The 279,080-nt window shown below is 43.2% G+C and overlaps 19 protein-coding genes, 1 long non-coding RNA gene and 1 other non-coding gene across 40 annotated transcripts; 15 read left to right on the top strand and 6 right to left on the bottom strand.

Moving 5' to 3' along the window:
* The first annotated feature begins 10,166 nt into the window (after positions 1 to 10,166).
* Positions 10,167 to 16,917, top strand: LOC114451794 (neuroepithelial cell-transforming gene 1 protein-like). Its single transcript, XM_028430677.1, has 12 exons — positions 10,167 to 10,488; positions 11,685 to 11,751; positions 11,875 to 11,934; positions 13,122 to 13,229; positions 13,318 to 13,485; positions 13,574 to 13,636; positions 13,723 to 13,819; positions 13,896 to 13,972; positions 14,096 to 14,353; positions 14,474 to 14,644; positions 14,737 to 14,923; positions 16,067 to 16,917. The coding sequence occupies exons 1-12, from the start codon at positions 10,343 to 10,345 to the stop codon at positions 16,390 to 16,392; spliced, it is 1,728 nt and encodes a 575-aa protein (XP_028286478.1). The 5' UTR covers positions 10,167 to 10,342; the 3' UTR covers positions 16,393 to 16,917.
* LOC114451796 (uncharacterized) lies at positions 12,805 to 16,139 on the bottom strand. Its single transcript, XR_003672215.1, has 2 exons — positions 16,041 to 16,139; positions 12,805 to 14,939 (listed from the first exon to the last, which is right to left on the bottom strand). It is a non-coding gene; the product is annotated as an uncharacterized LOC114451796 (long non-coding RNA).
* A 2,905-nt stretch (positions 16,918 to 19,822) lies between the features above and the next one.
* Positions 19,823 to 25,296, bottom strand: LOC114451795 (ankyrin repeat and SOCS box protein 13-like). Its single transcript, XM_028430678.1, has 6 exons — positions 23,898 to 25,296; positions 23,111 to 23,310; positions 22,878 to 23,028; positions 22,346 to 22,480; positions 21,028 to 21,219; positions 19,823 to 20,951 (listed from the first exon to the last, which is right to left on the bottom strand). The coding sequence occupies exons 1-6, from the start codon at positions 23,938 to 23,940 to the stop codon at positions 20,803 to 20,805; spliced, it is 870 nt and encodes a 289-aa protein (XP_028286479.1). The 5' UTR covers positions 23,941 to 25,296; the 3' UTR covers positions 19,823 to 20,802.
* A 568-nt stretch (positions 25,297 to 25,864) lies between these two features.
* Positions 25,865 to 41,624, top strand: tasor2 (transcription activation suppressor family member 2). 2 transcript variants are annotated; one of them, XM_028430674.1, is made up of 23 exons: positions 25,865 to 25,997; positions 26,302 to 26,450; positions 26,580 to 26,675; positions 26,791 to 26,863; positions 28,133 to 28,224; positions 28,390 to 28,527; positions 29,084 to 29,217; positions 29,300 to 29,316; positions 29,403 to 29,502; positions 29,612 to 29,706; positions 29,820 to 29,926; positions 30,194 to 30,266; positions 30,371 to 30,442; positions 30,524 to 31,506; positions 31,819 to 32,920; positions 33,319 to 34,066; positions 34,208 to 34,664; positions 36,283 to 39,543; positions 39,945 to 40,067; positions 40,153 to 40,306; positions 40,399 to 40,504; positions 40,634 to 40,815; positions 40,928 to 41,624. In XM_028430674.1, the coding sequence occupies exons 1-23, from the start codon at positions 25,964 to 25,966 to the stop codon at positions 41,023 to 41,025; spliced, it is 8,394 nt and encodes a 2,797-aa protein (XP_028286475.1). In that variant the 5' UTR covers positions 25,865 to 25,963; the 3' UTR covers positions 41,026 to 41,624. The 2 variants fall into 2 exon arrangements, with proteins under 2 accessions (XP_028286475.1, XP_028286477.1); XM_028430676.1 differs by having other exon boundaries at positions 33,751 to 34,066.
* Positions 41,625 to 43,590: 1,966 nt separating this feature from the next.
* taf3 (TAF3 RNA polymerase II, TATA box binding protein (TBP)-associated facto) lies at positions 43,591 to 48,633 on the top strand. Its single transcript, XM_028431871.1, has 7 exons — positions 43,591 to 43,959; positions 44,435 to 44,677; positions 45,023 to 46,845; positions 46,928 to 47,010; positions 47,096 to 47,363; positions 47,442 to 47,548; positions 47,866 to 48,633. The coding sequence occupies exons 1-7, from the start codon at positions 43,794 to 43,796 to the stop codon at positions 47,978 to 47,980; spliced, it is 2,805 nt and encodes a 934-aa protein (XP_028287672.1). The 5' UTR covers positions 43,591 to 43,793; the 3' UTR covers positions 47,981 to 48,633.
* A 6,264-nt stretch (positions 48,634 to 54,897) lies between these two features.
* On the top strand, positions 54,898 to 76,809 carry LOC114451349 (CUGBP Elav-like family member 2). Of its 3 annotated transcripts, none has more exons than XM_028429879.1 (14): positions 54,898 to 55,323; positions 61,705 to 61,895; positions 64,967 to 65,049; positions 66,648 to 66,696; positions 67,136 to 67,270; positions 68,226 to 68,305; positions 69,520 to 69,681; positions 70,529 to 70,592; positions 70,865 to 71,002; positions 71,736 to 71,861; positions 71,979 to 72,155; positions 72,287 to 72,430; positions 73,214 to 73,403; positions 74,341 to 76,809. In XM_028429879.1, exons 1-13 carry the CDS (start codon positions 55,253 to 55,255, stop codon positions 73,339 to 73,341), a joined length of 1,548 nt encoding a protein of 515 aa, XP_028285680.1. In that variant the 5' UTR covers positions 54,898 to 55,252; the 3' UTR covers positions 73,342 to 73,403; positions 74,341 to 76,809. The 3 variants fall into 3 exon arrangements, with proteins under 3 accessions (XP_028285680.1, XP_028285679.1, XP_028285681.1); XM_028429878.1 differs by having other exon boundaries at positions 54,901 to 55,323; positions 72,284 to 72,430; XM_028429880.1 differs by lacking the exon at positions 54,898 to 55,323 and adding an exon at positions 55,394 to 55,506 and having other exon boundaries at positions 72,284 to 72,430.
* A 3,416-nt stretch (positions 76,810 to 80,225) lies between these two features.
* On the top strand, positions 80,226 to 88,982 carry dhtkd1 (dehydrogenase E1 and transketolase domain containing 1). The gene is made up of 17 exons (XM_028431985.1): positions 80,226 to 80,670; positions 80,910 to 81,062; positions 81,163 to 81,374; positions 81,453 to 81,647; positions 81,826 to 82,095; positions 82,209 to 82,380; positions 82,467 to 82,665; positions 82,943 to 83,255; positions 83,331 to 83,415; positions 83,503 to 83,642; positions 83,729 to 83,879; positions 83,960 to 84,066; positions 85,293 to 85,457; positions 85,535 to 85,617; positions 85,775 to 85,941; positions 88,082 to 88,167; positions 88,247 to 88,982. The coding sequence occupies exons 1-17, from the start codon at positions 80,496 to 80,498 to the stop codon at positions 88,346 to 88,348; spliced, it is 2,775 nt and encodes a 924-aa protein (XP_028287786.1). The 5' UTR covers positions 80,226 to 80,495; the 3' UTR covers positions 88,349 to 88,982.
* Positions 88,983 to 92,435: 3,453 nt separating this feature from the next.
* camk1db (calcium/calmodulin-dependent protein kinase 1Db) lies at positions 92,436 to 109,938 on the top strand. Its single transcript, XM_028431854.1, has 11 exons — positions 92,436 to 92,943; positions 100,269 to 100,400; positions 101,513 to 101,587; positions 102,696 to 102,834; positions 103,090 to 103,216; positions 103,455 to 103,530; positions 104,365 to 104,477; positions 105,685 to 105,763; positions 106,486 to 106,573; positions 106,700 to 106,856; positions 108,016 to 109,938. The coding sequence occupies exons 1-11, from the start codon at positions 92,849 to 92,851 to the stop codon at positions 108,165 to 108,167; spliced, it is 1,233 nt and encodes a 410-aa protein (XP_028287655.1). The 5' UTR covers positions 92,436 to 92,848; the 3' UTR covers positions 108,168 to 109,938.
* A 204-nt stretch (positions 109,939 to 110,142) lies between these two features.
* Positions 110,143 to 113,304, bottom strand: ucmab (upper zone of growth plate and cartilage matrix associated b). The gene is made up of 5 exons (XM_028431763.1): positions 113,214 to 113,304; positions 112,988 to 113,068; positions 112,810 to 112,905; positions 110,332 to 110,430; positions 110,143 to 110,253 (listed from the first exon to the last, which is right to left on the bottom strand). Exons 1-5 carry the CDS (start codon positions 113,269 to 113,271, stop codon positions 110,156 to 110,158), a joined length of 432 nt encoding a protein of 143 aa, XP_028287564.1. The 5' UTR covers positions 113,272 to 113,304; the 3' UTR covers positions 110,143 to 110,155.
* A 1,146-nt stretch (positions 113,305 to 114,450) lies between these two features.
* Positions 114,451 to 141,816, top strand: LOC114451931 (cyclin-dependent kinase 17-like). Its single transcript, XM_028430925.1, has 17 exons — positions 114,451 to 114,799; positions 125,156 to 125,304; positions 131,355 to 131,522; positions 131,762 to 131,895; positions 135,131 to 135,256; positions 136,579 to 136,635; positions 136,759 to 136,873; positions 137,248 to 137,342; positions 137,549 to 137,611; positions 137,943 to 138,066; positions 138,235 to 138,355; positions 138,666 to 138,763; positions 138,946 to 139,051; positions 139,440 to 139,482; positions 139,687 to 139,777; positions 139,962 to 140,039; positions 140,552 to 141,816. Exons 2-17 carry the CDS (start codon positions 125,178 to 125,180, stop codon positions 140,587 to 140,589), a joined length of 1,584 nt encoding a protein of 527 aa, XP_028286726.1. The 5' UTR covers positions 114,451 to 114,799; positions 125,156 to 125,177; the 3' UTR covers positions 140,590 to 141,816.
* Positions 141,817 to 141,863: 47 nt separating this feature from the next.
* LOC114452441 (ETS domain-containing protein Elk-3-like) lies at positions 141,864 to 148,415 on the bottom strand. The gene is made up of 5 exons (XM_028431759.1): positions 148,079 to 148,415; positions 146,112 to 146,320; positions 144,969 to 145,775; positions 143,286 to 143,408; positions 141,864 to 142,615 (listed from the first exon to the last, which is right to left on the bottom strand). Exons 2-5 carry the CDS (start codon positions 146,316 to 146,318, stop codon positions 142,517 to 142,519), a joined length of 1,236 nt encoding a protein of 411 aa, XP_028287560.1. The 5' UTR covers positions 146,319 to 146,320; positions 148,079 to 148,415; the 3' UTR covers positions 141,864 to 142,516.
* Positions 148,416 to 149,103: 688 nt separating this feature from the next.
* hal (histidine ammonia-lyase) lies at positions 149,104 to 154,685 on the top strand. The gene is made up of 20 exons (XM_028431162.1): positions 149,104 to 149,407; positions 149,569 to 149,629; positions 149,771 to 149,798; positions 149,908 to 149,982; positions 150,051 to 150,123; positions 150,207 to 150,273; positions 150,358 to 150,395; positions 150,506 to 150,631; positions 150,766 to 150,905; positions 151,079 to 151,126; positions 151,588 to 151,735; positions 151,818 to 151,913; positions 152,229 to 152,287; positions 152,501 to 152,581; positions 152,701 to 152,766; positions 152,853 to 153,018; positions 153,102 to 153,236; positions 153,830 to 153,938; positions 154,053 to 154,122; positions 154,234 to 154,685. The coding sequence occupies exons 1-20, from the start codon at positions 149,161 to 149,163 to the stop codon at positions 154,363 to 154,365; spliced, it is 1,965 nt and encodes a 654-aa protein (XP_028286963.1). The 5' UTR covers positions 149,104 to 149,160; the 3' UTR covers positions 154,366 to 154,685.
* Positions 154,686 to 156,086: 1,401 nt separating this feature from the next.
* On the bottom strand, positions 156,087 to 156,174 carry trnay-gua (transfer RNA tyrosine (anticodon GUA)). Its single transcript is given in 2 exon segments — positions 156,087 to 156,122; positions 156,138 to 156,174. It is a non-coding gene; the product is annotated as a tRNA-Tyr (tRNA).
* On the top strand, positions 156,168 to 168,497 carry LOC114451602 (netrin-4-like). Of its 7 annotated transcripts, none has more exons than XM_028430358.1 (13): positions 156,168 to 156,465; positions 158,560 to 158,830; positions 160,149 to 161,312; positions 161,467 to 162,023; positions 162,614 to 162,886; positions 163,570 to 163,696; positions 163,879 to 164,067; positions 165,120 to 165,327; positions 165,448 to 165,560; positions 165,717 to 165,785; positions 166,436 to 166,609; positions 166,993 to 167,131; positions 167,628 to 168,497. In XM_028430358.1, coding segments are annotated over exons 3-13 (1,935 nt in total). In that variant the 5' UTR covers positions 156,168 to 156,465; positions 158,560 to 158,830; positions 160,149 to 161,227; the 3' UTR covers positions 167,629 to 168,497. The 7 variants fall into 7 exon arrangements, with proteins under 7 accessions (XP_028286159.1, XP_028286154.1, XP_028286155.1 ...); XM_028430353.1 differs by having other exon boundaries at positions 158,560 to 158,671; positions 158,775 to 158,830; positions 166,993 to 168,497; XM_028430354.1 differs by having other exon boundaries at positions 158,560 to 158,671; positions 158,775 to 158,830; positions 160,903 to 161,312; positions 166,993 to 168,497.
* Positions 168,498 to 168,889: 392 nt separating this feature from the next.
* Positions 168,890 to 174,478, bottom strand: LOC114451604 (methionine aminopeptidase 2-like). 2 transcript variants are annotated; one of them, XM_028430360.1, is made up of 11 exons: positions 174,035 to 174,478; positions 173,199 to 173,312; positions 172,872 to 172,961; positions 172,295 to 172,397; positions 171,981 to 172,142; positions 171,648 to 171,829; positions 171,332 to 171,426; positions 170,998 to 171,094; positions 170,815 to 170,918; positions 169,703 to 169,818; positions 168,890 to 169,584 (listed from the first exon to the last, which is right to left on the bottom strand). In XM_028430360.1, the coding sequence occupies exons 1-11, from the start codon at positions 174,267 to 174,269 to the stop codon at positions 169,332 to 169,334; spliced, it is 1,551 nt and encodes a 516-aa protein (XP_028286161.1). In that variant the 5' UTR covers positions 174,270 to 174,478; the 3' UTR covers positions 168,890 to 169,331. The 2 variants fall into 2 exon arrangements, with proteins under 2 accessions (XP_028286161.1, XP_028286162.1); XM_028430361.1 differs by having other exon boundaries at positions 172,899 to 172,961; positions 174,035 to 174,477.
* A 224-nt stretch (positions 174,479 to 174,702) lies between these two features.
* LOC114451601 (uncharacterized protein C3orf20-like) lies at positions 174,703 to 181,794 on the top strand. Of its 2 annotated transcripts, XM_028430351.1 has the most exons (18): positions 174,703 to 174,852; positions 174,916 to 174,969; positions 175,045 to 175,133; positions 175,210 to 175,655; positions 176,629 to 176,679; positions 176,771 to 176,873; positions 177,101 to 177,241; positions 177,312 to 177,461; positions 177,651 to 177,771; positions 178,292 to 178,411; positions 178,578 to 178,749; positions 179,040 to 179,244; positions 179,616 to 179,696; positions 179,789 to 180,152; positions 180,396 to 180,512; positions 181,092 to 181,234; positions 181,364 to 181,460; positions 181,651 to 181,794. In XM_028430351.1, the coding sequence occupies exons 2-18, from the start codon at positions 174,919 to 174,921 to the stop codon at positions 181,702 to 181,704; spliced, it is 2,505 nt and encodes an 834-aa protein (XP_028286152.1). In that variant the 5' UTR covers positions 174,703 to 174,852; positions 174,916 to 174,918; the 3' UTR covers positions 181,705 to 181,794. The 2 variants fall into 2 exon arrangements, with proteins under 2 accessions (XP_028286152.1, XP_028286153.1); XM_028430352.1 differs by lacking the exons at positions 180,396 to 180,512; positions 181,092 to 181,234; positions 181,651 to 181,794 and having other exon boundaries at positions 181,364 to 181,422.
* Positions 181,795 to 182,243: 449 nt separating this feature from the next.
* On the top strand, positions 182,244 to 194,071 carry LOC114451771 (FYVE, RhoGEF and PH domain-containing protein 6-like). 2 transcript variants are annotated; one of them, XM_028430621.1, is made up of 21 exons: positions 182,244 to 182,565; positions 183,354 to 185,160; positions 186,604 to 186,745; positions 186,939 to 187,006; positions 187,556 to 187,586; positions 189,266 to 189,417; positions 189,904 to 190,060; positions 190,152 to 190,239; positions 190,769 to 190,819; positions 190,908 to 190,966; positions 191,050 to 191,121; positions 191,277 to 191,345; positions 191,458 to 191,538; positions 191,654 to 191,733; positions 191,863 to 191,965; positions 192,182 to 192,328; positions 192,523 to 192,628; positions 192,712 to 192,806; positions 192,891 to 193,019; positions 193,127 to 193,260; positions 193,336 to 194,071. In XM_028430621.1, the coding sequence occupies exons 1-21, from the start codon at positions 182,553 to 182,555 to the stop codon at positions 193,370 to 193,372; spliced, it is 3,621 nt and encodes a 1,206-aa protein (XP_028286422.1). In that variant the 5' UTR covers positions 182,244 to 182,552; the 3' UTR covers positions 193,373 to 194,071. The 2 variants fall into 2 exon arrangements, with proteins under 2 accessions (XP_028286422.1, XP_028286420.1); XM_028430619.1 differs by having other exon boundaries at positions 182,245 to 182,565; positions 186,601 to 186,745.
* A 560-nt stretch (positions 194,072 to 194,631) lies between these two features.
* Positions 194,632 to 200,523, top strand: nr2c1 (nuclear receptor subfamily 2, group C, member 1). Its single transcript, XM_028430622.1, has 14 exons — positions 194,632 to 194,768; positions 195,875 to 196,011; positions 196,146 to 196,379; positions 196,537 to 196,615; positions 196,709 to 196,888; positions 196,969 to 197,119; positions 197,375 to 197,471; positions 197,625 to 197,809; positions 198,668 to 198,821; positions 198,907 to 199,028; positions 199,122 to 199,264; positions 199,418 to 199,555; positions 199,831 to 199,936; positions 200,073 to 200,523. The coding sequence occupies exons 2-14, from the start codon at positions 195,940 to 195,942 to the stop codon at positions 200,242 to 200,244; spliced, it is 1,833 nt and encodes a 610-aa protein (XP_028286423.1). The 5' UTR covers positions 194,632 to 194,768; positions 195,875 to 195,939; the 3' UTR covers positions 200,245 to 200,523.
* Positions 200,524 to 205,833: 5,310 nt separating this feature from the next.
* LOC114452162 (transmembrane and coiled-coil domain protein 3-like) lies at positions 205,834 to 217,350 on the top strand. Its single transcript, XM_028431318.1, has 4 exons — positions 205,834 to 206,094; positions 213,306 to 214,273; positions 214,373 to 214,508; positions 215,476 to 217,350. The coding sequence occupies exons 1-4, from the start codon at positions 206,020 to 206,022 to the stop codon at positions 215,779 to 215,781; spliced, it is 1,485 nt and encodes a 494-aa protein (XP_028287119.1). The 5' UTR covers positions 205,834 to 206,019; the 3' UTR covers positions 215,782 to 217,350.
* Positions 217,351 to 220,752: 3,402 nt separating this feature from the next.
* Positions 220,753 to 239,825, top strand: LOC114452233 (coiled-coil domain-containing protein 136-like). Of its 7 annotated transcripts, XM_028431429.1 has the most exons (11): positions 220,753 to 222,231; positions 222,308 to 222,383; positions 223,532 to 223,596; positions 230,503 to 230,823; positions 233,101 to 233,175; positions 233,783 to 234,085; positions 234,822 to 234,939; positions 235,211 to 235,484; positions 235,634 to 235,765; positions 237,222 to 237,334; positions 238,855 to 239,825. In XM_028431429.1, the coding sequence occupies exons 2-11, from the start codon at positions 222,379 to 222,381 to the stop codon at positions 238,865 to 238,867; spliced, it is 1,419 nt and encodes a 472-aa protein (XP_028287230.1). In that variant the 5' UTR covers positions 220,753 to 222,231; positions 222,308 to 222,378; the 3' UTR covers positions 238,868 to 239,825. The 7 variants fall into 7 exon arrangements, with proteins under 7 accessions (XP_028287230.1, XP_028287236.1, XP_028287232.1 ...); XM_028431435.1 differs by lacking the exon at positions 238,855 to 239,825 and having other exon boundaries at positions 237,271 to 237,318; XM_028431431.1 differs by lacking the exon at positions 220,753 to 222,231 and having other exon boundaries at positions 222,306 to 222,383; positions 223,457 to 223,596.
* A 3,601-nt stretch (positions 239,826 to 243,426) lies between these two features.
* LOC114451397 (filamin-C-like) lies at positions 243,427 to 264,612 on the top strand. Of its 2 annotated transcripts, XM_028429961.1 has the most exons (47): positions 243,427 to 244,197; positions 246,305 to 246,553; positions 247,966 to 248,063; positions 249,154 to 249,304; positions 249,583 to 249,701; positions 249,780 to 249,857; positions 249,947 to 250,109; positions 250,195 to 250,395; positions 250,565 to 250,681; positions 251,301 to 251,438; positions 251,632 to 251,758; positions 251,858 to 251,994; positions 252,077 to 252,270; positions 252,363 to 252,476; positions 252,571 to 252,714; positions 252,877 to 253,000; positions 253,241 to 253,401; positions 253,500 to 253,590; positions 253,683 to 253,852; positions 253,954 to 254,071; positions 254,165 to 254,427; positions 254,530 to 255,127; positions 255,208 to 255,381; positions 256,158 to 256,320; positions 256,405 to 256,733; positions 256,822 to 256,945; positions 257,100 to 257,256; positions 257,334 to 257,523; positions 257,627 to 257,650; positions 257,743 to 257,984; positions 258,087 to 258,186; positions 258,273 to 258,413; positions 258,518 to 258,646; positions 258,740 to 258,913; positions 259,018 to 259,182; positions 259,321 to 259,524; positions 259,614 to 259,766; positions 259,850 to 259,972; positions 260,074 to 260,328; positions 260,415 to 260,684; positions 260,772 to 260,909; positions 261,040 to 261,155; positions 261,905 to 262,037; positions 262,145 to 262,321; positions 262,442 to 262,660; positions 263,149 to 263,370; positions 263,960 to 264,612. In XM_028429961.1, exons 1-47 carry the CDS (start codon positions 243,822 to 243,824, stop codon positions 264,145 to 264,147), a joined length of 8,241 nt encoding a protein of 2,746 aa, XP_028285762.1. In that variant the 5' UTR covers positions 243,427 to 243,821; the 3' UTR covers positions 264,148 to 264,612. The 2 variants fall into 2 exon arrangements, with proteins under 2 accessions (XP_028285762.1, XP_028285763.1); XM_028429962.1 differs by lacking the exon at positions 250,565 to 250,681.
* The last annotated feature ends 14,468 nt before the right edge of the window (positions 264,613 to 279,080 follow it).

Raw genomic sequence — 279,080 nt, forward strand, 5'->3', positions numbered from 1 at the left:
CTCGACCTCACTGCTGTAGAATCGTTTAAAAAGGGACCAAACGTAACGACTGATGATGAGAAATGTGTAAAAGAATCATGTTTATGCAGACTAACAGCAACTGCACACTGTGTAATAAGTGCAGGTGTTTAAAGCCTCAATATTTTACTTTTAAATGAAACAGTAGTGTCCGTGTCAGAGAGACGAATTAACAGCAGTCATTCTGGTGCTTTGTTTTCTTAAATATGCTGTACGGCTTAATTTAAGACTTGCTTGTAACTTCTGCTGGTGTGTAAGTGTCGGTCTAATGTGATCTTTGGTACATGTCCTCTCTCATCTGAGAAGGAAGTGGGTGTTTGCATGTGTTTGTGGTAGCAGAGACATGTAGAGAGGAGGGAGGGAGGGAGGTGGTGGCTGAAACTCCAGTTTTTATCATTTATATGCAAGAGATTGGATTAAAGGATTATGGAATCTTAATATAGGGCAGGACCTGCACAGTCATGTTTCCATTTTTTTCAGATTATGTTCTGCTTTGGCTGTAGATTCTGCTGAAGGTTTATCAAACCTTCAAGTCAAGAGCAAACTTTCACAGCTCAACTTTAAGTGTTTATCTTTCGGCTGCTGCAGCATCACACACTAACAAAATAAACACAACAAAGTCTGCACATCAGGCCTGTTTCTCTGTGGCTTATTGTGTGTGTGTGTGTGTGTGTGTGTGTGTGTGTGTTACTCATTATATAATGCATTTGAGTGCACCGGTGGTTTTTGAAAATAGCACAGGTCTGCATGTGTCTGGGTTTTTGTGTGCATGTTTGATCTGTCTCTATGACCCAATGAGGAACTAAAAATACAAACAGGGGAACATGCTCCCTGTGTTCTGCACTTGTTATTGTCTGTTATTAATGAATAGTCTGACTGCACAGCAAAACATTAAAGTCTGTATACTGATAAGTCTTAATTGCAGCATTAGCATTTGATCTGTGTGAAAGGCCCAAGCTTGCCTGCTAATCCCTCGACATGGTTCAGTTTCCTGCTGTGCAGAGCTAACTGTCACCTCATGGGGGCAGTATCGAAAACAGACTGTGAATGTTTACTACAGTATTACAGCTAGCAAGCTAAGCTTGGTGTGCAAAAGGATGGGATCAACATTTCATAGAGATATTTCAAGAAATGTCTGTCTTTAATTACGTCTCTCTGTGAAATATTCAAGCCCACGGTGCTACAATGAATGATATGAAATTTAAAGAAAAAGACAGTGTGTGTGTGTGTGTGTGTGTGTGTCCAGATTCTCATTCCACAGAGAAAAGCCCATCGCTGTAACCTCATCACCCACTCATTGTTCCCAGAAACACTACAAAACACCTCACATTACACCCACATGAAGACTGCTGGCTGGTGTATTGTCTTCACCAGCGTCACATCACAGCTTATCTTTGGATGCGTGTTACGAAATTAAGCACTCGCTTGAAGGGAAACTATTCATCTCTGGTGCTGTTTAGTGTAGGAGGTGGCTCTGCTGGAAAACACACACACACACACAAAGCTGATGCAAATACCTTAATTTAATCATATTAATCCTTCTGACCTCACAGTATCATCTATACATATGCAATGGTTGTTCCGATATCCTGCCTTTGGAAACACCTGAGCTTGTTATGCAATCCTTTCTTTTCTTTGTTGGTGCTATAGTGATTGTTACCAAGGACGTATCTGAAGCCTGCAGACTGCTCGATGAGGATTGTTGCATAACTCTGCTTGTGTGTGTTTTCTCTTGTCACCTTGCCCACTAGACCCGAGAGTGAGTCTGACATATGATGTTATAATACCTTAATAATCCCACAGGGCATCGTTCATGTACACAATTAGGTGCAACACAATCTACTTGCAATCTAGAGACAGGTAGTAACCACACACCTGTACCTGTTTGTGTAGCAAACTGTTTATTGCTTTTCATATTATGTCTTTTTTTTCTTGTTTGAAGGACATGTGCAGATGAAAGAACACATCTTTACCTCTATGGACATCCCGTGTTTCTATCCCATTAGTCTTTCAGGCAGATTACACACCAAACAAAACCTATTGTTGGTCATTATGAGCGGTACAATCCGTCCTTCTTCTGAACCCGCTTTTGTCCTGTAGCACAGGTTCACGGGGGGCTGGAGCCCGTCCCAGGTATCTACGGGTGAGTGTCTCCCCTAGCATCTGAGATAAATATCCTTAGCCTAAGCGTAACCTTAACTTTTATTTTTGCAGCTGCTTCCACATAGCGCTATAAAAGCTGTGAAGAAGCATGTTTTGTGCTGTGGATGTGGATTCTTGCTGGGGAGTGGCCGGGCATGGCTCTGGTCTGATGCTGGATTGTCTGCCAGTTGTGGTAACTCTCTCGCTCACCTTTGGTTTACTGATCTCTGTTTCTGTGTACTCTCCTGGATTCAGTGTTTGCTCCAGCGGCCTGTAGCCACCGGCCAAACCTGCCCAGCTGCTCTCCTTCCTACAACCACGTGGACTTTGGACGTACCTAGCCTTTGTTTGATTAAATCACCTTAAACCTCACACCTGTCCAAAACTAAACATAAGATTTGGTTTGACATTGTCCTTTGATGCATTTCAGTCATATAACTATTGATTAATGCAGCATTGAATAACCTGTTCAGACCTCATTTCCAAATACAGGAACGACAGGGAGACAGATTAGCACAGCTTTGCTAAAGCCTGGAAACAGGTGTAAAAGTAAAGCAAGTGTCTGACTATGTTTTTTGTATAAGTCACAGGGACTTCCTGAAGTGTGTGCAACATCATTCTGATCACAAGACTGTGACCATCCTTTAAGGATTCAGCCATAATTGAAATCAACTCATCACAACCACACTTGCTTTTGTACAATTTGTACAAAAGCATTGTGCAAAAGCATTGTTGCTTGTGCCCAGTAAATTCTAAACATCAGAATGGAAACTGGGAAAAATTTGGAGGTGTTTTACCTAAAACAGCCTCACACTACCTCATATGTGTGATCCCACACTTCTGTAAGAGCTATTTTAGGGTGATGTTTGGGGGATAAAATATTGCTCACTAAATATTTCATAACTGCCCTCAATATTGGTGAAGCAGGACTCATTGGTGATTACTTAAACTCACTGAATGGCAAAGTAATGGAAAGAATACATGAGAATGTAGGTTAACCTTTGTTGGCCCTGTTAAGTATCTAATGATGTTTGTTCCTGTAAAACCACTTGAGTTCCTGCAGTGGAAAAAGGCCTTATCACTGCTCTTACCATAAATTGCTTCATTTCGGTTTCATTAAATCTAGTGAAATTAAATAACGTTACTGGGTGATTTTATAAGTCTCTAATTTACAGTTTTTGGGGCTCATAGGGTTAAATTGGAGAAGATTATAATGAGGCATTTCTCAAAATGTCAACGTTCTACTCATTTTTTATGTTTTCCAGCACAGATGCAGGGCAGCACTGACTATTTTTGACACACCTCAGCAGTGAGTGCAAAGCGCCCTTTATCAGTCACCTCAGAGGAAGAGAGAAGAAAGAGAAGCATAGAGTGCATCAGGGTGGAGAGAGGAGAGATATTTTCAGCCTGCGTGAGCCTTTAAAAGCAGAGCTGTGTGAGGCAGCTGCTGAGAATTAGGGATTGTACAAGGACAAGGAGCCAAGATGATGGATTGCAAACTTGAGGTTGACCATTGGACTGTGGACATCCACACAGGCATTCCTTGCGATGTTGTGGCTGCAGATTCGAACACAACTGAGAGAAGGCACGGACGTGAAAGAGGGGACTGTTGGAGGTTAAAGGTGGAGCAGGTAGCAGCAGGGGCAGGTGTTCTGTAGGAGGAGGATGCTGGATGAACGTGTGGGGAGGAGGTGGGGTTCAGACCAGGGTGAGGGGTTGATGTGAGTCAGCACTCACAGTCACTTCCCTTGGCATCCACAGGATGGACAGATGAAAGGAGGAGTCATCGTGTGGTCAGCTGATTCACTGTATAGGAACGGATATTGGGAAAGAAAGAAAGAAAGAAAGCACGTGTTTGGTGCTGGCCTTCTGAATGTATTATCCCTGTGGTCTTTGACAGAGGAACAATTATCCTGTTTCTCGTCAGAGCGGAGGAATGTGGGGTGAGATTCCTGCTCCATGAGTCGTGCCCTCTCACCTGCCCCCTCCATATGGATACTGTTCCTTCCTTCTCTTTTCCCCCCTCAGCGGGGAATTTCCCTGTTTGAGCGGTCATGGAGGAAGTTCACAGGATACTTCATGTTGTGGTTACTTTAACAAAACAGTGTTCCTGTTTTCTTCACACACAGTTTATTCTGCTGATGTGAAGCAGATCTGGAGTTCTGAATTTACTGCTGTGGGCATTTTCAGAGCATGGAGCAAATCTGGAGGATTATACGGATGAGGTGTGTAAGTGGAGTAATTGTCTTGTCATTGGCTGGCAGGACTGAGGATGCTTTGTCATGCTGGGTGTGTAGTGTTTGTGTGTGTGTGAGCAGCTAGTGTAAACTTTATGTGCCGTATCTTGTGGGAACACGCTGCCAAACCTCCATATCTGCACTGTTTACATCTTCATGACTTACTGTAAATATCAATAAGAGCACAGTCTGTGTATATGTGCTTCTGTGTGTGCGTGTGTGGGAGCTCTTGTTGACTCACAGTTACAATAATGACTCTGGCAGAGCAGTGGATGAACAGCTCATGCTGACTGTAAAGAGAGAGGGAGAGAGAGGGAGAGAGAGGGAGAGAGAGAGAGAGAGAGAGAGAGAGAGGCAAGAGGGCTGAGCGCTCAGTGGCATCTCCATCTCATAACTCCTCTGACACTCAGTGCGTTCGCACAAACAAAGATGCAGAGAGAGAGAGAAGACAACCCAGAGGACTACAGAACCTACGGTACACTGTATGAGAGGACGGCTCGGCGCACGGCGGTCAAACGGAAGAGCAAGTGTTATAAATGGAAGGAAAACAAATGCACTATGTGGTAGGTGACAGATCACTTGCAACAGGTCAGTGTGTGTGTTCATCACTATGATGTACGTGTTGCTTTTGTGAACCATCTTTTTGTTGTGTTACACATCATGTGGTTGTGTTACTTTGCATAATGTGTTGAGATGTTCAGAAATGACACAGAGCAGTTTCACTTTCTGTCTGTTTTCGATCCGGTCCCTGCTGACACGCTCTGTAATCCTCACCTAAAGCTGACAAACTTAACTGATCGCTGATCAACTGTTTCGTCAACACAGCAGTGTGTTTTCCTCCAACTTGCTGATCTCAGTTGCAATAGTTATTATAGAGTCCTCCGTCTCTAGGCAGCACTCTTTTCTGCCAGTCCCTGAAGTCGCATAAGACCAACGAGCCATAATTGGTGTTTGAAGGCTGGAAGCACCAGGCGTCCTGTGTGTATCTGCGTGCCACTTTCTCATGCTCGTGCATGTCTTGAGTGCCAGGTGACCACACCTGGATCCTGTCCTACATCGGCGCAGGTATATATATAGCTACAGAACACTCTCCTCCCCGCAAACCTCATTCTGTCATTTACATCCAGCATGTGATGAAGATCCTTTGTCTGCGCAGTCACTGATCTCAGGCAAGCCAACGAAAGTCCAGGCTAATTAACGGCAGACTCGACACGTCCTCTAAAATCTTTTCTTATCTAACATCAGACACACTAACATTTATTTCCATATACTGACAAAAAGGTTTCTGTGGGTACCCATCCTCATTTATAACCAGCCCTGAAGCTGATGTGTACACAAACCATGATCATCGTTTGTGTTTTTAGAAAGCCAGTTTTCATGACTCATATGTCACAAGGTTGGTTGCTTTAAATCCAGGAAGTAGACATGACATACATCACAGTTCAAGTGTTTTGGTCATTGACCGAAAATAGACAAGCAGGAGGGTTGACTGCTCTTCAGTGTCCTATGTGTTTAAGACAGTCAGTTTCCACCCCTCTGATCAATCAATGCAATTAAATTACATTTATTTATATTCTTTCAGAGAGTCACAGGAAGTGACTAATATCATTCTCGTGTAGTAAATAAAGCCCTGTAGGGATGACGCCTTTTGGCTGCCTAACATGAGAGTTAGCATCACCCCAGAGATTAAACAAAAAATTAAATGAGATGCTATAAACCAACTGTATCCAACTGTTTACAAATGATCATGTTATAAGTGCAACTCAGCCCCACAAAGGATAATCCCATCTTTCATGGTACACTAATGTTGTATCGGTTGTCTCCTATGGTGTATTCCACTGTGTGGCATTTCAGATGGAAAAGAGGCAACAGTGTCCGAGAGTCACGGTTGTTGTGTGAAAGGGTTAATTAGTGAGTCTTTTCCAGGTTTGATTTTCAGGCAAAGCCAACAACCCACCTGCCAAATCTAAGTGGCATCAGTTGTCATGTGACGCTCAAGAACAAAATGTTGTAATTACTCAACCTGAGGGAAACAGGAACTCTATGATGATGCTAATATGTGCCTGCGTGTGATCAAAACGCCCGTCAGATCCGTCAATAACTTACCAGCTTCTGTGTCTATGTCTCTTCCCCTTCCTTCGTCTGCCTCACAAATGCATGATTGCACATATTCATGGGGTTATATCTTCTGCCATTAAGGATAATGGCTTCGCCTGCCCTATGTGTGAACTCACTTAACCATGCCGAGGAGCTTTCACTCTGATGAGAACGTGAAGCCGCAGCGAGAGGCGTGGCACCTCAGAGGAACGACACCTTCCTTCTTCCTCCTGCATGAATCTTCTGACTCCGTTGTTCCTCATGACCCCGGTGATGTCGAACTGACTCACTTCAAATTCTCAGAAGCTTGATGACAACGCTCCAAACTATTGGAGAAATGAAAGATGAGTCGATGACTACAGGACGCTGTCCTGGGACCAGCATCCTCACCCCTTTCATTCTCACCCAGAGGAGGGTGAAATGTAATTTCCTTTTTTCTTAACTCACTTTTTTCTTTGGCATGATGCAGCAAGATAACACTGGGACTATCTTTTCTTTTTCTTTGTATGAAAACATGGATTATCCTACCTTGTATCTTTGTGTTTCTTCTTGTTGGTAGAATTTATGCAGTGAGATTTCATCAGTAACAATGAGGAAAGGGAGAAGAAGAGGTGTGAGGACCCGCATGTCACATAATAAACCTTCACCCCCATCACTTCCTGCTCAGATTCAGCCATGTGGGGACAAACGTGGGGAATCAATACCTTTTATGGTGCACTTCTAATTCTGTTTTTTTCTACAGCAAAGATGTTCTTATAAAATCATATACCTACGGTTTTCGGGTCATATCACTGGTTTTCCAGGGCTGAAGCGGTAGGCACAAAGTGGACTACATCTAATATGAGTATTGTAGTGCTTCTGGATGAAAAAGGAAGCAAAAATATGGAAACATTCACTGCTTCAAAACAGACTATGGGGTTTAATTAGTGCTCTGCTGTGTCCTTGTGTGTGTCGATGATTCAGCTTCTACTGTGACCATCACATTTGCTCACTTTAATATATTTTATACTTTAATAATATTGAATTCTTAATTAATTATTGATTATTTAATAATATTTTAGAAACACAGTTAAGTGTTTAAATGTCAGCCCTGCCAGATGATGAAAGATGTTGTGCGTTGTGTGATCACTTTGGTCTATATAGCAGGAGGATTGCTGACCCCAGGTAGGTGGAGTCCCAGAAGACATCAGGGCGATTCCTCCAGGCTTTTGCTGATGATGTGCTCTCCAAAAATATCCCAGTGAACATCACAAGGTTCACTATTAAATTTCGTGCACTGCTGGGTGGCCGTTTTGGCTGGCGCTTGCTGTGTAACCACCCCCTCTGCTGTTCAGTTGTTAGAAGTCACGAGCAGGACAAGCTACAGTCTTCAAACAGCTGCAACTTTTTGGACCAACATCTGCATCCACTTAGCTGCATGTCAGTCACCATGGCCCTGTGTCTCTTTTTCTGTGTGTACCGTAATAACAATCGGAAGACTTGTTGAGCAAAGAACTGCGCTCAGAAACTGATTTCATTTGGTGACGTAGATGTTTGTACCCAGTCTCTAGCACCATATGAAATCAGTGTTCTGGGAGGTGGACTCTCTGCATGTACAGACTCTGTACATGAATAAACTGAAACATGATGCCTAGAAGTAGGTCACATTTGTATAAGTTCCTGTGCGTTCTGGCTTCATTCACTAACTGCACACAGCTGCTGCCCTGCTTCTTGTTATTCCTCCTTCCCTTCCCAGTGTCCTGATCCATGCATTTCTTATGAATCCACCTACAACATGTCTCCATTAGCCACACACTCAGACTCATAGAAAGGCCTCTCCATTGTTACCTTAGCATGTTTTCTTTTACTTTCTTACTCCTTAAATGACCTGTTTTGATGTAAAATATACTGAAGATCTTTGTAATGTTGCAGCTATTTAACACAATAAAGTATGTGAAAATCAGCTGGTCTAATGGGTTATGCATTTAAAGGGACAGTTCACCCCAAAATCATGCCAAAGTCATTGCAGACCACATGCAAAATGTGAATAATGCAGTTTAAGTGTCCTTTTAAGGCTTCTTTAGTTTTACAGAAAATGATGTCAGAGTAAGGTGACACTTTGAAAATGTGCTCACACATTGTAAACACATAGGATTGTCAATAGAAATGTGTGGATGCTAATGTCAGACTGTGTCATAGTATTAGTGTGGGCTTAGCCTCTAGCACCACAGTCCACTCTTCCTCCTGATACAAGGTATCCAGTCCATTGTCTCATGTAGCTGCCGACAAACACACCAGGAGCTGAAATCATAAAAAAAAAGTGACAAAATCTTTGTTCTCTTTGTAGTTTCCACTCCCATACTGTGAGACTGAGCCTGAAGGTGCCATACATGTCTTAAGAAGGAGCCATTCTCAATGCCCTCCTCATCCTGACTTTATGAAGACATTACAGCAGTGATGTCAGCCGTCATAGATCATAGCACTGACATGTATGTTGATTAAAGTGGAACAAATGGTCAGGCATAGGCGATGATGTGCTCGTGAAGGACATATAGCTGCAGGGGCCAAGGATCTCATCACATCCTGTTTGATTGATGCCTACGTCGTCCTACAGAGGGGAGGGTCACACAGGCCAACGGCACACTCATAAAACCTAATATTCATTCTGATATGCAAGTAGGAGCCTGTGTATTGCAAAGCATAAGTGTTCTAAGAAGACGACATATTATGTGGATCAAATGCCCAGAAGTAGAGAGCACTGATGACAGCACAGCTTTTATAATAATATCATTTTATAAGCAGTATATGAGATATGTTTTACATACTGTCTGTTTGTCTATTAATTCTGTTTTTTTTCCACTTTACTTCTTCAAACGAATCCTAACAAACCCTGGGGAAAATCAAGATGTTCTCTTTGTACTGTACTGTGGTTGATAGTGTATTCTGCAGATACACACACCGCATCTAAAATAGTACCTGAATCAATGTTGCATTAATGTTAGAGATGGACACATACAGGGAAGACTCAATATTATTCATTTTCAATGAATAATGCAATATAAGTCCAGGGAAGGTATGTTTATGCTTTCTTTGTTAAAGTATATGTAGAAACAAGAGTGTCCCAGCTCATGCTATGTATCAGTGTGACAGTCTTCAATGTGACAGATTTGATTAAAAATTGAAATAATATGGGCCCCTACCTTTGTGAGGGATACAGAGAATGGATGGATGAGCTTAGATGACCTGCAGTCCAGTCATAGTTGTTTGTTGTTCTCTGATCAACCCTCTAAAATGATTAATAATTTTATCAGAAACTTTCATTAAAATGGAGCATCCTGTAATTTTTGAGTAATCAATTTTCAAACTTGTGGATATTTATATATCTATTGATTAACAGATTAATGGATTTATTGTGAATAAAAGCCAATTTAACCACGATCTTATGAGTTTAAAGTTAGAAGCTATTTCGTTCGTTGTTAAAAAATGAAGATATATGAGCATTTTTAACACAAATTGTAAGTTTTTGATAAACATTAAATGTTTTTTGTTGGGCAGTATTAAAACTCTTTGATAACGAGCCATTATTCATAACATAAACATTTCAAGGTCCCTCCACTGAGCCTCTCAATGGCCCCTCCCACCCCCTGGTATCCTAGCAGCAGAGCTCCGAGCCCTCACCTGATTGGTCCATTTCCAAGATTCCGCCATATTCAAACTTCCGCTGTGGCGTGTGTCCGTCTGTTGTCATCGATCTGCTGAGTTCTTTGTAGACTTCGGGCCAGTTTACGTGCGCTTAGATTGTGTTTTTTTGTCAATTTAGGCATATTTACACAGCGTTATAACCGATTTACAACAACGCTGCAATCAAAATGGAAGAAAACGAAGAATTTACCGGAAGGACGACGGAAAACAAAAGGCAGAAACTACGGAGGATGTCATCGAGGACCTCCATTACCAGTGTCGTCAGCGCTGCGGAGCTTTCTCCAAAAACACTGCGGAGAAACAACTCTAAAAAGTACGTACACAATAGTATCATTATTGACTGCACGACAGCTCTCTGCGATAATATGCAGCTATATCACTTATTTCATGACCCGGTCGTCGACTGTGACGGGCCGGACTGGTAGTGTAACTGGTAGATGGTGCCTTCATGTGCAGCTCGGAAGCCATAACTTCGAATGCTTTGACTAATAATAATACGAGTGTGATTTCAAATAGTAGATTTAAAATTAATACTTTCAAAAAAGACTTGTAAACTTCTGTTCAGCCATAAATAATACCATAATACCATTATCAATAAAGAACATATAATGAAATTGTTGAGCAACTGTCAAAAAATAAACCAGCAACATGACAACAAATTAGTAAATAATCCAGGTTTTAATCGTTTTTTGTTTGTTTTTTTTGCCAGTCATATATTTTTCTGGTAATCTCTGCACAAAAGGGTGTTAGATGCAACTAATATCCTAATATCTGAAAATACCTATCACTAAGGCCAGTTCTTGGTTCTTGAAGGCAACAGTGAGAATAGCAAAACTAATATACTTTTATTTTTTCATACCCTAAGATTAGTATTTGTGCAGAGAACATGTATTTCTACTTGCAGAGTTACAGATATGGATGGCAAAAACATGGTGTGTATTTTTGCTTCAGGAATCCATGTTCCTGGATAAATATAGGGGTTACAAATTATAGTCTGTGGCAAAAAAAAATAATGTCGGAACATGTCAGCACACAGATATTAGTTTGTTAATCTTACTTTGTTGGCATGCAGCTTTCAACAAAAAGCAACACCTACGATCTTATAGAAAACTCCCACTGCAGGAGTACGTAAGTACGGTAAGTCATCGCAGTGTGTGCACAGCTGGCCTTGGCCCTGACTGCTCCCGCTGAGTGTGAAGACTCTGTAGCTTTGTCACCATAATAGACTTTTTTTTCCTGCAGCACAGCAGCTCCTTATATGGTTTTAAATATTAACGTCCTTCAGTCACCCCCAGCATTTGAAACATAACAGCCACTGGAAGAAAAATGGCATTAAAACAAAATGCAATAGCATTTTATACAATTTATGTGGGTGAGATAATGGTAGACTGTACCTGTATGCCTTCTTCTTTTGCGAAAATGTGACTGACTGTTGCCATAAATAAGGTACATTTGTATTAACTTATTTTATTGTGCAATATCTAAAATGTTTTGTCTTATTTCCTGTAGACCTCCTCTGCAGAGAGGCAGCTCCTTCACCTTCCTCACTCCAGGGACTCCATGGGACTTCAGCCTAGTGAGTTAATTTGAAAAATATCATATTTGAATGTGCATTACATCTGTGTACAAGTGTTTGAGCTGTGACATTTCTATAATTATCAGCTGCTCATCAGTGTGTTTTTTTGTTGTGTTTCTGCAGAAAAGAAAGCGCAAAGAAAAGGACGACGACACAGTCAGTCTGTCCAGCTTCGACATGAAGGTGAGAGTTGGGATAGCCTGCAAGTCTAGTGAGCACCCTTGAATGTATCCTCGCAGTAAACTTTAATCCCTTTGCGTGACTCAGGTTCTTGCCACAGACAGCTATGAGTACTCCCATGTGTTATGAGCTCAGGATAATCCTGCTATCCCTTACACAACAAGTGTTTGTCTAAGGAAATAAGTGTCCTGCAGTGTGATCACAGCCTTTTGGCACTGTAATGGTTACACATGCATGGTTCAATTCGGTGTAAAAGGATGGTTTACAAAATTATTAGACGATATAAACAAGTTACCTTTCCATTGTTGAGCTAAACAGCTAAGGCTGAATGATTGTTTTCTTATCCATCCAACAATAGTGTATCAATACTTTTAGTCCAAATAATCCAACTGTAGGTTCTGAGTTCACCGACATGATCAAACTGTGAAGTGTGGACCTTTTTAGAAGGATTTTGTAATAAATACAATAAATACACTAATAAAGTGATGCCAGAATTGTAAAACATGTATCAGTGTAACAGTGGCTCAGTGGTATAGCAGGGTCGGCGGTTCGACCCTCGATCCTCCCTAGTCATTGTTGTGTGTCCTTGGGCAAGGGCCAGTTCACTCACTGGTGTATGAATTGGCGGTGGTTGGAGAGGCCGTAGGCGCACCTTGGCAGCCACGTCTCCGTCAGTCTCCCCCTGGGGAGCTGTGGCTATCACTGGTAGCTTACCACTGCCACTGTGTGAATGTGGTGTGAAAGAATAATGCATCTCAATGTAAGCGTTTTGAGTGCCTGCCCAACAGAGCAGAAAAGCGCAATATAAGACCAATGCATTATTATTATTATGATTACTGTTCACCTTATATATAATAACTTACTAGCTTCTGGTAACTCTACACAGTTTATTTTCTCAGATATTGATCCAGCCAGAGCAGATTAAGTTTCACATACAGAGACACAGATGGCAGCACCATACAAGTTTACAACTCACAGCAGAGCAACAAAGTTGTGGGGGAAAAAGAGCAAAGTTACACCAATCTGAGATTGAAAGTGGCAGCCGAACAGACAAAAGAACACTATAAACAGTCGCAAATTTTAATTAGCATGCATTCATCTGCATAGTATAGCTTCAGAAGACTAAACTTTTACTTTACTTTTCACTATTTAGGCAAGTGTAACTGAAGGAGATTAATTCTGTTTTACAGGAACCCAATAACAAGCGTGTCCGATCCCTGGCCAAAGTCTCCTCCCTCGTCAACCTGATATCTCCTTCAAAGAATGGAGCTGTGCGGCGTTTTGGTCAGACCATCCAGGTAAAATGCACCACTGTAAAAGATAGTTGGTCTACAAATAAACAAAATTTGTGTTTAACTGTAAAAGTGATCTTTTTTTTCCTCTCAGTCTATGTCATTACGCAGTGATAACAAGTCCCCAGGGGTGCTACTCAAAGCCGGCAGCAAAGCGTCAGGACCAACTCCCACAAAACGCAGAAACAGCACGCTGTGGTCAGAGACGCTGGACGTCCACCAGAAGAGCACATTCTCCACCAAGGAGATCAAGAGACAGGAGGTGCTGCAGTTTCAGTTTCAGGATCTAAACTGTACAGGCAGCAGATAGAGTAACGTTTGTTTTTCTGTTGAACATTTTTTTTCCTCAGGCGATTCATGAGCTTTACAGGGGAGAGCAGGATCTCATAGAAGATCTGCAGCTAGCACGAAAGGTAAGGAAACGTGTAAAATCAGAAGAGAAATCAAACATTTGTCTTCCATTTGTCAGCCTTTCAGTTACCACTGTTCTCTCATACAGGCTTATCACGACCCAATGCTAAAGCTCTCCATCATGACAGAGGAGGAACTAACGCACATTTTTGGTGACCTGGATGCATACATCCCTTTACATGAGGGTGAGCTGTCATCAAAAATGATCGACTAATGAAATCTTCTTTGTGTCAACTGTACTAATTGTGTCTTTATCTGAAGACTTATTGATGAAGCTGGCACAGGCAACTGGCCCCGACGGAACAGTAGCTCAGATCGGACAGATAGTAACAGACTGGGTATGTTTACTGGCATTTACTAAGAATATACTTAAGATATTAATCTTATAGACAGTATTCAATACTTAAAAAACCACTGACACACTGTCCGCATGTACTGTAAATGTCTTTGTATCTCCTCAGCTGCCTGGACTGAATGCTTACAAAAACTACTGCAGCAACCAGCTTGCAGCCAAAGCCCTGCTGGACCAGAAGAAGCAGGACAGGCGGGTCCAGGACTTCTTGCAGCGCTGTCTGGAGTCACCTTTCAGCAGGAAGTTGGATCTGTGGAGCTTCCTCGATATCCCACGTTCACGCCTGGTGAAATACCCGCTGCTGCTGCGAGAGATCCTCAGACACACTCCTCCTGATCACCCAGATGTAACCAGTCTGGAGAAAGCGGTGTGTTATCTAAAGTCCACATAATCCTTAAATACCTCAAGTGTTGTAATATTGATGAAAAGTCAGTTTCACACATTTCCTACTTGTTTCTCTAATAATTACTCGTCGTTTATTATCTAGATCACTATAATCCAAGAGATTCTTTCTGACATCAATGTGAGAAAGGGGGAGTCTGAGTGCCAGTATTACATCAACAAACTGGAATTTCTGGATGACAGGCAGCGGGACCCTCTCATAGATAACTGTAAGACTCTGCTGTGTCACGGCGAGCTGCGAAACAAGAGTGGCTCGGTAAGAACTCGGATCGATTACATCCAGGAAACTGTCAACATGGCTTTGTAAACGAAGGTTTTAAACACTACAAATATGTTCTTCTGTTTCAGAGGCTGCATGTGTTCCTCTTCTCTGAGCTGCTGGTTTTGACCCGACCGGTGACACGTAATGACAGGAGCTGCTTCCAGGTGTACCGACAGCCCATCCCAGTGCGAGACCTGACGCTCGAGGACCTGCAGGATGGAGAGATCCGCATGGGAGGGTCCTTCAGAGGGGCTTTCACTAATGGAGAGAAAGGTGCGTGGTACTCGACCTGTTGGTTTAAAACATCTGCAGTGGCTCAGCTGTAAACATTTCCTCATTAACTCATTAAATGACATACGGTACGTGTTGTCACACATTGGCTGGTTCCAGGTTTTCTTATCTAAATTTAAAGGTAGGGTAGGAGATTTTAAAAAACTCAGTGAGAGTCGGCCGGATTTGGAAAGTAAACACACGCCCCTTTCTCTCGGAGCTCACCCCAAAGCCACGCCTCCCTTTCACATGGACGTGCATTACCTGAAGACGAGCTGCGGTCTGTGACGTCGGCCATCATGCACGTACCTCTCTGGTGCGCGCAGAGCAGGAAGAGAGTGACAACCAGCCAATACTCCACGCAGAGTCCACCCGGAGGATTGGCTGATGTTTTTAGCGTTTTATAGCTTCCACAGATGATTCATATTCTTCGTTTTAATGCGAAACTGCCGAACTAAACGGTTGCTATCGGATTGTAGAGAGAAGTTACACTAATTTAACAAAACGTGCATCCGAAGGAAATCTCCTACCCTACCTTTCATCGTGACATTTTTTGTTTACATTTTATCCACTAACAGATTTAAGAATGTTGATCAAAATGATATATTTGCTGCAGCTTTGTCTTTACTGTTTCACTAAGTGGGTTTTTTTTCCACAGCTTGGGTTGTGAGTGAGAGTGAAAATGAAGGACTTCAAAAGTAAACTGTGCTCGACTTGCATTTTGTCAAAACCTCCAGCGGTGGACTTTCTGTTTCTGTGGTTGCCAGTGTAACCACAGAAACAGTCAGTTCAGAATGTAGCTTTTCTTCACACATTTCATGATCTTATCTTTGTCCATTGGCGCACCACTTAATTCCATGTTTATTTGTATAAACATAAACAATAAAATTCATAACATGTACAAATGCAAAAACATGAGAGAGAGAGAGAAGGGAAAAGAGAATTGTTAACACAAATGTACTGATCATAACCCTTCATTACTCTTTTCTGGCCCATTTGTGGTCAGAGCAAGCTGACCCCATATCCCACAAATACATCAGACAAATGAGCAACATGATTGATTTGTAAACTTCAGACTATGAAAATTAACTTGTGTGATAGAAAATATGTTTTCTCTCACATTTTGTTTTCTTTCTGTGTCTCCAGCTAAGAACGTGTTCCGTGTCAGCTCTCTGGATCCCTCCCATGGCCAGTCTCACACCCTGCATGTCAGTGATGTCTACCACAAGCAGCAGTGGCTCAACTGCCTGCGCACCGCTATGGCCCAGCAGCAGGAGGCTCCCCCCAGAATTCATCAGGGCGGGTCCATCCGGAAAAGGCGTCGCCCTTCCAATACCTCAATCTGTGATGAGGAGACAAACGAGAACTGTCCACCAGTCTCCGGGCCTTCACTCAGGCCTCAGACCCTCTCCAAAACCAGACTGGACCAGACATTACAGGGATCAGTTAAGAGGAAGGAAACTGGAGTGTAGTAGACATTCAACCAGGGTTACTCTCAGATAGACATGTATGCTTAACGTATGTCTGTCAGTACATTTTATAGCAACCACTGTCACATTGCTTTTGCTTTCTCTTTGTAGCTGCACTGAAAAACCTGCAACCATCATTTCCGTCCAAACGTAGAACCAATATTAGTCCTTAAAATGTGTAATTAGTTTAAAAAATGTTTACCTTTGTGACTAAAATGTTTTCAGACTCACTGTGTGGAATTAGGTTTTTATGTGTCCACTTGTAGTTTTTTTTATTCCATGGTTGCTTGATTTTATCTGTCCATGTGTTGTGCTGTAAACTGTACCCGTGTTAGCAGCTATGCTATGTGTCTAAACGTTATCTGTGCCAAGATAAGGGATCAAAGATTTGTGAAGTCTCAACAGCCCACAGGATGACATGGGCTGAGACCAGTGTTAAAAAAAAAACCATGTCAAATTAGATTCAAGATGATGAACAGAGCATGAGTGAGATGAATAGAACACTTGCTGGAGAAAGATCAAATCGAATATAAGTGTATTTAATGGAAATCTGTTCATCAACGTAGAAATAAAACATTTAGCTTGTGCTGTAAGAGTGTGTGGCTTATTTTATATTGCAACACATTAACCACCTGATTGCACTTTGAACTGTCAGCCACTTCCTCTTATGGTTGACAAAGCTGTTCCGCAGTGTTGCAAGCTAAAAAAAAAAAAAAACTTCCACATTTTCTCCTAGTGCTACCGAACAAAAACCTTAGAGACATTCTGTTGATTTTCAATCCTAAAGTTTCGTTTCAAAGAGGTAAACAATCGAAATGTTCTCAAGAAATATCACTTGTTGGTGGTAAACAATTGTGGCTCACAAACATGCGTGACTCGCCCTATAACCAAGCTTGAATGAGTCCACCATAGAAGTAAATGAAGATGTTTGATACTTGCCTTCACAGAAAAACTGATCATTATCAGCTTCCGGTGTGTCAGAGTAAGAAAAGATGTCACGCCAGCTGCATTAAATTTCTGCAGAACTGTATTATTATTGAAGCTTTTGAAGACATGGACCAATTTATCAGAAAGAAGACGTCCTCCTCTGTTCCACTGAACAGCTTACAGAATTGAAATTCTGTCGCTGGTTTGAAGTGTGGTTTGAATCTTTAATGGAATGTTAACATTTCAAAGCCTTTGACTTGATCCGACTGAAGTTGGGGAAGTTTTACCAGGCTGCTGTTTTCTAGAGTCTGCTATTCACTTACATTAGTGAACACAAGCAGCTCTAACCAGAGTGTCAGTTGCTGAACCTACAGTATTTATAGCTGATCATGTGTCACCAGTGCCTCACAGCTTCACCACAGCCCTAACTGTCCTCAACAACCACAGCTCTACTATACTCAACAACCACAGCCTTAACTGTCCTCAACATTTAGTTTGGCACTGTTGACTGTGCCGTTTGTGGCCACCAGTGTTCAGTGTCCATATAGATTTTTCACCATCTCCTCCCAATGGCCCCTCAGACCCTTATTGGTCAACAACACACTGGTTAGGAGAGAAGTCTCAGGGATCTAACAAACTCAACACCTGCTTCCCCTGAGTCACAGCTGCTGTGGTTCAGGTGGGATCAGATGACAAGCTTGGGGAAGTGGAAATGTAATTTTCAGAAGAAAACCAATAGCTTAACAATAATGCACTGATTGGCGTGGGTACAGCTCGTTTCAGGCGGCCATGGCACTAAATCTGTTTCCCTCTGAGATGTTATTTGGAGAACTTTAGAGCTCTACAGCTTTCTTTTGGTGACATACGACATAACACAGGTACGACGGCGTATTAGGGCCAATGTAAGAAAAAAAAATACTGACCCGGAAGAGGAGGGGGGGGCAATATTCTGAGATTTAAAGTCGTAAATTTACGAGATTTAAAGTCGTAGATTTACGAGAAACAAAGTCGTAAATTTACGAGATTTAAAGTCGTAGATTTACGAGAAACAAAGTCGTAAATTTACGAGATTTAAAGTCGTAGATTTACGAGAAAAAAAGTCGTAGATTTACGAGAAAAAAACTCAGAAATTTGCATCCGTTTTTCCTGGTCATGGAATTATGTCGCGTTTCCATACATGCATACATGCACACGGTTTATGTGTACAGTTTACATATGTGTAAACTGGATAAAAAGCAACTGTTTTTTTATCACGGTGTTGTGAGAGTTGTAGGCCTATATGCCTTATAATAGGAAGGCAGTGAGTGCGTGTGTGCTCACCTGTGTGTGAGTGTGCAGGATACAGGACAGCGTGTTTGTGTAGGAGTGGGAGAGAAGATGACTTGTTAGCTTGAGAGAGGAGCGATTTATTAACAAGAAGTATATGTACAGCGTAAAGAATATGAGAACACAGCTGCCGCCCTGCAAGGACAGGAAAGTGCTCTGGTCCTCCAGCTGTTTGTGACGGTGGGGGTTAACCACGAGCACCGTAGCTCGTCCTCTGTGCTCCCTGACTATGGTCGGGAGGTTGAAGCAGGAAAGGTTATGAACGGTGCTATCTTCTTCACAGCATTGTCACAACTTGATGAGCTTTTCCACGGCGACCGTGACAGCAAGCGGCGTGTCTCCAGATTTGCGACTTTATAGCCTAATGTCAGAGAATATCTGAGGTCTTCCCGTAAATTTGCGAGTTTTTTTTCTCGTAAATCTACGACTTTAAATCTCGTAAATCTACGACTTTTTTTCTCGTAAATCTACGACTTTAAATCTCGTAAATCTACGACTTTAAATCTCGTAAATTTACGACTTTGTTTCTCGTAAATCTACGACTTTAAATCTCGTAAATTTACGACTTTAAATCTCAGAATATTGCCCCCCCCTCCTCTTCCGGGTCAGTATTTTTTTTTCTTACATTGGCCCTAATACGCCGTCGTACACAGGAGAAGGCGCGTCCTTGTCTGTTGTAACCAGGTCCTCACATGCTTCGTTCATTCCAGTGGAGCGGAACGGGCGGAACGAGCTGAACGGGCGGAACCTGTGCTGCGGGTTTTTGCTGTCCGTCCCTCTCATCTGTCCGGTCGAACAAGAAAAAGCACGCTGACCATTAGCTCCACGCTAACAGCTTCGCAGTGGTTCAGCTGAGTATTTACTTCCATTCTGAATATTCATATTGAGACATCAGTTTAATTCAACTTTTCTTGTTAAGTTTTGAGTCAGCTTTGATGTCACTTCCTGTTTACGCTACTTTGGTTGCTAACGTCAGAGGGCGTTTGACATGCGCACACCGGACCAATTTGTCTCCAGCTACCTCAGACGGTTATTTCCATGCGTCCATGTTTCATCCAATAACGTTTATATCTCATATCACATTTCACTTTGTTACCATTCTCAGTGAGCATGTGTGTGTGTCTGCAAAACTTTTTGTCTTTGTTAGAATCAGAATCAGAACACTACACTGTATTTAAAATACGTTAGTAATGGTCTATTTATTTACACAAACTCAACAGAGGTAGAAGAATCTGTATTATTTACAAATTTACATCAAAAATAGGTACAGAATATATACAAACACAATGATAAGATCCTATCAGTCAAGCCACATGTGCTTCCAGGGCTTAAGTGTTAGATATGATGAAACTTTACACATTTCTAAACATTTGTTTAGAATCAGCATGTTCCTGTTTATGCTGCATGAAACATTGCTACAATTAGAACACTGACATAAATAGCTCCAAGCGATGCTTTAGCTGTCAGAGGCCCCTCTGCACCACCCAGGTTTCTTTTATTTTTTTTATTGTCTAGTTAATCTGACAAATTATACCTCTGCTGCGGTTAAAGCTACACTGGAAAGTACAGGAGATCTCTCCAGACTCCAAGGAACAACTGTGCATGTTGTAACAAGCACACTGTTTCTGCACAAGCCCTCAAAAGTCCTGAAAGAAAATCCGGTTTGACCAAAATGATGAAATCACCTGTGTGGGCTTAACGTTGGTGTACAGGTCATTTGATCTGTTGACTTTCACAACCAGCACCTTCCTGCATTTAAACGGCTGGCAAAGATGGTTCTCCCAGGAAGTGGTGCACCAAAATAGATGTTAAAGGCAAGAAAGTATTAATTTGACGTCTAAAGAACAACCCCAGTAAGATTATAATGATTTGTTTGTTAGTAGGCCTGCTAACAGATTAGCCACAAAAAAGTATTTTTTAAACTGATGCTACATGTGTCGAAGCTCTGGTTCTGTTCTCCAGTTATATAAAAAAAAATCCTAATACAGGCTAATGAGCAAATTAAGTCATTTTCAGTTTGCTTAGGGAAACAGTGAGCGTTAAGCTGATGAAATTGTCTGTATACCTGTCTAGTCTGGTGTTGTTAAGACATCTGTGCAGTACCTCTGTCAGTGTGACCAGAAGAACCACAGGACCAGCAGATGCAGCTGTTTGATGTGGTTAAATTTCAATAGCTGGAGGTGGCATAAAAGAAAGAAAGCTTATAATGCGATTGGGTAAGTCCAGCTTGGAAACAACTTCACACGCTCTAGTGCCAAGAGTTCTCCGCACAACAACTCTGCTGATCTGCTGTAGACTGAGGGGGGTGTCTAAGGAGGAAAAACCGCCACAAGTTATACTTTACTGGAGCTCTGATAAAAAGTGGTAAGATGCAAACATACTCACTCTCATAAAACTCAAGGCAGAGGAAAGATGGAGTTCCCAGCCGGGTGTACTGGATAGGTTTTTTGTTGAGGTTGTCCTTGGCAAACACATTTCCGCCAAACTCCACAAGTAGATCAATTAAATCGGTGTTATTGGTTTTGGCTGCGTGATGAAGAGCCGTCTCATGGAGCTTAGCAGCATTCACATTTGCCCCTTTGGATAAAAGACACAAAACTTTATACGAAACACTTATAAACATTTATCATTAAAGAATTTTTTCCAGGTTTAATAAAGTTTTATCTTTTCTTATTGTGAGTGAGACAGTCTGAAGTACTTTTTTTTTTAATATATGCATTACTGTCCAAAAGTTTGGGGTCACTAGGCCAGTTCTATAGCTTCTCTGATCAGCACAACAGTTTTTAGCTGTGCTAACATGATTGAACAAGGGTTTTCTAATCAGCAATTAGTCTTTCAACATGATTAGCTGACACAATGTACCATTAGAACACAGGAAATGTTACCACATTAACGTCTAGACTAAAACAATTAAGGACATTTCTAAGTGACCCCAAACGTTTCATCGGTAGCGTATAGCTCTTAATAAATCATTTGTGGGGTTTTCATTGTGACATACTCATTTTACACACAGATGTCCATCAACCTGGAACTGTTTCTATAGTTTTCAGAAGAGCTGGAAGATAAATCATACTAATACTGTCAAATGAGATCATAAATGTAACTTTATTAAGGTATAACACCATAATCTAATCAACAGGAAGATGCACTCATTGCCGTCTAACTGAAATGTCGTTTTCAGTCCCTGCAATCTGAATTACTGTGATTAAATTCTATATTTATTGGTAGTCTATTCTATAATGTATATATCTTTCCTTAACTTATCCTTTGCTGTCTGTATCTGCTGTTGCAAAAAATGCAATTTCCCCATTGTGGGACTAATAAAGGTTTCTTAATCTTAATGTTAATGGTATTAACTCTGCCTGGTACTTGCAGTTTTTATCTGTTCCTACAAATACACGCTTTGTTTCCTGTCTGTCAACGGTTGCTAAGTGACAGAACTACTTCTTTCTTAAAGCTGCTAATGCAAACAGGAAACTCCCTTTTTCACTAGAATTACTGATTTAACAACATACAGTCTGAACTCCTACAAAGGATGTAGCTTCTATAGTTATGTCACAGTGACAATGATCTTTACATATACAACCTTGTTCTATTGCCTTAGATGTTTATATCAAATTAATCCAAATTTTTTACATGAATCCCTAAACTATGGCCAAATATCACTGGCTAATAATAATAATAAGGGCTAATAATCACTCACCTGCGTTGAGCAGTACTTTGGCGCAGTCAAAATGCTGCCTGGCACAGGCTACATGGAGTGGTGTCCCATAGTGGCAGTCATGGGCTTCCATAAAGGCTCCTTGACTGATCATAAGCTGAACACAATCTGAATTACCTGTTAAAAATTAAAAAACAAAAAAAAATACATTACATGCTGACCTACCAGAAACTATTTGGTAAATCGTGTCTCCTCCACTGCCTTTGCAGTTCAGTCAGAACAATTTGTCTTGTTCTTGGTAGTACCTAATGTTCTGTTTCTTTCTGGTGCTTTCATTCTTTTCTGCCCTCTCTCCCTTTCCAGCGTTGGAAAAAAAAATGGCTGTTCAAGACATTTTCTGTCTCACAGCTGGTTACGACATGACTCGCGAATTCAGGCCAGTGCTGGTGATTCATTTGTTCCCATGTTTTCCAACAAAACAAATTCTGTGAGGAGGAGTCTGGTGTAGAGAGGTAAGTGTAAGTGTGTCAAAATATGATATCCCAAAACACACTGTACGTATAAATACACACACCTCCCATGCATGCCTCATGCAGGGGTGAGAAGGTAAACAGCGGAGGGTTGACCCTTGCTCCATACTCCAACAACAGCTTGACACATTCCAGGCTCCCAGCTGCACAGGCATCACACAGTGGTGTGCTGCCATCAATGTTACGAGCATCCACCTGCAGAACAGAGCACATGCTGATAAGGAAAGCTTCCTGCTTATAATCACTTACATTACATTTCCTAATGAAATAATCTCACCTGTGCTCCAGCATCTAGAAGCAGTCTGGCACACTGGGTCTGTCCCCGTATGCATGCCTCGTGGAGCGGGGTGATGGAGTCCACAGCCACAATGTTCACTGCTGCCCCTGCAGCGATCAGCTGCTGTAGCTGCAGGGCCCTGCCATGTGCAGCTGCCTCATGCACCGCTGACCGGTCTGTCCAGAATCCAAGGCCATGAGCTGCAAAGACCAACAGTGGTAAAGCATCAACAAAAGTCTGATTTAAGCTTTTATTACTCCAAAAAGAAGCTAATTATTTTGTAAATATATTGATTTTGGCACTTTGTTGTTAATGTGCTTTGATTAGAAATACTGACATAGCAATAAAAAGGTAATGCATGTACAGGCTTGCTATGTAAACAAAGATCTGCCTTCAACACAAATGGCCGCAATGACAGCGGTGCAAAGGAATAGTGCACATTACTGTACCCACTTAACATATACAATCACACGGGTGATGTTTTGTAACATAAACCTTGAAGCATGTTACATTTACAGGTCTTTCAGTTGCATAACATGCACCTCAGTGCCTGCCAGCCTCGCTAACGAGCTTACAGTTTGTTGTCATGCTCTCAAATTAACGTCAACCACTTTAGGAAAGTATGCTAGCCGAGGCTAGCTATGCAAGCTATCCGTCATTGAGAGGTCCGTGAAAATAAAAGCTAATAAAAAACGAGTCGACGATTCCACCCTGCATTCATTCCCTGGGTCTTTTAATAAACTGTTGTCTTGGGTTACTGTTGGGTCACCATCTGTAAGCTACTTACCGATTTCTCCATACAAGGACGGTCTGGCCCGTGTGATCTCCATTTCATTTTCTCGTTTTTTCTGCTTCGTAAACCGAGACGATTCAGCCAAACAGGAGTTTCATTTTGAAGCAAGACAGTAAAGAGTGAAACGGCTGCATTATCACAGTCCAGGTACAAAACACACCAGACAGCCGATGCTGAACGCTGAGTGAAGCCGCTGAGAGTCAACAAACCACTGACAGTGGGTCCAATGAAACATTGGCGGAGGATTCTGGGATATGTAGGCGACTAAGCTTCAGACGAAAGTTGAATAATTGGCAATAAATCGACACACAGGTATACTTTAAAGTATATTTTTTGACCTTTGTAATTTATGTGGCTATTTAGCAATAAATTAGACAAATGTATATTTAGCTAAGAGTTAATTTTGTATCTGTTTCCAATAATGCTAAAGTGAATGCAGCGTGTGTAGCTAGCTAGCTAGCTAGCTAGCTCGCTCAGAGATAAATAAGGCTTTTATGCTATTTAGTGTAAAGAAATGCTCATTATTTTGTTGTGAATTTCACAATTCACTATGAAGAGTGCAGGTAGGGCTATATTGTTTTGTGTTTTTATAATACATTAATGTTTTTAAAGCTAAAATGGCTAACTTTAGCTAATGTGACTAATCCACAATGCTCATATGTTGAAAATACTATTTGGGTCTTTGCATTTGCTTCTGAGGGGTCCATTTTAAACTGTTTGGATAATAGTGAATCTCTTTCTACGCACTGTTTTCATGGTACATGAGAGTTCTCGTAGTGTAAATAGTTTGTACAGCTCATCGCCAGGTTAGCCAGGAAACGAACGTAGAAGTTTGTTGCAGAGAAGGCTTCTCCCTTTAAACATGTATAAATAAGAGTATAAATAAGAGTTAGCAGCCTAGTGCTTCAGCCATGTGACAGAATGTGTTGTTCTTATCTTGTATTTTGTGTCGGGGTGGGTGGGGTTTTTTCCTGTGAAGATGGGTGCATGTTCTCTTCACATAGTTTCGTGCATGTCTTTACTTGTGAACTGTTGAAATGTGATTAGGTGTTATAAAAACTGAAAGCCTTTTACTTTGTAGGCATTTAAACGCCTCAAACTTTGGTGACAATGGAGAGCAAAGGGAAACAGAATGCATTATTGGGGTCCAATTAAAATGGCAGCTGGACAACATTTTGTTCTTATTCTAACAATAATTAGATTCATCTCTTGCCACTTTATCTTAAAATATTAAGTTATATTTTTATCTTTTTTTTATTGGCCTGGCGTGTCCTGTGGCTCATTCTGAGAAACTGGATTCCTCTGAAATATGCTAAACTGTGTAGCACTGACCCTGAAACTTCCCCTAGAGTCTGAACAGTGACACACACACACACCCACACACACACACACACTGACCAGCGTTGTGTGCCGTTCAGGGAAAAAACTACATCAGAGCTTTGAAGCTGTAACACGTCAGGATATAAACTCTACTGTGACGCTGCCTGTTTATCTTTATCGAGCTCATTTTTAAGGGCGAGGAGGAAAAACCAGCAGAAGTCAGCCGCAGGCGTGAAAACTAGCCTAGCGAACGACCGCCTCACCACCACCACCACCACCTCCACACCACCACCTCCACCTCCAGCAGCAGCAGCAGCAGGCTACAGTTCGGTTTAGACTTTCAAGATGGATGCTTTCGCCTCGATAGGTTTCTGTTTCTTTTTCGAAGCGGACTAAACATGCGCCGATTGACTCAAGCATGGAAACACACCGGAGACCGAGAGGCTGTCGCGTCTAAACGCCTGTGCGACTTCTGAAACGGGGGGGACAATAAAAGTCGATCTACGTGGATATAATTTGCCTCCTACGTGTTCGGACCGTGTGTTGTTATTCTCCAACTTCCTGGTTGTCGCATTAATATGTCTGTCCAAACTGCGGCGACAGCTCAAGTGACTTTGAAAGGTTTGCTGGCTGCCGTGTGGATGGCATTTCATCACAAATGTGCTGCGGGCTTGATGTTTAAAACCAGAGACCACCGCTTTCAACGACAGGACAAGGGAGATCGACAGATTTCGTAAGCAATGGAAAGTGGAAATGGTGGTGCCTCGAGTAAAGGTGATGAGCTCTCCCCCCTCGTGTGGTGACTTTCATTTTAACAGTAATGAACGGATTAAACACACACACACACACACACACATGTATATATATCAGAAATATTAACCCAGTAATGTTGAGTTGTGGGACAGAAAAACATTAGAGCTCACAGAACATCCAGTTCCAGGATTGAGAAATGTCCCGGAGACTTTTTTTTTTTTTTTTTTTTTTTTTTGGTTGACATCCAAACTGCAGTTTGCTGTAATTTTCCAGTGTCCTTTGTATTCAGTGTGTTGATGTTTATAATTTTTTAATCCACTTTTAGGTGTTTTAATACCTGTGCTAGACGCTTCTGACGACTTTCAAACGTGTATTTTGGCTCCACTTCAAAGTGCGTACTTGTATGAAGAGTCCAAGCAGTTTTTTAAATACAAGTCTGCTGTGTTGGTAAAGAATCCCACATTGGAAGAGAAGGTCAGTCACTGTCATGTTGATGTTTTTTTTTTTAAATTCTGTGTATTATTCACTTGCCAAACATCAGAAACAGGAACTCCCTTTAAACGCAGCACAGCTCAACAGTCTGTACCTTTCATTTTTGATTAGTACAATACCTTCCGAGCAAACAGGAGACAAGCCGGTTACACAGAAGAGGACCTGAATGAATGTTTTGGGTTTTTGCTGTTCGACGATGTCGACAAGGTACAGAATCTAGACACGCCTGAGGAAAAAGTGCATGTTCCATCAAGTCTCCTCGACTCTCTCATGTTGTTTTTTTTCTTCTTTTTCTTTTTTCTCTCCCTCAATCTCTTCACAGGCTCATGCACTCGGAGAAACTGGTGTACTCACTGGAAACGGCACATGTACAACTCTGGGAGATCCTTCAAAGGGTAAATTATGACCACCGCCCCAGTTCAATAGTATTCTACGATCTGTCATTTTAAAATGTGCTGCTAGGCTGGCATGCAGGAAGCACAGTTAAGATTACTTGTAGCTTAGATATACTGTTTTTGTTTTGTTATTAAATTAAAGTATTTTATGTCAAGTAATTACCTTGATGGTCGTATACAGGACGAGTATCTGTAGTCCAAATCCAGCCGAGAGAATTGTTGTTGATTGTCCAGTGCTGCAGTGCCTTTGAAAGTGAAAGCAAATTAAAGACCTCTATGAATGTATACAAGTGAAAGTAAGGGACTGCCAAGTTGGAAACTGAAACTTTATGTTATGTAAGCTGGCTGGGATCGGCAGTGGTTTGGATGCAGAAAGGTTCGATTTTAACAGTGACTTCTGTCAGAATTCATCTGTTTAGTCTTGAACATTTGTAATGTAGCCTGGTAAAGAGTTGCTGTGTTACACATGTGCCCACACTGAGTGGTGATAAGTAAAGAAATCCTTAGGTGTAAACTTTGGCTTTTAAGTTAGTTTTATGGGGCTGTTTTTTCAGTGAACTGAAGCATTGTGGGTTGAAACATGAAAACAAGAGCCTCACTGTGTCACGTGCATGTGACTGTTGCAGCTTGTCTACGGTTATCTCTGTTTGACTTCAGATCCATTCGTGTTTTGATCTGTTGGACGTCCCAGTGCAGATTCCAGTGTTGCTTCAACAGTGTTTTATTTCCCTAGAACAATCATGTTCAGTCCGAAAAAGTTAGTGTTGTGTTTCTTTACTGTGCTGCCGAGGGACTGTAAGACTCGACAAACCTGTCAGACCAGTTTTGCACTGCTTGCTCATGTATGACTGAAAGCAGGTCCTGAAGCCTTATTGTTAATAGCTCAGTTGTAGCTTTTTAAACACTACCCCTTTTAAAGAGTCGGTGTTGGAAGATATGTGAATGCATGAGGGAAAACAGGGAAACATCAAGCTTCACAGAACAACATATATTTGCTACATTTAAAGCCTTTGCACATCATATTAGAACAAACCATTGTCCACATGTCCACTTGCGTCAGCTGAAGTCCTTCAGGAAGTTGTTAAACAACACGAGGTGTGTCCTTGACAAATGTGACAGATTCACATTTCTAGGTGTGGCCACGAGGCCAAAGGGCTTCTAGCACTTCAGAGTCACGTGTTATACATTGTTGTTTATCATAAGCCTCTTCAGTCCTAATAAACAGTTTCCTATTTTCCCATAAAATGATATTTTTCTGTGTTTTACAAGGCGTTTACATATCGATGTACTCTGACTGTTTGGATCAAAATCACTGGTATAATGGGAAAACTGGATACATTGCCATCATCAGGCTGACAAAGGTAAATATGTGTGTGTGTATATATATATATATATATATATATATATATATATATATATATATATATATATATATATATATATATATATATATATATATATATAAAAAATATGAAGATGTCCTGCTGCTACTGCTATTATAATTACATTTTTTTTCTTACTAACAGGGTAAAGTTAAAAGAGTTTCAGAGAACTACACCCAGAATTTCATGACACCCTCTGATGGGTTCGACTGCCATGTGTCGGAACAGTTGCCCTCAGTTTCTGCCAAAACCAGCTCATTTCTTGCCTTTGAGAGAACTCAGGTGAGCAAACATTTCAGCATATAGATTCATTCGCCTTTATTGTAAAGTTCTGAAGTTGATATTATGACATGTTGTATCCAACAGCGTAGTAGTCGATTTTGTGACACACTTATTAGACATTTGTTAGAATTATTTTATTGCAAAACCACTGTAGGAGAATCATGGATCTCCATCTTTGGTCGTGGCTCTACGTCGGCCATTGTCAGCATCATGCCACCAAAGATAACCAGAGATAATATTTTAGCCGTGTCAGAAATTTAGGATGACTATCTCGCAGTGTGACAGGTGCTACGACCTGTCGCCCGCGTCCACATTTTCTCCTCCTTGCATAATGTTATACACCGTAACCTGTGATCGGTCTTATAAGATTGATAAAAATCGCACAGTGTATAGAGGCCATTACCGTGTGGTTTTGAGGTGGTAATTCCTGTCTGTCTGTAAACACGTGCTTGTTAGATCAATTCTGTTGAGCACCTTAATGCATGAGTGCATATTTAGAAACAAAAACGAAAGAGTGACAGGCAGTTCAAATGTGTTTTTGGTTCTGGTCTTGCAGTATTATGTGTATGAACTGTTAGATGACGGAAGCAATAAAACAGCCCAGTGTCCCAGTGCTACGTGTCCATTTGGTATTGTATCATTTTCATATACGGATACCAAAGCAACACCTGTAATACCCCAGGAGAAAAGGTACAGTACCTGATCCATAGCAAAGCCACACATTTTGAATACATTTAAATGATATTGATAAATGGTTCCTTTCTTTTTTTAGTGAGGTGAAAGAAACGGGTAAGTGTGTGTATACAAATAATCTAATGTTCTCGGTTTTGTGCACAACATTTGTAATAGTTTTGTATTTAAACATTTGATTCCAGTTTGTCATTACTTGCCTTGGAGCGGTGAGCTTCAGTTAGGCAGCCAGATCTACAGTGTCGGGCTACGATCCATGACAACAGCTTTAATCCCTGCAAAACTGTAAGTTAAATGTGTAAATATGTGTATATACACATTGCATTTGCGTTTGCTTGGGATAATTCAGAGTTTAAACAGTTACCTGTTTTTTTTTTTTCCTCATTTTTTTAAGGCCCCCAGTGCTGAAATGTAACCAAGCCATTTCTATGGTAGACCTGCAAAAGGTGTTGCCAAGGACTGTTTTTGAAGCGTGCATCACTGGTGAAGGTCTGTCAGAAACTAAATAGTTTGTGTGGATTACATTGAATATTAATAAAAAACATATGTTTCTGGATAAGTTAATGAATCATTAATAAATCAGCTTTGTTTCTCTCCTTCAGTCTTCCTGGACAGCTTGTACTGCAGTCTGTATGAGTTGGTTTCTACCGAAGTGGAAAAGAACAGCTCCTTTAACTTGCTTCTGTGTGCAATCAAAGAGAAAGATCTTGTGAGTTTCTAAAACTTAATAATTCATTCCATATAATGGACAATGTAGAGTATTTAATTTATGCTGATAGGAATCCTAGAAAACACAACTCGTTTACAGGCCTGGTTCCAGAACAAAATTACATAGTATATAGGTTGTAAGTACTAAAAGTCATGACGTTTTGGCTGTGAAAATATCTTACACAATACAACAGTTTGTTCTCTTCTGTGCAGTTTGTGCATATGCTTGATATCTGACATAAACAAACCACTTCCGATTTTCACACAGGCTCTCACTATCCCGCTAAATGATGGCGGGTTTCTTATCCTGTTGCACACCTCCCATTTCCTCACATATGATGGTAAGATATAAAAATGACCACGTAGCGTGTCATTTGCATGGCAAAATGTTATCTTTAGATAAATAGCTACACATCATGCACGTATCTGATGTTTTGTTTCCTAGATGCTGGTTCCAGTGCAGCTGAGGTCCTACAAGTCTTGTTTGTGTTTCCATCGTCACGGGTTATAGTGAGAGGTGCGAAATATTTTTATATTTGATGTGTGTTCAGCCATTTCAAAAACAGAAACTAAAACACTTTTTCTTGAACTGTTACAGACACAAAGTGTGGACGAAAAAACCCTGCCATTTCATCTGAAATCCTTCGTTTTCTACCAGTGCTAAGTTATGCAGAGGGTGAAGAAGCAAAAACACCTTTCGACCCAAATAAAGAACTGTGTGAAGTATTGACGCAACATATGCAGAATTACGCAGTACTGATAAATCCTGGACTGGCATTAAGTCCTTCAAGGGAGGTCAGCATCTTTCCTGATCAGTATGATGTTCCAGATGCCTACAAACACCTCTATTCATCCCCTGAGTGGACTAACAACGAATGGCAAAGCTTGAAGTCATACTTGAGCAAACCAGCCTCCTTTCAACTGCCTCTGTCCAAGGCTTCAGAAATCATGTCAGCTGGAAGGGAGGAGCAAAGAGAGGAATTTGACGACGATGTTTATATCTGTCTGTCATCTCCAGAGGCACCAGCTAATGCTGTTAATGTGGAGTTAGAAGACCAGTTACCAGAGCAGAGTTCTCCTGTTCATGTGGCAACATCTGTGGACAGCGGTATATCTGCAGAAACACGAGATAACTCAATAGCTGTGCCTCAGAATTTTGTAATGAATGATTTGCAGGCTGGAGATGCTTCCAAAGACGCTCAAAAATGTTGTGACCTCACTGAACAGAACAACAGTGGTGATAAGGTAGAGGAAAATCTGCTTACTCCTACGTCAGATGACCTTCCTGCGGAGCTGATAGTCAGCATCACTTCAGCAGAGCACAGTGTCACTGATGAGACTCTAAGTGCAGTCAGCCCTGTGGCCACAGCAAAGTATAATGAATTTCAGTTGTCTGACTTTTCAACTAGAGCCAAATTGCAAGCGGCAGAAGTGACCTCTCTCAGTCATGATACTGACAGAACTAAAAAGGTTTTGGATCATCCTGAGGTCACCAGTCTCACTAAACAACAGAAGAAACTGCGGAGGGGACCTTTCAAAGGACGGAAGAAGGCTCCCGGTTTAAAGACTGTCACAGCACCAGTGGAGACTGACGGTCAGAAGGAGAAGGAGACTGATGGTCAGAAGGAGAAGGAGACTGACGGTCAGAAGGAGAAGGAGAAGGAGACTGACGGTCAGAAGGAGAAGGAGACTGATGGTCAGAAGGAGAAGGAGAAGGAGACTGACGGTCAGAAGGAGAAGGAGAAGGAGACTGACGGTCAGAAGGAGAAGGAGAAGGAGACTGACGGTCAGAAGGAGAAGGAGAAGGAGACTGACGGTCAGAAGGAGAAGGAGACTGACGGTCAGAAGGAGAAGGAGACTGACGGTCAGAAGGAGAAGGAGACTGACGGTCAGGTGGAGACTGACGGTCAGAAGGAGACTGACGGATCATTGGATAACCTGCATTTAAGGAAACCCGCGGGTATTCATTCAAGGAAATTACAAAAGCACAAACGCATACTTGGGAGACTATCATCAAAAACGAGAAACTTGAGATCTGCTGCTGTTGGTTTGGTTGAACCAGGAGGGAGAAAGTCAGACAAAAGTTTGGAAAGCACCATTTTGAAGGAACTCGAGGCCTATCCTTTGAGAAGGAAAACAGAGCGCTGGGACCTAAAACCAGTTATCAGCGAATGTGGAAGAATCTTGGTTCCTCATGGCTCTGTAGATATTGTTAACAAGATCCAGTCCTTAAAGGATAAGCTCCAGTCTACAAAGGATGAACAGTGCCCTGATAAAATGTTGTTTGATGCTCCTGTGAGTCCTCATGTTCCTGTCAAGATGGATCAAAACTCTACCACTGCTCCAGAGATGGTGGTAGATAAAGTAGAGGGTACCGTCTCCAAGGATGGTGAAAGCCATCTTCAAAACAACATTGTCAGTGACACAGACAAAGGCAGTTTTTCTGTACCTTTGAGCCCGGAGACTAATCAACATTCTTCAAAGAAAGATAGTGGCACAGACAATCCTCCTTCACAAGCCATTGAGGAAAGTTCAGGAAAGTCTCAAACACATTATGAATTTCTGTTGGGGAAGCTAAAATCAGTGCTATTAAAAGGGAAGCGAAAAACAGAGTGTCTTTTAAAGGAGGAAACAGCAAATACTTCCCAAAACACAGAGCCATGTCTCAAGAAGGGTAAAGTGGACACTGAGGAGTTGAACTGTAATACTGCAGCTACCAAGGACACCTGCATTGGTGTCAAGGAAATTTCAAACAAGCTGTCAGTTGACCCTCTTTTTGCTTATGCCCTTGGACTGACGCCTAAAGAGACATCAGTTAAGGTACAAAAAACTGTAGATGCTCAGCAAAGAAAAGACTTGACAAAGACACCAGAACAAACCATTTCGGACCAGACTGAAATCATACAAAAGCCTCCATCCATTTTCCCAAGAGGGTGTAGGATTAAAACTCTCAAGAAACACCAAGGCATCTCTGCAGAGTTCATTAAACAGAAATGTAAGTCATATTTTAATTTCTGAGATGTGAAATGCTTGTTATTTGTCCTTGATGTGTAAAATGTCTACCTGCATGGGATTGGAACTAACAGACTCTTTCGGCTCTTTCAGCTGTCCTGAGCTTGCTATCTCTGCACCTTGCTAAGTCTTTACTAGCGCTTAGGTGGCTTTTGCTCTTTCTTTGCTTCTGCTTTTGCTAGTTTTATCAAACTCCTACCATAATAGGCATATTAGGCATAATACTACTGGTTTAATAAACCAACACCTTTTTCGTAACAACGGTATAACTAAAATGTTGGTTCCTAAGTAGTAATACAGTGGTATTTTTCAAAAGCTTTCAATGTGCTACTTCTTATTTTCATGCATTTTCTTTTTCTCTCCTCTGTTTTGTCTTCACAGGGTGGTTGCATTTTCAAACTCCAACTTGTATTGCCAGTGAAAAACACAAAGACTGTACTAGGGATAATTCTGTCAGGAAGACTGTTAAGGAAAAAATGAACAGTGCTTGCTCATCTACTGATGCTTTGAACTTACTTGCTGACTTGGCACTTGGTGCCAGTAATGACCAGGTTCCACCACAACCAAACCCTGCACTTGAGAGAAAACCTGAGACACGTTTGAAGAAGTGTGACCTTAAAAAAGCTCTTACCAGAGCTGAGCAAGATTCAGTTCTTCATGCTCTGCTTAGGCAACCTACTGCTAGAAACGCACAGACTCTTGAGTCTCCCTCACCAAGACAACTTGTGGGAAACAGTGAATTAGTTGATTTGGTATCTAAAGAACATGCTTACTCATTGCCCCCATCTTCCTCTCTACTGTTGGATTTGCCAGGTACACCCTTCCAGGTATCCCCTGTAAGTGGTTCTACTGGATTTCTGCACCATCAGCAGACAGTGTATGGCGATGGATTTAGTACACTACACCCCTCTGTCAGACAGGAAAACAGAAGCGCACAAAACAGCAGGACTCCAGAATACCTCAAAAAACTCATGCTGCACAAGCAAAAGTTCAGAGACTCGCGCACCTTTGTTGACAAGGATGGATCTGTTCAAGTCACAAGAAAATGGCCAGAAAACTATGACTTTAGTCTTGACAGCAAGTTTACATGTGACTCTAAGGACAGAACTGTCATCCGGGCTTTGCATGGGTATGTACATTGTGTTTATTCCAGAAATTTAAGAAGAACTTTTTATAGCATAATATACTACTGCTGTTTTAGTGAGAACTTTGATATTTAGTTCGGATAACTTTATCATCAGTGTAGCTAATTTTTGTACATTTTCAATAGGCCTTGGGATTTCTCCATTCAAGACACTAGTGAGGAGGTGCGGCTCATCGTTCACATGTGGATAGGTTTGTTTTACAGTCGTTCAACCGCCAGATTCTTTCATGTTGACTCAAACATTACAGAGAGCAGTTCTTTGGAAATTCCAAGAGGAGTGGTATCAGGCTCTGCAAATTCTGATCCCAAGGCCAATTCATTTGATTCTTTCCAAAGTGGAGCAAACACTTCAGTCTCTTTGACCTCAAGCGCTTTGGACCTCAGTAAAAGAGACATTGCTGCGATGAACCAGGAATCTGTGATTTTGGATTTGTCACTGAGGAATTCCAATGCAGAAGACATCGCTACAGACCCACAAGTCAGCAGAAAGGAGACCTTGGTGACCAGTGGACAGAAAAAAGCGAGTGAGAGATTAGACTCTGTGACGTCGCCAAAAGAGGAACAGGCTGTGAACACCTTTCAGGTTTGGTTTTAAGATTACTTTTACATTAGAGATAAACAAGAATGTACTGAATGCTTTATGTCTTGATTTTCAAAATACCTTTAGGTTTGTGTGTTTGTTATATAGCAATACACACACACAAACATTGGCAAAATTAAAACTTATAAAACCTAAAATGTATAGTAATCTTCCAGCAGAATGCAATGTTATCGGAAGTAACAATCCCATGGGAACATTTTCACACCCTGCGTTTTATAATGGCTCCCAATGGTTGCCTCGTACACACACAGAGTGATTTTGGCAGGCGAGCACTGAACGAAATGTGGTGCGTTTCATTTGAACAACACTGCCACATGAACCATGGTCAACTCAAGTTTGGGTACTTCAATTAGAATATGCAAACACAGCACAGACTGCCAAACCCAAAACAGGTCATGGTGTCATGAATGAGAACGTAAAACTCCTGGTAACAAAGTATGAAGACCTAATCTGGATTTCATCTGGAATTATTTAAACATCCATTTATGATACTTTCAAGAAGGCGGCATCCACCAGATGACATTAGCAAGAGGTAGGTGCTCGTTGGTTTTTGTTTAATGTTGGTTCTTGTAATGAACATTCCAGTCAGTTTTACATGAATGCAAAGTTAACCTCATATTTGTATTTCTAGGTCCAGATGATGCTGAAGCGGAGGATGACGTGTTGAAAGTGTGCCAGTGTCTTGACCAATGAGTAGTTGGATCTTATAGATGCAGTGAAGAACATAAAACATTGAAACTATTACAGGATGTTCTCACTAATAAATAAAAGGATGAGTGTTGTGTTTTCATTTGCTTCTGGAGAAATGTATTAAATACTGCAGCTACAGTACTGCCTGGTTATTTCATATAACTGGTTTTTGCATTGGAGATGATGCATTTAGTCGTGATGAGCCTGAACTGCACCTGGCCAGGAGGTCCCACATTTTAGTTTTGCATTATGTGGCAGTCTATTTACAGCTCTGTTCTTGGTGGTGGAGGAATGCCATGAGCATTGTTATGCTGCTGTGAAGCTGTGTCCAAACAAGTGCAATGTAGATTTAGTTGTAGCACACCTCCCAAGGGCTTAAAGGTTTGGTAAATGGTGTCATCAATTCATACAATTGTCGATTGCGATATTTAGTCAAGCTGTCGTGGGAGGCTGCTATTTTTTAGCACACCTAAGGGAGTGGGTGACAGTGATGTCACAGAGAACAAGAAGAGATTAAGCTGAGGGAAAATTTCTCTGCCAGACTTGATTACTTTGGATTCATTTGATCAATTATGACCTGTTCACTATTAGACCAGGTGGAGAGCTACGTTCTCAAAAAGAAACTGTATAAAAACACACAAGACTGTCTTCTGAAAGCAGTCTTTGGAGGACTGCTTGCGCATAATCCTGATGATAGATAAAACATGCATTTCCAGTCTGATATCAGCTTAATATTGTGAGTGTTTAGCACTACTGTGTGTGAATTGCTGGTGCATCAGTTGCAAATGTAGCTTCAAAGTATCACAGAAGGTTTTCCAAAACATTTAATCAGACAATGAGAGAAACAGTGTAGTTGGTTATGTCGGAACAAAACCACATTTTTACATTGTTTTTATTCTGTCTTTTCCAGTGCTACAGAAAGTTGGTGCAGTCCGCAGAGGTTATCAGTCTGGTGAAAAATGGAATAACCACCCTTGAAAGTAACAAGGCTCCTCAAACAGATGTCTGCTTGAAGCGAAGTGATATTCAACCTTTGAAAAGTGATTGGACATTCATCCTTTCAAGAGAAGGCCCATTAAGTGCATCTGTTGAGTTAAACTCTTTCCAGACTGCATCAGCAGTTGGTCAGGTATTACATGGATGCTATACTGAGAACACAGTTTTGAAAGATGGCACAGAAACGTCCAAAACTAGAGAGGTGCTGCAAAAAGACGGAACGGATCTATCGACGCCTGTGGTGGATGAGGTCAAACACTCCAGCAAAGATGCAGATATTATGGGTCATACACATGGGTTGGATAAAACCGAATCCAAAAATCAGGAACACTGTGACAGAAAAGAAAACCAGAGCCAAGAAGGTAGCGTAGATGTTTCTCATGTAGGTGAAGGATCAGACGATGAGAAACAGATACCAAAAGAGGAACCTATGGCAGTCTCACCATGCCAGGCTGATAATGTTAATGGAAGTGAAGATCGTTGTACAATACAAGAAGATGAAGACAGATGTAATGACAAAGACAGATGCATTTCTGCAATGGAAGTGGACAGAGGTTCGAGTCATCAGCCATTACCTATGAGCTGTGATGACCAAGACTCAGTAAAAGAGGACCGCTTTAAAGAGAGTGATCATCAGGCACCAATGGATCTGCATGCAGACTCCTCAAAGGTTTCCGGTTGTGATATCATGCTAAAGACACTGAACATAAATGGCATTGCATTGAGAGATCAAAGTACCATGCCTGACAAGCCTCCCCAGTCTCCATCAGAAATGAACTCCATCCAGGCTAATGCTGCAGCTGAAGAAAATTCAGAAGACAAATCGACAGATGAGACAGCTGTATGTCATGAGAGTGCAAGTTTGACTCTTCCCCCGACAACGGAGAGTGTTGAAACCGAAAATCAAAGCAAAGAAATGCCAGACACAAGTCCTGCTCTTAATGTTGTTCATGAAGAACAGGACACCGAATTAACTGGGGGAGAGGAAAAGACCAACAATAGCACTCCAATAGATGTGGCATTATTAGAGAAAACTAATGAGGCATTGGACAAGAGTTGCCGTGGAGTTCTGATTCCGTTTATTGGAGAGAATATTGTACAGCCACCGTCACAAGACAAGGCTGAAGAAGTTATTCAGGGACTGGAACAAAAAACATGTATCAGTAAAGCTACTGATCCTGATGCTGTCCAGCACAGTGAGGCGTGCAGTATGCCAGAAGGGTCTCACGAAATATCACTTCCTGATGCAAGTGAAACAACCCAGCTGATGCTCTCAGAAAATGAGTTTGACAACAGGTGTCCTACTCCAACTATAGATGAACAACCATATGAGTATATACCTTGTTCTACTCTTGGCCGTAGCACTTCTGTTTTTGGTGGTAGTGAAACCAGCATCAACAGTCTCAGCAGAAGTTCAACACCAGTAAAGGATGAGCTGCCTTTCGAGCAAAATCATTGTGACACACCTACAGTTGACAGTAATTCCAGCCAATACCAGGGTCTTCATGCTGATGTTGAGCTACGAACTCTCCGTGTTCTACAAAGTATAGATGAATTCCTCTCTAACTCAAACTACACTAACAAATCCACTCGAATCGAAACACATGATATGAAAGAGTCTCTTCATCAAATGTCAAAATCCAACAGCAAGTGCACTCCCACCTTCCTACCACTAAACCAGATTGCCCTAAACTTTAAGGACATCAAAAATTGCAATGAAACGCTAGCAGTGGTGACACAGGACCTGCAAACAGAATCTTCAGATCACTTTCTTATATCACCTTTTAAGAGTAAATTAGAGGAAGTACTTGGTGTTAAGTTACAACTAAAGAAAGCAGACTCAGCAGTTTCTCAACACTATTTTGAAAGAACGGACAAACCGGAAGCTTCTTCAGAGGCAGACTGTCATTTGTACAGATCGCTTCCTTCTGCTGAATGTCTGCAAGCAATTAAACCAAATATAGAGCAAGACTGGCACAAAACAGTGCCACAATCTAATTTAAATCATGAACCCCGTCCATACAGCCAGCGTCCTGTCATGGCTGTAAAACCATCAAAGAGTGAGGAAGGTCAGGCAGACCTAAACATCGAAAAGTCCCCCAAAAACAAACCGCCTCAAATGGTCACACACATCACACCAGCTTCAGCGCTCTTAGAGAAGGAGAATGAAATCTTAAGTGGGCATTCTGAGGATCTAAATAATGACGGGCTTGAAGACCGTGAGCTTTCTTGTCCATCACTTCACCACCAAGGGAGTGACATTTCCAAACATAACAGTCCATCCCCATCTCTGTCTATCAAAAGTTTTGAAACTGCAAAATGTTCCCCTAAACTTGTTGATGGAGACCAAGGTCAACGTTTATTTGAGAGAGTCAGGAAAGAGAATGTTGAGACGGTTAGGAAAGACTGCTCAGACCTGTCAGCTTCATTTTCAGATCACAAACATAATAGCATCAGAGATGACGGTCCCAACCAGGCACCTCAAAACTCACTGGTATGCACAGTCTACAACAGCAGTCGCAAGAGATCTTACTCTTTTCTGGAGAACCTTTCTCAGAGGTGCCTACAAGAAGACATCACTCAGTCATCTGTGGAGCAAGAGTGCCTCATCTTCTCGGAACAAATGAAACAAATTTTGAAACGGTTAAAGAGGGGATCTGGTCAACAACAGGACACACATGACAGTGTGACATTGTCCTGTACCAGTCCTGTGACAGTCCAGTTTTCCAGTCTGGATGAGCAGGAGGATTCACTAGATCACTTGGACATGTCACTTATTGGACAAAAATTCAAGGTAGACATGTCTGACAGAAGACACCCGGCAGACGCTACAAAAGAAGAAAAGAACATTTTGAATCCCCAAGAATCATCTCAGGGAATGGAGAACCCAATGGAACATGCTGGGGTCTCTGGAGTGACAGCAGAGTGTGCCAGTATGTACGAAGCAGCAATGGACGATGTTTGTGCCGTCAGAAAACTCCCATCTCAACCAAAAGGCTTCAGGATTCCAAATACTGAACTAAGTAACCATTTTGACTTCTGTGATCAAATGAAGAGAGAAATGGACGAGGCCTTTCTGAGCAATCTGAATTCAGTTGTGAAGAAATCCTGTAAAACAAAGTACAGATTCTACGTGTTGGCCACAACAGATGATGTTTTCTTTGAAGAAACAAAGGTGAGATCTATATTTCCAATAAACATTTTTTAGTCCTGTCCCCAAAATATGCTCAAAATATACCCTATGTGTTTTAATCCCTACATTACAGTGCTGGCCTGAGGTGAACATGTTGGCTTAAAGGTTGACAAACCTTGCATGGTTACGAAAATAACATAAGTTACTGTAGCCTACTAGAAAAGTCATTGAATGCCATCTTCATCTCCCTCCTGTGCACTAAAAGCACCGAAGTCGTGCCCTGGAGGCCATTAGCCCGTAATAAATCATTGTTTAGGCCACAGGCTTCAAAGCGTGTGAAAAAAGTAGCAGCTCATAGTCCAGAAATTATGATATAGAAGCGATGTGAGACTCTCTCATTGAAAATTGACACTTAAGGGTTGCTGATTTTTTTCCACTCACAGGCACAGTTGGAAGCAGAGGGCCACACCTCTGTACAGCCCCCTGAATTCTTCCTTGGTGAGGATAGCTCTTCATCTTTACTCATTATCCTCAGGAACGAAGACATTGCAGAGCACATTTGTGAGGTAAGGGATCAGCTGGGGAAAAAGATGACATAGCTTTGGTATGGAAAAAGTAACTATTATTTAATGACTCCACTCTGCTGTTTAGATCCCACATCTGCTTAAGCTGAAGAAGTCGCCGAGTGTGCAGTTTGCTGGAATAGATCAACCGAATGATGTTGTGAACCTCACTCATCAGGAGCTCTTTATAAGGGGCGGTTTCATAATGTTTGATAGAGCGGCCCTGGAGACACTCAGCCTTTGTATGTTCAAATCTAACTGTTTACCATCTCGTGATTTGATTGGTGTTTTGAGATATGACCAGTTTAACTTAGCGATATGTGTACATTTGTAGGCAACATGAAAAAAGTGTTTGACATCTTGCGAGAGCTGAACAGAAGTGGGAAGTGGAAATGGATGTTGCACTACAGAGACAGTCGGCGGCTAAAGGAAAATGCAAGGTATGGGTCAACTAGGCCTAAGGCAAAAGTTTAATTTTGTAACCACATAGAGGAACCGAAAGTGCAAGTTGCTCACACACACGGAACGATCACTTCCTGTTAAAATATTTTACCTGTATGCACCTTAAGGTTTAATGAAGAGGCCAAGGAGAAGAAGCAGCTTCTTTACTGGGGTCAGGATGCAGGAATACTGGGAGTGCTGCCTTACCATGAGTGTGACCAGATGTCCAGACCACAGCCTGACTATCTGACATGTTTGGCCCGCTTGCAGATCCAGAATATATCATCTCGTTACCCTGTTTTTATAACTGGTAAGATATTAGTTACTAGTTCCTGCACTCTGTCCTGAGTTAACCTGTGAATATATTTGCTTTTGTGAAGTGCAATAGGTTTAATGTCTTTTTTTATTTCTTGTTTCTATAGATGTGACAACAGACAGTGCCTTTGAGAAGAATGGGATTTTCACATTGACTTTGAACTCTTTCCTGACAGAGTCTCCAAGTGAAATATTCACAGTCTAAACAAGCCACGTAACTCGGAGCGGTGCTATTTTTATGCACACACATTATATAAAAACAATCATCTGTCATTATTATTTAAATCATACTAATTATTGTAGTATTATTATTGTTTCATATCACTTCACCAGTTCAACGGTTCTGCTCTTTTGTATGCAGCGATAGTCATTTTATTTCGATGGTTTGACAGTTTTTGGTCATGCTATAAATTTTCATTCAGTTAATGGATAAAGTGACAATAATGCTAAAATGCCAGCAGCTGTGCTGTATGAATACATTTTTGCATTGTAGTGTGTTTTTATTGTAAATGTATTGTTAATCTGTCAGAAGGTGATTTTGACATTTGCAACACAATCAGCATTGCGTTTGTTTGATGTTTGAATTGATTCATTTTTAGTTAGACGCGTTCACAGACTGTACGAGACCGTTCGGCTTGAAGCATTACAACAAAGCTACATCAGGCTGTGCTATGTCATATATTTAAATTGTTCTATCATACAGTTGAACATCATTAAGAAATGTCTTATTCTTTATTTGTTATGACTGAACATAAAAAGCTTTTTTGATCTGCTTTAAAGAATCATAAAGAATATGCACTTATGGTTCTGACTGTTCACATCTCACTACTCACACATACTGTGCACAGGTAAAGGACGAAGTGGATGCATACAATGAGCATTATTTTATATTAGAGAACTCATTGAAATGCTGGGCCTTATTAGGACTGTTATTCAGGAATAATAAAAGTTTAAGAAAAAGCACTTCTGTAGTTTTAGATCTATCATCAAAGAGTCAGTGTGACACTAAACTTGCTGTAGGACTTAAAAAATTGACGAAATTTAATTTATTATAGTGGTAAAATAACAGTAAATGTGGCATGACAAATGTACAAGCTTGTCGTGTATGAAGATAACATAAAAACGAATGCATCCAATGACCATTAAGCCTGGACAGTAACCATAGGAACAAACACAACAAAACTTTTCTTTTTGTTATTATAAAGATTTCTATTTTTTGCATGTGTCAACAACGGGCAAGAGAGGGTTAATGAATACCTTCTGTGGCAGGTGCAATAACTGATGGCCTCGCTGAACACTTCTGAGACAAAGATAATGGTGGATTTCAGATGTCAACGCCTCCTTTTCAGTCAGTCAACAGCTAGTGTGTTAACCTACAAATGTCTATATACATCTTAATGACAAATGAGTAGGGCTGGTCCCCAAAGGCTGCACGTGTTTGATCAGCCAGTGGTGGCAAGTGGCAAGGACACTAATCTGCCTAATACATACTAAGAATAATAAATAAATAAATAATGTTTCTTAGGAATCGTTTTCATAGAACCAGCAATGTTGCCATTTTTATTTTATTTTTTTTTACCTTTAGCCAAATTATGTTTAATACTGTGCTCATTTAAATGAATGCTGTTTTTTACATTGTACTGTTTTATCATAAATAACTAGAAAAGGGCATTTCCTGAAGAAAATGCAAGTTTGATTGCTGCAGCTGAAGCATTGCTCTGAATGCTGATGTGAAGGATTGCTCTGAATTGCTGGAGAATCTGAGCAATCCAGAGCTTTGTATGCCTCTGTGTGTCAGCCATGGTAACAGCAGAGGAGACCCCAAATAAATTACTCCAACTTTGAGAGCCTGGCGTGCGGAAACGATTTGGAATTAGAAAATTCTGAATACAAGTTTGATAGAGCAGCATCTAATGAGCGTTTTAAGACTAAGATGGAGTCTGTAGCTTGAACTTTGTAGGAGGAGATACATTTGGCAGATGACCCTCGTTGAAGGGCTCTCTCATAGACTCCCATGTTAAAAATGACACCGAAATTGCCTAATATTTGAAAAACTATATATATATTTTTTTTAAATGAAGTTGACCCGGAATGTCCTCTGTGAGATGAACATTTTGATAGTTGAATGGCTGAAATCGGTCAATGTCAAAAAGAAGAAAAAGGGTGAAGGACAAGAGTTTGGTTGCCTAGCAACGGCAATCAAACGAATAAATAAATACAACATGAGTTTACCTAAACTGATGTGTTTGTCACTCAGAACCATTACGTTGATGTTTTTGTAATAATCCAGCACCACCCAGTGTGGGAGGTTAAAAAGTGCAGGCTAACGTTGTGTTTAAAAAATGTATCTTAGTTTGTAAAAAACCAGAATAAGTTTCTTGAATTTGCTCGATATACATACAACTGAAATTAAGAATATATTGCAAGTAAGATCACTCGCCATAAACAAATGTACTTATTCACATTGTTTGCAGCGGAAGTCAGAAACGTGGCGTGACTCAGCGGTCAAAAGCGGAAACCGACACTCATGAACGTTAATATAGTTTCTGTGAAAATGGTATTAGCACGTTGACTTGACGCCGACTATGAAACCTGTGAGTATTTTGTCATTCAGCTGTTCAAATGTTGCAGTCTGAGCTACATGCTACATGCTACATGCTAGCACCGCGTACAGAGCCACAGCTCCTGCGCCTGCTCACACAGCAATGATCCGCTCCAACACTGCAGAGCTGTGTGGAGGCAGACGCTCGCTTCTGCGCATGTGCAGCTTAGATTTCGGGGATGGGTCTATCGATGGAAACAAGATGGCGACTCTGGCAGAAGCGCCAATATATTTACTGAAGTAGATGTCTAAAATTAACCGCCGTAGCGGGTTATTTCAAGCCCCCCGGGGGGTTTAGTGAAACATGAAGTCAGGGAGCATGATTTTGAAGAGGAACTGACCGGGATCTATACCGTAACAAAGTCAGCGAGATGTGCGAGAGCTATGCCCGCTCGCTGTTGCGCGTTTCGGTGGCGCAGATCTGCCAGGCTCTCGGTTGGGATGCAATTCAGCTGACTGCGTGCGATCTGCTGTCCGATGTGCTGCAACGATACATCCAGCAGTTGGCCAGAGTCTGTCATCGGTATTCTGAGCTGTGTAAGTGCTTCGTTCTGTACTCTGATTACTTTTTAAACCCGTTAACCTAAAGTACTCGATCACGTTGTTGTTGACTGAATCCGCAGCTAGCGCCCCCTAGCATAAGGTTGATGTGTCAAAAAGTACAGTAGCCACAAAGCTGAGCAGCTTCCATGTTTTGTTGTTAATAGGCTATAGTATTTCCAGCTGTTTTGACAATCGAGAGTAGTTCATATCACATTTGTTGGTTAACTAAGGATTGTATGTGTAAATATTCCTCCCCACCGATAGCAGACCTGTTGAGCATCTCTTCCTGCTTCTGTCAGGGCAACTCATTTTATGTGTAGCATGAGGGTGTGTGACATTAGACACCAGCCAAATTTGGTGAAACTGCTGAATTACAATACATTCTTTTCTAATGGCCGGTGCAGCACAAATCACTAGCCTCCATCTAAACCCTGGTTATTTAATAGCTTGTTTTTATTCTGCATATTAGATGGAAGGACAGATCCAGTCCTAGATGATGTCAGCCAGGCATTCAGGCTGCTGGGGGTGAGTCTGAGCGAACTGGAAGACTACGTCCACAACCTGGAGCCTGTGCCCTTCACCCATCAGACGCCGCTCTTTCCTGTCAGTAAAAACAACGTCCTGCAGTTTCCTCAACCTGGAGCCCGAGATGCAGAGGAAAGGAAGGATTACATTCCAGATTACATGCCACCTCTGGTCTCCTTACAAGAAGGTTTGTATTTACTTCATTGTTATGTTTGTGCACTATGTGTTGAGTTTTCAATAATTTATGTGTTATCGCTGTTTGTACCATGATTTGTTGTAAAAAATGATGATTTATATTCATCCAAAGTTGATCTGAAAGTATTTACATCCAGTTCTTTGCTCTAATTATTGTGTTATCTGTTTAATTTTAAATGAATGAAATACTGGTGTGCCCAGTTTATTTATTTCTGCCTTCTTTTAAAAGAATAAAATCATTCAAAATCTGTGTATTTGTGTTAAAGAAGGTGTTGTGTTTATTTGGAACTTAATTGTAAACAGAGTCGTGCTCAACGTTTGTCTTTTCCCTCTCTAGAAGAAGAAGAGGAAGAGGTTCCTCCTGACATGGGCACCTCAGCTGAAGCTATGCAGGTGGCACTGGAAGAGGATGAGGAGGAATTGGATGAAGACGAGACCGTCAATGATGAAAACCACCCATTAAAAAGGCACCTGGATAGTCCCGATGCAGCTATGGGCATGATGCCTACCTCGAAGAGACCACGCATGTACCCTGGGTGTAGCCCAGAATGGGGAGTTGAACCCAGGGAGCCCCTTACTTCTCTAAATCCACAACGGGTTCCCCCAGGCATCCTGCCTTCTCATGACAGCCTCGACCCCCTGTCACCTGAAATACCATCTGGGACTCTGCCGTCCTTCAGACCTCAGCCTGTTGTACCAAAACACTCTGATCAAAAGGGCCTGACAACTCCAGGAAGAAAGCCTAAGGTCTCGTCCCCTGGCAGACAACGGACTAAGTCCCCTAAAGGGGTCTTCCCTGTTCAGATGGTTGGCAGTCCCATCCATTCCCCAAAACCATCTAAGGAAAGGAAAAAATCACCAGGCAGGACAAAGAGTCCTAAAAGCCCAAAAAGCCCAAAGATGGCTTCAGCTAAAGCACCTCAACCTCAAAGCAAGACAGATGGTGTGCATAAGCTCCCGCTGTCTGCGCTGAGTGAGAGAATGGGCAAGGAGAACATTCATATGCGTCAGAATGTAGAGGATAGGGAGTTGGCAGGGGGAGAGGGTCCTTTTAAGAAACTAGAAGTTGATAATGCAGCTATCGATGACTCCATTGATGCTGTTATCGCAAGAGCGTGTGCAGAGCGGGAGCCGGATCCCTTTGCTTTCTCCTCAGGCTCTGATTCGGACAGCAATGGATTCTCCAGCCCTAGGAGACTGACCATTATGGAGACGTCTACACCAAAAGCCCCAGTTGGGATGGGCAGCTTATTGAAAGACGCGTCAATGCAACTCCACTTACAGGCAGGCCAGGGAAATTGGACTATGGATGACTCGATCAATGAGGTTATACGCAAGGTGAACCAGGGGGGTCCATCTGTACCTCCTCAAAACCAATCGGAATATGTGTCCTCGGGTTCAGCATCTCCACCTACACCTGAGCCTCTGCTCAAAGTGTTTGAGGAGAAAAACAAGATGGTCTCATCGGTAGATGTCAAGAAGAAGCTGAAGAAGGAGCTCAAAACGAAGTTGAAGAAGAAAGAGAAAGACAAGCCAAAAGACAAAGACCGGGAAAAGGATAAGGTCAAGCTCAAGGAGAAGAATAAGGATAAGAACAGGGATAAAAACAAGGAGTTTTCTAAAGACAGCAAGATACCCTGGAAGGAGTTTGGAATGAAGGATGATGAACACTTTTTGCCGCGAGACTTTACTCTGCCCGAAGGCTCCATCAAGATAAAATCAAGAGATGGAGATGCTCCTAAGAAGGAGAAGGAGAAACATAAGGACAAAAAGAAGGATAAAGAAAAAAGTAAAAAAGACAAAGATAAGAAGGACAAAGGTAAAGACAGGAGCAAGGATGACAAGCAGAAACCATCTGCATTGTCTCCGTTTGCTCTGGGTGACGTCCAGCCACTGTTTAGCCCTACGACCTGCCTGCGCATACCCTCCATGCTGCCTCCTTTGGCCCCGATCCTTCAAGAGAAGGACATAAAGAGCAAGGAGAAGGACAAGAAGAAAGACAAGAAGGAGAAAAAGAAAAAGAAAGATAAGGACAAGGAGCGAGAGAAGGCCAAAGAGAAAGAGAGGGAGAAAGAGGAGAAGAGAAAGGAAAAGGACAGGGAAAAGGAGAAACGAGAAAAGGAAAAAGAGAAGGAAAAGGAGAGAATTCGACTGGAAAAAGTAACCTTCCTTACATTTTATGATAATGACCATTACTATGTTATGCGTATGAAACATGTACTCATGCTTCTTATCTCCTCAGGTGAAAATGGACACTCCGTTGACATTACCATCTCCAGTCATCCCCAGACTGACTCTCAGGGTGGGAGCAGGCCAGGACAAAATGTAAGGACCCTGAACCCCACACCGGGTAACTTATGTAGAGTGAAAAGACTTATGTTCACACTAACATGTCTCTGTCCATCACCAGTGTTATCAGCAAAGTGGTTCCAAATTCAGAGCCCAAGATGCCAGCTCCCAAGACCCCCGCTGCCAAGTCGGGACCTGGGAATCGTCCTCGAACACCCCCGCCGGTCCCAATCCTCTCCCCACCCACTCTGCCTCCACCTCCCTCACCAATTCCACCTATCCCTCTGCCTTCGTTGTCTTTGCTGTCTCCTTCTCCTATGCTTTCTACTCCAGCTTCTATCAAAACACCGGTCCGCAGCGTAGTAACTGAGACTGTCAGTACATACGTGGTGAGTGCTCTCACTTCGGCTTCTATGTATTGAGTATTCATGTTGTTAATGCTTTCTGATGTCTGTGATTCATCCAAGATTCGAGACGAATGGGGCAACCAGATCTGGATTTGTCCTGGATGCAACAAACCTGATGACGGCAGTCCTATGATAGGATGTGATGACTGTGACGACTGGTATCACTGGTAAGAGATCCAATCCCCCCTTTCCCTTCTCAGCCCTTGTTTCTATGATGGTTACCTACATAGTTTGGTCCTCATGTGAGTTTTGGGTATGTTTTTTTTTTTTATACTCATCTTGGTGCCTTTTCTGGTGCACTTCCATCTGTAACTTTACTATTCCCGTCATAAATTCAGTTCTATTCTGTTCACGTTAAAACACCTTTTAAGTTTTTCTAAAACACTGATTTGACTAGTCTGATAGGCCCGTGTGAAAATACCAAACTGAATGCTCTCATTGTCTTTCCATGATCGTGAATTCTCCTCCTCTCTTGCCTGCTCAGGCCTTGTGTCGGGCTCCATGCAGCACCTCCAGAGGACCAGCCGTGGTTCTGCAATAAATGTTCCAGCAAGAAAAAGGACAAAAAACACAAGAAAAAGAAACACAAACCCCACTGAGACTATGCAAAAAAAGCACATATTTTGGACTTTCCTGGACTAAAGCCATCACTGAACACTCATGGCAATGCTGTAAAATAAGAAAAAGTAAAAAATTGTGGCTGATGGTAACATCTGATGATTTTTTTATTGACTTCAGCCATGATGCATTGTGATTTGCTAAGAAAGAAAAAAAAGGCTTTAACCAGCACATGTCCAGCCTTAGTTCTCATGTGAATTGTTTGCTTGTTGTTTTGGGTGTCCAGTGTGTCGGAGATCCTGACAGCGGTGTCCATGTAAGGAGGCAAATTCTGTAATATCAGAGCTCAACTCTTGTCATAAAGCAGTAAATGAGTTTTTACGTCATGTCGCCACAGAAGGGAGAACCTCTTCATCAGACCTCTCTCCAGTTTTCTGCAGTACCATTCACTTGTCATGTATATAATGATGGCATCAGGCATGTATAAATGTGTAAATACCAACTTCCAAGCCAAGTGCATTTTGTTCTTAGGATTCCAACTTAAATCCATTTTCAAACATTGGTTTTTAAATCAAATCATTTTCTGTAATTTCTGTACATTTTTTTAAATTTAAAGTTTGTATTTTTATTTTATTTTTTTTTTTCATATGGATTAGTCCCGGAGTTATACTGTAGCTGTGCTTGTAATGTAATTCATTTCGCTGATATTTCAATATTAAAGGTGAACAGTCTGTGTGCTCACAGACTTTAAGTCGTAAGTCTTCTTACCATGAAAACTTCTGTGCTGCCTTATTGACTTTCAATCCTCACATTTTTCTTTTAGAAGTTTTGCAGCAGATTTACAAAAATAGATAATATTTTTCACAAACAGAGATGAATTATTTTGTTGTTCATGTCCAGAATCCTCTTTTGCACCAGTCTGTGCAGTTCATTATCCTAGATTTGAAGCTGACTTGCTGCTCATAGGCCCACACCTGCACCTTTGGAGAACTAAAGGTCCTCAATGAACTGGACTCGAGGATTGTTTTTTGAAGACGTTTCGCCACTTCCCCAGGCGACAACTTCAGGTCTGCTACTGTTCTGGTTGGGAGTCTGAGTTTTATGTGTTCAGGACCTCTGTGGGTGGATCTTGCAGGAACTCGCATGACTTAAGATCCCTCTAGTTGGTTAACAACCAGAAACTGTCTGGGCCATGTGCAGGACTAGTTGACGGCCCATTGTTAGAGCTTGAGTGGGAGTGAAGTCTGCTAGGAAGGGATGAAAGGACAGAGCTGTGAACAGGTGATTGCTGATGCCTCAGCCCTCTTCCTCCGTTTAGAGAGAGTTTTTCTAATTTCACATAGATGCTTCTTTGACTCCTCTTTCATACCATCTGTCCTCCCTGTCTAGGATTTGGACATTATTATCCTCAAAGGAATGGCCACTGTCTTTGAGGTGGAGGTGAACTGCTGAGTCTTGTCCTGAGGAGGTGGCTCTCCTGTGCTGTGCCGTCCTTCTGTGTAGTGGTTGTTTTGGTTTCACCAATATAGAGATCAGAGTCCGTCTGTCCCTGGGAGTTCTGTCCTTGGGGTGGACCAGTTTTTGTCTCAGTGTAGAGCTGGGTTTAAAGTGTACTGGGATCTGATGTGCATTGAAAATCCTTCTGAGTTTCTCAGAAACTCCTGATATATATATGGGATGACAATGTTTTTCCAGCGTGACTGGTCCGGTTCTGGTTGGGCTGTCTGCTGTTCTTTCCTTTCGCCAGATCTAGGCTAATAGATCTACTTGTTGTAGGTCGTGGAGAAGTGAAGGTGTCTTCTGTGCCTTCTGGAACGGATTTGTCGTTGCCTTTCCCTGAAGCGACCACAGGGTGTCATTCTTTATACACAGACACAAGCAGCTCCTGACAACAGCGGCTTCACATGAAAATGTGCTTTTGAAGTATGAATGTAACAGGTGTGGAATCCTTATCTCTCAAACATGCCATTACGAGAGCCAGTAAATAACTAAATATGGGGTCAACATATACATACACATGTGCTGTACAGATTGTAGAGCAAAGTTCTTCTGGGTTATCAGTTGACATTTAATGATTCATCCTCTGCAATTCTGATCTTTTTCTATTCTTTGAAGTGAAGTAATTGCAGACGGTTTCAGTACCAGTCATCAGTGACATGCACCGAAGGAACAGCTTTACTGTGTTTCTACTGCCTACATTTTTGGAAACAGACAGCAGTTATTTCCATCTGGTTTAGCACAAACCCAGTTATCAGTGAACGGAAGATTTAGGCATTTTAAATTTAAATTTTAAAACAACTAAAGGTATAAACACTTTGTTTTTGGTCATTACAAATGAGACATAAGTTGGACTTCATATTTATTTTCTTGTCCTATTTGCCCATTGCTAATTTATAGAAGGAATATGTGATGCACCCACTCACTTATTCATTCATTTACCTTAATTCATCACTGCATTTCCATATAAGCATTATGTCACCTAAGTACTTTGGATTAAATATGAATGGTAAAAGTTTTCTGCACTTTGCGTTCACTTTCACTTCCCTCTCTCTCTCTCTCTCTGCCTCTCATTGTCCTCTGATAACACCAAATGAAAGAGGAAGTGGAAAAAATGATGTGTGATGAAAGAGGAAGTCAACTAACTTCTGTCCATGCAAAATAAGCTGACGTTTTTTTATATAGCGTATCTTGTTTGATCATATGAGATGTGAGCGCTCATGCAGGCCATCACAGAATTAGAGGAGGAAGTGCTACACAGGTACTTTACACTTGTAGTGTGTTTGTTGGCAGAAAGGCTGTATAATAATTAAAATGGCTGCCTTAAGGCTGATATGCTGCCTTATATTATGTGTAACATTAGTTTTGATTCTCACGTGTGAAAATCCATACAAACAGTATTTAACATTCGCAATATGCTACAAAGCACAATGTTCACCAAGCTGGAACGGTTTCAGTTTTCACCCACAAAAACACAGACGTTTATTTGTCTGAACAGTCCCGGGGGGGCCCAGGAGTGGTAAAAAGGGAAAGCTTTCGCTCATCGTGAAGCCACCTGCAGCGCTTTCACCGTGTGCTGTTATCTGACTTATTACATGGCAGCCATGAGTGCTTTATGTTTTTCTTCTGAAACCGTCTTTCACTCTAAAGGATGTGGCTGTTTCTTACAGCAATACAGCTTTGTATTATTATATAAATGCATTCTGCGTATCACACCATAACATTTTATCTTCTTCATGTCAGCTGTAAAAGGATTAGCACACGCTGTACGTTTCTGGTTATGTTGGCAGATCAGAGCAGGAAGAAAGACGACGTTGAGTTATTCTGTGCCTGTGGCTCCGACAGTCATGCTAAGCATGCAGCAACACATCACACAGAGCTGGATTTCAACATCAGTGTTTAAAATATTCATGTCAGTAGAAGAGAGTGGGGCTGAAATGAAGAGGGATTTGGTGCCCTGATCAGAGGAAGTGGATCTTCTTCACGCTGCTCCTCTTTAACTGTGATTCTGCACACTGCGCTGATATGACCCTGTTTCAGATGACTTCCCTTCTTAATGTCACATTACTCTAAACAGGACACAACACCTATGGGAGAATGAGACCTAGATTTAATTCCTCTGGGTTTTGTGAAAAGAAAATTGCGATAAATGACTTTTGAATTTTGAAATTTCAACAGCATTAACGGCAGAATTCAAAGTGCTTATTTTTAGAATATGTTCATCAAAACCTGCTTTCACTTCCTTCTCTTCGCATACGGCTCAGAACACACGCTCCGTCCCATGCAAATTAACATGCTATGAGCTGTGTCCAGTCTTTTAAACATGCTCTGCCGTCAGCTTATCAGTGCACATTGTGTATTTGAATGTGAAAAACTATGTGCAGGTGTTTGTGTATACCATGTACTGGAGGACTTCTGCTAGGCTCACACATCTCTGTGCACTGTAAGAATTTCAGCCCTAGTGTGTAGCCTGAAATATAATCCCATATTGTTAATGACTGCAATGATTGTATGTATATCTTTGCACTAATAATAATAATGACAACGACACAGAATGCTTTCTACCTGTCACCCACTGGTTTATTATCAGCCGAATGAGCCTCCTATTATCAGCTCACACCTCTGAATGGACAATGTGTTTACCAACAGTGTGTGCAGGAGCTCGGTGGTGAATAAAAACCGGTTAAGCGGATAGGCTTGAAAGAAAATCTATTTGGCTTTCCATGGCCACTATTTGGAACTGTTAACGTGCCAGCATCCACAGAAACAAGCCACCAAACCAAGACTGGACCAGGAGGAGATGTTGTGGCAACTGTAGTGATGTTCTCTCCAATCCCCCCCCCCCCACCTCTGACAGTGAGAATGAATCATCCATGTCCAATTTTCCCAAGTTTTCCTGATATGGGTGTCAATTAGTGCAAGAGTGCTGCTGTGGACACAGCTTTACAGGCTGCAAACTGGGCTGCCGCAGGCAGCACAATGCATTAGCGCACGATGAGCTGTCAGAGAGGATTATTTCAGCCACCACAGTCAGTGAAGGGGGTGGGCGCCGCTCTGCTGCACTAAACCCGAGGAGAAAGAGTGGGCGGTAGACAGAGAAAGCGATAGAAACACATAGAGGAAAGAGGGAAAGAGAAGAAAGTGTCCGTTAACACCGGGTGGATTTTTCCAGAGCACCGATGTTGGAACACTCTTCTGAGCTGGCCCTGGTGCAGAGTCTGTATGCCAACAGCATGCGCTGTCCCCCCTCTGCGGCCGGGATCTCTGTCAGGAATGAGGACCTGCCTGTGAGGTACGTTGGGGTTGGCCCCCTCATTCAAATTTGGGCTATGCTTTTGTGGAGCAGCCCGTATTTGGATTGCCTCTTTGTCTGGGCTGGATATTGTCATAGGATGTATTGTTTCCAGTTGAGGCGGTCTCCCATGCTGTGACTGTGCCTGTGGGCAAGGTAGTGTTCTTCTGGTGCCCCCATATGTTTTTCAATGGAATTTTAGACAGATTGAGTTTGAATCTGATGAATTTGACATTTTTTTTATATGATCACATCTTTCCTAAACATGAAGTTGTGGGTTAATCATCAAACATATAACAATAAGAAATCTTGAATCATGCTGTTAAATTGACCCTTTTTTTGCAATTTAAAGTTTCTCAAAGGCTCATCTTGCATAAAATACAAGGGCTGGATGTGTGAGTGATGCAGGTGCCTTCAACTAAAGAAGACATATGTCTGTAGAAAGAGATCTGCTGAAACTGATGCAGGCCTCGCTGTACTGAGTCAGTCAAAAACATGTGAAGATGTCAGTTATCTTTAAAAGCACAAGGGAACATTAAACACACATCATGGAATTTGCATGAATTCAGAGAAGCAGTTAGCCTTGATAAGGCAGTGCTGCGTGCGCTCGGTGCATCTTGACACCGTAGGTTTCCTCTACAAAGCGTGATGAAGTTCGCTCTCTCCATTTTGAAAGCCCCTTCCGCTGGTCGCCATTCTGCAAATTATTTCAGGCAGAGCTGAGAAAAAGTGTTCTTTCAAGTTGAAGGTGATGTTTTTTTTCAAAAAAATACATCAATTTGGCCCAGTTGGGGTTTGAGGCAGAGCTATTTTTATACGGCATATGTAAAAAGAGTGCAAAAATAAATGCTGGGTGATGACGATGATCAATATGGACACTTCAGTTCGAACTACATGAGAGGAAAACATTTGATGTAAACAACAAAAGCATGGAACATGTGGAAGATTATGATGGGATTAGTGTAGTAATAATCTGAGATTAAGAGTAGCAGGCGAGTATTAGAAGGTGCCACTAACTAGACGGCAGCCTGCAACAAACATCTCTGTTAGGAAAGCCATGCCAAACAGAATACCATACAGATAACCGCCCTATATATGTATGTATATATATATATATATATATATATATATATATATATATTGTACACACCCACGCTGGGAATAGACACTGCTCTTTACAAGAATCCTGCTCCTTTTTATAGCAAACCTATTCAATAAGATCCCCTGAGATATAATTGAGTCAAAGGAAATATGTAGATGCTGCAGATGGGATGACATTATTGTATTTTCCCTCCATCTTAATGAAACCTGATTCTCCAGAGAGGCTTATACTACCTTTTTATAGCAGCCACCCCCCCGGAGCTAAATGGTGATGCATGTTGCATAGTGGGCTCTGCTGCTGCTGCTGCTGCTGCACGTATGGGCAAAACAGTTTTGCATTATCACATTATGCATACAAAGCTCTTTCAGGCACCGCTTAATAGAGCATGCTCTGCACACTGGTGCCAGGTTGTGTTGAAATTGCTATGGATACCAGGATTAAGTGGGATTTTTATAAATGGGTTTGTTTCTTAAGACTCACTACGAATAACATTTTTTTAGGATTGTGCAGCTGCTGGATCAATAATGAAGGGTTTGATAATCAAGCGAACCTCCCCACCACCACCACCACACACCTCCCACACCCCACACAGTACTTGACAGTAACCCCCTCCACCCATGTGTAAAAGAGGCCTCACCCTGCAAGTCCAGAACAACAAAGGAAGGCAGACTCCCCCCCCCTCCCCCAGGAAAACAACAGCACAGCACAAAGGGGAATGTAACCTATGACCCTGGAGAAAAGTAAAAAAACATTTTAAACAATCCATTAAGAGATTTATAGACCTATCAGTAATGTAATGAAGTCATCTTATTTGTTTGGGGGGGTAATCCAATAAAGAGCCAGGTGCAAGGAGAATATGGAAACAGAAGTAAGCTGCACAGTAATGACCTGGATGCTATATTGGAACATTTTAAATTGCTCTTTAATTGGGGGTGGCAGACTGATGTCCCCTCCCTTCACAATAAGGGTCCTCTAATAGGCAAAAGGACACAGCTCTTCTGTCATTGTGAGTGTACGATGGTGAAGAGAGATCATAAACTACAAATAGGTCAGTAAAGTCTCTATAGAGCACCACGTGTGGCGACTACAGGGACGTTACAGCAGCAGCAGCTCCAGCTCTCTGGTAGCGGGCTCTCAGACTTTTGTTGACGAGGCCACGCCTCTGCTTTACCGCAGCTCGGCGTGCACCGTGACAGCAGCAGCAGCTTCACTGAATTTATTCCACTCGGAGACGACAGAGAAATCAGGAGGAAGAAACAAGGCGGATACTCCAGCTCTCCCTCTCTCCTTCTCATGCAGTTTTGAAGAAGACGCCCCCCTCCCCGCACCTGCTCCGCTTCGTCTTCTCGCCGTCTCGCAGGAGTTGAGCCTCTTGTGAGTGAGCGGACGTCGCTTCTCATTGTTAAAGACGCTGTTTTGAGCATGACTTCGGCGTACAACCTGGATTTCCTCCCTCTTACCGATAGTCGCTTAATGACTTCGAGCGACACAATGTAAGTAATTCAACTACGGGTTCGTGTGTGTGTGTGTGTGTCTCGCCTCGCTTTTTCTTTGTGCGCGCTTTTTTAGTTTCTATTGATGAAAGACAACAACACAGTTGAGGGGAGTTAGCTAACGTTAGCTTGGCTGCTAACGTTAGCTAATCATACGAACATGGACGGTTTGGCCACCTGCAGGTAAAGTTGCTTGCTTATACGATGAAGGGTGTAACCACAACACACACGTCGGTTTGGAGTGAAATGTAATATGGCTTCTTACCACGGCTGGAAGCAGCATCTTGAGCTAACACACGTATTACTCCAAGCGAAAGCGTCATTTGTTAGCAGTGGTATTTGACACTGGGCGCGCTGCGATAGTCAAGTGACATGTGCTTCCGGACATCACACGTTTCGGTATCAGTTCGGGGAAAAAAAACAGCACAGATTCGCTTTTCACGGGTGTTAATTTATGTGTGTTACTTTCTATATGCAACCCACATGTTTTGTTCCAAATGATCAACTTTAATACAAAGTGTGCAGACCGAAACCACTGCGAGGTGTTAAACTGGAAAATGTCGCCTGTGAAGTTGGTTTAAAAAGTTTTTTTTTCATAATAAATGTTGTTGCCAACTTGATATTGATGGCCCACGCTTAGCAACATAAGCGAACCTTGTTTGTAGGCGAGACACGGGCTGGTTGGAGCTCGGCTCGGCTCCCTGTGTCTCAGCTAGCAGGCGAGCTAGCTAGCTAGCTAACACGGTTAGCTGCAGCCCGCAGGCAGCGGTGTCCCCGGGTCCATGTTGGCAGTAACCCGCTGACTTAAAGGCAGAAAACACGTGGTTCACAACATTATGGAGCCATTAATGGAAATCTTGTGACAAGAGAGAGAGAGAGGGGGGAAGGAAGACATTTACCAAGCACACAGGTCCGCATGTGTAACTCTGGTCGCAGTAAACTTCAGCTAATCCTGTTTGACAAAAACATTTCGAAAGCCACAGCCTGCGTACACAAGGACGTTTAAAATGTAAATGTTAGACGTCTCAGGGGCCTCTCACTGTTTTACAGATCAGTGGATAAGGCCTTTTAAATCCATGGTTTAAATTAACTTGTTAAGTTTAAAAAAAATGTGTTTTATTTTTTCACTTTTTGACTTTAAAGTTTGTATGAATACCTCTCTGCCACCTGTTTTAGGCCTTATATGGAACACTAAACTGGTCTTTATATATTACAGTGTTCACTTCAAGTGACATTAAGCTGATTATTTAAGGGGGAAAGGGCCAGTTAGATTGATTTAAAAACCTCACACAAGAAAAATGATTTTACATAAAATAAACGTTGTCATTTGTATTGTACATTGTCTCATTGATGTTTCTTGGACACAGTAAGGATGTGATTAGATCTTGACTAAGTTCTATTTGATTGATTTATCTCCCTGTTTGTTGACAGTGATAGTGACTATCGGAGCTTAAGCATGATCCCTTTGGCAGCCCGTGCAGCCATAGTGAGATGTCAGTAGGCTCAGTGTCACGGTGATCCCTTTTGTTGTGGCTGGTCAGCTGCTGATCAGTGTGAAGAGTAGGATCTTGGCAGCCGTTCCGGGGGACTGTATGGTCCAGCTGCTCTGTTCTCTCTCTTTGCTGTGAGGGTGGTGGTGCTGGGCTTGGTTAGGGGTGTATGCCATGTAGTCAGATGTTGAAGGCCAAAGGGAAAGAGGGGCGGCTGTGTCACCTGTTTCTTTGCTCAGCAGTAATTACTAGACTGCCTGCCCTGTAGCAACATGTACAGCCATGAAACACTTGTGTGGGGCGATGTGTTTCTTAAGTGAACAGGCTATCAGTACTGTATTGATTGGCCATGACGGCAAGAGAGCCTGTTTTTAAGATCAATTTATTCATCTATAGGGGGGAGAAATTGTGTTCTCTCGTCATTAGGGGTTTAGTTTTCCACACTTATTGCCTAGGTGATTTTTAGCAGCCAATATGTCTTAAGGGTGAAGCCCTGAAAAGTTCCTTAAAGTAGTATCTCTGGCATCTCTGGCATGTTTGTAATAAAGGGAGCACTGTGTAAGCAATAGAGAAGTAACAGTATTGTTTCTTAAAGAATTCCCAAAGTAATGTCTGTGGTATGTGTAGTATTTACTAGAATCTGCACTTAATTGTAAACGAAAGGGGGAAAAATGTTTTAAGGAAAGTTTTGTATTGATTAAATCTGTTTCTTAGCACAGGTAAGGTTAATGGATGACATTAACATTAAGTCATTTCAGTAAGCACATTCAGACAGAGTAATCGGGTGTAATTGCTGCTTTTTGTCTCACCTCTTTGTCTCTTCCTTTTGAGATGCATTGCCGGTTCCGAGCTCCACCTAAATATTTAAATTCATGCTCCAGCTGATGCAGAGCGAGGTTTATGCAGCAGTTTATTTCACTGGATGTTTGGCTGTTCTTTCACACAAGCTTTACTTTAACAACGTCATCTGTAACCGCCAGGGACACTTGGTGTGATTATGTAGCTAATGGGGCGGGCCTTGTCATCAGATGCTGGCCGTCTGTTAACATTCAGGGGCTGATTGAACACGTCTGTCTTCATCAGGAGAATGCGATATAGAAATCAGGGCTGTTTTGAGCTGAGTTCGAGTTAATGCCAGGAGGGAAAATATCTTAATTTATCATTAAAACTACAATGTGCTGATTAGGTCGACCACTTGGTATGGAAATCACACAGTCCTTCCTGTTTCTGCTTTTTGGCCTGAAGCGACATGCATTCTTAGTCGTCATTTGGCTTTTCAAACAAACAAGTCAAAGCAATTCTTGCTCAAGGGTCCCTACAGAAATTGTTCTGTAAATCCTGCTCCTGTTTTCGTGTGGCCAGTTTTAAATCGCAACTTCAAGCCTGTCAGAAGTATATTTTTATTCCAAGCTTGTGAAACCTTATTCAACCTGTCAAAAGAATATTCAGCCTCCTTTTTGTAGTCGTGGAGGAAAATAGATGGAGCAAGAAGAGAAAGACTAGACTATGTTCTACTTGACATCTGTCGGAGATTTTACCAAGGCATTAGAGGCACTTGTCTTGTTGAATCAGCTTATAAGGCCACTGGTTTCCTAAAAGAAATGAAAACAACTCATGATTTTTTTTTTTTGAGAGTATTACTAGCAAACAGCTGTTTCATTCGAGTTGTTTCTCTTTTTTTTCCTGAATCATTTTGTGTGTCCATGTGAACCTTGACTTTTTTCATTCCCGATAAAGCATCACAGCAGTTTACTGTTGATCGCCAAAACAGCTTGAGGCAAAGGAGCAGGTTATAGTCTAGAAGGAGGGTTAGGTTTGCATGGAACGTGGCCCAGCAAGATTTGTTCCATCAGTATTTTTAATTAAAGCAACATTGTTAAGTTGACTATGAATGTACCATGTGACATTAATGAATAGCGAATATTTACAAAAACTAACCAGAATCAGTTTTGGGTTTCGTCAGAGAGTAATGAGATTTCTTGGTATCACTAGTCATACACAACATCATGTGACATGTGTTGTTACTTTGACCCCCGATGGTCTGGTGATGAGTAATGTCGAAACACACAAGCTTTGCTGAGCTTTCAAAATCATGTGCATAACCAGGCAAATTGGCTCCCTTTTCTATTATGGGCACAGTAAAAATGTGTCGCTGGCATACTTGCGCGGTTAGAGCTCACCGACGGGACAGACACATGGTCCAGATAAATCACCTGCTTTTATGGGTGGTGCAGCAGTAAGCATGCAACTGTCGTAGCTCCAGCTTTGGATGACCTGTCAGCTGCTGCAGGGCATCTTGGAGCGTGATGAGCTGCCACTTCAGGGGGCAGTTTGTGGAAGCTCAGCAAAAGTATTCCTCCGTACTGTTGGGGGAAGCGCTATGGCGGGAGGTTTGGGGGAGTAGAGCTGGGCAACACTGAGAGTCAGTTATCGTATTTTTATACAATGTGACTGTTTCTCTGAAGTCATTGAACCTGTTTGAGTAGTTGTCATTTTGTTTGAAGGTGTGGGCCAGCAGCATGTTGTATTGGCATAATAACTGCTGCATTGACACAACACTGGGACTTTAAATGGCACGGCAGTACAGATTCAAACTATTGGATGTCACTTTGAAACTCATTTTCAGTACAGATCCTTGTAGGCACCTTTGTTGTATCAAAGTTTGCAAATCTAATCATCATTATTTCCCAAAATGTCAAAACGTTTTCCTGGTCCACTGCCTAATACCGCTCTCTAATGTAAAATCTGCAGGAAGGCAATTAAAAATTAAATATATATCTGTAAATCATATAAATATATGAGAAATATATGTATTTCAAATGTAGGCATGCGTAGCCTGGCCGCATGGTGCCATGCTCTATAGTTTCTCAAGCAGAGGAGCACAGCTGCAGGGGTTTAATGAGTGTAAAGGAGATACCAGGGCAAATGGAGCCTTCATGTTTTTGAATGGTCTGACACAAATCCTGTTTTTCCAAGTGAGGTTTGCTCCTTCTAAAGTGAGACCTGATCAATGGGGCCCCTCAGCAAAATGGCGTCGGGAGTGCCATCGACAAAACTAGATAAAAGGGGGTGTCACACGCCAGTGCTGTGGCCTTAGCCGACGTAGTCTTCGATGTGTTCCAAAGCATCTCTCTGACTTGGCCCATTGTGCTGTAGAGGAACGGTGAATAGTGTTCTCCAGCATGGGGGGAACAATATGTGATTGTTCCCCTGCTGTGGTGAAGAAGCTGTAGGTTACTCTCTGTACCATCGCCAAAGCGCCTAAGGAGGAGATGCACCGAAAATCTCTGCCTGCTAACCAGCGATTCTTGGAGGTTTAGAGCTCTGCAGTGCTGTTTTTGTGGAGCTGTTACAAGCTGGTGGGAGGGGGGCACTCACCCCTTTTTAGAGGAGAGAGGCTTTTGTTTCACTGGAGCTGTTTTTTTTTCTGTTTCTATGTCATCATTCGAATGTACTGAAAGCCTTCAGAGGGCGGGAAAAAAAAGAGTTCATACCGAGGTGTGGAGTTTGGAGTTGAGAAGAACTGAAGAGTCATTTGTTAGCATGTCATTTAAGTCCCTCAAAGAGTTTGGTGTTTCTGCAGAACGGCTGGGCTCAATCTGTAAGAGATGGATGACTCGTGTCCAAAGGTCTGTCTATAAAGATGTTTTTGTGAACTTATATATCTATATATATTGTCATGTTGGCATTTTGTAATGTTTTGTGTGCGCTCTTATTGTAGTATTCCAAAGGCTTAAATTAATTTGCTGTACTTTTTTGTAGTCTTTAATCCTAGTGTAGGAGCATTTATTACAGTGTGTATTGGAAGTGTTAATGGGTTTATCATCATTTCTCTGCCTTGACATTTTTGATTAGCTCTTCACATTTCTGCTTCCAGTGCTTGTGCTCATCGGGAAATGTTTATGCAGTGGAATTTTTATCTGAGTAACACAAAGGTTGTGTAGTTGTATGTACACTGGTGGGTATTGATTCTGTCTCCGAGGCTTACCTCAGAGGAAGCCGGCACGATTTAGCATTTCACTCTGCTTTATCACTGCTGCTATGTTCTCAACTATTTGATTCAATGATATTACACTATTTTTTTTTTTTTTACAGTAAATGAGTGTACATGTAATGTAACATGATAAATGGCCACACTACATGCACTATAATAGTCCACAGATTGAAAAGAATAGCGTAATATCGTACAAGGTCTTTTTTTTTAAGAAGATATAATTTTGCTTGATGTCTTTATATTGGTCTGGGATTTTCACTGCAGTTTGCCACTTGGCCTGTTCGACTTATCAACAGTTTGCAAGGCTGGGATAAAAACACACTGCACATTTCGGGTCAGGAAGATAGTATGTTTTTGGATGTGTGCACACGTGTGTAAATATATGTAAAATAAATGCATACAACCCATTAAAGCACACGGTTCTTAACCAGTAAACGGCAAATGAATCTCAAAGTAATTCATAAGAAAAGGTGAATCCCATCTTACATAAGAGAGATTAACTTCATACTTTATATTTGACGTCTCTTTAGTAGGGTTAGGGTACACGGTTTTAAAAGGGTCGACAAACGACTTTAAGGAATAACGTGCTTTATTTGCTCAACGTCTTGTGTGGACTATTTTGATATGCAGCCTTAAATGTATTAACCTAAGTACATGCACTTTTAGATCTGAACTGTTTTTTCCAGTGTTATTGAGCCTGTTACCTGAAATGGAAAAATAATTTGCTCATTGTGGACAGTCTGCCATGGCCTCCTCTGTGACTCTTTGCAGTAGAATGATGAGTCATTCTGTAATCTTTGCTGCACATTGTTTCCAAGCAGCTTTGAGATGATCACAGATGCTAAGTAGAGAAATGTTGTTAATGTTTTTTCTTTCTTTCTTTTTTGTTTCTCTTAGCAACGGCAGCAAGATGAATGGGTCGCTGGAGCACTTGGACCAGCCAGACCCAGACTCCATCAAGATGTTTGTGGGACAGATCCCCCGCTCATGGTCAGAAACAGAACTAAAAGAGCTTTTTGAGCCCTTCGGAGCTGTACACCAGATCAACATCCTCCGAGATCGCACCCAAAATCCTCCTCAGAGCAAAGGTAATGTCAAGCAACAAAATCATTATCAGGAGGTTTGTATAATACAATGTAAATTGTGTTTTTGTTTTCCTGCTATAACAGGAAAAACGGGGCGTTGTTAGGGTCTTTGGCTTGTAAATGTGGTTCTCTTCCTATATTTGCCTGGCTTTTAGTGGACAAAAATGCTATATACAAAACCCTCTCATTGCCACATCGTCTGCCATCACATTTCCCCTGAGGCCGTGAACAACATTGCTTGTCTGCACATGCAATGCAGCGGCATTTGTGCTTACAGACGATTGATTCAATAGTGTTTTTGGTGTTAAATAACGCCTTTTTTTCACAACTCTGTATTATACGTCTTTTTAACTTTGCCATGCTGGGTTAAAAGCAGTTTTGTATGAAGGAAGTTTTACTTAACTGCAATTTTCCATTAAGACATCCATCGATGCGCTCACCTTAGAAATGGTGCTCGAGTTGAGCGTTTCAGTTTGGGCTGCAATTAGAGGAGACGGTGAAGTGGAAGCCTGCCGTCTGCAGAGAGGTGCAGAGTGCCACTGGAAGTGCTCAGTCTCCCGTAACTAACTGCAGGTGAATAAAGTAACAACAGTTTCCCTGATGTAACTGTCCTGCTTCACCCAAATTTCAATTCCCTTGATGGTTGGATGACTCACTATGGCCAGAGGCACTAATCCACTCTCGGGTTTTAATGTAGTGGGACGTTGGTTGATGCTGGGCTTGCTTTTGAATGGAACCTTTTTTTGTGTTTGCTACCAGTGCTCATACAGCCTGGACAGCCACAGATGTAGCTGCCTGCCAGGGTTGGGGCGATATGGTTAAAATTGTCTCTCTTGACTGCCGTCATTCTATCCATTAGTGATCGCCAATACTCAAGTCAGTGCAATGGATAGTTCACACTATTTTAAAAAGACTTTGCATGCAGCCTCTAAATAATCAATGGGTAGGGGTATACAACTAATGAAGGTACGCAACATCACCGTTTTAGTTTTCTGATTTATGAATAGACAAGGCTTTTCAGCACCAATCAATCGGACAGCAACCGCTGAAAATGGCGTTCCATTGATCAGCTGACCCGAGTTTAATTGCACTTTACCCATTATTTAGTTGAATGTTTAAAGGGGAAAAAAACCAGCAGTGATCTTAGCCAGTCACTGCTAGTCGATCTGTCTTATCAATCAGCCCCACTGTCAACTGTTAAGTATGTCTAAGGTCAACTGTTTCTTATCATTTTTGAAATGTGTGTAGAAACATTGTCACTGCTCAGCCGCTGTTTTTGCTGTTCGAGTAAGAGAAGTTAGGTCTGCAGGAGAATGGTCCCTGGCTGGCTGTTCAGCCAGATGAAACGGTCATTTTATCCTTTTAATACAGTTCATCCTAGTATTTTTTTTCCTTTAACAAGCAAGACAGACTAACAATGCCATGGCAGCAATTACTGTATGCTACTTATGCTAAATATGCTATTACTGCCCTTTCTAAGCTCTTTTCAGCCTCGATTTTTTTAGGCATACATGCAAATGTCTGCTGGGAGTGGGACTGTGCCATCTTATCACGTAGACATTTTTTGAATTCATTTTTTCTAAGTGATGTTTATAATAAGTTTACCTATATAATGTATTGCAAGATTTATATTCAAATGTTTACCATAAAATCGGCATGTGGCTTATTTTGTGTGTGTGCGCACACGTGTGTAAATATACTTACTTATCATGTGTAGTTCATTTGTGGGGCTAAATGGTTCAGTCCCCCCCCCCCACACACACACACACTTTTTTTTTTGCAGAGCCCCTCCCATGTTCTCTGCAGAGTGTCAGCTGTGATGGCCTATTGACATGTTAATGCAATGTTAATGTATTCTAATAGATAATCTGGTCTGATCACAGCACTCTTTGGCTCACCCTGCCAGTGTGAGTTGAATTTGTTGCAGCACTTCTATACCCATCAATTTCACCATTGTCATCCTTTACTCAGTTACTGCAAGAAATGATGCAATGGCCTGAGGAGCTCTGGCTCATGTATGGCACACTTTCGTTCTTATGTTATCAGTCTTGCTTTTGTTTGCTTTGTTTGTTGAAATTGCTCTAATCCTGCTTCCATTTTGGTTGTTTACTTTGATGTGGATCTATTGAGGAGCCATCTGATTTTGGTGTGGTTTTTAGGTCACGTCTACTGCAGGTCATGAAAAAATCATCTGATGACTATCACGCCTCTGTGGATGGTTTATTTAGCTCCAGTAAATCAGAGACAGGGCTAAGCAGCATAGAGAGAGAGCTCAGCTGGTTGTGAGAGAGAGAGAGAGAGAGAGAGAGAGAGAAAGAAAAGAGTGCAGCTTGATGCATATTAGAGTTCAACAGCCCTCCCCGTGGCCTGGGAGCTCCAGTAACAGCATAATACACACTATGTAGGTCAGAGACGCTGCAGTGCTCCACTTCCCCAGCGCAGTGAAACTGACAGGCTGGAACGCCACTGGCGGTCTGCTGGGACGGAAGGATGAGAGGCTTTTTTTTTTCTCTCCCCGCTCCTCTTTTCTTCATCCCCCTCCCCCACCACCACGACACTCCCACTATGATTCCATTTCTTTTGCTCTCACTCCTGCTCCCTCTTGTGTCTTTGTGCAGTTTGTATGCCCCCATGTACATACAGTATGTAGGGTTTGGGATTGGATTCTTATGTAACGCAGCAGTACTCGCTCTCTAAAATGTTGACACTGCGATCGGACTTGCCTGCTCTCAGTTGACCCACCAACTGTGGATCAGTGCCTCCCGACAGCTATCTAACCCCGTGGTCATCTTCTTTGTGGCCATGTCACAGCCTTCAACCATCTCATTACTGTGTTCCCACTGCAAGCTCCTACATGGTCTCTGTACTCCATCTAACAGTTGGTGCTAAGAATATCCTGTCACATGTCCCCAGCATGTGATATGTGGAGAACGTACTTTCATCTATTTAGCATCTTCCCTGTTCTGCAGCAGTCGTGGTATTACATTCACTCGTCTCTTATGTGCCGTGTTTTAATGCTGTGTTTTTGTCTCCCTCCCCCCTCCCATTGATTGTCCCTGTTTTTCACTCTGCAGGATGCTGTTTTGTAACTTTTTATACCAGAAAAGCTGCACTGGATGCCCAGAATGCACTGCACAACATAAAGACCTTAAGTGGGGTGAGTAAGCGCAGCAAAGGGCTGCTTTTAGCTGCTTGAGCCCCTCTACATCCTGGGTGCTGGCTGTGAGCTGTATACTGGCCCGATAATGAGCTCTCGGTTCGCTGAATGCCTGTCTGGCCTGAAAAATGTCTCAGCCCCCACTATCACCTCAACAGACTGAATTGATAAGCTAACCCAGCACACACACACATGCAGGTATGAGCTGAAGTGTGCTTGACCAGGCAGCAGGTTATTCTTTGAGGCACAGGACCTGATCGGCACAAAGTGGAACAAATTATTAATGCTTGTCTTCATGAATCATTGATGCACATCTACATTTTTATTTCCCAGAGTTGGAGGTATAAAAGGAGCAGAGTAAAGTCTTTTCACAAAGAAGCCCAGTGAAACTGAGTGTGGTCTGTTAATTGTTCTTGTGATTTAGCTAGTGAGATTAAAGCCTAGTCAACTGGAATAAGTGCTATGCCTTGTTAATCCTCTACAAATCTTTCTTGCCTATACATTTTGCGAAATTACTCTCTTTCCAATCAATTGAATCAATACAAAACAACCCCAGCTGTCAATTAAACCAATAGCCAAGTCTGTTATAACAGGAGCCGCTGTCAGGGAGGTTACAGGTAAATATTGAACCGGAGTGATAAATGGGTCTTGCGGGCTGAGTATAATGTCCTCACTCTCTTCACTGGAAGACTATCAATCAGACAGACATTTCAAATAATGTGTGCTCTAACAGCTCAGCTCTCAAATCCCAATCCTGCGTCCTACTGTTACTGGCATTGACTGCAGGTGACTGAGTTTGGTTTTTGCATGACAGAGGAAAAGCTTGCATCCCCGCTTATGTTTTCTCTCCCTTCTGTGCCTCCCTCTCCTTGGTCAGTGATGCTAGCCAGTTCCCATACTGAGCAGGCCATCTGTCTGCTTCTCTTTAGTGCATGTCAAAAACAAACCCACCACTTTTCATAAGTACAACCTGCTCAGGCGTCTTCTAACTAGATTTTTTTTTTTGCATTTCACATGTAAATGTGCTATAAACACATTAAAGGTCACTGCATGTTCTTGGATTTTTTTTTTGCATTAAATGGAATGGATAGCAGTTGTTCGGCCTCCACCCTCTAATACAATGAGCTTGAGAGTGTTCAGAGATGTTATAACTAACTCAAATTAGGGTTTGCACAGTTCAGAATTGTCACATCTTGTTTTGGCTGTATGCTGTGTGGGGTTCCCTCAAAACTAACTTTCACTGTACATGTGAAAGAGCTTGCTTGTCAACAATTTCTCTAAAATTGTCCTGAAGAAGATGAGGGATTTTGACAGAAAAGAATCGATAAGTTCAATCACAAGTCCGCACTACAGTGAGAAGTGAAATTGGATACTGGAGAATTTGATGGCTGCCAGCAGCTCATAGACACTTCCTCCCGAATCTGGCAGTGATGAGGGATGATGGTATTGGGAGTGAGAGAGCAAAACAAAGAGGCAGAGAGGACCGCATGAAGAGGGGAAGATGAGTGTGAAGATATGAGGCCAAGTGCTTGCATAGTTTATAATGGTAACGGATGCTGTGTTAACTCTTTCCCTAACCCCTCCTTTTTTTGTTTCAGATGCATCATCCTATCCAGATGAAACCCGCTGACAGTGAGAAAACAAGTGGTAAGTGATTTCATTTGAGGTGCAAGGGGGACACCAGCCAACAGATCAGAGGATACAGCAATGATGCCTCTCGAAGGAAATCTTGATAAGAAATCGTGGGCAAAACAACATCTATTTATCTTTTTAATAACAAAATGAGGGCTTTAAAAGGCACCAAAGGCTAGGTGAGTGAAACGGGTACAGAGTATTTGATGTAGAGCAGAAATGGATGATGTAGCTGTATGCCTAGAGGAAAACGAAGCAGCAAGTTGCTGAGAATTGTTCAAGAAACTGACACTTTGAGTGAGAGGCAGAAAATATGGCAGAATAACAAGGAGGGAGCTTGAACAAGAAAAAGAGAGAGGTGCAAGATTTAGCGCCTGATGGAAGTGCTGCTTTCATAGCTCCATAATTGTTTTGGGTTTAACTCAATGGCTGTTCTCTTTTCATCCTTCTGCAGCGGTAGAAGATAGAAAACTCTTTGTCGGAATGGTTTCAAAGAAATATGGCGAGAACGAGGTCAGAATGATGTTCTCATCTTTCGGGCAGATCGAAGAGTGCCGAATCCTCCGGGGACCAGATGGTCAGAGCCGAGGTAGGTGTACTATCGGCACAGGCGCAGAGTTCTTGGCCTCATAACTGCCACCTTCAGTACAGTGGAGTACATACTCTCATTAAGTATTTATACAGGCCTCTCCCTGATTCTTCATTACAACCCCTTCTACTCCCAAATCAAGTACTATTCGCCTCCAGTTGGCACCCTTTGCCTCCACATAGTCTATCCTCCCATCACTGTGACACTCAAGCCTCCACATCTCACAGCAAAAGGGGCCATTGCACTTGCTGTCCGGCACAATGGCCCGTCGCCATGGCAACGGCCGGGTGCTGGTGTTCGTAGGCTCAGCTGGCAGGCGGCTCGGCTCAGCTCCTCCTTTTTACCGCCTCCTTCATCACACTCTACAAAGGCTGGAATTAGCCTGTCGTTGCATCTCCTACATATCTCTCTGCTGCATAAAGCCTCAGATAGAAGGCAGCACGGGTCTCTAGTGTTGATCTGTCTATTCGATTAAAACACACAGCGGAGTCGGCCTTGAATTTCTGCTCTCACACCCCCCCCCCCAAGTTAAATGAATTCAATGCAACAATTTGAATAGGGGCATACTAGCGTTTGATGTTTGCAGGCCTTTACATATTTTAGCAAATCAAAGCCTTTCAGTGTTTATCTGTGTGCATTTTATGTGTGTATATAATCACCTTGACTGTCTCACCATGACACCATATACTCCAGCCTCTCTGGGTGACAAATTTAATCTGTCGATCACTCACTGTGCTCATGTGACACGTGTTACTGTTTCTTGTTGTGTTCTTTCTTCATGTGCTAACCAGTGAGGGTGGTTCTGTGTGCTTGGGAGTTGCCATTCTCTGTACTGTAATGTCTTTTTTGGGGTTCATAACGAGTTGTCCAAACCTTTTGTCTTGTTTTGTTTCTTCTTGTCCCTCCCTCCCTCCCTCCCTCCTCCCCTCCTCTCTCCTATTGTTCCCCCCTACAGGCTGTGCGTTTGTCACATTTGCTACCAGGGCAATGGCACAGAATGCAATCAAAACCATGCATCACTCTCAAACTATGGAGGTACTGTACCCCTTAGCTCCTATTTTTCATTTCCCCTCCCCCCCCCCACCCTCGTACATTTTGCTGCCCCCTTGTGTTGGAAAGCTGAAGAACCTGTCCAAGCAGATGGCGTCCATTCATCACAGAGCATGAGTCATTTCCAAAACCTCTTGCTAATTACTTAATTACATTGTCGTCTGCAAAATAATTGAATAACACTTGAAACGCTGCTCCTGAATTCAGAGCTAACAGGACACACAGGACTTGCTGTCACCTCTCGTTTTGGGCTGAACTAAATGCATCTCATTTATTGATTCTGATAATACTTTAGAGCCCAACCATTATCATTTTACATGTTGGGACCTCAGGGACGAGAGTCCAACCCGTCAAATATAGGGCATGGAAAAATTAACCTAGACTGGAGCAGCCTGCCCGATTAGATTTCTTCAAAAACTGGGTCCATGTTCACATATAGCCAATGGAGTCTTTGTGGAAGTAGAGCAGCAGTAATTTGACAGCTAGCAGGTCAGAGGCTCCCCAGTGAAGCATTAGACCAAGTCTAATTAGGAGCCCAACCAAACATAACACTCCGCCTACTGGATTAAATGCGGGCCCCAGTGGTGGCGCCACCTATTCTCCCTGATATCATATCCTCCCCGAGTATCAGCTACCATGGGGAGGTGCTGCTGGTGCAGAAGCCATTTTCCCTATCCAGCCCTGTCCCTGTCTGGCTCTCAACTCTCAAAGTATTTGCACCGCATGCCTCATCCATGTGTCCGTCTGAACGAAATGTAACTGTCTCTTTGTGAGGTTCTGTGTATTGTAATGCATTTTTCTTAATGTCTGCTGACATATCCTTGTTTGAATGTCTGTTTTTTTTTTTTAAACGTTGTGTCCATCTGTTGTCTGCTTATGTGTGGACTCAGTTCAGCTCCTTGGAGTGTTACAATGATTCACTGTCTGCAGCATTGTTCTATGTCCCTTTTGGAATGTGGCCTGGCCCAAGCTATGCATGGCACATGTCCTCTGTGTGTTAGCTGTGATATGAATGCAACAGGCAAACTAATGTCTTGAGGCATAGGGAAAAAAAAAAAAAAAAAAATCCCCCGTCCCTTTTTTTTTTTTTTTTTTGAAATTCCTTGCAAAGACTGCGTCCTTGCATTGGTAAATAAGCAGCTTATTCCTCCGTGTGCTTTTGAACTGGTCTGACGTCTCTTACCTCTTCACTGCTCCAGGGCTGTTCCTCACCTTTGGTGGTGAAGTTTGCCGACACACAGAGAGATAAGGAGCAGCGACGCCTGCAGCAGCAGCTAGTGCAGCAGATTCAGCAGCTCAACAGCGCCTCTACCTGGGGGAACATTGCTGGGCTGGGTTCCCTTACACCGCAGTACCTGGCTGTAAGTGTAATACACAACTCATAAGCTGCATATTTACTTGTATCACATAGCACAGTCCTCTGGTTTGTAAGTTGTGGTCAGAGTTTAGCCATCTGTTGACTACAACGTAATTGATAAAGAACATTTGAGTATTAAATCATGTTTTGCAGTAGGGCTGATGATTTTTTTTTTTTTAGTGATGCGTTTTATGATGGGTTATTGCAAGATCTGTTTTCAAAAACTGAAACGGAAACATGCCCAAAGGCAGGAGTTTTGCAGGGATATATCATGTCCTGCTGCATTGTATTTTTTTTCTGCCATTTGATAAAGCTTTCAGCCATTTTGTGTACTGTAAGGGCATCAGACAGGCATGAGACCTATTTTTGTCATGTTTAAATATTCAAACTGTTTGATTATTTAATGGCACAGAATGGAGGAGAAAAAAAACACAGGAGACTGTGTTTTGAAGTATTGCACAATGTTAAGACCTAGACTATGAACTCATTCTTTTGGCTCAGAGTAGGAACATCTTCCACTCAGTTTGTGTTCTGGCTAATGGACTCCAGCATGTGACCCGCATGTGCTTTCTGTAATTCAGAGCCAAAGAACATGTGACTTAAACAGCCGGCTGTTGTATAGTTTCTGAGACTGTTATATCTGCATGTATCAGCAGATCCTTATAAGCTGCCATTTATTCCTGATATCAACACAAACATGTTGGCTTCATTTACAATGTTATAATCGGTTTTTGTTTTTTTGTTTTGTTTTTTACATCTTAACAAATGGTGTTGAATTTAGAAATTTAGTAAAAACATATTTGTTGTTTCTGCTTAAATTGATTTAGCCTCTCCTTTTTTGTCATCAACAGTTACTCCAGCAGGCCACATCCATCAGTAACCAGAGCAGTTTCAATGGTATTCAGAGGCTAGGAGGTAAGTTCAGTTGTTTGTTCTCAGGTTACAGTCTGTGTGATGAACAAGTTGTTCTTTTTTTGATGCCCCTTAATGCTCTGCACCTACAATATGTAGTTTTAATATCACATCTTCATGAGTCTATCAATATGAAGAAACATTATGCATTCTATCATTGATTGAACCTAAAACACACATATTCCTTTTAAAAGGTGTCGTTTGTGCTAACATTCTGACAAAAAGAGAAATAAGTATACTTTTTTTAATTATTTTTTTTTTATATGTACTCACAGCTGGTGTGAATCCACTTCAGCTGCAGAACCTGGCCACATTAGCTGCTGCTGCCGCTGCAGCTCAGGGTTCTGGCAACCCAACTGCCACCAGTGCCCTGTCTACAAACAGCGGAGCCCTCGGAGCTCTGGCCAGTCCAGGTGATTAACCACTAACGCCTCTTGGCCATTCCTCCATTTATTTTATGACGGTTGACCACCCACATATAAAACTTAATGAGAATCCCTTTTTATTCAGTCTGTGTAAATATACATGGGCTCTGTCTTATACCCCGTTCACACTGGGGGGAAAAAAATCTGGCTAAAGCGGGAGTGCGCGGGGTCGAGTGTGAACACCTCGAATCTGGCTGTATCAAGTTTGATTTTAAATTTCGGATTGGCTCAAATGTGGCTCAGGTGTGAACGCACGCAAATGTAGTGAGCGAATCCGGCTAGCGACATGCTACGTCCGGTTAGCGATGTGCTACTTCCGGTTCACAGGGCGCAACACGGGACAAAAAACCGCATGACGCATGCGCACACGCAGTCCTACCGTGGCCTGAACGGACTCTGTATATTATGAGGCGCCACCTAGTGGTTTGGAGGACAGCAAACGCGCTGGATGAAGCCGGATTGAGTGCGGACACAAGTGTGTGCTAGCCAGATTTGAAAATAGCTCTGAACGCATCCAGCGTAAAGGCTGTCTGGGCTCAATCCTACTCTAGCTGGAATTACTTTCTCCAGTGTAAAACGGGGCCTTAGTTTAGCATGTGGCTGCTTTGGTAATGACCATTCTTAACTGCTGCCCTATCTTTTCTCTCATCTACATTATGGTAAAAATGATAAGAGGTATTTGAGCATGTGTGTCTTTTTGTTGTTTTTATTTTGACTGCAGGGTCAACAGCAGGGTCCAGTGCAGGCGCTGCCATGAACACCCTGGCGTCTCTGGGTAACCTGCAGGGTCTCACCGGGACCTCTGTGGGCCTCAACAACCTTAACGCTCTCACCAGCAGCGTCAGTGGTGAGAATCTGTTTTATAAGCTAAGACAAAAGCTTGTCGACAACACGAAAGCTCACAGTTTGGGGCGCTTGTTAATTTGCTAAACAAACAATGGTCCCATGTGTCTTTGCGTGACAGGTATGGGGGCCATGAATGGTGGCCTGGGAGCCTCCATGGCTAACGGGTCAGCAGCCAGCTCCATGGATGCTCTGACTCAGGCCTACTCAGGGATGCAGCAGTACACAGCCTCCGCCCTGCCCTCCCTCTACAGCCAGTCTCTGCTGCAGCAGAGTGTCGCTGGCAGCCAGAAGGAAGGTGATTAAATTCCCATCTTATCATTTCAGATGCAGATTTTTAGTAGATACAACTGAACTGTTTATATTTTTTTGTGCATCTAAGTTTAAATCTAACTTGAGTATCTGGTGTTTTCTTACCAAATGGAGTAGGGCCAGAGGGCGCCAACCTGTTTATCTACCACCTGCCCCAGGAGTTTGGGGACCAGGATCTTCTGCAGATGTTCATGCCTTTCGGAAATGTGGTCTCTGCCAAAGTCTTCATTGACAAACAGACCAATCTGAGCAAGTGCTTTGGTAAGTGGAGTCGACAGCACGGGTTTCTAAAGGCCTCGGATGGCCACTGACATTATCGTCACCTTGTACCCAGTGTATTAGGTTGTCATATTTTTAAGTCATGCTGAGTGAATGCTAAATGCTAAATGCTATTGCGAGGAAGAGCCAGGCAAGAGTCTATTTTCCCTTCACCAGTTCCTAGCTGCACATGTGAGTCTATAAGTGTCACAGCTCGAGTTACAGCAAGAAGCAAAGTGTGTGTTCAGTTCACAGTTCACTGCACCGCTGTAATTGGTTTATTTAGTTTCTAATTGCAGCTTTAAGGCTTGTTAATGTGCCTGTGTGTAAACATACAAATGTTGACACAAATATTATAGTTGCGTCTTCGGTTGAATAGGCTCGGGAAATTCTTAAATATTTGTTTATATGAAGTTTTTGATGTGTGAGTAATTAAAATACAGGTCTGTAGAGTTTTCGTCATGTGACTGCTGGTGCCAGAGGAGTCAGTAGTCATGGCTTCTATATTTTGCTGATTTGAGGCACAAGAACTGTGAGTGTCTTTTGAGTAGGCAGAAAAAAAATGCCATATAGATGTACAGCAGTTTTTTTCTGTATGGTTTTATTGAAAATATTGTAAATCTGGCCACAACACGTAGTTCAGCAATTTCTTTAATGTCTTACCGTTCAAACCTTGCTGTGGTTTTAGGAGTTACAGTGTGCGGTATGTGATGGCATGTGTTTGTGTTCGAGCCGGGTGTCCGGTTGCTTTTTAAATGTGCGACCATCTTTTTTTTTTTTTCTTAGGGTTCGTCAGCTATGACAATCCTGTGTCTGCACAAGCTGCCATCCAGGCCATGAATGGTTTCCAGATTGGAATGAAGAGGCTGAAAGTTCAGCTGAAGCGTTCCAAGAATGACAGCAAACCCTACTGATCCTAGCCCCGGGGCTCCCCCCCCCCCCACCCCTCCCCAGCTCTAATGCTAGCACTGCTAGGGTAAGTTCACCCTCCAGCCAAGGTCACCACAGCAGAGACTCAGTGGGGCAGGGGGACAGGAGCCCACCACAAGAGGGAGGCTAACCCTATTCCTAAAAAAAAAATGGTTGCAATGATCTTTCCACATTTTGCTGTATTTCATTCCTGCGGTTTTATCATGTAATTTGAGTCTGAAATATTTTAATGTATATGATTATTTATGACTATCACTGGAGTCGGTGTTTGCTGGAGGTATTTTGTGTCGCTGTATTTAGTGGAGAGCATCAGGTGTGTGTTCATGCCATTTCATTGCCTTCAGGTCAAGCTAGACAGGTTGACTAAGGATCAGTTTGTTGTGCTGAAGGGCTGACCCCGCCCCCCAAACCCCTGAGCCCAGAGCTTCAAACTGTTTTTTGGCTTTTTCCGCGTAGTCCGTCTCATTCGTGTCTTTGTTGATGTGAAAATCTTTTGCACTCTAGATTCTTCACGCTGTCGTCCCCTCATCTCTCTCCCCCTCTCTTCTTCTTCTTCTCCTCCTTCCATCACCTAAGCCATGTCGAGCTAGGCTACCTCTCTTGTTTTTTCTATTAACCTCTTCCAGTCATTCCATCCATCCATCCTCCAAGTCTCACATGGGAGACTGGCTCTAGATGGATCTCTGTGGGTGCCAACTATACAGTTTGTGCATGTTGGAGTCTCTGCCATATGTCCTGGTGGTGTCACTTTCTTAAATCTGTGTATTGTTTTATTGTGTGTTGGGGAAAGTTGGGTACGTTGACCCCACTGTCCTTTTTACTGTATGTGGTGACTGGCATTGTTTTTGTTGTGTTTTGTGCCTCATGGCTAAACGATTCTTGTGCCGTGCCCCTAACTTTCTCTTGTCTCCTCTCTTGTTCTCTCTCTCTCTCTCTCTTTGTCTCTTCTCTTTCTTCCTTTTGTGTTTTTGTTCCTTTTTTAGAACAACTCTCCATGCCTGTTTGCTCATCATTAGCCTAGCATGTCTTCATGATGTTGAAAGCCAAGCCAAACTCCTGGCCTCATCATCCCACCATTGTCTGTGATGTCTCTCTAAGCTCGCCTGACCAATACCTGGCCACCCACTGACCTTGACCTTAGCTCAACCTGATTTTTCTGCATGTGTATTCATTTTGTTTGCTTTTTTCTGTATAGAAATGTGACGGGTGGGAGAGAGAAAGAGAGAGGTCAAGCAAATCAATGTGAAAACTTACCTATGTTGAGTTCATTTTTTTTTTTGCGAATGTTTTAAAAACCTGTGGGATTTCTTATTTTTAATTTAGCTTTGTTTTTTATGTGGCTTTTCTTTTTACCTCTCTCAGTAAAAGTTCACTTGAAAGTTGAATACAGGGATTGGCACACAGCTGTGCTATTTGGTGCCATTAGCAATATGTTGGCTTCTTTAAGGAAAAAAAAAAAAAAAAAAAAACCTGCTACAGACCACTTTCCAACACTTTTGAAAGTCTGACCAGTAAAATCCCTCAGTGCTCTGTAAAGATCTCTACATTTTGCGGGCAGTGTGAAGATTTACACCAAGGCTATTTAAAATATATATTTTCATTTCAGTTACAAGAAAAAAAAAATCCAGTGTATTAACTTTTTTTGAACTATTTGATGGCACAATAAAAAAAGGTACATTTGCTCTACTGAGAAATGACTACCTACATGAGTCAACTTTTTTAGAACTGATTCACAAATAGACAATCTGTGGTTTAAATGCACACTTAGATTACCTATATTTTATACCATTGAATCTATAGAAGTTTAACTAACAGAACCCAGGCAAACCTTTGGGTTTTTTGTAGATTATGTTGTAATGTCATCTGTGTTTTTTGGGGGGAGGGGAGGTCTTCAGTGTATTACATTTTTAAAGAGGACTTAAAAAAAAAAATCGGTTTGACCCATGTGACCGTTTGAGGATCATTTCTAGTGAATTAAAATGAGTCTAAACTTCCTCTGCTTCTGATTTAAAAGGTAATTTTTTGTTTTTTTCAAGGGTCACATTTTGAGGCTAATTATTTTCCTGCATTTTGAAGAAGTGTTAAGCTTACATGGTACGTCTTGTTGACTTTCTGTGAATTTACTAATTTAATTAATGGATGTTTCACTCTTTAGTTTTGGATGCCTCATGTTGTAAGAAGATGATTTACACTGTCTGTTAATCATGCAGAAGCCAGACAATGTGTTTTTTTTGTTTTGTTTTAAAAGTGCCCATCTATTGAAAGTGTTGTTGAATTCACACAACCTTTTTTTTGTATTTTCTTTTCTTCTTCACACACACACGCACACACACACGGTGACACACGAAACAATTTCTGTGGTTGCATATGTGGGAGCCCCTGAAGAGAAGATCACTCAGACACACACAACCTTTGGGTCTCTGCACATTTTTAGACACTTTTTGTTTTTTACTAGTTGTTCTTCGGAGAGACTTCCAGTGTCATGTTTCAGTCGATGCACATCTACACTGCTAAATCCACCACAATAGTGTTGGTTTACAAATAACATTCCATTCTTTCAGCACAAAGTTTACACTTTTTATCAGGGTGTTTTTGTCTATTGTACTACACATCGTTGAGGAAAAACCCTGGCAAAAATAACGACCACTTCATTCACTCCCCTGCTCCCCCTCGTCCCAAAGAAGGGTTCCCTTAAAAAAAAAAATAAATAAATAAAAAAAATAAACTGCATACCTGGTGGCGCTAAAGAGTTGTCAACTCAGGGGTTTTTTTGTGTGCGCGATAGTAGACACTCACACAAGATTACACACACAAAAATGCACAATTATCACCATTTGACCTTTTCAGTTGATTTTTTTTTTCTTTCTTTTACTCAAAACACATAAATGATCCAAAAAAAATCAAAAAATTAAAAAGAAAGGTACCAAAATTAAAAACCGTGCTCGAGGGAAGTGTTGTCGTTTTGTAAAAGGAAATGTTAAGCACAATTGTGGGAGCTAATAATCACTTTTGCAGAATGTTTTTGTGTGTGTGTGATTGTGATCCCAAAACTTTCAAAAGGTACCACTGATTTCTCTTTTAATATGGGCATGTGCTTTTTACAGTGTGTTTTTCTATCCAAATGCAATACAATATTCAAAGTGCCATATATATATATATATATATATATATCTCTATACATATATATATAAACGTCTAGAAACTGCCTACACATTCTTATTAGGCCTTGGTTTAGAGATTGCTGCAGTTCGCCTTTTCTGTCGTGTCATGAAAGCTCTTCTCACCTGCTAATGTCCCCCTTCCTTCCTCCCCCCTTCCTCCCCCTTTCTCCTCCCCCTTTTACTCTGTGTTGAGTTATTGGTAAATGTGTATTGTGATGTACTCAATTTGAACAAGTTGGTTTAAAGAAAAAGAAACTTGTAGATAAACAATAAACTTCCCTATTCATTTTTTTTCAAGGTTAACGTCTTTCTTAGTGAGTGTACTGTAACACTTTGCGATACGCTCAGGTGTGTTAAGAGAGGGGGGGGGGGTCGAAAACACTGAAACGATTGGAGGTGTCCGTCATGCATGGTGGCGTATGGTGAAGTGTTATTGTGACTGAATTTAAAATACATATATCTATATATATATATATATAGATATATATATCATATATATATATATATATATAGATATATATATCATATATATCTATATATATATATATATATATATATAAATTTAAAAAAAAATAAAAAGCACAATGTACAGACAGCAGCAGTCCCAACAGGAACTCAACTCACTTCAGGGGCTTCCATCACAAATCCTGGTCAAGCTCTTAACAATCACTCGTGTTTCTTCTTCTTGTTTGTGTTTTCACATTCTGAAGTGCTATTTTTTTTCTTTTTTGACCGTGTGGTAGCTTTGCATCTCTATAGATATTGTCTTGATCCAAAAAAAGGAAAATGGAAAAAAAAAAAAAACTTTTCCTGTGTTTTATTTTCTAATAATCGTAGGATTTTGTTCATGTTCCACCAATAATTTAATAGATGTTTTGTCTTGTCTTGATGAAAGCCAAAGTGAGTGCATCTTGATGTGATCTGTATTATACATACAGTACAGTTTTTTTTCTGTTCAGTTAGTTAATACCACATTTTTTGAAACTGGGTGGGATTTAAAAAAAGAAAATGAGAAAAAAAAAACGACATACACAGGCTGTCCAATTTCTACAACTGGTTGTTCATATGTATTTTGTACCAGTGAAGCTTTTTATATTGGAAATTAAAGGAAAAAAATCTATATTGGAAAAAAAAATTGTCTGGCCTCTCAATGTGGCCTCGCCCTGACCAGGTCTTGAGCTTGGCCTCTTGGTAGGGTCAAGCAATTTTTTTTTTGGTTTTGTTTTTGCCTCTAAATGATGCCTGAGTTTGATTTTACTTGGATCTCTACGTGCTCCTCACTTCCTTTTAAGTTTCGGGGGGGGGGGTTTGGGATCCTCTAAATCGTGGTAAGTTTCATGTTAGTATATTTGTGCCGTCCACATAACTTTAATGGTCATCAGGATTTTGACAACTTCTGTGGATAATTGTCTTAGTTGAAAAAGTTAACTGTTTAGTTGGAGCCTTGCTTTTTTTTTTTTTTTTTTTTACCTGTGTAGAGTTTTCTGTTTTTTCCCATAGCGGAGTGTGTAGCTGAAAGACCGTGTTCTTTTTTTTGGTCAATGTTTGTTTACGTGTGGTGTGTTTCTTTGCCTCTGTCTCCAAATTAAACCATTTCCCCTAATATGGACTGTGTGTCTCTTGCGTGTTTGTGCTTGTCCAGTGTTGTAAAGACATTTTTACAAACCACCCCCTTCCCCTGCCCCAGTGTGTCATGTCTCGCTGACTTGTTTCTCTTCATTGTGCTTCTCTGCTTATTTCTTAGCTGGAGACTGGATTTATGTGTATTTTTAGTGGGAACGCTCAGCTGTCTGAACTGGGCAGACATTTTTTTTCCAGCTGTGCTGCTGCAGTGGAAAATGGGCCGAACCAACGATTCACCTCACTTGATGATCAACTCTTAATGCCTGCATTTGACAAGCAATGTTCACTGGATTGTTTTCCTCCTGTTTGCTTCAGTATTTGGTGATCATCCATCCATTATCTGTTAACCCGCTTCGTCCTGGGGGGCAGGGGGGGCTAACCACGGGTGAGAGGTGTGGTAGACCCTGGACCACTCTGGACGGGTGGTTGGTAGACCCTGTACACCCTGGACGGGTGGTTGGTAGACCCTGTACACCCTGGACGGGTGGTTGGTAGACCCTGGACCACCCTGGACGGGTGGGTGGTAGACCCTGTACCACCCTGGACGGGTGGTAGACCCTGTACCACCCTGGACGGGTGGTACACCCTGGACGGGACGGGTGGTACACCCTGGACGGGTCAATTTCTAATCATTAGTGCCACATTTTTAAGATTCACCTAAAGCACTCCTCACAGTGATCTTTGACCTCTTACTACCAAATTACCAGTTTTTCCATGAGTCCATTTACAAAAGGACATGCAATAGATGTGTTCAAACAAGTCAATAATAATAATAATAATGTTCCCATTCATCTTGAAACAAAACCTGTTTAGCGAGGTGTTCAAGTACAACTGGACACGCCACAGCTCTGAGATGCTGCTATATGGCAGATAACTGCTGAAAAGCTCTGGATTCAGATTATATTTATGGAAAAAAGGTGGGTAAAAATCATGAAAAAGACTTCGCTCATTGTGTTAAAAGTAGCCACTGAGGCCCTTGATTATGAAATTCAGTCTGCAGTTTCATTGCAGAGATTATTACTCAATACTTTCCCACATGCTGATTTCCCCCAGAATTAGTAACAAAGAGCCTCAAAACACGTCAGGCAGGATTCTAAGAATGATGTGGGAGGACAAGCTGAAATGTCCTTAATTGTCTTTCACACCGTATTATCCCTGTAACACGGGTGCAGATGTGCCAGAGCTTTTTAAAAACATCCATCTTTTAGAATCAGAATCAGAATCATGTTTATTGCCATGTAAGTGAAGGGGGTTCACATTACTAGGAATTTGCCTTGGTGATTGGTGCATACAAAGAACATATAATAATTAACATGCAATAAGATAAAAACTAAGATAAAATTAAGTAAATAAACTAAAGTAAGGCTAAATTTACATGACAGACATGGCATAACAGACATACAATGAACAGAACATAAAATACTTGGCGGTATAGTATTGATCTTAATACTTCTTTTAGATCACTGTGAGAACATGTCACAGGTGCGTCACATTAAATAAAAAACACATTAGGATGTAAATGTTCCCGATGCTCAGATATAATGTTCTGAAAGTGATATCAAGTCTCCATGTAACGGATCCAAAGGTCTTCCACACATAACCAAGGTACACATTGGTTTTTTTTTCAACACTCAGTGGGGAGTGCTGTGCAACAGCGCCACCCAGTGTTCATACAGTACACCAGGAAATGCAAGAAAATAGCAATCGCTCATTGATTCCCTAAAAAAAAGGATAAACTCTCAGTATTTGGTAGTAATGTCATGAGTGTTACTCTTATTTTTCAATAATATCTCATCTTGTTTACAGTAGTGTTCCATTTTTGCAGCTCAGACCCTTGATGTTAGCTACAGTAGTATTGATCTTAATACTTCTTTGTATTCCTATAGACAAAAAATATTAACACAATAAAATATATGTGTGTAACAAAGTGAATTTCTATCACAGAGACATCGGAAAAGACAAAATGTTTTCTGTTTTCCGGTTTTCTAATGGAGAGTAGAATTTTCAAGGAGCAAGTGAACGCCACACTTGACACTTGTTGCTGTACGTCACGACGGACACTTCAGTTACCTGCTTTTTTTTAGCTAGCTTGATAAAACCATAGCATTGCTTCAAGTCTTAACTTCTTGTGTCGAACTACAACTTTAAAAAAATAATTATTTAAAGAATTACTACAATTGAAATTGTTAAGCAATGTTGTAAAACGTGTGGATGAACTCCGGCCAATGGGGCTCTCGATGCGGCATCTCCTCCCACAACGTCCCCTCCTCGGCAGTATGGCGGCCGTCCTGTAGACGTCTGGGTTTGTGTGCGCCGCTGTCACATGTAAGATTAAAGGTTTACAAGTGTAAACCATGTCGGCCGTACTGTCCCTGAGAAGTGCCCTGAGCAGACTGCCACCGAGTGTCGCCAGGCAGGTTGTCGGCTGCTGTTATCACACCGAGAGAGGCGTTTACGGGTACCGACCCAAGAAGCAGACCGACAGGGACCAGCAGCTGCAAAGCGACCGCATCGCTGCACTGAATCAAGGTCAGTATGGGGTTAAATTACAGTACTGACAATTAAGCATCACCTGATAACGTGGCTACGAGTCCTTCTCGATAATAACATGCACAGTAATGCGTGTTTGTGTCATTTTTTTATTTGTTCCTTAATTATATTGTGTGAGATTTCCACAGCACGTGTTGATTCGAAGGTGTTTGCAGAAGCCACTGAGGGTTAGTTGAGCTCACTCTGACAGCGACCTGTTGTTTCTGCTTCGTGCACAGAACATGGACTGGCCCGCCTGGTTGAGGCTTACAGAGCACATGGACACAAGGCTGCTAAAATTAACCCCTTAGAACCTCAACAACCTGTTGTTGACAGTGTCCCGGAGATACACATGCTGACCGGTGCCTTGACAGGACAACTCAACACCACAGGTGACTCAGAGCAGCAGATGGAAACCTGCAGAGGAACAGTTTGCACATCTTGTCATGAAATGCACAATGATGTCCGTTCACTGAGTTGTTTTTCCTGTAGGTCTGCCGCACTTTGGGAAGGCACAGGCTTCAGTGGAGGAGGTTCGGGCCTACCTGGAGGAGGCCTACTGTGGCCACCTGTCAGTGGAGACCAGCCAGCTGAGTAGTCTGGAGGAGAGAGAGTGGTTCGCTGACCGCTTTGAGGAGCTCAAGAGGCAGAACTTCTCCCCAGAGGAGAGGCGACACTTAGCCAAGATCATGCTGGAGTCCCAGGTTGGTTGGAGGAGAGATAGGCGGATAACATCACGCTTCTGTTTTTAATCTCTTCAAATGTTCTGTCACCACTTGTAGGAATTTGACCACTTTTTGGCCACCAAGTTTGCTACAGTGAAGCGTTATGGTGGAGAAGGAGCAGAGAGCATGATGGGATTTTTCTATGAGCTTTTCTACCAGGCGGCACACAGCGGGGTCACTGACATCGTTATTGGCATGCCTCACAGGGGCCGGCTCAACCTCCTGACAGGCCTGCTCAAGTTCCCGCCCGAGGTAGGACGGCAACGTGCTACCACAACTAATGACGCGCGTTTCAATCATGACCCTCGCAGACAGGATTGTTCATGTTGATTATCACAGTAAACAGGAGGTCATAGCCTGCTGCCATAGGGTAAACAAAGCCATTAGATTACATCTGACAGCACTGTTCCACTGTACCTTCCCTCTCCAGCTAATGTTCCGGAAGATGCGCGGGCTCAGTGAATTCCCCGACACCTCGCCCGCCATCGGTGATGTCCTTTCTCACCTCACCTCCTCGGTGGAGTTAAATATGGGAGCTGAACACCCTCTTCATGTCACTATGCTGCCCAACCCGTCTCACCTAGAGGCCATCAACCCTGTGGCTCAGGGCAAAACACGGGCCAGACAGCAGCTCAGGAAAGAAGGTGACTATTCACCTGAAGACAACGCGCAGCCAGGAGACCAGGTCATCTGTCTGCAGGTATCAATCCATCAATAAGCTTTATTTATCCAGCACCTTTCAGGCAGATTTTAAGTTGTGAGTTGCTGAAGTCGTCACAAGATGTAACAGTGACATTGTTTTCGTCTCCATAGATCCATGGTGATGGCTCCTTCACAGGTCAAGGGATTGTCCCCGAAACCTTGACCCTCTCTTGCCTCCCGCACTACAGAGTTGGTGGGAGCATCCACCTCATTGTGAACAACCAAGTCGGCTACACCACTCCGTCGGAGAGAGGGAGATCATCTTTGTACTGTAGCGATGTCGGTCGGTAAAAGGACTTTTAAATGATTTTATCTTAATGTTAATGGAGCTTTAACGTGATCATTATTATCATTTCTTGTCTCTGTCAGGTAAGATGGTGAACTGTGCCGTGATCCATGTGAATGGCGATGACGCTGAGGAGGTACTGCGTGCTGCTCGGCTGGCTGTGGAGTACCAGCGGCGTTTCAGGAAGGACGTCATCCTGGACCTGATCTGCTACCGACAGTGGGGCCACAACGAGCTCGATGAGCCTTTCTTCACCAATCCAGCCATGTACAAGATCATCAGGTCGGTTGACTTTTGTTTACTTTTTAACTTCAAATATTAGGGAAAAGTCAATGTTTACACCAGAGCTGTGTAGGTTCTTAGTGGTTTTTTTTATGACTGGTTGTTTAATTGGGCTCTTTGTCATGTTGCATGACGACTTTGGTGACAGGAAAGAAAAACCCTCACACTTTGCCCAGTGTTGTGTGTATCGGCAGCAGATCAGTGGAAGAGGGAGACTGACTAACTCCACCTGTGATCATCTGGAAACACACGGTGTCACATTTTTGGTTCCTTTCAGATCCCGTAAGAGCGTCCCAGACTCCTACTCCGACCTGCTGATATCAGAGAAGTTCATGACTGAGGCAGAACGTGATGAGATCAAATCCAAATATTACGGCATGCTCAACGAAAAGATGTCTAACATGACGCTATACAGTCCTCCGCCCACCAATCTCCAGGGCCGCTGGGGGGACCTTGTCGAACCCCAGGCCAAAGTCACCACCTGGGACACCGGCGTCCCTGTTCCTCTCCTGCAGTTTGTCGGAGCAAAATCTGTGGACATCCCTGAACACATCCAGCTGCACAGCCACCTTGGAAAGACTCACGTACAGGTGAGGCCATCATCTTCGTCAATTCTGTACAACGGTTGAAGTGGCAGCAGCTGATGGTCGGTTATTTCCCTTCAGGCTCGAATGCACAAGTTGGAAGAGGGAACCAAACTTGATTGGTCGACAGCAGAGGCCCTGGCTTTCGGCTCTCTCCTCTGCCAAGGTCTGTGTGTCAACAGAACAGTTCCATGAGAACAGACGTGAGTGTTATTGACATATAGAAATATGTTTAAAATTATTACTGCTGCAGGGTTCAACATTCGGATCAGTGGGCAGGACGTGGGGAGAGGCACGTTCAGTCAGAGACACGCCATGGTTGTGTGTCAGGACACTAATGACATGTACATCCCGCTGAACAACATCAGCCCTCAGCAGACAGGCTTCCTGGAGGTGAAACCATCAGTGTGAACGTGAAATGATATATTCAGATTGACGAGATGACTTCTGCTCATATTGTAATGTCTGCGTGTGTCCAGGTGTGTAACAGCCCGCTGTCTGAAGAGGCGGTGCTTGGATTTGAATACGGCATGAGCATCGCACAGCCGAAGCTTCTGCCCATCTGGGAGGCTCAGTTTGGAGACTTCTTCAATGGAGCACAGATCGTCTTCGACACCTTCATCACTGGAGGTAAACACTCATCAAAGATATCTCAACGAACTGTGATAATATTCTTCACACATCTGTTGTAAACGGCCACCTGTCACCAGGTGAAGCCAAGTGGCTGCTGCAGTGTGGGATGGTGATCCTGTTGCCTCATGGTTACGATGGAGCCGGACCGGAGCACTCCTCCTGCAGGATGGAGCGCTTCCTCCAGGTCTGTGACACAACAGTGCTGCACCTATGTCGTTCTGATGTGGTGACTGGTGGTGTCTAAAGATGTCGAGGGGGTTGGCACAGTGGTTAGAACTGTCACCACACACCAACAAGCTTCATTTATTTTTGTTTGCGGAGTAGGAGAAGATGCACATCTCGTCTGTGTGGGTTCTCCCTGGGTACTCTGGCTTCCACCCACATACCACATACCCACATTCACACACACTCTGTTAGCCTCATAAAACACTGTCAGCCTTTTCAGGGTGTAGCCCCTCCTCCTGCCCATCGACAACTGGCTCTCCCATGACCCTGTACAGGACGAAGTGGGTTCAAAATAATATTGCAATAATATTTAATCACATACAGCATCTATTTTAACAACTAAACAACTACATTCCAACCTGATAATGGTTGTAAGTGCTCCATTGCAGAGTGCATACATACAATAACATACCTGTTGCTTCAGCCGTCTGTAGTGAGTTTCTGTAACTGAACTGGTGGTTGTCAGTGTTTTATTCATGTTTTTTTACCATTCACCAAGCAATTACATGACTCATCATCAAACCAGTATCCTGAAACAGACTTCAAAGTGTACAATAGTTCTTCTTTTTTCCTCAGGTAAAGGCTGTACTTACGGGGCTAAAAGCAACTTCCAAGCACACAAACACGGAGATCTTCCCCTTGCCTGTCATGGTTTTATGACAGACCTGCATGTTCACCTCCTCCTAGTTCTTCAGCAGTTGTTTAATGATACACTAATAACTAGAAAGTTTGGGAAAAAAATGTTTTCACTCTTAAATTCTCCTGTAAGCAGAGTGAACCAAATGTGAGGTTGTGTTTAGATTTAGAGTTTTTGCTCCTTATAATAAGTATTTTATTCAGAAACGGTGCACACAGTGATGGTACAGGTAATTCATGGCAGCCTCCATGAGTGCAGAGGAAGTGCTTCAGACAGCGTGTTATTTAAAGGTTTAAAGGATCAATGGCAAATAAAGACATGATGCTGCTTAGTGGGGCAGAAGCAATCAGCAGACAAACCGTATCAGATTGAGGCCAGATCACTTCCTTGATACGAGACGCTCTGTAATTTTACTGAGAACTAAACGGAGGTTTTAAATACTCAAGAATGCGTCGTCACTGGCAGGTGATTCTACAGCTGGAATAAACAACTGGTGTCATGTTACACATCACCTGAGCTGTCAGCGTTTATCTTTTTTTGTCTCTCAGATGTGTAACAGTAATGAGGAGGGCGTGGATGGCGACAATGTGAACATGGCTGTGGTCAACCCCACCACACCCGCTCAGTACTTCCACCTGCTCAGAAGACAGATGATCCGAAACTTTCGCAAACCTCTCATTGTTGTCGGGCCCAAGACTCTGCTGCGGTTTTCTGTAAGTCCTGCTGATAAAGAAGAAGATCTCATTGACGGATAGTTCCATCGCAATGTTTGACTTCTGGTTTTTACCAGGGGGCGGTTTCAAGTCTAACCGAACTGGCACCGGGAACATCCTTCAGGCCTGTGTTAGGGGATGCTTCTGTCTCTGCAGAAAGGTACAGATTTCACAAGTTGTCCTTTATGATGCTTTAGTTATTCTAGTGTCTTATATTTACAAATGTGAAATCTGTCATTTTATAATCTGCTACAACCCAAAATGTACAGTATGTAACCCAGGTATTAAGCCTGGCCATGCTTTGCTGTTCCTCACAGTGTCCAGAAGGTGGTGCTGTGCTCAGGGAAGCATTACTACGCCCTGCTGAAGCAGAGGGAGACGTCAGCAGCCAACCAGAACACTGCGCTCGTTCGTGTGGAGGAGCTGTGTCCGTTCCCCCTGGCCGCTCTGCAGCAGGAGCTCAAAAAGTACCCCAATGCCAAAGGTAGTGCACCTTCTCTACCCCGAGCAAACACACGCTATAGTTCACTTTGTGGGAGTTTAGAACTACATACAGTGACACTATGTGGACCTTTTGTGTGCCCCAAACAAGCCAAGCCACCAAACACTGGTGCTGTTTGACTAAAACAATGAAGGAACCACAGAGTAAAGACCCCAAAAAGCAGCAAATACAGGATTATAAAGTAAATGTACGGCTGTAGTGTGTAACGTCTGTGGTCTCTCTGTGTTGTTCCTCTTTAAAAATGTTTCTCCCCTGTTTTGCATATGATTTTATTGGAATTTCCTTTTGCAGTAAATACTGCAGCCTGTGTGACTGATGCACCAGAGGCACGGCAAATTAGTTTTCTAGCACTTTTAATAGCACTAAGTAGGGTAGGGATGTCCCGATCAGGTTTTTTTGCCCTCGAGTCCGAGCCATTTGATTTTGAGTATCTGCCGATACTGAGTCCCGATCCGATACTTTCAAGATTCTCTATAAATGTGGCAAATAGCAAGTCACCTGAGCGCCACGCTAGGTGATTTCAGACGCGCAGCAGCTCATCGAGACCTCAAACCCAGGACCTCTCGCACCAAAACCAACTGTCATACCCCTACACTACAGGACACAGAGCCACCCTGCACAGAGGCGTTAACTTTGAGAGTCCTAATAAATATATATCCGAGTCCTGATCGGGAGGCAACATCCGATTCCGATCAAATCTGAAATCACGTAATCGGGCCCGATTTCCGATCACGTGATCGGATCGGGACATCCCTAACGTAGGGAAATACTGTGTATTAATACATCATAAATGGCACCAGAAAAATAAAAAACAAATAAAGTGAATGTTTCACACTAGTGCAGCCTGCTGAAAGTAAAGCGGTTCTTTTAGGTCTTTGCTCAGACACAAATCTGTGAGCTGCAGTTTTATGGTGGCGTGCTTGCGTTGTTAAAGTTTGGGGCGAGGTTGTTAAAATTTTCAAAGGTTGCATAAATCCAGGCAGGCAGCGCTCACTGTATAATACAAACATCTTGACAACTTTCACAGAGAAAAACTGTCAGTCTGCTTGTCACCACCCATAATTACTGTACTGGACATCTCACAGATCTGGCACCGGGAATACAGGTATACACTGGTATCTGACAACTTAGGCCCCGTTCGCACTGGAGAAAGTCATTCCAGCTAGAGTAGGATTGAGTCCAGACAGCCTTTAAGCTCTATGCGTTCAGACCTATTTTCAAATCTGGCTAGCACACACTTGTGTCTGCACTCAATCCGGCTTCATCCAGCGTGTTTGCTGTCCTCCAAACCACTAGGTGGCGCCTCGTAATATACAGAGTCCGTTCAGGCCGCGGTAGGACCGCGTGTGCGCATGCGTTGTGCGTTTTTTTTGTCCCGTGTCACGCCCCGTGAACTGGAAGTAGCACATCGCTAACCGGAAGTAGCATGTCGCTAGCCGGAGTCGCTCGCCACATTTGCGTTCACACCTGAGCCACATTTGAGCCAATCCGGCTAGATCCACCCACGAGAGGTGGATTTAGCCGGATTGAAATCAAACTGGATACAGCTGGATTCGAGGTGTTCACACAGGAAAAAAAACATCTGGATAGGCCCGAATCCCGCTTTAGCCAGATTTTTTTCCTCAGTGTGAACAGGGTATTAATTATGAACGTTGGAGGATAAATCTCCTAAAAACATGCAAATAAAAATGATTGAACTGACAATGCAATGAAAGACGCTGGCTCTTTATAGTCAAGAAAAGTCAATATAATCTTAATGTTTATCAAAATGCATCAGTTATTTACCAAGAAAATGATCGATGATTGGGTTTGTGCACCAGTCTGCTCTAATCATATAACATGTTATTAAAAATTAAAATGTTCTGTCAAGATTTACAGTTTATTAAAATAAGTTCTGCTCTTTGTTTGTTTTAACCAAACACAAAGTCGACATGTTTTACTTGTGAAACAAACTCTGAGAGTTCAGGATTTCACTTCAGCTCACTGGGACCTTGTTCCTTCTAAACTGACAGGAAAAGAGCAGTTTCACAGTTATCTGGAGTCGCTCTGCTGACAGGAAAAACCATCACTCCAACCAAAGGGGGGGTTGGCTTTTACATTAATATAATGCCTCTTCCCACAGAGTTTATCTGGAGTCAGGAGGAGCCTCAGAACATGGGTCCTTGGTCTTTTGTAGCTCCCCGGTTTGAGAAGCAGCTGGCCTGCAAGGTGAGTCTAAAAACCATCCATCCTACAGTAAAGTCACTGATAAACTCACCGTCTTTACAAACTCCTGTGTCCCTGCCAGCTGCGGTTAGTGAGCCGGCCTGCTCTGCCCGCCCCTGCTGTCGGCATCGGGACTCTTCACCACCAGCAGCAAGAAGCCATCCTCACCGCTACCTTCTCCTAAAAGTTTACCTAGATTGGTAACTTGGTACTACACTACTTTACACAGCAGATACACGGGACCTTTGGTTTTAAGAAAAGTTAGTCAATATTGTGAAAATCTGAGAAAAAGAACAGTGTTGATAATTTTAGTTGTAGTCTTATAGTCAGTTTAATTTGTCAAAGTGATTCCTGTCTGTTTATTCAACACATCTGTGCTCTGTGTGTGTTCAGAAGCGCCTGAACCGAGGCCTTAGAGACGATGTTTACAGGGTACCCACAGTCATGTCTGTCTCGTTTTTACCTTTGAGGTCTGCATTGTTTACCTGTACAGACCTGTACGGCATCAAACCTGCTTTCTGTTGCATGCAGAGGCGTTCATTGTTGAGAACAGCAAATATCAATATGAGAGCATTAACCTTGAAATATTTATATAAGAGTACTGGACTAACACTGCGTTTAAAATAGAGATGAACTCGTTCTGAACAAACAGGAAGTTGCTGTCTGATATTTTATTGTGCAAATTTGGATAAAGAAGCACTTAATCATTGTCATTATTTTAATTTGTTTAAACTCTTGACATGAAAGCATTACAGTAAGGGCTAAATGTAAATAAACCAGATCTGAATATTTTCAATAAATCTATTTTGTGCATTGCATCACATTCTTTTTTTTGTCTCACACTTTGACTTGTATAACCTTGATGAAGGTATCGCAGTGTCATATTAACAGGCTTTAGTGGGTAAACGCCTTCTTCAAAAATCATCTCACTGAGTATAAACTCATGTTGGATATTCTCAGGTTGCTTCCTCGTGTTTTGTCAAGTGCTCAAAACATGAGCCAGCACTGACCTAACTGCTGGAGAACGACTGAGATTGGTATCTAACTGTGCCAGCATCAGACCCCAAACAAGAAAAATAAAAGTGTGTGTGGATGAAGTGAACATAAGTGCAGAGTCTGCAGGCTGAAATAGCAGCTATCAAATCAGAACGACGTGAAGCATCGAAGGCATTACTTCTAAAGAAAGACCCCCACGCATGTTTTGAAAATGAGGCTGCTCTGGCACTTAAGAATATGAGTCAGGTGGATTTAAGTAGTTTTTCCCCCCTCCCTTGATTGTTCATATAGTCAATAATCACAGTTTGTTGAGTTGCATAAACTACAAGGTCTCTCAGATTCTGTGTCAGACGTTGGAGTTGCTCAACTGATGCACTTTTACCCACAGTTATCACCATGTTCCTCCATGTCACTGCCTCTGAATGTGTATGTGTGGCTGTTATCAGTTGCTCACATGAACTTCGCAGGCACAGCTATAGAGAGAAGTTTGATTATTTCTCTTTGTTTGCAGTGCTATGTTACATCGTGCCCATCACAGGCTGGTGTATGTCAATAGGGTGCAGACCTGTGCAGGGCTCTAGAGTTCGACCAATTTGCGCGCACATGCGACCTAATTTCTCAATGGTGCAACCAAAAAATATCAGAGGTCGCACCAGTACGACCAGCTGTTAGAGGGAGATACATTCTCTGCGACTCTTAAAAGTCTCCCTGTGGTCCAACAACAGACACACATCAGGCTCATATCGTGGTCTGAACCAATCAGAAACTGTGAAGGGTGGGACCCCCGTTTGTGTATCTTTGAAAACGTGTCTGCTGCGGTCAGCCGAGAGAGAAAGCAAACAGGGAACTGAAGAGTGCTGTCTATGAACTTTGAATCTTCATTAAGGATTTCTGACCGGCAGACTTGTTGGTTAGTTTGTCCATAATTTGAATGAGTACTATTAAAATATTTATTTTTATTTACTTTTTATTTAACTGTGTTCATTATACAAGGTCATTATACAAGGATGATATGTGATTATTAAGCCTGTTCATATGTACAAAATGTACTAATGCGTACAAAAATATATGGATTAAGTGTGATGCGGTGCACCTAAATTTTGTGCTGGTGCACCTAAGAAAAAAAGTTAGGCGCACCAGTGCAACCAGGGCAAAAGGTTAGTCTAGAGCCCTGCACTGTGCACCAGGAGTGGCACCCCATGCACCACTTTTAACGTCTCTCCACTTGGGGCTAAAACACACACACACACAGAGCTTCAGCGCTTCTCCTCAGAGACACCTATGGGTGCCATCACAGAGAGTTTGTCCAACATTATTCACACTTTTAAATAATAAAACATCTTTTTGAAGTCAAATCTACAAGACTGCAAACAGACAGCGCATGACAGGAAGTGTTAATTTTGTTGACGAATCATTTTCGTCATAGTTTTCGTTAACGACCTTTTTTTGCTGATAAAAATGAGAATAATAAAAACGCACGGTGCCAAAAACGAAGACGAAATGTACTGACACTTTCGTCAACAAATAAAAACAAGACGAAATTATTGATGGAGACGAGATCCAATCAGAGCAAATTTTGTTTGTGGAAGGGAGGGACGAATCAGGAGATGGTGGCAGAGAGCCAATCAGATGTGATCTCTCTGCGTAAGGACCAAGCGGCAACCTTCGGGGCTCAAAGTTGAAGCCCATGCGGAAGTGTCAAAACTTGTAATTCACGCCGCAACAGCTGGGGGCTGGCTCCAAAAGCGAGTAATTTCCCATAGACTCCCATGTTAAAATGGCCGACTTCACAGCAGAAAAAAACATGTTTACAGCCTGGTACAAAAACCACTCTGGTCTCAGATGATAGGTTCTCTTCTAGTGTCAATTTTTTACAACTCACTCGTTTCAATTGTATTCGGACTTAAAATTACGCATAATTATGGGCGTTGCCGCTTGAGTGACAGACAGTTGACGTATCACAGCACGAGTTTCCTGCTTCCACGATCGCCCGGCCCCATAAACCCCGCTCGTGCTCCCCCGTTTTGTCCATATTTGGAGTTTTGGTGGACGTGACGCTGCCAACATGGCGGCGGTCATCAACGTCCTGGAACCTCCCACCGAGCCTCAGAACGGCTCTTCAGAAACAAACGGGTGATGTCACGGAAGCTCTGTCCATAGTTTTTACTGTCAATGGTAAGGACGTTACCCCGCGATGCTGGAAGAAGGCGTACTCATGCACGGTAACACAAAACAGGAGAAGAACAGACACACGGACACGTTTGATGTCAAGACAAACAAGACGGTTTGCAAACCGTGCGGAGCGACTATCAGCGGTAAAAACACAATAAACCTGAAGCGACATTTGCAGACGAGTCATCTTAACTTCCGTTCAAAGATACACGTGACAAAATCTATAAATGAAGACACCGCTGCTGATGGTTTTACAGCATGTGCACTGTTTCTAAGTTGTCACTGAAGTATTTTGCTGTAGTAGTAGTAGTAGTAGTAGTATTCATGAAGAAGGTCATGACTGAACCGTGTATTCAGGGAGAGCAGCTCACTGTTCACTGGTTCTTTTGTGAAAAGGTCATAGCAATTAAATAAAGAGGTGTTTGTTTCAAATAACACAAGTTAAAGCTGTGCCTGTTTTTATTGCACTTCAAACCTTAATTATTTCATGAAAAAAATATATATCATAGAATTTTAGTCGACTAAATCCACGGCAGATTCTAAAATTCTTTGATATTTAGTCGACTAAAACTAGACTAAAAGTTAAAAAATGTTGATGACTAAAATGTGACTAAACTCAAATGACATTTTAGTCACAAGACTAAAATAAAAACTAAATCAGAAATTGCTGCCAAAATTAACACTGATGACAGGAAGTGAAAGGAGGAGGGGGGGGGGGCAAGAGCCACCTGCTGGTCCGGGGCCCCTACTGCTCCTTTAGCTACGCCCCTGCCATTAAATGTCCACGTTCAGAGGATCAGCGCTACACCCAGGCAGAAGAAGAACAGGACTTGTTCTGAGTGTGGGGACGTGCTTCCAGCGAAGACACAGGCTGATTTGGTGCAATGCGAACACTTAAAAACCGATGCCCGCGCTGTCAGACAGATAGGCGGGAGCAGCAACCTCCCACTCCTCCTATTGCTATAACAACCACAGGGCGGTCGGTGTGACTCGATGGCACAGCGGCTCGGATGCGACTGCCAAGTGTCATCCTCCAGCAAGTAGCCCGAACCTCAGCGCACCGCGGCGCCGCCTGCCACTGACTGAATCCCGGTCGGGGTGAAATAGGAAGAGGAGGAGGAGGAGGAGGAGGAGGAAGAGCCTGTGTTTCCCCCGGTCTCAGTCATCTGAACAGCGGGGAAGCTCAAACTCGGGATCCGCTATACGTCAAACAGATTAGTCAAATAACCTCTCAGGGTAGGACATACCTCCTCCCTCCCTCCCCCTCTCTCGCCCTCCCTCCCCCCGTGGGTTTGCCTGGCTGCATGCATGGTGCTCAGGAAGCAACACAAATAGGAAGCTCTGGGTGAAATACAGAAGTGCACTACTTTTCTTTGCTTTTTTCCCTGGGCTGGGTGAGACGGCTGTGGTGATCCTCCAACACAGCAGCAGCAGCGGCTTCTTCTTCTCCTCCTCCTCCTCCTCCTCCTCTTCTTCCTCTCCCCCCCCCACCCACCCCCTCCGCCCCGGTGGTGAAATGGCGAAAGAAAACGGCGAGTCCAGCGATGGATCTTGGAAAAAGCATGTCGATGATATCAAGAAGATCTTTGACTTCAAGGAAGTCCTCGGGACGTGAGTAACGAGACAACGCAGCCTTCAAGGCGACACGAAACTTTGTCTCCAGTTGTGCAGATTAGCGGCAGACAACAAAGCCACATTGTAGCGTTTACACGGAAACGATGGTTACTGACAGCTGTTGAATATTTGTTCAATTGACTGACACACACACACACACACACGCTGATCCCTCCATTTAAACTGTTTTAGTCCATTGCTCAGAGAGAGGGGGGACAGTCTGCGCCTAATGAGACTCCCCTCAGTGATGTTATGTCAGAGGATTCATTCAAAAACTACTGCAGCTTGTTGGTGTTGCGTGCTGGCAGCCATTGATCTGGATTTATGTTCAGCATAACTACAGCAGGGCCTCATTTACATACACAAATGATCAAATAATCACCTCCCCATTTGTGGTGGACTTTTTCATGGACTTCATGTCTGGCTTTAGTGCTGAGAACTGGGACCACTTTGGCTCAAGTTGTCCCTTCTTGCCCCTGGACCAGACTGAATTCCTGGGTTTATTTTGGTCTGCTGTTAGTGCTGCTTGACTTCATGTCTTCTTTGCTTCTTTGAATGTGGCAGAGGGAGAGCCCTAAGTGTTCCACTGAATTGAAAGACAGCAGTTCGTGCTCAGGCACTCAGTGTAGTGACAGACTGCTGGGTGCTATCGCACATTTAATGGAGTCTGTTACTCTGTTTTTTTTTGTTGTTGTTGTTTTTTTTTTTGTGGTGGTGGTGTGCTTGGTGTGCCCCCTAAAGACGTATCCGCCCTGTGCTGTTTATGTTGTTTCAGATTCATTGGAGAGGCCCACAGGGAATATGTTTGTTCCCAGAAACTGGTGTCAAAAAATGGTCACTGCTGTGCTCCGCCATCAGACACACACACACACACACACACACACACACACACACACACACACACACACACACACACACACACACACACACACTCTGTGGTTTGCTCTGCTAACATATGCAGCGTCATCTTGTGTAAACTTTGAATAATCTGTGTCCTCTCTTGCTTCCCTCTTGTTCCTGTCGGACTCTGAGCTCCTCAGCGTGACTGCAGATTGTTTTTTTTTCACCTCCTCCTCCTTTGTCATAAAATTCTTCTACAGATACGTGATTCATAAAGCGCTCTCCTCACTTCAGCTGTTGGACTAAAGCAGTCAGACGTTCCTACCTGGAGGCAGGTCTGATTTCCCCAAGGTTGTCATTTATGTGTGAAGAGCCTCTGAATAACACCAGTGAATCATCGTGATCACACACAAACACATAAAGACTAGGTTGGAGGAAACACACACACATCACACTGTTTCGCCCACAACCTCCCTCCAGAACACACCTCCAGACCCCAGTTTGTCACATCTAGGCCTTATGAGTGTCCTGACTGAGTTTCAGGAAGGCCTGGTTTCTTCTTCCTGTACGTCTGTGATCGGTGAGTGGCTTGTTGCTGCACAGCGGGGGGTGTAGTCAGGCCACCTGGGGCAGAAAAGCCCGGCGAGCCTGCGGCTTTGCCAGAGGATTAAAAAAGGGAAGAGGAAAGAGTGTTGGTCAAAAGAAGGGATGGGGATTATCCTCCTCCTCCTCCTCCTCCTCCCATTCCTCTTCCTCTTCCTCTTCCTCTCACTCCACCTTGTCAGGTTTTCCCCATTAGTGTCCAAAAGGGCTCATCTATCTGCACAGAAAACTCACTCATTGCCCAAATACAAGGAGTATGTGACATGTTAAAGCTTATTTGACAGATTTTTATTATCAAGTGGACATTTTATTCTGCATTTTGCTCCGAATACTCTTTACATGAAGGTAGAGTTTGTGTTTTAATGGGATATTTAGTGACGTTTTGAGCCTTGAACACATGTCTGGTTACTAAATTCATTCTGAAGAGTCGCTCACAGATGGTTTGTTTAGTTTTGTTCATACATTGTGATGTTTATTTCAAAATAAAAGGCAGCGATTTGATGTAGAGTTGAGCTCAGAGGCTGTAATCAAGCTGTCCATCTGAGTGGACGGATTAGAAATTGATAGACAAGAGTCTAAGAACAGGATGTGTCATGTCACTAATACTTTGGCCACACTCCCTCCGTGTGTTTCCTCTGGGCTAATTTCAGACCTTTAAGCTGCTGATAGTCAGTGGAAGCAAATTAAGTAACCCGACTACAAGCACCTGCCGAGGTCCCAGGAGGGGGAAAGAGGTGTAGATATACAGGTTAAGACACGCGGCCACTGATTGGGATGATGCTAACTTAGTGGAACCTAAACATTTTGAACATTAGTTGAATGCATTAGACTGTTTTTATGTGAGGTAACATCAGGTGAGGGATGGATGAAGTCCTGATAACAGGCTCATTGTTTAAGTTTTGTTGATGGCCGGTCGTCCTCACTGGCTCACAGGGAATCATGGAATATCGCTTGGCTGCAGAGCGTCGAACTGTTGGATCCTAAGGCCACATTTCTCAGCTGCATTTGAAGAAGGCTTCACACTGACGCAGCCTCGTCATGATACCGTGACTCATCTTTCTCTTCAAATGTCACCTTCGAAGGCCACGCTGCCACAGGCCTCGTACTTCGAAAGGATGCGGGCGGCCCCTAAACTGAATCGCAGTGAACTCACTGTTTACACACAGAAGTCTAATATTAACAGCAGACAGCATTGATGATTGGACGATCCATCTGTCACGAGTTAACTGCACAGCAAGCCGTTGACCATCTTTGAGATCCAGCAAGTAGCGTTTAGCCTGTTAGCGGATGATTTATTCATATTTGTAAAGAAAATATTGACGTGAATCTAAAATACCAGCGTTTCATCCGAACCGTGGCATCTCTTACTGGTCTGCCCTAAAAATCAGTATAGATCAGGCTCTGTGTCGTCATTCACTCGCCTGAAAATGCACCTTTTATTGATTTAAATGTGGCTAAAAATGAGTTGTAAAATACAGATGCATCCTCTCTGAGTGCTTTGTCATGTATCAGAGTTGTGCAGACGCCACTTGTTGGCCCCTAATGTCCCATCAGAAAAAAGGTCGATCACCTTCTCCTGGTTTCGTATTCATGAATAAACAGTCCTTTCCAACACGTAATAATCTGAGCCTGGCCTGTGATGCATTGAAGTGACTGCTGTTTGCCTGCGCGCATGTATCATTCTCTGAAAACACAGCTTGTGCAGAGGCTAGTTGAGTCTTTGAAAGCAGCCTGAATGCAGTGAGAATGGCAGCTAGGCAACTGGGATGAATAAAGCCTTCGGATGCTTCCTTCTGACGAAGCACCACCACACTGTCCTGCAGCTACACTGACTGTGAGAGGACATGGACTGTCATAGATTGTAGTAATTACCTGAGCTTCCATTTGTATGCATGGCCCTCTGACCACAGTGAATGCCTACAGAGCCAAAGCATCCCGTTCGCCGCTCCCAGAGAGCTGAAGTGTACCACGCTGCCCCGTATCAGAGGCACAGGAGGCGGTAATCACCCCCCATTAAAATAATTCAGCTCCTCTCTGACAGGCTGAGATCATCTGATGCTTCAGGGACATTTTTTTTGGCAGGAACCTTATCTTTTGAGTTTGTTTATAAAGCAGCTTTAGCTCCTATCAGCCTGTAAACTGACCGTCGGCCTCTTGTTTAATCAACAGTCTGCTGAGAACGAAGCTCATTCCTGGAAAGTGGCCTGGGTATCATGATAATGGCTCCCAGCTTCAGACTATGACAGCTGCCGGATTGCAGTGCAGTCATAACAGAGGAGTTGATTGAGCTGAGCAGCATCCGATCCGTGCCGTGTAAGGACAGGAAGCCAGTGCCAATTGATTAGAGATGCGGCCATCGTAGTAACAAGCCCCTCCATCCAGATTCATTTCTACGGATGTTGCTAGGTTGTTGCCACACACACACATTCTTTTTTTAATGAATGTGAAGCACAGATTAAGAGTTATGCTTTCAATCTTTATGTTATAGCCAAGTTGACGTGCCTGATTTATCAGATTTCTAAGCAGAGAGGTCAGTAAAGTGCCAAAAACGTTACATATCGTTACATATCCTGGTTCTGCCTGAGCGTAGATTTTGATGTCCATCGTTCGAAGAGAACACACAGATCATCTGCCGGGTAGATGAAGATGGCAGGTTACATAGTAGGTCACGCTGCTGGTGGCTCCACCTGGGCTATTGAGTTCCCATATGTTGCATAACGGTCCGCTGTAATGCATCTTACACAAGATGATTCAGTGTGATTACTCAGCTGCAACACAATGCACGCACCGCCTGTGAATATCAATAAGCTAGCCTTTAAGCCCCCCCCCCCCCCCCCCCCACCACCACCTCCTCCTCCTACGTACAAAAAAAACTTCCTCTGATGCCCCTTCATTTTCATAATTGTCACAAAGGTCAGGTACTGAAAGAGGAAAGTTTTCTCCATGATTGTTTTTGCATCTGCAGCATCAGCCACAGAGAACGGCCCACATTCACATTACTCAGTTGTTTTGGCTTGGCTATGTGCACATAGTGTGGTGGTGTTGTGTGACTGCAGACACAGTGCGGTCTGTGACAGTGGGTCACAAACACTCATATTTATCATGCGTAATGGATTGAGGTGAGATTCAATAAAGGGTCCAATTCAGATTTTCTCTCATCATCAGCAGTGAATTATGTTTTTTTTTGCACTGCTCCTAACTGAATCAGGTTTTGTTTTGTCAAATGCTACGACTGAAAACGAAAAGAGAACGGAGGAACTGGTCCCTAAAATGAACTCCACCTTTATGTTCGGTACAGTTTCGTGTGTCTCAGTGGAAGGGCCGCGTGTATACGAATGTATTATAATGCTACGAGCACGTACGCGCCCACCTCTCTGAACATTACCAGCTCGTTATATTCAGGTTCGCTGCTGTTGTGCCGTCAGCAGCTCTTCTACACCTGTGTGTGTGTGTGTGTGTGTGTGTGTGTGTGCAGTGGGAGGGCCGCGTGTGTACAAAAAAATCGTGGATGAAATCGAAATCGCAATATTTGCCAGAAAAATCGCAATTCAATTTATTCTTAAAATCGTTCAGCCCTAGTTTCAAGGCTTGAATTCTGTCATGTTGTCATTCACAGGAAGTGATGTTGCTGCCTGTCAGTGTGGTGAGTGAGGGGCGGGGGACTGAAATGGTGCTATACGCTCTTGAGCGCCCTTCTCAGTGAGTTAACAGGTTTCCTGTGGTTTTCATCATTGTGCCGCTCCTCCTGCAGAAAGCAAAAAGCATGCTCTGAAAAACTGCACTGCAGCGTCACTCGACAGGCTCAGCGTGCTGATGCCCGGGGGGGGGGGGGGTCTTGCAGTTCTCCTAATGTCCACACAGCTGTGGAAATCGGTGGCGTGTGCTGAATAAAAATGGTGCTTATTGTCCTCATGGCAGCAGCTGCAGTGGAAAGATAGTGCTGTAACAGTCCAGCAGGTAGTGCATCCAGACTCCCTCACTTACACTTAAATTTACATACTGTGCCACATCATGTGTCAGAACGAGGTCAAGTCAGAAGGGCGTACTGTATGCGGCGGGTGCATTCTACCTCGTTACACCTGGAGCGGAGCTTTGTGATCAGGAGGTGCGTTTGTGCTCAGACTCTGTTTGTGACCCCCTCCCCCCCTGTGTGATGGAGGAGTGAGGGATTAGCATGGATTTGATGGCCACGCTGGGACTTACTGCAGCCGTCGGTGCTGAGTTTAGAGCCTGCCGGGAGCAACTGATTACACTTTGAGAACATAATGGATCCTTTGATGTCAGTGGTGTCGCTTTTAGAAAAGCTGCGAAGCACTTAAAGGGTGTTTTTTTTTCTGCTTCATTGCTTCTGCGTATATCTGATAATTAAAAATGATGTCTGAGAGGACATAAAACTTCAGGGTCATTCTTTTTAATACACAACATGGCGAAGCTGACCTTTTTTTCTAAGAGCACAATAAGAACAAGTTTGTAAAATACTTGGTGGAGAGGGGATTCAGATGTTTTCTTGTCTGTCTTGTCGTGCACTTACACATTTGGTACATCAGCCGTGGAGTATACAGATGTTTTTTTTTTTTGTGGAGGTTGCTGGCCTTCGGAAAAGTTGTGACAATGACATCATCATCATCACTGTCACAACCACCTCCACTAAACCTGGAGGTAGCAGAGTCCGAGGGGGGAAAACCAGGTGAAGAAGGTGACTGTTCGACAAGATAAAAGCCACATTGCTGACTGATGAAGCCACAAACTCGCTCACTGCTTTTAATTACCTGAGGCAGGAACACCACATCAGTTATTGATGTCACAGTGATGAACTGTGCTCGTGTGTAACCAGAGCTGCTTCTTTTAGGCCCAAGAGAGAGAGAGAGATGCAATGTATTGACCTTCTAATGTTGTTCTGCTCCTTTTGGCCACTTCCTATACACTGATCTTTATGTATGTTTTTTTTTTACTTCTGTCTGATTTAAGAGAACATAAAGCCTTTCCTGTTAAATTAACTTATCAAACTGCGTTATGTATGTTATCGTGTTGCTGGAATGCCAATGCAGACAGAAACTATGATAGCGCTTTTAAAAAAACCTCCTCACCGCAGACAAACTGTCCCTTTTGTTCCGCTCACCGATGTAGTGATGTCATGCCAATTAAGCCACAAAACATATGAATCAATGGACTCACTGTATGAAGAATTGAATGAACAATTATAACCAACCTCAAATTAACGAGGTGAAATACTGCATGTGAGCAGGAGAGCTGATCAATAAATCAGAAGCTGGGATGTAAACGTAGCTCGTCTAATGCACACATCTGAATAAGATCAGTTCATTTCTAGTGGAGTTATATACCATTATCTGCCGCTAATGATTGATCAGTGAGAGCTTCCTCTCCCGTTTTAAGGCAGCGAGGTGCATGAGGGGAAAAGGTGTGCAGCGAAAACAAGAAGAGGAGGGGAAAAAGAAAAGCGGCCGCGCTGCCGGCTCAGCGACATTTATTATCTATGTGGTATCATAGCAACAGATACAGATTGCTTGAGCAAATATTCCCTTAATTCCGTATTTGTTTTTTTTAAAGGCTCTGGTGTATGGAGGCAGATGGCAGAAGAAGACGCCCTGTCTGTCCTGAATGGGTGTTTTTTTTTTTTTTTAGACGTTTTAAAAGTGTTTGCTGTGCAAAAGCATCAAGCGCACACGCCGGCGCAGAAGGCTGTTGGCCATAGTCAGGGACTTTGCCAGTTCTCAGTAAATATTCACAATATGCTGTTTGTGTACTCTGGCCTGTCTGGCCCTGAGTGCCCTCTGTCTGCTCACACTGACGGTGTGTCAATATTGTCTGAGTGCATATAAAGCAGGACTAACGTGCGCTCTCTGTCTTTTTCTTTGCAGTGGTGCGTTTTCCGAAGTGGTGATGGCTCGGGAGAAGGCCACGGGGAAGATGGTCGCAATCAAGTGCATCCCAAAAAAAGCGCTCAAGGGGAAGGAGACGAGCATCGAAAATGAAATCGCCGTCCTTAGGAAGTAGGTAGTACATGACTGAGCTGCCTGCTGAGGGGGGAGGAAAAGGGGGAGGGAGGGAGGGAGTTTGCAGAAGAGGAGCAGCACTTTAGGAAGGGTTACCACCTTGCGTCATCCTCTGGGATCCTTCTGTTTCTTTGAGCTTCGTTTATCGCACTTTATTTAACAGTCATTGTCAGACTCAGGTTCCTTGTCGACTCCCATCTGTCTTCTGTTTTTGGGTCTACTGTGTGAACATACACACACACACACACACACACACTTATGTGGGATATGATAGGATTGCATTGACACCAGGTGACACTCCATCCTCCTCCAGGCCCTGATGGGCAATTCCCCCGAGAAGCTCTGTTATCAGTCACTCTGGAAGTGAGCACACCAGTAGTTGGGTGTAGTTGCCTGGTTACAGTTGCTATCCTTTGACTTCCTCCATTTTTTTTTTCTCTCTTTTTCTGTAGTGGCTCTTCATCCATTTTTTTCCTCTCTGTCTCTCTGTCTCTCTCTCCTTTATCCTCTTTATTGTTCTCAAACAGCAACCTCGTTTTCATTCTGGACTTAGAAAGAAGGGAAGTTGTGAAGGTTGTATAATCCTTTGAGACTCCCTCCTCTTCCACCTCCACCTCCACCTCCACCTTTTGTTTTTTTTTCTTTTTCAAACACTGGCTCTTCTAAAGACCTCCTGTCATCTGCATATCACCTTGCCTTGCAGAAGTTCTTTTTGTGGTTGCCTGGACACAGGCTCCCAGCACCTTAAACCGTCCTATATTATATTCTTCTCGTGCTTCTGCTGACCAGATGTGGTGAGCTGAGGTGGGGGTGGGGATTGCCTCTTTCTTGACACATTGATCAGCATCCTCTAACAACCCCCCCTCCCCTCCCCCACCGTATTCTCCATCAAAGGTTTTTTTTTCCTTTGTGTGTGAACAATATATTTTGTCATACACATGTGCACAAAACGTGGTGCTAAAAGAGAAGGATCAGATTCCAGTTGGCAGGGTATGATTTTAACACAAGAAAAGGATCATTACATCTCATTTGTAGCTGAAATGAAGCTGAAAAAGCCAGAAAAGTCAAATATTCTGTTCCCTCTCTCTCTTTTTTTTTTCATTTTACAGGATTAAACATGAGAATATCGTGGCATTAGAGGACATCTACGAGAGCTCCAACCACCTGTATCTCATCATGCAGCTGTGAGTACATCCATCCACCACAGTGTTTGTTCGGGTCAGCTCTTTGCTTCACATTTGGCCTGTCATTTTTGCTAATGTGCTGTTTTTTTTTTTATTATCTCTCTCTAATGTCACTTAGACTGCATTAAAGAAGAAAGCAGCATTATGTGTCTGTTAATCTGGGCTTTGTAGTAGTTAACAAATGTCATAATTGACCCTTAAAGCACCAGTATACCATTATAATCACTTTTGAGGGAGATTTTTCTCCTGCCAGTCACTGCACTGGGCCCAAAAAATAATGCAGAGGTGTCCTGGGGTCATGGTTCTCATCCAGAAATCTCATTTCATTTCCTTGATGTGAGCTTAGACCTGTGTTCTGTACTTGAGCTGTTTCAATCCTGCACTTGTTATGAGAGGACTTTTTTTTATTGTGTTTAATATATTTTGGTGCTGGTGAGGATTCCAGGTGGGCAGAGGCAGCTTCTCTCTGCCATTACTGTGCACAACACATGCCACGTCATGATTTCTGAGACCTTTCTTCTCCCCACATAATTTCACAGTGTTTGTGACTTAATGCACCAGCGATTATCTGCCCTTTCTCTATCTCTGAAAGGTGCTTAATGTTGCCTTGAAGTCTTCCTTATATAATAAATGGTGATTGCCAGGCCATGGTGGAAGCAGACTCACACTTGAAGCTCAACTTATATAATGAGTCACTTGTTATGTCTTTGTCTTTTGTCATTGCAGCCTGAAGTTGTTGTGAAGTGCTGCTGACGAACTTTTCATTGGATGCATGTCATGATTTAGAAGCACTGTTAACAAGACTGTACAGTCAGATCACTTCAAAGTAACAAAACAAAGGCTTTATGGTGGCTTAGAGAAAGAAAAAATATGCTAAAAAAGGAATTACAGGCCGTAATAAAAGAGACCAAGACATTGCAAGAGGGAACTGAATTGACAAAATATATTCATAAAGAATAGTCTGGCTCAGAGGGGGTTTGATTTCAGGTACATAAGGAAACAAATGGGGATAAACAGGGTGACATTACAAGCAGCATATAAATATGGAGCGCATACACTGTGTCTGTTATCATCTTTAACTGGTTTTTGTGTGTTTGTTGTTGTTCAGTGTGTCTGGAGGGGAGCTGTTTGACCGCATTGTAGAAAAGGGCTTCTACACGGAGATGGATGCCAGTCGGCTCATTCGTCAGGTTTTGGATGCAGTCAACTACCTGCACTCCATGGCTATAGTGCACAGAGACCTAAAGGTACAGCAGCATTCATAGCCTAACATGAAGAGCAGACAGTGAGATCTTCTTAAGAGAGGGGGAAATCCCTGCTGTCTGACCTGTGTGTGTGTGTGTGTGTGTGTTAAATGTCAGGTCGTCTGTTTCGGTAAAACTGTTGAAACTCTTTGGATAAACCTCAGACAGACTTTGTTTCATCTTGTGTCTGACCTCTTACTGTCTGGATGAGCTCATATGCACACAGACACGTTCTGATTCTTTATTATTATTTCGCAGCCTGAGAACCTGCTGTACTTCAGTCCTCATGACGAGTCAAAGATCATGATCAGCGACTTTGGCCTGTCAAAGATGGAGGGAACAGGTGGCGTGATGGCCACCGCCTGTGGGACTCCTGGATATGTGGGTGAGGATGCCCTCTGAGCTCTGGCTTTTGCTGAAAGTTACTCTGAGATAATTAGACACTCTAGTTGGCTTAACGCGACCTGATTAAATCTGCCAGTGGCCACAGGTTAACCTTAGCCATCTGCTACAGGCACAATCTGCAGCCTGTGAGTCACCGTGAATGGTTGGAAACTACTTGTTATTGTTTGCATGAATACTGGTTATTTCTGACCGTTAAACAAATGATTTCCTCGTTCCAGCTCCTGAGGTCTTAGCACAGAAACCCTACAGTAAAGCTGTGGACTGCTGGTCGATTGGGGTCATCGCCTATATTTTGTGAGTACTTCAATTTAAAATGAGAATGAAGATCATTGTGTGTATTTGTTCAATGCTTCAGTTCAAGTTCATTAAAAGAAAGAAAGAAAGAAAAGCTTAGCTCAGATCAGAAACCAACAGGAAACCCAGGAAGAGATTAGAAACCTCAAGACAAATAATCTGAGTCTACAGTCATATCAATAACCTGTAATGGCACAGATTACATGGATGACTGCTTGCAGTCATATGAATTGAAGTACATGTTGAGCAAGAGAAAGAAGCAGCAACAGTTTAAAAACTTTCTGAATGTCTTCTAATTCTATGGAACAGTTATTTAGAAACAAACGCATCCACCGTAATGAAAACATTATTGTGTCCAGATGTGCCCACAGCAGCTGCTCCTATAGAGCCTGTAAGAGAAGGCGTCACATGAAGCTGCCAATATAATATTATTGCTCGTTAGCAAAGAGAGAAATATTCCTGGTGATGTCATTCATTTGTTAGTTTCCATTAATTTTCAAGTAATCTGTTTCTGATGCTCTCATAAATGAGTCCTCGGCCTTTATAATGTACACAAAGGATTTATGTCGCATGTTTCTCTGTATCATATGAAAGTGGATTGTTGTCGTCCTGTTTTGTGTGTGTGTGTGTTTTTTTCCCCTCTGTGTGTCCATGTAGCCTCAATAATCCCTCTGAACGTCTCCTCTGGCATGCTATATGAAAAATCAAACTGCCAGTAAATGGGATTAGGCCTCGGAAAATCCTTTTAGATTTGGGTTAAAGTTTCGAACGGCAGCTGGATGAGGGCTTTCACGTGGACTGTTGTTGTGTAATCATCCATCTTCGTCTCCTCAGGCTTTGCGGCTACCCTCCGTTCTACGACGAGAATGATTCAAAGCTCTTTGAGCAGATTCTGAAGGCAGACTACGAGTTCGACGCGCCGTATTGGGATGACATATCAGACTCTGGTGAGCTATGACAAACTGTATACATGAATAAAATAATAATAATAATAATAACTTTATTTATAAAGCACTTTTTGAAACACTCAGTTTCAAAGTGCTGTACAATAAAATCCAAGCAGGAACAACAGTACTTGGTTAAAATACCACCCAGTAAAATTCATAAACACAAGTTGAGTCAATAAGACTCTAATTAAAACTAGAATAAAATATAAAATAATGATAAAATTAGAATAAAAATGCAAGTAAAAATAGGCCCGTAAGATAAAACCAGGCATAAGCATAAAACAATTAAAAAGCAGTAAAGTAAAACGATAAAAAAATGGATAAATGAACCTGTTATGAAAACGCTAAACAATAAAAGTGAGTTTTAAGAGGAGATTTAAAAGAAGACACTGAGTTTGCCCGCCTGATATCCTCTGGCAAGGAGTTCCAGATTTTGGGCGCATATGCAGCAAATGCGCGGTCACCTTTTGTAATTAGCCGGGTTGTGGGGACTGATAGGAGGAGTTTTCCAGAGGATCTCAGGCGCAGTTCAGGCTCGTGAGGGGTTAAAAGGTCCTGCATATAAGAGGGGGCGAGGCCATTTATTGCTTTAAAAACCATCAGTAAAATCTTAAAATCAATTCTAAAACTCACAGGGAGCCAGTGAAGGGCAGCTATGTAATGTGAATGTTTACTAATCAAATCAAAGGAACAATAAGAACAAGTACCTCTGTCTTTTTTAATAAAATAAACATTTATTATCCTTCTCTAGTCATCACCATATTAAAAGTCATGTATTTTATTTTGAAATCTCTGATTTCTCCAGTGGTAACAAAGACTGGTAACGTTAATGTAAACCTGTGTTTCTGTTTTCGTTTGAGGATATTGCTTAGGAACAAAAACTGAAATGGGGAAATGGAAAGTTCTTTGTAACTCTGCCTGCTCTCATCATAATAAGATGTCTCCATGTCAGGGTGTGTAGCACGAGCAGGAGAGCTGGCCTCACCTCTTTGTGAAAGTCCGATTAGTGCCGGAGAGTCTGTGTTAATTATCCACGTACAGTACGAGCTACATAACAGCAGCTTTAGGCTAATTCAGGGCAGCCAATTAATAGTTCATGTTGTGGCTAAATACAGGATGTGACTGGTGTTTTGTACATGTCAGAGTCTCTTCGTGTTCTCAGCTGGATGTGCTCTTGACTCCCCCCCCCCCCATTTCCCCTTCACAGCCAAAGACTTCATAAGCTGCCTAATGGAGAAGGACCCAGAGAAGAGATTCACATGTGATCAGGCTCTTCAGCACCCCTGGTGAGAAACTAACCGGCGCCACACTACATCCCAACCAGACAATCACAGGGAACCACACATCTCGCTGCGATTACACAGCAGTGTGACGCAGATTGCCAAGCTTTCGCATTTGTCATGGTAGAGCTTGTCCTCCCACTGTCATCTGTCACCATGGCTCCGAGCCGTGAACCCACCTCTGCTCAGCGCCGCCAACCCTCTGAGGGAGAAATCTGCTGAATAAATGGCCGCCAATTAGTGGCTGGTGTCCTGAAGGATCCCTGAAAATTGAGGAAGCGTTAATGAACAGCGGGGACATCTTCCCACACCTGAGCTAACGACGGCGAGCTTGCGTGGGCCCGCTGTCTCCAGCTGAGGTTAGCCGTTAGCCAGTAATGGGCGTTTTGGGCTGTGGGCAAGGTGGTCCCTGTGAGACAAATATGTGGGTTGTGACACCAGTAACAGGTGTCACGACACAGAGAAATGAGTTTCCCTGACATGGTTTCATACAGAGATATTATGATGAATGTGACAGAAAGTGATACGGTGTGTGAGCTCCTGCAAAAACATCGGCCTCATCAGTCACAGCAGAATGAAAATAAATGATATGAGCGGAATAGGAAAACAGCATGAGGAGGATCTCCGGGTGTCACAGATGCGAACATAAATCATCAGTGGAATGCTGTTAGTGCGTTAGAGAGAGCTGTTATTTACGTGATCTGAGAGAACTGGATGTTATTTTTCAGGATTGCGGGAGACACAGCTCTCTGCAAGAACATACACGAATCCGTCAGCCGACAGATGAGGAAGAACTTTGCCAAAAGCAAATGGAGGGTGAGTGTGTGTGTGGTTCTGCATCAATCAAATGTTACCCCAAAGCACACAATATTCTGCTTTTCTCTCCCTTTGAGCTGCCAAAACATGCGGCGTCCATTGACGCCCCCCCCCCTCTCTCCACAGCAAGCCTTCAACGCGACGGCGGTGATCCGCCACATGAGACGCCTGCAGCTGGGGACCAGCTTTGGCAGCAGCATCCAGAGCTCCGACTCCAACCCTCAGAACCGGGCTCCAGCCAAGAGCCAGTCCGTGGACTGCACTCCGCTCTCCCTGAAGGACTGTGAGTGGACGCTTTAGACATTCACTGTGACCGACAGGTCCAGTTTTTCATGCCGTTTTTCACTCAGCTGCCCTCTCCATTAAGCTAATTGGCAACTGTTTAACAGGCCTTAAGGTGTGATTTTCAATTAAACAGTGTAAACACAGTTTGACACAGAGCATGTTGTCACAGTCGCTTGGAACAAACTGAGCAGTTAGGCCCCGTTCACTCTGGAGAAAGTCATTCCAGCTAGAGTAGGATTGAGCCCAGACAGCCTTTAAGCTGGATGCGTTCAGACCTATTTTCAAATCTGGCTAGCACACACTTGTGTCCGCACTCAATCCGGCTTCATCCAGCATGTTTGCTGTCCTCCAAACCACTAGGTGGCGCCTCGTAATATACAGAGTCCGTTCATGCTGTGGTAGGTCCGCGTGTGTGCATGCGTCGTGTGTTTTTTTTGTCCTGTGTCGCGCCCCGTGAACCGGAAGTAGCATGTCGCTAGCCGGATTCGCTCGCCACATTTGCGTTCACACCTGAGCCACATTTAAGCCAATCTGGCTAGATCCACCTCTCGTGGGTGGATCTAGCCAGATTGAAATCAAACTGGATACAGCCGGATTCGAGGTGTTCACACTCAGAAAAAAAACATCTGGATTGATCTGGATGCGGCCGAATCCTGCTTAAGCAGTGTGTGAACAGGATATTACAGCACAGCATCTCTGATGAATACAGTGTCCTGCAGTGATGCAATAAGTAGCTGATTCAGCGATTATGTGTGTGTTGTTATCTCAAGATAGCACATCTTATCGTGTTCTGTTAACAAGATAAGAGCAGATGGCATTGCTGAAATAGATTCAAATGAAGTCTACCAACCAGTCATAAGGTCATTCGGTCAACCATGGCCCATCCCACATTATGCACTATGCAGTAGAGTAGGTCAAGCCTGGGCTATTTCGTCTTCATGAATGGATTAGAGTTTGGATCCAGTCCAGAAGTCGCTGGACACTGGCCTCTCTAAGCCACCCTGAGAAATGTGTGAGGGGTGGGTGTCTCTGCAGCTCCACAGCCATTCTAGAAGCAGTTCTAACAGAAGCAATCTGGCCCCATTCTTGGCTCTTCATCTTCATATTTTTTTCTTGTCAAAACCTCTCTGGCTAAAATGAGAAACTCTGTCCCATAGGTCCTCCCATAGCTCCACTGCCGTCTGCTGTGAAAGTGTACAGTCAGGACTCGGACGCCCCCTCTTCAGTCCGAGAGGAACCGTCGGTGGTAGCCGAGCCCGCTCGGCCTCGACCTTCCACGGTGACAGTCATCCACACTGGGACTAAATGACGCCAGGTTCCGCGGGAGGTGAGCTGGGAGACCACGGAGCTTTGAGACGGGGGAAATGACCATCCCAGGCCTCGTGATTCAACGTCGTTGCCCAGTTTGCCCATCCCGCCACCTCCCATCTGTTTCTACCAACCAAACCACGGGAGGAATTTGAGGAGCGCTGGCTCAGCTCCATTTAGCTCAGCACGGCGGCTCCACCTGCTTCCACTGTCGTACGGAGAGGGGAGAGACTCACCTAAAAGGTGTCATTGTGGAGGCCATGTTCAGCCTGGATCTGTCTGGCAGACAAATGAGCAGCTGGTCTAAGAAGTGCCACACTAAAGGAAACTGTTATATGAAGCTGCTTTCTTGACTCTGGGTGTAGTTTTGTGTGGATGGGACGCTCTGCTGTCTGCCTTGTATAAATTATCCTGCCTGGAAGTGTCGAGTGGAGTCATGTTATGCAAGTGAATTATAAGCTTCAAGCTGTGGTAAATAATCGTGACATCATCTGCACTCTGAACTTCTCGGTGTTTTTGACAGCTTTTGTTAATTTGCTGTGGTAATTTGTTGCTCACAGCCTCATATCTCCCCAACAGTATGACCGTATGTGTTGTGTATTTGCTTTTTTTTTGTGTGTGTGTGTGGATGTGAGATCAGAGCCAGGGGACAGTGTGCTTCATTCACAGCTGTAATCTCTGAGACGGTCGGTGCATTGCACTAATGTATTGGAATATTTATTTTCTTACAGCATATTACGACTTTTGTAAGAAAGATGTAAATGTGTCACTAGGCTGGACTGACTGAGTTAATTAACTGACGGTGTCTGATAGTTGTTTTAGTTGCTGTTTTAATGAAGTCGACTGTGAAGTCCTTCTTTACCACAGGAGGGCGACCACGTGTTTGTGACCAGTTCTCAGGGATCTGCAGGGATGTGACCATAAAAACCAAACCCCCTCTCTGAGCGGGAAATAGTGAGGAAAAAAAAACAACAAACTCCAATTTAATGCATATTATTCTAATGTGCCACTGTGTTTTCTTTCATTACTGACTGTATGAGTAACATGTAACTCATATGGAATAGATTGTTTTCATTTTAAAAATATATATATATTTGGATGTAAAGATGTTCACCGGTTATGTGTGCATTCATGTCTGTAGTTAAAGCTGTAAAAATGACAAAATGAATGCAAATTATATCCTGGGGTTTAAATATCGCTCCCATTTGCAGAGTCAGATCAGCAGTGTACAGTTCAGTGGAGTTGAAATATCGTTCTCTGCTTCCGCTCGTGAAGTGGCTGCTGTGGAAAAGCAGCTCGCTCACTCTGTTTAATCACTGTGCTTTTCATACCAGCCTGTTGAATTTAGCAGAAAGACTCTTTCTCCTGCTCGTTCTCTACAGACTCTCAGACAGAGAGGGAGAAGGAAGGGGATCTGTTGTCTTTATATTTTTCTCTGTGGTACCTCTATTTCATTTTTAATCGCACATGAATGGAGAAAGGGGGGAAAAAGAAACACTTTAAAGAAAGAGAGGAAAAAAAAAACACTTCACCAAAACCTTCCCCTGATATCTTGAATTGTAGTGAATATTAAAACGAACTTTTAAGCCTCTAGTTACTGTAAATATAAATCTCGATGACAGTTTGTTTGGGTCATGAGTGTTTATTTTTGTCTTCCCTATATGTTTCTCCAACTAAGTCAAGATGACAAGAGAGAAAAATGAAGCGTAATGTGCATGTATTACATATTGTTACAGCTGTAGAGATTCATGTAATAAAAACAGGCTTGTTTACATGTGTTGTTGCGTCTTTAACAAAGAAGAAAAATCAAATTTATAAAATACACAGATGTTAATTGTTTGACAGACAAATTCAAAAGACAACATTTTTTTTTACACAAACTATTTGAACAGCTCCGTGGTTTGCTGTCTGCAGACCTCCCTCTCTAGCTGACATCTTTGGCTGTTTTTCAGGACGTCTGCTTCTTTGGCAGCCGTCCCACCTCAACTCTCAGATGGATTGACGGTTGTACTCTTGAGGAGGATGCATCCCGTCGTAGTGGAACTCCCTCCACTGCTCGGTGCCCTCTCTGGACCTCTCGTCTTGCTCTGAAAGATGTGATTGAATTAGCTTCGCACAGTGAATGGGCTCGCAGGCTGCATCGGATATGACAGGGTTTAACATACCATCATGCTCCTCTTCAGCGTAGTTCTCAAACTCATTTCTCTTCTCCTCATGAAACTCTCTCTTTCGCTCATCTGCAGCCAAAATCTGCCTCTGCTCAGCTGCAGGAGGAAAAGATTTGCATCTTACTTGTTGTTTTTGTTGTGATGGATGAACTGGACCATCAAGATAAAACAGCCAATGACACACACACACACTGTAGCTGTTTAAGAGGCGACAACTGCACTCTCAAAAATCCCTGTGTGCAGAATCACAGGGCGGTTTGTGAACATGGCCGAGCTCTAAGCGGATAAAGCATCACCTGCAGGAAGTAGAGTAAGCTTTTATAAAACACGCTTCCATCATCTCATAAAATAGTTCATTCTGCTGTGAAAGCATAATCTTGCACTAAACATAATCAAGTACTTCTAAAGGCCTAAACCCGTTCACAGGACATGAAGTGGAAGCTGGACAGAGTCATCAGGAAGTCCAGCTCTGTCCTGGGCTGCTCTCTGGACTCAGTGCAGGAGGTGGGTGACAGGAGGGTCCTGGCAAAACTGACCTCCATGCTGGACAATGAGTCCCACCCCCTGCAGGACCCCCTGTCAGCACTGCAGAGCAGCTTCAGTGGCAGACTGCTCCACCCTCAGTGTGTGAAGGAGAGATGCAGAAGGTCTTTCCTTCCTGCTGCTGTCAGACTGTATAATAAACACTTCTGATAGGTGCAATACTCACACACCACAGTGTACAATAAATTATTTATTTAGTTTTTGATGCACTCTGTACAGTTTTCTTATAAACCACTTCTACCTCCACTCACCTGTGCAATAACTGTTAATATGTAAACTGTCTATTTTATAATGTATATATCTTTTTCTTAATTTATCCCTTGCTGTCTGTATGCCGTTGCAAAAATGCAATTTCCCCATTGTGGGACTAATAAAGGTTTCTTAATCTTAATCTTAATCTTAATCTTAATCTTAATCTTAAAGCTCACCACATTCACAGGTTTCTGGAAAATAACCAAAGCTTTTTCTTTGTACCAGGAGTGACTTTTGGAAGCAACATTAAGAAACCATGATTCCGCAGGACAGATTAATCTTAATCTTAATTAATCTTAATCTTAATCTTAATGTCATGAATATTTCAAAGCTCTGTGTGTGAGCTCTGATCAACAAGAAGACCAGAACACACACTTGCTCCTGTCGTGTGTGCGGGCAGGTAAAGTGAAACGGACGGCTGTAACATTAGAGAGAGAGACGTCAGCTGAGACAGGGAAGGTTTGTGAAAGCCATGCTGAACATTTTAAAGTCGGGTCACAACCTTTTGACCTTTCAGGATCAGGATTCCCTGCACAGGTCGGAGCATGCAGTCTGCGCTGCAGGCCACTTTTGGGAATTCAAGTCATTTAGGTGTAAGAGTTTCAGATCAGCAGCACATAAAAGATTCTTTTTTAGATAACTTTTTTCTTTCAGACACTGCACAGCCGACGGGTTAATCATCCATCATTTAATTCACTGGATCCATCACAGCTGACCTGCTTATGGCTCACCAGCTCCCACAAAAAACTTCAAACAGCAGCATTCATCCCAACTCTAATGTTTCAGTGTCATATGTCCACCTACTAAAGCCGGTATAATCAGAACATTTTCCATTGCAGATTCCATCTCCCTGCAGGAGAGACGTGTTTTTCTGTCAGCGTGCTGCAGGAGAGGCTCTTCACAGAGCTTATTTGTTTCACTTACTTGCTTTTTTCTGACCCCTCTCTGCCCATGTGTTGGCACATTCCACATTCATCTCCCAGCTGCTCACCCACTCACTGTCCTTCTCTTTTCACACTGTTCGCTGCTTTGTGTACATTTTTTTTTCTCCCTTTAACAAATTGTCTCATTGTCGTATGATAGACGACGATGTTACGCCACTCTCATCTCAGAGAAGCAGGGCCGATGTGTGCTCTCACCTTTCTGTTGGCAGCACTGTAACATCAGGGAGAGGGGCATTAAATCACTCGGGAATGTCAAACATTACAGTACGTGTGAACGCTTGGACAGGTGTGTGTGTGTGAGCTCCATGCTGCCCTGTGGCTCCTACTGCAGCCTCCAGCGAGGGGGGAAACAGACCTGCTGTGCAGGGCCAGGTGGGACTGAAGTGGACGCTCTCTGTCTTGCTGGTCATGCCAGGTACAGAGTCAACACCTCATAAAAACATTCAGACTGCAGTAGACATGTGCTCACTGTGCATAGAGCAGAAGCAAATGTTTTAAAAAGAAAAATTAAATATGTGCATGACGACAAATAAAGTGCAAAACCAGGTCGTTTAAGATCATGATCTCATGTTCCATACGTCATGTTTTAAAAGTGCTTTAATGAGTCATCATATAGTTCTTGAATATTGACCCTCTCCTGCCAGAAATGCCAGCTATTACCACAAACACACAACCTCACACCCACACACACTTTGGCTGACCAGACCACAGTCCAGACATCCACAAACAAACTCACCGGTAATCTCGTCCTGAGACTTTGCGCCCCGTCTGCTGCGTCTCCTGAAGAAGTTTGAGGCATCGTCCTCCTTCATAAAGATCCTCTTCATTGGACCTGCAGTGGAAGCAGGAGGTGCTTCAGTTCATAATGTAAAGGGATAAAAGTGGAAGGATGCACAAATGATGCAGCATCTCACCTTGTGGATCCTTTGCACTGCCTCTGGCTGTGCTGCTGCTGCTGCTGCTGGACACAGCTGCAGAGTCGGCCTCTGGAGACACTAAGTCACAGACAAAATGTGAAAAAACACAGAATCTTATCTCTTCATGAAACAACAAAACATCAATCAGCACAATTTGTGAAGCAGGTATTTAAATCCACATTTAAAATAAAGAAAAAGCCTCATTCTTCTGCATCAGACTCACAGGAAAGTGCAAGAAGCACAGTGAGGAGAGCCAGGAGGGTCGCGTACTTCAAGGACATCGTTAAGTCTGAAATGTGGAGTGCGGAGAAGGAGAGCAGGACGGAGAGAGGTGAGTATGTGAGAAGTAAGGGTGGAGAGCCTAGGGGCCACTGTCAGCAGAGGGAGGGAGTGAGTGTGTGGATCTGATAAGAGGCTGAAACAGGGACCTTGCTGTCAGACTGACAGGAAGGTGCTGATTATCATCATTTTTGACCCAATGAACCTGACAGATTTAGCTGCAATTAAAGAGTAAAACTGAGGAGTAGGACAGTGTGCACCCCTGTTGTACCTTCCTCCTTACAAAGTACTGTATGAACCTGTGAGGACCAGAAAGCTGACACCTCAGACTGAACGCGCACAACTTGCCTGGATAATATTCGATAAGACAACACAAATACTGAGAAAAAACAACAACTCTGAACTCTGAACTGGAGCGGGCAGTTGTAGGACCCTGAACAAGGCTGCACTCTCTCCCTCTCTCTCTCTGCATAAAGTAGTGCTGGAAAATATGCAGCCTTCTGTTTGCACTCACTTTTTTTTTCTTCCAATGTGAATTCTGGCTCTGCCCCTGACAGGAGTGAATGTTTAAACTGTTTTGTGGTGAAATCTAAGGTGCAGGAAGTTGCTTAATATATTGAGGAGGCCAGTTTTATATATTCATAGTTCAGTCTGTGAATTGATTGTGTTAGTTGGCTGGGGTACTGTTTAATTGGAAATCAGATGACAGATCCATTCTCAGAGCTGGTTGCAACAGAGCGGAGCAGTGATGTGGAGGCCTCTCTACCTCCAGCACCAGCTGGGAAATTTAATCCCACCAGTGAATCCTGGAACAGCTTCAGGACCTCCACCCTGAAAATGGACCCTTTGGGTACACAGTCCCACATTCACTCCCACACACAGCAGTAGAGGAGGTTTGTCCTCAGAGAGACCTTTGTTTGTCACTGTGCATGAAAGATGTATATCTTATATATATATATATATGCTTATATGTGCATGTATAAGCAAAACATGCTCCAAAAATCAAATGTAGATTTGTAGCAGTACCGCATTTCCTCCAGCAGGGGCCGCAGTGGAACCACATAGACCAGGCCTCTGTCTTTTCCTACAGCGCCCTTTAGGTGGTGCTGTTTCCCCGCTGACATTTGACTGCACGGCGTTGTGGTGGCAGGCAGGCAGGCAGCGTCAGCAGGCAGCGAGGACACACACACACACACGGATCAACTTGTAATCGCCGTCGTCCCTCACACTGCCATGGTCTCATCGAGCCAAAGAGCAGCGACAGCGCTTCCTCTTTCTCGCCGGGGAGACAAACTTTGAAACCTGAAAACACGCCATGCTGCTGGACGCTGCAGCCCCGCTGACATAAGCGACATCTGCGGAGCAGAAAGTATCTGAGCGACCACACGGAAACCACAAAGAAGAAGCAGTCGGTGTGTGTGTGTGTTAGTGTGTTTTTTTTTGTTCACGCTCGGAGGGAAAGACGGCATCCGGCCTGAAAAGAAGCTCCGAGGTCGGGGACTCCGGTCGGCGCAGCGCTAACCGTTTCTGGTGAGAACCCCCGTGTTATGTTTTTGGGTGTAAGCTAGTTTGAGTGAATTTAACAGCATGACAACAAGCAACATGACAAAAACAGCGACACACAAAACAGGCTGTTAACAGAGCAATGTTTACTTCGTGTGCTCAGTTCGAGTGCTGTCGTCCCATTCAGCCGTGTGGAACTATTAACAAAGGTTAGCTAGCCGCTGTCGGCTACAAAGTTCAGAGAGGTTACTAGTTCATCACATCTCCTGTCCTGAGTTCATGGCTACACGTTAGTGTCAGCTTTGTTGTTAAATATCACCGGGAGCTACACAAACTGTCACTGAGCTGTGTATGTGAGGGGGGAAGCTGGCAGCTCTGCGTGGATCATCTCCCACATTTCAGACATGTCCCGTCTTTCTGGTCCAACATTTTTTATTTTTTTAAACAAACTGGGTGAACCACACCGCGCAGATTGTACCAGTCTCTGAGACACACACACACAGCCAATAAGCTTTAAGCCGTTTCAGCTGTTGTCTGAAGGCCAGGACAGGAGCTGCAGACCAGGATCCTCCCTGGCCTGGGATCCAGTTGGAGAAACACCAGAGCAGGATCTAGGAATCTCACCTGCAGCTTTCAGTGAAGTCCTGTCCTCCTCCTGTAAGGGGGTTAACCTGTGTGTGTGTGTGTGGATTTGACAGGATGTCCACAAGGAAAGACATCATTGTTCTGGAGGATTCTCGTAGAACTAGTGAGGGAGTTTATTTTGATGTAAAAAAAAAAAACAACAAACAAAAACAAACCAGTAGCCTACAAGTAATTGTTCTTAAAAATGTGCAGAAACTCCAACTTAATGGTGTTTGAGTTCAATGACTGAGCCTCATTTCAGCTGCTGGTCTGATCTGAAGTGGTTTGTTGACTGCTTAATTAGGTTATCAAATATTATGTCAGTTTTTAACAGACAGTGATTTAATACTCCTCAAATATTATGATTTAAGCTTATTGTCAAATTAAATTATCTTAGTATTTATAAGAGAAACTAGACTTCTCTTTAAGCGGGATGAGATCTTTCCAATTTAAACGTTATTTTCACAGGATTAGAAATTTTAAAGCACCGAAATCCTGGTCAACAGGGAGTTTTCTGTAGTGCTAAACAGAATATCTTGGCTCTGTAAGTGGTGTTGTTGGAAACCTATGCTTTTCTTGCTGAATGAAGGAGTTGTCTTAGCACTTTCTCTCGTTTCCCTGAGAGCAGGTCTCAGTTTGACAGCTACGGGCTGCGGAGCTTCCTCATAGGATGTGTGTGTGTGTGTGTGTGTGGGGCGCCGAGGACACTTTGGAAAGTGTGTTTTGTTTCAGGCTCACAGTGACCCGCTGTTGGGGTTTTTTGGTACCAGCGGGAGGGGAAGGCGTTGTTGGAGGACAGCGTGCCCGGGTGTGTTGGTTTGACGTGGGGTCGTTCCCTTGGTGAGGGCCTTAGGGATGGTGGTGGCAGGGTAACCTGACCTGCTGTGAAACAGCTGTAGCCACGTGGAGCTGATCCCCTCGAGACCCAGTGTGGATCAGATGAGGGTCCAGTATGTGAATGGGTGTGTGTGGGCATGCATATAAAAAAACACGTTCAAACGTTGTTCAAGCCAAACTGCGATGACGTTTCAGGTGATTTTTTCTTGCTTTTCTGCGTCTTTTACTAATATAATGGGTGTTTCTGTCTGTGTGTGAAGGAGAGAGGGGTAAGTGCATGTCAAAGCAGAAGGCCAAGACAGCTGGCTGAAGGTTAATATGTCACCACTCTCAGGGGAGCAGCTGCTATGTCACAGGCACCACTCCTCTCTATAGATAGCCATGAATACAAACTCTTCCTCTTTTCTCTGCTGCATTAACACAAGAACCCTGGCACCGGCATGCAGCTCAGCCCTCACATATGCAGTTGCCCCACAAGACAAATGTTTCTGCTTGTGAGTTTGGCTGCTTCCACTCCCCGCTTCTCTATCTCTGTCTGAATCTGGAAGTGTCTGTTGGTACTAAGACCTCCCCCCCTCCAGCATCGGGGCCAGTTGGCCGAGAACCTGTGCATGTTACTCAGTAATAACTAATGCTGCATATCTGAGTCGTCATCTGTTGTATTAATGTCAGAAACAGGTGAGGGACAAATATTGTCTCACTCTTGGCAGGATTTGTCATAGCTGTCTGATCACTTGTCTGGTCTTTATTTGGAAGCAGACACACACACACACATTCATTCGAACCAACGTTATTACAGCCAGCAAAGCTTTGCATATTTGAGATGCATTGCGCCTTGTGTTCATAATTAAGTTTGCACCGGATTAATAAAACCCCATGGTAAATCCTGGTGATTTCTTTTAATTTAGAACCCTCCTCGACCGGTCGGCCTCGGCTCTAGCCCTTGTGCAACGTTCGCAAACACTAGCCTTTCGTGTTGTTCGGGACAAAAACGTCCTCTAACTTTAACAGTCTTAAAAATATATCAAATAAATATTTTTTTTTCACATTTTTTTTGCATAGACCTTTTAATTAACTTCAGTTCTAATCAAAAGTAGTGAAAACAAAATTCCCCCCCCCCCAGGATTTTAACCCCTTAATCACCAATTGTATAAGGGGTGGTGCTGAAAATTGGGAAAAAACACACAAAGTGGCTCATTTTTCATAGAAAAGGTAAATGTTTTTTAACCGTTATTACAGTCTGGGTCATGTCAAACATCAGTAACAACATTGACTTTATTGCATTATTAGTTTTTGCACAGCACTTGATTTTCATTTTTTCTCCCTTTACGTGTTGTTCGTGGCCATTTTTGTCCCATAGACTTCCATTATACATAATGCATTCTTGATTGTTGGTGGTTTACCCTGTTGGTAGGAGGTAAAATTTGTGATTAATTTTACAGTTAACAACTTAATGACCCTATTAACCCTTTACCTGCAGGCCTGTGCTCATGTAGTGTAGTTTCTGGCTTGTATATGGAGTTATAGGGAGTATTTTAGCACATAACTGTGTGTCTACACACTGTTAGAGAGAAAGAGAGCCATTTGCACACTGACCTTGTTGTGTGTGTGTGAGTACACACAACCACAGAGTCTTCATAGAGTAAACAAAAACAAAGAACATAGTTATGGCCAAAATAAACAGAAAAATTACTCTCAGAGGACAAAAATGTCCCGAACATTGCACAAGGGCTAGAGATGGTTCTTATTCAGGGATTAAGAACGTGGATAATAGTTCAACAGCTATGACTGAATAATAGAATTTCTTTTATCACATTAGAACTCTTTTTTTGCAATTTGTTTTTATATTAAGTTTTAAAGTCAACAACAAGAGACTGATGTTCAGCTTTATTCATAATTGATTAGTTAAACCTACATCCCAGTTATTTTCAGGTTTATTTGCTTCTCTGATGACAATGTTCTGCTCGTCTGTGTCTTTGAAAATTAAGTACTTTTGTCGTTTTGTTGTATTTTTGTCTTGTTTGCCAAGCGGCAGCAGTGAAAGCCACCAAAACATATGCTATAAAATATATAGTTTTCAATTTGATCTGAAGTAAAAAGCTAAATGTGGTTGATGTTTAAAATGTTCCTGACATCTTCATTTAGCCACTTGCTGCTGATGTTAAGACATGCAAAAACCTAAATATTTCAGCCCTAACAAGGCTTTGTCTGTGCTGTTTTATAAAATAAATAGCTGAAAAATACTTAGACCCTTAACTTGACTAGAAAAAAAACTCAGCTGAAACAAAATAACATCTGAACTCTGAGTGTTGTGGCGCATACATATGTGCCTGGTGCAGGCTGACTGAAATAATTACAAAGACTTCTAAGTGCTGTTTGTGTTTGCACTTTGACATGGAAACTGATATTCTGATAACCCCGTTCTGTCATGTGCCCTCAGTGAGATAGTAGCCTGCATGGCCTGTTGTTCCCTTTTTAATAGCTGTGAAAGCTACCTGCTGGGGCTTCTGCTGCAAGGATGAGTGCAGACGAGCCGGGGAGGGGAAGCTAATTGTTGCTCTCTCTGATGCTTATCGCCTGTTCACAAACGAACGGCAGGTGACTTGAGTCTGGCTCAGATCAGATGGGTCAACACCTAGGCGATTATCTCCATAATGAGCCAAATAGAATGTGTAATAACCAAGCTGCCTTTTATCTTGAAGGCTATCAGCATCTGAATATTGTATTAAACTAAAGTGCTAGACGAACACCTGCAACTTGTAGTAGCTGTCAGGTTTTTAGGATCTAGTCAGTAACATGTTAAATTTTATCAAGTCAGGGGCCTATGTTAATTTGGTTATTGTCCAAATGCAATTGTCCCCACAGAAGCTTGGATTTCTTCCCAAAAAAGTTGATTAGATTGAAAAAATATTCCTGTGGGGGTGACAGTAGTCAGCTGCCTGCCAGATAACATCAGACTCGCTTGATCTCAGTGCCCTGCTCTCATCCCAGCTGGGTCCACAAGGCTTATTTGTCACGATCCATGCTGGCCTTTCATCCCATTCACAAACTGCAAATCATGTGAAGTGTGAGTGGTGCTTAACATGGGCCATTTCCATTTAAATGGTGTGTTTAATTTTCAAAGTCATTCTTAAGCTGTTGGGTACGTGATGACGGCATGAAATTCCTTGTGTATTTTTTTCTAAACCAGTTTAAACCAAAAGTAATGCAATGTTAAACTTTGCCCCAAGCCCCTTTCACACACAGTCTGTGCAGCTATCAAGACCCCTCTTGGTGCCACTTTTGCAGCAGCTTTCTCTTCTCACATGGTGGCCAAAAGCTCAGATGAAACATAAAATGTTCCACCATTTCCCCCCTCTGTACCCACACAGATCAGCAAGCCGCATTGAAAGAATAACATTTAACAGGTTGTGTGAAAGAGGCTACAGTCTGTCTTTGTGGAGATCCCATCTCCAGGTGTTTCTGGTCCTCTTCCCTTGAAGGTACCATGTCAAAGCTTATTTTGTTGGTGTGTTGTTTTGTTTCGGCTGCGTAGTTGTGCCCTTGTCCTAGGATTCTTCCGGCACCAAGGTTTGCACTCTGTTGATTATGGTCTTTGTTATTCTCCAAGTTTCAGTGCCCAGCAATTTTACTACTGATTAACTGAGGCAGGTCATCCATAAAGCAACAACCCTCTGTTTCCTACGGTATTTTATGTTAAAAATGTCATTGGAAGTTGACTGTGAAATTGTTTAGCCACCCAGATCCTGGTGCATTTTTGTGATCAATTAGTTATTAGGTTGCAATGATGGATGTTTTGTTTGTTCCCTCCCGCATTTGGTAGTTTTGCTTGAAGAATTTCTAGGGAATTATTCGTGTTTATACCTTTGATGCTTGCACCTGCTCTGTTCGACGTACTACGTACCTGCACTGTTGAACCTGGTCATCTGCTGTCTTGACTGCAGCAGTACTGGGCACACAGAGGAGGCTTAGAGAAGAGCAGGCCTGTCACTCAAACGGCTGTAACCATAGCAGCAGTGTTAATCAGCCAGTGTTGAATCTTATTGCCTGTGAGGTCTGTGGCTGTGCGTCACGGGTCAGGCCTGACCCCTTTCGGCCCATGGCTCAGTCTGTGGTGCCGTGTTCTGTCTGCACACGCTCACATCAGCCCTGGCTTGTCTCTCAGCACCCCTCGGCCCTGACACGTGTGACAGGAGTGACAAAATATGTGTCAGGGTGGATGGAAAGGAGGCAAATGTGATGACACATTTGTAGCTAGATTTTACTGTTAAAGCTTCACCTGCTGCGCTGTGTGTGTGTGTGTGTGCATGCACGCGTCTGCCTGGTTGCCATGCTCGGCACTGCTCAGCTCAGCACCACGCAGCACCCAGCTACATCCTGCATCTCTTGAAAAGCCTACTTTTTACTGAACACAATGCAGCCTTTATGTAAGCCCCCAATAATGGAGCCAGCTCCTTCACTCATGTCCTCATTGTCTTGACCAGGTTGAGAAAAGACTGCTCTTTAGAAAACTGAGGCTGAGCTCACCCGTGAATCATGCCAACAGTGACACTTGTTCTCTGTCTCCTTCTCTGAGTGCGGCAGCCAGGATGGTGAGGCAGGCGTTTTCGAGGGCCCCCGCTTTCCTAAAGGCAGTGACGTTACTGAACCCTGTAGGGGTTACATAGAGGTTGTGACCTTGCTTTCCCCCTTTTCCTGTGTGTGGCTTAGACAGCAGTCACCATGTGGCAGGGATGGTGGCTGAGGTGCGATTGGTTCATGTTAAAGAAACGGAACAATTGCACAGTTTCTGCAGTGAATGGTGGCTTATGAAGGGCTAGTCTGGCGTTCCAGGGTTGCTGTGGGGAGGGAGGGTGGAGGTTCCTCACAGCAGGAACTCTGGCCTCACTCTTTAAGTAGTTCTGTCCTCATCATGAGCAGCACAGATACGGTTCTCAGGAGGCTGCACTGCAGCAGGATCCATACACAGCGTATGGCTATTGTCTCACTGCTGCAGCATTTATAACGATTCCCACACCCTCCTCATTTTCTCCCTGTTCTTCCATCTCTTGCCAGCAAAACAGTGGAGTGGAAAATGCATCTTAACACACACACAGGGAGTTGTCATTGTGTTTGTAACAGACATGTTCTGGTGGCTGGTGTAGGTGATGAAAATGCAGGCACATGTTGTGTGGTAGTGACGTGAGTCTGCTTCAGGATATAAGATGGGAATCGGAAAATCAGCATGCATGCAGTCTCCTGCAGTGCATGGAAAAAGCAGTGGGGGTTGCCTTGGCAACAAATCCTGAGTCAGCGCAGGGCTCGGACCCCTCCATTCCACATCCCCCACGCCCCACCCTCCACCTCCTACTCCTGGCCACCTCCCAGCTGATCTTGAGCTCAGACCTTAGACCGGCCTACTTAGGGGAGCAGGGATAAGGCTCAGAGCAGGGATCATGTCCAAAGCTCCACACTCGATCCCAGAGCAGGAACGTGGGGCCAGTGGATATGGGTGCACAGTGGACACCCCACACCCCTTTTTATTCCCCCCTCCCTCTCCCATTGCCTGCCATTAACTTTTAGAATTCCCAGAAACAGACTGTGCTCCATAGTAGGTCACATTATTGATGAACAGTGCTTCCCTCATATCCCTTTCAGTCACATTCATAAAGTCAGAGGGGATTCTGGATATTACCATGGAAACTGATGATTCTTCTTCTGGGAAAAAAACAGTGAAAGACCTGTCAGTTTATCCTAAAGTGCCACAGCATCCTGATTTTCGCTTATCCCAACAATCGTAAACACAACCACGGCTGTGACAGAGATTGTGATTATTATTGGAAAATATTCCTAATAATTTCAGCTCCAATTAAAGCATGCTTTTGCATAGAAATTCAAGAAATTTGGGAGGGGGGGGGATATGAAAAACAGCACTGATGCATATAACTGTGTTTTAAAGAACTAAAGTGCTTGTTTATCAGTTATGAGCGTGCTGTGTCACACATGTTGTCGGCTGTGTGTGAGACTGCAGCAGGAAGCGTGAGTAACACACTGAACTGCTCGGGAGATGACGGACCGCTTGTCCGTGCTGTGTCATGAAGCAGAACTGACTGAGATGAAGCTATTACGGCAGTCGCTGGCTGATGCTTTCCTTATTGTGGTCCCAGAAATAATTAGATTGGTTGGTTCTTCTTGACTAAGAGCACAGATGGGTAGTAAGTATAAGTGTAGGAGAAAAGCTGTGCAAGACAAGATTGTTCTGTAAAAATATCCACCGAGTCTCATTTGTTATGTAACCTGAACTGTCCAAAACAGGCAACTGTTGAGTCATAATGTCTACCTTTTTGGTCCCTACATAGTTAAGCTTGTATTGCGACAGTCAGAAAGGAAGAATTGCATGTTTATGAGCTGAGGTCATTGTTAGCGGTGGTGTTTCTAAAATGATGTCACCTTCATGCATGAAAAATGGAACCAGGAGAATATAGTGCATTCACCATTTGATTGACATGTACAAGCTAGATTTATTTGCATAGAGAAATGAAAGAGACACAAGATTCAAGTTTACAGCTGGATTAAATGTCCTGATGTCATGTGACACAATTTTTTTTCTGCTAAAATGGGGTCGTTTTCTGCCTCATTGCTCATCGGAGCTATGAATGTATGAAGTTTTGGTGTGTCATGGTGTCTAGTAGAAAACTTTATTTCCTGATGTGGGTATGGGAAATTTAAGTTATAGTTGTTAAGTAATAGTTGTTCATGACTGTTAGACGTATACATGAATGACGCAACTGCGGAGTATGTGTAAGTATGTATGATGTTTGTAGTGTAGCATAGCAACGCTTGTTATTATTTCTGATTGCCCGTCGGAACCCGCACGACGCGTCGGTGAGTGGGCATGATTAGTTTTGAAATGTTACAGTCAAAATGTTAGCCGTTAATAAGGGTTTGTTCGTGTGTTTTATTGCAGGTTTACAACCTGAAAGTTCCTAATAGTTCTGATGGAAACTAAAAGTTTCTGAAAGTTACTAATAGATCTAACACCACTAATAGTTCTGATGGAAACTAAAAGTTCTAAAAGTTCTAGGACTTAGACTGGTTCTAAGAGTCACTAAATGTTCAGCTGGACTAACTTCCAGCTGACAGTTCATGTAGCATGTGTGCGTGTGAAATAAAAGAGTGTGGAAACTACGAGTTGTATCCGCCGAGCTTGTTCCGACAACCCGTCCAGAGGGGAGACTAACGAAGAGTAAATCTGGACAGTGTCGGTCTTCTCTTTGCTCTGTCCTCTTTTTCTTTGGCCTAAAGCCCAGTTCTGGCCGAACGTTGCTGTCCTTTGAGAGGAGTGTGGGGGCTCGCTGCCTTCTAAAACTTTGTGAATACACACTCTTTAAAACCAGTTGCTTTATCTAAACCTAACAGCTACACGGCCTGCCTCTCACCCCAGATATGGTATCTTCTCAGAGAGATATTAGCTCATGTAAAATTAAAGTTTAAAGTTGCTGTTGGACCCTTCTCAAGAAGCAGCCGTTGCTGTTGTTTATGTTCTGAATATTGTCTTATATTACATCATCAACAGCAATCAGCCACACAATCAGGTTTATTGAGTGGGACACGTTCTTCGGCCCTTGGTGTCCACTGATGTCTGCACCACTTTATGGTGCAAAGTGGGATTAGGTGAGGATATGGTCTGGGACTAGCTGATTAGCATGATAAAATTGCAGTTCTGTTCATATTTTTTTGTAATGTTTTTACACCTTATCAGCTTGGAAATGTGGCAATTTTGGAGGATGTTTAGAGAGCTTTTGAACAATCATCAGCAACCACTAAAAAAATCTATTTATTTATTTGAGCAGAATAATGTAAATCCCTTTTTCCCCTTTCCTTTCTGTTTCTCACCTCTCAAAATGTCAAGCTCTGCATGTTTTTGACTTGTTGTTTTTCAGATTCATAATAAAAATAAGTTGTTTAAAAAAAATACAGTTTGGCAGACAAGATTAAGTTGAAATTATGGTCCCTTAACTGATGATTCATCTTTGTTTAAAGGGCAGTTTTCTTTATTCTCTACTGATGTTCTCCATCTATTTGGCTCTGGCTGAGTGAGTAGGTTTTGTCCCTGGATAGAATTCAGGTTATTAGTAATATTTAGAAGACAAAAGGCTGTCAGGAGGCAATGGTTGACCCTGAGTCCTGAGGGTTTGTGCTGCTCACATGTTTGTATGTCTGACTTGACTCATCAACATCCCAGATACATGTCTTGATTTGCCACAGAAATAGTCACATTCCTTATATTGAGGCCATGGGGCATGCTGCCTGTCATCCGTATTTTGAACTTGTTCTATTCACACATATATAGCCTCACTGAATTTCACATACATTACATTGTGTAGCTCTCACAATCAGTCACTCTCAGGCACGCAGTAAATGCGTCTGGAATGTGTGATGTGGACTCGATGTAGCCCAGGCTAGTCCTGCACCATTGAACTGCTAATCCCCCTGGTTTAGGATTTGCTTTTACAGTTTGGTGTGCCAGGGGCCGTTTTCTAAACTCACCCATAAGAATCTCTCACTGACTTGTCATGCTTTCCCAGAGGGAGGAATGTAAAGTAATGTGCCTGAATGAGCTGAGTCATAATTAGTGTCTGTGTGTTGATGGGTTCATTTGATTGACTCACATCTCTGCTGAGCTAACAACCTTTTCCGCTCTCGGTGTAGGATTGTGAAACATGACGGCGGCAACTGTATGAGTCGTATTCTTTTCAATTGAAGCCAGGTTACATTATAGGCTTAGTAGGTGAAACGTCTGCATGAGGAGCTACAGCTTACAGATAGTGAGTGTTCTCTGTACTAAAACATGATGTCTCTCTTCTTATCACTGTCTTCCTAAAACACGACAGTAGTTTAAATGTGTGTGATCATTTTTAAAAAAAAATTTGTCATCTCCAGGCCTCCCCTTCCCGAGAGCTCCATGGAGAAGATGAAGCGGTTCAAGCGGCGTCTTTCTCAGACGCTACGAGGCAGCCACACAATCGATGAATCTCTGTCAGAGCTGGCCGAGCAGATGACTATTGAGGAGAACGGCCTAAAGGACTGCGGTGAGTTTTAATGGCATGTTTTTTAAAAATAGCACATGAGCCGCCGCTTGTCTCATCTATGGAGGAGAGGCTTGTTAGAAGTTAAGTTCAATTTTCTAATACACTGCAATGATTAATCGAGTACGGTACTTGAGTAATATTCCAGGGCAAAATGCATCGACAACTTATTTCTAGTACTCGATGACGTAGCGGGATGATCAGCGTTTTGGGCGTAAGAGGCCCCGGGTTGGAAACGCGGGTGAGCCACACACGCAGGATGCTGAAATGATCCACTACCATTAGCAACCAAGATGGCAGCCCTCATGCCTTTCATAAGAAAGTGACTGTGTGGGTTTTAGGTCAGTTGACAGTGAAGTCTTCTACAGAAATGTCAAGGATAACAGAGTGGAGTCTGTTTGACTGGTTTTATTCAAACATCAGCCTGGCATGCAGAATTTCCATCACATTTACGTAATGAAATGCATGTCTGCAGTGGGATTTGCTGGCTGAATTTGAATAGTAGCACTTTCATCTAAACCCATTGCTTTTTATCTAATACTAATTCACAGTCTGAACCTCTGAATTTGTTGTTTGCTTCAGCTAAAGAGCCTAACCGGATATCAGACCCTTCCGAGCTTCCGTGACGTCACCCGTTTGTTTCTGAAGAGCCGTTCTGAGGCTCGGTGGGAGGTTCCAGGACGTTGATGACCGCCGCCATGTTGGCAGCGTCACGTCCGCCAAAACTCCAAATATGGACAAAAAGGGGGAGCACGAGCGGGGTTTAGGGGGGCGGAAGCAGGAAACTCACATTGTTATACGTCAACTGTCTGTCACTCAAGAGGCAACGCCCATAATTATGCGTAATTTTAAGTCAGAATACAATTGAAACGAGTGAGTTGTAAAAAAATTCACCCCCCCTACAATCAACGCTAGAAGAGAACCTATCATCTGAGACCAGAGCTGTAAACATGTTTTTTTCTGCTGTGAAGTCGGCCATTTTAACATGGGAGTCTATGGGAAATTACTCGCTTTTGGAGCCAGCCCCCAGCAGTTGCGGTGTGAATTACAAGTTTTGACACTTCCGCATGGGCTTCAAGTTTGAGCCCCGAAGGTTGCTGCTTGGTTCAGACCTATTTTCAAATCTGCCTAGCACACACTTGTGTCCGCACTCAATCCGGCTTCATCCAGCGTGTTTGCTGTCCTCCAAACCACTAGGTGGCGCCTCGTAATATACATACTCTGTTCAGGCCGCAGTAGGACCGTGTGTGCGCATGCGTCGTGCGGGTTTTTGTCCCGTGTCGCACCCCGTGAACCGGAAGTAGCATATCGCTAACCGGAAAGACGCATGTCGCTAACCGGAAGTAGCATGTTGCTAGCTGGATTCGCTAGCCACATTTGCGTTCACACCTGAGCCACATTTGAGCTAATCCGGCTAGATCCACCTCTCGTGGGTGGATCTAGCCGGATTGAAATCAAACTGGATACTGCCGGATTCGAGGTGTTCACACTCGGAAAAAAAACATCTGGATAGGCCCGAATCCCGCTTTAGCCAGATTTTTTTCCCCCAGTGTAAACGGGGTATTAGAAATATCTTTTGTATTGATGAATTGGTAAGGTAAGTTGTATGTCAATTTAAGCTCAGAAAATCTTCAAACATCTAACCAGTCACTCCTTTTTAACTACCTATAAAATAAATGTAAATTTTGAGTCGTTTCTCTCAGTTTGCTGCTCTGTATTGACCCTGGTCAGACTGTCAGATGTGACTTGTAATCACACAGTGTTCGGCACTGGTAGATACTACAGTTGTTTATCATTCATTTGGATCCCGCTGAAGGTTGCGGCCTTCAAGGCATCAAATAAAAAGCAGAGCAGAACAGCAGCTTATCACTGCTGATATTCACCAAAACTGCAGGGAGCGCAGGAGGGAGCATGCCTCGGTGCGCTACCACATCGTTGCTATGGTGCTTAGGGTCTGGAAACATTCTAGAGTTTCCATGACATTGCCACGGTGATTTGGATGACTTGGTGAAACCAGCCAGGCATCTTGATCCATTTCCCAGGCCTCTTTTTTTTTCTTCATCTTTCTGCTCCTCTCCTTCTCTTTGGTCCACAGGCAACAACCGCCCCTACTTATCATCGCCACTCTTTCTCCCTTCTTCAATCAATCAGATCGTCCAAGTCTATCCCCCTTCTCTCACTCCCACCGCTTTCTGAGAAGTAACCGGGCTTTGTAAAGAGCTTTTTGTATAGTGATTAACACCAAGTTTGGCCAGAGTGTTCTGTGCTTGGTGAGCGGGGACACAGAGTCATCGGTGTGCATGTGTGTTTATGTGAGTGTGTGAGCTTGTGTGAGGGGATTTTAGCGGCCTGTGTAACAGTAAGTAGGGTAGAGAGGAGACAGAATGGAGTAGCCAGATGAGATTTGATCTGAGCCTTGTGATTGGGGAAAAGCGTTCTGGTCCTGATCTGATTATGTAACACTCATAACACAGGCCGGCGGCAGCTGCACACAGATAAGGAGAGGTGGCATAAGGACCTGGATATCACATGGCTGTTTTTTTTTTGTTTTGTTTACATAGGAAATCTAGAAAATCCTTCTTATACATCTAAAAATATGGAGGTGGTGTGTGTGCAACTAAAAAAGGTTGCAGTGTAGCACATGAGCACAAAAACTTTTGCTGTTCACGTTGGCAAAAATGTTGCTTGATGAAATCTGTTTTTATAGCTCAACAAGACCTGGACACCCACAGCATTATGAATCGGCCTCAGAAAGCCAGCCATTAACATTATGGCTGGCTTTCTGGGGCTGTGAGCTTAATTTTGGCGATTTATTTGGGAAAAAATTACAACGAACCAGCTAATCCTGGAAACTGGAAGCCAGACAAATACGTGAGTTAATGGAGTGGTGGCGATGACAACATGCAAGCTTATAATGCTCGTGCATCCAAAAATAAATACGTATTTACTGATCTGGTGAGAAAATGTTTTGATGAAAGGGTTTAGCAGAGCCAAAAAGAAATCACCAGCATGTGACATCTTTGACATCCAAGAGTGCACTTTTAACTTATCCCACAGCAGAAATGTTGTACATTATTATTAAAATAATACTACAATATATTAATATTACATATTACAATATTTGTTTATCAAATGTTTAGAAATAATAAATGCAAAAATAGAAGATATTATGCCAAAGTCATGCTTATTGTTGTGTGTAGTCAGCACTCAAAACGCCTATTCTGAGTAGAGAAAAGCCAAGCTATTGTATGGACGGGTCATCTCAGCCTGTTTGGATTTAAGTGCTGTGACTACTGCACACAAAATCATGAAAACACACAAAAAAAGTCTCTTTTACTCGCACCCTTCCTCGCCATAGCAGGGCTCTAGACTAACTTTTTGCACTGGTTGCACTGGTGCGCCTACCGGCACAAAATTTAGGTGCACTGCATTAGGGTTGGGCGATATTGGCAAAAAAATTAATCACGATTAATTGTGGCATTTAGCCGATAACGATTAATTTGACGATTAATTGATGACAATTGCATGTTTTTGACTCTAAATTGGCACAGTGTTCTAGCATGATACCGACAAATCATCAGTCAAGTTAACTACTTCATTCTAACAGGTTAAGCTGGTGATTAGGCACCAACCAGCCATGGAAATATGTATTGATAATATTGAGGCACAAACTGCTTCAAAATAATAATGAAGCAAACATTTAAAGTAACTTTGTCCTTCAAATGTTTTTATCTTAGGGTCACAAAGCATGTCAACATTAAAATTAAACAGACAAATAGACAAATAAGTTCAGAAAAGTCACATCAGTGATTATTTCAAGTTAAAAAATGTGTCTGCGCAAATGAACCTGTGACTGGAATATGTCACAGACTAGTGCATGTTTTCACTCAGACTGTAGAACAGCAGCAGAAAAAACAAACAAATAAACAAACCGGACAATTTCACATTTAAATGTGTGTCTGTGCAAATCAACCTACGTTACGTTCTTCCAGCGCTTAGTTTGGTCGTAAGCAGCACAATGACTCAACGTATCGCGGATTCTCGGCTGAGTGGAATTCTTTCTAATATCTGCTGGAGGAGACTTCGCTGTTGTAATGTTTCCTATCTTGCTGTGGAGTCCGTAAATAAAGATCGGAGTTCATTCATTTGATACGAGCAAAAATCCAGTTACTATGGCAACAACCAATGCTCCACGCTTCACCTAATGCATGTCGCGGCACTATATACAGCTGTAGTGTAGTGTAGTGTTGTGTCCTCGTTGCGCTTTCTTCGGCTTTCTTCGGCTTTCTTCGTGCTCGGGCTTATGGTGACAGACGTTGAACTTATGTTAGGAACGTGCTGCTCCGCATTATTTAACTGAACACCACTGCCTTCCACCATTATTGTTATTGTGGACTCACATGTGCGCGGGTGATGGTGAGAGTACGCCGCACACAAAAATGCGTCATCATGACGAGGCACTAATCGCCGTAAACGATAAGTGGCAAATATTAATCGATTACAGTTTTTCTGACGATTAATTGCACACGATACGATTTTGCACAAGCCTACACTGCATCACACTTAATCCATATATTTTTGTACGCATCAGTACATTTTGTACATACATATCATCTTAAAATGAATTTGGACCTTGTATAATGAACACAGTTAAATAAAAAGTATTTTAAATACTGATAAAGTACTGATAGTACTCATTCAAATTATGGACAAACTAGCCAACAAGTCTGCCTGTCAGACAATGAAGATTTAAAGTTTGCTTTTTCTGGCTGTCACTCCTCACTTATCTATCTGCCAATGTGAATTAAAAATGATTAAAATTATATACACCATTATTTATTTAATAGTTGTGATTGAGATGTATTTTGTTTTCTTCGGGCCGAAACGAACTTTGTTGTTGTTCCCGTCGCCTCGGGTAACGGATCTCTCCGTTCTCGTGGAGTATGGAACAAGCTTGATTTTTTTTTTTAGTTGCACCATTGAGAAATTAGGTCGCATGTGCGCCCAAAATGGTCGCACTCTAGAGCCCTGCATAGGTATGTAATCCATAACCATAGGGGTTTTCTGTGATGGAATGATGTTTTATAACTGCTGCCTTATGTGAGGGTGTAATCCTTGTTGCCATGGATGTCCCATAGTATCCCTGTGCCTGATCTCTGACTGCAGCCCGACAGCTTTTCTGGGCTCGATTTTCTCCCCGCTGTCACAGTTGGTGTTTTACTAGGTGCTACTCTATACATAATAAATCTCTCACCTCGGTCGGCTCCATGTTTGGTTTTGGACAAATGCTCCACTGTCAGCCAGTTGTAAAGCTTTTTTTTCTGAATTCAAACTACACAATTACATGGAGGTGTTTACATGCTAGGCTCTCTCTCTCTCTCTCTCTCTCTCTCTCTCTCTCTCTCTCTCTCTCTCTCTCTCTCTCTCTCACTTCTCCCCGTTTTGAAACAGTGTCAGGTTCAGGCCAGTTCAGAACAGGATGATTCTCCCATTTTTGTTTACAATTAGGTAATCCTAGATTTACCAAGAGGCTGTGGGGATGTGATATCATAGAGAAATTAAAGCATGTCAGGATTAGATTGCATCAGATCAGATCCGTGGTGTGATAGGTTGTTTTGATCAGCAGGATGAACACTGAAGCCATGTGTTATGTTATGATGAAACTGATGTGTGGAAAAAATGTAATTATGTGATTGTTCTAAATCTATACATCAGTAGATTATGAGTTATGTAACTGATTATTTAACATTAGTTGGTGATATTCTGTGCGCCATTTTAATGCTTCACCTATTGATTATCGGTAATAAACCGCCACCAGAGCAGACTTTTTTAAAAATTAAGTCAATTTAGATCTTGAATTATTAATTATTATTATTTTTATTTAATATTATTATTTTAATATTTGTTATTATCGCTCATAACACGTATTCTCTGTTCAGTATAAACTAGTAGCTTGCTACCTAATAATAAATATAAATTAAATTAATAAATGTATTTAATAATAATAATAATAATAATAATAACAATAAAAAATGCTTTGTCTTCTCCTTCAGAGCCCATAGTGAGGAATGGCCGTCCTCCATCAGCCCACAGCGTCCACTCTTTTCTCCACCAGTACACGGGCTCCTTTAAGAAGCCACCATTACGGCGGCCTCAGAGCGTCATCGGTGGAGGTGGCTTGGGCTCGCTCATGGTCATGCCTCGCAATGGCAGTCGCCTCGGTGAGATACACACACACTTACAGTCCATGGTCACATTTAATGCGTATCTTTCTTCAGGCCTGAAAAAGAGAGACCAGATTTTTTTGTGTGCGTTATAGCATGTGGAATCCTACTCCTACACACTGTGCTTTTATGTATGTCTTGTCTGTTGAAGTCTCCCGTTGGTGTTGAGCCCTGCTCTTTTTTCCACACAGACTCCAGCGCTCATACTCCCTTTCGCTTTTCTTCCTCCCACTCAGATATTGTCCATGAGAATCTAAAGATGGGGTCAGATGGGGAAAGCGATCAGGCATCAGGGACGTCTTCCGACGAGGTGCAGTCGCCCACAGGTGTTTGTTTGAGGAACAGAGGGAACAGACGCATCTCAGCGGAGGTACGATTTGTCCTCTGCTGTTTAAGTCATGTGGGACATGAGTCACACGCTATGATTAACATGTATTCATCTGGGGTCTCACCCGGCTTAGTGTTTCAATCTCCTTTATCAATGAACATATGTTTTGTGTGCTATGAATTTACTGAGGAGAGGAAAAAAAGCGTCGAGCATTTCACAGCCGATCTTTCTTGGAGATGTACCATTTAAGGATATGCAGCTCCACACTGTAACCCAGCGTGGGTGTATACGCGCAGTGTGTCATGAACACACAGTTCTCTTATCTCAACACATAAATACAGCAAGAGACACACACAAACACACACTGTACATATTGTTTTTCTGAACATAGTTATCAAATCTGTTGTAAAAGGTTTCACAGGTATCACCACCTCCGCCCACCTCTCAATTACTTTCTCTCTCTCTCTCTCCGGCCCACACAGTCAGTAATGGGCAGACTGATTTTGACATGTCTCTGATTACATAATGTCAACACATTACGGAAAGACTTCTTGCTGTTACTTTTTAGTCCCACAAGCTTTTTTTTGCAAATTTTAAATAGTATTATTTGTTCCAAAAGTTCAAACATTTTAGAACAAACATTAGCCGCTTGTTCACTTAATAGTGCCTCACTACAATTTGACTCGGCTAAGTGCTTAAAAATGTTCTACCTTGGTCTGCATATAAAAGCATTTTTTCTGAAAATGAGGTTTAAGGATTTGCAGATGAACATTTTCCAGCACTGTTCTTGATTTAATCAATCACACAGAAATGTTAATAGTTAAACTTTAAATGCATCTGGAGCAGTTTCTAGGTTTATGTTGTGGACAAGGACACTTCACAGTGTGGGGTAGGCACCAGTGTTGGGATTAGTGGACAACCTGCTCCACCATCTGAGCCACAGCCGCCCTGATTAGTTTTATTAGTTTGATATAACATCCACCTACACACCTGGGAAGTCAGATTTGCACGCTAATGGGAAAACCTGATCAAGAGCGAAAACCTTGATCCATCTGTCTGGTCGAGACGCATGAAAGTCAGTGTGAAGCTTTACATCATCAGAAGTAACATCAAGAATTAAACAAGTCTTAAATCTTATCTCCTCATGTGCCTACATGGATTCTGATTGAGCATTTTAATTAATATCTTAAACTGCACTCATCTGTCCCCCTCTTTAGATGAAAGCCAAGAATCAGAGCCTTAAATCATCTTAACTGCTGCTAATGGGATTTTAGGGATGTACACCTGACATATGTCACTGCAACTGATGGTACACTTTCACAGTGTCAGGTCACAACTCCTGAATTAACAGAAAAAAAACGTGTAAATACATGTAGAGGCATTGTTATTCCTTATTTTCAGCATTGTTGTTCTCTTAGGAAATGTTCGTTCTTCTGCTTTCTGCATGCTTTAAACATGCTGTGTTCAGTGAGCAACTATTAAAATGGTCAAAGAAATTAATGATATAAGAAAATGTCAAATATGATCATCAAGAAAATGTAATAAATAGGAAATGCATTTTAAAGTATTTCCTATTTCAAAACAACAAAACAGTGACAATTATGTCTTTAGTGTTTCTTTTATAGAAATAGGAAATACTTTAAAATGAATTTCCTATTTCTATAAAAGAAACACTAAAGACATAATTGTCACTGTTTTGTTGTGGCGTATGTATTTTTCTATGTGCAGTCGATGTTGACATCTTACCACTGAGCCGCGTGTTGTGCACTGCCTGCTGGGTGATCATGGGAGAAGTCTTGTGATTGGGGAAAAACAGACACATTTGCTCCCTTCTCTTGATTGGTAGCTTTGATCGCAGGGCTGCGGGGATTTATGAACAAGATCGGCGCATCTGCACAGACAAACCAAGCTTGCAAGACTGCACGAGGAAGAAAAAAAACTCTTTTATGTGCAGTTACGCAGCACACTCCATTTGGGGCTGCCCACACACAGATGACACATCGTCTGTAGCTGTGTGCAAGCAGCACACCTCACACTTCCTGTGACTGTTTCACATGAAGTTTACTTCTTGGACAGAAGCATGCACACATACGTAGACAGGGGGAGAGCAGAGGAAGAGAACCAGCAGAACATCCTTCTGTCTCTAGTCAGGTAGTGGATTGTCTCTCCTTGCAGCGAAGCAGTGCTGTTTTGGGATTACATCACAAGGATTACTGTAATACGGTCCAGATGGGTCGCTGTTCTAACAGATTAGGATGGGTTGATTGGACAACTGGTGGAGGGTGGGGTGGGGTGGGTGATGTATGGCATCACTTACTCTGAGGAGTAACCACCAATCCTGAGCCGGCCACAGACTTTGTTGTATTGTTTATTAATCTGTAATCCCGACATTGAGTCACATAAACACAACAAAACCTGAATCTTAGATTAAGTTCTAAAATAAATGTGGATGCATTGATTTTTCAGTAAATATTTTTTTTTCCATTACTGGGAAGGTCTTTAAAACACATCATCTGGCTCCTTTAAACAACAACAGAACATCAGCAGCATCTGGCTGGTTGTAATGAAAACACCCCTTCCTGTAAGCTGACCGTGTGCTTAAAACGGCCACAGAGACAAAAAGCTGAGTCACTGTCATGGTTTAAATGGGAGGCAGAAGGTCAGTCGACCTATCCAGTTGGCCGTCGCCTGCAGTTAACAGATTTATCAGCTTGTTTGAGAGCCTGTCTTAAACTGAAAAGTTCAAAATTGCGTCTTGTCTGTTGCTTAAGAGAGATGAATGGAGCGGTGTTGCTAAGTATTTGGTGTTACTTCAGAGGAGGAAGTAGATTTAAAACAGCTAGAGAGAGAGAAAGAAAGAGGGAGAGAGGATGGATTAACAGTAATCTAACACAGGAAATGCATGATGGGAAAAATCCAGACATTGAATTATGAGTGTTTTTATTTTATATAACAAGTCATTAGTACATGTTTTAGTACTTAACTCGAGGAAAGACTTTACCCTGAACTCCTAAACAGGCTGCCTTTATCACAAACACACGTCCCATACACATGTAGCACGCTGCTACATGTGTATTTATCCACACACCGCCCTCTCTGTTGACCAGTGAGGCCTAACGCAGGCTGTGTCGTACAGGTTCTGCTTGTTTACTTTGGGTTTTTCAGCCATTTTGTTGCCACTCATTGGTATTTATTTAGAGCTTATGCAGTTTGCTGCAGGTTTTTTCAAGGTTTTACACCAGTTCTTTAATTGTTTTTATCTGTTTTCTGTTTGCAGGACTTGAACAAACGTCTGTCTCTACCAGCTGATATTCGGATACCTGACGGCTACCTGGAGAAGCTGCAGCTGAGGAGCCCACCGTTCGACCAGCCGCTGAGTCGACGCTCCCGTAGAGCATCACTGGTGAGAGACGGACTGGTTAGAGGAATCAGAAGTGAAGAATGGAAATGAATAAATGTGGCCTTGAGTAAAACACTGATTCACAGGACCCTTGAGAGGCGAAATGTTTGGCTAGGAAAACAAAACAAAATATTTTATAGGTTTGAAAAATGATTTTTTTACAAGGTGATTTTTGAATTAATGCTACAATTGTTCAACGAACTGATGCTGTAGTCCTCACAGCAGCAGCACAGGTTTGATTCCAGCCTTCATCCATTGCTTCCTGCCTGTCCCCACTGATTTGTCACAGCCTCTCTCCTGCAGTGATATGAACACATAAATATAGCCGGTTATGTTTGTAATGTTTATTTGGCTTTTCCTCCTTTTGTTTGATGCTGTTGGAGGCAATGTGACTTTAGCTCCGAGTATCTCCAACAATGATGATGGAGTCACAGATATTAGGTAGACACAAGTAGAATTTAGTATAATTTTTACATGCAGATTTAATAAAGTAAAGAGAACATGCATAATAAAAATCTGAATCTGCAAGGTGAAGTGCACCTGAAAGTGTTCATGTAGAGATACATGCAGAAAGTATTTTTATGTAAATGTGCTGCAGTGCATGAGTTTAGGTGGGATGAAAGAGAAATAGAAGTCACAGACATTGATAACAACAGCTCAGGCAGTTCTGTTATTTAAATACCTCAGAAAAACAGAAGTGAGAGAATGTCAGCCTTTTGCCCTCACACTGTTTAATCTCATCCTCTCTGCCTGTTGTCATGTGTTTATGTTGAACTGTGGCCTCGCTTGGTCGGCTGCCTCAATAATTGGTTTGCCGTTTGACTTTGAATGTGCAGCCGTGAAAAAAGCAGAACAGAGTAAGTAACGGCCTCGCCCTGTCCACCTCTTTTGAACATGCTCCACTGCAGAGTTGATCACGATGCTCTGAGTAAGTGTGTTTGACATACGGGGCTGTAGGCACTTTAAAGTTCACTGAAGACGTTTTTTTTTTTTTTTTTTTTTTTTTTTTTTTCCAAGATGTGGATCAAAAGTGATTTTTTTTTCCCGCTGTGTATGAAACGAGCTTTAAACCTTAATGAAGTTTGCCTTTGCTTGTCTTGGCATTTAAACAAACACAATGTAAAAGCCAAAAGCCAGCGGTCCTTTGTCACAACATATTAGTTATGATGGCGGTTTGGATGTGCGACCTCCTTACACCCTGCCCCCCCCCATCCCTCAGCCACTGCGAGACCGTCACAAGGATTTGTGGTGTTGTCTGTTAGCTTGTCACTGCTAATAAAGACGCCGGCCTCATTAATGCTGGCTGTCCTTTTTGTTTCCTCCAGTCAGAAATTGGATTTGGGAAGCTGGAGACCTACATCAAACTGGACAAACTGGGGGAGGTACGTATCAGCGTTAGCCTTGACTTCCTTTATCTGATCTCTCAGGTGTTTATGTTCTCACAGAATCTGCTTGTAAACCCCTGACGGCCAACATTTTCCTTCTGTTTTGTTGCTGTTCTCCAGGGCACGTATGCTACAGTCTTCAAGGGGAGGAGTAAGCTGACAGACAACCTCGTAGCACTAAAGGAGATCAGACTGGAGCATGAGGAGGGGGCGCCGTGCACAGCGATACGAGAAGGTGTGAAGGTTTAGAGTTTACCATGCAGTTAATAAAAATGAATTTTTTTCTTCATCGCTGCTAAAACTACAGGCTGCACGTAGCGATCGCTTTGCAGTGTTCTGTGTTTTTTTATTGGAGGTGGATGAGTACAGTTGTTTTTTTTTTTTTGTTCTGTAAGGCTAATGAGGACCTCACCAAGAGTGTGATGTTCGCTTCCTCACTGATTAGTTTGCCAGGATAAGCCTTATTTTTGTTGGCCTGAAGGATTTATAAATAAACCACTTGGCTTGATCAGTGTGAACTCAAGACTCATCAGAGCGAGGAGCGTTATGGTTTTTAGATCAAAGAAAATAAACTGAGTGTAATCACACTTACTCGCCTTTTTTTTTTAGTGTCTCTACTGAAGGACCTGAAGCACGCCAACATCGTCACGCTGCATGACATCGTCCACACAGACAAGTCGCTCACACTGGTCTTTGAATATCTGGTGAGACCACTAAAACGACTTCTGCAATCACCTCCTGCAATGCATGACTCAGATGTTATTGTGCCCAGGGGAGGATGACATTAATGTATTTTTCTATTATTATTATTATTATTCATGAGCCTCTGTGGAGTGGAGTTTGCGTATAACAGCTGTTGTGGCTTCTGTGCCTGTAGCTCGTCTACTCTAACGCCCTTCCTCTTTTCTAGGACAAAGACCTTAAGCAGTACATGGACGACTGCGGGAACATCCTGAGCATGCAGAATGTCAAGGTGAGCCTCCGCAGGCGGCCTGCCGGCCAGGGCCACCTTCATCACCTGTCAAGACTTTTTTCTGCTGTTGGTGTCGGGGATAGAAACACTTTTAGTCTGCCACCTGGTGGTGGAGAGCAGCAATATAGACGAAAATGGAAAAATGCCCAACATGTTTAAACATGTTGAGTCTGTAAATGTTTATTAATCCATTTAGTACATTTATTTAAACATTTACATAAATAGGTTTATATCAAGCAGCAGTATCTGCATCTGCAAAGCTCTACTGTTTTTATAGATACCTAATAATCATGCTCACATTTACTAATCTCAGTTATCTCCCCCTTTTTAGATTTTCCTGTTCCAGATCTTGCGAGGCTTGGCCTACTGTCACAGACGGAAAGTCCTTCACAGAGACCTGAAGCCCCAAAATCTCCTCATCAATGATAGAGGAGAACTCAAACTGGCAGACTTTGGTAAAAACAAACACATCTTTCATTTCAGAGTTTTATTTACTTTAATTCATTCATCATTTTTTTTACATGTAATTAATCCTTTCCTAATTTACATTATTCACTTGAGACATTCTAAATTCATTCATTCTCGATACGATCCTTTTCTTCCCTCATGTTTGTATTTCACAGGCCTGGCGAGGGCCAAGTCTGTGCCCACTAAAACATACTCTAATGAGGTGGTAACACTTTGGTATCGGCCTCCCGATGTGCTGCTGGGATCTTCTGAGTACTCCACACAGATAGACATGTGGTGAGTGGGCCTCGCTCTACGGGGGTGATTACAACTGTTAGAAAACTCTTAATGCGACTCCTGGTTACACTCTTTTTTACTGCCTTACGGCCACACAGGGTAGGTGTGGGTACATTTTTTTGGGGCCATTTTGCATCATCTCCAGACAGATGTTTGGAACTTCTTTCATTTGGTCACCTAAACAGGTGTTGCTTCCTGTGATTTGTCAGATTGAACCGACCTATGTATCATCATTGCAGAGTCTGATGCTGCTGTTTGGTGTCAGAGCTTTGTCTCTTTCTGACCTTCCCCTTTACTGTCTTCCCGTTAGGGGTGTGGGCTGCATATTCTATGAGATGGCTGCCGGCAGGCCCCTCTTCCCAGGCTCCACGGTGGAGGATGAACTGCACCTCATCTTCAGGCTGCTAGGTCAGTGCTGCCCCCTGCTGACAGGGGAGCACTCTAACTTCAAATATGAACCTTTAATCACATAAACCGTGGCATGTAGCCCCCCTGGGGCCGTGTTTAAAAAAAAAAAAAAAAAAAAAGCCCTCCAGCTGGCGAGGCGGAAAGCCCGACTCTAACTGGGTTGATCGAATGTCCCTCTGCAGGCACTCCCACAGAAGACAGCTGGCCTGGAATATCCTCTATCGACGAGTTCAAGTCCTACAAGTTCCCCAAGTACAAGGCACAGCCACTTATTAACCATGCACCCAGGTGAGAAGGAGATGTCGGTTATTCTTCTGTATCTGAATTCATTTGGTACAACTTCAGATATTTATGAGCACTTCTCCCTCACCTGTCTTACTAGTCCTCTAATCATTGGAGATGGGAGTGAGCAAATATTTCTCATGAGACCCAGGTATAATAGAAGAGTCAATGTGTAGACTTTTAGCAGTTAGACATTAGTATTACTGGTTTGTTTAGTTAGGAGTGTGTTCGCTCTGTCACTTCCTGTAAGGAAATCCTGTGGAATAGTTGACTCTGTATGACTCGGTTTCCTTCCTTACACTCTCCAGCATCTGTGAGTCAGTCCACCTTACTGACCCCCCTTCTCACTCTGTCTCTCCCTTTTTTTTTTTTCTCCCATTTCCTCCCCCCACAGGTTGGACACTGATGGAATCGAGCTGCTGATGTCATTCCTAAAAGTAAGTCTAACTCTATCTGCCAGGAATTAATGCGATGTTAAAAGCCGCGTGACACATTTTGCAGCTATGTCGGGACTGTATTTTTGGAAAGAGGTGCATCAGGGCATGCCAACACTTTCACATGCAATCACTCACTCAGCCCAGGTTTTTTTTTTTTGTTTCTTTAACAGTTGACTGTGTTTCTTTTATTGTCCTACATTTCAGTACGAATCGAAAAAGAGGATCTCTGCTGATGAAGCAATGAGGCAGCCGTACTTCAGGAGCCTGGGGCCACGTGTGCACACGCTGCCAGAGAGTGAGTAATGAAATGTTGATGCAGTAATGCAGACTTGGCAGGCTCTGCTACGTACAACTTGAAGGATATTGCAGTGTACAGCGAGGATCAGTTACAGCCTCATAACAAAGACACTTTTCCTCTGGCAAGATGTGAAGATGTGACTTTTTCTTTTTGCACTGACTGGCGCTCGTGTCTTTGGCAGACATATCCATATTCACACTGAAGGAGGTGCAGCTGCAGAAAGATCCCGGCTACAGGAACTCATCGTACCCCGAATCAGGTGAGGAGTAAAGAGTTAAGATGAGGGGAGTGAGGAGGGACAGATCAGATATATAGTGATCTCAAAGATGTGTGTTTTTGCCATCTGCCGCACTGATCTGACCACTTCAGAAGGTAAAGGTTCAACACAGTAGCCACAAATGGATAGTGTCTGTACATTTCGTGTATTAGTTAAGATGAGATTTTGCCCCCCTGACCTTCTAGGTTTAAATAAGATGATTCTTCTACAGTGATTCTGAGATGCTCACACACTAATGTGCTGTGCTACCATTGATGGTTGAATAAAGCATGAACACAACACAAGAGGAAAGTGCTGCTAGCTAATCAGACACATGACATGCTTTCCCTTTTAATGATGTTACACAGGCTGAAAAGTGGGCTCAAGTACACCATACTCCCTGTTTACACCCCCCCCCCCCCTCCCCTCAAAGCATAAACGGTATTTGTAATTCCAAACCCTGTGCTGCTAACTACACATTGACCTTCTTGCTTTTTTTTATCATTTCCTGCCAGGTAACGGGAAGAGCAGAAGGCAAAGCATGCTGTTTTAAAACATTTGGACTGTTTTTTTTTTTAATTTTTGGGAAGGATCTCCTCACTTGTACAGTTTTGCTGCCAGATCAGTAACCTGAGATGGATTTTGGTGTGGAACATCATGATCATCATCATCACTCCTACCCCCCCCCAAAAAAAAGACTATTTGGGGAACTCGTGCACAGTACAACCCCCCCCCCCCCTTCCTCCTCCCAGGCGTGATCTGAACCCGGCTCAAAAAGAGACATTTATATACTGTACATCTATATTTATTGAGAGAAGTATTTGCTGCTAAATCCAACTACTGTCTAGAATTCTAACTGGCTCAGTCACTTTAATGAATACATGCAATGTGTATAGATTTTGTGTGGTGATATCGTTTTTTTTTTTTGTCACTCGTTTATTTTTCATACATAAAAACTTCACCTCAAATCTCTTGGGTGGGTGTGGGTGTGTGTGTGTGTGTGTGTGTGAGGCACACAGACAGAGAGGGATGTTTCTGTAGCAACTCAGAAGGGTTTGATGTTCTGTGTCTGTTGCCACGGTGCTGCAAAATCATATGTGACCATTTATTTGAAGGTTTTCGAGGCCATCTTTGATAAATCCTAAAAACTTTTTTTATCCTGACTGGCTTAATAATATGAGAGCAATGCTGCAAGGAAGGCATATCATTCCAGGATGCTGTGCTGTCTCTGTGGTGACCAATGGTAAAAATTCAGGGAAAATGACAATTATTAATTAATAAGGGCATTACAGGATTAGTTACACCTCCTAAATATTTAATCACAACGAACAGCCTCCTTGTTCTACATCCACCTTTCACCTGACATGCCGTCTCTCCGGTCTGTTACAAAGAGGAGGTGCAAATTGAATGTGAGGATCTGAATCCAGAGTGCTACCGTTGTGCGTTCTTCTGTGTGCCATTTCCACCTCCATCAACTGTAAAGAATGTTTTTTTTGTTTTTTGCCTCCTTCACTGTGTTGCATGCCTGCTCTGTTTTATGCGGAATAACACAGCCACTGGACTCCCAATTCAGGAAGCAGTAGCTCCAGTCCTGCCCCCTCTTTGTGAGTCCAATCTGAGTCTATTGAACAGTGTTATAAGAGACGTTTTGTATCATACTCTTAACTTTATTTGTGGATAATTGTTATTATTGGTGTGGGATTACATTGCAGATGCCCTCCCATATTTTGACCCTTTTTTTTTTCAGAGTAAAAGAAAATAAATCTAAAGTTGAAACTGAGATAACATGTTTCTCTTTTTGTGGTAAAATGATTACATGAGATAAAATGTGTTCAAGCATTCAATGCTTTGTTTATTGAAAATTTCTTCACAATACAAAACAATATACAGAATACATACTGTATACCAAGTCCAGTATAAAAAAAAAGGACATTATTACAAGTGTTACAAAAGGTTTCGTTCATTTGAAATCTCGTCTTCTTTTTTGAAATGAAGCAGAAAAATAGGACAACAAGGCACAGCCGGTACTATCTGAAAAGCATAGTGCATACATTACATACAAAACCACATGAGTCAAACAGCTAGTTTCACACTGTGATTAAAATTTATGGAAAAAAAAAGACATTTAAAAAAAACAACAAAAAAACACAAGATTAAAAGAACCAGGCTCTGCGCTGTGTGAGCGGCCGGGCAGCCTGGACGTCACTTCTGTCCGCCGTGGACAGGGTCATGTGGAAATGTGCTGTACTTTATCACAAAGAGCCAGACGTCTCACAGACGACGTGGCGTATGGCTTTTACCAAGTGCTTTCAACCAGCAGAATATGAAGCAACTCGAGTGCAAACAAGTGAGGTCACATACTGTCTTGTAGGACTTTTTTTTTTTAAAGCAAAGGTGGACAAGAGTTTGCTGATGACTGAGAAACTTTGAAAGTGAGATGGATGGTGATGGATGTTGTTTTTTTTTTCACAGAACCTGGATCAGGATTTGTGGGTGGTTGGGGACAGGAGGAGAGAGGAGGGTGTTCCTTCCAGGTTTGGCAGAGGGACAGGCATGTGTCCGTTGATTAGGCTGGGGAACTGCAGAGGAAGAGAAAGGGGCTGAGAGTTAGTGGGGAGGGGACGGAGGCTCTATGAAAGCTGCTTTCCGGTGAGGAACTGCAGCATTGTCACTGCTTCTGGTTTCCTGTTTTTTTTTTTAATTCATTGTGCCTCTTCCTTTTCGTCTCTGTCCCCTGTAACTCCACCACAGAAGGTAAAGTCAACAATATTTGTGCACAAAGAATTCCGGTATGGTGTGTGTGTGTCTGTGGTGGTGGTGGAGGAGGAGGAGGAGTTGTGTGTATGTTTCATAAATGAGGAGCAGCTCTCAAACCAGTCCACCCTGTTCAGACCGGCTCCCCTGGGCTCAAACAGGAAGTATTCACAGGATTTCCTCTCTCACAAGCACTGAAACAGGACACCTCTGCAGGACCTGCTTACTAAGTCTCAACTAGTTTTACAACCATCAGCGTCTGCTGCTTTACCATCATGAAACATCAGTTTTATACATGTTTCCTGTTGAGTTAATGCTAAAATAGGTCAATTCTGGTGGTTCTGATTATGAGACCTAACTAAAACAATAATAATGGATGATATCATTTTTCAAAAGTATTAACTCTAATATCAACTTTACTCGACTCTCTCCTCAGTACAACAGTAAAAAAAACCTCTCTCCTGCTGTGTGTCTACACCTTGACATGTCTCTTACCTGGAAGAGGGAGCTGTGGCCCTGCAGCCGGGCGGGGCTGAGCGGAGCAACGGGGCTCAGGCTGCTCCAGAAGTGGATGCCTGACAACAGCGGACTGTGAGCCAGCAGCAAACCCGAGGGAGTCTGTGAGGGAGGAGGAAGGCGACACAGAAAGGAGGGAGTAAGAGAAACCAGTGAAGACAACACTTTTTTTTTTTTTCAAGGAAAAACACTGGTTAGAGAACATCACTCTGAGGGGGTTTGGTAATGTGAAACATGTTGAAATGGTAAATGGACACGTATTGGCGTTTGGAAAAACAAACGCACAGAACAGGAAGGAAGTCTGTGGTTTCTCCCCCAGAATACAGGGGTGATGTTGGGAGGAGGAGGTGGAGGAAGGTTGTTGTTGATTGAGGGGAGGTGGGGGGGGGGGTGGGCAAAGCTCTGGTCCTCGAGCAGTTGGAACACCAACTAGAGAGAAAACATATGAAATCAATTTCTCCCCTGGTCTTCTATCCCCCTCCCCCCCTTACTTTCCCCTGTGTCACCTCAGAGAAGTGAGCCAGTGTTGCAGAGGGACCAGCCCTGCTCCCATTATTAATGGAATTATTGGAGCATATGGCATCACTTAGGGCCTCTTCCCCCCGCGCTCATAGGTTGGACGTGCAGAATATTTCTGTAAATCGCTTGTTTTCCTCTGATCTCTCTCTCACACACACACACTTGTAAACAGTGTGAGAGTCGTATTAATGCCTCTCTCTCTCTCTCTCTGAGTGTGGATGAACCACTCTGGGATGTAGCGGTCAATTTTGTTTTCTCCAACATAAACACATTATTAACTAAAATAGATGATGAAATGCCACGTGATGCTTGTGGCAAAGCCTTTGGTTTGTTTTGATCTTTATCCAAAAAGGTTACAGCTCAATGAATCTGGCTATAAAATTGTGGCACAAAAATGCCATGAAAAATGAAGCTTGAAGGACCTATCCTCCAATTGAATAGCAGTGATGCAATTTAATATGGGAAAATGTATACTGTGCCTCAAGGAGACATACAGTATACACATCTATTCAGTTTTACGCTGTGTTATTTCTTTGTAAACTCACTTTTAATACCTCCTCCCTCTGTGTGTCTTCAGGAAATATTGGCTGTAGTGACTATTAAATAAATAGAGGAGAAGTGTTTCCACACACACACCAAACTGTGTCAGATGTCTGAAGCCTGACCTCTCTGAAGGCTTTCAGGGCCTTGACTTCATTCTCTGGACAGATCCTATCTACTTGTGACCACACTATGAGAGGACAGACACTGATAGCGTCACAGAATTATTGCTTCTCTGAGGTTTGACTTTGTATTGGGGGCCTAGTGTACTCGGAGTGCACTGAGACAGGAAATAGGAGAACTAGTATTGAGTGTCAGAGGGTAGCACTGTGTTGTGTAAACATGTCATGACTGGATAGAAGTGAGGTAAGGATCGGTCTTAGGTGTGTGCAGGGCTTTGTTGTGCTATTCAGGCATACAACACGTTGGGCAAAAGCCTGGAAAGCACCTTGACAGATTACATCCTCGGTCCACAAAGTGCTAACATAATCACAATATGAACCCTCTGACTCATGTCTAGAAGTGAGGGTGGAAACTGTGTCAGTCTCACTCTCCCCCGTGCTGCACAGAGAAATTACAGCTGTGTGCAGACGAGTGTCTCACCTGTGCAGTGAAGAAGGCAGGAGTGAGGGAGCCTGATGGCAAGGCCGGGCTGTTGAGAGCGATGGAGCCGATGTCGCTCCCGGCCAGCAGCAGGGATGGTGTGATCTCCAGAGCTTTGGGCTTTTTGCTTTTTGGTGGGAGTCCATCTGTTTGGTTGCCACTACTGTTAGTAGAACTACTTCCATCACTGCTGCTGCTGCTGCTGCTCCTCTTTTCAGGAGGCTGAAAGGCTCGCTCCCGGTGCCCAGAAGAGAGATTGAGAGGCTGAGAGCTCTGGTCAGAGTCCTCCTCCACCTGCTCCTCCTCTTCCTTCACAGCAGGGCTCCAGCTTCGGGAAGGCTGGGTGTGCGGGGAAGACGGCGAGTGGGAGTGAGAGGGAAGCCTGGATGGCCTGGGAGAGACGTATGCCTCAGGTTTTGCAGAGGGAGGGGAGCTCCTCTCATTAGCATTGTTGCCGAAGCGGATGACGGAGCGTGGCTCCTTCTGGTGCTCCCGCAGGGCGCGGAGCAGCTCGGGCTGGTTCGGCAGGGAGCTGATGCTGAAGGAGGAGTAGAGACCCGAGCGGAGGTAGTCATTTCGACACTGCTGCGCCCCCAGGGCTGCCAGGGTCCTCCTCTGGGCCGCCTCCTCCTCACATTCCTCCTCCTCTTCCTCCTCTACTTCCAGCTCATGTGCCTCTCCTTCCTGGAAGGGGAACCTTCCAGACGCCAGGCCCATCTCCACGGCCTGTGGGTCCATCTTGAGGATCTCAGGAAAGGACACAAACTTATAGACAAACTTCTGGCCAATCACCTTCTTGATGATGTTCTGTAAAAACAAACAGATGCCATCAGTGGCAGTTCAGATGCCTCGCTTCAACCTTCTGAATGAATATGACTGAGAATCTTCATCAACATGATGCCATTAGTGATGACAAAAAAAACTGACAACACCATTTTACAAACTAATATCACTGCCACAAAGTTCTGTGGTCAGAGCGCTATGTCACAGTCAGAGTGTTACAGTGTGTGTGTGACAAAGAGGAAGTGGAAGTGTCTATCAGGGGAGACTGTAGCTTTAAAGAGAACAAAGAAATTTGTGCTACGCTGTTTTCACAGATCCTTCCGGTCTGCTGCTGCAACAATTAATCGCAGATTAACGTACTTTGTCATAATAGTAGCGCAGCGCTCTGCTCAGCTTGTCGTAGTTCATGTTGGTCTTGTTCTTGCGTAGTCCCCACAGCTTGGCCACTTCCTCTGACTTGAGGAGCTTGAACTCGCCGTCCGTGGACGTCCAGCATATCAGGTGCTTGTGACTCTGGTCGAGCAGCAACTGCAGTAGGAACTGCCACAGAGTGATGGCACTGTCCATACCTGCAGGGAGGCGTGCGGAATTAGTGAATTCAATGCTGTCATATGATGATGACGACTCTACAGGATAAAAACGGAGCATCACCACTCTGAGATGTCAGCTGACATAGCAGTGAAATAGCACTTGCATGTTTAATACCTGCCAGATGCCACGGCAACAGAATAAGCACAAAATCCAGACCTAGAGTAGGAAACAAGCCAAGCGTCGATTTGTACCTCATTACACTTTTTTTCTTGTGTTAAAGTCACTAAAGTCAGGTTAATGGCTGAGGAGAGGGACAGCCTGTTTGAGCTGTGAGGACGAGCAGCCTGGTGATGAATAGAACAGTGTGTGTTAAAAGAGTATAGTGTAATGTAGCAGCGGCGGCAGCAGGAGAAAAAAAAATATCAGGAGGAACAACAGCTCAAGCCAGAAATATGCTGCGGTTCAACCTGGCCCTCTCTCCACAGGAAGCATGACGGGCCAGGGTGGGTTATTCCTTTAATAGAGGAATGTGCAGCCTTGGAGCTCCTGTCTGCCTACTAGCAGCGCAATTATTAATAAAGAGGAGGAGGAGGGAGAGGAGGAAGAAGAGGTTTGTTTCTGTCCTCACAGACCATAACATCACATCAGATAACAGATGATAAAGACATTTTTCTGAGTTTAAATGACAGGATTTTGCTGATTCTTCTGTGTGATGGAGAGGAGGACTGTCCTCTCATTTCATGATCTCCTCTCTTCTTATCAGTAAGGAGCGATAAGTGACCAACACAGTGATAACAGAGCAGCTTCTCCACCGCCACACACATCTTTATATCCAGGGAGGAGGGCTGGACTAATTTCCGACACGAGCTATCCCCCTGAGTTTTCTATCTGCCATGTGAAACTACAAACCTGTCAACATCAGGACTTCCTCCTATTCTACTTCCCAAGGACAAATGGTGAAGGAGATGGGATACGACAGCAGGGGAGCATTTCCCTGACCCTGCCACACTTCCACCAAAAAAAAAAAAAAAAATCCCACAGGGAGGTCAAAAAAAATCACATCATTGTCCCCATTTCCACAGCTCCACCCTTCAACCTATTTTGACTTTAGTGTGCAACACTTTTTAAAGTACAGGTAAAGACTGAGATGCTGCAAATAACACACACACAGTGGGTCTCTGTGGGTCAGACCTCCAATATAGATCCACATAATGACTTGGATGATCAGATAAAAGGCCACATCTCATCCCAACAATAAGGTAAATGAAGTCAAGAGCCCCACATACCACATAAACTCTTTCTAGGAATCTTTTGTGGCGGTTTTGGTCTGGTCTAGGGGGGGGGGGAGGAGGATGAGGAGCCCCGCTGCGGATGCTCGGCCTGAAAAAGTCTCGCTGCGTTCACAAAGCCATCCAGTGTGTTGGCTGAACGGAAACTCCTAATGAGATTAGACGGTGTATGCAGACATTACTTAGCCATGACTAAATCTCTTCTCTTCCTGTTCGAATGCGGTGGAAAAAAATTCAGCGGGCGCAGACGGTTAAAGAGCCGCGTTACAGCCCGGATCACTCTTCCACCCTGATCCACTGACTCGTTTTCAAGATGTGGCTCGGGGCCGGAAGACGGATCTGTAAAGCTGTAGTCCACTGTTCTAGTTGGAAACTTAAAACACACTCGATGAGGAAAAAGTTGAGCCACATGCAGACGAGTCACTTCCCTAATACACCCGAGGACTGCTCGCTACGATCCTACAAAGCGCCGTTCACACACAAATATGTCAGCTTTTGTTTTTTTACCTGCGATCTCCGGCTTGTTTCTGTTCCCTTAACGTGAAAGTTTACGGTGAAGCTGCTGTGAATCCTTGTTTCTCCATGCTTACTTCTGGTCTACACACAGTTGTGCTTGGACTGAAATAGGATCCAGGGCTTTTTCTCTTTTTCTGAGCAGGAAGTTGGAGCAGGCAGACACAGAGCCGGCTGACTTCCTCTCCCCTACGATTCCCCAGGCGGTTTGCCGTCTGTGTAAACACACTTTTCCTCCCCTCCTCTTCTTCTCCTCCCCTGCCTGCTCCGCTGACGGCGGCCAGCAGTCGGCCTACACTCCTCTGCGTCCGCACACACGCTGCTTGATGCAGAATCTCCTACAGCCCGTGAACATGACATCATCCCGTCCGCCGGGCTGCTGTGGTGCGTTCAGGTACGCATGGTCACCCCGGAGTCTTGTAGCGCCAAAAGACAAAAGTTGTCTATATCGGTTTTTATTAAGATATTCTGTGCTTTAACTCCACAGTGAAGCAGACTAAATGTATATAAGATCACGTGACTACGTAATCCAATATTTTATGGCTAATTCTACATTTAATTTTATGTTATTATATTAAGTGCAACAAATAGTCCAAAGAGGAAGTGAGATGTCGCAGATATATTGAATGGAGGCCGAGTGACTTGTTGGCAGGCAAAGACATTCAGATTGTTGTCTACCCAAAAGTAAATATAAATGCAGGAGTGTGTCCAGCTTAGATCATGCTAATGTAAATATTTAATCAATCATCCGTATCCCAAATATTTGTTGAGTTATACACACACAGGTCTGACAGCAAGTGAAGCCACCACTTTTAAAATACAGTTAATTTGACTGTTACACGCTTTAAATTCTTCCATTTTTTTATCAGTCCGTTTTTGTGTGGTTACATCACGTGAACGCATTGGTTCAATAAGTCCAAGCATCTCTGTGACCGACCTGTTTTAGGTCAATGGTCCCCAGAGGCGTGGCTCCCCCAGCCGCGTCTGATTGGTCCGCGGAACCATGAGCGACCGAAGGTGGTACCTTGGAGAGCGTCGTGCTGGTCTCACTGCAGCCGGGTCCCGCTTGACGCGCAATGCCTCGTTTTACTGTCCACATCCGAGATGAGTGGCTGGCAGTGCCCTGCCGTGACACCTCTAACACCATCAAATGGCTCGGACAGGAAGCCCTGAAACGTTACGTGAAGAACAAACCAGACAATGGCGGCATTACGACCGTGAAGGACGCGCGTTTTGTTGTGCGCAGGTGCCAGGGTTTGGGTTTGTTGGACGTAGATGACACCATCGAAGATGTGCTGGAGGATAATGACTTTGTCGAGCTTGGTAATGAATGTATCCATTATGAAATGCATCACAATAAGTGGAGATGTGGAGATGTTTAGCACTAGATGTGAACAACATTGTGCGTAATTGCGCACATAAAAACCAAAATACACAATCTACCAACTAAAAGTGTGCATACTGTTATCTTCTTGTACTTTCAGCTATTGAAGGAGACACCATGTGTCCAGACGTCATCCCTTGTGAGCCTGGAGTGTCTCACTTGTATCCATAAATATGTTGGTATATTACTGTAGCGTGTATTAATGCTGTTATTCAACCTGTTACTTTAAACCTGTTACATTAAATCCATCAGTGTAACTGTAACAAAATGATAGAGAAGCAACCTTTACTGAAATTAAACAGAACAGCAGCATACAAAGAACCTGCAGATGTAAGTACACTTTCTGTTTAATGTAAAACATATTAGCAAACGCTTGTTTTAGGACCCCCCATGAAACAGATTACATTGACTACTTTTGTTTTAATGTCGTCTTGAACAGTACATTTCCTTGGATGGAAACTGCCTGACGTCAACAGATCTAGTCAATTTAGGCAAAGGACTCTACAAGATAAAGGTAATGATCAACACATTGTATTTGTTGCCGTGGTTGGAGTATAGTAATCTTTTCTTTGACATTTTCAGCTGACTCCAGAGGCTGAACGAAAAGTTGTGCAATCCAGAGAGCTGCTGGACACCATTGTCAAAGAAAACAAAGGTTAAAACACAACATGCTGCTGTGATAACAGGGTTTCTGAATTGGTCGTTTCAGTACTCTTGTGTCTCTTCTTCTTCTTGCAGTTGTCTATGGAATCACAACAGGTTTTGGCAAATTTGCCCGAACTGTCATTCCTGTCAGCAAGCTCAAGTAAAGACAACATTTTAGGATCTTTGTCAACTGGAAAATGACTTGCTGTTTATGTGTAAACTGATTTGGTTTTTTGTTTCACAGGGAGCTCCAGGAAAACTTGGTGCGGTCACACTCAGCAGGTACTGAAACGTGATGGAAATCTCCCTTTTTTTAGATATCAAGACCTTTGTGGTAGATCTCGTTTGACGACTTGAAATGAGCCCCAGCAGAGTTATTCTGTGCTCTGTAGGTGTGGGAAACCCGCTGAGCCCTGAGAGGACTCGCATGCTGCTCGCATTGAGGATCAATATTCTGGCCAAAGGGTACAGTGGAATTTCTCTAGAAACCCTTCATGCTATGATCCAGGCCTTCAATGGTAAGCTTCCTCTAAGCTTTAATCACTCCCAGTTTACTTTAGCCGGTGTGGGTTTATCAGCTTCAGTCAACTGCTGATAAATCACTACACTGAAAGCTGATCGTCATATGACTAATCTCTCTCTCTGTCTGTAGCTTCCTGCCTCTCCTTTGTCCCGGGGAAGGGAACTGTGGGAGCCAGTGGAGACCTGGCACCCCTCTCTCACCTGGCGCTGGGACTGATGGGAGAGGGTAAAATGTGGTCTCCAAAGAGTGGATGGGCAGATGCCAAATATGTAAGATCAAAAGGACTTTTTCACAGCTGCAAAACAATACGTTGCTTAACACTATAGGAAGTGAGTCTTTGCTCAGAAGAATAAAGGTTGCAGAGTCCAATAGGATCACATGTTTGCTTTTTGATGACCATTGACATTTAACATGTTTTTTTTCTCCTTTCATCTCTGACCAGGTCCTGGAGGCCCATGGACTGAAGCCAATATCACTAAAGCCTAAAGAGGTAACAACATTCTCTCCTATGGAATCACTGTTACCGCAGAAAAACACGTCCAGCTGTTTTCCTTACGTGCAGGATGAGAATATATATATGAAAAACACACGAGACATATCTGTAGTTTCTCTTTTTAAATCAACCATAGTGGTAGGAAAGGCATTCAGATGATTGAGTACTGTGAAAGTAGGGACACCAATGTATGGAATGCATCAAAAATATGGTTTAAAATTAAAAGTAGTTTTAACATAGACATTATATAGAGCGTTGATGTGATCACCACAAATGCTAGTAGTGTAGTTTTCATCAGACAACAACACTTAAAGGATGAGAGACACTTCAAAAATATATATATATTTCTCTATTCATTAACATGAACCCCCCAAAATAGGAGCATTTAATAAAATACTGGAATTATCCTTTAGGTTTAAACTGCTTAAGTGTCTGACTAAATGCTGTCACTACTCCAGGGCCTTGCTCTGATCAATGGAACTCAGATGATTACATCTCTAGGAGCCGAGGCCGTGGAGCGAGCCCAGGCGATTGCCCAACAGGCCGATATTATTGCTGCTCTCACCCTGGAGGTGTTAAAAGGAACCACCAAGGCCTTTGACAGCGGTGAGCAGCAGCAGAAAGCACGTTCTCTTGTTTTTTCTTATTTCTATTTCCTTATTATATTTTTTTGGATCTGCTTCCGCAGACATCCATTCACTGCGGCCTCACCCGGGACAGATAGAAGTGGCACAACGTTTCCGCTCACTGTTGGACTCTGATCACCACCCATCCCAGATTGCAGGTCAGAGGACTGAACCAGATCCTAAAAAAAACACACACACAAGAAAATATATTAATCGTTCATAGTTTTTTTTTAACTGTACAATGCAGAGGTCTCCTAAAATAGTAGGAACACTTCTAACACTGTTGACACTGGCTTCAGAACTACAGCGCTCCAGTGTGGTTGCCCACAACTCATAAATAGTTAGGATGGGTCGTATACAGAGGGTGTATTTACCCACAAGGATTAATAAAGTATAGCTTTCTGTAATATAATGCCTGCCCTGCAGCCATAACCATATACTACTTATGTGTGTCATCTGGTGTGGTTTTCCAGAGAGCCACAGGTTCTGTGACAGAGTCCAGGATGCCTACACCATGCGGTGCTGCCCTCAGGTAACCTCAGGTCATCTCAACAATATTTATGCACACTCACACACTCTCACTTAATGTCCTGCATACTGCCACAGGACATTAACTTTTGAGAGGTAGGTCTGTAGTGGATTCTCATACTGTGGACTCTTTAGTGGCCCTGGAGCAGAGTAGGACTGTGCCTCAGTGGTTGTAAAGCTATTTCTAAAGTAACACATTCCCTCTCTCTCTGTGCAGGTGCACGGTGTTACCAATGACACAATCAAATTCGTCCAGGATATCATCAATACAGAAATCAACAGCGCTACCGATAACCCTGTATCCTTCTCTAACGAATGAAAGGACAAATCTGTCACTGTTATAGCTGAAACTGCTTTTTCTACTACATTTTTATTGGAAATCAGGGATGGTTTATTGCACTTTAACGGCCGTATAAGATGGTGTTCGCAGAGAGGGGTGAGACCATTTCAGGTGGAAATTTCCATGGTGAATACCCAGCCAAGGTTTGTGTCAAATAAAGCCTCTTGTTAGTATTATGGTTGCAGATTATATTCTTCTCCTATTTGATAACAATTTCTCCGTCTGACAGGCTCTGGACTTTTTAGCCATCGCGGTCCATGAGCTGGCCTCTATCAGTGAGAGGAGGATCGAGAGGTTGTGTAACCCCTCTCTGAGCGAGCTGCCTGCCTTCCTTGTCAATGAGGGGGGACTCAACTCAGGCTTCATGATTGCCCATTGTACTGCTGCTGCCCTAGGTTTGTTGCACAAAACAATAAAAGAGAGCATTACCGATACATTACTGAATATAACTAAACTCTTAAAAATGACTTCTGTTTAGTTTCAGAAAATAAAGTTTTGTGCCATCCGTCTTCGGTGGACTCCTTGTCCACCAGTGCTGCCACTGAGGACCACGTGTCCATGGGAGGCTGGGCCGCTAGGAAGGCCTTGAGAGTCATAGAGCATGTGGAGCAGGGTAAGATGTGGTTTTTTTTTTCAATCAACACTGTAAGGCTTAAATGTTGATATCTGAACCCCAGTAATGTAGTGTGTTAGTAGTGGGGTTGGGATTGTGACACCTGTGTCACATATTTTGAAATTAAATCCATACTGATTTAAACAGATCAGAACCAATGTATAAAGACCAGAATCAACACCTTATGTTCAGACTCAGTTCTTCTGGTGTTTCTACCACATACATAAGTGCAAAGGTGCCAGTATGCTCCAACCAAGCATAAAACCGCACTGGCAAACATTGGCATGAATCTAAACCTCATTCAATGGTTAACAATAAAATTGCTTTTGTGATGATTTGTTGAGTTCAGGTAATGTCCAGTTTTGTATAAACCCCAACACACACACACACAAAGTAAATTCAAATGCACTTCTTTAAGTTCCGATCTAATGTGTCTGCTGTACAGGTCTGTCTGTAACTGCGGCCTGGCCATTGTAACATTACTGTACATTACTGTCGTCTTTTTTAATGTGTATGTGATTGAAGTGATTACTACAAAGAAGAGGACCAACCTAAACAAGGTATTTACTGATCGGACCCCTTTTTTGTATCAGTTCTTGCGATAGAGCTACTTGCAGCCTGTCAGGGTATCGAGTTCCTCCGCCCACTTCGTACCACCACTCCGCTGGAGAAGGTCTATGACCTGGTGCGCTCTGTGGTCAAGTAAGTCAAACAGATGTGGCCAAGGTACACAACTTTGAGTCCACTGAAATGATATGTAGGATAGTTAATATTTATCCCTTGTTCCACTTTTACCTCCTGTTCTACTGTTAACAGACCGTGGATCAAAGACAGATTCATGTCACCTGACATTGAAGCTGTTCACCGTCTCCTGCTTGACCAAAAGGCATGTTCTAAAACCTTAAAATTGAATTACTATAAAGTGCGTTTACTGTGCCTGTAAGCTCAGGACAGGGCCGGAGTTGTAAAGGAATGTTTTTATTTCATTCATTTTTAGGTGTGGCATGTGGCCAAACCTTACATTGACAAATATCAGACGGAGTACTTCCCAGAGTCCCGTCCCAACTCTCCTACTGCCTTCTCCTTGGAGCCTCCAGCGTCACCAAGGAAACGTGTTCGTCATGAGTGAAGGCATTCCCAAAACATGTAGTTTCGATTTTTTTGTTGTGTAAAATCACGGAATGAAAATCAACCTAAATCGTTGATAATCAATGATTGATTTTTAAGATGCAAATCTTTTGCCCCTTGTAGACTAAATTCCTGTGTTGATTTCTGACATTAAAGTTTTTAATCTCTGAAAATATCACAGTGACTAAAAGCTTACAGCATATTTACTCTGCATCACTGTTCATTAGAGATGTATTTATCTACTTGTTGTTCCTTAATTGTAGTTTTTATTGCCACATGACTACCTCAGCTATATTTTCAATATCAAATTGCTTTTAATGATGGAGCACAAATAAAGTTTGTAATTAAATATTTTTCGTCTTTTTTTTTTTTAAGCAAATCTTGAATAATTGATGAATTGGAAATAAAAATGTTATGAAAATGGACAATTAAAGCTGCCCTCTTTGTTTGGAAACCAGAAGAACTCAATCCACATCCAAACTGTATTTGTTTACTATATGTTCAGGAACAATGCAATGCCTAAATATAGATGTACCATTTGTGTTGAACCTTAGGGAAGTAATGTGTGTTTAAATTTAGCAGAAGCCTCTTTGTCCAGCTGTCATACAGGACCTACCTGCTCCGGCAGAAAAGCCTTGAGGAGGCAACAAAAAGAAGATCAACTGTAATGTCACAGTTCCAGTAAAACCGCCTTCAGTCACCTAAATACAAAGGTTGCACTAATGGTTTACTTTGTTTACCATGGATGTCATAAGGACAGATTACAGCAGTGACAGGGAGGGACTTCACAGACAAATGTAAAGAAAAGCTGCACTTCTGTACAAACCACAAACATAAGCCCAAAGTGCAACACTCATATAAACAACTCTACAATAGAGAGTCAAATGCAAACATTTGGTACGTGTTAGAAGCATTTATTAGTCCTACATATTGGTCCAAAAATCCAAGTAGTAGCTTGAGTAGTTTGAGGGCTGACTACATACATCCTACAATCAGCCCTGCGGTCTTACATATTTGTAATAACGCTTCAAAAATCACTCTCTAAACAATGTCAAAATGTTGTTACTAAAAGCACACTGCCACAGTAGAAAAAAAAATGTAATCACTATCTCGTTATAACGTCAAATGCTATCACGTTATAACGACATATAATCTCGTTATAACGACATATTTTCTCGTTATAACGTCAAAACTTATCTCGTTATAACGTGATAAGACGCTATGTCGTTATAACGACATACATTTTATTGCTGTAATAAAAAATGAACTGTTTAAGTAGCCTAACCTAACCGGTTTGCTGCTGCACAGTGGACGATACAGTATGCTGATCTGTGCGCAGTAAAGACAGAATCTCCCCATGGCTTAATCCAAGCATGAAATACAACTTTTTAATTAAATCTTGTAAATGAGTCATTTTCCGATGTGAGCAGCAAACCGGTTAGGTTAGGCTACTTATAAACAATTCATTTTTTATTACAGCAATAAAATGTATCTCGTTATAACGACATAGCGTCTTATCACGTTATAACGAGATAAGTTTTGACGTTAAAACGAGATACGGTTTGACGTTATAACGAGTTAATATGTCGTTATAACGAGATAATATCTCGTTATAACGAGATAATATGTCGTTATAACGAGATGGTGATTAAATTTTTTTTTCTACTGTGGCAGTTCAGTGCTTCCGTATTTAAGCGCTCGAATTAAGAAAAAAAACACATCTCCTTCGAGCCGGATTCGAACCAGCGACCTAAGGATATCAGCTGTTAGCCTCTACAGTCCTCCGCTCTACCAACTGAGCTATCGAAGGGACGGTAACCACGAACAGCATGCTGCTACATTTACGGCTAACATGAAACAAGAAATCAGTGACTACATATATTTACGTACGTTAACAAATACTTTAAATACCGCGAACCCTTCATGTCAACTAGTCGTGAACGGACATCACCGGATGTACGTTACACAGCTTTCGAAAGCATGCTAACTACTGCTATTCATTAGCTTTGTACTAACGTAAAGTTAGCAAGAACCATGTCGTTACAAAGTCCCTTGGAACTGCCCATGTGTGGCTAAACCTTTGAATTAGCGTCAACAAAACGTAAGTAAATGTGCAACCACACAAGTATCCTACCAACAAGTATCGTTAGGGTTAATTTGGCCGACATTAGCTACATGTTAACGAGATACCTGAAGCTACGCACACACCGGAACACGGAAAAGTTGTATTTTCACTCATTACCTCATCTTATTTATAAATAAGTAACTCTAACATAACAAAAGATGTCAGATCATTCATCATGATTGATCATGTGTGAGTGGTTGTATCTGCAATCATGAAAGATAACCGTCAGTTCAGACCGGTTAGAGAATCTGTTTGAGGACAAATGTAGCTTCGTTGCTTCGGTTAAAAACCTTGAAGACATCTGGACAGTGGAAGGGTGCGTGGACTTGTTTAAAGATATATTTTGGCCATTTTAACTGTAATCGTTTTGACTGTAAAAGCTTTACGGATATAGAGGAGTGATGCGAAGCAAATGGTCCCAGGCTGGAATCGAACTCGGACACGACGGGCAGCTACAGTGGGAACTGACTCCTCCTGTGTAGGAGGCATCCGTTTTAACCACTAGGTGGCACTATTACATCATTTTACGTACACGTGTTGAGAAAGCATGTCTTTTTTTCCAATGCTGCACTACATCTGATTATTTTCTGTTCCTTATAACAAGGCGTGGTATTCAAATTCAAAAGTATATGTGCCTCACTGTATGACCTTCAGTACATGTGAGGACAAGAGGATCTGGTCAGCTGACAGGATATTTCAGGTGTTGTATCACAATCTTAAATGTTTGTTTTGGTTTGTTGTTTTTATTACTGTAGTTAATAAGCACGTCTTTCAGCACAGGGGAAAAAAGATCACAGAGAAAGAAATCAACAGAACAAAAAAAGTGAGTCAGTGAATTCTATTAAAGCAGGACCACCTGTCAGACTGCTCTCTGATGTATTCATCTTGTTCTGACCTGTCTGGCAGTGAGACAGCGTCTTACATGTGTAGTTAGTTACTCCTACACAACAGCACGGGGATGGACAGGGAGCCTAAAGCAGGGTCACAGTGATGAGGCAGCAGACATTCCTCTCATAACACTGGCTCCTCCTTAGCTTCATCCTTCACTCAGATTAGCATCCTGCCAGTAGTATAGTAAGTGGTAAAGATAATGTAAATGCCTTTACTGTGGTAAATTATCTGTTATACAGCTGTAGAGCTGTGGGTTTTATGGTGGTCTAAGATGGATAGGAAGCAGTGACGCTGCTGCTCAGTATCCCACTCTGTAGACTATGGTAAGAACTCTGGTCCAGTCTTCAAGGTCCACTCAGACACTGTGTCATGTACTGACATTATCTTTTCGTTAGCTGTCTGCTGTCACGCAGGGCCATCTCATGTCCTGCCAGACTAAAAGCAAAAGCAGATGGAACATTTTGTTTTGTCCATCTGGTGGTAGTTTAATTCCTCTCATGATCCCTCGTTTCGTTTGTTTTCATCTACATCCATGTATTTCTCGCTGTCTTGGTATATATTCTATTTTCCTGGGTTTTAGTTTAATTTGCCCTGTTTTGGTTTTGTTTCCTGTTTTATTTTTAAGTGCTGTTTCTCTGTGTATCTCTGTCTGTTTTACTTCCTTGCTTTGTTGATTACTTGCCCCACCTTCAGTGTTTTCACCTGTGTGTTGTTATTCCTCTTTTATTTAAGTCTTGTTGCTTCTGTTTGTGTTTGTCAGTCGGTCTTGTGTTGTTCGGGTCTTGGTTTCTCTGCATCTTCTTCTGCATCTTCTATGTCTACTCTTGTGTTTCCTCCTGAGTTGCCTCCTTATACTCTGGGGGTGATTTTCTTTTATTTCTTTACCTGATTCGTTTGTACTTTGTGCCTTTAGGTTTCTGGCATATTTGGTTATGAGCTTCTTCTTCTTCTTCTTTTTTTTTGCTTTTCTCCCTGTGTTGTGTATTTGGACCCAGTATAAATCCAGACAAACCTCACCAGTCATCTGTAATGGCAGTCCTTTGTGCCTCTTTACCTCAGCTATCATTTAACAGACACACAAAAGAAGGACTCACACCTGTGGTTTGTTCCTGCTTCCTCTCACACTGTTAATAATACTCTGTCATTTCTGCTTCTTCTTCTTCTATTCATCCCATGTAGCAGTCGACAGGACTATAGGTGCTCTCTGTGAGCCCTCTGTGGACTTCCGTTCTCCTCCCACAACACTAAACAATAAAAATGGGACACGTCCGCCTGCCTGACTTATATGAAGGTGAAACTCCCACAGGTTTCTGTGTCCACACTCGCACTCGTTAAATCAGGCTTGTGCTCAGTCATCTGTTTAATTTCTTTCCTGTGTCATACTAAACTTCCAGAAGCTGGTGAAGGGGAATGTGTGTTTGGATCCTATACCTGTTACTATATAATATAAGTAAGTGTGTTACATCATAGGAAGAGCAGCATTGTGTTTATGTAATACAGACCCTGTTACATTTTTCTGCCATTATAGATTAAACCGTCTGTAGAAATGTGGGTGGGGAAATGTTATGGCTAGGATCAAGCAGACAGATAGCTAAGATGATAAACGTCATAAAAACAGAGGAGCAACCAGTGACGGCGGGTGTTTAGAGCTCTCTGTTTAATGCTTAGCCTACGGGGCGAAAGCACCATCCCATTTTGCCTGGAGGATGTCTGGCTTCTTGTCTGGCTTTTACAGGAGAGTAGACAGATTACTTGCAAAGGGGTTGAGGCGGTTCAATGAGCTGTGAGGGTACTAGGTGACATGGCAGCACGAGGGGAGGGAACCATATCCTTTTACAGTCTGGAAATAAAGCTGGCCGGCCGGCAGCCCCCCTGTCTGTCATGTTATTGGGTCGTTAGATGACGCTGTGGAGGTCCAGCTGCAGACGGCAGCACACAGGAAACAGGGGTACTTAATGCCATTATTTCATGTGTCATTGAATTCACCTATTGAGTTAAGTGAAATGTCAGGCCTCATTATTGCAGTATTAAAAAGGGTTTTGTGTCACTCTAAAGTTTTAGCTATAGCTTAGGTTAGCATTATGACTGAAAATAGCCAGCCTGGCCTTATCTGAAACAGCCCATTCTGATCAGAATATCCTGTTTAGAGCAGTTCTTGGCATTTCAAGCCAATAAAAAAAGGCAAAGAAGCTTGTTACAGGTGACACAATGTTTGCCCTGTGTGCTATATAATGTGCTATATAGACAGGGTCAAACCATGATGACATCCTAAAAATAACCAAGTGGTTTAAAGCCTAAATGTAACTGTAAGTCCAAAAAAGCGATGGATCCAGACGAGTTGTTGTCTTTTAGAGAAGTTAAAAATATTCTGACACGTGTCAACCACACCTGGGCCTGGCTTCCAGGATTCTGCAAAGGCTGCATGAGTTGTCACAAAACAACTCCTGGAAGTGACTGCATTCAGAAGCAGTCTGGCACACAGGCCCAAATTATACAGAGATATTTTTGTAAGCTTTTAGTGTTTGATAGTCAGATTTTATTGATTTAGGACAAAGCCAAGCTAAGCTAAGCTAAGCTAAGCTAAGCTACAGATGTGACAGTTGTATCCGTCCCAGGAAAAGAAACAGTCGTGTTTCCTAAAATGTCAAACCATCCCTTTAATGATATGGCTGAGTAGAAGTTGTGTAACAAAGAAAAACAACAAACAGCTGGAATTAAAGAGAGTGAAGGAATCTTGCTTGTAATGTGCGCCGCTTTCATCCTGCCAGGGGAATACACCACAGACTGGCTGAGATTAGACATCCTTCCTGCAGCATTTTTCATGGTCACTCCTGGGATTTGAGGATTGAAAAACATGCAAGTGATGTGCAAAGAGAACGGCTAAAGGTGCATCGGCCCTTGCCCTGATGGATCATCTGGAGACAAGCGAATTAACCCATGAAAATGTAAAAAAACACAGACATGAACCCTGTCCCCTTTAAACGGAAGAGGCCGTCAGTGTGACAAGAGTCCAGGAATGTAACCCCCCCCCAACCACCACCACCTCCTGTATGCTTTACCATATACATGGACACATGTGAGCGGATGATTCATGTGACAGGCCATCTGTATCTGCATGTATTCCCACGTATGATGTATATTCTTCACTCATCACACCGTCCATGCTTTTCACTGCACTTTCCCAGCTGAAATGTCTCTTTCTACTGAGGGTCTGTCGCTCCTAAAGTTAAAAAAAAAAGGCATGCAAGTGGAAGATCTTTGGGTCAAGGGTTGTGTGTCTGCTCAGGTTGCTGGACTGTTGTCTGTCTGACAGTGCAGGTAACATGTGGTTAATGAGTGGCAGTTAGAAATTGGGATTTGTGGCAGGAACGTTGTCTCAGTTATTGTTTCATAACATCAGCGGATACATGTTAAAGGTAGAAAATGCACTTTGGGTTTGTGTGTATGAACGTAATAAAAGTAAATTCATTTGACAATTTAACACAGTTTATTTAATAAGTATCACTGTCTCTTTTTGAACAGCCTAAATTTCAGGAGTCAGTGGGAGTGGTCTGGGAAAAGACCAGAGGGGGGCGGTGCTAATCTCTTCATATTCCCAAATGTCAATGAAATTCCCCACAGCAAAACGGAATCCCGAGGTGCGTGAGATGGAATCATTTAAGGAATTTAAGGCAGAGCTCTCACATAATAAGAGTTAAGTCTGACGAGACATTTATATAGATCCCGCAGATGGTCTCCAAGCGTCTGCGTCGTATCCTTAGTTATTCACAGCTGGATGTCCTTGAATTGTTAAAAAAGTGCGTTCAAGCTTTCGCAGAATAGACTTTATAGTAAAAGTTTGGTTTTGATGCCGAGTTTCAGCTCCTTCACAATGAGACTGTGGGCTTTGCTGCTCGTTTTCCCGGTGTGCGCATCCTCTCCCCTTTCAGCCGGTGAGTGTGAACCTGAACCTGTTTAAGACTTTTACGCATGAACTTTATGAATACGTAAATTATTAAAACGGGCATGTAGAATGGCAAACGCATGTGTGCGCATAATACCAATATATTTCTGGGCCTTTCCAACATGTCATATTATCTCCACCAGCACCCTCCAAAGACAAAGATCCAGCCGTGGAGCGTCGCTGCTCTGGGCGAGCCTGCAATCCTCGCATGGGCAACTTGGCCCAGGGCAGAGTTCTGAGCACCCAGTCTGTCTGCGGCTCCAACTCCTCGGAGCCCTACTGCTTCTTCAAACAGACTTCTGCCCCCCGCAGCAGGGAGTCCTGCTCGTCCGCGAAATGCAGCCAGTGTAACTCTGCCATCCCCATCCTGGCGCACCCTCCCTCTGCCATGAGCGACTCTTCATTCCGGTACCCTGACACCTGGTGGCAGTCAGCTCAAGGGGTGAAGGAGGAGACGCTCCAGCTGGACCTGGAGACGGAGTTCCTCTTCACGCATCTCATCCTTGTGTTCCGCTCACCACGACCTGCTGCCATGGTGCTGGAGCGCTCCCAGGACCACGGGCGCACATGGGGGACCCTCAGATACTTTGCCAGTAACTGTGAGGAGATGTTTGGTCTGACAGAAGGCTCCCCTGCTGGAGAAAGTGGAGCAATTTGTACCTCCAAGTATTCAGGAGCCTTTCCTTGTGCAGGGGGAGAGGTGAGTCTCTGATATACTGGTACCATTTCAAAACTAATCCCTGTGATGGGCTGTGCGTTCTGAGCCTCTAACTGAATCCACATGCACAGTAATAATTTCCTTGTTCTTCACTTTTACCTTTTTTTTTATCCTCACAACAAAATCTGATTCAGGTTATTTCATGAGTTCAGTATCAGAGTCTTTCACAGGTTAGATTAACAAGATTGGTTTCAAATTAATGCCTAGAATAAATTTCCTGTTCTGTCCTGTAACAATCGTTTGTGTTAATCAGGAGCATATCTACAATTTTACACATCTGTTTGAGGATGTATCAGAAAGATAAACATTCACCAAAGCTTATGAGAAAGAAGAAGAACTATCCGTCCATGTTTACATTGGAGCAGGTCACATGTTCCCAGAATAGCTGCTATAAGAAAAGCATGAAAAGAAAAACCAGATGATGTGTGTTTCTTGTTTGGCAGGCCAAAAAAAAAGAAAAAAAAAGAGGACACAGAATTTATGTTTTCTTCACGGTTCGTCAGTGTCTCTATGGATGCATTTTACACTTGTCAAAGAGGCTCTCACGAGTGAAATAACACTTCAATCTCCAGGTGATCTACAGAGCACTGTCGCCCTGGCACTCAGTGGATCCCTTCGGACCAGCTGCTCAGGACCAGCTCATGATTACCAACCTAAGAGTCCGTCTGCTGCAGAGCCAGCCGTGTCCCTGTCAGGCCAAACATCCCGGCGCCGCTGCCCTCCCCACAGATCATTACGCCATCTATGATTTTATTGTCAAAGGGAGTTGCCTTTGCAACGGACATGCCGACCACTGCATGCCAGTGAAGGGACATCAGCCCAGTCAACAGAAGACCAGTAACATGGTGAGGAAATCACACTATACTGTAGTGAAAACAAACTCAGATGTGTCATGTTGATGCCTTTTATTTTCCTGCTTTGTTGACGTAGTGAGAGGGTGCGTTGATGGTTTGGGGGGTTTTGTTCCCACCACTCCCTTGTTAGTCAGCTGTGTGTGCTGGTATGTGCTCCTGAAGCTGAGGGCTGCAGTGAAGACTGGATATTACCTAACCATTACAGGGATTTAAACATGTGCAAACCATAATTATAGTATTCAGACTAATACTTTAACAACCCACAGTCCCAGTCATGTTATTCTCTTTCCTGTAAGTGCAGAATATGAGCACCAGTTTATTCCCAGGGGGTGTAGACACACGGCACAGGCAGTTGTAAACACCGTCATTGTGCAGGTTAGGTATTAGCGTGATGCACTACTTCAGATGGAGAGTAGGTACAGTATGTGCACATCACATGTAGTGGGGTAAGGCTATTTCAAATCAGCAGCAATTACCCGGTAATACTAGCACAAATCATTTGTTTATATTGAAATCAATCATCTTTTTAATTGACATTTTATAAACAATTTTAGTGCAAAGTTTTAAAAACGTTGCTTCTTCTGGACATAAAACATTCAGTGATAGTCAGCGAATAATGATGCAATAAAAGGCGATTAATGGGCCACTTCCTGTCTGTTGTGCCTCTCTGTCAGGTCCATGGCAAGTGTGTTTGCAGACACAACACAGCAGGTGGCCACTGTGAGCGCTGTGCCCCTCTCTACAATGACCAACCCTGGCAGGCTGCCAATGGCATCACAGGGACGCCGCATGAATGCCAGAGTGAGTGATGGGCCAAGAGAGTCAAACAGAGAGTAGGACACACAGCATGTTGACTTATCTCAAAAATGAATTTAATCTCATAAATCACACGCGACCTTTTGAACGCTGATGAATATCAGAGCAGTTCGTTTTTTTGTAACATCTCCTTCTTTCTTTCTTTTTTTGTGTGTGTCCACACCAAGAGTGTAAGTGTAATGGTCATGCCAAGAGCTGTCACTTTAGTCGAGGACTGTGGCTCTCAGCAGGACGGCGGAGTGGCGGCGTGTGTGACGACTGCCTCCATAACACAGAAGGTCGTCACTGCCAGAACTGTAAGAAAGGTTTCTACAGAGACCCTAGCCGACCAAAAACTGCTCCAGACACCTGCAAAGGTAAGGCCGTTGTTTGTTTCTTTTAGTGCTTTGCACGGACACCAGCTGAGAACTCCAGTTAAGAGGTGCAGCCTCTAACATTTGGAGGGCAATAGGCTAATTATCATGGCACGAAGCAGAGGTACTGGTTAAAAGATTTACACAAAGGCTAGATGACCTAAGCAGGGGAGAAAGACTGCAAGGCTCAAGCAAGGTTTAGGGCAGGGGAGAGCAGCCAGGTGTAGTAGAAACTCATGGTGCTTTCTAGCATATTAAGCATACTGTATAGTGGCTTGATTGTAGTAGTGGTTGTAGCTGGTGGAGCGCTGCTGGGGCTTCAGATGGCTGCCTCCACTCCTGCAATCAAGCAAGCACAAGGAGGGAGACATGACAGACAGACAGAGAGAGAGAGAAAGGCTGCAGGCAGAGGAGGCAGAGCAGGCAGAAGCAGAGGGCGTGACAGTAATGGATATTTGATTTTTCTTTTGTACACCCCAGATTAAAGCACACCGATCTCTTTTGATAAGCGTATCTGCCACAGCATTGCCTCACCAGTGATGAGACACTCGGATGATTCCAGCCCGCTCCTTCGCAGGAATCTCCATCGTTCTTGCGTACTTTAACTGCGTTACTGTTTTGGAATGTGACTGTAATTGCAAACAATGGAGCAATTTCTCATGGTCCATCCGGGCACATTTTTTCCATTCTTGGCCTTTCCCCCCCCCTCCCTTCAGGCATGCTACAGCATTTTTAAGACCAAACATGCCTTGTTAGGAAACAACTGAACCAAGTTAGCAACAAAACACTATGTGACATCAGAAGGACGCGTCAGGCAGCGAGCCTGACAGCGGACAGAGCGAGGGTTTCACTGTTTGTTTCGCTGCAGCTGCTTCAAGCACGTTGACTCCCCTCTTGTCACTTGTTAAGCTGATGATAAAATACATTTAATTTTCTTACTGCCGTGGGAGTTCACTAAGTGAGCTTGTCCTCTTTGTGTTCATAATGTATGCTGAGTGGAGACGTAACAGAGATGTTAACATGCAGCCCTCTTGGCACCTCTCTCTCCTCTGCAGCCTGTTCTTGCCACCCCGCAGGCACCGTCCTCTCAGGTGGGAGCACTCTCTGTAACCCTAGCAGTGGGGAGTGCACTTGTAGACCTGGTGTTGGAGGCCCCCGCTGCGACAGCTGCTTGATGGGATACTGGGGGCTTCGTGAATATGGCTGCCGTCCATGTGATTGCACAGGAAACTGTGACCCTTACACCGGTGACTGCATCTCTGGGTGAGAGCCAAGACTTCATCATCATATGTATTAGCAAGAATAAATCTGTATGAAGCAAACTGATGTGCTGAGCACTGACTGGGACCCTGCCTCTGACTGGTTTCTACCTCTGCGGCACAGCTCAGATGTGGAGGTCTTCTATACAGCCACTGGCCACATGGGACAGAGCAGCAATAGTAGTGAGACGGCACTCTTCAGGGTAGAGGAGCTTTTCTCTGCACTGCACCACTCTGGTGAGTCACAGGTCACATCACACTTAATAATACTGCACGCCCATCAGCACGCACACACACAAATTGTAGTTATTTTGATCTTGAAATCTACACATTATGTTAAAATCATTCATGCTAATTTATTTATTTTATATATTTATGATTTTGCTTTGCCAGAAAAATGTGAATGTGTAGAAGTGGGACTTAGCAGCCCCAAACTTTTCTGTGTGGCAGAATATGATTATGGTAAGTGGACTTTTATTTATTTATTTATTTTTAATAATTGTGTATTATCATAATAGTGACATCCTTTGAAAAAAAATTAAGATCATTGTAGAAATGAAGGTGGGACAATTAATGAACTAAACAAATTATCATCATTCCAGGTCACGTGACCCAAACGTCACCGTCACAATGATGTCTAATGTCTTTGACAACATTTGTAGTCCCATTGTTAACAAGGAGCAAAAACAGACGGAAGTACTATTAGGATTAATAATAATTATTCATTAATAATTGAATTTGTTAACCACACACATCAGAATAGAAGAAGGTTCATTGTACAGGTACTGATAGTTAGACCTGCTTTAAACTCTTGGTCGAACACACAGTTCAGACCTGTGCTGGAGGTGAAACAACATAATGGCATTTTTGTAGCTCTTTATTAAGGCTTTTTTTTGTCAAGCGTGTCCAGGAAAAGACCTTCTGAGAACAGTGCTCTGATTGTGTTTGAGGACAGAGAAGGCTTTGCACAGCTGCACTGGAGGCTTTGTAGTGGTGCCTTTGTGTGAAAACTGTTTCCCCCTTCAACCTCACAGATATATTTTAGGAGTAGAAAGTCACTTTCAGTGCTTGGACTGATTCTCACACATCTTATTTATCTGTTTGGTCTGCAGTCCTGGTGGTGAAGGTGATGTCCGCTCGTGATAAAGGCTCTCACGCAGAGGTGGAAGTCAAGGTCAGGAAGGTCTTTTATCAGAACCCTCACATGAAGATCCAGAGGGGAGGTGTCATCCTAGACCCAGAGTCTTGGACCTCTCAAGGCTGCACCTGCCCAATCCTCAATCCAGGTTAGCTGCAGCCACAGTACTTCCAGTGGACAATTATTGCTCGCTGTGCAGAAGTGGGTAATTAGTCGACTCTTTGAGAGGACAATCTGCCAGCTTTGTGCTGAGTACGAGATCACTGTCGCTGCACGCGGAGGCTTTGAGAGGGTGCCAGCGTTTTAGCATCACTCATTTAGATCTGACATTTACAGTTTAAAGATTAGAGCCACTTTTCTGTTATGAGACTCTGCAGTCATTATTTTTGTCAACAGACATTAGAATGAGCCAGAGCAGGGATGTTTAGCCCGTCATTACAGCCATATAATGATCATTTTCACAGCAATTTTCTTTTTGTTTTGAGTATTTAGGTGACTTTCATTAATGTTTCTCTCTCTCCAACCCTGAAGGATCAGAGTATGTAGTGGCTGGTCATGAGGACTGGAAGACTGGCCGACTTGTTGTTAACACCAAGAGCCTTGTTAAACCATGGAAGTCGAGCCTGGGACGCAAAATCCTCCACATTCTCAGAAAGGACTGCAGCCGCTGGTAGGCCATGCTCAAGAACCGCAGTGGACAGAGTGATGAGAGAGATGGAGGATGGAGGAGGTGGATCCTGCGGGATGTACAGATGATATGTGGGCAGTGTTTGGACACCTTGGTGAAAACCAAACCTGTGCCTGTGGCTATTTCCTCTGTCTCCATTAAGGAGTCCCAAACTCCACAGGTCTGTGATATAAATGAGCACACACTCAGAGCAGATACCTTGACACATCACAGTCAGTGTGGGATCAAAGACAGCAGAGCTAGCCATGAAGACTTTCATTCAGAAGAAGCTGGTGTGGTTTTGCTCTGCCTCTCAGCCCATTAGTCTCTGCAGATTATTTCTAAAGCAGCACGGAGTGCATGTTAAATACTCACTTACACTTTATTTCCTGGCCAAAGTTGCTGCACAGTCCTGTCCTGCTGTATTTATTTCACCGAGAACTGTTTACGTTGAAATGTTTCCGAAGGCACAGACTGAATTATCCTTGTTGTCTCATAGATATTGGTGATAAATCGTGAGTGAGTCAACATCAGGATGTGTGAGTATGTGTGGGGGAGAGTCTGGGACTGTGCAGGTCAGAACAAGTATCTCCTGGAGAGAGCGGATAAAAAAAAAAAAAAAAAAAACATTAGAGGAATCAGGCAGCTTAATCTGAACTCTTCTGCTCTGCTCTGGTGCACTTGCCCGCCCGCTGTCTGACAAGAGCAAAGCACACTCCTCACTCCACCCTCTCTTTGGTCTGCAGCACATGCAACTGACTAAACACTCGGGACCTGCTTTAGAGCCAGTTCTGTTACAAGAGAGGAGGATTGTCCCTTGTTCTTGAAAGACCATCGTCCATCCGATGAGGTTTTTACATATGAGAAGGCCGCTTTGATTGGCTGTGTGTGAAAAAGAGTGCACACACACACACACACAAGCTGTCTTTACATATGCTTCTTTTTTTGGCCTGTGACTCCTGTTCCCCCCCCCCCCCCCCCCCCCCCAAAAATAAATATGTATTAAAAGACTGGCTAATAATTGACATCCCAGTGTGGCCATTTTTGATTCAGACCCAGTTAAGAATAGGCCTCATCTGCTGTCTCCAAGGAGAAGGTCAAACTGTGTGAGGAGGAATGGTGCATTCCTCAGCTGTGGCATCACCACCCCCGTCCTTGTCCCAAAGACTTTACCAAAATAAGAGAAAATGGACTGGAGATTTTCTCTTAGAGGACAAAGTGACGATTTAGGGTGCATGAATGTACTCTGCCATTGATGTGATATTTATATTGCTATTTCTGTGTGTCCTGTTTGTTCTCTGCACCCCCCCCCCCACCCCCACCACCATCTAAGTGCATAAACTAAGCATTAGTGTGCTCATTCTTAATACTTCTGGGAAAAAAGTCTATTTCATTCCATGGTCACATTATGCTGATGCACAAGGCTATGAATAGCCCGATGTATCTTACTCCAACAACAACTTCACTGCCCCTGAGGTGGAGTCTGGATGTTTAACCCATGTTTTAGTACCGCCCTCCATTGGTAAAAGGGGAGCAATACACCTCTGAATGGTTAAAATCTTTGTCACACACACACACACACAGTTGCTTGCTTATCCTGATGTTTAGGGTTAAATGTCCTGTTTTGAGGATCATGCTGTGTCTGAAGTGGTCGAGTATGTTCCATAGAGATATACCGGTACATCAGTGTGTTTCTGTTGGGATGTGCGTCACACAATTTGGAGACAGAATTAATTGCAAGGTTTATAACAATTTATTTCTTATAAAACTGCCTCAAATTAAAATAAAGCAAAGAAATATAGAAATATATATATTTCATAGCAGTTATTTTTTCATCCCCCCCGCACACAGTTTTAACAAGGCAGTAGAGCGTAGCGTGTGTAGATGAAGTGCTCGCCTAAGCTTTTTTTTTTTTTTTGCATGGGTCATTTTCATAAATCTTGTTTGCATATTTTCTAAAAGCAGCACATCAAAACTAAACGACAATACATTTCTTAAAGATATGTCTTCTGTCTATTGGCTTGATCCTTTCGAGAAGAGAACAGAAATACTAGTAAGCTGGCGCCTGGACACAAGTCTTAATGCTTTGCTAAAGTAATTACCTAAAGGTAGTCGAGCGGTGGAAATTTAGGGTTGGAGAAAGTATTGCATAATTGCTATCAGTCTTAAGAGGTTTGTCGTCGTTTTTTTTTTTGCCGCATGCTTAGTAGTCGTCTCCCCGGCTCACCACCTCCTTGCAGGTGGGCCTGAGTAGGATGGTGTGCTCGTACTGGGCGGTGTAGCTGCCCTTGATGTCGCAGAGGGGTGGGTACGGGTCTATGATGCCAAGGTCGCACAGATTTTTCAACGCCATCAGGTACTTGCTCTCACCCAGACGGTCCAGCCAGCGACGGCAGAATGCTAAAGTGCCAAAGTTCTCATTGATCACATTCAGCAGATGTTTAGCCCTTGGAAGCCTGCGGCACAGTGACAAGAGTGACAAGTGAGGCAAACACCACGCAAGTGGAGGTCAGATCTATAGATTTAAACACAGAATGCTCAATTATTAGCATGTGATGAGAGCAAAACAGTAACCTTAGTGGCACATGCCCCACGTTGAAGTTTTTCATGTAATGTGAGCACTCCATGTCATCGTGGACTGCACCTCTTCCTGTGCTGCCAAATGTCTCAATGGCATAAACGTCACCTTCCTGAGAGGCAACCGAAAAAAGACACACAGTTATTTAGCTGATGACATAAATTGTAAAATTGCCTTGAAGTATTTAATAGCATGAAAGGACTTATTGGAAGGACAAAAACACTGCAGGGGTGGGGACTGAGAGTACATTTAACAAAAAAGCTCGGTAGGTTGTCAGCGGCTGATATATTCCTGTGTAGTCTATTAACGACAGTAGTGTCCTTTTTCTGGAGCGGCACCTCGTGTGAGTTGATTGGCTGGGTTTCATTGGCCTTTTTTTGTGTCTCTATCAGCGCATGTTTGTTGGAGTCCCTGTGGTGTTAGCTGATAACACTGCGACGCCCCCCTCGCTGCACCGATAATCAGTCAAAGTGCTAGCAGCCCCTGTGGCACGCCCAACTGCCACTCTCTGATCACAGAGAGGGTAATGGCCCCTGTTACACCAACACACTTCAGTTAAAAATACAATACACAAAGCTGCCACATCAGCATCACCCCCCATCCACCGCCATCCCCTCCTCACGCTCCAGGAACCATCAGGTAAAAAGCTTGACGCAGCAACTTGCCAATTAAAATGCTCCGTTCTGTCCAAATAATGTCATGTACTGCAGCTGTGCAGTATGTGATGCAGGAGTCTCAGGCAAAGCTGCGTTTTCTCCTTAGAAGAGGCTTGTTAATGAACTCTGGATGCCCACAATTCAAACGCTGGTAGGATGAAATGAGGGGCTAGTGTTTGAGCGCGTGTTGCTACTGGATGTGGCTGGTAATTCCATTAAAGGTGTAATTAAAGTGCTGACGAGGGTGACTAAGAAGCTGTTAGAGCAGTGAATTGGAACACTTCTCCACACCCCATCGTAACCCTAACCAGCCACATGTTCTTCCAATTACACTTAAGAATTAAAAGGGGGTTTATTTATACGCAAGGTCAAGCAGCTGAGAACGGTTTCATTTCAGACACTTAAGGAGAAAAACATAGTCACATCCTCAGAAGAAACAGCAGTGCACAAACCTCCATCCTTGTGGCTTCACCACCTTTTACAATAGGGACCGTCTTCCCTGAGTGTATCCTGTACTGTCCAATAGAATGCCCATTGAGATTCCTGATTGGCTTCACTGCAAAGAACAACAACAGGTTTTACATATGGGAAGCCGGGATGAAGAGGAAGATGAAGAACAACCTCATTTTTTTTACCTTGATATGTTTTCCCGTCTATTTCTACCTCATAAGACTCCATCACCTCCTGGATGGTCTCACCGACATCACACAGACGCACGTCAATTCCGGCAAACTGAGACAGAGAGAAGCACACATCAGGTAATAATAACACAACATGCAGGAGCTGTTATAACACATGTTATTTGTGCTTCATATCTAAAATAGAAAAATGCATATCTATTATTTATGTCATGCATCTGTTCTTAGTTCCTTTTCACACATTAATGTTCCTGAAATAGTGCGATGTTTATGTAATTTGTCTCATCAAGCACTGCTTCTGCTGATTCTCATGTTTTGCATTGTGTTATACCCTGATGCCTGTGTTTGTTGCATCCCTCACAGCCTCCAGCAGCCTGTCATACTTCGGATTGAAAGTGACGGTGAAGGCACAGTCTATAATTCGACCTGAAAGACAGAACAGCTTGGTCATGTCGCAGAAAATACTCGTGCGCGTTTTAATCTAGAAAAAGAGGAAGTTAATTAAGTTGTGAGAAGGGTTTATTCCAGGCAGTGAGAATTATATTATATTGCAATCATCATTTTACACATGCCGTGATAAATGCCAAATGTGAAATGGGACGGCTCAACTCCAAAAGCACTTAAAAAGTTATTAAGGCAGCTCTCACCGTTGATGTGCGTCCCAAAGTCAATTTTGCAGACGTCGTTGTAGCGCAGTACGGTCGGGTCTCCGGCGTTTGGGGTGTAGTGGGCAGCGCAGTGGTTGATGGAGCAGCCGGTGGGAAAGGCCAGGCCGGCCTTTAGCCCATCTTCTTTGATGAGTCTCCTGGAGCAGTCTTCCAGCTTCTCGCTGCCAAATACAGAGAGTAGCATAAAAGGGACAATGGATGACGAGAACAATGAGGCAGATGTCAGAGCAGATAAAGCATCCAGAGAGAGGAGAGATACTTTCTGGCACTCCATGACAAAGACAGAATCAGTATGAACAGTATTTTTCTCACCAGATCTCAATCATGGTCATCCCTGGTTTGATCCAGCTGTTGACATAAGAGCGGACCTGCCGGTGTGCCTCGGCTGCCTGTCTGAAATCATTCCACATCTCCTCGTTGGCCCTGTCCAGTGCCCGCTTCTCCTCGCTGGTGGTCCGCCATGCTGCAGTGCGCCTGGAGGAAGGTGGACAGGGCACTCAGAATCTTTTCTTTCCTTCTGAACTGACTAAACATTTCACCTTATTAACTCTAAACAAAGATTGTTGTTTAATATAGTAAGACATATCACACAGGGTAGTGCCAGGGACAGCCTGGAGGTCACACACCCGTCTTTTGATGGTGGATATTCACACTCCTCTCCCTTTGGAAAGTCTCCATTGGGATAGAGCTCACAAATAGGGACTGAGGGAGGGTCATTCTGTCCCTTCACTGTGGCCCAGATAGAGAAAAGGAGAAGCAGAGGGAGGCAGCAGGAGAGAGGAAAGAAAACACCAGTTATCCCCACTGTGTTCTGTGATGCCTTCACTGGACAATTTTAGACTTCACACAGAGCTTGAAGACTCTATGATTGTTATAACGAGCATGATTTTTTTTAGGATCATAATTTACATTTTACATTTTTCGTGCCCATGTTAAATATGGTGTCATTAATTTTTTTCCCCAGCCTGCATGACACCCAATTTTTGTCCTACACATCCTGGGTCAGCCCTGCATTGTGTAACTGTAATGACATGAATTCAGCAAGTCAAGCTGCTTTTGTGCTGTGCTTGCATTTATCTGATGGTTTAAAGTCACAGTTCTTTCAGGGTTATGCAGGGCTAAATCCACTTTCAATTCACATTCTGACTTCAATTTATGAAGGAAAAAAAACACTTGTAGTCGACGGGGATACCATTTTCCTACCATAATAAGAGAAAAAAGGGGGCTTACATCCTTTCTTCTTCTTCTTCTTCTTCTTCTTTTTCCCAGATGGGTTCTCTCCTTCGTCCCCATCTGTTGAAAACATCATTAGTTTCAATACATTTTTTGTGAAGTGAAAAAATGTTGACAGGGACTTGGGCACAATTCCCAGGGTGCTACTGAAACTCAAATAACACACTGCAGATATGACCAGCTGAATTTAAGGGCACTTAAAGCACTTTTCTAAAGGGGCTTAAGAGTAAAGCACCATCCCTGCTGCAATGCTGCTGCTGCTGTTGATGATGAGGATGATAAAGACAGTGGAGATACCTTCTTCTCCATCCTCAGCCCTCTCTTTGTCCTCCAGTGTTTGCTCCTCTAACTGTTTTGTCACATCACCAGCACCTCCAGCTTCTCCGTCCCCCTCAGCCTCATTTGTCCCTGCTGCAAAGTCACACACCATCGTGCAAGTATGTGCAGGTGAACATACACGAGTATGTGGTGCACACACACAAGCAGACACACACACAAACACACAAAGAGTGCAAGAGAGTGAGCAAAGTATTTGTGTCTCAAGAAAGTGCATCTACTATGCCTTGAACTTGGCAGCCTCTGTGAATAATTTCTTTCTACACATTGGAAGTCAATATCTTCAAGGGCATATATGTACCTGCAGCAATATGACATTTAGCTCCTCAGACCCAGTGCTGTGTGACTTGTGGCGGCTCCAGTAACTCAGTGTTCTTGTTACATATTGCTGCAGCAGTTCAACGTGTTTTTGCATGAGTGTTGTTGCCATCTCATTGCACTAAAACTGTTGATACTTCTATTACATCATTTCGTGCAGATTGGAGGGAATTACAGGATAGAAGATATTTAATCAGAAGTAAATTTCAGTCCTGTCCCACGCACATTTTCAGCTGACAGCTGTCAATCCGTTCTGATGATGAATTTCATGATATAAAAACACTGTCCCGTTTCCAGATGTAGCGCCCGCTCAGAGTTGGGACAGCGGGACAGGAATACCCTCTGACAGGTTGAAAAAGTCTCCTGTCCCGCATATTTGATGCTCGTGCAGCACAGTGAGTGACAATAAAAGAGGGGCAGGCAAATTTTTTGCGCTATTTTCCTCAAGGATTCTCAAACCGCAAAGTGATGCCTCTTACCTGGTGCAGTGGTCTTATTCCGCTTCTTCTTTCTTCTCTTTCTCTTCACTGATTCTGAGGTGTCTGCGTCTTCTCGCTCCTCGTTCAAGTCGTCCCCATTGAGAAGTTGAGGCTCCACTTCATGCTGTAGCTGTACCTCCGCCATGATCAGCGACTGAGAGATGAAGTGACGCATAAGCTGCTGGGAGCCTCCAGTGGTCAAAGCAGAAAAGTGTGCTGGAGGCAGCTGAGCCATGTAATGAGCTATTAGACAATCTCTGTGCAACAACTTGACCCGAATAAAGGAAGACGATCCTCCTCTGCTCCAAGGAGCAAACACTCTCGTTTTTAGTGTCACATTTTTTTTACTGAAATAGAAAATGACATTTCAGGACACACAGTGAAAGGACAATCTTAGTGTATTTTTGTGCTGCTGAATTGATGGTTATGTGACCACCGTGTCCTGATGTGTGGCCTTTTAAAAGCTGCACTGCGTGCTATAGACTCATCACTTTCTCTGGACCTTCCAGGGTCCTGAGTTTCGGGTTACCTGGCAGTGCGCACCTGACTGCAGCTCCTCAGTCAAGACTTGTGAGTCACTTCTTCTGTGTGTCCACATTGCCTCGACACCTCGACACCTTATCTGTTATTGTGGAAATGTTTTGTTGTTCGTACCGTTCATGTTGGATGCCCGCGGAGTCGATCATTAATGGTGCGTAATGTAACGCGGGCGCAGAACTGCGTTACCAGGCAACAAGCCGAGTACACACACACACACACACACAGGGGTTAGCACAGAGGCAACAGTGACAGGTGGATGTTTAGAAACACCTCTGCAGGTACTTTATGTCGCATATTGTGTTTTCCTGAGTTGACATTTCTAATCATATTTTTTTTTACAGGATATGATGATGGGGACAGATCCCAGAACTGACCCCTTGTATTTCTTTGACCAGGTAAGAGTCGGGATTTCGCTGATTGTACAATTTAAGAGTCAGCAATGCATTGAATGTTTGATCACCTCTCTGCAGCCAACAAGGCGAAACAGAGTTAAAGGCACACGGAGCAGCGTTTTACATTTTAATGTGGGGAACCACGGAGGACCACATTTGGAAGAAAGGTAGCGTAATTGGCGTCCTGTTTTGGAGTGTTGTTCGTCACACACGTGCCTGCTACTCTTTCTCATTTTCTCATAGTCACCGAGAGGAGGATGACAAAGAAGCAAAACTGAGCGCTGAGCTGAATGTGTCAGCCGAAACGTGTGTTAAACCTGATACTGCTGCACTGGACGTAAAGGATCGCGATCCGATGGACGCATACAAGCGAGCAGCCCCACAGCTGTTAAACGAGCTGGCTCACTTACTATCACAGCATAAGTGGAGTGAGGAGGGGTGTCTTCCTCGCGGGATTGTAAACATTCTGAATTACTCCTGGCACGATCTGACTGCAGGGGCGTTGCACAAGAAAAGTGAGAAACTCACTGACGCGCGGCGGAAGTCCAAAGGTTCCCTGACGCACCGTCAGATGTCTGCCACATCAGCCAGAGAGGAGGCAAGACAGAGGGGCGCTGTGGGAAGTACCAGAAAACCACAAGTTACATCAAACCCACGTGTGAGAAGATTAAAAAAAAAATACAACAGAGGTAAATGTAACCATACAGGCAAAAATGAAGGGTTAAACCACAGATTAGATGAACTGTATCAGCCACAGCATTGCAGTGCTGTAAAAGCACACAAGTAATTACTTGAGAGGAGCAAACATGATACAAACATGATACAGTACAGAGCAAACATGACAGCAAGATGAAACAGTGATTATATTGTAATGGATATCTATATATATCGTCAGTCCATAAGTAGTAATAGTAATTTGGTAGCAAAGATGAGCAGCAGGGGCTAGTGAAGTCGATGAGCACAGGAGAGATCAGGGGCCAGACTGCAGGTCAGTAGTGCAGTGCAGTAGTAGTAGTAGTAGGTCAAAGAGAGAGAAACAGTAATGTGCAGAAGTGTCCCTGAAGCTGGGTCCAAAAGTGAGTCAGTGCCCCCTGGACCTGGCTCACATTACAGCAGAAATGTTACATCTGCTCTAAAGAACACTTTTGGTCTGTCTATTATTTCTCTAATAATAGACAGGTTGTTAAATAAAGTGAGATTATATGAGAAAAAAACTAATCTGGCTTTTCTCTACTATCAGAAAAGGTTCCATTTGGCCTTTATATCCAATCATAAACACTCATATATATATATCACAACTGTAATATATACTCATATATTACAGTTGTGATCAGCAGCAATCATTTCTCGGCGAACATGCGAATGTTTGTCCCTTAAATGTGCAAATGCTGATGTTGTAAGTCAGAGTGGATGTATGTAAAAAAAGGCAATACCTGTGCAAGTACTGAGAATAAAAAGCCATTACATAATATGACCTTTAACAGCTTGGTTTGTAGCTTGTGGAAGTGAGAGGATTAGTTTACCAGGTCGAACAAAGTGAGGTACTGCTGCCTGTAAGGATATTGAGTTGCACTGTTAAGTTGGTTGTTAGTGATGTACAGGGAGGGTAACCGGGCTCACAGGTTATCATGGCTCAGTCACATGTTCTTGTTCCTGAAACAGACAGCAGCACAGCCTCCTTCTCCCTCTCATCGGGCAGCTGTGAACATGCAGGTATGTCTTGCAGCAGCAGCAGCAGCATTGTGTTAATGGTGCTCTCACTGCTGTGCCTCTGCCACCTCAGCTGGGTGTGATTTGTGTCCAGGTTGGATCGTTGAGCCGATGCATTCTGCCGCCTGCGATGAGCCACAGTGGATCGGTTTGTGTCAGTGCGTGGTGAAGCGACTCCAGGCAGCCAGAGATCCTGAGTGCGTAGTTAACCGCTGCTTCTGCATTTTTTTTTTTTACAGCTGTGTGTCAGCTCGGGGGTTATTTTTCAGTTTCCTCTCTGAGTCAAATTCCTCCAGGGAGAGCAATCACTTTGGCTCAGATTGATTCTCTCAGCAACTGGTGTGACTGATGCAAAATCATCATGACTGTGAGAAAAATGAACCTTAATGACCTTAGGAATATAATGGTGTTTGTTGTCATGCAGAAAACAATCCACTGAGCAGGGCCAGAACAGACCCATCATACTTCACCATTATGGAGACACAAAGGCTAAACTGAAAGACAGCAGGAGAAAGGCACCACAGAGACTGCACTACATGACCAGTGACGGCTCCTCTGTCATATAGTATCCTTCTCTTATTGTGTTTATTCATTGTGTGAAGTATTTGAATTCCAGTTGACCCTTGACCTTTCAGCTACCCGTCTGGTTGCATAGCTGTGTGTCAGAGTCACTCAGGTCTGCCCTGTGGAGGCTTCTATACTAATGTGTTCAGTGATGGCCAGTGTCCTGTTATCTTGGCATCTGTCACTGCCTTCGGACACGGAGCGGTCACACACCCCGTCAGGTGAGTCCAGCGTGCTGACGTCCAGTCATTTCATCAGGCCATTGAGCCTTAAGTAGCCTATTTGATTTTTAGCTTATCACCACTGCAGGTTGTTGTCAATATTGTCAAAAAATATGTGTGTTAATATTATGTATTGATTAAGAAGAACGGATCTGATGCTTGATAAAATGTGATTATCTGTTCCCCCAGCTCTGTCATTACAGCAGTGTGGGACCCAGGGGGAGGATTCCTGTGCGATCATTATGGAAACATAACAAAGGAGTGGAGCTGGCAGACAGATCGCACACGGAGGAGCAAGATTGACATACAGGTAAATGATCTGCCACAGTGCTGGAGTTAAAACCTTTAAGAACAATGTCACAGTCCCTGTTTATTAAATTATTAGGAGTAAATATTAGTATTACATTTGGATCATTTTCCTTCCCTTCAAAACTAATAAAACCATTCACAGATTAATTTTTTTTAGTATCTTGACTATAGGAGTCTGGACAGATCTGGATAGAAACCCATCTGTTTAGCACAGAACCACAAGGCAGCAAGTTTCATTTAAAACTGTGTTATGTACTGAGGCACAGAGCCTGCAGAACAAACTGTCTGCTGTCTGCAGTCTGGGCTCTATATACATGTGGGACTTGTCACATTTAAGGAAAACAAAGCAGGGGATGCTGGGTATGATGCATGACCTACTGAAGAACAAACACTAATCGTCTCTGACAGAACAAAGACGTTCACTTTTCATCGTCACTGTATTTCACGCAGAATATATCCCTGTTTATTGTTTCATTTCTTAGAATAATCACTGAATATGTTTCTTTTTTTGTCACCTGCAGGTGTCAGATGTGATCTCCGTGCAGCTCTTCAGCAGTACGTCTGCCATGCTCAGCTTCAAATGTGAAAACAAGAGTCTTCAACTTCCACTGCGTTTCCTGTCTAACATTAATCTATCTAAAGTACGATTCAGATTTTTACATACAGGGTCGTTTCCACTGCGCACAAATAATAAAAAGTCCGATCTGGTTCAGCACTTTGCAGTCAATGCGCACAGAACAGCTTGCTTAATGCCTAAATGTTGCTCTATATAATATGATCTACCATGCATGTAATGATGTATGGCAGGTGTCTGTGTGTTCCCAGGAGGTCCTCCAGATGGTCAAAGAGGTGGAGGAGTTGGAGGAGCCAACAGCACAGTGGAGGAGAGGGGGACAGGCTGGCAGGGAGCTGAGGAGGCTGCAGCAGAGAGTGCAGCACACTGTGAAAGACTGGTTGGACTTTTACCGTGTGGCCACTGGTACTTAACAGCTCAGAGTTTGTAAAAGTTGTAACATGTTCGCACTTCTTCTTCTCTAAGTTCAAACTACAACAGCTGGATGTGAATTACATCATAAAAAAAGTGTGTATCCCAAATAAAAGTAACATTGAGCCAATCTGACCTGGTAAGGTTTTTTAGCAAAAAGTTACAGTATCACCTCATCTTGCAAACTCAACATTATTGAATAGTTCCATCAGGATCTTGTTCACGGTCACTCGTGTCACTTGGTATCTGTGTGCATTTCTCAGTGACCTCTTCCTCTCCTTCAGGTATCAGGTGTCCTGACAAAGAGCGGATGCCAGATGTCCCACCGAGGACCAGGCTGAGAACAGAGGTACAGTCAGCTGCTCTGCCCTCTCTGAACCCACCCCAACAGGCAGACACTAAACATGTCCAGCCAGAGGAGGACGAGCTTCATAGACACCGGTCAGCACCAGCAGTAAGGCTGCTGGAGTCCGCCATCAAGACGCAGAGGTGCTGACCATCATCTGTGTGTCATCTGTGGCGTCTTTCATCCTGATGTTATCATAATCATTTATTATCCTGTTCAATCTCAGTGCATTTAGACGACAGAGTGAATCTCTTTTTGGATTAGGGAACATCTTTCATTCACACACTTTCTTGGTGACCTGTCTGCTTTTGGTATCATGTACCTGAGACACACAGGAGTTTCAGCCTGGAAATATCGACTAGAATATAGCAGCACTTTTTAACTGAAACCCCACATTACAAACTGAGGGTGTGGAGTTAAAGGGTCACTGTTTATATTAGCCAGTGTCCGGTGCCTCAGCTGCATTATGTCACTGCATTGGGCCACTTCACTGTTTTAACCTGTTTGCTGACAGGACACCAAAAATGCAGGCCAAGCCAAAGCCTCCCGTCACACTGATAGGACCTCTTCAGATTTATGGCGACATCAGACCGGAGTAAGAAAACCTATTTGTGTCACTGTCAGGTGCATCTATTACTACAGGTTTTAGAAGCCATATTTACAATTGACAGCTTCACTATCATGCAGGTCAGTGACTCTCCTGGATGGTCCAGAGTTCCAGACCTCCACTGCCGACCACAGTCCAGCTGCGGTGCCGTTCGCCCCCTCCATTCCCCTTACAGTGTGCCCTGCTCTGCTTAGAGCTGCCCTGCTGGGGGAGGGGCAGCGGAGGAGGAGGTGCTGCTGCTGCAGCGCTGCACTCATGCCAGTGGTAACGGACCTGGAGTACGATGCCTTCGTGATGGGCCAGCCTCCACACACTCAACAGATCCTTGTGGTGTGTGTGACTCTGCCACACCAGCCTGTCAGCACACACGCTGTGCCAGGCCGGGATGTACTGGACGAGCTTTACAGGAGTAGGAACAAGCACAGAACCATGCCGTGCACTCAGGTGTGGACACAATAACACAAAAATCTTTACAGTACATAAAAAAAGCGCCAATTCATACATATGCATAACCAGCTCAGTCTTTAATATGCATGCACCATCACTGTGACATCAGTGTAGCTGATTTATTGACACTGATGCACATTTTTCAAGGACAAAGTTATATGTGCTACTGACAACCAACAGACAGCAGGCTATTATTTATATTACTGGAAGCTCAGTAACAGGTTATTTGTATTGATCCAGTGCCAGATGGACTCATTCCGCCTGGTGAGGTATGAGATGTCATCACCGAAGCCCAGCTATGAATCTGAGAGCATCCTTCTGCAGCAGAGACACAATGCAGCTCCTGGGATGGCCCTGGTCAGTAAACCCCACTGCAGGTTTGATCCAGAAAAGAGTGCATGCTCTGCACAGTGCATGTCTGCATGGCTCCCACTGGGTGGCAGCAGCAGCCCTGCTTGTCTGAGGCAGAAAAGGGGGATTGTAGTGAAGGTTGTAAGGTGTCCTTTACATGAAGCCCAGACATTGATTATAAAAGTACAGTAGGCTGACAAGAAGTGAGGGATGACTCTTCTTAATTACAAAATGGAGCTCCAATTTTTAACCTCAAAGTCATGACAGCTGCTCCACTGATTTTCACTGTGAGATTAAAATCCACCTTTCAGCTATAAATCAAACACAAATGACTGAACTAGTACTTACTGTACATTCCATGTGCCAAGGGTGCCACAGTGGATCAGAAAGAGCACCCATTATAACTGACAGGATGCTGTCCTGACCTCATGACTGCTATGACCTATTGTGAAAAGATTGTATCTACATGGTGGTGTAATCCACTTCTGTATTATATAGAAATTCATCTGACAGGGCAGATAACTGCTGTGGTGTTTTCTTACCTTTCCACACATCTAATGTCATCTCTCTTTAACAATGTGCTAGATGTACATCAGAGGGAAGCTGCTGTTTGTTGGCTACATGTTCAGTGGGCACAGTTTCTCTGCCAGGGACCTTCAAAAGCAAATCTGCAGAACCAGGGCAGACTACAGATTAAAGCTGAGTCTCCCTTCAGATTACAAGTTCAGGTACTACTGCACCATTCATCTCATTACTGTAATTTATCTGTTAATTAAAGCACAAATAACTTTACTACCATATGAGGTACTAGTGAAGCTGATGTAATATGTTCATAGTTTTTTTTTGTTTATATGCAGTGATACTTTGAATAATCCAGCAGACACACATGCAACACTAGAAGAAGGAGAGGACATCACAGGGACTGCTGCAGCTGAAGAAAACATCCACTGCAAGGTGTGTAAGTCACATCAGATCAATCACAGACGTTACTTTGGTTGTGGCATCTACACTCATGCTACACTATGTATGATATGGAAAATATAAATGAGTAAAAACGGTGCATTTTTATATTGAAACATCTGCTATTTCTTTGAGGTTAAAAGTGAATATTATAGCCTATCCTATGTCTTTTTTTCTGGTCAAGAAAAACAGTCAAAGTCCTGAGGCATTGCTCCAAAGACAGAGGGACGGACTTTAGAATCAAACCAAGAACACTCCTACATTTCCTCATGTCCCTGTGATCTCACACTGAAAGATGTCTCATGTGTCTATAGTGTCAGTCTTCAGAATGGCTCTCAACCGTCGGTATCAGCTCTATGTATCAACAGAGAGCATCAGTAAACACTCAGAGGAAATATCTCTTGTAATATTTTTGTGCAGATTTAATAAAAAACAACCGTCCATATCTGTGTGTCTCATCATCACTGACTCTCTTCCCGTTAGCCTGAGTGGTTTCTCATAACAATGATCAGCTGGTTAATCTGGTGACAAAGCTACAACACGATAAAGGCTCTTTGAATAAATGATACTTTTTCAGTTTTACTTCCTCATGTAGCTTCTCTGCTTCCATTCATATCTGTCGTCTTAGTCATGCCAGTGTGTTGTACAGGCTAATATTAGAAATGATGATGTGCGTGGAAAGCTTGGTGTCAGAGGCAGTGATGAGCCATACTGAACACATGCTGATCTAAGAGGAGCTGCAAGTCTGTCTTGCTTGTCAGACTTTGTGTACTTTGTATGTGGTTACAAACTTTCAGATGAACTTTTTTTGTATTGATTCCGGCACTTTGAGGACCCCTAGTGGAGAGTTTTGTAGCAAACAGAAGGTGATTGGTTCGTGAAACAGGCAGGCGGCGGCAGCAGCAGCAGGAGCCGGTGCGTCTCCAGTCAGAATCATTTGTTTGCAGCAGGATTGCAAGTGTTGCTCGAACTAGACGTAAAGAAAATGTCTGTTTTTTGACCGATAACTGGTCAAATGTTCCCGGACATGAAGGGTGTGTTGATGCAGCACTAATTTACTCAGAAGGACCAAAACAACAACAAGAGATGATGAACTCAGGTAAGAGTCTGGCTTCTCGTCGACTTTTCTGGTTAAATATTAGCCAGTGCTGTTAGAAAACACTAGGTTCAGGTATTTATTTATAAAACTAAGCCTACACATAAAGAATTGAGCAGATGTGGTGTACAGTGTAAAGTTTGCTGTCTGTTTAATTAGTAAATTAGAAAAAACAACAAAGTAAACACATTTATTTATTTTGTCTTCACCTGTGCGTCATTCACACATAACCTGCAGCGTCCATATTTATCACATTAGTCATCTGTGATAACTTCCTGAAGAAGGAAACATAAAGTAAAAAAAAACATTCCTTCCTGTCACCAGGTTAACATATTTAGAGATTTGTAGGCGACAGCAGCTAGATGTGACAGTTTGTTGCATGTCTCTTTTCCCTGCATCCCCCTCCTCAGATTGTCTCTTCATCTCCAACGCTCCTCCTCCTCCTCCTCCTCTGCCTGTTGACATGAGCCATTAGTCGGATTACCACGCTGTTGTCCTGAGTGGCAAAAAAAAGCCATGTGATATTTGAACCCCCCGTAGAGCAGTGGTGTAGTACTTTACAGCAGGTTTACATTAAGCTCTTAGTCGGTTAGGATCAGTGCTACAAAGTGGGTGTAAATAGTGACTTCTTATTAATGCAACATCTGCCAAGCTGCTGGACATGTGTATATTAGAATTTACTTCATACATGGCAGTCAGATTAGAGCCACAATCGTGTGGTTTTTGCATGTGATTCAGAGGAAATAACTTGATGATGTCTCATGTTTTCTCTTTTCATTTGGTCTCCTCAGGCATGCACAAGCCACCCCTGGCCCCTAAACCAAAGCTGGAACACCGCCAGAGGTCAGGTCTGTCTTCACCAATCCCCAAAAGAGAGGGCCTCTCATGTCCATCGCCTGGCACTCAGAAGAGGGTTAAACCAGCGCTGGCACCCAAACCTTGCCTCTCAAAACTGACTTCTGCTGAATCCAATCCGCCCCGTTCCAAGAGCCCCCACCAAACGTCTGCATCAGAAACACCCCGGGCTGTGTCTCTTCTTAACTCCCACAATGGAGTACAACAAGAGAACAAAAAACCTGACTGGGATTATGTTATTCCCATTTGCCTGTGTAGTCAGGAAAACTGCATGTGCATCAGGAACACATCAACAAGCAGAGACCAAACGGACTTAAAAACACTGCACAAGGCCAAAAAAGAAGAAAACAGAAACACTGTCCCTTCGTCTGGACACACCCTGGATAACAGCAAGTGCCCTGTGATCAACACTTCGTCCAGCAACACACACCTCACTAACCAGAAACCTCTTCAGGAGACTCTTACTGCTGACAGAAATCTCAACACAGAGGTGACCGTCAGGCCATGTCTTCCTCACAGAACATGGAGCGATGAGGTAAATGCTAACGTAATACCTGTACCAGAGGAAGATGTTCTTGGCTCAGAGCAAACCCAAAACAAACCAGTCCCAGCAGCCCCTAAGAAGCCTGCCCCTGTACCACGGAAACCCAGGACAGCTGGCCAGGAAAAGGTGGAGGATAGGGAAGAGGCGTTCAACCAGAAAGGGGGGGAAATAAACGTCAAAGAGGCGATCTTGTCATCAGAGGGGAAGGGCAGCTCATCCCCGTCTGTCAGTGTACCTGATAGTGAAAACAAGAAACCAATTTTTCTGTCAAGTCCAGGCAGTGCCCCACCAGCACCTCCGCCCAGGAAAAAACCTTTTCTGTCAGAACTCGAGAAAGTACCGACCTCTGTTCCACAGGAGGATGTGGAGGAGGAGAATCTGGGTGGGCACCGTAGCCCAGCGATCGAGATGTCTGTTGACGACGAAGATGAAGAGATGCAGAAAGAAGGACCAGATAATCTGAATCTCAACCAGTCTCCTGTCAGTGTTGAGGTAGCAGAGGTGAATGGGACACTTAAAGTACCACCAAAGAAGCCCCAGAGACACAGCAGACTTATGGCAATGACTCAGAAGGAGGAACTATCTGAAGAGGGAGAAGTGGGTAAACCAGATGATTGTGTTTTGAATGACAGAGTAATGAGGGAGCTGCCGTTGCCTCCAAATTCTAATAGAACCCTCATAACATCTGGACTCGGTAAGCCTTCTCGCTCCAGCCTGAACAAACAGAAAGCAAAGTCCTTCTCTACTGCAGACATCATTCGCTCAGACGGCCCAAGGAGAAACTCCTTCCGCAAACTGCTGGACTTGAAGCTCTCAGTGAAGATGTTACCGAAGCTAATAGTGAAGGGAGGCCAAAGTGGAAGTGTTCACAAGAACCAAGAGGAATCTCCAAACTTCCCCGAGCACTTCAGGGCTGAGCGCAAGTCCTCCTGCCCACTCATTGGAGTAGAGCAGAGCGTGGATGGTGATGAATTTGATACTGGACTACAACACTATGAGAACATCTCTTACTATGAAGAGATACCAGACTATGAGAATGTGCAGGTGTTAAAAGGTGGGCCGGCTTCTCAGGACTCCTTCCCGCAGCTTCCACCCTGGCAGGACTCGCTCTACAATGATGACGGCATTTATGAGGAACAGGAGCCATATATGTCCCTGATAAGAAGCCCAGATCTGACACCAACACCTGACAATGACAGGTAGATCTCTCAATACGTCTCATCAACAGCTGTTCGGTTGCCCTCGTGCTGCTTTACAGAATAATTCATCTGTAAGATATGTAGTTAATGACATTACTGAAAGGGGAAGATCACAGAAAGCCACACAATGTGTCTATTGTGACAGATTCCTGTCTGGGGAGTTTGACCAGTTCTGGTGGCACGTGGTTTGCACAGGTGTTGATAAGTTGACCTAATAACTTTGAGTCCACCTTACAGGTTATAAGACAGCAGGTTGTTATGACAGGCAACATAAACAACCTTTAACCTAGAAGGGAAGAGTATATACGAGTGTGTGTAAATAGTGGTTGTGGGTGTAGAGGCTTCTCTTTGTTTTGGTATTTGCCACGTTTGTGCACTGCACATTTTATTCATGTTCCTCTTTTTTTTTCCGGGTCGGTCAGATTATTGATTGGTTGTTTTTGACTCTTGAATATCGTCGTTCTCTGTAGTGTCACGTTTTGTGGGATGCAAGCCAACATACTTTTCTGGTGCTATTCTTACCCACAATCCTCCATCTCACAGCTCCTCCTGTCCCTGTCACAGTGTTGTGAGGTGACCGAATTTTACGCACTCTGCATACTCATACAACAGCACAAACTTTTTTCCGGTAGTAAAAAGGCAGACGTTTTGACACAGGAATACAGTCATACTTCTGATTTTGTGCGTGTGTGTGTGCATGTACTGTGTGTACAGATCAAGAAAACATCACCAATGTCACAGCGTTTAATGGTGTATATTGTTGGTAAAACATCTTTGATCATGTGAGCACTAGATGGGCACCAAACTACTCCTGTGTCAATTCACTTGTTATATTTGGAAGTATGTCTGAGTTGCATGACCCCCCCAGAGTCCAAGCATTGTGTTATGAATGACCACTAAGCAGAAGTCAGTTGAAGGAGGATTACAGTTTGTGTAAGTGTACACTTTGTCTACATACAAGCTTAGTGTAGGTTCAAACTGTGCGACAGTCACATGCTTAAATGACGCTGAGCAGCTCACAAGCAGCCACAGTGAAGTGCAACAGTAAACAGACCATAGTAGACCCCCACAGTATTTACAGTGTTTGTGCTTGCCTCATTTCGTTTTCTGCAGTTTGTGTCTGGGAGGTGCCGCTGGTTCAGATGTCCCTCAGAGAATTGTGGCATGTTAGATATGCGGTACATCTTTGGGGAAGCTTCCTTCTCGTTACTCACATGCAGTCGTTTAAAGCTGCAAGGACAAATGAACAAACTGCATGATGGTTGATAACATTATCACTATGTTGTGTCATGTGTATAAAATGTGTCGTCATGTGCTGCATCCACAGTGTTATTTAATAAATGCCTTCTTAGGCTACTTCTGAGTGTGGAAACCACCTGCACAATGTGTTCATGCTCAGGCATCTGTGACCCTATCTGACCACCTGTTTCTGTTTCACAGAAGCTCCGTCGATGAGGAGGTAGCTCCTTCGATCGAGGCCACCTCGGACGACGACATCGTGGCCACCACCTCGAATGAGGAAGACGAGGATGACAGCAGCTCCGTCTCAAGCAAAGGCGACCATGAGCAGACAGAGGAGAGCACGGTGAGAAATATTTCCTGGAGTCATGTTCCAAGGATTTTATCTCTAGATGTCAGAGATAGCTTTTTTTTCCCTTGGACCTTATGACATAACACAACCACAAAACTAGTGGAATTTCTGCCTGGATGGATGATGGAGGCATGTGAAGCTGCTCAGATAAAATTCAAATTTTGTGCCTTTTCACTTTGTTTTTTAGGTGCAGAGAGGACAAAAGAAAAGCAAAATACACCACATCGCCACAGAAATCATGACTTCTGAGAGTGTGTAAGAGGAGGAGTTCTTTATTTTTCTTTGCAAAGCCGTTCAGATACCTGGCAATAAGTTTTCATTTGTTTTAGATGAAAGGAGTGTCCTTTGTGGTGCTCAGATGAAACACCAGTGTCTCATTCAGAAACAGTGTTAACTATTGCTCTGGACAATCCCCGAATGTACCGTAACCATCAACAGGTTTCCCCTGGAGAGGGTGTTTAGCACAACACCTGTGTATTATGTGAAGGACGTTGTTTTTGTGTGCACAACCAGCTGTCATGGTTGCATTTCAGTTTGAACTTTGCTTTCACTTCAGTTTGGTTTTCGAACGAATTTCAATCGTTTGATTTGATTTTCTCAGTTTCATGTTTTTACCAAAGGTTGTTGATATTTAAAATATGTATTACAAGGCAAATATACAGTAACTCTTTACTCTTATATATTAAATAATGTTCTCCCCACCTATACATTGCAGATATAGAGAATATTTCATGTATTTTTATGTAAGAAAACACCTGACCACTGTAACCTGATTATAAGTTTCTCCATGTTTTATTCATCTAGGTTTGTTGACGTCCTGAAGCTGCTTCATATTGTGAGTACCTCACATATTTCACATTAGGGGGTCGTTTCCTCGACTTACAAACAGGCTCTGTGTTAATAGCAGAGGCTGCTGTTGTTATCGTCAACATTTTTTGATGTAGTGCTGGTCTACTGTCAGAGCCCACATTCTCCATATGTATCCTATTATGTTAGCCGTTGGGGCACACCCCATGCAGGATAACTCCCCTCAGTCTCCACATTCCTCATGGTTTTCCCCCCAGACTTTCAGCAGCAGTACGATCCGGTGGTAACACTACACCTCAGCAGGATTAAACAGAGTAGTGTTGTTTTCAGAAATTTCATCTGTAATGCCTCAAAAACCACAAAACAGCGTATGAAGGGCTGGTTCCACTGCTGAACTTCCCTGTCACAACATGACACTGTGAAGGAAACAGAAGTACCTGTTTTCAGGCCATCATTAGTCTGACTTTTAACCATTGCTTGCTTCCCTTTTTAGTTTCTCTGCACATAATGATGTTTTGTTTTTATTATGATTGAATCTAATCATCGCCAAAATGTTATCATTATGCACACAGTCACAGTGGAACTTAATAGTGGCTTGAATGACAGTTATGGACCATGTCAGTGATGGGTTGGACTGCTTATTATTTAATGCAGGTATTATATATAAACCAAGCTACCTGACTAATTAAAACACTGACCTGATGATGGTGGCAGGTGTTAGCAGTATACATGTCAATGTATCGGCTATAGTTGTGATAGTTGCTAATCAGAACAGTCATATCATTGAGTTGTGTTGGCTTGAATGAAAAACAGCTGGACATGTGTGATACACTGATTTATGAGTTATTGTTACAGAACATTGTTGATTCATGTTTGCGGTGTTGTTGAGTTACATCAAGGCACGTTTCTGTTAACATCTTTAGTTTTTCCAAAAATAAGAAGAAGAAGATCATGAGCAGATGTTTGAGAAGGTCACGCAATATCAACGTAGTGGGACTGAGTCATGAGCAATGACTCCTCAGAGCAGAGCGTCGACAGGAAGTGGTCGGGTCTCTGTAGACTGCTGAGGAAGGGTGTCCAGTAATGAAGAACAGTCAGATAGTGTTGAAGTGACGTTGTTTTCTCAGTTTGGCTTGAAGTTTTCTGTGTGTGTGTTTGCTGTCTGGGCCATGATTTGGAGGGAGGCTGAATTTTAACTTGTTATTAAAGATACCCTCTCACAGCTGACAGCCATGGCTGCACTCTAATCTTTTCTTATCTCATTTCCTCATGAACTACCTCACTGTCAGCTGTTAGAGTAGGAGGAGACCAACACGCTTACCACCAGGAGCTCTCTACTGGGCATTCTGTGTGTAAGCTTTAGTTTTATGTGCCATGTGTCCCCATAAACCACCAGAAAGACTCCACATCATCAGAACGAGAGGCAGGAACAGCACTCTCAGGGCCCCCAGCTCTTCTCATTATGGTCCTGATTCATTGTATCTGGAAAAATTTAAGAATACTTAATGTGAGCCAGGTGTGTGTATATTATGAGACAGCAGTTTTCCTCTTTCCTCCATCCTAACCATTTAGGTTAATGGTGTTAGGAGCGTGATGCTTGTAGATCCCATGATATAAATCTTCACTGCATCGTCAAACTAAAAAGAATCACTTCATAACATACAGTACTCTGTGTGCCTGAAATTGACTGTGACTGTCTGTCGGCAGGACTTCCGTGATTCGGTGTCCAAAGCGTCTCGTCAGAACGGGAAACCTGTGATTGAGGAGCGTCTTCTCAGCCGGATCCTGTACTACCTCCCACAGCTCTATGAACTCAACAAAAACCTCCTGATAGAGCTGAAGCAGAGACTGGCCACATGGTACAAAGAGCTTTTGTGTGTTTTGGTCATTTTGAGTAAAGGCATGATTTGGCATTTTATAGAGTTTGATTCACTATCAAATCACACATGGCAAAAATAATACAAATTCAGATGCTGTTCAACTGAAATATGAACACAGCATGCACCAAAGACCCCTAAATGAGCTGTACGTAGGATGAGTACTGGCAATTCCAATCCATTATTTATCATAAAAATAAGTCCTGTCAGGTGGTGATATTGTTTTTTGTATGTTTTGGTTTGGAACTAAATCACAAGTGTGCAGATTTTTTTTAAAGTAGTACAAGTTAACAGCCCTAATATTAGTCCAGATAACTGAAGTCAGACCACAACATCAGTGTCAGCTTCAGCAATGCTCTTGTGACTGAATAAGAACTAAAAATATGCACACATCTATAGTATAATAGTATCACATTACCAATTACTTTGCTGTATTACGCATTTCATTCTACTCTGTTTCGTATGCAGGGATGAGAATGCGCAGCTAGCTGATATTTTCCTGAAGAAAGGGCCCTATCTGAAGATGTATTCCACCTACATCCGCGAGTTTGACAAGAATGTGGCTCTGCTGGAAGAGCAGAGTAAGAAGAACCCGGCGTTCGGTGCTGTAGTACGGGAGTTTGAGGTAATGGCTTCTGCTCAGCCTGTATTCTCGCTCTCTCTGTGATCGTGTGTTTGAATGTGACTGTGTCATTTTTTTTTTTTTTTTTAACAAGGCGAGCCCACGCTGTGCCAACTTGGCTCTGAAGCATTATTTACTGAAGCCTGTTCAGAGAATTCCCCAGTATCAGCTACTGCTCACAGGTACATTAAACACATCTTTTTATTATTTAAATACGTCATTGTATTTATTTTTTGAGCTCCTGCTGTATGACCACAGGCCTCCTGCTGCCCTCTGGTGTCCAGAAACTAACAAGTAGTTTGGAATGTTTGTCTTTTTTTTTTTTCTTCAATCCCCATGTAATAAGATTTTTGCAAGTGCAAGCCAAATCAGATTTGGTGACATAACATGAGCTCTAACATGAGTGAGCTTAGTGTTTCATGAGTATAATGGAATAGGGTCGATTCCTGAGTGCCAAAATGTGAAGAATGTTCCTCACGTCACTCTTGTATAATTGCATTATGTAAGTACCTGGAGACCTTTTTATCTAGGGTTTTATTCTGTGAATTATTCCAGGAATGTACTACACAACACCGAGCACTAAAGACTCAAATTACTTTCCATTTGTTCAATTGCTCTGGTGTTCCTGAATCTCTTGCCCTGCACTGCAGGACAAAGCAGGTTAATAGATGATGGATCCTGAATCTAAAATGTTTGTGATTTTTGTTCCAGATTATCTGAAAAATCTGTCTGAAAACTCAGATGATTACAAGGACACTCAAGGTAAACCCAATGTCCACGTCTGTCCACGTCTGTATACTATATATATATATGTATATATATACAATAATTACACATTTTCTCCACTCAGCTGCCCTGGCTTTAGTGAAGGAGGTGGCCAATCATGCAAATGACATCATGAAACAAGGGGTGAGCCCAGAATTCTGAACAGACACATGTGGATGAATGAAATGCACCATGCCCGTCGCTCATGTCCTCTTATTGTGCCTCAGGATAACTTCCAGAAGTTGATGCAGGTGCAGTGTCGTCTGATCGGCCACCATGAGATAGTCCAACCTGGGCGGGTAAGGCTAATCAACATTATATGGGTCTTTATACTGATTTGTACTCGTGCTCAGACACTCCGTCATGCTCATACTATTAAATAAAATGATAATTAAAAACACATTTCCTTATGCTTGTTAATTAAATCCCTCCTTGTGACACGTTTGTGCTCCAGGTCTTCCTGAAAGAGGGTGTGCTAATGAAGCTATCCAGGAAGGTCATGCAGCCAAGAATGTTCTTCCTGGTACAGCACAAACCTCCTATCCTATTTTCTCTTATGACTATTATGTGATTATTATTATTCCTCTGCTGTGTATTAGAATAAAAATCATGTTTCTCTGTCATTTTCCTTTTAGTGTAACGACATATTGCTGTACACCACTCCTGTTCAGGGCCAGTACAAGCTCAACAACATGCTGTCACTGGCTGGGATGAAGGTGAGAACTTCTTACTCCTTACTGCTCTTATTTCCTTCTCAGATTGTCATAGATATATGATCACACCATGAGCTGTACACCGGCATCACTATTCACACAATGATAATGATTACAGGTTAGCAAACCAAGCCAGGAGGCCAACCAGAACGAGCTGAACATCGAGAGCGTGGAGCGCTCTTTCATTCTGTCTGCGAGGTAATAATCAGGAGGAAAAGATAAGAAACCATGTCTTCCTCCATTCTGATTATTGTGATAATGCTTCCTGGCATTGCATAGATGTGTGAATACTGTGTAGATGAGTACTTACACTTTCCCTTCCTGTAGTTCAGCCACAGAGCGAGATGAGTGGCTTGAGGTTATTTCCGCTGCAATCAGTGACTACATCAAGAAGAAAATTACTTTTATATCCGGCAAGCCTCCAGATGAGGTAAGATGGCAACAAAAACACACTGCATGTTTTTACAGTGTATGAGCCGTTCATAAGATGAGAACAGAGTGCACACAGAGACGAGAAAAGAGTTTTGGCTCCAGTTGTTGTTACTTAAGCCTTAATATTATTCATTATTATGTATCAGTAGAAATAAAGGCACTCTGTGATTAGCTTTGACTAGCAATGAGCTAACACTCCTGTTAATAAATGAAGGGAGAGCTGGGGACTGATGATGATGGTGCTCCTTTGGGATCCAAAGCCCCCATATGGATCCCTGACCCACGGACCACCATGTGCATGATCTGCACCTCTAAGTTCACCCGCACATGGAGGAGACATCACTGCCGTGCGTGTGGAAAGGTGAGGTGACATAAAAAAGGACTCAGATCTGAATAAGAAATGCAATTTCTGAAAATTTCTTGAGAAGATTGTACCAACGAGTTGAATTCTAGGAACTTCTGGGCTCCATCTTAGCTGTGTCATCTCAAATTAGCATGTGTTTGTGTCCTAAAGAGCATACAAACGCCAGTTTTAATGCTTTACCGTCCCACTAGGTGGTGTGCCAGTCTTGTTCTTCTAACAAACACGGCCTTGAATATCTAAAGAACCAGTTAGCTCGTGTGTGTGACCAGTGTTTCATCGTCCTTCAGCAGCAGAAAAGTAAGTCATTGTCGTTTGCCATCCAGCACATATCACTTCTCATATTTATAAGTGTATTCAAACTGCTGCATGCTTGTGTTCAGATGAAAGGGCCTTGACATCAGCCGTGTCTCCTGGAGGCAGAGCTACTTTTGCTTTCTCCAGGAGGCAGAAGAAGATCCCAGCAGCCCTCAAAGAGGTAACTGCTGCTGTGGGTGTGTTGCTTGTGTACAATGACCGGAAAAGTCATCATGTTTTTTTTTGTTTTTTTTTCTTGTTTCAGGTGTCAGCCAGCACAAACACCTCCTCCATGAGCGGGTACCTGCAAAGGTCAAAGGGCAATAAAAAGCAATGGAAGAGGCTGTGGTTTGTCATCAAAGACAAGGTCCTGTACACATACGCCGCAAGCGAGGTGAGCTTTTCCACATTTCCATAAGTAAACGCTCTGTACCACATGATAACTTGGACCATATGGGACTGATCACACATCCATCTAAACTTATCATTTCTTTAATGCAGGATGTTGCAGCATTAGAGAGTCAGCCCCTGTTAGGATTTGTGCTGAATGATTCCCAGAAGTTGCAGTTTAAGCTCTACCACAAAAAAACACTTTACTACATTTTTAAAGCTGATGACATCCAAACAGCCCAAAGGTAGAGTAAAAAATAAGGACGTCATTTCTTATTACACATTAAAAAAAACACTAATATTTTGTTTTTCTTCAACAGATGGATCGAGTCTTTTAAAGAGGCTACCGTGCTATAATGTCTGCTTTACTGCCTTCTTGTTTGGAAATGTTTTACCTCAATACTCTCAGAATTCTGCAAAACACATCCGGAGACTACAAAAAAACAAAGGTTCTGTTTTATTTTGTATTTTTTTTTAATCAGATTTTTTTTTTTTTTAACATGAATGTTACATTTGTATTTTAAAATTAATCATTTCCTATCAAAACTGATCTATTAGGAATTATTGCACGATAAGCTGCATAAACATTTGATTTATGAAAATCTCAGTGGCACATCCCTGTTACCATAATGTATGAATTAAGATTTGATTGACATTAAGTAAAAAGATCTGAACAAATCATGTAGATATTTGTTGTTGTTTGGGAATGATCTTCTCTCCACACATTGTGCACTCTTCATGCTTGTGTAATAGACTTTCACTTTGCATTATTAGGACAATTTGTTACTGTGAATCTCACCTAGAGTCTTGACGGTGTTTTGGGGTGATATTCACTTTTTGAACATAACTGTATCATATTGTTTTGGGTTTTTTTTGCACTTAAGTGATGTACATACATTAAATCTTATAAGACGTATATCCCATGTAAATATGATGATTATAAAAATGTAATCACATTTCCGTGCAATGCATTTTTACTGCTTAAAATCTGTCGATATGTCAATAATTTTGGTTTTACTGTTGCTTTTTTGTCATGGTCAATTTTGGCTGCCCATTAAAAATGTGAAAAGAACGTGGAGGTGTTTTAATTAAAATTGATAAATGACAAATATTACCAATGTGTAGAAATAACATCAAAATTCCAATATGCTCATATATGGTCACTGTGATCATTACTGTGTATGATATATGTCCAGCGTAGATTAAGAAATAAGAAACCTTTATTAGTCCCACAATGGAGAAATTGCATTGTAGAGATCCATATCTGAATAGTTGTCTTTATTACCGTATAATCTTGGAAAAATCAACAGATATACATATATTCTGCAATGTGTTGCCACAGATATCTTATTTTTGCAGCGTAAAATTAAGCCCACGTGTAAACAACAATACACCTTCACCATCAGTCACAAATCAGGGAAGAATTGCAGTTGTCAAACTGCGCATGTGCGGTTATTTATTTATGAAAAAAGGTCACGAACTCTGACCCTCCCACCAACTGCAGCAAACACTTAAAATATTAATTTTAGAAGACAATACGTTATCTGACCTACCAGCTTCTCGAAAGGTAAGAAATATTTACTAACGTGGACACATGAGGGGTCCATGTAAGAGACTGGTCGGTGACACAGGAAGGAAGGGAGTGTTCAGTGGGTCTACAAGAGGGAAGCTGCCATTAGCTTACAGTTAGCAAACAGCTAACTTAGCTTGTTAGCACTGTCATCTGGAGCTCGCCGCATAAAAATAAACTTTGGCAAGTACCCAATATGGTTGAAATTCATACGCGACCGCATAGTCGATTCTCTAGCTTGCGTGCGTTTCTCCGTGTAGTTATTAGTATTGCGTTGGCTACGGTGATAATGTTAACAGACATGCTAGTTAGCTAACAGTCTTAGCCGCGTCGGCTAACCGTATTGCTGTTTACTGATGTTAGCTGCTCTGCTAGCGTTGCTAACTAGACTCCGGGAAATAAAGCCATAACATCTTTGATTTAAGACTAATTACGGCAGTAGTGTGTCGTCTGAGTAAAGCGAAATCTACTTCGCTAAACAATCGGCTGACATGAACGTCCTTTGCCAGGATTAATAAGGGTTTTGTGTAGTTCTCAAGCAGAAGTCGCGCCGCTCGTTCTGCTATTCGGCATCCTGGGCCCTGAACCCTAGCACGCTTTAACCCTTCAATGTTGACCTTTCACCCACAGGAAAAGAAATACCTTTATCTTCCGTATCGATTTTAAACACTTGGCTGTCAGGAGCTTGTCTGTGTTTACCCGGTGTCTTTACCGCTCATTTGTTCGAACCTTACAGTGAGAATAAGCTGTATTTTATAACCAGGCCACCATTAGAACATTTTCGAGCTAGCCCCGGCGTGATTACTTAGCACAGGCCACAAACTAACATTTAGTTAGTAGGACGCTTTATTGTTGTCATAGGGGATAATCAAATGTTTGTGATTATATTTGACGTGTTGTTTATTTAAGCCACTGTCTGTTTATTTCTTTGCTAACAACACAGTTTCGGAATAAAGGTCTAATAACGAAATACGAAATACGTCCTGCCTAGACGGAAGAGAACGTTTCACGTTTTCAAGTTTCAGTCTGACTCCTGTTTCGTGTGCGATGCTGACTATTTATAACTACCTGTGTATCATTTCCTCGTCCCTCCACACAACTCGGTGTATAAACATGGTTACATCTATAGACTAATGTTGATATTTTAGGTGATATTTAGTTAAGAGTAGCGCCTGTTAACGTGATTGATTACAGTAATACGGTATGTCCATTCTTCTGAAATTAGTTTTTTTGCCCCAAAAATGTGCTTCTCTAAGACAAAAACATAAAGCATATGTTCAAACCTGTAGGTGTGTGTGTGCCTCATGGGGTGCTGATGTGAAAGGCAGTGGAAGAAGGTGTGTGCAGTATCAAAATGGATGGACAGACCCAAAAGATTCAGCTTGTGTCAACAGACAACAACATGGCTTTGGGACACAGAATCCAGGTAATTCATCAGCCCTTCCAGTACAAGAGGCTGCCAGACTGGTTCATAACTTTCATATACATTTAACCAACAGCATCTAATATTTTCTGTATGTATTGTCAGCATTTCTCCCGTTTTGATTTAATTTGTAATAGATTGTCACCGATCAGCATACTGGACAGAAGATCCAGATCGTCACAGCACTCGAGTCATCTTCCCCCGCAAAGCAGCAGTTTATCCTAGCAAATGCTGATTATTCCCCTGGCGGGAAAGTGATTCTGGCCAAGCAGGAGGGCACCCCCAACAAGGTCATTCTGACTACTCCAGACAGTTCAGTGGTCAACCAGCTGCTGTTTGCCTCCCCTGAGCTGGCTGGGCAGCAGATTCAGGTATCGCCTGAAGATATTGGTGACTTCTTCCTGCCAGTTGTGATAAACAAATTACTGAAAGGTCTTATGACTCAAGCTTGAGCATGTTTCGTCAGTCTGAATGAATTGCTATGTTTATATGTACTAACATATTTTATGATCTCGGGTTGTTTGTCAGTTTGTGACAGACGGTTCTGACCAGACTATTGTCAAGCCTGTGGTGGAGTACTGTGTCGTCTGTGGAGATAAGGCCTCAGGTAGGGCTTCAGTTTGTTTGTTGTTTTTCTTCTATAACACACGCACACTTTCTAACCTGACCTCCTTTTTTTGTTTTTTACTTCTTTTCTCAGGACGTCATTATGGAGCTGTAAGCTGTGAAGGCTGTAAGGGCTTCTTCAAACGCAGCATAAGGAAGAACCTGGTGTACACATGCAGGGGTTCAGGAGAATGTGCCATCAACAAGCTGCACCGAAATCGCTGCCAGTACTGTCGACTGCAGCGCTGCATAGCTCTGGGCATGAAGCAGGACTGTAAGAGATTGTAGTGGATGGACATTAGATGCACATTTGTGGTTCGACTGAGGGTTAAAAATGTGTTTGTTCTCTCTAAGCTGTGCAGTGTGAGAGGAAGCCTGTTGAAATGACCGGCAGAGAGAAATCCAGCAACTGTGCAGCCTCCACTGAAAAGATCTACATCCGCAAGAACCTATGTAGCCCTCTGGCTGCTACGCCCACTTTCGTCTCTGACAAGGAAACTGCCCGGTACATGTCTTTTAAGAGTCAGCACTTCTTCCCCATGTTTGATAGTTATGTAAGACTGTAACTTTTCAAAACTTATAAGAAGCAAATCGACTTTATTTGTCACATTCACAGTTGTACATAGTACAGTGCATAGTGAAATGTTTGTCTAGATTCAACAAAAACTCACATGTTAAGCACATCCAATTCTAATTGTCACTCATTGTGATTTTACAATGAAGAATAATATATTGTGGTATGTCAAATCTTAACTTTCAGGTCTACAAGTGTGCTTGAGTCAAGCATGTTGCTCAATATGCAACAAAGCTTCTCCAAAATGGGAGACACCATCTTGATTCCAGTATCTCCAGACAAGGTAACACTGTAGTGTGATTTGATTATATAATTAACCATCAAATGTCCTTCTGAGCTTTAATACAGAAATATAGAGTGTGTTTTTTTAAGTAGTTCGGTTGCAAGCTGCTGTTCTTTTATTATAGATAACATGTATTTACTGTTCCCCATACAGGATGACAACTCTCAAGGTGACCTCGGTACTCTGGCAAATGTAGTGACATCTCTTGCCCACCTCAGTAAGACCAGGGAGGCGAGTGACAGCGGTAATGATCTGATTGGAGCTGAAACACTTAGCAATGGTGACAGCTCAATGACAGACATCCAAGGAGATGAACAAACTGCAAGTGATATCACGAGGTGAGAGTTATATAATATATATATAAGAAGTTATGGATCTTTGATAGTGACCAGCTGTTGTTTCTGAGTAAGCAGATGCATACACTGGAGGTCTGACTAAGTAGGAAACCTTGGGGCAGATTTTTTCCACTGTGTCCTGATGCTTTAATAGAATTTCCTGTAGGGCCATGTGGTTTCTGACTCCCATCTTAGAAGCTTAATTGGATTCACCCTTAGTCAATCAAAATATGCTCTGTCAGCTGTTGCGCTGTTTCTTTTTTCAAGACTACAAAAAATATTTTATATATATATATATATATATAATCTTCCGTTTAGCCTACAAAAGTTATTTAAAATCAGAGATGGGCATTATAATTTAAGTGGTTTATTTATTTTTGAGAGACTTAAAGTAAGAACTAATGTCAAGAGTAGATGTATTTCTGTTTTAGGCACAAAATTGTGGAATGAGCTTGATGATCATTTTAAAACAAGCAGTTCTTTGTTAAAGTTCAGAAAATCTTTAAAATATAAGTTAATTGATAACTACAAGGAAATGTAAAAGGAAAACCGAAAGGTAAATGATGTATGTGATTTAATTTAGTAAAATCTATGTTTGGCTGACTTTTTGGGGTGATTAGGGATAGGCAAAGATAAGCTAGATGCTTCAGCCCATTCCCTTTTTTTGGTTTTGAGATGAATTGTGTAATCGTATTTTGTAATTGTACTGTATTGGAAAAAAACAAAAATAAAAATTATATATATATATACACACATATATATATATGTGTGTGTGTGTATATATGTGTATATATATATATATATATATAGTGAATTTTGCAATGTGAACCTTTTGCGTGCTTCTGTTGTGTGCACCTATAGAGCATTTGACTCCCTGGCTAAAGTCCTACACCATGGTGATGGCTCAGGAGGAGACTCCTTGGAAGCCACAATGCAGCTGATGTCAGGTGACCAGTCAGGCCCCGTGGTGGAGCTGGAGGGATCTCTGCTTTCCGAAAGCCACATCCCTTTCAAGGTAAAGTACAACCCTTTCTAAGAAAGCCTGCACGTACATTCTGAAGTTCTGATTACCAATCATGTCCCCTCTCTGTTTCCTATAGCTTATGATGCCTTTGCCTGTACCAGAGTACCTCAATGTCAACTACATCTGCGAGTCGGCTTCCCGGCTACTTTTTCTCTCTATGCACTGGGCACGCTCGATACCTGCCTTTCAAACCCTTGGGTAAGAGTTGTCATTGTTTCATACATACAATTTTTAATTAGTGGCATTGGAGTGTGACGGCATTTGTACATTTAAAATAATTTCATTTTGTAGAGGTCAAGACAATGACATTAACTTGATGAAAGCCTGCTGGAATGAACTTTTTGCCCTGGGTCTGGCACAGTGTTCCAGCATTATGAATGTTGGTACCATCTTAAGTGCCATTATCAACCATCTGCAGACCAGCTTACAGGAAGGTAGGAGTGCCCTGTTCTTGGCTGCCTGCAAGATCTTATCATCGAGTTCATTTCTCAGAACAGTGAAACGATTATGCAGACTTTTATATTTAACCACACTTACATATATAGAAAAGTATACTCCAATAGGCTTGTCTTTTTTGTCCCCTACAGAGAAGCTGTCTCCAGACAGAGTAAAAATAGTAATGGAGCACATCTGGAGGATGCAAGAGTTTTGTAACAGCATGGCCAAGCTGGCCCCAGACTCTTATGAATACGCCTACCTCAAAGCCATCGTTCTATTTAGTCCTGGTACGTAAACAACTGGCCACTTGGCACAATAGAAATTGCCTCATGTTTGTTTTGTTTGTTAATCTGAATCCACCCTGCATCTGAAACGCAAACTCTTAACAATTCGACAAATCACCACAGCTGAAAAAAAGCGCAATGAATTGTCCCGGTCTTTGATTGTCGAATGCATTATGTGTGACATTTGGTTCTGATGGAAATATAAACAGAACGTCAAGAATACAGGTTTTTTTATATATGCTCCTGTCTCACAATGTGAACGCTCTGTTTCCTGCCAGATCACCCAGGCATAGACAACACCCCACAAATAGAGGTATTCCAGGAGAAGGCCTACATGGAGCTGCAGGACTACGTAACCAGGACCTACCCTGAAGACTCTTATCGGTTTGTAGGCTTTCAGTAATTTTACACTGGTACAGATTTGCTCCATCAAGCAGGACAGATCTCATCCCATCACAGATGTACTTGCTGCATGTTTATATTTTTATGTCTCCTCTCCTTTCCCCCTCATTGCTCCCAGGTTATCCAAGCTGTTGCTGCGTCTTCCCGCCCTCAGGCTGATAAGTGCAGCTGTCACTGAGGAGCTGTTTTTCGCCGGGCTCATTGGCAATGTGCAGATCGACAGCATTATCCCTTACATCCTGAAAATGGAGTCCACTGATTATAACAGCCAAGCGGTCTCCGGCATCTGACACACTGCCACTTGTCACAGCAACATTGGACTGTAAAAAAACTCAACAGCTCACCATTCAGAGTGCTCAGTAGACCGGCTCTGAGTGGTCACAATATATTGTATTTATGATACAGCATCCTCTGTGAATTTCACTCTTACCTTACTCCTACTCTCGACGTAGCAGTAACCAGTCAGTAGAGCACAGCTCACAAAGAAGACAACTCCAGCGGCGAGCATGCCCGTCAGCGTCTGCCCGTTCAGGAATCAACCCCCGAAACCTACATAGTAGGTTGTGCTTTTTATTAGGGCCCGAGCACCGAATGGTGCAAGAGCCCTATTGAAACCCTTAGGATTATTATTTTTTTTTTTTTTTTTTTTTTTTCCCCCTCCGAGATCGCATTTTTGGAGGCCTTAACATGCCCAAAAACTCACCAAACTTGGTAGAAAAATTCATTCGCCCGAAAAATTTTGAAATTTGCTGACTTTTGAAATGCACATATAAAAATGGCTCTATAGCGCCCCCAACGCGTAGCCCCTCTGGCCGGTTTGACACAGGATTATGAAAATTGGCACACATATGTATCACCTCAAGACGCACAAAAAAGTCTCTTGGACCCCCCCTCCAAACCCAACAGGAAGTCCGCCATTTGAAGGTTTGTGGCCATTTTTGGCGATGTGTGACCCTGCTGCCAAACTTTTCACGCCTCGCATACTTCAATGGATTGAGCTGAAATTCGCCGTGTCCACTCAGGACACCATAGGGAATAGACGCATTCCAAAACTCTTACAAAAGTCTTACGGTGTGGCCGGGGCGTGGCCTCAAAGTTTGACCATTTCTGAGGACACAGAAAGTCTCTATAACTTCTTCGTTTTCTGTCCGATCTGTACGAAATGTCACATGTATGATCAGAGTCTGACCCTAAACACATCTATACAACAATATTGAGGCTTTGACAGAGCGCCACCTACTGGCTACACAAAATGTTGTGTTTTCATAGGTTTTTCTGCCTGCCCCCCTGGCCTGTTTTGAGTAGGGTCATGAAAATTGGTACACATGTGTATCACCCCAAGATGCACAAAAAAGTCTCTTGGACCCCCCCTCCAAACCCAACAGGAAGTCCGCCATTTTGAAATTTCTGTTAATTTTTGGCGATTTGTGACCCTCCTGCAAAACTTTTCACGCCTTGCATACTTCATCCAAATGAGCTAAAACTCACTGTGTCCACTCAGGACACCATAGGGAATAGACGCATTCAAAAACTCTTACAAAAGTCTGACGGTGTGGCGGGGGCGTGGCCTCAAAGTTGACCATTCGCCATTACAAAGGAACTCACTGTATTTATTGCCCTAATGCGTAGCCCCGCTGGCCAGTTTGACACAGGATCATGAGAATTAGCACACATGTGTATCACCCCAAGACGCACAAAAAAGTCTCTTGGACCCCCCCTCCAAACCCAACAGGAAGTCCGCCATTTTGACTTTTGTGGCCATTTTTTGCCTATTTGTGACCCTGCTTCAAAACTTTTCACGCCTCACATACTTCATGCAATTGAGCTGAAATTCACTGTGTCTACTCAGGACACCACAGGGAATAGACGCATTCCAAAACTCTTACAAAGGTCTTACGGTGTGGTGGGGGCGTGGCCTCAAAGTTGACCATTCGCCATTACAAAGGAACTCCCTGTATTTTTTGCTCTAATGTGTAGCCCCGCTGGCCAGTTTGACACAGGTTCATGAAAATTAGCACACATGTGTATCACCCCAAGACGCACAAAAAAGTCTCTTGGACCCCGCCTCCAAACCCAACAGGAAGTCCGCCATTTTGAAATTTCTGTTAATTTTTGGCGATTTGTGACCCTCCTGCAAAACTTTTCACGCCTCGCATACTTCATCCAAATGAGCTAAAACTCACTGTGTCCACTCAGGACACCATAGGGAATAGACGCATTCAAAAACTCTTACAAAAGTCTGACGGTGTGGCGGGGGCGTGGCCTCAAAGTTGACCATTCGCCATTACAAAGGAACTCACTGTATTTATTGCCCTAATGCGTAGCCCCGCTGGCCAGTTTGACACAGGATCATGAGAATTAGCACACATGTGTATCACCCCAAGACGCACAAAAAAGTCTCTTGGACCCCCCCTCCAAACCCAACAGGAAGTCCGCCATTTTGACTTTTGTGGCCATTTTTTGCCTATTTGTGACCCTGCTTCAAAACTTTTCACGCCTCACATACTTCATGCAATTGAGCTGAAATTCACTGTGTCTACTCAGGACACCACAGGGAATAGACGCATTCCAAAACTCTTACAAAGGTCTTACGGTGTGGTGGGGGCGTGGCCTCAAAGTTGACCATTCGCCATTACGAAGGAACTCCCTGTATTTTTTGCTCTAATGTGTAGCCCCGCTGGCCAGTTTGACACAGGTTCATGAAAATTAGCACACATGTGTATCACCCCAAGACGCACAAAAAAGTCTCTTGGACCCCGCCTCCAAACCCAACAGGAAGTCCGCCATTTTGACTTTTGTGGCAATTGTTTGCCTATTTTTGACCCTGCTTCAAAACTTTTCACGCCTCACATACTTCATGCAATTGAGCTGAAATTCACTGTGTCTACTCAGGACACCATAGGGAATAGATGCATTCCAAAACTCTTTCAAAAGTATTACCGTGTGGCGGGGGAGTGGCCTCAAAGTTGACCGTTCGCCATTACAAAGGAACTCGCTGTGTTTTATGCAGTACTACCCATATACTTTATGCAATGTGGACCAAATCTTACAGTACTGCTATGGACCCGAGTCTGAACAGACATATATGCTAATAGGATGATACGGTCATAGCGCCACCTACTGGTAGCAGGAAAGTTTGGTTGTAAACATGTGTTCGTTGTATCTCTGTGGAAATAAGAGGAGAGCGTAGGACAGGAGAGTATAGGAGACAAGAGCATAGGAGAGAAGACTGCGATGACCCCACGGATCGCAAGGTGCGCGAGGGCCCGCAATGCTGCTTGCAGCTTTAATTGTACATAGTATTTTATGCTTCATTGCCTCTAAGCCTTTCCTTTTTCTGCAGGTCTTGTTTGTACTTTTGAAGGACTCGGCACAGTTTGTTTTTCACTGCTTTCTACATGATCATGCTTTTTTTTTTTTTATAGTAAATATGAGGGGGGAAAAAAACAATTCTCATAATGTGAAAGGATTTGTGAGATATTATCACTAAAGGTTATAACCTTTTATTTGTTTGCCACTCCAAAGGATGGGCACCATCAACTTGTCAATTATGGACGTCATATATCAATCTGAAGTAATTGTATATGTAGATTTGTATATAAAAACGCTCCAAGAAGGCTATAACAGGCATCAGGTGGTAATTTGTGGACGTCATCTTTTTTTGGACTCATAAATGTGGATGGAAAATTATGTCGCTTAGATAAATAAAAGCATCTTTCAATCTTGTAATTTTTATGTGTAATTTGTGCAATAATAACATGGTGCTGCAGTGTGCGTTAGTGACACACTTGTGTCAAGAAGAGATTTGTGTGTCAAGCTTGTCATAGAGGAGGATTAGGGCCACTAAATAAAACTCATGTTCTCATATTTCTAAGAAGTAAAGTCACATTTCTCACTTTAAACTTATATTTTGAAGTTTTAGTGTATTTAGAAGAAGACTCCTAATCCTCTTCTGTGTTGTAGCCGGTCATGGCTGCAGGTAATCTGCATTTTTAAATCAATGGAGCAATCAGAGTAAATGAGGATACTATTGTTTGTCTGACAGGCACCAGACTAATCAACTTCTGACCTTTTGTCAAAGTCCCTTTAACAGAGCTGTCACGCTGCAGTGTTTGTTCTTCAGGTTCAAGTAACTTGGTCTCACTGAAAACTGGTCTGACAACTGGGGTCATGTAAACACACAGCCTCTTCATCAAAAGCCAATTTCCAAGAAGCCGAGTTACACAGAGGAACACCTGGAACAGCTGTGCCGTTCATACAGTATGTACGTTTGTGTTACAAAGTTTCTGGTTTTTAATTGTGCTACTTGGAACCTGCCCCTTGCTGCTATAAACATAGCAGATTGATTACATGTTCCCTCTGAATTAATAATGCAAAATCTGTATCCTACCCCAGTGACTTACTGTTGTGTTTCGTGTCAAGTGACGGGAAGGTGGAAGATGTTGCAGGATGCCGTGCAAAGGACTAGACTTTCAGTGCGCGTTATTAGCTAATCAATTTTTCATTAGGGTTCTGCGGATATGGGTGAACAGGGGACATGGCTGTGAGCTCTCCTTTACTGTACTGTAGTTACCCAGTGAACATGTCCAGCTAATTAAAGGCACTGATAGCAGCATTAAAACTTCATGAACAGATGAATCATATTGTCTGCTGCTGTTTTTAGAAGTCCATTGTCCGGTGTGTATCCAGTCACTTCATTGAGCAGTCTTCCACAGTCCTATCATTTTTACTACATTGCCTGGTTAAACCACACAAGTTAGAGCATATCAATATGCGGGGCACTCACTGTATGGGCTGCATAAACAAAGGAGGATTCAGAATTGCAAAAACAACAGTGATTGTCTGTAACTGTAAGGGATTTGTGATGCAACATGAGGCCTTTGTGTTTATGGTGAGGTGGATTAGCTCATTCCAGGACCGGGCTGAATGAATATAAGTGAAAAGACCTGTTGGACTGTTTCCATGGCCTCTTGGGGTTTTTTTTTGGTTGGACTGCTTGAGGGGGTATTGGTGAAGGCATTGCAAAAACCAAGTGACAGAACTGGTTTCTACATCGTACACTTGTCACCTAACTGAACTTCCTGCTGACTGGCATGCTACTCTGTTTATGTCACACATGGTTATCACGCTATTAAAAACAAAACAATGTGAAATTTCCCTTAACCCTCAAACTTCAACTAAGAAGGTACACTTAGTTGAAAAACACTTATTTTATTTATCACACAATAATCCTTTACATTCAGGCAACACAGACTCTGGTTTTGTTAACGATTTAAATTATATAAAAAGGATTTGCAGCATTATATGCAATATGTTACACCAATTCAAAGCCACAAGCCTTTAAATGCAGAGCTTATGAAAAAACTTAACTTAACTTAAATTAGCTTAACTAATCTTAACTTAACTTAACTTAAGTTAGCTTAATTAACCTTAACTTAACTTAACTTAACCTAAGTTAGCTTAACTTAACTTAACTTAACTTAACTTAACTTAACTTAACTTAACTTAACTTAACTTAACTTAACTTAAAGCCATTAATCTGATTATTTATTTGTTGTCATCTAAGAATTCTTTTGAAACCGTTGGGAAAAAGTGCTGCCATTTTTAACCCTTAATGTTGCTTAAAAACAATAACACTCCTGCATCTTGCACAATATAAACTTTGAAATTTTAATGTTTTTTTTTTAATCAGACACATAAAAACAACGTGTATATTTAGAACCATTAAATGTGTTTTGATGACAGACGCTCAAACTGAGTTTTATCTCTGACCGGCATGCGTGCTGAAAGAGTTAATCATCCCCCTCCCTCCACCACCCTGCAGAGAGAAAGAGGCGGAGTTTGGGTTCACGCATAGTTTTTGTATTGTGGAAGGGGGGGGCAGTCAGTGTGTGTGAGTGTGTTATGTGCGCGTTCGAGGCAGAGAAAGGCAGAGAGGGTGAACACAAAGCGGGGTGTAAACATGGATCCCGGTTCAGGCGTGAGTTGTAAAGCAGCTCTGGTACCGTGAAGAAGTGAAGAAGAACCTCCGGCTCCTCAACTGGCTTCAGACACAGGAGGTGACTATGCCCAGCGCAAACGTGTCCGTGCGAAGTTTGTCTGAAGTAGAGAAATACCTCAGCAGCAGCAGCAGCCGGATGGTGAGTAGCCCATCATGTGAGAGAAGCAGCATTGTTGTGTCAGACTTGGCGGATCCTGCACTGTACCAAGCGGATCCCCCACGTCACAGGAGGCGAACAGCTGCTGATGCGCCACGTTCAAGCTTTATTTGTACATTGAAACATGCATTTTACGCGTCTTCTTTGACTCCTTATGCAGCTGTGACTGTAAACTCGTGAGCAGTGTGTGAGCAGACAAAATCCTGGTAGTGGTATAAAGGATTATTTAACATATATTGACATTTTTTTTGAACCCACACAGTGTCAGATAATGGAGAAACACCCTCCACAACCTTCTGAACAGCAGCACAATGTTTACCTCTGCTCTGTGTTTCATAGCCTTCTAATAGATGCTGAACTTTCTGCATTAATAGTATTAAAAACAGCATCAAACTGCATCATAAAACAGAGTCAGGGCATAAACAGCTGAGCTAATGCTGATTAGTCGTAAACAGAAACTAGAAGATGAACATGAAGAGTTTCTGTGCTGCCTGCCGTCTTACAGGTGTTCACTGACTCAGTGGCTGACCCAGTTTTTAAAAACAATCTAACTCCACCTTACTGACATATTGGGTTTGAAAGCTGATGGTGAAATGAGGTTATTTACTGTGGTGTGCTATATAAATATATTCTGTCACATGTTACTTGTATATATGTGTGTAGTAATGATAAAAGTAGCATTACAAAACATCCCCTCCTTTTTCCCCCCCTGGCACTAACAGGTTTGAGGGGAAAACCATTCCAGTATCAGATAATGATGATGCATGACATGCTCAGAAGTCCCCTCATGGTTCAGCCAGGTGCTTATGTGCACCCAAACACCAATGCTGCGAGATGTGAAGGGAAAAAAACATACAAGTCCAATTTCTTGCACTTTGTGCCGTCCACCCTTTGATCCTGAACTCGTCTTCCTTTGCTCGGGGACATCATGTCTGTCACTGTTAGGGATTGAAATGTGCCCTTTATATGAAAAATTGGACACAATTTGCCGTTAAACCTTGCAGACGGACCTGTGCCTGCAGTTCTCTTCACGTATTTTCCAGGGCTTTCTCTGCTTTGTCTGAGGATTTTATTATCATCTTTGTTTTATTTTCCTTCCTTCACCTGTAAATGTTACAAGCTTATCATCAACATAAACTTTATTATGATTCCATTTTGAAATGTGAGCTTTCGGTCTATACAGCAGATCGTATTTGGGCTGTAGCTCCTGCTGCCATGTGAGGATCTGCAGATACTTTTAAATTAAAGTAAACACTGAGTCTGAAAGCAATAACTTGTCCACTGGAGGAGTAGAACTTTCAAGAATCATACAAATTCCGAATGTGATATATTTTAATATGTTTATTGGAAACTGCACATCTGAGTACTCGGCTGGTTTTTATTACCATTGTGCTGCCTGGTTGTGCTTTTTTCCTGGTTGTGTTGGGTGCAGACAACATTCCCGTTTTGTTTCTCAAAAAGCCATTGTGCTGCAGATATAGTAGGTCAGAGGCCAAAGATGATGCAACACCTCAGTCTCTGTGGCTTGTTTCCAGAACCCATGTTTAACCCTGGCAGTTTTTCTGTGACCCTTCTCAGTGACCCGTAGCTCCATGTTTTTTTTTCATACATTTAGTAAATCCTCAGAGGAAAGGCACAGACATGACATCAATATATCATCTTTCAGTTTTTTCTCAATCATTAAATGTTTTTTTTCTAGTCTGGCGTGTGCACAGCTGTGTTATTGCACTCTATATCAGTACATTCAGTGTAGCTGTATATTTACTTTAATTTAATCCCCTCTCCATGGGGGTCAGCAGACACTGGTAGTGTTAATGGGCTATTGATTCTGTTCTGGACCAGTTTGTCTATGAAGTAATAGTCGCTATGCTTTAAGCAATTCATTCCACCGACCTCCTGGGGATTACTCATTCAGGATATGTAAAAAAAAAAACAAAAAAAAACTGCAGACCCCGTTTGACTGAGTCATACTCTTTGACTTCTCAGTAAAGAAAGCAAAGTTTGACCACATAGGCAGCTGTGGGATGCACATGAGAGGAAGAGGAGGAGGAGGAGGAGGAGGAGACAGTGGGTCAGCTTTCTGTCTAAAATCAAAGATGTGCTCCTTGTCACTCTCGCTCTCTGTCTTTGGTTTTCTTCCCTTTTTTTCCCCTGTGTGAGCCCTGAATGTGGAGAGTGTCTGTATCCATGAGGATCAGCTGGAGGGAATACCAATAAGCGCAGCAGGCTTCTTCCCCCTCTGTGGTTCTGTTCTCTGCTGAAGGGACGGTTTTGTTCCATCTCCACGAGCGTGCCAGCTCTTTTGCTGTGTGTTTGTGTTTATATGGGGTGCCCAGAGGCGATTGCTTAATAAGTGCCACTGGATGTATACCACCACATTGAGGCCTTGTCATTTGGATCAAATTTCTTCAAACCACTGCAAACACCTGCGCTTGCATTTGCAACAAGTGTTGTTGTGCATGACCTGAACCTGTGAACTGATGGGTTCACTAGATTACAGCTGCGATTTGTGCCTACGAACAAACACTTCCTCATAATGGGGACAATGTGTTCCTGTTTGCATAAGAAAATATCAGTGGTTTCCCCCCCCCTCTCACAGCGAGCTTAGCAAGAAATAAATTCCATTCGTGTGCTTTCTGCTAATCTGAACCAATATGTTTTTTTGTGGTAATGCTGCATACCCACCCAGTGCTCAATCATTAGTCAGGTTTTACCCTACTCTCGTGTAGAAGGCTGCCTCTTTCCAATAGTGCTGCAGTGGGCAGATGAGCCTCTGCTTTTGCATGAAAAATTGAATCACTAACTAGATCATTGATCCAAAAGAGAGCACACTGCAGTGCAAGATAAGCAGCATCTGCAGTTTTTATCTACTCCCCCTGAATGTGGCCCCCAAAAATGTAGCTTCATATTTGGGCAGATTTTGAGCATAACAAAACACAGCCCTGTGTTGTTGAGTTTGAGGATTGAGGCTAATGCACATGGATCTTTATGTTATGCTGTGAGATGAGGTCAGAGCATATTAAATGGGTCATAGTGCCCAGATAGACGCCGTGTGCTATGTAGGGCAGCGTCAGGGGGGGAAAAAGGGGGCTCACACAGGGCTGAGGTGTTGGGGAGGCACCCTGAGGGCACAGAGAACTCCTGCAGATCCTGGTGGTAGAGATGATGATGATGATGATTGGGTTGATGTATGCCTCCTCATTCCTTTTCTTTCTTATCTCCTACATCCTTTTTGACTTTCCCCGGTTCTGTTTTGTCTCCCACTTTCTGTCTCTCCTCTCTGCTGACACACTAGTATCTTAAACAGCAGTGGGCGTACGCCTGGCATGCTAATTTCAACATCTTGCGTAGTTTAAAGTGTGAAAAATGTCTCACATTTATAGTGATGAACCATATTTTTTTAAGGATACGATCACACAACACAGCCTTTTTAATCCCAGTCATTGAATTCATGTAGGAACAGCACATCTCTAGGGTGGTACCGGCCTGTCACCTTTCAGTTAAGGATGGTTCACATAACTGCCAGACTTTCCTCTAGTTACCAGGCTCCCACCTCCTCCTTATCGTATTCGTCATTTGCCAACATTAAAGACCTTCAATCCTTGTCGTCTTTCACCGTCATAACCCTTGAGAATGGCTGCATAAGTGTTTGGGAGAGTGAAAAGTAGGGCAGCCTGCCCCTCAGCAGATTTGGGAGGACATTTTCATCAGCGTGAAGCTGCTTCATTTTAGTCGAGCCACTCATCCAGAGAGATCCTCAGATTACACAAAGTGGTTCCAAATCTTGAGTAGCAGCAGTGAATGGAGGTGAAAATAGGCTTATTAAAGAGAAGCAGAACAATTTCATCAAATCTCTTATCAGGGCATTGCCACAGTCATTGCTTGGAGTTGTGATCCAGGGTGTGTGAAACATCTGGGTTGTGTTATATTCGCTTTGTTTCATGCTCTCATGAATCAGGCCCATCCTGCCAAAAGTCATCTTGTTTTTATTGCACAAAGTGTACGCCCCCGCGCTCCAGCTGGGTTATATGATTTCTGCCCGGGATTCACTGCTCCAGGTGTGGTGTAAATATGGAGGTTGTATCGACAGTTTTTCCCAAACAACGTCCGCCCATGCTGGGATCTGCTTTTACCGCAGGCCTTAAAGAGTGATATATCAGTCAGGTTGCCAGGTGGCCATTTGATCTATTTTACACTCCTATCCTATATCTGCATCTTGAAGCAATAACATGGTTTCCAGGTACTCATGTTTTTGGCCTCTAACGTTAGAGTAGAATATTGAACATTTGATAACATCGGTGGTGCCTGAGGAGCTAGCTTAGTTGTAGTACTGCAGAAATAACCTGAACTCTAAAGCGGTTCGGTTAAACAAGCAGTTCTTTGTCATTTGAATACAAAAAAGACTTGGTAACATGAGCAACCTACACACACACATACACAGGCTTTGCCTTACACTTCCCTAAAAGAATGAGCATTTTAAGCTTCTCTTTCCCTTGTATGGCAAACAGGTTTGATAAAAGGGCAAAAACCTGACTGTTTAGACAGGCATTGTAGTCTGCACTGTGGAAGGAGCTGCGTTGTGATTGGATGTAGCACTCGTCAGGCTATACGTCAGGTCAGTGAATCCATACGCAGTGGCTCAGTCGAGGACAGAGCAGAGGTAGGACATGACAAAGTGCGCTTTTTTCTCTGCACTGAAAGAGATCTGTGTTCAGGAAGAGCAGATGCCGGAGAGAGTGGGATGAGGACAGAGGCTGAAATGCCCCAGGCATGCCTGAAGAAATAAGAGTGGCATTCTGTGGTTACACACTATACAAAACAAAAACATATTATGTATGTACTGTGTATGTAATAATCATACATTTATATGCACAGGGACAAAGAGTTTCCAACTATAGTAGCAGCTTTCTGTGTGTTGCAACGGTGCTTTAAGCGGAATTCTATTACTATTGACTCACAATGACAACAGCTGGTGTTTAACAGGTTAGTTTGCTGCATTTTACCGTAAAGATAATATCATTTAGTTATGTAAACTAGGTTAAAGTAGGTCACCGAAAGGGCCGTCCCCTCGGCACGTTGCTCTTTTAGAGCAAAGGAAAAATTGTTAAAGTTATCACCAAGTTTGTTTTGAAATTAAAAAACTGTATATGTGTAATTAATTACATAATTTAAGGGGGTTTGAACAACCCATACATATATCTTTAAATAAACAGTTCCATCGTCACAGAACAATAAACCTGTGCACATCAATTGGTCGTGAGGGGAAACAAAAATGCTCTTATATCAGGAAGACGTTGATCCAAAAATGGGCAAAAATGTGCTGGAGCATCATGAAATAAGCTGAGATGTTTCTGTACCTGGCTGTAACTTTTTAACATGAAGGGCTATGGGGATAGGCTTTGGAGGCCACTAGAGGAACTGCAGTTTTTGGCACTTCCATGTTAACATTGTGTGAGTAAACCCTGCTCTTGCATGTCATTGGATTTTGCAAAATTTAGAAAAAGTGAATGAATAAGGATCATTATTTTCTGTACTAAATTACATATATGACTATGTATCTAGTGGCTGCACCAACATTTTGGCCTCAGTCAGCTGTGCTGCCCTGGAGCCACAAACAGGTTTCAGGGAGCCCTTTTTGATGACACATATTCTAGGAACACATGCAGATGATAACACCAAACTGTTGCTCTTAGGTATCGCTCATGAAAACAGGTTAGACCAGTTGATTGTGTGGGTGTAGGGCTAACACAGAGTAAATAGAATTTTACATGCATAGTTGGATAACCAGCTGAATTAAATGAGAGAGATACTTCTTCTGTTGGTGTTTCTTCTGTACATCCAGCCTTAAATCATTCAGTTCGGATTAAAACCCGCTCTGAAATTTCACATAACAGTCATGTGCTGATGAGTGCCATTATGTTGCGAATGTATTTGCCTGATGTAAAAGTACTTATCTTGCAATATGTGACCATGACGTGGTGTTGATGTTGAAATGCTAAGCAGGATTGAGCCTTAAGTCTGCCCGAGTAGTCTGTGGTCTGTTTATTTGCCTGAAACTAGCAGTGTAGCACGCTAAGGATTAGTGCAGCTTTGTGCCACCCTTAGCACTTGTTGTACAACACTTTGTATTGTGCTTTTATCAGCTTACACCTCCTGTCATTACAATGCAGTGTTAATGTGAACAAATGTGACCACTTTTTACATTTATCACACATGAAGTCACACGTACGTCGCCTGCTCTGAAAATGTTGCTGACAAAAAAACACATTCCGCTCAGTTTCCTCTTTATGGAGCGTCTTCGGGTTTCCTGGCATCATCACACTTGCTTACTCAGACCAAATCTATTCTGCCTTACTTCCTCAAATGCCACTGAGAACTCTTAAGGTTTTGTGCTTGACGCAGCAAAGCAAAAGCTGAATGTAATGTAGCCATGTGCCATCAATGAGGGGAAATGGCAATTAACTGGAAAAATGTGAGACAGTGTCTGCAAAAGGGCTTTTCCTGAGCCTTCTGGCTTTGTGTGACATTATCACTGACCTACATTAGACTTGCATGCCCCACTTCTTTCAAACACATTAATAGCTGTTATCAGAATTTTGTCATCTGTGTCGTCTGTGTTCTATACTGTCAACGAATGGGATTACATTGTGGCTCCTAAAACATAACAGATGTGCCAAATAAGAGCATTACATACAGACACAGATGGTCGCACTGTGGCAGTAACCGAACAGGGCACAAACCAATATGTTGAAACATGATATGTGTGTAATGTAAAAAATTACTCTTAAAGGCAAATTACACTGTTTTACAAGCTTGGGCTTATGTACACTGTAAGCTATATGTTTCATTTACTGATAAGACACATTGAATCAGTCTACCTGGTTGTATTGTTTAAAGTTTAAATGAAAGTGCATATTTATGTGGTCCCTGTAAAGCAGAGGGGAATCTAGGGGACCCCTAGATTTTCTGAAGAAGTGGGGGGGCTCATACCATTCCATCTTGGCAGTGCCTGAGTCCACCTAACTCTCTGCTAATACAAAATAAGCACCCAGGTGGTGATGTGAAATGGCACCCTTGTCGCTCACTCCCTAATTTTTGCGTTAATATAAAAAGTTCTGAAACTCCAAATTTTAAAACATCTTCAAATGTGCTTTCATGGGGATTTTAACAAAGTATTCCATTTCTTCTTGTAGGACCAGAGTACCGAGGGCAGTTTCCTGGGCATCTCTGCGTCAATGCGCCGGGGCTCTTCAGAAAACAATCTGGATCTGGACCTGAGCGATCGAGGTCCTAGTCCTGCTCTCGGCTGTGAGGTCCAGCGTAGTCGTTCTTGCTTGGACAGCCTCCAGCAGAAGATACTGAAAGTCACCGAACAGCTGAAGATTGAGCAAACGGTACGAGATGAAAACGTGGTTGAGTATCTGAAGCTGGTGACCGGTGCAGACAAGCAGCAAGTGGGGCGCATCAAGCAGGTGTTTGAGAAGAAGAACCAGAAGTCAGCTCAAAACATCGCCCAGATGCAGAAGAAGCTAGAGCAGTACCACAAAAAGATGAAAGACAGTGAAGTCCATCACACCCCGTCTGCCCGGTCCTCTTTCAAACACAGCACTATACCCAGGGAGTCACCCAGAGAGCTGCTGAGTGACATGACTGGCAGTGGTCGACACCCAACCATGGACAAGATCAAAACCATCGGACCGGGTGTTTCTCTTTCTCCTCCTTTCTTCTTCAGCAAGCCCAGGGAGTTCGCCAACCTCATCAGGAACAAGTTTGGCAGCGCTGATAACATTGCCAACCTCAAGACCGCTCAGGACGCTTCCTCCCCATTGACCACAGAGAGCACAGGAAAGGGGCTGAGCAGCAGCACCTCTATGGTGAGCAAGCCCAAGTATCCCAGTGACGATGAGTGCTCCTCGGGTAGTGCTTCTCTTTCAGCAGACAGTAATGGCATCCCAGCAGGTGTAGGAGTGGGGGCATCTACAGGTCAGGGCCAGGGGCAGCAGGCGGGAGCAGACACCCAGAGACTGGGCCTGAGCCTGGAAGAGGTAAAGGAGATTAAAGAATCCCAAACCCAGCTGGAGGAGGATATAGAGGAGCTGAAGGAGCAGTTCAAGAGAGAGTACAGCGTTATCAGCCAAACACTGCAAGAGGAGCGATACAGGTACTGTATGTTTATACTGCTTTATTTTTCATTGTCATTAAATAATAAAAGACAGACATACAGGTATATATGGAGATAAATCATGTTTCTCATTGGCAGGTATGAGCGTTTGGAGGACCAACTGAATGACCTAACGGAACTTCATCAGCATGAGATGGCAAATTTGAAGCAGGAATTGGCCAGCATCGAGGAGCGAGTGTCCTACCAGGCTCATGAAAGGGCCAGGGACATACAGGTGTGTAGTCACTAATACCCCGTTCACACTGGGGGAAAAATGTGGCTTAAGCAGGATTCGGCCGCATCCTGATCAATCCAGATGTGTTGTGAACACCTCGAATCCGGCTGTATCCAGTTTGATTTCAATCCGGGTGGATCCACCCACGAGAGGTGGATCTAGCCGGATTGGCTCAAATGTGGCTCAGGTGTGAACGCAAATGTGGCGAGCGAATCCAGCTAGCGAAATGCTACTTCCGGTTAGCGACATGTTACGTCCGGTTAGCGCTGTGCTTCTTTGGTTCACGGGGCGCGACACAGGACAAAAAAACGCACAACGCATGCGCACACGCAGTCCTACCGCAGCCTGAACGGACTATGTATATTACGAGGCGCCACCTAGTGGTTTGGAGGACAGCAAACATGCTGGATGAAGCCGGATTGAGTGCGGACACAAGTGTGTGCTAGCCAGATTTGAAAATAGGTCTGAACGCATCCAGCTTAAAGGCTGTCTGGGCTCAATCCTACTCTAGCTGGAATGACTTTCTCCAGTGTGAACGGGGCCTAGTCTAGCCGGCCTGATGACATTTTGAATTGCTTAGATGTACCTCTTTATGGCTTTACCTACGCTGGTAGATAGATTATGTATAAAATAGTTTTTTCCCCAGACAGGCTAGGCTTTACTCTCCAAGAACAGATGAAAAGTTTAGCCACCTGATCAGAGGACCTGCCAGCTGTCCCTTTAGCCTACCCTGCATGTTGACACCCTTGGTGCTACATAGACAGACATGCTTGGGGGTCTCAACCTACCTTGTTGCTGCCAGTGTCTGTTTAGACCAAGCCGGATAGCCTGACATCCATTAAATGCCCATTGACACCACGATAATAAGTATTTAAGGGGAACTGTGAATATTTCGGTCAGCCAGAAGCTCCTTAACAACTTGAGTGGCATTATGACCCATGAACATTCTCTCGCCATCTTTTTTTAGGAAGCCCTTGAGTCGTGTCAGACTCGTGTTTCCAAGCTGGAACTCCAGCAGCAACAGCAGCAGCAGACGGTCCAGCTCGAGAGCCATGACGCCAGGGTCCTGCTGGGGAAGACCATCAACATCATGCTGGCCATCATCACCGTCATCCTGGTGTGCGTCTCCACTGCCGCCAAGTTTGCCGCTCCGCTGATGAAGAGCCGGTATCATGTGGTGGCTACCTTCCTGGGGGTTTGCTTTTTGACCATATTCTGGAAGAACTGGGACCGCTTACAGTACGCCATAGACAGGTTACTGGTGCCTGCTTAATAGTGACGAGCACACATTAACATGGATGCTGTCAGTTGTCAGGATAGGACTGTCTAAGAGGATTGGTTGTACAATCGTCAAAAGACACGATCACCGTTCATTTACAGAGGTCTCTGTTTTTTAAAGTGAAATGAAATTGTTGTGATTTTTTTTTCCTCCTGTCTTAGAACTTGAATGTGTGTAACTAATGATTTCACATAACCTTCAGAATAATATTTATATAACAGTAAGTTTCTGCTACTTCCCTACTTATTATGATGAAGGTTTGTTTTCACTGTCAACAGTGCAGCAAAGTGGGAATCATTGTTTTAAAAGCATGAGTTAAAAACTGGACATTTTAACATATCTGCAAGCATGCACACAAACAACACCTCGATCTCACATTCTTGAAGGCCATATTCATCAAATGTCACCTTTCAAAGTTAGATGTTTGATTTCTTTGCTGAAAGGCACCATGACGCTAACTGTCAGCAGCCGTTTAGCTTAGCTTAGCATGGTCACATTGTTTTAAAAGGCCTACATGCTGGCACATTTGGAGCTAAGCTAACAGACTTCTGGTGTAATGAAAACAAAACTCGTATTTTTCCTGTGTTGTTCCTTCAAAATTGTGAATCTTCAGCCTAAAGCAGAGGTATCGGGCATATTATTTTTTTTTAATGTGTTCATTTGTTGCCTTGTCTGCCTCGTGTGGTCAGTCGTCTCTTTAAGTCTATTCATCTTTAAGTGCAATATATTTGATTTCTAGGAGCACTGTTATTTTTTTTAATGATTCTTTCAGGAGTGTTTTACATCGGTGTTGTAGAGGAGTGACAGGGTGTTGGTGCTGGAGGGGCTGAAGGAAGTGTCATTAACGTTGGCATGAGAGATCCATAACCACTGAAGCCACTGTTGGGGCTATGATAAGACCAGCTGTCTCCTCTCTCAAGGGCCAAAAAATCAATCCAACTGCATTACCGTGCTGGTTGTGTGGTCATATCATCACACGCCAGCTCTCCAGTGCAGCCACATATGCACACAACAGAAGTCGCTCACTTGGTTCTCTGTGTTTAAATGTCTTGTGGGGGTTCCTGTTTGTTTTTTGTCCAGTTTTAATGTTGGTCTTTTACTAATAATAATGTGATAAAGAGGCAATGGGTTACACTGTGATACTAGGAAAAAATGCAATCTTTATTTTGTAAAGGAGCAACAAACTGCCTTCAGTGCTCCGGTGATAATAGAGGAGCACGTCACAGGCTCTCAAGTTATACACTAAGAGCTGATTGCTTTGACTGACTAATGTGTTGTTTGTCCTTATGAACATTGCCTGTGATGTTTTCACATAAAGCTACGGACCACTGTTAAAGTGACATGTTTGTGTGGATGTCTGTTGTCTTACTGACTGTATGATTTGTTTTTTTTTTTGTTCCTATTCTGACATATTGGAGGAAGTTTTACATGCAGAACTACGATGTGGTTTACATTATCTTTTCATCTCTGCACTATTCGATCAATCAATTGTATTTTAATGCATTACGTGCCTTCGTCTTGACAGTTTCTTTTAAATTAAAACGAATCTTTTTAATCAAGCTATGCCTGGTATTTTTGAACTGGTGTTTGTGGGTTGTGGTTTTCCAGTACTGAGACGTCTCAGCTCTGCGGATTGCCGGCAGAAAATCGGGCATTACTTCATTATTTCACACTAGTCACAAGGAAGGAAGTGATGAAAGATGGGAGTATGCCAGTTCACTGAGACATAAGCAGTTAATTAATACAGCTGCAGATTTATGTCCTTTAGGATATTTGCGCCAGAAAAATAAACCATTTAAAAAAATCAACAAGAGAACAGATTATTTTTGCATGCTGTTTAATTAATATGTATGCCACCAGTGCTACCTTCCTCTCTACCACTAGGGGGTGTACGTGCTGCACTGTTGATATGCGGCAACTTAAGAAAACCAATTAAATGGCTGCAAACTCCTTATAGTATGACCTTTGTGGAACTAATTCAATTTAATCATATTTAAAAAAAAATAAAATGTCTGATGTCTCTGTCCTGCTGTAATCACGTCCATGACTTCACATGAACTTTTAATACCCGTTAGAGCCGCATTGTAGCAGTTTGCATGAGCAGTGTGGAAGAACAGTGCCCCCTGCTGTTACTGAAAATCTACCTGCATGACTGCTTCTGTACACTCCAGCTCCTTATTGATGAGTCAAGGCTAATTGTGCGAGACATGGTGATTTAATCTGGATTATTTAGGAAGCTTTTACGAATTAACTTCAAAGTAAAATAAATGGCAAATGTATCTGTCCATGTTTCATTCATTTGTCTCTCTGTCCTTCATTTTTTTGCAAGGAGATGAATCTATGCAGCAGGTTCCTGTGCACATTCTGCATACAAATAACAACAAAAAATCATTGTGAATTAAAAAAAAAAAAAGATTTTTAAAGACCAGCCAGCAAACTGTCACAGGTCTTATGTTGAGTATTGTTGTGTCCTCAGCACAAAGTGCAACATTTGAAGACTTATTCCTCCTCCCGGGCAACAATCATCAAGGGTTTGGATTAAAAGTTAGCAAGCTGTTCCTTCAATCAAATACTGCTCTGTTTTTTTTAACCTTGGTGGGTGAAAACACAGCACAGGTAGAAGAAAGAGCGGGTTAATGATGCAAAATAAAACAGGAACTGAAATCAAGCCGGTTTCTAAAGACAAACTCAGAACTTACTGCACAGAGCAAACTCAGAAAAGACTCATTTTGAATTTAAATATAAATACATCGCCATTTGAATAATGTGGTATTTTTGATGCAGGGGGCGTATTTACTTTTTCCTCACTCCAGAAGTCAACATGATATGGAGTTTTTCCCGGGGTGCACACACAAAATGAATGGTTAAACTGTGCCGCAGTGCAGCAGGGTTCACCTGACACAGCGCTGTGCATGATTTAGTCAGTGTCATTAGTGCCTGCCTGCATGCCAAACAGAGGAGCAGACACATGGTGAGGCAGGGGAACAGGGATGATAGACACATAGCTTAACTGGCACTCTCTGGTACTCACACAGTGTTCCCATACTTTATGAGAGCTTAACTTTTCAAAGTGGAATGGTGAGTTGTGTGCACATGTATCTGTGTGTACATGTGTGTGTGTGTGTGTGTGGGAGGACGGGCCGTGTTTTGTGAATTTGTGGAGCAACTGAGGCCTCTGGGGGATGAAAAATACTCCAATTGGTGTGATGCAGAGATCCTGACTAACACACACATACACACAGGCACACACACACACACAGGCTTAAAAACAGGGATTACGAGCTATATTTGTAGGTGAGAATGGAGCAATATTTTGTGTCCTGCTCATCTTTTTTTTGTGTGGTCTAAGAAGTGAGCGCTTTCCCTTTGATGTGAGCGCCGATCCTGTGTGTTTTCCATTGCATGCTCCCTTGTGGCTCCTGGAGCTCGCTGGTCTATTCACTGGGCTCTATAATGAGCTGCTAATTATCCCAGGACCTCATCAAGTCTCTTTGGGCCCGCAGCTATAAGCCTCCTCCTCACACAGGTTGGCATGGTGACTGTAGGGGACGGGACCTGGAGTAGGCCACTAAAAGGACTGCCGCAGCTCCTCTACTGAGGGGGAGCGAGAGGGACAGGCTTTTTTTTTTTTTTAACTCTCCCTTGAAGACAAAGGAACGAGTGGGAAGTGTGCAGATAGAATTGGGTTAGGTAGATTTTTTTGTTACCATAAGTGTGTGTTTGAGTGTTTATAAATGTGCCTGTGAGCATGTCCCATGCCCCTCATGCATGAACTCAGATTATGGGAAAGTTCTGACCCCTTTGGCAACTTCCACACTGATTTACACAGACTTCTCTGGCAGCGCTGGGCCCTTCCCATTTCCTGTTTATGATGTCATGGAAACCAGCCATGTTCTCCTCCTTTTTTGCTTTTGCGCTATAACATGAATATCTATCCTGCATCTAGCAACGAGCCAAAGTCACAGATCTCTCTGCCAGCGCTGACGGCTGCAGCGTCTGTGACCAGAATTAGAGCTTCCAATGATGAATGCGTAGGAACAGCCAGCAGAAAATTCCAGATTTATGGCAACATTTATCATCAAGGTCTTCATATAAATCACCTCTTAAAATGCCCTAATTCAAAGGCACCTCCAATTTCCTTCAGTTGCTAGGCAACCACAGACCGCCACAGTGATGCTTGGAGTTAAAGGCTGGCAGCCCAGTGGTGTAAAGTGAATTGTGGGGTGAATCACTGTCTTTTATTGCTCTGAGGTTCCATTACATGGTCAGCTGACAATGACAATGATACACTGTCACTGCAGAGCAATTATACAGCCTCTTGATCCCTTTGGTGTATCCGCAAGCAAATTATGTCAGCTGAATGGTTTTTTAGTGGGGGGTGTTTTTGCTCGTTGATCAGTATCACTAGAGAAGCAGTTAGCCATTGTTCCAACTTGCACAAATATGTGGATTTGACCTCCTGCTCCTTCTGCAGATCTGGATTCTTACTGAAAAAACACACTGACACACACTTGTGACCACTACAGACCCCACGCCAGGTAGATAATTGTGCAATCACTAGATTGACCAAATTACTTTCTGAAGCTATTTATTTACTCATGGCATGATTTCAAGTTTATTGATATGATTTTATACTCTTTGCATTTTTATATCTTAGCTCCAGTCTCACAGCCCACTGCTCGCACAGCACCGACCAGCTGATGGATAAACTACAACCTGAGGTGCAGCAGCAATGTAACATCAGTATGCTAACATCTGCTAATATTCTGCAGGTCTCAGGCCTGAACAACTATAATAGACAGAGTACTTCCTGGGTGCACCTACAGGGGGCGCCTGTCACCTCTCACTGCCGCGCTATCCTTTATGAAAAAAAAATGCCTGGGCGTTGATTGGATGAACCATCTGTCAATCACCGCCTATCACGCGGTGATTTGAACCAATCAGATCAATCGCAGAAGAGGAAAACGCCACAAGCTAGTTTCATATCTGTGATAGCTAGTAATTAGCAATTAGCATTGTCGATAGGCGATTAAAAAGCCGTTCTTGTAAGGAAAACACGTCCATAGAAAATGAATTATTGCTTTCAGCCATCGTCAAACCTAAAACATGCAGATATAACTCCCAGTACTACCATAATAGAAGGCGATTGGCTCAAAAACAGTCGTGGTTTGGCTGCAAGCACACAGCCTGAAGTCTGGTAAGATAGTGATGTTTGACTTATCTCACGAATCCAGCTGCGGCACAAGGTAAAACCTGCACAACAGTTCATGGTTGTTTATGGATCAGCTGAACTCTCAGTGTGGACCAACACAAATTCCCATCATCCTTATTAATGATGCACATATTTGTGTAACTCCTCACTTAATAAGTAGTTCTGTTATGTACAAATACTGCAAAGTAAGTAGGCCTAACTGTTTGCACTTGTGTTTGTCTTGTATGTATGTGTTTGTATGTGCACGCCAATTACACGCCTACATTCCTGAGGTCTGAAGCCGGCGTCTTGGCCCGTGACTTGTTGAATATGGACAAAACAAAGACCGCAGTATGAGCAGATTGCAGAGATTCCCTTCAGATGACCTCACACTCTGTGGGACTGCTCTCTGTTACAGAACAAACAGCTCATCTCCAACACGCTGCTGGCCAACCAGACCTTTGTCAAATAGAAAGCCTCATTTTCCAATTTCTGTTGTTAAGTGGAGCCACAAAATGGCTGTCACTTCCCACAAAGTAATGAGTGATTCATTGTGATCACTGTAGCCTCCATCAATGCTGTGTTTTACAGTCAGACAGTCACAGCTGAGTGTAAGGTAACTGTCTGGAATCAGTTACATGTCACCTGACAAACACTGAGACTGATTGTGACCAAGGTTTCGATGGTATCTACATTCCCCTGCTGCCCGTTCTTGCTCTGCGACCAGCCTGCTGCTGCCGCTCAGGAGTGACACTTATGGATTGAAGCCAGACATTGTCAGCTCATTATCAACACCTTGTCATGTGTTGACAGCCAGTTCTCGCCACAGCTCTCCCTTCTGATGTGTGTGTTCATGTGTGGGGGTGTGTGTAGGAACACTGTGGGTTGACAACAAGTTTAAAGATGTCTCCCCGCTCAGGCTCCTTGTCTGAGGGATTATACTGTAGCAAGCGTTTGTAAGCAGACATCGGTCTTTTCAATCCCTTGTTTCCTGTTGTGTGTTCCTGAGAAATCACTTGCTGTTTATCACAGGTACAAAACGACCCCATGCTGGTACCCCCCAGACGCAGGCTTTCTGTCCCTTTCTATTTCTGTCGCACAAACTTCTGTTTTTTTCGTAAACATTTCCTCTTTTACATGTTACTAGGTCGCACACGAGGACATGTGTGACAATGTTTTGTGCGTCTGCAAAGCACTTCCTGTTCCTCTGACAGTGCTGTGATAGGAATATCCTCCTGCTGGGCCAGCGAACAGTTAAGCCAGGCCCCTCATTTCCTCTCACTCTCTCACTCTTTGGCTGACATATTTTCTTTTTTTTTTTTTTTCAAGGCACACCTCACATTTCTGGCTTCTTACGTACTGCACAGAAGTTGCCAGATGTGACGAGAGATTGAAATGGAATGAGGTGAGAGACCGACAGAGAGATAAATGGAGTATGCAGTGATGAAAATGGAGGCGGTGGTGTTATGGTTCAGATGCTGTTTATAGCATAGGAGCCACTGTTCATTAGCAGTAAACAGAGAGTCAGTGAGGGGAGGGAGGGAGGGGAGGAAATGAACAATGGAGGGGAAATGATCAGTAATCTGCAATGTTAGCTGTCAGCCTGCACTGCAAGGGCCTGTCTGGATCTCATTATAGGTAAATTCATTTGGCTCAAGGGCCGAGACTGAATGTGCACCAAAGAGAGAGTGTGTGTGCGTCTGTGTGTGTGTGCAATACCCACAGAGATACTTGTGGTTTGTAACAAGATTTGCATATGCTTCAGTCTTGAGCTGCATTTGTAAGTCTGTTAGTTATATTTTATCACATGGCATATTTTCAGATCTACTACTAATTAAAAACTGAAGAAGCCAGTTTGGAATAAAATCTAGATAGCTTTAGAATATTTGTCATGGCTTTGTCTGCCAGCTCCTCCACACTGCTGGATGGAGCGCTCAGAATATTTTTAGATCTTCTGAGATATATCAAAAGCAAACATGTTTGTGGAGAGGTTTTTAAATAGAAATTATCTACAGTCTCATTTTTTGGGGGGTATGTCATTCAGTGTGCACCCAAAAAACAAAAGGTGCACGGCACAAAAACAGGATTTTAAAAGAGAGATGAAGTTAAAAGGAGATCGAGCAAAAATAGTAAACAGAGTGTAAGTCACGCAGAAAGGGAGAGAGAGAGAGTGTGTGTGTGTGTGTGTGTGTGTGAGAGAGAGAGAGGGAGGGAGGTCTGTGCAGGGAGACGGAGCTTGCCGTCTGGAAAACAGCATCTCTCCCTCCACTCTGCTCCTCCCCTCTTCCCTCTCGGCATCTCTCCCACGCTCCAGAGCTCAGCCTTCAGCTCCCCGGATCCTCCCAAACTCTCCCGAGGTACAGCCTGTGTCCGGGTGTGTGTGTGTATGCACTGAAGCCTGCTCGTGTGTGCGAGTACTTGACACCGTGCTCAGTACTTTCTGTGTGTTTGTCTCTCTCTCTCTCTCCTTTCCTGCAGCTGAGGTGGGCGTGTGGAGCTTCTGACCCTCTCTCGCCCACTCTTTCTCTCCGTCTCTCTCCCTCTTCGCTGCAGCTACAGGGGGGCTATGGATGGACTGCGTTTACCTCCACTCATAGAAGAGGCTCTGGACTCTACAGGTCTGTGCAGCTGTTTTGTTTGTGTGTGTGTGTGTGTGTGTGTTTCTCTGCAATTCCATGCTGTGTGGCTGTTGCCCTGCGCTACGAGTCACGTGCCAAAAAGGTTGATGTTTATCTCTGCTTCAGTTAGAACGAGTGTTTACTCCTGATGTGAGGGATGGGGTTGTGAACTGAGGAGGCGGAGGAAGTGAAGAGGATAGTCAGGTGGTAGGAGGTGGAGAAATAATTGTGGCAGCCCGTCTTTATTAGGAACTGTAGCAGAGCCGACTGACTGACTGACTGACGAGAGGGCATTACTGTCAGATATGGCATCTGTGGACATTTGATGGAGGCTACACACTCACTGCCAGGTAATGAATGAATGGCTGCCAGCTAAAGCCAGGAAATAATGTAGGCTGTGTCATTAGGCAGACACTGTTAGATGTGTTGCATATGTTCTGAGGGCAATCGAGAATTGATGCAACGTGGAGTCATGCAGTGTTCACTCAGCTTCGAGCCTTTGTTATCTGCATGTAGTGGTTGTGTTGTGAACAGCTGCAGTTAGGCTTGCTTGGTAACTTCATACCACTGATTGTTGCTGAATGAAGCGTGTTATTATGTGTGCAGAGTCAGAGCTGTTTTAAGCATGCATGGAATGTGTGTTTTTTTTCTGTGTGTCCCAAGTAGGAAGAAGTGTATGTTTTTACACGTGTTTTGAATGGATGTGCAGAATAGAGCTGTGTAGTGCTCGGAGGATGTTTACTGGTGAAGGGGTTGGGGGGGGGGGGTTCACAGACAGCCACAGGTCAACCACCCCTTTGACCAGCAGCCATGTTGCCAGAGTCTGGCTTCCTCTTCCTGTGTAGTAATGTCCTAAATATGAACTTTAAATCGCAAGTGTTTGTGTGAGAAGTTATTTGTTATTCACTTGTGTTGTGTGCATTTTGCCGTTAACATTATCATGTATTGACCATGATAACATGGATGCTGTCTCAGGAGAAACTGTTCTTCCATAACAAGCTTGTTCCTGTTAACCTAACCCCAGGGACCTCTTTCCTTTCATCACAGCCTGAGGCATGCTTTTAAAAGCTGGAAACTCAGTGGCTTAAAGTAGTGTGAATCCTGACTGAACCATCATAGTAACAACAGACTTTCAGCAGCAAAAGGAAAGAAGATTGAGTAATGGATAGTATTAACTTTAACCCGCATCACTTTGAATTACATACACTTGGGGATCTAAATGGATTACAGTGCATTTATTCTGCCCTGCCTAGGTCAGTTAAAGTTAGACATCAGTCTGGCTTCTCAGAAAGAGGTGACTTTGCTCAGAGAGCAGTTATTTTGTAGTTTTTTTTTTCCATCCAGCTGGTGATAAATTCTTCACTGCTCTGCTTCTAAAATCAATTGTCACATCTACCAACAGGGAATACAGATGTGCTTACACAAACACACACACACTCTGATCAATAGAACATCATCATCGCATTTGACATTTGCAAGCTGGTGTCTGTATATCATACAGCGATTGGCCACCATACTGTTCCTCCCACTTGCACGAGTCAACGAACATTTCTCTCTGCATCCTTCTTTCCCACTCAGTATCTCTTCCCCCTCTTTCTGTTGCTCACTTCAGCACCCACACACACACACACACACACACACAAACCTTTGCACCTGCCAGTGGCTCAGCCCACACAGCATTTCTCTCTGCTGCCCTCTCCTCCTTTCCCTCAGCTCCTCTCCAGTGTGTTGCCCTCATGCTACAAAACTAACATCAGCAGTGATACTCCCCTAAGGTACACAAACAGGATCTCTCCCAGCTCTCTGGAACTAATAAACAGCAAAGTTGCTGCCTTAGACAAACTTTGTAGATGTGGGAGCTGCAGAGACCTCTGAGTAAAAAAAACAACAAATGAGAGCAAATCTCACATACTTTTCCCACCCTCAAGCATCTCAGATCATTTTTTTCCCCCAGCTTAGAACTGTGTGACAAATTGCGCTGCACCGCCCTATTCCCCATTTTCCCTGTCAAACTTTACTGTAAGTGCTTCTTTTTAAAAAAAGAAAAAAACAGCTTTCAAAGCACTCAGCAGGTCCTTGACAAAATGAAAAATTGAGTGTGCCATATGTTTTTTTTTCTTTTGGTTGTATAATGGAAAAACTCATGAAACTTTTGAGTGAATAGTGAAGGTTGGTGAACTCATGTGGCTCCTTCCTTCCTGCAGCCTTTTCTATGTATTTGACTTTTTTCTTCTGCCTCTCAGAAATGCTTGGCATTGTCAACCTATCATTAGCACATCCTCTCTCCCCACTCTGGATCTGGGATTTGGCAGCTATATGGTGAGCTGTGGTATCCCACCCCTCGTTCCTGTGTGATTTCAATAATGTAAAACCTACCCGGAGAGATTACTTTCAGGTGGGTGGCGTTGATATGTGATCAAACGGATTATCACTGCATCACTTGTTTTTCACGCTTTGTTCTCTGTCGCTGCTCATATCCCCTAATAGAAGAGCACACACATGCACAGAAACACACACACACACCCCTATAAAAATCACACTCCCTGAATAAATCTCCTACTGTATGCACACACTGACACAGTTTTTTGTGCACGCTCATCTAATGAGGCCAGATTTTAGCACATTCTGCAATGCTTTTCTATTCTATTGACCCACTTTCTCCTTTGAAAGTACAAACATGAATTTTCCACTTAAATAACAGAGTAGCTGATTAAGTCAGTCCAACTCCTGGCTGCTGTGCGGTTCCTGCTTCTTTTCTTGTCTTCTCTTGCTGCCGTTCTTCATTGCTTCCCCTGGAGTTTTCAGGCTCTCAGTACAGAGACTGAGACGGAGATAAACTCACATTAACCTCACATGACCTCCAACCCCTGTAGCTCAGGCACTCATTTCAAGCTGCTGACTCTCATGCAGTTTGAAACCAGCTAATCTCGGTGACCTGTCCGTGACGGTGCAGTTGATAAGATCGGTCCTCTGTGGGTGGAAAAAAAAAAGAAAATGGCAGACAGAAGGGTTCCATGGTAAGCACACCAGTGGACAGAAGCACAGCTTTATAACCATGGTGACTTTCCATATGTTGAAGCCCTGGCTTGTTGGTGTGCTGATGTCACCATGGAGATGTACGTAGTGTAGGTGCACCTGATTCCTCCTCTTGGTTTTTATGAAGAAGGAAGCAGCAGGAGAGTCCCCCCTCCGGTCATATCATAAACTCTTTCTCCTTCTTTGCATTTCTCTTTTTATCTTCACCTCCTTTCTTCTTTTGTTCACACAGTCTCTCCATGGTTTATTTTCTTCTCAGCCCCCCCCCTCCCTGCTCTGTATTATGCGTTGCTGAGGAAGTGTGCCAGTGCAGGGGGAAAGCTACATCAGAGCTGGGTTTGCTTCAAAGCTGGGGTGGTGGTGGTGGTGGTGGTGGTGGTGGTGAGGGGGTGTGGGAATGGTGTGCATTATGCACGGCCTCCTACACAGGGATTCATGACACACATGCAGTTTACACAAACATATGCAGTCACTATCAATGGGATCCATATAACGCATCAGTACCCCAGCCTGCATGCCCATGTCTGTATGCACAGACAGGTACTAGGGCACGCAGAAGCAACACCTGCCTGCTCAATCCAAGCATGGCTCAGCATCACGCTGCACCTGTAGACAGCCTCCAGCGCTTGTCTACTGTGGGTTGTCATTTCTTTTCACAGCTGTCTGACTCCAGATGTTCCCCTTACAATCCAACTTGCGGCCATAAAGAAAGACGGACTGGAGTCGAGTTTAAAATAAATTTAAAACAAAAACCAAAGTCATATGAGCAGGAAAGATTAAAGCTACAGTACAGAATTGTCCTCTCCCTCTCCTGGCTTTAAGAGGTATTCCACAGACATTGTTGATACCAATGTAGCTTTTGCATTTACTATCTAAATAGTGGATTACTGTCTTTAAATCTGTGATATTTGTGTTTTTGTGGTAAAGAAAAGTCTGGTTTGTTCTTGTTTCCTCTCCAAACTTTAATCTCTCTGATAGCCCTGTAGCACAAACCTTTTTTTTAGGCACTTCATGGAGGCTGCATCACAATTCTAGTAGCTGTAGCCTCTTCTTACTGTTGCTCCATTTGCTTCCGTCCTCAGGCTTCCTACAGGAATGACACAACAAAAAAACTCCTGTGTACAGTGAAACACAGAGAGATTAACCTGGTGCTTAATCTGAGTGAAATGGTTTAGAAGGCTGCTAAATCCTGTTGATGTAAAATGTTCTAACTCCTCTGTATCTTGTTGAGTATATTGCCATCTGCTATTACTCTGTCCGTATATAAGATCAGGTTTCATTTTTTGCTGCATATTTAATATGCTGTAACTCCAACTGCAGCAGTGCGCTGACTGCTTCATGGAGACAGACGTCCCTCTCTGCACAGCTCTCCATCTCTCTCCCTGCATGCCTCTCTCTATTTGTTAAAACCCTCACTCTCCTCCTCAATTTTGCAAAGTGCAAATTTCATTACACTCCTCACATCATCACTGAGCACCAGAACAAAGGGCTACTGTGGCACATTAATGTTTAAATTTAATCTCAGGCAGCTACCCTGAATACTTGGTCTGTCGGCTTCTTTTTTTTCTGAAGTGGCACAGTGTTTGCATTGACGTACTTGGTGTGGTGTGTCTTGCTACAACGTGATTCTGAAGGAATGTGTTGGGCACAGATAAAGCCGCCATCCTCTCCCGGGAGCTGTAGGGCTGCTCCTCCTGTGAGGACTCTCGCTGTAGTTTCTTTGCTCTTGTGTGCATGCAGCGTCCATGTCTAATACAATCTCAGCATGACTAAAGACCAGCACCATGCCAAGTATGCAGTGCAGTGATCACAGGTATGACTGCAGATAATTCTGCTGCACAATGTGTTTGACATTCACGCACAAGGTGAGGTGATAAAGCATCTGCAAGGAGTGACATGATTAACAAGCAGCCTTGAGGTGGTGTCGAGTTAATTAGCAGAAAGGTTTGTCTTAGTTTACACAGATGACGTTTAAAGAAGTTTAAAACATCTGTCCAGTTTAAGAAGATTTGCAAAAAGTAAAAAAAAAGTATGAACATAACTCGGAGATTGTTTCAGTTCAGCTGCATTTACAGACAGGCCTGGATGCTACACTTACAAATCCTCAAACTACAGTACACCAGAAACCACTTTAACCGTCGCTTTCTGAGTTAGTACCTCCTGAGCTAGACATCCTACAGGATTTAGATGTGAGTGATATTCAGTGGGAAGTCTTTTGTCTCTTGATGGCCTTTAGCTGCCGCTGGCTATACAAGCAGCTCTTGCTCACTCCGTGCTACAGCGCTCCAGCTCTCCTCTTTATGACTAACTCATTACACCAGCATCAAAGTTTAATGACAAAATAGCCCAGCACTCATGAAACCTCTCGCGTGCCTCTCAGGGGCTGCATTGTTTAAAGTAACATTATTATGAGAGAGGAAGGAAGCAGGCTGTCATAGATGTATGAGGGGAAAATGTCTTCCATGCACTTGTTTGTGGTGGAGATAGTTACATCTAGTTATGGGAAAAGCAAGGCAGAGAAATAATTATGACATGAAATAGAAGCTTTCCCTAAGCCAGGATTACACCAGTGAGCATCACTCTTAATTAAGCAGATCTTTAGTTAATGCATCACTGTCCCCTGCTGCACCTTTTTTTTCTCCTCACGTCTCTCCATTCCTGTCTCTTAGGAGACACCATTCCCCTCTCTCATCCTCACACTGCTTTCTGAGCAATCCTGAGGTCCACTTGGACATGAATGCATAGTCATACATATTCATTTATTCCTGAGATGGACTTGACCCAAGAGGGCACAATATTGAGGAATGGGAGTGAAATGATTCCCGGTCAGAGTGTGATGTAAGCAGTACCTCCAGGGATGAGACTGAAATTGAGGTACAAGTTATCGTTCAGCTGTAAAAATTGCTGCCGTGCGTCCCCACGGTGAATATAATGTCATTTTTAGCGCCGTGGCCTTCCATGCCTCAGAGAACCCCTCATCTGACTAATGGGAAACAACCACAAATGGGAATTTGCCATTATGCTGTTGTGCTGTGAATTACCCTCTTTAGTTTTCTGCACTGCGCTTGTCTCTGTAGCTCTGGCATGCTACAGCTCATAAAAAAAGCTATAATGTTAAATCAAGTTTATTTGTGTTACCCTACATCCTGTACAATGTCTCATTGGATTTTTACAGGCCCACATTAACTGGGACCTGTAGTTAAAACCTTTTTAAAAAGCAGACACACAGCAGACTGCCATGTGAAACGAGTGAGATGTGTGTGTCACATTTCTCTTACTATGAGTGGTAGCCTGCGTTATTATGGACTTTGAGGTGCATTGCTGAGTGGTGAGTCATAGTGATTGCTTCAGCATACTGGCCCTCCCCCCCCCTTTCAGTATCTGCAGTGTGTCAGCTAACTTACTCCACCTACTGGTCAAATGTTTATACATCTACAGTGCCGATTGACGGATGTCAAATCAAATTCATGTCATCAGCTGGGTTTAAAATCGGTTCCAAAACATGTTAAAGACTGTTTAACACATATCACTGAACCACTGCACAGAACCGTCTTAAATTCTTAGCAGCACATTCTTTGTCTTGGAGATCAATTCATGAGATGAACATCACAGTCCCACTGCTAATTACATCAGAGGATTTATGTTGTGTTTTGCATGATGTGTCAAGTAAGGTATAAGATTGCAAAGAGGTTACTGGTCAAAAGGAATAAATGCCGATTTAATCACAAGATGGTGCTGTTGATCCAAAAAGTAACTGCGACTGTTCTGCATCCAACCATGACTGAATTTCGAGGGATTTGTCACCTGTAAATCTCTCTTTCCGTCCCTGTCAGGCTTCTTTTTCTAACATCTGTGTCATCTTTTTCTCAGATGACCCCTGTGATCTGAAAGCCGAGAGCAGCCCCACTATGGATAACGAAATGACCGCCAAGGAGAGAGGCGTCCTGGAGAACAACGAGAAAGAAGAAATGGACCAGGAGAGGTCTCAGGAGGAGGAGGAGGAGGGGGAAGAAAAGAAGCTGAAGGAGGAGGAAGGTGAGGGAGAGGAGAAGAAGAGAAAGGAGCAAGAGCCGCTGACGGAGGAGCAGGAGCTGGAGGAGCTGAGGGCACAGGTGCTGCAGTTGCTGCTGGAGCTGGACGATGCCAGAGAGACATCCAACAAACACCAGGAGAGCTTCCATGAGTTGCAAGGTGAGAAGTCTAGCCTTGCATATGATGATGAAGATAAACACTTTGACTTTTTAATAAATAATCAGTTGTTTTATCACAAAACAAACAAGTAACATATAACATAATTCATTTGTAAACTCTTTATTTTCTGGCATTTAAAGAGAAACTGTTAACATGGTAACTTTGGTCTAATAACTAGCGTATAAAGCCAGAGGCTGCTGTCTCTCTGTAAAATGTTAATTCAACAGAAATAAACAATGCAAATACAAGTGTAAACTGCTAGAAAAATTACATAGTAAACGAAGAGAAATTAGTCACAACTGTAATCAGTCATTTCAGCCCCGGGCATAATCAAATACTAAATTGAAAGCCTGTTTACAGAGACTGGTGTCCCATGCTGAGCAGGCTGTTTTTTCCGAATTTGCAATATACAACATCAATATACATTTGCAGAGATAATTTCCTCCTCCCTTTAATTTTGATGTAATTTATCATTCAAATCCACTGCCTCATCAAGAGCTTGCCTCATAAACATAACTACAGCATGCAATCCACAGTCATTTGTCAAATTTGAAGCATGACACCAATGCTTTCCTTAATCCTTTCAAAATTGAACCAACAAAATTGACAAAAGATTTAGATCGTCTGCTGTCTTAGAGCCTATTTCTCTCTGCTCTAAACAGCTGAACTTCCTGAGACCTTCATTACAGTCTAGGTAGAAGTGTAACTGTTTATATATGGTCCCTGACGTGGACACTAGCTCATAGTTGTTAAATAGTCTCACGTCATACCTTAGACATGATGAGCTTAATGTTCAGGCACAGTAGCAGTACGTAAGGCCTTAGGCATGAGGCTACACTGAATGTGTGCGTGTGTGCGTGCACATTTATGAGTGTGTGAGGAAACATGGTGTGGCAAGCTCAGTACACTTTGTCTGGCAGCAGTGGAGGCATTCCTCCAACAACTGTGTGCAGCGCTGAGGGAAGCTTCCAGACTGAGTGTCCTAAACCACAACGAGAAGTCACCGTTGGTCGAATCCCTCTGGAAGCAGTCAGCTGCTCGCTGTGCCGGCAGCTGATGCATGCAGATGATGTATGAAGTTTGAGATTCGTGCCCTCACACTAATACGATGTAGCTGGGTGAACGACTAGTTTGTGGAGCTTCTAGGAGTGTTTTCTTTCCATAAACAATACCTATAAGATCCATATGAAAATAAAGCGCTTTGTTTTTACCCTTTTTAAAACGTATGACAAAGAGAATAGAACCAACACTAGTAGTCCTGTGCAGTGGAGGTAAATTCCTAAACATGAACATTTAGCTGGAAGTCTGCGTGCCGACATGCTGATCATTAATGTTATAACATTCTAATACGTATTATCACACAAAGAATACCTGAGTTTGATTGAATGTCCTTACTCGTTTGCAGGTACTTCATCTAAGTGAAGTTTGGACTAATTAAAAATGTCCTTCTGCAGTTTGCACAGCATGAAATGTTGGAATCTGATCAGTACATGTTGAGATCAGCTCTGATCTCAAAACACTAGAAACTGGCAATTGTTACATTATGTCTATGGATAGATTTTAATAACCATAGAGGTTTTTACGGAAAACAATCCTGCATATCACCAGGGAGGACCTGGGTTTTCAAAATAGTTGTGCAGCCAAAATGTCCTGCAACAGATGGTTTGGACCCTACAGAGGCCTGATCTCAATTTTGTGGAGTCAGTTTGGACGTACATGAAGAGACAACAGAGAGCTGTGACAAGTTCTTCAGGCATCTCAGAACAACAGCCTGTCTGTGATGAGTTTATCACAGAGACCTGGAGCGGATTTCTATTTACTGCATTTGATATGATATAAATAGAGACATTAAGATATTAATGGCACTGGTTTTGAATTCATTTTGCACATGGCATAATAAAACCTTCACACAGCCTCAAGTGTGCGACAGAATTGTCTTGGCATGGCACGCACTAATAAGGACCAAAAAAAGAAATAGAAAGTCAAAAAATAGCTGCAAAACAGAAGCTGTGAAAATGGAAGAAAACAAAAGAGCTTTTTTTTCCTTCTGTCCTTAAAAAGCTGTTAGATTCAGGAGGAGAATACTTGTGTGAACTAATACTGATGTTCTGCTCACGTACTTTACAATATAGGCTACACACAAAGCTGCTTCTGTCATTCAGTCATGGCTCAAGGTTGAACAGCTTATCAGGTTGTCATCTCTCTATTGGCCTGCCTGAACTGTCTTTTTCCTCTTATCTCCCGACTTGCTCGCCTGTCTCCCCCGCTCCTCACCAGGACTGCTGGAGGATGAGCGTCTGGCGAGTGCCCATCAGGCTGAGGCCTTCACACGTCAGATCCAGAATCTGCAAGGTATTAACAAAACCAGATTTTTCCCTCTACCGGTGTCACAAATCTGAAGTAAAATCTTTCTTTATTAACATCTGTCAATGGTCTCCTGTGATACATGAAGTGCCACATATAGAATAGAATATACTTTATTAATCCCTTTGGGAAGGTCCCTCAAGGAACTATGGTGATGTAAATGACTAAAAGATGAGATCAATCTCTTCTATCAGGCATTAAAATATAAAAGACAAATAAATGAAATACTAAAAAACTTCCTTTCCTAAAACTACACTGATTATCTAAACTTGACCCTGAAAAAATGGTTACCATCAGTTACATCAGCTCTTCTTTCAAACAGTAACCTACACCCACCCACCACACACACACACACACAGGCACGCACACACGCACTGCCCGCGCACACACACACAGGCACATTTAAGAACACACCACCCACAGACAAAACAACACATGTTGTCTCACAGTTTACAAAACTTCAGGTGAGATCTCACACACACACACACACACACACACACACACACACACCGATACTTACAATGCAGTCTCACCCACACATCTCCCATAAAGACAGTCTAACATTTTCTTCCTCCTCTTTCTCCACTTGCCGCAGCCCAGCTGCGCTCTGTTCAGGAGGAGATGAACAGTCTGGAGGAGGAGAAGGACAGCGAGCTGGCTGAGGCCCAGGAGGAGCTGCGTGCAGCTCAGGAGGAGGTGCTCCTGCTGCAGCAGGCGGCAGAAGAGGCGGCGGGAGAGAGGGAGAATGACATCGCCTCGCTGCAGGAAGAGCTGTGCCGCCGCCGGGCCGAGCTGCAGCGACTCAGTGAGGAGACCCAGGAGTATGAACTGGAGATCACCACACTGAGGGCCGAGATCAGCATGAAGAGCCAGCGCAGGGAAGCTGAGAGGAGAGAGGGTGAGAGATCAGTGCGGTAACAACAGGGAACAAAACACAAGAAGAAGAAGAAAGATGAGGAAGGCCCATGCACATGGCTTCACCGCTCATAGTGTTATTTTATCAAAAACAACATAACCTCTCTCTCATTAAACACACACAGAGTTATACTATGAAATATATCCAGCTCACAACAAGTACAAATAGCCTGTGATTAGTCTTTGTGGCTGATATTATGCAAACAAAGGTTATGGACGGTCTTATTCCCCTAACAGCATGTTAGCGTCCTGCAGTCAAGAGCATCAATCATTGGTGGGGATTTAATAAACATTACAAATTACAAAATATGATTGCTGGAGCAGCGGTGTGTTTGTGCATGCAGATGTTTGTGTGTGTGTCTATGTACTTAGGATACCAAGAACATGAAGTCATGACAGGGAGGGGCACACACTTCCAACACATGATATCATCACTGGGTTTTGCAGCTGAGGGTCGGGTGGGACTAGGGGAGGGGAGATCACTTTATTTCGTTGTTGTGCTCTTTCATGCAACCCTCTCTCCAAATGTGTTGTATATGCAAGTAAAATCAGACCAGATGTGTCCTTTTATTATGAAAAAAAAAGATAAATAACACACAAAAACATGTTAAACTGTTTATGTAATGATGTAATGATGCTACATCTACGAGCAGTTATACTAAAGATGAGCTTGACTGACTTAAATCCTCTCCATCTCTGACCTTCTGCGTTTCTGGCAGGTGATGTGGACCTGCTGAAGGAGGAATGCCGTATGCTGAGAGAGGAGTGTCAGACCCTGAAGGAGGACAACAGACGTCTCTCCGAGAGGCTGCAGCTGCTGCATAGACAGAGGACATGGTGAGAAGTCAATGACTGCTCACTCATGAGCTGCGCTCACTGGATCAGCCGGAGGGGAATACTACCCCTCGCCACAGCCGCGTCTCATTGCTTGGCCACCTGTTTAATCACTGCAGTGAATTTGTAATATCATATCAGGGATTACACACAAGCTCTGGAACCATTTGATGATTAATTGATGAGCAGTTCAAAATTATTTTTAGACTGAAAGGTCAAGGAGTTTGAGGCAAATATCTGCGTGATGGACGGTTTGTATTTGTTTCTTGGACAGCTCAAGTGTCTACCTGTCGCTGAAAGAAGAAGACACAGAGGTCACAGAGGGGAAGGAGATGGAAACCGGCCCAGACGAGGTCATGACAGAGAGCTACATGACCATGGCCGAGTCTGAGAACTGTCGCCTGGTGGATGCCTCCATCCAGAAGAACATCTCATTTGATGGGAAGCCAGTGACACCAACAGGCTGGAACGGAGGCATCGGGGAGATCTTCTCCCTGAGAGACCAGCTGAAACAGGCTGAGGAGAAGGCCTCGCAGGTTCAGAGAGAGGTATGGCACCTTACTATCTTAACAATACCCTCGGACTAGACATGAAAATACAACGTGGACAGATCTAGGTCAGATTTTTACGTTTTAAGAATCTGAATACAATTAAGTTGGTTGTCAAGATTGTAGTGTATGACCCGTGTGTCCTCCAGTGTGACGGTCTGAAGATGGAGCTGCAGGAGCTGCAATTACTGTACGACAGCAGTCAGAGGGAGAGAGAGGAGCTGGAGGAGGAGCTGCAGCGCTGCAAGGCAGAGCTGGAGAAGCTGTCGGGGGGCACTCAGGTGAGGGACCAGAGACCCACAGCTATAATGAGACTAACATGAATAATATAATGACATACAGTTGGTACCAGAATCAATTTAAATACAACAAGGAGCAATTATGTTTATGGCCTAAAAAACAAGTATAGACGCACAATTATTTTTCAGCGCAGGCATGAAGCATGATTCAGGCAGCTCTTATATATCTCAAACAGTCTTGCTGCATATTTTGAATGCATGTGAATGCATGTGAATGTAACACTTAATTGTATAACTGATGTTCTTTCCTCTTAGGCCACAGATTTATCAATCATCCTCCATATGCACCTCTGTGTAACACTAAATACCAGCATTTATCCTTGTACTCTCATTTGTATTTTGAAACTGACCAGATATTAACATGATTCGAGTCATTTAACGCTTTTTTCCTTCTGCAGCTGTGCTAACACAAACCTCACATTACACCCTGCTGTATCCTGTCTGTGGTGCCCACTTTTTATATGTGTCCCCATGTATGTTTTGATATGAACTGACCTGGTCTGTCAGCCCATATCGGCACTAACTGTGTGCTTTGGGCTGGGGAAGCACTCCTCCCCCCCCTGCCCTCCACTGTGTGTCTGTGTCCTAACCTCTCTGTGACAGCAGTGTTTAATACTGTTGTGGTACAACAACACAAAATGAATACATATTTTGCCACAAATATGTGAATTAATGGCACGCGGCTACATTATTCCAACATAATAACGACCACTTGAAAGCAGTTCTACTATCCTACCAGATTCTTTTCTTTCAACCCTTCTCAGTGAGAATCAGTTCCTTTTTAAAAATAGCGGCTGTCAGTATATGTGTTTAAAAAATCTAAATAAAACCCCTACAAAATGATACATTTTGGGGAAGGGTTGGCAGGTTCTTTATGTCTAAAGACAACAAAAAGAATGCTTGTGTTTTGTCTACAACAGCTGTGATGACATGTCTCTGCCTTGTGTCAAACTGTCTACCCGTGCCTGTCTCTGATACTGTCCTTGTTCTCTGAATGTCCATGACCTCTCAGCCTGTATGACAACATTTATACAAAAAAAAAACATGAACAACAAAATGAGGATCGAGAGACTAAAAATATCTCCATATGCAAGTCACATCATTCATGCTGTGCGTCTTTCTTTTTTTGGCCCTCATAACATCACATGCAGCCAATAAATGTCACACAGGACCGACTGCTCACACAGACGGAGTTGATGTCACCCTAGGGTTATGCATTATTTGTTTAATAAAAAGCACTCCATCACAACCCTTCCTCTGTACATCACAGCCACAGGCCATACCCCCCCCCCTCCCCCCATCCATCCATCCTTCTGTGATGATTGTGCTGGTTTTGTGCTCCTTATCTATGTGTTTATTATTTGCAAGCAAATCAGTCCATCCAGTCATTCATTCACCCCCTTCATCCCCATGGTCCCTGTTTTTGTTCCCTCCTCAGAGATTCATCCATCCGTCTGAGCACCCTGTTCTCTCCATCCCCTTCATAGGAATGATTGTAATTGTGGCTGTGGTCTGGTGCTGGTTGTCGGAGCTGGCGTCCCAGAGAGCAAGGTATGAGAAGAGGCTTATCTCTGTCTGATACATAATGTTAAATACGGGTCTTACTTACACCATGGATTAGTTCACCCAAATGATAAAAGAGTCGTTTGATCTGGCAACAAAAAAAAACACTGCATTTGCTTCTGATTTTAATAGAAATAAAAGATCAGAAAAGTTTCCAAAGACAAAGTTTGTTTAACAGAAAGGAGCTCAGTTAGACATCATTTCAATTGACTCAAAATCTGAACAAACGCAGGCAGAAATTGTATTCTTTTCAACAACAAATCCCCTGTAAACACACACATGATCAATAGATTTAATAAGTCAACAACACCGATAGGACTCGCTGGAATGAAGCGGTGATTTGTAGACAAGAAGGGAACAGCTGAGGCCAATCGGCGAACACAAACCTGACTATTGTACTTTTTGGAAGCTGTTTGAAAAATTAATGTTTCACTCCTGTGAGAACTAAAATCAAAACACACATCACCTCCACTGTGGTGCGGTTGGTTTGAATAAAACAAAAAATCTAGCCAAATAAAAACTCTCAGCATGAATAAATAGGACTAGAACCACCTGTTATTTTGGTGAACTAATCCTTTAATATTTATTATTGGGATTTTTTTGCTGTTCAGAGTATTTGTTAATGGGGGAGGGGGTCAGAAGTGAAGAAAAACCAAATTATATCAATGGATGTATGGAAGAGACTGTACAGCAGATAATGTTTGAAAACTGGACATGGGACAGGTGGGCAGTTTGGCAAATCATATAAAAGCATGCCGGTTAAAGTAATTGATCAAATATATTGGGGAATAAATAAAAATAAAAACTACCTATTGGCCGAGAAATGAGATGAGAAGATTAATACCACTGTCATGGATTTGTGTTAAATATGCAGCTACCACCAGCGGTAGTTAGCTTAGCACAAAGATTAACATGGTGAAATTCAGCTCAAAATCGAAATATATGTATATATGTGTATATATATATACATCTGTTAGGTCCACAGAAAGAACACAATACATACAAAGAAACAGGTCACAGTATCCTGCTAGCATATACAACAAGGTCTACAACACCTGTCATTCAAATATCTGGGTTGAAGCACTGGAAGACGGCGTCTTGTTCTGTAACAGGCTCAAGTGACCGGGGTTTTATGCACTTCAGAATAAACACTTCAGAAGATGAAGCTAAACTGCAAATAAGCACTTTTTTTGGTCAAAGATATAATGCATTAATTAGTGAGTATGTAAGATGCTGGTGGGAGAAGATGTATTTTTGCACAGAGCCAGGCTTGCTGTTTGTCTGTGCTTCATTTTTTATGCTAAGCTAAGCTAATCTTTTGAATCTAACTCCAAACTTTACACTCCAGACATGAGACAATCTTCTTATCTCTCTCTGTGTTATGTGCAAATATGCACATTTGCTAAATGTTGGAACTGTTCCTTAAAAGGCACTGTGTGGTTTGTCTCGGTGAGATGGATGGCCCGTCTGTGGACTGTTAACACTGCTCTTTTCATGTCTTCTCTCAGGGGAGTGAGGTAGGTTGGAACTCTATTGTGACCATCGCTGCATCCACAGCAGTGCTACTAGCGATGACTAGCTTATTGAGAGCTTTCGTTCGATGTTGACTGGATGGGTAACAACTCCACAGGGACGGACGTCTGTCTCCCACCAGCCCTTTGTTCTCTCCTGCCACGTCTAACTGGAATGATCTTAATGTGATAGAACTGTGTAGGGAAAGTTTGATCTCTGATGAGATGGTACTGAGCGCACACACAGACTGAGAATGATCAACAATGACTAGGAGCTGACCTGCAGAGAGCCCACATAAGGACAGATTAGTGGATTATATGTATGCTAGTGCTGTGTTGGTCCTCCTCCTGTGAATATTATTTTCGTTTTTCTTCTTCTGTGAAAATGTGAAGCTCTTAATCAAATGGGTTTTTAGTTTATGAAACCGTTCTTTATTTATTTGTGTTTTTTTATTGTTAATAGTCTCTGATAATAATGATGAGCTTTCAGTCTGGCAGTTTAATGCACTGAAAAAGCCTAAATGTACATATACCTTTGAAACATGGACAGAAAAAATTAATTCAATACAATCCTACATTCAAACATTACAAGACACACATGTATGGCTCACTGAGCACCTGTTGATCCAGGCATATTAATGATTAAGACTTGCGAGTGGAGTCAGCTCTTCATCATCTTCTAGTCAGCCAACATGCCTGATAGTTGATGCAGTGCTTCAGGTCCATCTTGTTGGAGCACTGTTACACTATTTTCCTTCCTTTTACTACATTTAGCAGGAAAGTTCCAAAACATTAGAGCTACTTTTGTTATGTTGTTGTCACTTTCAGTGTGGAGAGTCGATATTTTTACTAGGGATGTCCCGATCAGGTTTTTTTGCCCTCGAGTCTGAGTCCGAGTCATTTGATTTTGAATATCTGCCGATACCAAGTCCCGAGTCCCGATCCGATACTTTCAGGACTCTCTATAAAGGCACTCATTGCAGCAAAACGTGTGTGTGTGTGTGCGTGTGGCTACCACCACACTGGGAGATTTCACACACGCAGCATCGAAGTCTCGAACCCAGGACCTCTCGCGCCAAAAGCAGCTGTCATACCCCTATATCCGAGTTCTGATCGGGAGGTAATGTCCGATTCCGATCGAGTCTGAAATCACGTAATCAGGCCCAATTTCCGATCACGTGATCGGATCGGGACATTCCTAATTTTTACCCTCCCTCGGTCTGGATTTGATTTAATTGGTTTGCTTAATTGCATTGTTAGTGAGTTCAGTGGTGACTGCAGATTGTTAAAGGTACTCACAGGCGATGCAGGGACAGGGTCAGCTGTTTAAAGGGGCATTTTAGACGTTGTTAAGGGTTTGAAACATGTAAATAGGAAGGTATGACTCTTGTTTACATTTGTGAAATGTTTTTATTTGTGAAAATCTTTTAGAACTGAAACAAAGCATGCTAGACGACGTTTAGAAGCACAATATATCATTTACGTTGGTTGTGTGGATTCTGTTTGTATTTCATGTAAATAGATGTGACATATAGTACTATGGGAGAGTTCTTTCTTAAATCCATTTGTACTAGCTTTGTAGAAAGTTTATTCTATTTTGAAAGAGCATCGTATATTTGATAGCCCAATTATATGCTTATATGTAAATGTTTATTTATGGTGAAGAGTCTCTATATAGCATTGCTAAACTTTTTCAGTACGTTCAAAGGTGGTGTAGTCATTGCATGCATTTAGACGGCGCCATGTGACTCCCTGTCAGACATTTTCTCTGGAACATGTGTCATCAATGATGAGCAATGCTTGAACAACCTTTTTTTTTTTGCATTCTGCTAACGGACTGCCTCTGGACAGCAAATGTCGTCACTCTTTGATCAGTTCAATAGAAGCTGAACTCCTGGATCATTATTTCTGAGCTCATATAAACTTCATTGTTCCAGAAGCTTCTGTATTGCAGTGTTTCTCGGCTTGCTGCTTTGCATATGGATAGCTTTGTTGTTTTTCGATGTATAGTCGTGGCTATTTTGTTACCTGGAAGTCTATTTTGCACTGTAAATGACTTGAGAAAATAAATATACCCCAACCCACATGATGTCTGAGAGCCTTCTTTTCCTGGGTGGTGTCCTCACCGGCTATCGCAGTCCCTCGCAGTCATAAGGTCGAAGGTCTTGAGGAATCCCATTCATGAAAACATCAGCCGTCGCTCTTCGCTGGCGTCACGTTACAACGGGGTTGTACGGGTATTAATAACCCGCTCTCCAGAGATGTGACATAAGCTCACAGACATGGTTTCTTTACAGATGGCAAGGAACTGATGTGTCAACTCGTCACTCAGGAGCCACGCTCATGGTTTACTAAGTTTAAGAGCAGCTAATTATCTAAAGTTGGCATCGGTGAGTAACCAGCCAAAAGCTTCATTAAGCAAACCTGCTGTCACCTTGCATTACATTTGTCTGCAAATATTCCCTCCTGGATCAGGCTGTGGTCTCTTAGTTCCAGCTGAAGAAAAAAAAAAAGAAAGTGTCCTAATGGTCGAAATGTCACATTCAGATCACCTGCAAATCCAATCAGCTGGCCCCTGGCCTCAGGCCTATCTGTCCAGCAAATTCAGCCCAAATCCCTTCTTAAATATTTAATATATTCAGCTGACAGGCTAACGGGGAAAAGGCTAATTAAAAAAGGTGGGAAGCTGAGTGTGAGAGCAGCCATGGGCAGTCTCTGGAGATGTAATGTCAACTCAACAGTGTCCACAGCAGATCTCTGTGATATGCTTCTTTGCTTTAAATTAGGTATTCACACACACTTTATACTAATATCCTATCAAGGCTGGTGGACAGAAGCAGTAATACAAAAAAAACTCCCATCATTTTTCAAAATAAAGCTTTTCTTAGACTGCATTTATATCAGGAAAATAGTCTTTAAATGGAATATGAGTAGCCTGAATTCATAATGATAAGGAGAAAATATATTATATATATAATATATAATAATATTATATAATATTATATTATAATATTATATTATATATAATAATGTCCTTTTGTGTTAGTTCCCCTTTAGACTCAGTCAGTTTTTTTTTATTTGTAGTTCTTTGTACTTCCTGTTTTATTTTGGTAATCAGTCCTGTTTGACTTCCTGTCCGTTTGCCTGTCCTGCCCTCGTTGTTTCCACCTGTGTCTTACCTGGTGTATTTAGTCCACAGGTGTTTTTCCTACCTGGTCTTCACACCCATGAGTTTTCATCGCTGGTTCAGTCTCAGTTTATTGTTTTGAATTTTTTGCTCATATGTTATTTGTTTAACTTATTTGTTTTTTGTTTTTTTTTTAGTTATTTCTGGTGTTGTGTTTAAAACATAGCTCGCTTTTAGTTACTTACTTTAGCGTTTGTGTCCTAGCTCCACCTGACACTAAAACAGGTATAAAATGAAATAACAATGTAAAGGCCGGTTTAAAAAGGTTCGAGTTTACAGTTGAACATACATGGATTTGTGCCCCTATAGTATTTGTAACTTATTTAGTTAGCAGAGAATGTTCACAAACCTGAATAAGCTGTTTATATCATGGCTCCTGTCCTGAGTACTCTGACTCCACTGACTACAGATCATCTGAATTACAGCACTGCTGCTTCATGTTTGTACTTTGAATAATTCTTAGATATAATAGCTAAAAATACTTTAACACACACACACCACTCACACATGATATCTTATGACATGGGGGGTGATCGACCTGGGGACCCCTGCTGAGAATGCCTTCTGCATGTGTCAAAGTTATTCTTACCTCCCACCACTTCATGAAGCCTGGTGCTGGCATCTGGTGTCAGTGCTGAGTGCTGAGTCACAACACTGTGACAATCCTACCTGCAGCAAAGTCAGGGTTTATTCATACTAAATACATTTATCTGAATATACATTACATTGGTTTATTATTCTATACATGGCTGATCAGAGTCGGTGGTCACCGGGAATGAGTTCACTGGGCTTGAAGTGTGACGACTTGGAGGTAACATAATGGATATATGTGGCTGTGATTTTGCTTCATGGGGCAGAAAGTAGTATTAAAGCTGCTTCTTTTTAATAAAACATGATCTCTTGTCCTTCTCTGAGCTTTGCTTGTCTACACAGAAATGTATTTCACTCAGTGGTGACAGATAACTGTCTAATAAAGTTGCTTCACGGTGACCTCATCCTTTAGAAAGTTTCTCCCTCAGACGTCACTGAAGGATTTTCTTGTGTAAAAATCCCAATCTAAGGGTCAAAAGACTGAGCCAGAGGGGCTCACTACACGTTTCTTTTCTTAGTTCAGTTGTTCAGTCACTTGGACCCTGAGCAGCATGACACACACTCACAACAATCGGTAAGTCTCAGCCCACCCATCACCCACCCACCCCCCCATCACCCACCCACCCCCCCAGCTTCCCAAATAGGAGCGCCTAAAAATAAAGGAGCATGCCACAACTGTTGCGCTGCCCGGGGTCTGACCAATCAGTGGCCCATCCTCCTCGTAAACCGACCCCCCGTTATTATTATGGATTAGCAAATAGACTATGATCACAGACGGTGAGTGACGTGGCCGGGGGGGTCCTTTATAAACCCATCTCCTTCCACTCTCAACATTCAAGTTTAAAGACGCTCAGAGTCAGCTCACCTGCCACGAAGCTCCACTTTTCTAAACGCGACATCCTTCTCGGGGCCATATTAGAAAGGGACGACTTGTCAGGAAGGTGCCAATTAAAAAAAAAAACAGACGATCGGATTATTTAATCCATCACTCTCCAGACAGAAGTGGCTTCTTCGCAAGTACATCCGAAAAATTCTCCAGGCTACTTTTTAAACTCATCCAAGTTTGAACTTTCCTCCGCGGGAGCGCGCTTGCCATCGACCTGCTAAAAGTTTTCTGCGCTGCTGAGCGCACAGTTCCACACACAAGTGTCACCGAGGTATAAAAGTGGACACGGAAAAAGCCATCATGATGAGCAACAACTACGGCGACGACCAGCTGCCTCCACAGTACTACCAGGCCACCGACTTTGGGGACGAGGAGGACGACGAGATGCCAGCCACGGAGAAGGACTTGGCCGAGGATGCGCCATGGAAGAAGATCCAGCAGAACACCTTCACCAGGTGGTGCAACGAACACCTCAAGTGCGTCAATAAGACCATCACCGACCTTCAGAAGGATTTTAGCGATGGCCTCAAGCTCATTTCTCTCCTGGAAGTTTTGAGCCAGAAGAAGATGTACAGAAAGCACCACACCAGACCCAACTTCCGTCAGATGAAGCTGGAAAATGTTTCTGTGGCGCTTGAATTCCTGGACAGAGAGCACATCAAACTGGTCTCAATAGGTGAGTCACAATTTTTGGCTTTTAAATGGAAACTTATGTCATAAAATGCTTTCAGTATTATACAGGAATAAAGATGGAAATGAGGATGCATGCTGTAAAACTGAGCCATCCAACAACAACATCTGATTATCTTCACACACATTCCCTGGTATGCAGCCAGGCTTCAGAGGGACATGGCTTCCACAGACCTCTAGAAAGCTGTGTTGAGTTTGGGGTCAACAGCTTATTGGAAAGTTACTGCAGAGGTGCCACTGAGGTCATTAAGTTGTGCCCAAGGCCAAGACCTGTGTCGCTCCACAGTATTGCTTTTTGCTTACCTCTGCTGCAGCCATGTGGCGAACTATGCGCTGGAAATTCTGTATGACTGTGCTAATGAGAATGACACAATGTGTGTGTGTGTGTGTGTGGCTGCCATCCACACACACACACACCAGGTCGGAGGTCAGTGCGACTCACTTGGGCTCCTCCTTGATAGCTCCCAGTTGCTATTTAGAGCCATCAGCTCCACTCCTGTGAGGTGAGGATTAATTCTGGTGGAATTCGGGGGATCAGATCAAATAGTTGTGGATTTTTGGGGACTTTGTGTCACATCCGCAGGGTCACAACTGGAGGTCTTTTCTGCAGATACAGAGAAAAAAAAATATCTTAGAAAAAAGCTGCTGTAAGATGAAGAGTGGCTTTATAACACCTGTCAGCGACCCCACTACTCAGCTCAGTAAAAAAAAAAAGTGTAATTTTCAGTTTGGGTGTCTAATGATCCTGCCACACACTTGAGTGAAATTCCTGGCATGGTTGAGGCTTTGGTCGTTGGACTGTGAAGGCCACAGCGTGTTCACCTAGACAAGCTTTGAGTGTGTGTGTGTGTTTCATGACATTGGCTCACACTCTCAATGACAGTCTCAAATCGCAAGCGTCCTACTGATCACAGGGGGGCATAGGTCACAATCACACGAGTCTGTGGAGCCCTGGATAATGTGTCTGGTCAATGTGTGTGTGTGTGTCTGGCACAGTTGTCACAGACACACACACAAACACACACACACTTGCTACAGTAGGTCAGACTGCTTTGACAGAAACAGGGCGTGATAATAAAAGTCCTGGCATTTTACTTCTTGGCACATTTTGTTTCTGCATGCAGCACTAGTGGGTCAGTGCAGCCCTCTTAAGATAATGTCTCAGCCTCATTACAGTGACCCAGGGATACTAAAGAAAAAAAAAATCCCCTCAGGCTTAGATGCACATGTGTCACAGTGTGTAATGAGATACCATTTTGATGGATATCTCTTTGACCATGCAGTTGCCCTTAGAGCCGGATCAAAACCACACTGTGCCACATTGTGCCACCTGCCTCTGCCAATCACACGGTGACACATCAAACATGACGCTTCTGATCTATGAAAAGTCTCAACAAAACAGACGTTTGATAAACAACTGGCACCACGAGCCGTCTGTTCTTGAACTTCATTGAAATAACTGGAGTGTATCATACAAAATTAGACGATGAAACAAACCCAATCGCCCCCCTCTGAGGGTGTTTGCATTAAGTGGCTGGTTTTGTAAATTAAAGTGGATTTTAAATGGCTTATTTGAAAAACTTTTCCTCTGAGAACTTGAGGAAATGAGCTGCACTGTCAATGAATCTAATCTCTACCTGTTTGATTTATCGCACTCTAGCGCTACAACTTTAGGAGGTAATTGAAATCCAAGTGGTATTTATACAGAGAGGGATCCGTTTCCACATATCCTCAGCTGTCACTGTCTTCAGAGTACCATTGTGACTGGGATGACAGATTGTCAGGGGTCCTCAGCCAGACAGCTGTCTGAGAGAAAGGGGCTCAGGGGAAGCAGTGAGGAGCATTAGATTCTTGTCTTCTCAGCAGTCAATCATCATTGTTTATATTTTTACTCAGAATAGCCTGGTCAAGTCTGCAGGATGGAAAAGAAATGACTACTTTGATGCATTACACTTATGTTTACATCTTGATAACAGTGGGCTGTGTATAATGGTCCATAAACTGTAGACCCAATAGATTCTGTAACGTCATGCTGACTTTTGCAAAGTTTGAAAATCCTCATGAACAATGTTGTCTGTGATGTCTGACTACAGATAGCAAAGCCATCGTGGATGGGAATCTAAAGCTGATCCTGGGTCTTATCTGGACTCTGATCCTCCACTACTCCATCTCCATGCCCATGTGGGACGATGAGGATGACGAGGAGGCGAAAAAGCTGACCCCCAAACAGCGCTTGTTGGGCTGGATACAGAACAAGGTGCCTCAGCTGCCTATCACCAATTTCCACCGTGACTGGAGGGATGGAAAAGCCCTGGGAGCCCTGGTTGACAACTGCGCCCCTGGTAAGAAGCTTGTAGACTCCACAGGCTACATGGTAGAAGTGCTGAGTCTGAGTAATGTGCCATGTACATTGACAGGGTTGTTGTATTTTGCTCGGTTGCTATGAAGGCTGGGGTCAGACATGTGTCAGAGTGTTTGAAACGGTATCACCTTCTCAAGAGAATCCACCTCCTTTGCTCCTCATTTAGAAGAAGAGGAGCTTCAGATCCTTCGCACTTTCTTGACCGCACACGCACATCCAGATTCAGATTTAGATGTCAGCCAGTGTAATCTGTCTCTGGAGAGCAGCTAGTGTCAGTAGGTTGTAGTGGGTTTGCTGATAGCCGGAGGACATCCCTGCCAGCTGTCCCACAATGACTGAAGCTTTCACTCTCACTGTTTCAGGCCCTGAGGCCCAGGCCTGGCTTTAGTGTTTATAGCCTCTCTGCGACACAACACCCCCAAATTTGGGCACCATTCCTCCTCTTCTGTCAAGGGGGATGCTTGGCCCTGTTTCAAAATGCGGAGTAATCTGTCACAGGGAGGTGCCTAAACCACAGATCCGAGGACCACAAGGCCACAGTTTGAGTCACTGCCAGTTGAGGCTTCTGCTTCCAATACTGAACATTAGAAGGTCCTCTGCTAACTGTGTTTCACAGAGCGAGCGGTGGAGGAGTGTAGAACAGTATGTTTAACTGTGTTTATATGAGCAATTGATCTGAGGAGACGCATCTTTCAAACAATCAAAGTGTGCAGCAACACTGACCATACAAGGTTTTGTTGTTTCATCAGCTGATGCTAAATGGCAGAGAAACTAGCTCTGTCCTGTAACACAGAGGCTCTGCTTTAGATGCAAACACAACAGGTTCTTTGGTAAAAAAGAAACCAGCATTCTGGTAAACAGGCAGGTAGCTACAGCTTACTGACACCCTTTTAAATAGCAACCATGGTGGAAAGCACAGCAGTGCCTCACAAACCACCACTTTGCAGCCGGTGCACACACTTTTCTTGCAGATGTATGTAAACTCAGCCCTGTTAACACAGTGGTCCCATGGCTATATTAATGGGATAACAGAATTCCATGATGTGTCTGCATGAGGCTTTCGTGTGAGTAGCCACTCACTCGCCAACACTAATCCAATTTAGGCATTAGCAGCCCAGAGCAGGATAGCCTGAGCCACAGTGAAAGTGCCACGGCATCTGTGAAAGCTGTTTATTTTGAACAGTTGAGAGAGAGAGAGAGAGTGAGATGTTCATTGTCACATGTACTGAATTCACTGGACCACTGCTGCGTTGGGTAAGGTCATGTGGTGTTGTCATCGTAGGTGTTGGACAGATAGTAGTGACAGCCCAAGTGGCCTTATTATAGCAACTGTTTGACACTGCCCACATTTGTCAACCCACGATGTCTAATTGCCCTTTTGAATTCTTTTAGGTTTGTGTCCTGATTGGGCAGAGTGGGACCCAAACAAGCCTGTACAGAATGCCAGAGAAGCCATGCAACAGGCTGATGACTGGCTGGGCGTTCCTCAGGTAAGATGCACTGGACACATCAGTGCTGGTCACTTTGGTGTGGCTCAGATGGGTGGGGCTGATTTCATGAGATGTCTTATCAACGAGGAAAGCAAGTGTTTTCTGATTGGCCTGATGGGCCTCACCACATGCACCTGTGAGCCAACAGTGAGCTGGAAATATAGCAGTGCTATTGCAGTATGATATGGAGCCCGGTGTTTTTCCAGGGAATTCATGCTGGAGGGTGCCATGAAATATTTATTACCCAACTCACATCTAATATTCCCATTTGCTTTATATTGTAGCTCCCAGTAAGTGAGTGTGTAGGAGTTTTATTTGGTAGAATTTGTGAATTTGTGGAGGTGTGAAATTTCTTAACACCTTCCGAGCCAGCCGCTGAAACAGAGGTGTAAATATGCCTGCGCTCATCAGAATAACAATGTGAATGAAGCAAGAGCGCGATGTTTCCAGACCTGCTCGCAAGGTTGAGTCTCTGTATTTTAATGTGCACCATGCAGGTTGTTTACTTGTTTGTCTCAGACTAAGACACAGGGTTAGCTTTTCTCCATGAGGCTTAGCATTGGTGAGATAGCCGGGGGCTGTATGTCATAGCTGTGCAGGCCTGGGGGCTGGATTCCAATGGAGTGTTGTTAAGGAGATGTGGGAGAGGCCGGGCTCAGGATAAATCCCCCCCTGGCTGGCTTATTGAGGGCAACAATCCTTAACCCCGCTGTCCTGAGGTTAAATATAACCAGTGTGGAGCATGGCTTTGTGCCACTGTGTGATAGACAGGCAAACAAGTTCTAGAAAGGAGTAGAAGAGTCAGAAGTAGAAGGAATAAATACCTTTTAATCCTTGTTAAATCCTATTGCTGTGTGCTTGATAAGGGGAGCGGTAGAAAGAGTAACACATTCTGTACCCCTGTTGTAATAGACTGCATAGCTAATTTAAGCTTAAATTAAGCCATCATGTTTTTTTCCGTGGTCATGGTTGTCATCATGTTGTATAAAAGCTGAACTCGACACTTTATATTAATTAGACTTTTTCAATAAAAACTAACCCCTGACTGTTTTGACAGAATTAACCCTCTTGTTGAATTTGGGTGCTGTAGGTGATTGCCCCTGAGGAGATTGTGGACCCAGATGTGGACGAGCACTCCGTGATGACCTACCTGTCTCAATTCCCCAAATCAAAGCTAAAGCCCGGGGCTCCTCTCAGGCCCAAGCAGCTTTTTCCAAACAAAGTCAAAGCCTACGGACCAGGTGTGTATCTCACCTCCAATACCTGCACAGCTGTGGGCATAAATAATAAATATGCTTCACTTTTTCAGTCCTGGATATAAAATCAATGCTAGACTTTGGTAGCACAGATATATTTGCAATAGTACAAACCTCGGAGATCTCTAAATACTGTTGGTTGCCTTCTAATGCTGCTTTGCCTCGAATCTTTGGTTGGCTGTATTATTTGGTCGATGAACAATTTTCTTGTGTTGCCCTGAGGCTTTTTGATCACATTCCATATCTCTGTATTTACCTTGCAGGTATTGAGCCTCATGGCAACAAGGTGCTGCAACCGGCAGTGTTCACTGTGGAAACTCTGGAAGCTGGCAGCGGTCAGGTCCTGGTGTATGTGGAGGATCCTGAGGGACACAAAGAAGAGGCAAGACAGACATGACATGATGTAATCCTGCATCACATGTTTATATGGACCCTCTTACATTGACTTCTTATCCTTCAGGCTAAGGTTAAACCCAATAAGGACAAAACTAATACCTACACGGTCACCTATGTTCCTAAAGTTGAAGGTGTCCACAAGGTAAGAACACATTGCTCATCATGTACGTGTTGCTTGCCCCACGTGGTCACTTGAAGGTTTCTTATATCTGCCTTTTTCTTCAATATTAGGTTAAAGTGTTGTTTGCAGGTCAGGATATTGACAAGAGCCCATACACAGTGAATGTGGCAAAGGATATGGGAGATCCAAGCAAAGTCCATGCCAGAGGACCTGGCCTGGAGCCTACAGGCAACGTGGCCAACAAACCCACGTACTTTGACATCTACACAGCTGGTAAGTGGGGAAAGCCAACAATCACAACAAAGAGAGGTTAAAGCTACAGCATCGTTCTTTATCCTGGGGTCTTTCTGGCATTCAGGTGCTGGTAATGGCGACGTCAGCGTGGTCATCGTCGATCCTGAGGGCAGAAAGGACACAGTGGAGCTCATCCTGGAAAATAAGGGCGACAGTGTTTTCCGCTGCACCTATCGTCCTGTGCTGGAGGGGCCTCACAACATTCATGTACTGTTTGCAGGCCAGGAGATTCCCAAAAGCCCTTTCACTGTCAACATTGCAGAGGGTGAGCCATCTATCCATGTGTTGTAAATTACTGTCAGACAAATGTGATTTCTTAGTGTGCTGTTAGTGTCTGGGGGTTCTATCCGTCATACAGTCATTTTTTAACTTCCCAACGAACCAGCGACTCTGTACAGACTGTAACCCTTCCTGTCTGGTCTGTCATTTTTTAGCTCCAACCATTGCTCCTCCAGTGGGGGCTCCACTGCAGATAGCCCCTCAGTCAGTGCGTACCCCTCCTGAAGCGAAGGTTGGGAAGGGGGCTCCCCCTCCAAAACCTGGCCGTCCAAGTTAGTATTGTCTAATAGGAGGAGCTTGTACCCAATGCCAGTCCCTATGCCAGGCCCTGCAGATGCCCCTCTGCGCTTTCTTTATGATTAGGGTGCTGTGGCACATTGCCATGCTTGGTCCGCCTGCTCCATCTACTTGCGTCCTGCAGCTTGACGATTTAGTTATATTCAGTGAAAGAGAGAGAGAGAGATGAGATGCACTGTTGTACACATAGTTTACAGATTGTCCCAGTTTGTGTGCTGTCAGTTCCTGCAGTTCTCTGTTAAACATATTTGCTTGTGCTGTTGACATGTTTGTTTTTATCATGTCTACATTTGCATCAGCTTGTGTTCAGTTTTAAAGCCTGCCCTCAACATTTCACAGTGACTGACTGGAATGTTGTCAGATGCTCCCTCAGTGCTCTGAAATGTGTCAGTATCTTATTCAGCATCTTGTACTTTGAGTAATGCACTCTGCAAAAAGCATATTTCTCATTTACAGGTTCTGTCTGTCACTCTTTATTGAATCCCATTTGAACTGGATTTGCTACTAACATCGCTGTCACCTGCTGGCTACTCTCCGCTTTTTTTTGCTGTGCTAAATATTTTTCTCTTTCACACTTGTTGTTATTCTTTTCAGCCATGAATCCAAATGCTTGCCGAGCTGCTGGCAGAGGGCTTCAGCCTAAAGGCGTGAGAGTAAAGGAGGTTGCAGACTTCAAAGTTTTCACCAAGGGAGCTGGCAGCGGTGCTCTGAATGTCTCAGTCAAAGGACCAAGTGAGTCAGACAGCTCCCTCCTCTCCACATCACTCTTCACTCCTCCTCGTACATTTTAGGAATTATTTTCTTTGTTTGGGTTTTTTTATCTGCAGGTTGCATTCACATATGCATGTAATAAAGCGCTAAACAATATGCATGAAATGTCTCTGAGCTTATAAGAATCCATATTGACAGTATTATTCCTCTCCAGCTGGAGCAGAGGAGCAAGTGAAAGTGCGAGATGTAGGGAACGGTGTGTACGAGTGTGAATATTACCCCCTTAAGCCTGGTAAATACACAGTCAGCATCACCTGGGGAGGCCAGCCCATTCCACGCAGGTAGGCTCCTATTGCAGCCTTTAGCTAGACATATACAATGCACAGTCACATGTACGCAAAGTAATATTGTATATTCTTGTGCAATATTTTTTGGCACAGCCCCTTTGAAGTGGAGGTGGGCGAGGAGGCAGGTTTTCAGAAGGTGAGGGCCTGGGGTCCTGGTCTAAAGACAGGCATGGTGGGGAAATCTGCTGACTTTGTTGTAGAGGCCATCGGCACCGAAGTCGGAACTTTGGGTGAGACATTGTGCAAGTGATGCTCTTACAAAAGAAAGTCATTCAAAAAAACATCTGAATGTGTGAATGTTCCTTTGCTCAGGCTTCTCAATCGAGGGCCCATCTCAGGCTAAAATTGAGTGTGACGATAAGGGTGATGGCTCCTGTGATGTACGCTATTGGCCCACTGAGCCCGGTGACTACGCTGTCCATGTCATTTGCGATGATGAAGACATTAAGGACAGTCCTTTCATAGCCCACATCCTCCCTGCAGATAATGATGTTTTCCCGGAGAAGGTATTCACGACTATTTGAAATACATGTATAAGTCACAGCGGGTTACAGTGTACGTCGTTTAATTAATTATATGTGAAATCAAATATTTGCAGGTGAAAGCCTACGGTCCAGGCCTGCAGCCGACTGGGGTCACTGTTAACAAACCAACTGAATTCACCATTGATGCTAGCCTGGCGGGGAAGGGTCACCTTAAGATCTACGCACAGGTATGGAATCTTCATTTTTTATTCATCGGATTGCATCATTTATATTGCATGTGGCTGTACGGAACAGAACTGACAGGATTTTGTATTCACTAAGGATGCTGAAGGCTGCACCATCAATATCAAGATCACTGACAGGCAAGACGGCACGTTTCTGTGTGTATACACTCCCGTCAAGCCCATTAAACACACCATCATCATTACCTGGGGAGAGGTCAATGTGCCCAACAGCCCCTTCAGGGTAAATAACACACACACATACACATGCAAACACATAGCTACTCGGCACTTATATTTTATCTTGATATAATGATACTTCACCAATTATTGACAAAGTAAGAGGACTGCAGCAGTCCTACTTCAATCAATTGCTTCAGCCTCAAGTACACTATGAATTCATTAGGTGCTGGTTGGAGAGGGTTCTCACCCTGACAGAGTCAAGGTCTATGGGCCCGGAGTGGAGAAGACGGGACTCAAGGCTAACGAGCCAACATACTTCACTGTGGACTGCGGTGAGGCTGGTCAAGGTGAGTCTGATTAAGGGGGATGATGTGGGTGGTTACAAAAGACACTCCTGAGATTGGTTAAATTAATGCCGAATATTAAATTATATAAAGAACAGAACAGTAAGGCTGTGAGGCTGAGCAATGAGAGCATATTTAAAATGTATTAACTGTACCCAAAATAAAGCTGGAGGCAGCGATTTATTCACATCATCTACTTCTGAATAACCTTTGTGAACTGTGCTCATTGATATGCACTATTAGGGGACATCAGCATTGGAATCAAGTGTGCCCCGGGGGTTGTTGGCCCTGCCGAGGCAGACATCGACTTTGACATCATAAAGAATGACAATGACACCTTTACTGTCAAGTACACGCCCCCTGGTCCAGGGCGGTACACCATCATGGTGCTGTTTGCTGACCAGGTAAGAACACAGTTTACAGTTGATGTAGTGGTGACGGGTTGTGTTACATCACTCCAGTGAGATGATTTTTTTTTTCTTTTTCAATTTTGCCCTCTCAGGAAATTCCGATCAGTCCATTCAAAGTCAAAGTGGATCCTTCGCATGATGCAGGCAAAGTGAGAGCAGAGGGTCCAGGAATCAACAAGACAGGTGAGACTCTGTGAAGGATACACACTGCGATGATTTAATGTCATATAAATCATGTAATTTTCCACCACTGACAAAATACACGTGTGTTTCAGGTGTGGAGGTGGGCACTCCAACACACTTCACCATCTACACAAAGGGAGCTGGCAAGGCCAAGCCTGAGGTGCATTTTGCAGCATCAGGCCCAGGAGAGGCAGTTCGTGACTTTGAGATCATTGATAACCACGATTACTCCTACACTGTCAAGTACACGGCTCTTCAGCAGGTACAGCAGTTTGAAGTCCAGTAACATGAGAACGGGGTTAGTCACAATGGTACCCTACATAAATTAATGTTAATTCTTTTTTTTCCTGATGTTTTTTTTAGGGCAATATGACCATTTCTGTGACTCATGGTGGGGATCCCATTCCCAAGAGCCCCTTCAACATCACAGTGGCACCAGCCATGGACATTGGAAAGGTGAAAGTAGATGGATTAGACACAAGTAAGTGAGAAACTAATGTCCATTCTACTGCATGCTGCATGTGTGTATATTTAACTACAGAGACCGAATATATCTTTCTAATCTTGCTTGCAGAAGTGGAGGTTGGAAAAGATCAAGAGTTTACAGTTAACACAAAGGGTGCTGGTGGGCAGGGCAATGTAGGTGTGAAGATGACCTCTCCTTCTGGCCGGCCTATCCCATGCAAGCTGGAATCAGACAAAGCCAACGGCACTCACGGTGTGAAGTATATTCCCCCAGAGGAGGGGCAGTACAAGGTTGATGTCAGCTATGATGGGAACCCTGTGATGGGAAGCCCCTTTGGGGTCGAGGCAGTGATGCCTGCTGATCCTTCAAAGGTAAAACTTCATGAAAGCTGCATGTAGTTCTGCACTTGGTCCATGTGTGTTGAGATACATTTATAGGATATCTGAAAGACTGACGTGACTGTTGAATCACAGGTGCGAGCCTTTGGCCCAGGCCTGAAGGGAGGCATTGTGGGCAAACCAGCTGCTTTCACTATTGACACAAAGGGAGCTGGTGCAGGTGGGCTGGGCCTCACTGTTGAGGGTCCCTGCGAGGCAAAAATTGAATGTCAAGACAATGGAGATGGCACATGCTCGGTGACTTACCTGCCTACCGAGGCTGGCGAGTATGCCATCAACATCCTGTTTGCAGAGCAGCACATTCCCGGCTCTCCATTCAAAGCTGCAGTCCGACCAGCCTTCGACCCTAGCAAGGTGACGGCTACTGGGCCAGGTCTAGAGAAGGCCAAGGCAGGTGAATCAGCAACCTTTACTGTGGACTGCACCAGGGCGGGCGATGGTGAGCTCACCATCGAGATTGTTTCAGACACCGGGGTTAAGGCTGAAGTGCACATCCAGAAAACTGCAGAGGGGACATTCTCTGTTACATACATCCCATCTTTCCATGGCACACACACCATCACGATTAAGTATGGTGGCCACATGATTCCCCATTTTCCAAAGGTCCTGCAGGTCGAGCCGTCCGTGGACACCAGCGGAGTGCACGTCTATGGACCTGGAGTGGAGCCAAGAGGTAATGTTGAACAGAATAACCAGAATTTAAAATATGTGGCATCGTCTTTACATGTAATCATGTTTTTGGGGGGTTTGTAGGTGTCCTTAGAGAAGTCACAACACACTTCATTGTTGATGCCCGTGCCATCACCAAGGTTGGAGGAAATCATGTCAAAGTCCACATCATCAACCCCTCTGGCACCAACACAGACACCTTCATTACTGACAAGGGAGATGGCACTTACAGAGTGGAGTACACAGCCTTTGAGGATGGTATGAGCACAGAGAACATTTTTTTATTTCATGGTGCTGATTGAATGAAGAGTTATTCTAGAAGATGGATATTCATCCAAACAAGTAACCTGATGCAGTTAATAGAGGATTTTACATAAATAGGATGTCTGAAAGAGCGCATACAGACAGACAGAAAAATCACTAACAGGTGCTTGTGTTGGGCGCCATATGGGAATAAAGCGGAAGAGTGGGAAAAGAAAGCACAAGTGAGAAAGAGGGGTATAAATACAGAATGATGCAGTGGAGCAATGATGTGAGGGGCAGAGAGCAGGGAGGCGGAGAGGCAGACAGGCTCTGGTTTATAAATAGTGTGCTCTGGAACAGAAGCTCTTAACCAGGCAGGTATGTGTGCTGAAGGCTGCCTGCACACAGCAATACAGCTGGGGAATGACGGGATATTAATAGAGACCTATAACACAAAGCAAAGAGATCACAGACCACTTCTCCAACACCAGACATGCTCTAATATCGTAGCAGTGTGGCTGGGAATCTTGGCATATAGGCCTACTGAGAGGGCTCTGTCAGAAAAACGTTGTAACAGAATAATGAATAGGGAACAGATGTAATGCCTTGTACGTTCACCAGAGCGTCTGCGCCCTAGAAAGTGTCTTTTATAAATAAACAGATGTTTATCTCCCTAAAAGGGAATTTGTCTGGCCTATAATTAAAAGCACGAGGCAGTAACAGAAAATATTTGCTTGTTTTGTGAACAGACAAAGAGGTATGACATCAGATGTTGAACTGTTTGTTTACAGGAATGCATCTGATAGAAGTGCTATATGATGATGCGCCTGCACCTAACAGCCCCTTCAGGGTGTCTGTAGTGGAGGGATGTGATCCAACACGTGTCCGAGCATATGGGCCAGGTCTGGAGGGAGGCATAACCAACAAGCCTAACTGTTTCACTGTGGAGACCAGGTACTGTTGACCCACATATAAAGGAGATGAGGATTAACTCAGATGTGTGCATAAAAATAAGAACTTCTCTCTCTTCTCTCTCAGGGGTGCTGGTACTGGAGGCCTAGGTCTGACCATTGAGGGGGCCTCAGAGGCAAAAATATTCTGCAAGGACAATAAAGATGGCAGCTGTAGCGTGGAGTATGTCCCCTTCACTCCTGGAGACTATGACGTAAACATTAACTATGGAGGTCACCCGATCCCTGGCAGCCCGTTCCGTGTGCCAGTGAGGGATCCTGTGGACCCCAGCAAGGTAAAATGCTCAGGTCCAGGACTGGGTGCTGGAGTAAGAGCCCACGTGCCTCAGACATTCACCGTAGATTGCACCAAAGCTGGACAGGCCCCACTGGATGTCAAACTCTATGGCCCATCAGGTAAGGATGCAACCAAACCGTAAAAAAAAATCATTGCATACACCTGACTGACAAACATCAGTAAATATATATATATCATCATTTCCAGGAACTGTGGAGCCGGTTGGTGTGAAGAACAATGGTGATGGAACCCACACAGTTCACTACACTCCAGCCCAGGATGGCCCTTACACTGTAGCAGTCAAATATGCAGATCAGGAAGTCCCACATAGGTACAGCATGAAAAAAAAAAAATCACCTCATGTCTTAATTAAAACTTGTACTTGTACTATGTCTGGCTTGATTTAAAAGAAAAGTCGAGTTCAGCAAATTTTCTGCCTTTTTGTTATTCTGTGTTTTTCTAATTACACTCTGTTTTTTCAACAGTCCATTTAAGGTGATGTCTCAGCCTGGGCATGATGCCAGTAAGGTACGCGCCAGCGGCCCCGGTCTAGACACTAAAGGTGTGTCAGCAAGCCTGCCTGTAGAGTTCACCATTGATGCTCGTGATGCTGGAGAGGGACTGCTCACTGTGCAGATTCTGGTGTGTACAGCTACCAGTCATACATTCATTTCTAAATCACAAGGCATTGTCTAAAAAAACTTCACTTCTCTTCACAGGACCCAGAGGGCAAGCCAAAGAATGCAACCATCCAGGACAACAGGGATGGAACCTACACTGTGTCGTATGTACCTGACTCCACAGGCCCCTACACCATCACCATTAAATATGGAGGAGATGAAATTCCTTACTCTCCGTACCGCATCCAGTCACTGCCCACAGGAGATGCCAGCAAATGTCTCCTTACAGGTAGGAAATCTACACTTTATGCATCATTGTTATAATTTATATTCACCCCACATTGCAGTATTACGTGCGCGCATATTCACGACCCTTCTCTTTTGATTTGCAGTTTCAATTGGAGGACACGGCGTGTGTGAGTAACCGGTACTTTGTTATTGTATTTCACATAAATCCATGCACCGCACCTTTGACCCTCTCTCCTTCATCCTTCTCTGTCCTTAACAGCAAATCTACAGAAGCTTCAAACCTCAGAGGATACAGTTATTACAGTGGATGCAAAAGCTGCTGGAAAAGGCAAGGTGACCTGTAAGGTGCTGACACCACAGGGGATGGAGCTAGACATGGATGTGGTGGAGAATAATGATGGGACCTTTGACATTTATTACACCGCCCCTGAACCTGGGAAGTATGTAATTACCATCCGCTTTGGGGGGCAGAACATCCCTAAGAGCCCATTCCATGTGGTGGTGAGTGAATGAAATAGCTGCTGTAGTCACAGTGTGAGCTTTTATTTTGACATGTAGCCAGTTTTATGACACCAACAATTTCTCTTCTCCCTGTATTGACAGGCCACAAATGAGCCAGTCGTTCCCCGCGATACTGTGGATCCTCTCTTCCGTCCTGTTAACTTCCTCGTCCCTTTCACGCCACAGCAAGGAGAAATCACAGGTGTGAAAATCACTTCTACTACTGTTCACACAAACAATAAATATCTTATATTGCTTTTAGGTCACTGACATTTAAGCCTGTTTCAGGTGAGGTGCGAATGCCCTCTGGCAAGACTGCTCGCCCGCACATCACAGACAATAAAGACGGTACCATCACCATCAAGTACCAGCCCACGGAGAGAGGCCTGCATGAGATGGACATCAAATATGAAGGAAACCACATTCCAGGTCAGCATCATCAGCGCTGTACATATTTTTATTTTAGAAAATATCAAGTAGCATTTTGACACAACTACACTCAAACTTCACGATGGATTATTATGTCCCTATAGGAAGCCCTCTACAGTTCTATGTGGATGCTGTGAACAATGGAGTGGTGACTGCTTATGGTCCAGGTCTGAGTTATGGTATGGTCAATAAGGCTGCCACTTTTACAGTGGTCACCAAGAATGCAGGAGAAGGTAAACAAACATACTTCTTCAGTGGCATTTTCTGGATTTATATTAAGTTATATTTGCAGAACTCAAAAAAATATCCTTTCCTCCCCCTCCCAGGTGGTCTGTCCCTAGCAGTGGAGGGTCCATCTAAGGCTGAGATCACCTGCAAAGACAACAAAGACGACACCTGCACCGTGTCCTACCTGCCCACGGCTCCTGGAGACTACAACATCATCGTCAAGTTTGACAACAAGCACATTCCTGGCAGCCCCTTTACTGCTAAAATTACTGGTGAGAAAATATATTGTGTCTCTTGTAGACAGACGTTTTTAATACTGATATGAGTTTATTTTGACTATAAATCAGGTGACAAACATCTTTTTTTTTTATGTCAGGGGATGACTCTATAACCAGGACATCCCAGCTGAATGTCGGCACCGCAGCCGATGTGTCCCTGAAGATCGCAGAGACAGATTTGAGCTCTCTAACTGCCAGTATCAGAGCTCCATCAGGCAATGAAGAACCCTGTCTGCTCAAGAGACTGCCAAACAGGCACCTCGGTGAGATATTCACATGCCACACACACAAACTAACAAGAAGGAATAGAGCATTGATAAGATATCTATTGCATTTATTTTCCTGGTTCTTGTCTTGATTGTTCTTTTCCTCGCCCCCTTTTTTTTTTTTTACATGCAAAGGCATCTCTTTTACCCCTAAGGAGGTTGGCGAGCATGAAGTGAGCGTGAGGAAGAATGGCGTGCATGTTGCAAATAGTCCTTTCAAAATAATGGTTGGACAGTCAGAGATCGGAGAGGCCAGCAGAGTGAAGGCTTTCGGGAAAGGCCTCGTGGAAGCGCACACTTTTGAAATGGCTGAATTTTTTGTGGATACTAGGAATGCAGGTGAGCTTTTGTAAACAGCACGTGTCATCTTTAGGACAATTACAGGAGGAAAGAATACAAAACCAATTTAGTTTTTTTTTCCTGTTTAGGTTACGGAGGTCTAGCATTGTCAATTGAGGGTCCGAGCAAAGTGGATATTAACTGTGAAGATGTAGAGGACGGGACGTGCAGGGTGACGTACTGCCCAACAGAACCTGGAAATTACACCGTTAACATCAAGTTTGCAGAAAAGCACATCCCAGGTTAGAATTTTTTAACCTACGTTTTTAGAAAATTGACAGATGATGTGGATAATTTAATATATTTATGTGTGTGTTCCCTCCAGGTAGTCCTTTCACTGTGAAGGTGACCGGAGAAGGAAGGATCAAGGAGAGTATTACTAGGAAGAGACAGGCATCTTCTATTGCCTCAGTGGGCAGCACATGTGGTCTTAACCTTAAGATCCCAGGTGAGTACAGAACCTAGGCAGAAATGGTTAGAGGGCAGCTTTAAAAATAAATGAAGCTGTTGTACACATTTGCATTCTCGTCGTTTTTTTCCTTGCCGTAGGAAACTGGTTCCAGATGGTTTCAGCTCAGGAGAGACTAACAAGGACATTCACCCGCAGTAGCCACACCTACACCCGCACCGAGCGCACAGAGATCAGCAAAACCCGCGGTGGGGAGACCAAGAGGGAGGTGCGGGTGGAGGAGAGCACTCAGGTGGGAGGAGGAGGAGGAAGCCCCTTCAGAGATGTTTTTGGAGATTTTCTGGGCAGAGAGAGCCTCAGCAGCTTTGCAGGCATCACAGCAGCCAGACCTGAGGGTGAGTCCATGCACCAAGAATTTGTTCTTGAGTAAATATTTCAAATAAAAAAATATCTAACCTGCTGGTTTGCTCTGTCTCACAAGTGGAGAGCGGATCCCAGGCCATGACAGCTCAGGTGACCAGCCCCAGTGGGAAAACAGTGGATGCTGACATTGTGGATGGGGGCAGCAGCACCTACAGCGTGCGCTTCATCCCCCAGGAGATGGGACCCCACACAGTCAATGTCAAGTACAGAGGCCAACACGTCCCCGGTAGTCCTTTCCAGTTCACTGTGGGGCCCATGGGGGAAGGAGGAGCACACAAGGTTCGCGCAGGAGGTCCTGGCCTGGAGAGAGGCGTCGCTGGAGCACCATGTAAGCTCACTCTCTGGATATCACAGAGGAATTTTAAATGATTCATAAAAAATGTAATCTAATCTAGCTTTATTTTCCTCCCTCTAGCTGAATTTAGTATCTGGACCAGAGAGGCAGGAGCTGGTGGACTGTCCATTGCTGTGGAGGGCCCCAGCAAGGCTGAAATCTCTTTTGAAGACAGGAAGGATGGCTCCTGCGGCGTCTCCTACATAGTGAAAGAACCAGGTGGACATTTGGCTATGCACAAGCATTATTGTCCTCACTTGTTTCCAGTCTGCTAAGCTCTTCAGCAATTCCTCCGTGTTTCGTCCAGTTCATTTGTTGGACAGAGTTAGTAACTTGTCTGCTTCCTCAGGTGACTACGAGGTGTCAATCAAGTTCAACAACGAGCACATCCCTGACAGCCCCTTCATCGTCCCGATTGCTACTCTGTCAGATGAGGCCCGCAGGCTCACTGTCACAAGCCTTCAGGTTAGCCCACACACACACACACACATGCAGTCACATTAATTGTCAGAAGCAATCAAACACAAAACATACACATATGCACAATATCAAGGTTAGATCAGAGCTGGCATGTAGCACATTTTATGATTGCTTGTTGATATTTCTGTCTAATAGCACTTTGCCCTTGAAGTGTAATTGAATGCCAGCGCTGGAGCAGAATCCATGACTATAATACTGTGATGCTGGCCAGCGATGAAGGGCTGGATTAACTGTCCTTTGCTAATGTAGGGCAACACAAGCTGTGCTATGTGAGAGCTCAGCTCGTCAGTGCGATTGTGTTTCTGTCAGAGAGGAAGGAAGAAAGAAAAGCAGCAGATAAAGATACCCGTGACAGCTCACAATCATCTCATCAGTAGACAGATGTAGTTTTATTGGCTTCCACTGGCTCCATTACAGCTGCCAACAATGCTTAAACTATGTATTTTTAGTTAACTGAAATGCCACTTCACAGCACTTTTCAGAGCCACTACAAGCAAGTGCAATAGCAACGTTTAAAATGTCACGCTATCTCTCGTGTCTGGTGGGACCGCCTGTCCACCTGTGGGACAAAAAACACTAAACGCCTCGCTGTACACTCTGACCTTTTCTGCCTCTCACACCCAACTGCTCTATCTATTCTTGTTCAGGAATGATGAGTCACACACATTGTGCCCCCCCCCCCCCCCAAGGTGTGGGCACACACACATATTTTGATCCATTCCTGTCTTTTGTAGGAAAAGGACCTGAAGGTGAACCAAGAAGCAGTTTTCATGGTGCAGCGTAACGGGGCCAGAGGTGTGGTTGATGCCAAAGTCCACACCCCCTCCGGCTCTTCTGAGGAATGCTACGTCACTGATCTTGACAGCGGTATGTATGCACCACTCTCAGTGACACACATGTAAATTGGAAACATCACATTAAAGCATTGAAGCACAGATCGGCAAACATTTCTCTTTGTGTGTTTTTTTTTTTAGACAAGAATGCAATCCGCTTCATTCCACGGGAGAACGGAGTTCACTCCATAGATGTCAAATTCAATGGATGCCACATTCCTGGAAGCCCCTTCAAAGTGCGAGTGGGAGATCCGGGGATGATTGGAGACCCCGGCATGGTGACTGCACATGGCCCTGGACTACAAGGAGGAACCACAGGTATAGCTATCACCACCACAACTACAAATATGTACTGTTCCAGATAAGTCTACAGGACCTCCGCCTGTTGTCTTTGTACAATATGATGTGTTTCAATCTTCATTCTTGTCATCCATGCAGGTGTCGCCTCCGAGTTTGTAGTCAACACATGTAACGCAGGCTCTGGCACTTTGTCAGTCAACATCGACGGGCCATCCAAGGTCAAGATGGACTGTCGGGAGTGTCCGGAAGGCTACAAGATCACCTACACGCCTATGGCCCCTGGCAACTATCTTATCACCATCAAATATGGCGGGCCGCAGCACATAGTGGGCAGCCCTTTCAAAGCTAAAATCACAGGTCCGCTTGACAGTCATTCTCCCATCTGATCTGTGGATGACAAGTGTCTTGATTATGAAACAAATGTTCCTATGAAAAAAAGTGTGGAAGTCAGAAAAATGTTATGTCACCCACATTTGTCCTGCTCCATGTACATCTTAGATAAAAGCTGCCTTTCTCCTGCACTACACCGAAATATTCCTGTCTCTGCCTGCTGCATACAAATCTCTTATTGTTTATGAATGTAACGTAAAAGTACTTTCAAAACTGAAAACAATTCCCAGGAGTCAATTCCCAGAATTCAGTTTTTATGAAGTTCCTATTTCTCAGGCACAAGTGCAATTCCTTGCAATTTTTTTTCCCATGTAGGGAAATTCTCCCCCTGAACAGCAGCATCTCCGCCTGCTTCATATCTTTGTCAATATTGAGTGTGTTATATAATGTCTGTTCTAAGCCACGCTGACTTTAGATAACCTTCTTATCTCTCTCTCTCTCTCTCACTCCTGCAGGCGTGAGGCTGTCAGGGGGACACAGCCTCCACGAGACCTCCTCTGTCTTGGTTGAAACAGTTACCAAGACCTCCAAAGTGGGGGGTGCATATAGTAGCTCCTCCACTTCCACCTCGACTAAACTGACATCTGACGCCAGCAAGGTGGTTTGTCGTGGAACAGGGCTGTCCAAGGCTTCAGTCGGGCAGAAAAACAATTTTACAGTCGACTGCAGCAAAGCAGGTGAGATGATAAAAACATTTACATTCATATAGTAAAACATTAATCAAACACATACAGTGGATACAGGTGCTAAAGCTGTTTGGGTGCAGCGAATAAGGATGCAGATGCAATAGGGGTTGACAAATCATCACCCTATAACAGTGTTAGTGGTAAACGTGTTAGCAAACAGCTGCTAATTTACACATCCGGCAGACAAGGAGCCAAATTAGCATTTGTTTTCACTTGTGTTTCTGACCACCTGCTTAGTGCTTAGTGCAGGTCTTTGGTCTTCTTTAACTCCTGAGAGAAATGCCTGCTTCATTTATCTATAATTCAGTACTAGAAACAAACCAAAACAAATAGCTAAAGGACACCAAAGCCCCTTTGCTGATTGGACATAACAAATCTGTATTTCCTGGTTGTCAGAGGTTTTTATAACCAGGCTGTTGATGCGGAGGTGAGCTGGCCTTTTTGGCACAAACCCCTCGTACATTTTTCATAATTGTTTAATTCCTCACTACCACTGTAGCTTTAAGCCCGTTCAGCCGTACACACCTGTCCAATATTTGCACACCACAATCCTTAAATGTCATCTTGCTGCTCCATGCAGGTACCAACATGCTGATGGTGGGCGTGCATGGACCCCATGCTCCCTGCGAGGAAGTCTACGTCAAGCACATGGGTAACAAGCTCTATAACGTCACCTACACCGTCAAGGACAAGGGTAGTTACACTGTCATCGTCAAATGGGGCGACGATAATGTCCCTGGAAGCCCTTACAAAGTGGTTGTACCATAAAAGAAAAACTGCACAGAAACCCGCCTGTCCCCTTCTCCTCCACTGACCCGCCACCACCACCACCACCTTTTTCCTTCTTCAAGTGCACGCATCTGTCAGACTACCTAGAACTGCACGAGTACCTGCAAGGACATTTGCTTACAGCTTTACTGAAGCCTATTGTGCCAAAGTTTTGTATTAACCAAAGAAATTACATTTTACACTCCTGAGTGTGCGTCCTCTCTCAGAGGAATGCAGAAGCAACAGTGTGGTTTAGGAAAAGATGCTGAGAGATGTTGGTCCTTTCTGTTTTGTTGTAAACGAATGGCATATTACAGTGTTGGAACAGTGGAGTAATCAACAGTATAAGTGTGACGCAATGTGGTTTTGTATGTTTTGAGAATGAGGACTTGACTTTTTTTGTTACATTAACCTATTTTTTGGTAAGTCTTTGCAGACCTAATAAAGATTCATTTGCTAACTTTCCAGATGAGCATGGTTGGATTTATTTGATTTCATGCAGGGCTGGTAGTCTAAATGTGCTGCAGGCAAAGGCTTACTTTCTACATTTAAATAGTTTCATCATGCGGCTGTTTTTCTGACCACTGCTGTTTTTTTTTTTCATCTGAGCAGATGTCTAGATTTTTTTCCCTCTTCATCGCAGAGGCTCAAGGGTGGGTAGTGTTCTGTGTGAGCCTTGTTCTAAGTAACCCATAGCAACGTCAGATATTGTATCCTATATAGCTCCTATTTTAATTAATTTAGTGCTGCATTATTAAAATAGGCCAGAATATTCATCTAGTGCTCTTATTTATGAACGTGTCCAGATGCAATCACAAGATGGCAGCATAGTCAAGCTCACATCTGTATCTACATTTCCACCAAATACACCAGAACCAAATCTCCATTGTTCCCAGTGAAGATTAACTACACCATCCTTAACACAGGGGAGCCTGCAGAGCATAGAAACCAGTGGCATCAGCTTCCATTGTGTGTGTAATTAATCCTGTTGGATCAGAGATGGAACACAAGTGGTTTCTGTTGTGCCATCCTCATGAGGGTGGGAGGGCGGGGGTGGTGGTGTTGGTGGTGGTGGTGGTGGGAGAACCCCACTGAGGCACAAATCAACCCGAAAGCAGGGAGGTTCAGCCTTTTGCTTGTGTGTGTGTTCCCATGCGTATGTGTGTGATCGCTTGCATCTCCTCCATGACCTGTGTGTATTTAGTGTGTCCTCTGCATGGTCTGTAGGCCTCATTCCCACAGTGAGTCAACTACCCAGCCTCCACATGGTGACACACTCCACCAGCACCAGCACCATTCTTCACAGAGAGGAGCCTATAATTAGGTGCTAATTTTCTCTAGTTCCACTGTGACATGATGCTGGGGGCCATGGTGAGGCAAGACAGAGCGAGTGGGTGCATCTGATGAACAGTGGCGAGAGCTTGACTCCGGACCATCTGGCCAAGTGGCTGGTGCTGCCCACTGCTGTCTGTGCTGACGTTGGGACCAGGGCAGGGCCCACCCACGTCAGTCTGTCCTCCTCATCCTGGTTCCTCCGGACCAGGACCCAGGCGTCTGTCCACCACAACATGTTTATCTCGAGTGGCTGCCAAGCGAATTGTGGAGGATACAGCTCCTCCCCATGCAGACAGACAGCAGTGATCAAGCAAGCAGAGAGTGAGAGAGAAGAAGGGGGAGGAGGAGGAGGAGAAGAGGGCAAAGATAGGGGAAGAGAGTGTGGGAGGAAGAGAGTGAGAAAGATGGATTAGAGGAAGAGAATGGGATTAAAAGAATCCAGATGGAAGACTGGGAGGCAGACGCACACAAAAACACAGAGACAGACAAGCAAAAGTACATTTAAGACGACCTAAAAAAAAAAACCACACACATCAGAGACTGCAAATGAATCAATCACTGCACTTAAAACATGCTAATGCAGTGTATAGCTTAACCTTCAAAGCTATCATTAGTGTTGGAATTGTGAAATGTGTTATTAATTCTGCTCTGCAAGGAGATGCTTTTGTCTCTCTTACATCTCTCTCATCCCCAGCCTTACTTTGCTTCAACACACACACACACTAAGAAGAAATCTGGATTATGTTAAGAGTGAAATTGTGTAAAGGCATGCCCCCAAAAGCTTTTGAAGTTGGTGCTCTCAGGGCAAAAATCTCATTCTCTAGCTTGCCCCTATCATGCTGACTCCTGCTCTCTCCTCTCTCTCCATCTACTCTGATCCAGCCTCTTCCCTGCCTCCCACCCCTCCATCCCTTCCCCCAATTTAATTTTTTCTCCCTCTCTTTAAATTCCAATCAATCTAAGCTGCTGTAGATCCAGTGGTTTATTTCTTGTCTCGCTTCTTCTTCTGTCACCACAAGCCTTGTCCCCGGGCTTGCTTCTTCTACCTGGTGACCTTTATTTATCAGCGTGGTATGTCTTTTACTGTCACATGGAAATCCCTATAGATTTAGTCACTAGACACCAACGTTTTTCGAAGCAGATGGGGGAAGGGGAAAAAGGAAAAAGTTCCATGGCTGAGCGAACAGACAAACAAACAGCTAAACGAATGTTTGCACAAACAAATGGCTGCCCGGCTGGGTTAATGAATGGACATATAGAGAAAGTAGAGAGAGGAGGATTGTTGTAGGAATTCATCCATTCAATTTCAATTCAAGCCCGAAGGCTGTGGTATGTAATTGCTTCATGCATAGTTGATACACTGCATAATCAAGCAAATACACAAGATTTTCTCAGTGTTTATGTGGAAAGCCACACTTTGCAGGCCATTGGCGAAGTTAGGATTTGGGTCTACTTGTAATGGAAAAGCTCATTCATATCTGAGTGCTCATCTCTCTCCTTTAGAATGGATAGATGCACACGGGACCAGTGAAAGGTATGTTGTCCTGTAGTTGAATCAGGACCATGTTGTGTTTTATTCATATAGAACAAAAATGAAATATTCATAACAGGATGTTGTTGCTATGCTTTCTTCTGTGTCTCCTACTTCTCATGTTCACAAATCCTGATTAAAAATCAGGCGGACTATGACCACAAATTGGTTTCCTTTGCGTGGGGGGTGTAAAAACAATGCAAATAGATGGAAGGAGTTCCCACTGGGCGTCAGCAGATTGTGTTCATGCAGCATGCAAATGCATGAGGCATGAAGCTGGTCCAACCTACCTCAGTTGCAGAACATGCTGCACTATAGAGAGGGATGGATTTCTGTCGATGGGAGCTGTGGACGAGCGTTGCATGCCAAAGACCTGCTACTCCAAGACATCATTTTCACACAGGCAGTAAAGAGGAAGCACACATTTCTCCCAAAGACAGACATATATACAGAAATATGAGCTTGACCAGCCGTTCATGCTCACAGGCTCAAACACCCAGGCAGTGCCACACACATGAAATGAAACAGCATGATGCAAAATGGTTTGGCTTCATGAGGTGTATGAACAGCAACAGCCCGAGGCAGGAGAAATGACAGGAAGGAAAGCTGTCCTTTTGTATAAGAAAGGTGCATTCACACTTCTTTTGTGGAGCAGCAGGGACATGTCAGGGGCAAAGTCCCCATGTCTCCATCTCTAATTGGAGCGTATCCCTCTGCCCTGTCCCTATCACACTATGGTGGAGGCAGGATGCTGTGTTAATGGATAGGCCCCCTGCGGAGTGCTTGTCCTTGATGTGCTGGGTTGACGGCAGCCCATGCTGAGGGTAGACTGCAGATTAGAAGCAAATCAGAAGATTTGTTTGTCCTCCCCAAGCAGGACGGGACATTCAAGGAGACAGACCAGCCATGTGCTGTGATGGAGTGGGTTGGACCTGTACGACAGATGTGTGTGTGTTAGTGTGACTGATGTGTTCTGGGTGAGCTGGCTGTGCTGGGTCACAGACACCTGGAGAACGAACATAAGCCTGTCCAAGAAATGGCCAGGCATACTGATGCTGTGTTTGTTTCAATCAATGCCCAAATGGCAAACAACTGAGCCAAAGGTAGCTTTGTGTGATAACACCTTTGGTGAAGATTTAGGAGGAGATAACGATGTTGTAATTACCTGTGCTAAATTGGAACTGTGGATGCTCAATGAGCTATAAACAAGGTTGCTCTGGTCCCCTTGGGGTAATTGTTTCAAAAGCCTGCAACAGCCTGGTCCAGTGATGGTGGAATTGGAAGGGGTGGTATCCTGTAATTTCTCAGACCACTGAAGCATGTCCTGTGTGGGCTGAAACTCAGGCTGATTTCAAATGGAAGCATAACTTTTTGTTCCCTGTTTCCACTAGTGTCAAAGTCATTGGTCTTAATCAGATTTTGACCCAGAGATGATATGGGGCCTGTGGGGTCATTGGGCACCAATACGCTGCTTTATACATTTCAATGAGTATGCCAATTCTTATTACAGAATATTTCTTCAGACATGGCTGCAGAGCTTCTGTTAAATGTTGAATTAGAATATGCGCACAGGTGGTTAAATCTATGTTCCACTCAGCAGGAACAGTTTAGACGAGGAGAAATACAACCTATTTGCTGCTTGTTGCAGATGGGCTGTGTGGTAATATTAGCATAATGGAATTCAGCGCACACTCACAGAAATTCACTAATTCATCACAGCATCAGGCCAAGCTAAATAATGCTGTGGCCCTTGAGCTTTGAAAAGGTGATGTGATTCCAAATAGAGCAGTGCAACAATGAGCAGAGCAGGCTGAAGAGGCGGTGGACTTAATTGTTGAATGTTAATACAAGCAGCCCCGGTAGCACGGTGAGACGTCGTGTCCGTCATGCAGGCTTGACCACAGGAACCCCACGGGTTATCCCTCTGATCTTGCTGGCTTTACTCCTCGGCCGACATCACACCGCGTAACTGAAACTCTCAGCCGCAGTCTTACTGCTGTGATCTCAGTCTGATTTACAACTCTTCTTTGCAGTTTGTTCTTTCTTTCTATCAGACAGACTTGTAGAAATCACTGCAATACACAAACCACACAGCTATTTCTCTCTCTCTCTCTCTCTCTCTCAAAGTTTGATTATAACACAATCTTTTTGGGTGAGCCAACCAAACACTAGGCTGTCTGATTGAAAGATGTGAGGAATCACATTAAATGTGCCGCAGCAGACTCATGCAGGGACTGTCATTTTTGACTGCTGCATGGGAAAATGTAATATAATGCATCACTGAGAAAGCCACAAGGTGTACATAGATTAAAACGCCCACACAGATGGACACACAGACACACAGGCGAGCACACACACAAATTGTTTCATCAGGATCACTTCAAAATGCACACGTTGCAGGCACTCTGTCTTCCCGACGTGCTCCCAGCCATGATTAATAATGTGTTGCTTACATTATTTAGAATCTTTAAACTAGATGCCTCTTTATTAACATGCATATTACATTATCATGTGGTTTCAGGCCACATTAGTGTCATGTTGGAACATCACATCCCCTTTGAATTTAATTAAGGATGTTGCATTTAGTGTGTGTGAGTGAGGTGGGGGGTCCAATGGTTGCTGCAGGCTGCTTATGAGGACGCATACTGTAAAATATGTCATTACTCAGACATGGAGGGATGGAGGGATGGATAGATGGACGTTATGGAAAGCTTGGAGGACAGCTTAAATGACAGAGGGGACTGCGGCAGTGATCATCACAGGAAATCAATCCCTTATCTTTTAAAAGGGGAAGCCAGCTCTTGGATGGATACTATAATTACTGCATTAAATATAACATGGTGACGTTTACATGGAAGATATGGGACAATGCTATAAAAACAGAATGGTGGAGTTTGCCATATTTGCAAATCATTTAAAGAAGAAAGAAAGAATACAGACAGTTTCATGTTTATTTGCATTTATTTCATATTTTATTTTCAGCCAATCCGCCTACAGACACGTGTCTGCGCAGTGTTTGTTTTCATTAACGCGCAGGGCACGCGCCCCTCTTCCTGCTCACCTGACTTACGTAATAAGCGCAGGTGCGTCTCCCGTGTTGCGCTCCGTGCGCCGCTTGTGTGGATGTTGGCTGTCTTTGCTTCTGCAGGGCGTTGATGATGTTATGTCCCGTTTAAATTCTTTTTGCTTGTGTGGTTATTACCCCTGATGTTACTCCTGCTGTGTCTCGTGCGGCGGTACCTGCTGTTTCACCTGGTCACCTGCTGCTAAGCTAACCAAGCTAACCTCGCTGCTGCTGCTGCTGCTGTGGAGGCTCCTCTGCTCTGTTTGTTTTGTCTGTGCTCTGCTTTGCTTGCGGCTTGCTTAAAACTGCATGGCTAAAGCCACCTCCACCTCTTCTGTTCTGTAGAGGTGGAGGCTTTGAGGCTTGGCCTGAAGCTGTTTTTCTTCTCTGATGAGGGTTCAGGCCAGAGGCGCCCACATTCTTTTCTATGAAGGGCCAAAAAAAAAAAAAAAAAAGATCTGAGAAGAGGGCTGGGGGCCAAAAATCTGTAAGTCTGATGATATTCTTTCAAGCTGCCACAGAAGCTCTGCTCTCATTGTTGTCATTTTTTTGCTAAATGTTGCTTGTGTGGACTGGCTGTATTAAAGATAGTTAAGGTTTCTGCACTGCCCTGGGCCATGGACCCCAGCTAAGTTCCTCATTTGTGTTGGTATAATTTGTCTGTTCCAGTTTTGCTTAGAGTCATTTTTTCTGTGCATCTGTATATGGGTGAGGGTACACTTCATTTTCTTTGTAGCATCTGCAGCATGGTGTGTGTGTGTGTGTGCAAATTGTGTTTGAGTTATTTTAATTAATTAAAAATGACAATTCATTGATTTAGCAATGTTTTTGTACAGTGCGTGGTTGACAATGGTTTAATTAAGACATTATAACATTGCTGTGTAAGTTAACTCGGTTTGAACCACATCCATGTGTGGTTATTGGCTATTTTTCTATAATAAATAAACTGACAGTTGATGGATTTTCCTCATCTCATGTCTCTGTTAATTGTTTGGGGTAAATTATAATCCAGATGTGTGAAAGGCTGTTGTGTGGCTGGTTTTAGACCCTGTTGTCTTGATTTGTACGTTTGGTTTATGTGGATCTGCTTTTAAAGCTACAGTCCATATCTTTGTCTCCCCCTTCTGGCTGTGATGGTTATTACATAAGCATTGTTGACACATGTATAAAACATATTCCTACATTTATACACACTGTCAGTAGCTCAGTCTGTGGGCTAAAGGTTGAGGTACCCTAACTTTTTGCATCAGCTCATACTCCTTTTGAGTCTGACATAGTTGTTGTTGAACAGACATCATCAGATTCTTTAGTTCTCTGCAGTTCTATGGATCTTTATTTTAGCACATGGATCCCTGCCCAAAATTCATTAGTCTTGCAGAGAGAAATCGTTGCATCAGTTCTGCTTAATGTGTAAATGAACTGTTTGCTAACATAATCACCATATTAACATCACAAGATGCTAACACTGTATGTCATGACCGGTATTAGGCATCAGTAACTCCACATCAGAGCACAGCAATAAAAATGCTGCCACGATATTTTGTCCCACAGATGCCAGCAACTCCTTTTTATCCTGTCATGGTAGACGACTTCATAAGACACAATAACGTGGATCAAGTCGGTAATGTGATGTGGCTCAACCTTGAATTTAATTTACAACATCAGAAAGCTCATTGTCATGTGCATATATTGTCTTCCTCTGTATAACGATCATTTAAAGGAACATTTTATATGACAGAGGAGGGGTTGTGGGGAGCTTACAATTATGCTATTATTCCCTGTGTGTCCTGTTAGGCTAAATACTTCAAATCCATCAGAAAAGACATAATTAATCTGGCTGCTTTGAATGGGATAATAAAACTCTGTGTATTAGGGCTTATATGTAAGTGATTGGCAGCTTGCCTTTTGGCATCTACGTGAGTTGATAGAGAGAGAGAGAAAGAGAGAGAGAGAGAGATCACATGTGCTTGTTTGCTAGTATGTTACGCTTGTATGCTCATGTGTGTCTGTGGCTATGCGTTTATGGAGGATGATGATGATGATGCTGATGATGATGATTGGGGGGAGGAGAATGATGATGATGATGGGGGGGAAGGGGGGGGGGCATTACAGTATTGTCTGCTGTGATCCAGTCCCAGCTGTGTCTCATTAACTGCTGTCATTTTAATCCTCTTAGTTAAATCCCATAATTTTGTCCATCAACAAAAACATAAACAACAGGGCAATGATTATGCTACCCAGTTTCATCCATTCGGAATGGAGAAAGTCAAGATGGAGTCAACACTGTTGCAGACACACACACACACACACTGTGTTATGTAAAATAATCAGGAGGCCTTAGTTTTAAATTTTCCTTTGACTCTTTGGTACAAAGCTACAGATAATCTGGTTTGGACTCTGCAGATTTCTAGGAATTGAAAGGATTTATTGTCTGTAGCTGTACTCTGGTTCATCTGCGGATTCTCTGGGGATGATGAGCAGTTCGCTTACGTTACGTACCACTCCGGATTCCTGCAGTCAAATTCTGGTTTACCCATGTGAATTTATTTGAAAATGTATGACTGATTCAGTCTCTGCCTCCCCGTGGCCCGACAGTCCTCTCCCCTCCGTGATGAAAGCTATTTTCTTCTCTTTTCCCCACACTGACAGCTGGTGTGTGCTCTTCACCAGCAACACTTCAGCTCCGACCAGCTCTATGTATAGATCGCTGCCATTGGAAAAAGCCTATTTCTGTGGCTCTTGCTGCTATGAATATATGTGCAACGTTCTGCAGTGCTTTATTTCCAATTCAATTACCTCTTTCTGCTCAAAATGAGCCCAATAATGCTGCGATGCACAATCTCTTCAGGGTACATAAAATCCAACTTTCTTTTTGATGAGAAAACCCTGACATGATTGTCCAAATGTCAAGCTGTCCCCCTGAGAGGCATTGTAATGTACACTGAGCTTGTGGTTGGTTTTAATTGTGACATTTATGAGATGTAGGAGAGCAACATTTTTGCTCCCTTTCTCCTGAGCCAAAGCTACCCGAAGGAGTCTTTTTTTCCATGAGAGTGAGTCGTCCATTAATTGTGGGTACAACTGGTGAATCGATCTGTCAGGTAGTATTTTCCCGAGCTGCAAATTAGTTTCCCTGGAAGCTGTTAGTCTAACTATGAGGGTGGGGGGGGGGTTGTTTCTGCGCATTGTTTCTGCCTAGTGTATGGTAATGTAACCACATCATGTTGCCATAGCTTCCCATGATGCCTATATTGTTCAAATCAACACATTGCAATTACCATCTATCCCTCAGTGTACGACTGCCCATAGTGGCTGCCTCCACCAGGAGAGTTAGGACAAGCTTCACTGCTTTATTCTCCCGTATGTCATCCTGGGCTGAAAAACAAGATTAAATTGGTTCTGCTCAACTATTTGCTGTCAGCTAAAAGTAGATGGTTCAGCCTCAGAGAAAAAAGGTATTCCGCGAATCTACAACCATACACTCAGTCAGACAGACAATGGAAGCGTGCACATTCACGCGTGCATGCATGAATGTGCAGATGCACGTGCACAGCCAGGCACTCGTACGCAAATAAACTGCAGAAATTCAAAGGCACATTCAAGAAATGCGCCCAAAAAAAAAAGGCATTGCACACACTGGTACACAAACACAGTGCCACACACTCTGTAAACACACACACACACACATAGGAGAGACCACACAGTCAAACATTAGTGGCATGTCAGAAGTCTGTCATTTCTTGTTTGGAAGATGTGAAGGCGCGGGCCGGATTTGTGACCTTTGTTGCGATTGTGAGGTGTGTTTCTCCCTCTTTTGGAGAAGATGATTAATTTCTGTTATTTACATTACTGCCCTGAAGGCTTCTCAACAGGCCTCACACATTTGTCATTTCCGCTGCACTGTTTTTCAAATGGAAATGAAATAGAATGTACAGCCTCCTGGGTCTGCCTCGCCAAGACCCTTTAAAGCAAGGAAGAAGCGAGGGGAAAAAGAAACTATTTGCTCATAATAAAACGGCCGTGTCAACATGGCGCTGCAGCACTTGCACAGTGCAGTCTTTTGGCTCTAGTAAACAACACACTCACACCATTCCTTCACTGCTCCTGCTTAATTAGAGCTCTGATTGGACAGGCACAGTCCATAAACCAGCCATAACACCATTTCAATTCAGCTGCAGATCTGCACTGCTTTTTTTTTAACACTGGTTTATAGTCTGCAGGAACCAGGATGTCCCCAGATGTCTGTCTTTTTATTCCCACACATGCAGTCGGCACGCACACATCTTAGTGAAACACCTCGTGAATTTATGTTCACCCTGTTCTCACTTCTTCTTCCTCTCTTCCAGCGGTTCAGGGCTTATTTCTTTCACCTCCTGGGAGTGTGGTGATGGAGTAAAAGAAAAGTGAGAAGAAGAAATGAGTTAAAGGGAAAGTGAGAAAGGCTTGAAGGTGTCCTGAGACCGCTTTTGGTGTATGGAAAATGCCCCCGGCCTAATCCTCCGAGTGTCACTCTCCACATCCTAAATAGGAGAAGTCTTTGTACAGTAAGCACAGACAAATCCCAAGACGTGACTGCTTTCTACCACCCCTGCCCTTCCCCACCTGCCTGCACAGGGACTCGCACAGCCTCAGGAAAAAAAACAAAACACAATATCAGTTTTCCTTTATTGTGACCATCATTAGCCTCAGCTAATGATGGTCACAATAAACTTTTTTGCTGTTAGAAATAAAAACGGAAGCACGATGCTGCCATGTTCATCATTAGGGACCTGCTGAATTATACTAAAATGGTCTGATTGGAAAATGGCAGCCCCCGATGAGCCATAAATGAGTTATGGTCGTTTATGCTAATCGAAGCTACACACAGCACACACCTCGTTCTCTGTTAAACAAACACTTTATTTTCCCAATGAGAGGAGCTGGCATTTGTTCCCCGGGGTTGTATTACTGCAGCTGGCCTATAGCTATGATCATAACTTAACGTCTACATAATGGGCTTGGCCCTCTAAGCAAGCTGACCTGTTAGGCCTGGGATAGCTTGACAGCAGTAATTACACATGTGAGCCATTTAAATGAGCATGATTAGCCAGCAACAAGCTGGAAGAGTGAAAGGAGGTGATTAGACAACTGCATGCTGATTCATCCGCCAGTGGGGAAAAACCGACCCCACTGCAGGTGAATATTTGTGTTGCTTTATGCAGTAATAGTTGCTCTAATGATGTTTATACTTGTTGTGGTGAACTGCAAATCATAATGAGAATATTAAATTGTAATAAAGTGTAGTTTTACTACTCTAATTTAGGCAGAAGGTGCACCGAGATACAGTACGATGGCGGGGCCTATACGCAGGCAGATCAGAAACTGGAACACTGTATAATATACCCGCAGTTCAGTCTGGGTCCCTCACCTTGTGTTTATTTCAGTCTCTTGTTTAATTTAACCACACGTTCGTGTTGTCAAGCTAAGGCCCTGAGCCACTCTCAAAGCCCCTGCATTGCCCTCTGGCACTTTGACTTTTTTCCTTTTGCAGATAAAGAAACCCACGGGTTAGCATTTCAAAATATTGCTCTTGAATATGGCGGGTTTATTTATAGAATGAAGGATTTATCATTCATTTGCATCAAAAGACATGCTTTGTGTCATTGTAAAGCTCGTATGTTGCTGCTTGACATCATAATATCTGACAAGCTGCTCCAGGCGCTTCTCTGTGTACCGCGAGCAAGAGTCCAATCCTGACAATGTTTTTTTGAGATTTCGCTAATGCTCCCTGTCCAAACTTCTGCAGTCGATTCCTCTGGGTGCATGCATTTTTAATCACCTGTGAAGCATACATTAAAACATTTATAAATAAACTTTTAGCAGGGATCCTGTGATCATGATACTGTATGTAAAAAGGAGCTGAGTGCATTAGAGGCGGAGGACCACAAATAAAATATGGAGATGGAAAAAACCCACCGCATTGCATCTTTAATGCTGTGGGGGGACTGATCTGACATGCGAACCAGTATCTGGGACTCTGCTGTTTTATTGCAAAGAAACCAAATGTGATCGAGCATTACATTAAGTAGAAGATGACATCAAATTAGACGCAGTGATTAGTGGCTTTAGCACAGGCCAGTGATAAAGCCTGGACTTCATCTTCAGTAAATGCTCATGCATGTTCGAACGTGTTCAGACATACAGCCAATAATGATCTTTCACTCAACTTGAAAAACTTATACAGTAGCGGGTCACTTTCGGCACTCATTAATAAGATAAAAACGATGTATGTCTGCCTTGAAATTATAATATTTTGGCAAGTGCTCAATTTGAAATCCTTCACAGGAAGGGGGGTGGGGGGGTGGGGTGCTCATTACTAGTATGTAGCTGAGGAATTATCGGAACAAGGCCCTTCGCTGCCTGCCTGTCATTGCGACACTGTCAGATGTGCTTCGGCTTGGGGGGTTGGCTGTTAAAGGGAGCACGGGGACTTATCTGCTCAGCTGTAAAATGATTTTCTGTCTCTTCAAGAGATACTGCAAGTGTGTGCGGGGGGGTATCAGTGATCTGAGAGTAATTAAGATATGGGCTCACATCACACAAGGGCTTTGCACGTGGAAGACGAGCAGATAAAATTGAATGTGAAATAGTTGAGTGTAAAAGGGGGACTTTGATTAATTACAAAACTCTCAAAGGATGGGTCCACCCCCTGTTAAATAGAACTGCCATCCAATAGCAGCTGCTCAGGAGCTGATGACCTCAACACCTCCGCTTTATCTTTAATAGGCAGGTTATCTCGTTATTCATTGCAGCTCACCCATTCATTTGCTATATTGCTCTTTCTGCAAGACTGAAATACATCATTATCTTTGTATCAAGCTGTTCCACGTAAAGATTTTCTTTAAAGGGTAAGACAATCGTGTCCTCAATGGAATTTCAATTGAGTTTATGACACATAGCGCACTGGTCCTTTCACCGTGGACGCTCTCATTGTTTAAGATGGTGATTACCAGGTCCCCCTCACTGATGTATTGCTCTAGCAATAGCTGCTGATATTATTCTGATACAGGGGGGAAAAAAATCATAGCTATAGATATAAGTGTTTTTTTCACAAAATATCTATTATTTAGTTTCTTGCAGAAAGATCAATATCTTTTTCATATCTGTTCAGCCAGCAGCTGGTCCTCTGGGCTCAGCACAAAGAAAGAAAAATCTCTTCATCTCTTATTAAGATAAAGTGTTTTTTTTGCATTGAGTTGTTAGCAAACAGGTCAGATGTGCACATGCTGCCTGTTTCCAGTGTTTGTGCTAGGCTAAGCTAAATGGCTGCAGGCTGTATTACAGTGGTATCAATTTGTTCATTATTTTCTCATTATATGTGTTTCCCAGAATGTCAAACTATTCATTGAACTACTGGAGACATCCCCCCCCTCCTGCGAAGCCATGCGCATTAATTTTGTCAAAGTTTTTCTGGATTGCTTGTGCTCGATTCCTTTCTCCGAAAATGATTGTAAATTTATAGTCTGGTGAGTTGCACAACAGGCAGTGGGAAGAGAATGTGGAAATAATGAAATGTGCTAAGAAACGCAGCTCACGATTGACTTTCCTAATGATCGATCACTGCGTGCACTCCCTGTCACCGCCTCTCTGTTCGCATCACTCTGCTGTGACGCTGTGGTTTGTGTAGTTTTGGGGTAAAGCAGAAATCATTTGGCAGGAGCAGGTTCAAAGAAGCTTTAGATGAAAGCGCTGATGCTTATCTCGGTTTTGATGCGTTTAGAGAAAGCCCTCCTTCATTCAGTCTTCCTCCAAGCTGTGATGCTTATGATTGATAAAACTTATAAAGGTATTCAATTGATTTGCCTGCTGCTGGCAGGTTAATAGGCCATGCTTATATACACTCAACAACAATAGTCAAGTGTTCAGTTCGCCTTTGTCTGTCTTAGGGCTACAGGACTAAAGATATCAATGACAAATCTGTGTTCACAGGCTGCTTCATTGAATGCTACTCACAGGTAACTGACAACTCCTTACCAGAGGACAAAGACACAGGTACAGGGGAAAAATGGAGGGGACAAGAGAAAAGGGAGTAAACGAGAAACAAATTTTGCAGTCCACATAAAAGGGGGGAGGTGTGCGAGCTGTGCACTGTGCCTTCATGATGATATTTCACCCTGAACAAACAAGCTGAGCCTCACAGAGAGAGGAAAGCATCGATCTACCTGGCTCCAATCATAATACATCCACTTTTCCCCAAGTTTACTTTCTGGCATTCTATCAGGACTTTATAAATTATTTTGGGTGACAAATCGATCTGTTGCTCTGCCCTGTCTCTCTCTCTCTCTCTCTCCCTCTCTCTGCTGAGAGAAGGCAAACTTGATTGTGAGCAGTATGCGTGTGTGTGCTTATGTAAATGTGTGTGTGTAGATGCATTCCGTTTGTGTGTGTGTGTTGTCTGCTTCGGAGGCATCATCTGCCATCTGGCCTCGAAGTACAGGGGCCACATGGTGGGAAAGCAAATGTCACCGGTCAGGCCAGCCAATGCCAAGTCCCGACAAATGACGTCAGGAGAAGCCCACACTGTCACTGTCCAAACAAACAACCCAGCCACTGAGTCCGACCCCCGCCTGACCCTTTGCCTCCCCATCGGCTGCTTGTAATGAGGGCGCTAGAGATCTAGGAATTACAGCTTATCCTTAGCATGCAACTCGATGACAGGCTGTCTGGGAAAAATATGTTTTGGGCATGTTGTGAATTTAAAGAGGACCACCGGCAGATTGAACACATATGCCCAAGCCAGCATTCCATGCAGCTAAATCTGCAATGGAATCCATGAACATGTTTGACTACCTCACACTGAGGCAGATCTATAGAGGGGGCAGCTGCTAGAAGTACCTAAGCTGAGTGTCAGCCTGTTTGGCGTTATTTTTTTATTTCAAAGAACAAAAGGTCAAACGGTGTTTATGGAAAGGCAGAAAATAACATTTCTTTACTTCTCTCTCTCTCTTTACGTCTCATCCATCC

Source organism: Parambassis ranga, chromosome 19, assembly GCF_900634625.1.
Source record: "Parambassis ranga chromosome 19, fParRan2.1, whole genome shotgun sequence".
NCBI classification, from domain to species: Eukaryota; Metazoa; Chordata; class Actinopteri; family Ambassidae; genus Parambassis; species Parambassis ranga.

What these genes read in the sequence shown, in the direction of transcription:
- LOC114451794 (XM_028430677.1), top strand. Translation starts at nt 10,343, where the DNA reads ATGGAAGAAAACGAAGAATTTACCGGAAGGACGACGGAAAACAAAAGG. An exon ending in TGCGAAACAAGAGTGGCTCG is followed by an intron (nt 14,645 to 14,736) that starts GTAAGAACTCGG and finishes CTTCTGTTTCAG; the next exon opens with AGGCTGCATGTGTTCCTCTT. An exon ending in TTTCACTAATGGAGAGAAAG is followed by an intron (nt 14,924 to 16,066) that starts GTGCGTGGTACT and finishes CTGTGTCTCCAG; the next exon opens with CTAAGAACGTGTTCCGTGTC.
- LOC114451795 (XM_028430678.1), bottom strand. Translation starts at nt 23,940, where the DNA reads ATGGAGATCACACGGGCCAGACCGTCCTTGTATGGAGAAATCG. An exon ending in TTCTAGATGCTGGAGCACAG is followed by an intron (nt 23,029 to 23,110) that starts GTGAGATTATTT and finishes TCTGTTCTGCAG; the next exon opens with GTGGATGCTCGTAACATTGA. An exon ending in CAAAGTACTGCTCAACGCAG is followed by an intron (nt 21,220 to 22,345) that starts GTGAGTGATTAT and finishes TTTTATCCAAAG; the next exon opens with GGGCAAATGTGAATGCTGCT.
- tasor2 (XM_028430674.1), top strand. Translation starts at nt 25,964, where the DNA reads ATGGAAAGTGGAAATGGTGGTGCCTCGAGTAAAG. An exon ending in TCTGGGAGATCCTTCAAAGG is followed by an intron (nt 26,864 to 28,132) that starts GTAAATTATGAC and finishes GTGTTTTACAAG; the next exon opens with GCGTTTACATATCGATGTAC. An exon ending in CCTGGAGACACTCAGCCTTT is followed by an intron (nt 40,307 to 40,398) that starts GTATGTTCAAAT and finishes GTACATTTGTAG; the next exon opens with GCAACATGAAAAAAGTGTTT.
- taf3 (XM_028431871.1), top strand. Translation starts at nt 43,794, where the DNA reads ATGTGCGAGAGCTATGCCCGCTCGCTGTTGCGCGTTTCGGTGGCGCAG. An exon ending in TCTGGTCTCCTTACAAGAAG is followed by an intron (nt 44,678 to 45,022) that starts GTTTGTATTTAC and finishes TTCCCTCTCTAG; the next exon opens with AAGAAGAAGAGGAAGAGGTT. An exon ending in AGACTGTCAGTACATACGTG is followed by an intron (nt 47,364 to 47,441) that starts GTGAGTGCTCTC and finishes GATTCATCCAAG; the next exon opens with ATTCGAGACGAATGGGGCAA.
- LOC114451349 (XM_028429878.1), top strand. Translation starts at nt 55,253, where the DNA reads ATGACTTCGGCGTACAACCTGGATTTCCTCCCTCTTACCGATAGTCGC. An exon ending in ACCAGATGGTCAGAGCCGAG is followed by an intron (nt 67,271 to 68,225) that starts GTAGGTGTACTA and finishes TCCCCCCTACAG; the next exon opens with GCTGTGCGTTTGTCACATTT. An exon ending in TCTCACCAGCAGCGTCAGTG is followed by an intron (nt 71,862 to 71,978) that starts GTGAGAATCTGT and finishes TTTGCGTGACAG; the next exon opens with GTATGGGGGCCATGAATGGT.
- dhtkd1 (XM_028431985.1), top strand. Translation starts at nt 80,496, where the DNA reads ATGTCGGCCGTACTGTCCCTGAGAAGTGCCCTGAGCAGACTGCCACCG. An exon ending in CGACACCTTCATCACTGGAG is followed by an intron (nt 83,880 to 83,959) that starts GTAAACACTCAT and finishes ACCTGTCACCAG; the next exon opens with GTGAAGCCAAGTGGCTGCTG. An exon ending in AAAGTACCCCAATGCCAAAG is followed by an intron (nt 85,942 to 88,081) that starts GTAGTGCACCTT and finishes CTCTTCCCACAG; the next exon opens with AGTTTATCTGGAGTCAGGAG.
- camk1db (XM_028431854.1), top strand. Translation starts at nt 92,849, where the DNA reads ATGGCGAAAGAAAACGGCGAGTCCAGCGATGGATCTTGGAAAAAGCAT. An exon ending in CTGTATCTCATCATGCAGCT is followed by an intron (nt 101,588 to 102,695) that starts GTGAGTACATCC and finishes GTTGTTGTTCAG; the next exon opens with TGTGTCTGGAGGGGAGCTGT. An exon ending in CAGGCTCTTCAGCACCCCTG is followed by an intron (nt 105,764 to 106,485) that starts GTGAGAAACTAA and finishes GTTATTTTTCAG; the next exon opens with GATTGCGGGAGACACAGCTC.
- ucmab (XM_028431763.1), bottom strand. Translation starts at nt 113,271, where the DNA reads ATGTCCTTGAAGTACGCGACCCTCCTGGCTCTCCTCACTGTGCTTCTT. An exon ending in GTCTCAGGACGAGATTACCG is followed by an intron (nt 110,431 to 112,809) that starts GTGAGTTTGTTT and finishes TTCCTCCTGCAG; the next exon opens with CTGAGCAGAGGCAGATTTTG. An exon ending in CGCTGAAGAGGAGCATGATG is followed by an intron (nt 110,254 to 110,331) that starts GTATGTTAAACC and finishes CACATCTTTCAG; the next exon opens with AGCAAGACGAGAGGTCCAGA.
- LOC114451931 (XM_028430925.1), top strand. Translation starts at nt 125,178, where the DNA reads ATGGAGAAGATGAAGCGGTTCAAGCGGCGTCTTTCTCAGACGCTACGA. An exon ending in ACAGACGCATCTCAGCGGAG is followed by an intron (nt 131,896 to 135,130) that starts GTACGATTTGTC and finishes TTCTGTTTGCAG; the next exon opens with GACTTGAACAAACGTCTGTC. An exon ending in TGCTGATGTCATTCCTAAAA is followed by an intron (nt 139,483 to 139,686) that starts GTAAGTCTAACT and finishes CCTACATTTCAG; the next exon opens with TACGAATCGAAAAAGAGGAT.
- LOC114452441 (XM_028431759.1), bottom strand. Translation starts at nt 146,318, where the DNA reads ATGGACAGTGCCATCACTCTGTGGCAGTTCCTACTGCAGTTGCTGCTC. An exon ending in TGCGCTACTATTATGACAAA is followed by an intron (nt 145,776 to 146,111) that starts GTACGTTAATCT and finishes TTGTTTTTACAG; the next exon opens with AACATCATCAAGAAGGTGAT. An exon ending in GCCACAGCTCCCTCTTCCAG is followed by an intron (nt 142,616 to 143,285) that starts GTAAGAGACATG and finishes CTTCCTCTGCAG; the next exon opens with TTCCCCAGCCTAATCAACGG.
- hal (XM_028431162.1), top strand. Translation starts at nt 149,161, where the DNA reads ATGCCTCGTTTTACTGTCCACATCCGAGATGAGTGGCTGGCAGTGCCC. An exon ending in GGTGCGGTCACACTCAGCAG is followed by an intron (nt 150,396 to 150,505) that starts GTACTGAAACGT and finishes TGTGCTCTGTAG; the next exon opens with GTGTGGGAAACCCGCTGAGC. An exon ending in TTGTACTGCTGCTGCCCTAG is followed by an intron (nt 153,019 to 153,101) that starts GTTTGTTGCACA and finishes ACTTCTGTTTAG; the next exon opens with TTTCAGAAAATAAAGTTTTG.
- LOC114451602 (XM_028430353.1), top strand. Translation starts at nt 161,228, where the DNA reads ATGCCGAGTTTCAGCTCCTTCACAATGAGACTGTGGGCTTTGCTGCTC. An exon ending in AACAGAAGACCAGTAACATG is followed by an intron (nt 162,887 to 163,569) that starts GTGAGGAAATCA and finishes CCTCTCTGTCAG; the next exon opens with GTCCATGGCAAGTGTGTTTG. An exon ending in CTCTGCACTGCACCACTCTG is followed by an intron (nt 165,561 to 165,716) that starts GTGAGTCACAGG and finishes TTGCTTTGCCAG; the next exon opens with AAAAATGTGAATGTGTAGAA.
- LOC114451604 (XM_028430360.1), bottom strand. Translation starts at nt 174,269, where the DNA reads ATGGCTCAGCTGCCTCCAGCACACTTTTCTGCTTTGACCACTGGAGGC. An exon ending in TATCCACCATCAAAAGACGG is followed by an intron (nt 172,143 to 172,294) that starts GTGTGTGACCTC and finishes ACCTTCCTCCAG; the next exon opens with GCGCACTGCAGCATGGCGGA. An exon ending in CAACAAACACAGGCATCAGG is followed by an intron (nt 171,095 to 171,331) that starts GTATAACACAAT and finishes TCTCTGTCTCAG; the next exon opens with TTTGCCGGAATTGACGTGCG.
- LOC114451601 (XM_028430351.1), top strand. Translation starts at nt 174,919, where the DNA reads ATGATGATGGGGACAGATCCCAGAACTGACCCCTTGTATTTCTTTGAC. An exon ending in GCGGTCACACACCCCGTCAG is followed by an intron (nt 177,462 to 177,650) that starts GTGAGTCCAGCG and finishes CTGTTCCCCCAG; the next exon opens with CTCTGTCATTACAGCAGTGT. An exon ending in TATGGCGACATCAGACCGGA is followed by an intron (nt 179,697 to 179,788) that starts GTAAGAAAACCT and finishes ACTATCATGCAG; the next exon opens with GTCAGTGACTCTCCTGGATG.
- LOC114451771 (XM_028430619.1), top strand. An exon ending in AAGCAGAGACTGGCCACATG is followed by an intron (nt 189,418 to 189,903) that starts GTACAAAGAGCT and finishes TTTCGTATGCAG; the next exon opens with GGATGAGAATGCGCAGCTAG. An exon ending in TGATTACAAGGACACTCAAG is followed by an intron (nt 190,820 to 190,907) that starts GTAAACCCAATG and finishes TTCTCCACTCAG; the next exon opens with CTGCCCTGGCTTTAGTGAAG.
- nr2c1 (XM_028430622.1), top strand. Translation starts at nt 195,940, where the DNA reads ATGGATGGACAGACCCAAAAGATTCAGCTTGTGTCAACAGACAACAAC. An exon ending in GCAGACCAGCTTACAGGAAG is followed by an intron (nt 199,265 to 199,417) that starts GTAGGAGTGCCC and finishes TGTCCCCTACAG; the next exon opens with AGAAGCTGTCTCCAGACAGA. An exon ending in TACCCTGAAGACTCTTATCG is followed by an intron (nt 199,937 to 200,072) that starts GTTTGTAGGCTT and finishes CATTGCTCCCAG; the next exon opens with GTTATCCAAGCTGTTGCTGC.
- LOC114452162 (XM_028431318.1), top strand. Translation starts at nt 206,020, where the DNA reads ATGCCCAGCGCAAACGTGTCCGTGCGAAGTTTGTCTGAAGTAGAGAAA. An exon ending in GCAGCAGCAGCAGCCGGATG is followed by an intron (nt 206,095 to 213,305) that starts GTGAGTAGCCCA and finishes TTCTTCTTGTAG; the next exon opens with GACCAGAGTACCGAGGGCAG. An exon ending in CTGCAAGAGGAGCGATACAG is followed by an intron (nt 214,274 to 214,372) that starts GTACTGTATGTT and finishes TCTCATTGGCAG; the next exon opens with GTATGAGCGTTTGGAGGACC.
- LOC114452233 (XM_028431429.1), top strand. An exon ending in TCAGATCCAGAATCTGCAAG is followed by an intron (nt 233,176 to 233,782) that starts GTATTAACAAAA and finishes CACTTGCCGCAG; the next exon opens with CCCAGCTGCGCTCTGTTCAG. An exon ending in AGCTGTCGGGGGGCACTCAG is followed by an intron (nt 235,766 to 237,221) that starts GTGAGGGACCAG and finishes TTCCCTCCTCAG; the next exon opens with AGATTCATCCATCCGTCTGA.
- LOC114451397 (XM_028429961.1), top strand. Translation starts at nt 243,822, where the DNA reads ATGATGAGCAACAACTACGGCGACGACCAGCTGCCTCCACAGTACTAC. An exon ending in TGAAGGAAACCACATTCCAG is followed by an intron (nt 258,414 to 258,517) that starts GTCAGCATCATC and finishes ATGTCCCTATAG; the next exon opens with GAAGCCCTCTACAGTTCTAT. An exon ending in AGTCGACTGCAGCAAAGCAG is followed by an intron (nt 263,371 to 263,959) that starts GTGAGATGATAA and finishes TGCTCCATGCAG; the next exon opens with GTACCAACATGCTGATGGTG.